Source organism: Colossoma macropomum, unplaced genomic scaffold (assembly GCF_904425465.1).
Source record: "Colossoma macropomum unplaced genomic scaffold, Colossoma_macropomum, whole genome shotgun sequence".
In the NCBI taxonomy this organism is placed as follows: Eukaryota; Metazoa; Chordata; class Actinopteri; order Characiformes; family Serrasalmidae; genus Colossoma; species Colossoma macropomum.
This window is the reverse complement of record NW_023494786.1, coordinates 6,617,484-6,850,659: the sequence shown is the minus strand read 5'-3', so window position 1 is coordinate 6,850,659 and position 233,176 is coordinate 6,617,484. Positions and strand designations below refer to the sequence as shown.

Genomic DNA, 233,176 nt, shown 5'->3' with positions numbered 1-233,176 from the left:
AGAAATTTTGCTACGTTAACTTTCATTTAAAGTTAAGAAAGTTTTTCATTCTCTTGTTAAAGTTATCATTTTGGAGATAGAAGGTTTTGTTCCAACAGCAACTATATGAAGAACTTATAAACGTTTCAACGAAACTGCAAGGTGATTAATTGTGTACTGACTAAGCTCCTCTTGCTTTCTTCAAAATGCTCTGATGACTGTGATTATTAACTAGACCTCAGTGTTCTGGTGAATCACTCCAGTTCACTCATGCATTTCTAACCTGATCATTCCTCTTTAAGAACAATGTTTTCTTCCTTCACTGAAAGGCCCATTTGTTAGTTCATGCTTTGGTTGGTTCTTTTCTACTGTTGTCCATCTACAGTTGTGCAGGACTAACATATGACGCACACATTATGACAACAATACGACTAAATATTTGACGTTTTGAGATCACATGGATTCAAAGATGATCATTTGAAAGAAATTGGTGGTCTGTGATGTTTTTTTAGGCCAGTTAATGAATAAAACCCAGTGTTTAGAAGGGCAATTTTTAGTTAGCTGATAACTAAACAGATAATTAAGTTAGCTTAATTAAGCTAGAGATTACTTTCCACTGGAAATACTTAACCATAAAGGCAATCCTACAGAGGCAATTACCTTAGTGGTTAGCTAAAGAAGTATACTTCACATAAGTAACAACAACTACTATGGTATCTACCTAGGGGACCCTTAATGTAACAGGTGTTCACCGCAATTGCTCCTGGAATGCAGAAATTTATCTTACAATATCTGATATTAATATGTATTAATGATGTAGCAAGTAGTTGAAATCTAGCTACATTAAAGGTGCACTTAACCTTGTCCTAATCTAAATAGCACCTGCAAACCACGACTAGGCATTGTCAGAGGATGCCACCTTTGGCAGTTCATGAAATTTCTGCCCTGCTAAATGTGCCATGGTCAACTGCAAGTGCTATGACTGTGGAATGAAAGGAGCAATAACAACTCAGCCATGAAGCTGTCGACCACACAAACTCACAGAGTGGGGCCATCAAGTGCTAAAGCACATCGCGCATAAAATATTCTCTGTTGCATCAGAGAAGTTTGTTCCAAACTTCCTCTGAAAGCAACATCAGCACAAGAACTCGTAAGCATCATGAAATGGGTTTCCATGGCCGAGCAGGTGCCGACAAGCATAAGATCACTGTGCAATGCCGAGAGTCAGCTGGAGTGGTGTAAAGCATGCCATTACTAGACTCTGGAGCAGTGGAAATGTTCTCTGAAATGACAAATCATACTTCATTATGTGGCAGACTGATGGATGAATCTAGGTTTGGTGCAATGCCAAGAGTGAAGTTTGATGGAGGAGGGATAATGGTCTGGGCTGTTTTTCAGGGTTTGGGCTCAGCCCCTTGGTTCCAGTGAAGTGTAATGTTAATGCTACAGCATATAAAGACATTTTAGACATTATATTTGTGGCAGCAGTTTGTGGAAGACCCTTTTATGCTCCAGCATGACTGTGCCCCGTGCATAAAGTGAGCTCCATAAAGATATTTTGATGAGTTTGGTGTGGACGAACTCCAGTGGCCTGCATAGAGACCTGACTTCAACCCCACTGAACACCTTTTTCATGAATTGCGTGCCAGACTTTCTCATCTAACGTCAGTTCCTGACCTCACAAATGCTCTTTTGACTGAATGGGCACAAATTCCCACATATACACTCCAAAATCATGTGGAAAACCTTCCCAGAAGAGTGGAGGCTGTTATAGCTTCAAAGGGGGCAACTCCGTATTAATGCCCATGGTTTTGGAATAGGATGTCCAACAAGCTCATATAGATGTGATGGTCAGTTGTACTTTTGGCCATATAGTGTATCATGTTGCCTTCAATTCAGCTTATTACCTATTAATACAGTAAGTTGTACTTTAGATAGGAGGTTCGTCATTGATAACAGTTAAACGCTTCATCAGTCTCCCGTTCCTGACAGTGCGGCAATGTGTTAATTATTATTTTCGCTAATACCTTCTTCAGCTTTTTTCTTGTGAACAAAGGTCTTGGATTGTACCCTCAGACTACAGAATACTATTTTAAAGAAATCTTATCCTCCTTGAGGCACCTCAGCACCGCTGACCTGAGATTTGTCCATTCAAAAATAAGATTGCTTAGAAGTTCGTCTTGAAACTGGGCAAAATGAACTTCACTGAGGATAAAGTGACCATCAGCAACCCAGCAGACATCACTGTGATTCTCGGCTACTTTGTGATTGTCATCGGCGTGGGAATTTGGGTTAGTGCTTTACTGTTTTTCAAGTGGTTGTGTGTGAAAGTTATTAAGTCCATCTCAATGAAATGTACTTTGCTGTAGGGTTATTCTACCACTGAAGTGGCAAATGGCATCCCACAACTTTGAAGCCATAAAAATTAGCTCCAAATTAGAATAAATCACAGGAATGTGTATTCTCTGTTCTATTCTTAAATTAACCAACCAAAAAACAACATGTCACAGGAGTGACTTCACAGATGCTGAAGTATTATTTTTATGTCAGGCACCAAATTTTATGCCTGGTACAAACTGTAATAATGCATTCGAATTATTGTGTGTCCATGTTGAAATTGTTTTAAATATGAGAAGAAATCTTACCTTGAGATTTTTTTTGTCAGTGGTGTTACAGAAATTGAAATGTCATTTAAAAATATAGTATCTTTTTTTAATTATTTCTTGTATGGATATCACAAAGGAAGAAAGAGTGAGAATATAATGAAATCTCTTTCTATATTTCTGATACACTTAGCTAAAATACTGTCAACTTCCTGTGTCACAAGAAATGTCAGTAGTGTTACTCATGAAACATTGTGATTTTAAAATTGGAATAAAATAAAAAGAATGCAATATTCGTGGTTTAAAACCAACACGGACTGCACTGTAGAAAAGCTCAGATTTTAGTACTTTTCTCAGTGATGTGTCAGTCAGTGGTGTTACAACTTTACTGATGTTGTTCAATCTAACAGACTACGTTTTACACTTGGATTACATATGAAAAGTCGTATCCCGTTTGCCACATCAGTGAAAGAACGACCCTTCAGTGCCTTCATTTGATATGCTTTGCATTGTATTGCATAGCTCATGCAGAGTCCCTGAAAGGGTGGAAAAAATACAATTAATTTGTGTTCAGTGATGGTAATATAAGGAAACCATAGATTTACTTTCCTTTCTCTGTTTCTCAGTCCATGTTTAGGACTAATCGTGGCACAGTAGGTGGCTACTTCCTTGCTGGACGGACCATGGTGTGGTGGCCAGTAAGTCTTGGTGATTTGTTTTGTTGGATAATTTACCGCAGCGTGATTGAAATAAACATTTAGAAATGTATGAAAAACACCTATTCATAATTTCTGTGATGTGATATACCCCGAACACTAAAGAGAAGACCACACATTGAATTTTAAAAGTGAAATAGATAATTACTATATTTACTTTATAAGAAAAATGTTTTTTTCTTTCTGGATGACAGGAACATAATTGAAAGAAGGATAAAAAAATAGAGAAATAATCTCCGCTGGTGAACATGTTTACACAAACACACATAACCTCACACGCAACGGGAGTAGTGGGTGTGAGGACACCCGCAGGTGTCATACGATGATGGAAAAACCCAGTTCCAGCTCCTGTACCATCAGCCACAGCCATGTCTGGTAGGAAAGATTGGAGATGGACATAAACACGTCCTTATCTCATGGCACAGCGTCCTTCTCAGGGAAACACAGAGCTTACAGAGACACAAAAGACAAAGAACTACTATTCCTATATTAAAAAATATTCTGACTTGATTACGGGAGGTAATCTGCATCCCTACAGTTTCTACTAGCTTATCATTTATGGGATATAACAAATTTTGCTTTGTACATATTTGTTGCAGGGTGATCTACCTGTTCCTGGTCGGAGCTGTTTTTCCTTCAATTCTGCTGCAACAGCAAGTTTACCACTGTCATAAAATCAGCAAATGCATGAACTGTTAAAGATTTTTTCTATTCCATTCTATCAGGTTGGCGCTTCTCTGTTTGCAAGCAACATTGGCAGTGGCCATTTTGTTGGCCTTGCAGGGACAGGGGCTGCCAGTGGAATAGCTGTAGGAAGCTTTGAATGGAATGTAAGTCGGACTGTATCTCTTTATACATATATGTATAAGTGTTTAAGTACCCCTGGTCAAATGAAGAACACACCCTCTACAGAGTTTTCTGCGCATTTTAATTTTGTGTTTTTTTGTTATAATAGTTTGCTAAACTACATTTTAACTTACTTTTCTTAAGTTAAACAATTTTTAAGATGTAAGATTCGGCAAATAAACAGAAATTGTGCCATAAACTTAGCAGAAAAAAATGTTATGTTGAAGTGTGTTCTCAGTAGAGGATGTGTTCACTTATTTTCACAGAAAATCAACAAAATGTAGTTTGACCATGTTTTCTTTTCATATGACTTCATATGCACAACGTACAGATATTTCTGTGGGTGTTTGACAGACCAAAGTATTACAGTCATCTAAGAAATCAAATTTGAGTTCAAATAGTACCAGTCAGTCATATCCATGTTGTTAATATATAATCCATCATACTCTACCACAGCAACATGACATGTTGTGTATGTTGTGGCTATAGGCCCTACTTTAATCATTTTCTCTTTTTTCAGGCTTTATTCATTGTGCTGCTGCTGGGATGGCTGTTTGTACCGGTCTATTTAACTGCTGGAGTAAGTTCCCTTTTCATTGATGAAGATATTACATTTTCCGAGTGATTATCTGAGTAACTGTATGCACATGCATGGACAGAACTGTTCTGGATTTTATGCCTTCCGCTTGTCAATAGGTGATCACAATGCCACAGTACCTGAAAAAGAGATTTGGTGGGACCAGAATCAGTTTGTACCTCTCTGTCATCTCGCTTTTCCTTTACATCTTCACAAAGATTTCTGTAAGTACAAATGTGAATCAGGAGAAGCTGAATTATATCCAGTACTGTGCCAGTGTCTTACATAGCCAAGAAAAATGTTTACAACAGTTTATCTCAGCAGTATGTGTTTTGTTTTTTTGGGGGTTTTTTTCCAGTAAAAACACTATACAAATCATTCTACCAAACTGGTTTAAAGTCAGAGCTCAAAACACATTTCAGGCTTTTACCTTACTTGGACTTTAGACTAAAATCCTTTTGCTTTGAGTGACCTACACCTTAACTATGTTCAATTTTATTAATAATAAATGATTGAACATTCCATTTTGTTCCTTACCAAACAGTCAGAACACTACCAAAACTGTACCAAATGTTTCAGTAGTGACTGTTTCGGTAGACACAATTTTATTCCAAAATACCTGAAAATTACTAGCAAACACAGGTTTGAACAGCTACACACACATAAAATCATAATATGTTTATTAAAACACAAAAAAGTTCAGAAAATATGTGTTTTGTTACTGACAGTTCCTAATGTTACACAGATTTTCAGACTTTGGGACACATTTACTTCAAAACAATGGGATCTTACTGCTCACTATGTGGCCATGTAACTCAATGATTACCATTTTCTGCCTAGGACTTTTACAAAGTACTGTATTGTTTGTCATTAGAAATGTTTTGGCAGTGTTCCAAAAAAGCTTCCACTGGGAGTTTTCATTCTGTCCTTTGCTTTAGGTGGACATGTTTGCTGGAGCAGTGTTCATACAGCAGGCACTCGGGTGGAATATTTACATCGCAGTGATTGCATTGCTCGCCATTACGGCACTCTACACTGTCACAGGTGAAATTCATATCATTTATGTTCTGTGCTGGTAAAATAAGAGAAACGGCACATGAAAAAAGTCTGTCAAGAATTCCAAAGGCAGCTACACAAGTGGGGGTGTTAGCAGTATGTGATGGCTGTTCATCTAAGTAGGGGAAAAGATCTTTGTGATTGCAATTTTTCTGACCAATATTGCAACTGCAATAGAAATGCGATTATTTTCTATAAATGAAGCTCCTAGCTGTGCCAAGACAACCAGCATATCCAGTGTGTTCAGGCTTAAAGATTGAACGCTGTGTGCTGTGTGCCAGACAGCCAGTTCAGGAGCTCTGTGTTATAAGGTTAAATTTCCGTGCTTAAAACTTGTAAAGACAACATTGAATAATATAGAATATAATTAAAATTATAGCTCTTGCAATTTGAAAATTGCACTTTCAGATTGGATTTTTATCTTTAACAGGTGGGGCTAATTAAAGTTTCAGAGAAGCAAAATAGGTGATAAACTGCAGATGCCATGGTCACAAGTCAGGGTGAGTCAGGGGAACAGTCTCAAAAATCATAGTAACACATCGTTGCTGTCAGGACAAAAACGTATATCTCCAAATTTGTTGTTTTTTAGTTTTTGCCATAGTTTGGGATTGCAAGCTGCCCTTTACATTGTGTCAAAAGTTCATGATGAATAGACCAACAGAAGTGGTCCACTGTTCTTTCTTCTTCTGTAAAGTCACCTTTTTGGAAATATGAGGTTTCTGACAGCAACAGTCTGCCAAACAAACTGCATTGGCCAAGAGGAACCATAGTCGTAGTTTGAAGCTCTATGACAGATAGAAAAGGACAACATTACAAAACTAAGCCCTCTGTAATCACCATAGAACTGAGTAAGCATTCTGTGACTCAGTCTCAGTAAACACTGCACATGGTGAGCTTCAAAATTTATACCACTTGGAAACTGCTTGCATCCAAAGCCACTGCACAACAATTCAAACCTGAGCTCCAGAGAAATGGAAAAAACAATATGTTCTGATGAGTCAATCCTGGACATGTTTACCTTTGGAGAAAGCCAAAGTCTGGCTTCAAACCTGAATGTCAACAACTATTGAACATAATAGTGGATTCACAGTAGTATGGGCCACAGAGCCATCTCATGAGTGTCATTAGGTGCAGTGATTGTTCTGCAATGGCATAGAATGTCTAAGGTCTTTTTACAGGGCCGAATACCCTTTGGAGCAATAATATAACCTCATGGCACTCTTTCTTCAAAACGAAATTGTCCTGTACACACTACTAAATCCTGGTTTCATGTATGCCAGGAAAGTTGTCCTCAGCAGATCTAACCACCATTGAATCATTATCGAAAGTGAACAAACCATGAAACAAACAGAGGCTTGAAAATGATTCAATGATTCGCTGCACACAGTCGAGCACATACATGACAACATTCAAAGAAAGATCAAAGCTCTTCTGAGCAGTGTCACTGATGCACAGCACTGCTGTTATGAAGCCACAAAGGCTGTTAGACTGCTAATGATGCCCCCTTGTGGAGAATTTTCAGCATGCTGAATGTCAGGCAGTGAGTGAATGAGTTACAACCCACATCTAAAAAAAAAGGTTTCTACATAGTTGTTGGCTTAGATGTACTACTCCTTCACACTCAGATCTCATTTACAAAAATATGTCTTTAAAGATCCATCCATTGAAAGGTTCTTTAGGGGCCCAAACATGATTCTTCTATGCCATTTCTCCAAAGAGCCCTTTGTGGATTCGTTTAGCCCTTTTTTTTCAAGAGTGTAGATACTACAGTAGATACATTGTCATTGTAACTATTATATTCACTCTATTTAGCCACTGTAGTCATTACATTAGGCCTTATCAAGCAGATTGCCTGTGATAAAAGTTGCCTGTGTAAATCTTGACGATGTGTTAAAAGTCATATTCGACTGTTCTATAGGTGGTCTGGCTGCTCTGATGTACACTGACACTGTCCAGACCTTCATCATCATTGCTGGAGCTTTCGTCCTCATGGGCTTCTGTAAGTTTTGTGTCGTTCTCTGGAAAAATAGTACTGTGCAACTAGATTTTCATTTATAGTAATGTCCAACCATCAAACACTGTGATATCAACACAATATAAAAACCAGAACACATTACAAAACTATCAGGAACCAACAGAAACACTTAATAGCTTTTATGTTTTTTTTCAGCAGGGTCAGTATTTCATTTGTCCACTCTGTACTTTGGTGTACCCTTTTAACTCTTCCATCCTTCCAATCTTAAAACTAATGATGATGCCACAGCTGACTTTATATTCCCTTTCAAAGAGACACTAACATTCACACAAGCAACGACCCAAATTCATGTGCATCTAAAATGGCTACAGGAGATTTCTGAGGAGATTAGATTTGAGATAATCCACTTGCACAGTGGGAAAGTCAAAAACTGCGTTATTAAAAGAGAACAGAGAAAATGTAACTCCTAACAGCCGTGCAAGACCCAGAACACCATCAAAACAGTTACCGTCAGATAAACAGTGCTTTCATCTTTGAGGGAGAGGAGAAAATGAAGCTCCACTTTTACTTCAGATCTAAACCTGTCCATCCTTCCACTGTGAGAACTGGGTCTGAAAGGATGTGTAGCTGTCAATAAGCTGCTTCTGAAAAAAGGAAATAGATAAAAAAAGAAGAAAATTTGCAAATCAAACAAAGACCAGGCTGGTGTTTTCAGAACAATAGACTGACCACCTCAGAGTCCAGACCTCAGCATCACTGAAGGTGTTTGGGATTGCTTGGATCGTGAGCAGTAGAAAGTGCAACCAACTACTTAGACTGAACTTTGGAGGTTTGAAAAAAAATCCCTGCCAATTTCTTAGAAAAATTGAAAGCAAGTCTTCCAAATAGAATGGGCACTGTAATAAAGGCACAGAGTGGACACACTAATACTGAAAAAAATGGTTTGTTGTTGAGGCTTCTATGTAATTTCCTGTTAAAATGATGCTTTCTGTTTTTTCCTGAGGCTGAATACCTGAATAATGGTTGTTTTCACTGGAAATTCAATAAATAAATAAATGGTGGTCTCTGACTTCTGTATGGGACATATTGTGTTACATGAGTGTGGTTATACCTATGAGGCCAAGCTAGTGCATGTCACCAAACAGGCAAGGCGATTTTCAGGAGAATGCTATGCGATCCTGAAAGTACGTCATACCTTTTTTCCTTATTGTTTTCTTGTTGACAGCCTTTAAGGAGGTCGGAGGCTACAGTGCCTTACTTGAGAAATATGGATTAGCTTTACCTTCCCCATCCATGAGAGAGTCCCTAGACCCTCAGCACTACAATATCACCCCATTGTGTTACACCCCACGAGAAGATGCCTTTCATCTGCTGAGAGACCCTGTGACTGGAGACCTGCCGTGGCCTGGCGTGTTATTTGGCATTGCCATTATAGGGTGTTGGTACTGGTGCAGTGACCAGGTGAGCTGTGCCTACTTTGCTCATGGGCACATTTTTAAAAATGAATAATAGCTACATTTCTACTGTTGAATATCTGAACCAACCAGTCCAAGAGGAATATTCGCTCTACTGGTACTACAGTCTGGTTCTGTTTAATCTCAAAGTGCATTATTTATCCCAGAACACACACTCTTAAAAAACGTGGTTCCTCAAGGGTGCTTTAGTAAAGACAGTGGTTTTATATAGAACCATGAACACTCAGAGAACCATCTGCATGCTTAAATGGTTCTTTACATGGTGAACTTGTTCTTCAGATTGATGGAGAATGTGTTGTACGTGGTTCTGTATAACACCAAAAAGGGTTCTTCTGTTGTTACATTGTCAAGCTTTTTGACATTTAACATGACTGCTTGAAAGCCGAACCATACAACTGTCGTAACTGTCTTCAGATCACTTACACTCCTAAAAATAATGGTTCTTCAAGGGTTTTTTAGTAAAGAAAATGGTTCTATATAGAACCATGAACACTCAAAGAACCCTTGCATGATTAAAGCGTTTTTGCATCGTTAAATAGTTCTTCAGATTAATGGAAACTGGGCTGTAGATTTTGAAAAGGGTTCTACATAGCACCAAAAAAAGGTTCTTCTATTGTTACAGGCTTGAGATCGTAACAATCGAAAAGCGCTTTTTGGTGCTACATAGAGCGCTTTTCAATAAGGTTCTACATAGAACCACATAAAACACATTCTCCATCAATCTGAAGAACACTTTCATGATGCAAAGAACCCTTTAATCATGCATGAGGTTCTTTGACTGTTCATGGTTCTATATAGAACCATTTTCTTTACTAAAGAACCTTTGAAGAACCAGCTTTTTTAAGTGTGTAAATGAAGAGAATAGGTCACTCACATGATAGAAATGACTCATCAGATGAGGAGTTAGCAAGGTAGCTAAGTGGCTGTCTAGCTCTATGTACCTGAGTTTAGCTCCTTTTTTTCTGGCTAAAAGCGTAAAAAAACAACTCTGGCATCCATTTTGTGCTACGTAATGATGCAGTGACTGAGGTAAGAGATACAACTAATGCTAGTTTGGCTGTATTTATTAGACAGTAGCTCAGAGGCTAAGCTAGCATCAGGATTGGTTGACACCACAGTGACTCCCTGTGGTTGTATGATGTATTTTTTGAGTATTGCTGTGAGAGAATGAACGAGAATGAAACATAAATATGATAAATAACATTGTGAATTCTGTTAAATGAGGCTGAGGTATATAATATTGCAGTACAGACTACTGCAATAACATGAAATGCTAGTTTTAGGCCAGTTTGCCCCCTTAAGTACTTTTTTTTTGGCCTGGTACTTCTGTAGTTCTGCTTTCTATGGAGAGGTACTTTTACTTGACTACACTCCCTAAATTCACTTGGGTTTGTGCTATAGGTGATTGTGCAGCGCTGTTTAGCTGCCCGCAGTCTAACTCATGTGAAGGCCGGGTGTATCCTGTGTGGGTACCTGAAGCTGCTCCCTATGTTTCTCATGGTGTTGCCAGGCATGATCAGCAGAGTGTTGTACCCTGGTAAGCCATACCACATGACTAAACTCTTTCAGACAAACATATTTATTGATTACTTTTTTCCCTTTTCATTTAAAGAAAGATTTAAATAGACTACTCGGCGTTTCACAGAGCTTCTCACAATATCATCCCTTTATCAGATGAGGTGGGGTGTGTAGTGCCGGATGTCTGTAAACAAGTATGTGGGACTGAAGTTGGCTGCTCTAACATTGCTTACCCCAAACTGGTAGTGTCCGTCATGCCTAACGGTGAGATGCATTTCCGCTGCTCTTTTAATACTGCAAGGACAATTCTGTGACTATGCTGTTTGCTATGGAAGCCTATACCTGCCAGGAGGGGGAATTACCTATGTTTTCTTCTCTGTTGCTGGTTTCTGGTAGCAGTATGCCAAAATTTTGACTTAGTATCTCAAAATAATGACTTATTTTCATGAAATACTAATTTAATCAAGAAATATTGATCTTAAAATAATTATATATTTAAATAAAACTTGCCGTGCCTTGACTTATTTTCTTGAAATATTGATTAGAGATCTTGAAATATTTTTTTAATCAAAAATATTGACTTAGTATTTCAAAATATCATTATTTTAATTATCATTATTCGATATTGACTTATTAAGATGAAATTTTGACATACCGTGTTGAAAAATTACATTTCAAGAAAATAAGTCATTGTTTCAGGACAACAGGTCATTATTTTGAAACAGTAAGTCAATGTTTTGAGAAAATAAGTCTTATTTTTGAGAAAATAAGTCATTCTTTTAAAGTACTAAGTTAAAATTTTGACATACCGCCAGAAATGGAGCAAAAGATAAAAATATAGCCAATTTTAGCCTGTCAGAAATGAGCTTCCATAGTTTGCAGAAGTTTATCATAATGTAAACTTGATGGGTTGATTGTACTTTGAGCATTTTTAAATGATAATACTTTTACTTGTTTTTAAGTGTCGGCAAGTATTTCTGGGGTAGGACATTTGTGTTTTACTCAGTTACATTTTAGCCATTCACTGTTAATTCTTAATTCAGCTTTACACATTTGTATCATGAGCTTAGGCTACTTGACCCAGCTCTGCTAGATGCATCACCCCATGTTATTGTAACATATCTTTTCATTTCCTACCATGACCTTTACGCTCGTTTCTGTTCAGGTCTGAGGGGATTAATGTTAGCTGTCATGTTAGCAGCCCTCATGAGTTCCTTAGCCTCCATCTTCAACAGCAGCAGCACCCTGTTCACCATGGACATATGGACCCGCATCAGGCCTCAGGCCAGAGACAGAGAGCTCATGATAGTTGGCAGGTTTGCACCACATTGTGACACTTTCTTTAATAGGACCTTGCCCACCAAACACAGATGTGTTAGCTTAACTATTTGCTACTTGACATAGAGGTGGTATTTCTACAGTACTCCACACAAATATTGGCACCCTGATAAACATAAGCAGAACAGCCTGTAAGAAACATTATTACTTATCCTTTTCGTTCAAAATCTTAACAAAAATCTAACACTTATTTGAAGTACAACTAAATCTTGTCATTAAATATTTTTATCAAATCTATATTTGCCGCTATTGGCATTCGTCCATACTGAGTCTCTCCAGATTCTTTAGATTCTGAGGCCCACGCTTGTGAACTTTCCTCTTCAGCTCATACCACAGGTTTTCTACCTTGAACCTTGATTCAGTGGCCAGTGAACCATTTTTGTGTTGATTTTGATGTGTGTTTTGGATCATTATCCTACTATTCAACTACGGCGCAGTTTAAGCTTCCTGGCTGAGGCAGTCATAGTTTTGGTTTAATATCAGCTGGTACTTGATGGAGTCCATGATAGCACGTATCTGAACAAGTTGTCCATGGCCTTTGGAAGAAAAGGCCATACTTCACAGTGGGGATGAGCTCTGTTTTGGTCGCATTTGACCATAGAATGCAGTCCCACTGAAACTTCCAGTAACCTTTGGCAAACTGTAGGCGCTTGAGTTTGTCAGTATTTGACTACAGAGGCTTTCTTCTGGTAACCCTCCCAAACAACTTGTGGTTATGTAGGTGGCATCTGATTGTAGTTTCAGAGATGTTCTAACCCCAAGACCTAATTAATTTTTGCATTTCCCAGCTATGATCCTTGGAGATTCTTTGACCACTCTAACCATCCTCCTCACTATGCATGGGGTCAGTATAGACATACATCTTCCTGGCAGATTCTGAATATTTCCACTTGCTTTAAACTTCTTGTTTATTGCCCTTTCTAGGGGTGCCAACAATTGTGGCACATATCCATTTGAGAAAAATATTTATTTCATGATAAAATTTACGTCAATTATTGTACTTCAAATAAGGGTGAGATTTTTGTTAATATTATTTTACAGGGTTGGTTTCCCAGACAGGGACTAAGACTAATCCTGAACTACACAGCATCCTGAAAGGAGATTCTCCACTGGAAACAAAACATAGTTCAGTGCTAGGCTTAATCCCTCATCAGAAACCAACCCATAAGCAAAGAAAAAAAACACTTGCTACCCAGACACATAGTTTAAAACAATTTTGCACAGTACTATATGTAGTTTTTTTTTACGTTTCCTGTTGTTGAGACATCAAAATGTATTGATGTTTGTGGTATTTGCAGAGATTTGTCTCTATCATGTTCCTTTTACTCCCCTAACAGGGTGTGGGTACTCTGCATCGTTGCAATCAGCATTTGCTGGATCCCTGTAGTCCAGGCTGCCCAGAGTGGTCAGTTGTTCGACTATATCCAATCAGTATCCAGTTACCTAGCCCCACCTATTGCAGCAGTCTTCTTTCTGGCTATTTTTGTGAAAAGAGTCAACGAGCCGGTAATTAACCGTTATATTCCTAATACTTGTGTATATGTTCAATGTGTTTAGTATTGTACTTCATTAAAGAGGCCATAAATCATTTATAGCAACATTATGTAACAATTTTACCTTAAAAAACAGCTTAAAAATAATTTTGATGGTACACTGACTCATAATAGAAAGAATGATGTCTGTCATTGCCACTCCAGGCCCAGAACACCTGCACCTTTTTTGCAGAGTTTCCTAGTTTTTCTGGATGCCAAAAGTCATTTAACCTCAGTCCCGTTTCAGGCTAACATGCAAAGAAATAAATTCATTTTATGCCAGTTTGGTTGGTCACGCCTTGAAAGTTTGCAACCTTGCAAACCAAATTGCTTGTAATAAATAATAGTTATAATAAATCCAACGTATATTATGTGCAACATAGCCCATGTCATCGATAACATTTTGCAAGCAGTATTTCAGCAAAACTAAAACTTTGTCATTGTTTTGTTACGTTAATGTAAACTCCTGCAATATGTGATATGACTCTACCTTGTCAGTCGACATGTTTCCTTCACTTCTGATGTTGTCTTTGCTGGTTCTGTATCCTTCAGCTTGTCAACAAATCCATCATGTACAGCTGTCCATGAGGGGGGCTCTAAACGCGATTTGTATTTACGACAGTGGTGTAAAAGTGAATTACACTCTGCAACTGTAGGGGGACCCCAACAGCAAAAAAAAAAAAACGAATTCTCACATAATGCTGCTTTAATATGTTATTTGACATGTTATGCAGCATTGCATCCTTTAGCCTCATCGGTTTGTATCCTTTTTGTGTTTTCCTCTATCGGTTTTCCCTTACTACAGTGCATTATGCAAATATATCATACAACCACTGGGAATCCCTCATGGTGATAAAAAAAAAACACTGATGTACCACTGATATTGAGGCTAACAAATACAGATACAAGCACGATATTTTCTAGTTTAAAAATCACGATTATCGGTAATATCACCCACCACCCCATCCCACTGCAGTGAGTCACTTTGAGGCGAAGTTCCAAAGCACGTCGGCATTCATTTTTGATTCCATTGACTTAAAAGTAAATTAAGGGGAATCCGTGCAGTAAACCTAGCATTACAGTGTGTAGCAGAGAGAACTATTGGTTACTGACTATATACAAATGCCATGTCTCAACCACTGATCTTTTATACTGTTCTGTACATGTGATATTCGGCAGTTACACTGGCAATCCGACTTCCTTCTACATTTGCAAAAGATGTAAATACATACATAAATAAATAAAACAGCCCACCCCTAAAAATCCACCCCTACACAGTTGTAGTTTCTCATAAGATCATCATCAGAAGGGGTTTTCCTAGTTTTTAAATTAGAAAATCTAACAACTGTGAGAAACCTGTGGCACCGCTGGAGTGGGTGAATAGACACATAGCCTTGGTTAATGTTTCATTCTGGCTGAAGTGCCCCTGTAACAGAGCAGCTAGCACTAGCTGATAGCTGGCCGTGGTTGTATAGAAAAGCTTCTAAACTTGGGCTCAACCGATTTCATCCCAAAGTTTATGTTTCAACAAACTTTTATATATATATTCTTGAAAATTATGCATGCTGAAAACGTGCTATTTAACTGTAGACCAGGCTTAATTACATATTAAAAATATACCCAATTTGAGGAAAAGTAGGACAGTTACTTCCAGAGTAGAGAGAGGTGTCCCAAATTGTATAAGTTGGCCTAGTAACACCTGACTGAATGTCATTACTTCCTGTACAAAACAGTGCTGTATATTAATATTTTACATACTGACCTGCTAAAATCTTACAATCTTAAAATATTAAGATTTCATATATGTATATTGCTTATAATATTAGTGTTCAGTATACAATTTGGTCACAGCAGGGTTTCTTTATTCACGTTGGCAATCATTTTCTTCTGCGATAGGGGGCTTTTTGGGGCCTGATGGGTGGCCTGCTCATGGGCCTGTGTCGCATGGGACCAGAGTTCTACTTTGGCACAGGTAGCTGCCTCTTTCCTTCCAAATGCCCCAAACTAATTTGTGGGGTTCACTACCTGTACTTCGCAGTGCTGCTCTTCTTCTGTACTGGTATTCTAGTGCTCCTCGTGAGCTACAGCACGGCACCCATAGACGACATGCACGTAAGTGAACCACAGCAGCTGACAATATATAAGAAGTCATTCACATCTTTGTGGTCATATTCACTTTCCATTTTGCCTAATTCTCTCTTCCAAGCTTCATCGCCTTGTCTTCAGCTTGCGCCATTCTAAAGTAGACAGGGTTGATCTGGACTGGGAGGAAGAGGAAGGAGGAAGAAAAGCTCGCAGGGAAGCGGAGGAGAAAAATAAGGCCATGTGTGTTGAGGATAAAAGTAAGATATTTAAGAAACAATGTTATTTAAAGGCACTCATTACCCACAGTGGACATAAAAATGTTTTTAAAGTATTTTTCACTACAAAATTAACCTGAGACCCACTATACAGGAGTATCTTCTAATATCTGTCCATCAACAGCAAGATACAGAACCACAGACAAAAATCTTTTTCGTTGCAGCTACAAATGAGGAGAAATCTGCAGTTGTCCGTCTAATCAGCTGGTTCTGTGGCTTGAGTGGCTCTCAGGCTCCCGAGCCCACCGAAGAGGAGGTCGCACAAGCGTCTAGACAACTACCAGACATAAGCGAAGACCCAGTTTGGAAGCACCTTGTCAATGCTAATGCCCTCATAATGATGGCAGTGGCTGTCTACTTTTGGGGGTTTTATGCTTGAGAACAATCTTCAAGCAAATAGTTACGAAGTATTTTTACTTAATTTAATTATTTACCACTTTGGACCTGGAATTCAAAAAAATTGTGTGCTATAATAGGTATTCTACATCAATATGAATATCTGGCTTACAAAATTCACAATCCACAAGTCAGCATGAAGTAAATCTGTACAAAAGGCCAATAATAAAGCACATTTAGATTATTTTATATTATAAATACCTAAAAATAGTGAAATTTTTTGTACTGCAATAATATATTGCCAGCTTAGCTATGATTTTATATTACAAATGACCATACAATGTCTCCTTGCACCTGTAATTAATAAAGGGAAATATATGCCAACTGGAATTCAGGCCCTTTGGTGTGGAATCCTTGTATCAAATTTAAAAATAATGCAGTTTGATACAGATACCAGTTTTAAATAACTTTTATTTACTTTAGAGGCAAAAATTCCCTATAGCATCAGCTGACAGTGAAACCTACAACGGTCTCCCAAACCAAAGGATCAGCATCAACATTTGATTTTGTTTGAAAAATTTTACAGATTGATGTGAGCAGAATGAATGGGGTTAAGGCTGGAACCTGGTGTTGTTCTTTCACCCACAGAAAGCAAAGACTGTCCTCTACTAGCAAGCAGACAGGTAGTGGCAGCCTGGCTGGTGCAGTGGTAGGGCAGAAAACAACAACATCTGGACAAGAAACAAAGACTTGTTTCAATAATGCTTTCGGTTTTGAAAACACCCTTAAAAACCAAGAGGAAAAAAGAAAAAGAAAAACCACTCATACCCACACAAAGAAAAAACGAAAAAAAAAAAAAGCAGTAGAACGGTTGATTACAAAGTGACATCAGGTATTTGTAAAGTGACATCATTTTGCTCTTTTTTGCCCCAGGGTCAGCAAACAAAACTTGACATCCAACCTCAGTACATTTAATTACTTTCACAAGACAAAGTCGGTGCCTAGCCTGCAGCTTTTTGCAAGTTTGGGGTTGGCTTCGGAGCTGGTCTTAGGAAAAGATTGCCAAGCCAGAAAAATTTCTAACCAATTCACAAATACATGTAAAGATCTAGTCCCATGCAGCAGACATTAACCTCATTTAATCAGCATCGGTATTCACACAACAGCACTGGTCTGCGTATTATGGGAGTAAGAATTAAGTATGGTGCACTGCTAAGAACTGATACTGACATGATAGCAAGGTTAACAAGCTGAGACAGGGGAGGCGAGCTCAACCATAAATATTACAGTGGCATGAGGTTTAGGCAAAGTTGAGAGTAGGGAAGGAACCCAAAATGCCCGTACTCTAGCCTTTACCTCCCATCGTCTCTTTTGGCGCGGGCCTGAACCATGTCGCACGGCTGTACCCAGTTGTTGTCGTGCAGTCCAACTCTACAGCCAGGCGTGTCCTTGTCTGTGCGCCGACAGCACATCCAGTATGAGCGTCCGTAAGGCAGGTCATGGTGGTAAGGTTTGGGGTGCCAGCGGCAGAGCGAAACGTCCCCCCGCTCGTACTGCCGCTTGCACTGCTTGCAGGGGTCATCGCGGTACAGTGGGTCCTGGTTCCAGCGGGAATCTGTAGCACGCACACCATAGGTCTCGATCAGGGCCTTGAAGTCATGGCAGGTGCACTTAAGGGCTGCTAGAGAGCGGGTGGGTAAGTAGCTGAAGATGTTGACCATGATGTGGTCTGGAAGCATGAGCATGTACTGCCGTGGTTCCAGAAGCCGCTGGATCTGAAAACGTATCTCCAAAAAGTCGTGGGAGACATGACGGTAGAGGCGGCAGAGTGATTTATCAGCACAATCATCCACGCTGGCAATTGGACTGTCTGGTCTCTCTACTGCACCTCCTACCGGTCCATTGTTATTTGCACAATCCAAAGAACACATTCCACTGGAGACCCCAGTACTACTTTCATCTTCAGCAGTTGGGGTCTGTAGAAAGAACAGCTGGCCAGGCGGGGGGTCCTCTGAAACATCAGCTGGTTTAACCCCACTAGGCATAGCAAAGCATACAGTCTCTTCTTGGACATTCTCTGTGCTGTCCTTACCATAGAAGACACACTGATCCACAGCACCGGTGACTACAACTTCAACGTGGAAGCCGGTCACCCGTTCTCGAGCCACAGCCTTCTTTTCTCCTGAACAGTGATCCTGGTTCGGGTCAGGAGCTGTGGAGGGAGGCCGCTCGGTGATGTCTTCCCCTAAGGGATCAGACTTTGGTGAGCCAGCCAGGATGGCACTCGGGTCTCGAGATGAAGGACTAACCAGTTGGTAGAGGTCACACGTGATCTTTTCTTTGGCCCTTGCTCCTGCCTGCCCTGCTCCAGCCCCACAACTCATAAACATGCACCTGGAGCGTCCTACGGGCTCAGACTGGGAACGAGGATCCAAACTAGACACCCGAAAAGCGATCCTTACTTCCCCTCGACCATGGCTTTGGCCACCACCCCCACTCTCGCTAGCACAATCTCGTTCTTTGCCCGAGCCATGAATCTGAGGCCGGAGTATTGTACTGTCAAGATTCTGCTGCTGAGACTCAAAGTGGGCCACAGCCTGAGCAACACGTCGGGATTCCTGTTGCTGCTGATGTTCTAAATCACTTTTAGAGGCTGGTGCAGATGGAGGTGATTCTGAAAGGAATACAACAGGTGTGGGATCTGAAACCGAATTCTGGAGTACTGTATGCTGCTGGTGGCTAGAAGTTGTCTGTCCATGAGCCACAATGCCTTGCAGGGCCATAGCTGTGCGCTGCTCAACGAGGGCAACCATCTCAGCTACGGAGAGCAGATCGGTCTCGCTCACTCCAATACCATCATCTGGAGGGTTGGGCTCCGAAGGCAGTTCAGGGGTAACATTCTGAGCTCTTGTAGGAGGGTCGTAGGAAGAGCATCGTCGACGACGTTTAGCCTTGGTACAATCAGTGCCCCAGTTTCCTTTCACCTTCATGGCACTAGGCCTCGGAATGCCTGCTCCACTACACTGGTGAGCCACAAAGAAGGCGATTTTCTCTTTGGTGTTGCCTGGTTTGATGACATACCACGTATCAAGCAACACCCTGCCATCCTCCATTTGTGATGTAGGAGAGGGTGGTGCAGGGGGTGGAGGAGCCAGGAGAGTGGAAGGTGGGGCAGGAGGAGTGTTCTCAGTGCCTACATCCTCGTTATGCTCTTCACCAACCCCACCGGTCTCTATGGAGGTGCAGCCAGTGGGCATCTACTTTACAAAGGGTAGACGTCGTCCCACTGCCAATCGTTCCATTGCTGTATGGCTTATTCTGCGAGTAGGTGCCGAAGGGACGTGGGCACCACAGTCGTATGTGGGAAAAGGTGTCACGGTTCATTGTGAGCCCATTGAGAGCATATCTGCCACTATGCAGGGCAGTTACTTTGTACTTCACCGCTCTTTCTCATTGTTCAGGTCTGCAGCATCCACTGAAGTTTTCAATCTGAGAAGAGAGAGAAAGAAAGAAATAAATAAACAGCATCACTCTATGTATTTTCAGTCTTACACTGTGTTGCCATTTACTCAATGACTATACATAACCTAAATCAGACATGGCATGTTACTGACAAGCACATTTTTCCCTATGCTTGGAATGCATTCAAACTGGCAAACATTGTGTCATGTTAAGTATCACTACAATATTCTCAGTATAGGCAATAGAACAAAGGGAATGTTTTAACAGTATTTTTATTTCCAACATACATCTGCGCTGGCTACAGCACACTGCTGGTCAAAAACAGAGCCACAAAAACTGCTTGTCTTTAAAAATAATTAATAATAAAAAAACATTCATATATATATATATATATATATATATATATATATATATATATATATATATATATATATATATATATATATATACACACACACACACACACATCTGCATGACCCCTTAAAGATTATGCTTAACACCTAATATTCAACTTCAAGTCAGCTTTTGCTGTCCATCCCACTTGTCTGTTTTGTTTCTACGCTAAATATAACCTCACTTGAAGCTGACTTTTATTAGTGGTATATTTTTGTACATGGTTTAGAGCCACTAGATATAGTAATGACAAGTGTCAGCAGTGTTACTGCCTATCTAGCTCAATAGCTGCATTGCTGCCATGACTTACACCAAGATATGCTGGAAGAGCAACACATGCCTACTGATAACAGAAGGAGGCAGGTTTCTGAGCTCATCAAACCACAATGCAGGCAGTTAATAAACTAACCACAAACCACAATTTTATTGACGCACTCCAGAGAAGTGTTCCTCTTTAAGAGATAAACTCACAAATCTATATAGAGGCTTTACAGTTTGTTAAAAAAAATAATAAAAATAACCAATTTCAAATACTCAAGTCTAAAGCTCTATTATTATTGAACTAACGCAGGACAATAGTGTCAATTAGAAATGCTTTACTTAGACAATACAAAATTAGTACACAATCATCTTTCTGAGCAGAGATATTTTAAAGATAGCCAACAAAGGCAAGTAAAGCTAGCTACTGTAGTCAGGGTTTTTAATCTCTACTACTGTGTCTGAAGTGCCTTGGCAAAGGCACAAAGCCTGTGCTAGTACAGGCTGATACATTTTTCACTGGTAAGTAGCTCAGTGTTCATTACTGCTGGCTAGCAAGTGGAAGACTGCAGGCTTGATTTCCTTAAATGCTCAGCTGAAGAAGGGACAACAGAGCTGATGTATACTGGAAGTAACGATTTTTCAGAAGCCACTGGAGAAAATGCACGATTAGCACCTTTTCTCGCCTGATGGACAAAAACACTGACAACTGACAAAACGTTCCCCGTAAAACACAAATGACCCTACATTAACATCTATTAGTCCGCTGTATATGAAACGTACGGGTTAACAGTGTGGGTTAATTCAGCCAAATACTGACTAATAAACTCAGTGTGAACTACCGCCAGTCAGGTGTTTGTTGGTTAGAGTGAAGCGTATTTGAGATTAACACCAGTCAATACACTGTATTACAACATACAACATGGCTCACGGAGGTATTGTTGCGAACACAGCCTGGGTAACTACTTACTTCCAGTTGGCTCGGCTAACGTGGTAGCTAACGTTAGCAGCGTAGTAAACCTGCAGTTACTTCCTCGACACTTTTCCCAGCTAAACAGTCTTTTTGGAATGTCAGCATGAAAGAAATGTTAAGTGATATTGAACTATAACAAACAAAAAACACTTTGAACTCAAACTGTGGCTACTAGCTAGTTAGTTTTGTCTCTGGCTAAGTTAGTGAAGTTGAACTAACGTTAGCGGTTAGCTAACCTAGCTAGCTAGCAAGGTAGGAGACGTTCTGCATTACGCCTGTTCATAAAACTAAACTTGTCTTATTAACGTGAAATGGATGAGATATAATTAAGTACAGTATGGATAAATGTTGGGTCGGACAAAGCACAACTGGTGTCAGTGTATTTGTCCAAACGTAACAGTGCTAGCAGGATAAACCTCTGGGCCCGAATAAGTTTAAGCTAGCTAGGTTAGTTAGCTTGCTAAGCAAATCGACGGAACCCTTTCTCGCATTAATCACTTTAATTCTATCAATTTGGGGCTAAGAATTTCATGCTGACACATCATTTCGCCAATCTGGTCACACTGGTGGCGCTGTCAGTCTTTTTAGCTCTCACGATGTCAACGACAATTTAGCCAGTCTAAACGCGCAGGTTAACTCAGCCTAGCTAACCTAGCACAATGGCTGTCTCAAGCTAACGTTAGATAAATATGCAATGCGATGAAACGTTACTTCCTCTTACCTTTGCAACAACAAGTGAGGCTATTTGGCTTTGTTCCGGCAGTTCTCCCACAACAGCAAGGAGAGAAAATCCAATCACGTCTAATAAAAACGTCTCTAAAAACACTCGGACAGGATAGAAACAAGGCCGGGGAGTCGCTACTTGGCTACAACAACATTAGCCCTTGCGACCTAGTAGCTACGAAGCCAATGACAATGTCCTGGCGCACTTTGCCATCGCCGTGCACACTGTTTTCGACAGCTAACATATGCCTCCACCTCAGTAATAACTTCCGACTCTGAGCTAGCTGGACCTGTTACAGAGCGATGGCTTCAACACGCATAAAAAAGATGGTGTTTTCGTAAAACAAATGTAGTTTCTTGGTCTTCGAAAAGCAATTGAAGAAGGCCATCTTGTTGACAGGCAGCTGCAAAACGCCAGCAGCCAATAGGAAAAGCGAGTTGATGGCGTGTCCATATATGGTCGCTGAAAACTCCCCTCTCTGCCCCCACTTTCGCAGGAGGAGAAAAAAGATGTGCTGCCTCTTGTTCTTCCAGTACTGTATTTCTGCCACACAGTGGGATTGAATAGGGGTTGGCAGAGTTCATGTGTTGGCTTGATTAAAGCCTCCAAGACAAAGCTCACGAAGGAGGTGCGGGATGCTGTTTAACATCCTATCACTATTAAATCCAGAAAATCAAGCTGCAGGAGAGAAGAGCCTTTCATAGCAACAGAAATGACAGACAGTAGACCTGCTTAGAAACCTGTCTTTCGCTTCTCAAAGCTAGCTGGGCACCTTGAGCCGCTGCAGAGCTTGTTGGAGCCATAGTGCTATTCTTTCAGAAGAACCTGACACTTGGCTGGTTAACGTTCACTTAACAGTTACCACTGTGGGCTCAAAGCTTTCTGAATAAATATTCTTGAAATGTAGAGATAGCAACTTAGATTGTACAATTCAAAAGGAAAGACATTGATAATTTAAAGGGGAATTCCACCAATTTTACAAAATTCCTGAATAATTCAGTCCATGAGATGTAAACAGAGTCATTTAGAGTGGTTTGATGTTAAATGGTTCATTGTAGAAAAACTTACAGACTCGCAAAAAGTAAGCGGCTTATACTCAAAACCTAAAAATTAAAGCAAAAATCAGAACTCCAGGATTGGCAGGAAAGGCACAGTTCCTTTTATCAAGATTAAGGCTCTCCAACAGACAAGCGTTAATCTGAGTTGGCCCGGGCAGCAACTGGCCAACTCACAAACCTCACACCTTTTATACTTTCTTTGGGGCAAGGGGGGCTTGCACCTGGCACCCCCTTGTCCCTCCCAATTATGTCATCTCTTTTCTGATTTGTCACCATTATCATTGAGAAGATTCCCACTAATATTTCCAACCCAAAAGAAACATATTTTTTTTTAAAAATAGCTGTAAGCCAAGCAGGCCAGAGTCACTATCAGTCCTTGACCTTACAACAAAGTCTCTGTATGTATGTGTGTTCCCTCCCTTAGGGACATCTTAATACTTATAATAAACAAGCAGGTGTCATTAAAAATGATAAAGGATAAGCAGGTGTCATCCCAAGCGTGTGCCTCCCCTGGGAAAATCTTACTTGGCACACATCACTCGTCATCTGCAACATTCTCATGGTCACTCTCACCGGGAGAACACTACACACAGAGAGAGAGAGAGAGAGAGAGAGAGACAGTACTAATATAATGTGACAGAAAGACATACAGTACAGCATTAATATGATTAATTATGATTGAAATAATCTATTGATTAAAATATTTTTTATATTATAAAAGAGTTAGTAGTTTATTAAATTCTGATTAAGATAATTCATCATTATGAAAAGTCTTTATATATTATTAAAATTCTCCCTCATAGGAACCAGGCGTCACAATGTCTACAACACAAATATAGCCATTTTATTTACTATCCAAAACACATGCCTCCTGAGTTTTTATATGTAATGTTGATGATGGTAAAATAGTCATAAATTTGCCAAAAATATGTTTTCTTTAGGGACTGTTTTGCCTTACGATGCCATGCATATATATGTATGGATTAGAATAAATAGATTAAACTACATTTTAATCAAAAACTTTATCACATAGCCATCATTAATCAGTGTCTCAAACATCAGTCAGTATATATCTAAACATTTCATGAAATAACATCCTGTGAGGGAGCTTTCAGAGGCATTAAACTCTTAAGATATCTGGTTCCTAACAGCACCACTGTGAACAGTTCTGACTAGAATGGAGCATTTCACACCAAACCACTCTGAATGGCTTGTGTACATCTCAAATACTTAATTATGTAGAATTTTGTGAAAATTCAGTGGAGTTTCCCTTTAAATACCAAAGAATCTCTAGTGCTCTCATAATCAGGACTGTCACAATTATAACATGCAACTGCAATCATTTTTTGCTCATATGTTCACTCTCATGAAGAACATGTAGCTTTGCTTAACTCACATATCTACACACAGTTCTGTGTAACTGTATATGTTTGTGTGAGTGTGTTGATTCAACAGTACAACCGGTGTTACTTACTAATAGCTAGCAGGCAAGGTGGCTAATCAGGCACTTTAGGTATGTATTTTAATAGTTGCTAACAAAGAAGAAGAAAAGGTAATTGAATTGTTAATTGAAATTAAATATGACAATTAATCGTCAGCTAAAACTTCCTGATCATGATGACTCAATTCATAATCATAGTCAAGAAGCATTTCTTGCAAAATGTATATGATTCTGTAACGCGAAGTCGATTGGTAGAATGTAGGTAACTCTCTCCAGACTCTCTAATGTGCACAAAACAAGGAACGAATCAGTGTTTTTGACAACCTCAACTGCAACCTTTAGCACAGAGTCACATTTAAGGTGCTTCTCAAATCGTTGCATGTTCTCATTTCCTCTGAGGAGGCAAGACTGGGCTGAACTGATCTGTCAGTAATAAACAGTTATCCTATAATCAACTGACCTTTCACATGAGCATGTTTTATTGAAATTCAAACACATCAACATTAACATATCCTCTACATTAACTAAATGTAGAGGGTATGTTAACTAAAACCACCGGATGGAGGCGAAGAAATTGTACCACAGGCCTACGTCACATGCTACAATAGAAAAGACTTTCATACAGGATGCATTTGTGTTTCCTCGCTGAGTTTCCAGATCCATCCACAGGCTCATATGGAGCTTCCAAGGCTTAATGCAGTCATACTGAGCTGGATTCATTGTTTCTCATGGAGTGAGTATTACTGCCAGCATAGTTTGCCATCTGTAGCCCACTAGCATGACCAGTGCTGGAGAGTTGGCTATAAAAACATGCAGTCTACTGAATAATATGTGATTATAAGTGTGTGCTTTATAAATGCAGGTTTTTGAGGCTCCAAGACCTGCATCAGCTACATTTTAATTGCATTAGCAATTAAAAATATACTAATTTACTCCTTATCAAATAGGTTTTTTTTTTTGCTACTTCCACCCAAATGATTATTTCACTGTCATCACTTTTATTTGAGGTTGGATGTAGGGTGCTCTTCCCACGTCTGGTCATGTCTACCACAATCAATCCAAACATGTTCACGTCAAAGATGAGCGTGGACTCAATCTTAAACGGCACCCTACTCCCTACGTAGTGCACCACACAGGAAATAAAATACTGACTCCTGCACACAAATTGTGCATAATACGTCTAACAAACACCCTTTTGGGATTCAGCCACGGGTGTACAAGCCCATACTTTACAAACACAGCACTGTTTAGTCTGTTTAGTCCAGAAATTCATAGCTTACATAGCGCACTATGTAGGACGGAGGCGGCCGTTTGAGATTTAGCCTCAGTCACGATCAGTATTCGCTTATGATTGGGTGTTCACACTCAAAGCCCGCCCTAATCTGGTATCTCTGGATATGATTTGTCGAGGAACACGTCCGTCCGCTTTAGTGTTTCCGGGTCCGGCAGCGGTTACAAAATAGTGTGGTGAATCAGGAGCGTTAGAAGGACATCAGCTAACATCGCTCTCCACTGATAGACACTGTTTAGGGCAGTTTGAACGGTGGTAAGCTGACCTCTGGCGTGTCCAGTCGTTTCCACTGTTGTTCTCGTTTCAGTGAGAGAGAGAGAGAGAGAGAGAATCGGTTCAGTGATTGTTTGTCTCATCAGTCAGCAGTGTTTTGCTCAGCGGCGCTGCAGTAAGGTTATAACTCCCTACTGACAGCGTGTACGCGTGTGAACTGACCCTCCTGGGTGAACACAGAAACTAGATATAAAATTCAGATTTTATATTGTGTCAGAATTTTATATTTCAGGACGTCAAACATGTAGCCTTAGCAGAGGTTCAGCAGCTATAGGCTCGCGTTCATTTGCTTCAGTATGCACTGTTAACAGTGTGTACCACCCTGTGTTACTGTTTTAATAGGCTCGGTTAAACGATTAATCTCCCATACGTTCTGAGATGGACTGGAACCAGTTTAATCTTATTAGTTAGGATATTTTTGAGGGTCGTGTTTATTTAAGTTACTCATACTCTCATGTAAGTGTTAATTAACTTTACAGATCAGTACATAGCCCTGCTGGTGACATCCCGCATAAATAAAAATAACGCGTGGCCACGTGTGGGAATGAGATCCTAATGCATAGCCACGACTTAGTAAGGCGTGGGAACAAGATGCTAATGAGTGGCCACAACTCAGTAAGGTGTGGGACTGAGATAATGAAGCCTTGACCACAGCTTAATAAGGCCTTGTTTCTACTTATACGGGATGTCACCAGTAGGGCTCTGTAGATCAGAGCAGTTAAATTGTCTTTATTTTATGCTCTGTTGGCTTATTTCATTATTAATGAAGATCGTTATGGTTTATTAGGTATCTCTTTCAGAATATGTTCTGCTCTGTTTCTGCAATTTACGTAGTATGTTTTACAATATTTTCGGGCTTTTATGAGGTTTGATAAATTGGAGCAGACAAAAAACCTGACAATATCCGCAATATTATCAGAAGAGTGTTTTGTAATGTAATTTATCATGATAATGATAAAACATTGTCATATCACCCACCCTTAATCAGTACTTTTTGAGACTTGTTTTGAATTTGTTTAAAAGAGGATTCTGACTGTGTCCATTTCATTAAGTGTTTGATGGCACCTGAACCTGTAGTCCAAATTAGTTCCTCATCACAGCTTAAAACTGTTCTTACCTCCTTGGCTCTTGTATCTGTAGACATCTCAGGCTCTTTAATCCTTCATGGGTTGCTTCCTGGCTGTCTTTGCCAACTATCTAACACTGTAATACTTTTATTTGGTTTGGTGTTTGGAGAATAAAAGTCTAAGTCTCTGTTGACAGTGTTATTCTTATTGACTGACTTAACAATCTGCTGCTACTATTTTTTTTATTTACAGTGATGCTGTCAGAGGTGCTACAAGTACTGAGGGGTGCTGGCAAGGTGGGCGCTGCCTTCGCCACCACCCAAGGCGAGCAGATGCGACTGATGGCCTGTAATTCAACACTGGGCGCAGGGGTCAAGGCCGCCCAAGAGGTGGTGGAGAGCTTGGTGGGCACTGCAATGGCAAGAGATGAGGTAGGCAGTTTGGTGGATGCTCAAAAACTTAATCAGTAAATTGCGCCAACACACAGCTATGGAATAGTCCAACATAAGTCACTGCAGGTTATGGTCAAAATACATATTAGAAGCTGTCAAAATATGGTTGGTGTACTGTTTTCAGTTTAATACAGGTCAAACAGGATTTACTAATCATTACTTTCTGTTTTTAATGGCATTTTACAAACTGTTCCAACTTTTTTGGATTTGGGTTTATTGTGTTGTTCTGCCAGACCCCAAAATCTGATGAGTTCCCTGACATTGAGGGATGGGAGCAGATGGAGCTCGATGAGGCTGCAAAATGGGCTGTGGGCTCAGAGATGCCACCTGACATAAACAGTGAGGGTGCCACAGATATGGCAGGAACACCCAAAGGAACAACGGGTGGCACCGGCTGGCCTGGACAATCCGCTCGTTTCTTGCACATTTCGACGCCCCTTCATCATACGAGGTTCATTCATGACTCCGTAGTGGCCAGACTGACTCCAGAAGATATGAAAAAGGCCAGGGAGGCTAAACAGAGCATTGCCAGGCCTGTTCGACAGAAGGTAGGGAATGTTACATACTTCCATATTTAGAATTTTCTAAAGTGATGATTGATTGATTTGTCTAATGCTTTACAAAATCACAGCCTGTCCCTTTACTGTGGATTGTGTATTTTGAATGCATATGTATGGATATTTCTTGTGCTTGTCGGAGCTGCGTGGCTTCACTGTACATTAGAAACATGTTTTAAGGCAAGATGCTACAGGCAGAAATGATTACATTAGTCCCTTCAGTTGTTTTTCAGATTTTTGGATAAATTACATTTATAATTTATGTCTTTTCTTAAACTAACAGAAATATGTTTCAGTGTGACTTGTCAATTTGTGTCCACTTGCATTTAACTGTATTTTCCAAAAGTTAGCCACTTTAATGAAGGCATGTTTCCACCCACACTTGGCACAACCTTCACTGAAAAGCTTCTTTCTTGTTGAATCTAACTGGAATTGAAATATCGGAGATCTCACTGGGTAACATAGTTTGAAGCCCATTCTTAAAATCATTTTTCTGAAAATCAGCTTTTCTCTACATCCAGGACCAGAAATCTTGGTTTGTAGAATAGCTGCATTCATGTACATACACATATTTACATATTTATTTGTAACCCTATTGTGAGGGATGTCACAGAAGGGTTTTTTACTGCTAATAGCAGGATTTATGGTAATTATATACTACAAAAGGACCTGAAAAATGTGCGTAGTGTTTCTTGATTAAACAGTAAAACAGTGAGCAATCTATTCTGTAAAAGCCTTTCTCCTGATTGTTTTAACAATGAAATAAACATTTAATTCTAAATTTATATATGCAAACATATGTGTATTTGATACCTCAGTTGCATATCTAAATGTATTTTTTTTAGAAAAAACAAGTACATACTTGTATGAATATCAGTAATTAGCTGGCAAAAATTAATCATGACAAATTACACTTTCCACCTGTAGTGTCTCGACCTAAATTCCTTTTGTGACTTTCTCACTAAAAATCTAGTAACCCAGGTGAAGGTGGGAAATATGAGTTCTTGACCTTGAGCAAGATGAATCATCTTAAAAAGCTCCAGATTTCTCATCTTCTATGTTTGTCTATAGAGGATGTTAGAAGATAAGGAAATAAATTCTGTAATAAATCTAATAATGAAGAGAGACTGTGTTCTGTGCACTTCTGAGTCTGCTATGAGAAGGAATTTGATAGCTACAGAGGTTTCTGTTATGTTTCCAGCTAAGTGAACGAGCTAGAGAACGGAAGGTGCCAGCCACACAGATGAGTCGACTTGTCAATTTTGGGGGTGAGTGATGTTCATTAACAATCTCAGATCATCAGGTTACATAAAGATATAGTCTTGATTACAGCTGATACGTTCTGCAGTGATTTCTGAGTGTGAACCATGTTAACTAGTTAATCTGTTATGTTTGATTTACTGAAGCAAAGCTATGTTCCAGCAAAACTGACCCTGAACACGTGTTAAAAAATTGTGTTTAGATTCTTAAATGCATACCTCAGGTCAACCCGTGACCTTTTGTTCCTCTTGACAAAATCTCAAAATAAAAGAAATTGTAGTTTTATTTTATTAGTTTATGGCCAGTGAAATGTCAGGAGTTAAATGAACAGTCTTCTCTCGGTCTCGACATCATTTGGACTTGGTCTTGTCTCTGTCTCAGGGTCGGGTGGACATTTTTTTCCCTACACATTTAAATAAAAGCTGTTCGCTGCCTGTTGAGGATCTGATTGGTCCTTTTAATGATGCAGCTAAAATTTAGAATTCGAGGTTAGATCTGGAAGAGTTAGAAGAAAGAAGTGATTTTCTTTTATGTACATTTGTTTGGCTCAAGCCAACTAATGAAAATGGATCTGGCTCATATTTTGCTTGTTGCAGTACAATATGATTGTATAATTGTGACAGGCTATGTTTTCATTTAATAATAAAAAAGTATGTTGTTTGTTTATTCAGTTGACTTTTGGGGGTGATACTGATTAAGTTTTGAAGATGAAGGGATGGAGAATAACCTCACCATCATTTACTTCCAAAACAGTTGGACTAAGAATAATATATTGATATATATAATATAGTATTATATACTAATATAATTTAATATAATTATATACTAATAATAATGTACAATAATGATAGTAGTTAATAATACATTAATTACTAATAAATGTTAAATTTAAAAAAATATATTATTATTCGTATTATATATTATTAGGAAATCTAATATTTTTCATGAATATATGTATAAGGAGTGGTAATTAATGTCCAAAGACCTACAAATGAATGTCAGTTTCATAATTTCAGTTGATACCGTTGCCTGCCAATACTGACATGCCATCTCTATCTGAAACTGATACTATCACATTGAATGACGGCGCACAAAGCTAACGATTTAATTATGAGTCTCTATTTTGTAAGCTTTGCTATTACTGTAATATCACTGATGTGACAGCTGTTGTCTTCTTCATGGACTCCCTTGCAGGTTTAGCTGTTGGTCTTGGTCTGGGAGCTATTGCTGAAGTAGCGAAGCAGACTTTTGGAGGCAAACGTTCAGGTAGAACTACAACAAAAAGTAACCATGACCCTCAGCTATCCACCATCTTGTGTAATTTAAAGAATGAAATTTCTGCAGTCTCTTACAGCAGTAGTTGGCCAAAAAAAATCACCTTGCTCCAAATGTCCAAAAGTTTGCTTTCTTAGTTTTGCATTGGAGCTAATGTAGCTGACAAGTAATAGAAGTTTACAACCAAACAATACACTGCTTGATATTCTACTGTGGGTAAAAATGGGCAAGTATGGGAAAGAAGACATGGCATGTTTTTTTAGCCATGCCACAAACTTGCGTCCCTTTTCATAGATAACAGTACGATGTGCAGTGTCACAAACCACATAGGCAAGTCTATTTATTATAAGATTACTTGGCAACTCGCAGCAGCTTGAGGCAAAAGTCTGGTATTTCAGACATGCAGTTTGTATGATGCTAATTGGTGGCTGTAAGCTTTCATTACATTTTAGCTACATCAGTGCGAAAGTAAGAGGCAGGAAAAAAGCAAACTTTGGAGACCAAGCATGCCTTGTTCAGCTGCATTTGGGGTAAAGGGGGGGGGGGGGGGTGATTGTGTGAATTGTGTAAAGCCAGCCTCTAGGCATGTTGTCTTGTATTTAGAGTTTTTAAAATTTTGAACATTTCTCTCTCAGATGCAGGAGCTGTGCTAGATTCTCCGCTCTTATCAGAGGCCAACGCTGAGAGGATTGTTGACACATTATGTAAGGTGCGAGGAGCAGCGCTCAAGCTTGGACAGATGCTTAGCATTCAAGGTACAGTTTGAGGATCTTCTTCTACAGCCTTTCATAAACACTTTTAAGGAAGACTTCTTTTAGGCAGCCCTGTGTAAGATTTTGTTGTTAAAATGAAAAGGTGTAGCATTACTGAGTCACACTGAAAAACTAAAATAAAATATGATGTCTGTGTGCTTCTGCAAGTCGGACTGTAAAGCCTGAAATAATTTAAAAGAGGTTTGAGGTGGGATTTTGCAGGTTCAGATTCATCTGCTCGGAGAAGCGCAACCTTTGTTACAAAGTGTTCTTTGTGTGCTTTGTGTGCAATTACAGATTTTCACCAGAGATGTCGCCAAAACCCCAAAACTTACATAATGCAGCTTCAAACATTTATTCAGATCTTGGAAGCAGAACTTTCCTCAATATGACTGTTTTTTTATAATTTGACCTTTTTTCACAGATCTATCTAATAGTTCTTATTGCTAATCAATGAGCTTTTTAATACACACTTTTGCAGGATATGCAGAATAGCTCATTTTGTTGCTGATAATTGCTCTTCTTCCTCATGTCATTTTTAGACAACAGCTTCATCAACCCGCAGCTACAGAAGATATTTGAGAGGGTTCGACAAAGCGCTGACTTTATGCCAGCTTGGCAAATGAACGTAAGTTCCTCTCTTTCCCTTTAATGCCCATTTTGCTTCTTTGCTGTTCACAGATGTTGTAGGAGCATTTAAGATGTAGTGAAGGTTAAAGTGTGGCACAAAGTTTGAGTTTTAGGGTGCAACTGAATTAAGGTCCCTGTCAGCCATTGTAAAGTTGACTGCATGAGTTCAGAACAACTGAAACAGTCAGTAAATGATGGTTTAGGACTTACTGTATTGCTCTGTGTTCCGTACAGGTAAGTGCTGATTTATTGTGACAGAAATTACTTTGAGGTTCACTTGCTTTTCTTATACCAGCTGATGTGTTTGTGATTATTTTCTTATATACAGAAAGTCCTGGAGGAAGAATTGGGCTCTGGCTGGCGGGAAAAGCTCTTATCATTTCAGGACAAGCCTTTTGCGGCTGCCTCTATTGGGCAAGTGCACCATGCAGTCTTACCAGATGGAAGGGAAGTGGCTATGAAGATACAGGTAAAGTAGGGCTGCACAATGGATTGTTTTGTTACTGTTTGATGTGAAATGCTGTGCTTTAGAGTAACTTACTGAGTCTGAATTGTTCACAGTGGTGGTGATAGGAACCAGATGTCTGAAGCATTTAGTGCCTCTGAAAGCTCCCTCACAGAAATCCATTACATAAAAAAGTTATGAATGAATATATTACGGCGTTGATAGGCAAAATGTCCTAAGAATTTTTTTTTATTATTTACTGCTATTTTACCATCATTGACATTACACACTCAGAAGATACATGGGATTACATAGGATTAAAGTCATTATTAATGACTTTGTTTTCATCTTAATGATTGAATTATGTAAGTTTTGAAAGAAAAATAACATGTTTTTGTTTGTTTTTAGCATAACACAGTTTGTTTCTGGGGTTTATTTTCTTTGCTGAAGCTGGTTTGAAGCCTTGTTTTTTTGCAGTAATGTCCTCCTCATGTTAGTTATCAACATGTATCTGAATTTATTTGTATATGAACCTGAGTCAATTTAAAGTTTTTAATATTAAAGTAATATCTATAAAAACAAAAAAGCCGCAAACATTATTAGGAGGTACAATAGCTAACCAGCTTGCATACCTTCCTGTGTGTTACAGTATCCTGGAGTGGCTGAGAGCATCAAAAGTGACATTAACAACCTAATGTCGGTGCTGAAGCTGAGCATTGTGCTTCCTGACGGTGAGGGACATCAAAAGTTTTTGGTTTTTAAGAAGGGCGCTCCAGCATGATCAGCTTTGCAGAAACATTCGTGATTATGCCTTGTGCAGGAATTTCAGCTGTGCAATGAGAAGGATGTTTGTGAAATAAGTTGCTGTTTTGTGCCAGGATTATTTGCTGATAGCAGCCTCGAAGTTCTTCAGAGGGAACTCGCCTGGGAGTGTGACTACAAAAGGGAAGCAGCGTGCGCCAAGCGCTTCAGGTACATCCAGTGATGATCTGAGAGTTTTTAAAGTGATAGTCTGGCCAAAATCACGTTTCACTATTTTGCCTAACCTCAGATATAGTTGATCACCAAAGACATGCTTGTGTCTGCAAGATTAACTGCAACACCATAGAGAGGAGGATCAGTCGCCATCACCATCATCAGTCACATGAAAAATCTTGCCTTTTATTGCAGGAAACCTAGATATCAGCATAGCTTGAGTATGTAAACCTGGATGTACAGAGAAAATTACGAACTGCTGTTGTAAAATGAGTTAACTGCAGCTGTATTAGATTTTTTGATGCTCAGACTTAGTCAGGATTCCTGTTTAAGTGCTGTGACAGAAACACTAATAAAAACAATGCTGACACTGTTCACTCGCAAATGCGTCCACTCCAGCACTGATTGTTTATCCCATAAAAGAGCTTAGTAATGCTGATCACTACTGGCTTTTGACTTTGATTTATTAACTGCTCATATGTTAGAGGCAGTTTGTTTCGAAACCCGTGTATGAGAGAATGTTCAGTGCTTGAGCTCCTTCTTAACACCTCATTAACTGTCACTTTAATGTAATATTGAAAGGTGTGTTTGATGAAAGGTAGAAGGTGATGTGTTATATCACTCTGTATTTCTGAAGGCTGTGAAATAATCATTTATAAAATTAGCAGAAAGAGCACCCTTAGATCTCTGGTGTGTAATTTTGAGAATGGATTTGATGACTCACACTAGTTAATGGATCGTTTTAAGAGCCTTTGAGTCACTGACCAAGTCATTTGTAGGTTGGAGGCACTTGACTGATCTGATGCATGACTCCTGCAGGGCTCTGCTGGAGGGAGACCCCATGTTCAAAGTGCCTAAGGTCATTGATGAGCTTACCACCACTCGAGTGATCACCATGGAGCTAGTTAATGGAGTCCCGCTGGACAGCTGTGTGGATTTGGATCAGGAGACCAGGAATAAAGTGAGTGAGCAAACATATTTCAAGGATTTGCCACTAAGAGGTACTGATATGAATGCTGCCTTTTCTCTTGTAATGATTGGACAAAATGTAGATTTGTAGACCTTTGTGTCATTTATGTCCATCTACAGTGGGTGTAATTTTCCTATTCACAACCTTACATGACCGATTCTATTAATTACACTTGAAGAAAGTGTACCAGTGCTAGTTTGATGTATGAGTTTTGTTACAGGTTGAAGAGATGCTGAGGTTGACTTTCATCTATAGTTTTTGCGTGTGCTAATCTGGAAAGATAGGTTTACAATGTGCGATAATGGTTATGATAATGCTGTCGCAGACAAAAATTGCAAATAAATAATTATTCGATTGTGAGTTACTATCAGTGGCATTTGAACGTTCATTGTGACCTGCTCCACGGTGGCTGCAGTGGTGCAACCAAAGACAGCCTATGATAACGTTCTGGCTGTGTGACATAACAGAATTAGCATTTAGCGATCTTCTCCAAGCACACTGTGCTGTCCAATGGCGTTGTGTTTGCAGGTGTTTGGAAAAAATAAGCTGGCTTCATGTGATTTCATGCTAGCCTTCGCCCTCCTAGCTTGGTAACATGGTGTGATGAGAGACATAGCAGCTGGCTGACTAAACAAAGAAAAAAATGGCTAAAAACCCCAAACCCCAGCTTTAAAGTCTGCAAATAAGAAAGCAGAAACAGGCTAATTAGTTTCTGTCTTAAAATGAAGTTTGTTCACAGTAATGTATCAATCGTCCAATGTCCAAAACGTCGATCCTCTGAATGACTTGGTGGAACCAGCTGTAGTTTGAGCTTTATTTTTTTTTCTTTTACAGATAAGCTTCAGTATCTTGCAGTTGTGTCTGAGAGAACTCTTTGAGTTTCGCTTCATGCAAACAGACCCCAACTGGTCCAACTTCTTCTACAATGCTGAGGAGAACAAGGTGAGGTCATCTCCAAACTGAAACATCACATTTTATTTGTTTGTTTGTCAAATTTATTGATGTGCACTTTTAAATTTCTATGGAGTTTATTCAAAACCGCATGGGCTTTGCTTTTGAGTATGAACAACCACTTTTTGGTTCTAAAACACAAAAAGAAGTGACTCACTGGTATGTCCCATATTAACGTACTGTTTCAGTGTTGGTTTGCTTTAAGAAATTTCAATCTCACACTTATTTTTTCTGTTTAACAGATATACCTGTTAGACTTTGGAGCTTGCCGAGAATATCCGGAGGCGTTCACAGATGACTATATTGAGGTACAGCAGATTGGCAGCTGCTGAGATTGTCACACATTGGCGGTAGAATATATTTTAAAGCTTTTATGTTAAATATTTTATTGATTTTATAAATTATTAATTTTCTTTTGACTCTAAGAAGTGTTTGCAAAAGACATTCTGTCTTGAGGTTTATGTGCTTTGAATCCTCAGTACATCTGCCACATGAAACTGTCACAGTGAGATTCATGGAATTTAATAAAATATAGTTAAAGTGAAATTTATCACGAGGTAAATGTTACTCAGCTAAGTTAATTCCCATTCATTTGTCTTACGCTGAACTCAGACAAGACTGAAATTCTTTCATTTAGCCTATCTGTTTGCTATATGTTGGTAAATCCACTAGGTGGTGCATGCGGCCTCGGTTGGGGATCGAGCCACAGTTTTGCAGAAGTCCAAAGACTTGAAGTTCCTCACAGGCTTTGAGACCAAGGTATGGCACTCCATTTAATTATTTTCTTCTTGTTACCCATCTAACCCCTCTATAGATTCCTGCCACTTGTTGTTGTTGTTGTTGTTGTTGTTGTTGTTGTTGTTGTTGTTGTTGTTGTTGTTGTTGTTGTTGGTCAATGGGTCAGTTTTTCCCCTTCGATTCTTCTTAGAATTTTTGAAAATCCTTACTACCTATCATATTCTCTGTCTTTTGGAGTTGTTGCCAATCCTTTCAGGTTTAACCCCCGTATTCTTCCTCATCTGCATGTGTATAAAGGGTTTTCCTTCTAAATTTGGCAACTTTGAAGCAACTTTCTGAAAAGTCTGTTATAGAAAATGAAAGTTAATTTCCAGAACACCACAACAAACAGTTCTGACAGCACATAGTACCGAACACATGACATTTGTGTCCTACTATGACATTTATTCAAAGAAAAAAAAAATTAAAAAACATATATTTTTAAAATTCTATTGTTTTAGAATTTGCAAAAAGGTGGTGGAAGGAAAAGCCAGTTGAAGACCCAGTGTCTCTGACACTTTTCTCACCTTCACCCAAGTCACATAAGCTTTATTAGCATGACCATATTAAGACATAATGTTGCCAAACAGCATTTAAATCTGTTTCTCATACTTAAGTCTCACATATTTTATTGATTCTAGAAGTGAAAAGAAGTAAACACAACCTGTGCAGCAAGTTATTTTAAAAAGAAAAGTTTGTACAAATGTTAATGCAAAGTAATTTTATATTTGAATAAGAGATAAACAAAAATGGTAACAAGTTAATGCAATAAATGAATTTCCACCACTAATTTGTTTAGCACTGTTAGTGCATTTTGCTAGGTTGACCACTTAAACAACCGTATTAGCGCCTAGCTGTTTGCATGTATGCTTGTACTGTATGTTAGTACAACCCCATTTCCAAAAAAGTTGGGATGCTGTGAAAAATGTAAATAAAAACAAAATGCAATGTTGTGCAAATCATTTAAATCCTATATTTCATTGAAAATGCTTCAAAGACAAGATATCAAATGTTGAAACTGAGAAATTTGATTGTTTTTTGAAAAATAGATGCCCATTTTGAATTTGATGCCAGCAACGCTTTCCAAAAAAGTTGGGACGGGGGCAACAAAAGGCTGGTAAATTTGTGTAATGCACTTGGTGGTTAATTGGCAGCAGGTCAGTAAGATGATTGGATATAAAAAGAGCATCCCAGAGAGTTTGAGTCTTTCAGAAGTAAAGATAAGGAGGGGTTCACCACTCTGTGAAAGATTGCTCGATCAAATCGTGCAACAATTCAAGAATAACGATTCTCAACATTAAATATCAAAGAACTTTTGCTTTTCATCATCTACGGTACATTATATCATTAAAAGATTCAGAGAATCTTGAAAAATCTCTGTATGTAAGGGGCAAGGCCAAAAACCAGTATTTGCTGGCCATGATCTTTGGGCCCTCAGGCGACATTGCATTAAAAACAGACATGATTCTTTATTGGAAATCACTGCATGAGCTCAGAAAAACTTCAGAAAATACTGTCTATAAAAACAGTTTGGTGCTGCATCTACAAATGCTAATTAGAACTCTTAAACACAATGAATAAACCATATATAAACAGGATCCAGAAATGCTGCCACCTTCTCTGGGCCCGAGCTCATTTAAAATGGACTGAGGGGAAGTAGAAAAGTGTCCTATGGTCCAACGAATCACCATTTGAAATTCTTTTTGGAAATCATGGACACTGTCCTCCGGGCTAAAGACCACTCAGCTTGTTATCAGTGCACAGTTCAAAAGCCAGTATTCATGATGGTATAGGGGTGCATTAGTGAACATGGTATGGGTGACATGCACATCTGTGAAGGCACCATGAATGCAGAACGACATATACATGTTTTGGCAACATATGCTGCCATCCAGATGACGTCTTTTTCAGGGAAGGCCTTATTTATTTCTGCAAGAAAATGCCAAACCATGTTCTGCATGTGTTACAACAGCATTGCTCCATATTAAAAGACTCCAGGTGCTAAACTGGCCTGCCTGCAGTCCAGACCTGTCACCACTGATAACATTTGGCGCATTATAAAATGAAAAATAAGACAGAAGAGACCCCGAACTGTTGAGCAGCTGAAATCCTATATCAAACAAGAATGGGATAACATTTCACTTTCAAAACTACAGCAGTTGGTTTCCTCAGTTCCCAAACACTTACAGGGCGTTGTTAAAAGAAGAGGTGATGAAACACAGTGGTAAATCTGCCCCGTCCCAACTTTTTTGGAACGTGATGTTGGCATCAAATTCAAAATGGCCACATACTTTTCAAAAAACAATAAAATTTCTCTATTTCCACAATTGATTTATTGTCTTGGTGCTATTTTCAATGAAACATAGGGTTTTTAATGATTTGCACATTATTGAATTTTGTTTTTGTTTACTTTTGTTCAGCGACCCAACCTTTTTGGAAATGGGGTTGTATATCTGACTCAGAAATTGTAGTGCTCTCATTCAAATACAGCTTTTAAATGGCAAGTTGCATTGATGGCTTTCTTGATTAAAAAACGTTTTCTCTAACTACTGCAATGCTGTGAATTTGTTTATCACTAATGTGTTTGAGTCTGAGGTATCATTTCAAGATAAAAACATAGCAGACTACACTAGAGAGTGCTTGCAGGAGAGCTGTGCATAAATCAGTGAGCAGCAAACTAACAAAAGTGGAAAGCAACAGTTCCCTCTTGTTTTGTACACTCAAATAGTTGCATGCATAAGTTTGAACATGCCAAGTCAAACGGGCTGACAGTCATTCTTTGTCAGTGACAAATACTGCATTTCTGCATTTTTTTAGTGCACAATGTCTATTTCATTGCTGAAAGTAACATATTGGAATAAATAAAAACATAAAATATAAAATGTGCTGTAACTTTTGCGCAGGCCACATTTTATGCCCCCCCCCCAATATGTTAAATTCAGCAAGTAAACAAAATTTGAGTATTAAAATTTTAATAAGTGTGTTCTCTGTAAAGAATGTATGCAAAAGTGTGGGGATCCCTGGCCAAATTACATATTTCGTTGATTTTAGAAGTGAACAGAAATAAACACATGTGCAACAAATTATTTAACAAATAACATTTTCTGTAAATATTAATGCACAGGAACTTTATATTTGATAAACGTAGTTACTATTTTTCTATTATTTTTTTAACGCAGTAAATGATTAACACCACACATTTTTTAACACATTTCCCTAGTTTGATTTATATTCGTGCCCAGCTGCTTGCACCGTGTGTTACTATGACTGGCTCCGTGATTGTAGCCCTGTCGTTGAAATACAGCTGTTAAATTGCAAGTCCCATTAATGGCTCTTTTGATAAAACCAAATTTTTTTCTGTAAATGGTGTGTCATGTTTTTTATGAGTCTGAATCATTTACAGGCAAAACACGGCAGACGTGTTTCAGAAGTGACAATTCTCAATGTAACACACTGATTTTTAGACTTTGGGACACATTTACTTCAAAACAATGGGCTCTTAAAAGTACAGGGATGCAGTCTGACTTCCTGCTCTAAAATGCAGGAGTGTGGCTACAACAAGGCTCTGCATATGGACTAAAACTTGTGTTTTGGTAGTGACATGAAAACATGTGGCAGCATTTTTAAACATTTTTTCTAAATCTTCCAACTTCACTTAAAAAAAAAAAAAAAAAAAGGGATTTTTAAAAACAAAAATGAAAGTATTATTTTCATAAGTCGAAATTTAGGGGTTAGGACACCTTCCAAGAGAACGGACCCTATAAATGATTATTTTGTATGTTATTAGATTACTACTCTTTCAATTAATACATTAGGTTTAAATAGATCATAACATAATCCTTATAAATATCTAAGCTCTGAATACTAAATTGTTTTTTAAGGTTTTTTTTTTACTATGGAATTTCTCTCTCTCTCTCTCTCTCTCTCTCTCTCTCTCTCTCTCTCTCTCTCTCTCGCTTGTTCTCTCTCTAGGCCTTCGAGGACGCCCATGTTGAAGCCGTGATGATCCTGGGGGAAGCCTTTGCCTCTCCAGACGTCTTTGACTTTGGCACCCAGAACACCACGCGCCGTATCCACAGCCTGATTCCGGTCATGCTCCGGCACCGGCTCACGCCCCCTCCAGAGGAGACCTACTCCCTGCATCGCAAAATGGCCGGCTCCTTCCTCATCTGCTCCAAGCTGCGGGCACACATTCCCTGCAGAGCCATGTTCCTCGACGTCTATAACGCCTACACCCGCAGACACCAAGAACAGGCAGGTCGGGTATAGCCTGAGCGAACTCAAAACACCACACGCCATGGGTTTGTATGTAAGATGGACTTGGATGGACTGTCGCCAAAATACTCTGTTGCAGTAATGAAGTTTAGTAACTGTCTTTTCCCACCGAATGTCATGACCAAGGAGTTTAAATAAAGAGAACATATTTATGTGTATCATTTGTGTGCCTGTTTTGGTTCGATATATGAAACTGATCCAGATCATATTGGAACACAGTTTCCTTGGAAAGAAAGGGAACTTGCCTATGGATGACCAGGGGGCTAAAAACATCTGTGATCTAAACTTCTAGACTTTCACTAGGAAAGTCTTTATGCTTTATGTGATTTTATATTAAATGTTTAAAGCATATGGTAAAAAGAAGCAAATATTCAAGTACAAAATACTTATCACTTTTCTTTAACCTTGAAACATAGTTAAACTCTGAAGTTATAGTTGAAGACTCCTGCGCATAAAAGGAGTTTATGTGGTAATAATGTCTACGTCAGTGCAGTTATGAACATATAAGGAGACTCTCGTTGTGTAATTAGCTGTAAAAGAATGGGGGTGAACTTTGTACCAGCAGGTAATTGTTGAAACTTGGCACACGTTAATCAGACATGTGATGGTATCGGCTACATTATTCAGTCACTTGATATACTTGATGTAATGTAGAACCCTTAATATCACACCACTTAATATCACACCTTATTAAATATCAGCAGATATCATTGTCATGCTGTATTCAATATCATTATGCTCTAATCTTCAATAAGAGGGTACTTATTATTAAAATCTGCTGTGAGAAGTTATTACATGCTCATAAATGATGGACTGACTGTGAGGGCCACGTCACTGGAGTAAAGGTGTCTCGTTGTATTTGTCGGTAAGCTCTAGAAAAAAGCCAAATGGCGGTTTGTGTGAACTGAGAGGAAAAAAGTAATGTTATTAAAAAAGTCTGGAAGTCTTTAAAAATAGTTTCAGCTTCAGAAAGAAAACACATTTCGCTTGTGCGCCGCCAGATGTCAGTGTTTCAGCTCGCAGAGCGCCGGTAGGTCGTCTCTGTGGACGAGCTCATTTGCATGGCAGGGCCTCTGCGCCAATCGGATCCCGCGGGAGGCGGGGCCTGTGCCGGTGGGTGGAGCCGCGGGAGCAGTACGGACCTGTGCGCCAGCGAGTGCTCGCCGAATAACAAAAGCGTAGAGATAATCCCAAAAAAATATCAGCCCCAGAGCCGCCCATTCCGCCTCGTTCTTCTATTTTAGGTCGTTATCCAAGGTGTTTAGCCCACGTGTGTCTCCGCGAGCCCGAGTGTGTCGCCCTCCGGTCGATTCTATGCTCTCGCAATTCTGATACTAGATGTGCTGAAATCCATCCTCCTCTTTTCTGTGGATTACACAAAAGGCGGTGAGAGCCCTCAGCCTTCAGTTCGGTAAGTCTTTCGGGTTTACATTTAACGCGTAATTTCCAGTTTAGGCTGAAACAGCGCTAGACGACACGGGGGGCTCGGTGGGCCGGAGCTTTACGAGCTCCCACCGTGGGAGAGTGGGGTCGCTTGCTGAACTGAAACATCTTGATACTGAGGCCAGGACGTCTTTGAGTTGAGACTCAGCATCAGGAGCTTCGTTTCTGGCTCTCCTTGGACCACATTGTTTAGGATTGACCAGGTTTTGAGCTAATGTGGTGTTAGATCCTCACCGATGAGAGCTTTTAGCTGCAATTGAGTTTTGATCCTATATGGCTTTATTAAGCCTTGCAGGCTTTGGTGCTGGGCTCTTCTCATCCTCTTAAAGTTAACCCTGCTGAAAAAAAATCTTATAAACCATTCATAGTTTTGTCTGGTTCCAGTAGTCAGTAATGGTATTCTGTGTTCTCCTGATGGGCTGATATCACAGTGTAAAGGATCCTGAGATTGAACAGCTGTTCTGATGCCAGGTGCATTTCATGGTTTCCAGTTAACATCTAAAGGTGTTCTGCAGGAATCTAGTAGTGTCTAGTGATAACCAGTTCCCATTAAAGCAAAGCCATGAGGTCAGTGCTTCTAACGGTCCTTTATGAGTGGGGATCTACAGAGGCTGTGAGGAGCCCACGTTCCTGAAAGATCTCCAGCATCACTGCAGCAAGTGCATTTCAGCTGTCCAGCTTCATCATGTTAACTGTTTCTGATCCGCACTGCTTCGCCTGTCACTGTCTGTAATAGATGAGCCGAGATCTTCTCACTCGAAACGTTAGAAACGGTAGAAACATTAGAAACAATGCCAGGACGTCCGGAATAGAGTTACAGGGGAACCGCAGGCTGGAATAGCTGCTGTCTGCGTTGAGTGAAGTGTGCGTTCACTAGCAGCTGAATGGGTGGTTCTCCTGCTCTTCTGCTCCGGGTTTAGGAGCTGAAACTGCGTTATCATGTGCGAGTGAGGCGAGACGTGTGAAAAAGTGACCGAAGCCTTAAACTGAGCCACGTTTTTGCGTGTGCTGAGGAGTCCACGCTGACGTGACCCCTCAGTGGTGGAGGAATGATGCTAGTTCACTGGAAAGACCGACCCCTGAGGTCAGCTTCTTATTCATCAGCTTCTAGTTCGAAGTTTCCCGTTCTGTCTTAAATGGTGCGGCATTCTGGGGCCTGTAGTCTAAGGCTGCGTCCCAAACAACATACTACTGTGATAATGAATGGTATTATTTTGGATGGACTGTTTAGTATATCGCAGTTTTGGACGCAGCTCAAATCTTTTGCCTCCCTCTACGGAATAATGACATCACAAATATGTGAAAAGTTAGACTAAGGCCTAAAACCAAGCAGTTTTGAATCAGGTTTGTGTGTTCTGAGTGGCGAGGCTAATGTAAACAGACCCCACAGTGTTGTGGAAAAAGCTGCTCAAGTGAAAAGCTTTGCAGGTTTATTGTTTACAGTAGTGTTTACTGTTTACAGACAGTATTTACTGTCTCCAAATGTAGAACCCACATTGGTTTCACATTAAAGGGGAATTCCAAAGATTTTTCAAAATTTCTGTATAATTCAGTAATTGAGATGTAAAAAAAAAGGCTGTTTTAGGCCAAAACTTTACCTCACAACTATCATAAAACAATATTTTCCCAAGTTTTTTTCTTAAATTTGTTCTCGAGAAAGGTCCTAAGAGAAAGTCTATGTCAGATTTATGACGTGTTCTTAAACAGAATTGTCCGCACAGATTCTGTGCTCTTGAGTGTGTGCGGTTCTGTTCTTACCTAAGAACAAATGCCAAATAAGAAAACAATGGTGAATGCCAGAATCAGAGTGAAAACTGCGTAAGAGGGTCTTAAAAGAAATTTCTTCTTAAGAATGTTGTTGAATGAGGCCCAGTATCTCAGACATCAAGCATCGTATCCATAACCGTTTTAGGTAATATCTTTCTGTGAGAAGCTTTCAGAGTCGTTCAACTCTTCAGACGTCTGGTTCCTATCACTACCACTGTGAACAATTCTCACTCAGTTGACTTCTCTAGAATGGAGTGCTTCACATCAAACTACTCTGAATGACTTTGTTTACAGCTCCACCATTTAATTAGGCACACATTTTGAGTTCCCCTTTAATCAAAGACATTATGCCAACAGAATTATTGTCCTACTGTAATGTGGTAATAACAGTGTCTTTCCATCCTGCTTATGAAAGTAGTCAGTAAGTCCTTTCACAGCTGAATGCCTGCTTTTGTAGAAACGTCCCATTATGAAAAGTGCTCTTTAGCTGTGTCAGAAGTCAGAAAGTGAAGCTGAAATGGAGCAGTGTGTAAGTGTTGAGCTCACGTTTATGGGTGTGCTGATGAGATTAAATTGACATGTCGGGGAAGAAGCAGCTCACATTAAATTGCTTCATAGTCTCATGCTATGTGGCATAGGCCTGTACACTGAAGCACTAAGTGCTTTGAATCTATCAAATAAGTTCCACGCAGATAAAATACATCACATCAACACATTATTTTCTTTCAGCTGACTTACTTTTGGTCATAACTCTGTTGCTGTAATGTGTTTTATCCATGTAGAACCAATACGGGCTGCACAGTTGAATGCAGTTTTGCACTTTTCTTTTTCATTGTAGGCACTTTTTATGTGGCTGTGCACGAAAAAGACTGCCCTGGGCAGACAGCCCCTGTTTCGATGGCTGTTTTAAGTCAGCTCTCCTTTGTTAGCCGGCTGAAAACATGAGGGGATATAGCAGCTGGAGCCACAATAGCGCGGGGTCAGAGGGCAGCCAGTCAGTTGTGGGCTGGGCTCTGAAACTGAAGGAAGACGTCACTCTCTTTGTAGTAATCTGGGTGTGACCTTCAAGAACCAGCAGCAGGATAGAGCGTTGCACCATACTGCAGCCAAGCAAAAGACTTTTTCAGCTTTTTGGACCAAACACTAATGAATACGATCTGCTTGTTCAGTAGAATCACAGGGAAGAGACTATATAGAGGTGTGCATTGCATACATGCATGCTGTACTACTTTATCTAAGCTGTAATACTGACATATTATGCTTCTCAGCATGCTATAATTTCAACAGCACTCTTTTGGCTAAGGGTGTCCAGCTCCTTTACATGGTCCACTGCAAAATCACCATCTTTACTTCCAATAAATGCTTTCTAATGGTACATGAGAATTTAACAGCAGTGATCCTATTTTTATGGCAGCCTTTTATAAAGCTGTTGGTAAACTAGCTTCATGAAAGAGAATTAAGAGATTAAGACAGGCACTGACAAGTAAATCATGGAGAAGAGAATGTGTGGATGAATATGTGAAAATTCAATGAAGCAGTGTTGAAGCAGCTAATAGGCCAACAGCCTGAATGATTCATGAAGACATGTTCTTATGAGGGCATCACATGGTTTGTGCCTCATCAGTGGCCAAAGTGACTAAAAATCTAAGACAGAATAGAGCAAAGAGCCAAGTTTTGATTAAACTCAAAGATGTATCATAACATTTTAGTGACTCAGTTTGAAAAAAGCTTGGTTTAATATTTGTCTGTCAACATTTTAGGTATTGTTCAGGTTAAATCTCACAGTTTGTAGGACCATTTATGATCAAATTTAGATGTAATAACATCAGAGATCAGTGAAGAGGATGAAGAGAGTATGATGTTCTAAATTACTTCACTTCTTCTTCATTTGCACAGAAGATCCACAAGTCACTACAGGTGATGACCTTAGAGTGTTCACTGTTAAGAGTCCTGAGGGGGAGGAAGGATAACTTTGTTTTGTCTGGCATGTTTGGGTCGGCATTGTGCATCATTCACATGCCAGGTCAGGGCATGCATGACAGAATTGTATGAACTGTTTGATTACATTGTGTACGACCATGACGTACTTATAATGTCATGGAATAAATGGAAGATTTATTTGTCTGGAGTCAACTTAGCCAATTTCATGGTTTAATACTTTTGACAGAGAACGCTTATGAACATCAGTTACTGGTCTAGCTAGTCATGCTTTAGTGATTAGATGAAGTCTCAGAAGACTGTGTGCTGTGAGTATACATGTGTACTGTATTATTACATTTTTAGTACTGCTGTTATACTTATGATACAAAGAAGGTACTGTAATATTTCTAGTGTTCTATGTGTTTCATTAAAGTCACATGGGAAATGGGGAAATACCAATTTTCTGACCTGTAAACTGCATCTGAGCAGCCAAATTTAAGTTCGAAACTTAATGATGCAAGAATTTACCAGACGTATAACACAGCCTTTCAACTTTTCTGCTAATACAAACTGTCAACTTAACTTAGGAATTAACTGTAAAAAAATGTGTATTATCTATGTGCTTGTTAGTACAGCTAGGGATGCAGTGATGTGGGAACTGTGGGCTGATACTGATATCCACTGCTTTTTATGCACATATCGGCCAGTGTTGATGCAGATGCTGATACATAAACTTAAAAAAAAAAATAGAAATTGGGACTGTATCTATCTGAATGAACATTACAGAGAAGTATAAATAATATGTATTCTCTAGAGCTCCTTACCTTCTCTTTCCATGCGGTAGGTAGTATGCCTCTGAATGAAGTTCTATTTACTAGTTAACCATCTGGTATGTATAACCTTCTGATGAGCATATATATATACATATGGTCGTAGGCAAAGGGGCAAAGGTTTGGGCAGCCCGGTCAAATTATGTGTGTTGATCTTCTAAGTGAAAACACATTCTCTACATCGAACACGCTTCTGCACATTTTCAGCATAATTCTGCATAAATACTATTTATTTGCTGAATTTACTATGAAGAAAATGTAAATGAAATGTGAAATGTGGTAAGTGCAAAAGTTCACCTTACCAAATGTTTCAGTAGTGACTGTTTCAGGTGGTGATAATTGTAGCTCCTTTTGAGCAGAGCTCAATGATGCTAGTCAGTACATGAGTAGCAAACACAGCTTTGAACAGCTAAACACACATAGAAGCATAATATTTTCATTAAAACACAAAAACATTTCCAAAAATATGTGTTTCGGTAATGACAATTATTAATGTTACACACTGATTTTCAGACATTGGGATACATTTACTTTAAAAGAATGGGATCTAACTGCTCACCATGTGGCCATGAGGCACAGGGATGCAGTCTCACTTTCTGTTCTAAAATGCAGGGGGCGGGGCTAAAATAAAGCTCCGCTTACGGACTAAAACTCTGTGTTTGCAGTGGTGACATGAAAAAGTGGAACAACATTTTTTGAATAAAGGCATGATAAACCTAGAAATCACAAAGACCTTTAAAATACATCATTGTAAAAATGCAAAGTGTTATTATATTTATCATAAATTGAAATTTAGGGGTTAGGGTTTGGAACAGCCACCTCCCAATATAAAGTACCCAACAAATGATGATTTTGTATATGTTTAGCTCATTAATATCTCATTTAATGCATTGGGTTTAAATAGATCACAACAGAATCCTTGTAAATATCTAATGTCTGAATACTTAATTTATATATATATATATATATATATATATATATATATATATATATATATTATATATTATTTTGGGGGCTGCAGTTTGAACTAATTTGGTAAAATGCTCCATAAAAGTAATACTGTTTTACCTGAAAACTACAAGAGTGACACCAAGTTGAGAAATTACATACCTGTCCTAAGTGAAACTCATGCGTAACTGTTCTGGAAAGGTTTTTTCTGAAGCTGTTGCATGTCTGTGGGGTGGATCTGCAGTCTGATAATTCTGACAGAATAACAGACTGTGAGAGAGGAGCTTTTACTTCTGTAGCTGCTGTAGCTTCATCTCAGGTGTTTTGTGAGTGTTAGTTAGTAAGAGGAGTTTTGTGATGGCATATGTTTGCGTCTGGCTGCCTCAGTCGTATGGCTCTGTGTGCAGTGCAGGTCCAGTGTGGAGGATGCAGAGATTAAACAGTGAGAGATGAGATTCCCTCGAGGACCCGCAGCCTCTGATCGCACTCCGAGCAGGAGCTTTGTGTTCCATCCATCTGCCGGGCCTCGAACAGCAGGCCACTCAACCACCCACTTTCAACCGATGCATCGCCACAATAGGCAAACTCTACATACACGGCAGTGCTGTTGGGTGAAAACGATGGCTTTTGAGGAAAAATCTATCCAGCAGAATGCTCAGTGATGAATGAACTAGCGACGTGTGAATTGTGGGCTGGTGTCCATATCCAAGGTTTTCCGATGTAGATATCTGCTGATGCCAGTACATTAGCATTTATAAAAGGTAGAAATTGGGACTACATCTACCTGGCTTAGCCTTACGGAAAAATGTTTGTTCCAAAATGCACTGTAGGCCTTCCCTCTCCCTTTTTTCATGATGTAAATTGTGGGGAGTGTTCTTCGCACAAATATCAGTGCTGTTAGGATTAATACCACCTTTATTAGAGAAACATAAATGTTTTCTGTTATATGCCAGCTGTTATTCTTTTCTAAAACTTGTTATATCCAACGTTCTTACCAGTGAATACACACCAAGAAGCTTTGGAAAGAAGCTCTTCATGTATTTGTTGAGGGTTACAAATGCAGTAAAATGAATAGAATGCAGAGATTTTTCCAACATCACCTAATTATTCTGTTCTTCTGGATTACAGTAAAAAAATGTGTGTAAAAATGTATGGAAATTATGCTGTAATTATGTCTTCGTAATGAACCATGCAGTTGGTCAGTGTTTTCTAAGGACTGATGATATCCACTGTATGCTCACAGTGCTCACATAGCATGTTGCATATCGTGATGAAAAATTATCACAATAATGATACAGTATTGTTATGTTGTCCACTCCTATGTCATCAAATATCAGTTTGAAGTATTGATCAAATCTAAACATCTGTCTGATATCAGTATGGTTCAGATATCGTAGCGCCTCTCTAAAATGAACAGCGTTGAATTCACTCTTACAGCGTTTATTTGGGTCTAGGGGGAGTTATATAAAGTAACGTCCTTCTGATTTCAGAGGGCTAAAATGAAGATAACAGATAATGATGACTGATAGGAATTTTTATGTTTATTTTAATTGTAATATTCAATAGTTTTAGTCAGACGTTGCTTTATCGATTAAAATAATTCTCAGTTCTCAATTGTTGCATTTCTTAAACTCAGATAAACAACAGAAATTCAGTCTTACATAATACAAATTTTGTGGTTTATTACTTCCCATTCCCATTTTTCATGAATTCCGTTGGTAAAAAATTTTGGTCAGTAAGCAAAGCCTCTGCTGACTGTCCATTTTTGCAAGAATGCCTGGTCTGATAGAAACCTGTAACGCACCTGTTTTCACAGCTGTTTTGTTCTCTTCTGGTTTCTAATTATGTGGCTGAAGGAGCGGAGTGGTCATACCTATAGATAGTATTCGATTGACGTCACACTTGTCTCTGCCACCATATTGTTGACCAGAGGTCAACACGGCGATAGAGCCACTGTTAGTTAATAAAGTATCCTGATGGATAAAATATAGGCATGGGGGACTGCGTGGCTCATACGTGTAGCAACAACAGTAACAGAAAAGAAATCGATGTAAACTTATACAGAATATATATCGTGGCTGTCTGACGTCAGGAGGGGAAAGAGGCTGAAGAGCTGTGCCAGGGGAGGAGAAGTCGTTGGATAGCAAGAATGAACAGAAAAAACTCTCAGAATCCCCCCATAACGTTACTACAGTCTGCTCTCATCAGTCTGTCAGAGGAAGACAGTTATGTGAAGGATGAATTCTGTAGTTTTGCCCTTGTGTTGAGAATAGTTCACTACTGACAGCTGACATTGATGATTGGCTTGTACAGTCTAACTGCTTCCATCTAGATCTGAACTTAAGTTGCATCAAGCTAACACTGATTAACCTCATCAAACATAGATAAGTAGATATTAATCACTTTTTCGATCACAGTGACAGAACACCGCTGGCCCTTCTACAGACGAATGATTAAAGCGATTTGTTTAAGAAGTATGTGTTTGTTACAGGGTAATTACACATGTCTGGATATGTTATAATCTAGGCTCAAAGATGACTTGTCGATTTGTTTCAGATCAACACCTTCGATCAAACTGACTTTTTCTTGATATCTGGTTTGGAAGCTATTGCTGTTATCGGCTGCTCTCTCATATAATGCTGACGGAATGTCAGTATAGTCGCGGGAACCTTCTTCTGAAGCATTGTTTCACATTTCAGTCTTATCTGATAAAAGCGCTGCCAGATTTGTGCGATCCAGATGCACCAGAGCTCGCTGTGTGTCCCTGCAATGTCATTCCTTTATTGCCATCCGTCTCCCATTCTATCTGTCAGACGTCCAGCTGTTGCCCAGATGTGGCTGCTGTGGCTAGTATTACCGCTTTGAGTAGGAGGAGAAGGGAGGATTCAGAGGAAAGGAGACGCAGAAGATGTCTAGAATGTTCTGTAAGGGTTAATCGTGGGCGTGGACGTTCTGGGAAAGAAGGGAAAGTGGAGATGACTTTGCTGCTGGTGAGAGAGTGCAGATAGCCCTGCAGATAGTCTGACATGACGTTCATCCTCACTTTGGATGGCTTTTCTGTATATGTGGTCATTGCCAGACTGTGTCTGTGTGCCCAGAGACAAACACTTTCATTGTCCATTTCTCTGATGAGCCAGCGGGGCCATCCAAGGTAATGAGGCTGTCACTCCTGCTTGGAGAGACATATTAGTGACATGATGAGCAGGACATTTTTATTCTGTAGATAGAAACAGAGATAAATAAGGCTGAAGGATTTGACAACGTGAAGACTATTTGAGTGTTACTCGCATACCACTCACAAGTCCATGCTGGAGCTAGGTGCTAGCTGAAATTGGCATCATCACAATGGCAGCTAATGCTAACATTGTTAGCATGTGTGCTTGCACCGCCCATTTCCATCCACCCATCACTCAAGTCAGTCTTTGCATTGGCGGTTCATCCTTTCTAGCTTAGGGCATGAACGCTGAGCATGCCTGTTAGTAGTTAAAGGTGTGTGGCTGGTTCTGATTGGTCCGCAGAGAGGTCAGGGGCCAGTTGTTATTTTGCTATATTTCCCCTCTCAAAACTCACAGTGACGTTAGTAAAGTCAACCTGAACTCATTAAGGGCCTTATTACCCTGTGAGTTCATGTCCCTAGTCATATTCAGCACGATTTATCATATCGTACCCCTTTAAAGAACAAATTTCTTGATTTTCAGTAATCTTCCGTCAAAATGAAAAGAAGACTTTTGTCCACCTCTAAAACATCTTCAGATTTTTTAATACAGCAGTTTGCCCCAGAGGGCGGGGAAAGCTAATATTAACCAGTGATACCTCACCCTCCCACCACCCCACCCCCCATCATCAAGCAAAAATCAGTTAGCTCAGCTCATCCTCCCTGATAACTTGTTTCACTCTAAAATTTGTCACATTTAAATTTAAGTGATTAAGTGACCCTTATTCACAATGGGGTGGCCAGTAGCCTAGTGGTAGGAGAAGTGAGCCATCAACCGGAAGGTTGCAGATTTAAATCCTACAAATGACTAGGTATACCAGGTTGTGCCCTTGGGCAAGGCACTTAACCCCCCACTGCCCCAGGCAGCGCTGCTTTGCTGGTGATGCTGTGCTGGTGATGCTGTGCTGCTCCCGGATCGGGCCTAGTTAGGCAGCAAAATGACAAATTTCCCTTGTAGGACCAATAAAGTACATAACATAAAATGACAGTTCTTTTTTTATTTGAAAATATGCAATTTCAGTTGAAAAAGGTAAATCATTTAACCCTGATAGGTTTGGTTAGCCCTGATCGAAGCTTTATCAGTCGCTTGGGGTGACATATTAGTGGTCAGTCAGTAGACTGGTGGGTTGGTAGGTGCAGTCGTATGCAAAAGTTTGGAAGTTTGGGCGCCCCTTGTCAAATTACAAGTTCTGAATTTTGTTGATTTTCTAAGTGGAAATAGGTTCCCACGTCTTCGACAGTGAACGCATAGTGAACACATTTTAATCCACAATGACTGTTCATTTGCTGAATTTAACATGTTGGAAAAAATAAAACATAAAATGTGGCCTGTGCAAAAGTTATGACACATTTTATCTCCGATCTGTTAAACTCAACAAATAAATAGGAATTGTGCGTGAAAATTTGCAGAAAAATGTCATAGTTTAAGTCTGCTCCCTATAGAGGAGGTGTTAGCTTATTTTCATCTAGTCGTTTGTTGTTTTGCATATGACTGTATGTGATTAAAGACTTAAGAGTTTCTGCTGTTGAGTTTGAGCTTGAGTTTGAGAACTGTGGCAACTGAGAAGCGACTGTCATATCTGAAATTTCACAGTTGACAGCTGACAGGTGTGACAATCAACTATTGTAGTCTGTGTAATTTTTGACCATAGATAATCGTCAACTGATACTATTAATTATCTGACTTTTAGCTCCTTCAGGTATTTAAAAATGCAAAATTCATAAAAATATATGAAATATATAACATTTACAAAAGACTCACCAATAATATAATAATAATAACCTTGGGTGTACAAATGTTTACTTAAGTACAACTGAGTAATTGAGCAGTTTATGTTCATTTGCAATTTATACGTACAATATAAATAGAGGTAGTCATTGATGATATTTTTAAAAAGTGCAAATGAATATGCACCATTCTGGAAGTGATTGTGTCTGAATAACAGTATGTGTAACTAAAGAAGTACTAAAGTATGTGCAGACTATTATTAAGCAATAACCTGTCTGTGTTGGGCAGCTTAGAGCCGTTCAGTCTGAAGGAAGGTCAATACCTCCTCGGCTATAAGTCGACTCCCTATAGACTCTAATGGCTGTGGATAGAAGTGACCTCGTGGAGTGCCCTTCACGTTGTGCTGCTATGGAAACTGTACAGTGTTTTCAGCCTCGGAGGTAAAATGTTATCAGTCAGTGTCATTTTGTCCCACTATCTGGGAGAATGATATGTGTGTAGTAGCAGTATATATCTATGTTAATTCGCTGGTAATACCAGTTTAATTTTGAGTGTTCTGCTGTGCTTTTTGAAGACGTCTGTCCTGATAAACAAGGTCAAAATGGTGAAAATCAGTCAAGTTATTTTGCATTTTTTGGATGTCCGTCGTTCTTATGATAATGGATTGGCAGCTGTTAAGAGTATATTTGATTATTAAATCAACAGAATTAAAGGAATTAAAGAAATACTCTAGTGTTTTTGGACCTAACACTTCGAATGACCACAGTATATGAAAGGTGCTACATAAATAAACTTGCCTTGCCTTGTCTAATCTCTATCTGCCACAGCTGTATTATATGATCGATCACTACAGACAGTAATTTTGATGCCTTTCCCTGGACTTATAAAAGAACACTGAGCTTGTTGACTCACAGCATGTTTATAATAGAAGCCAGTGGGCAGATGCTGAAGCTAAATATAGGGACACGCTTTGAAACAGGGATGCAAATTCTTTTGACCAATAACCTTCCATCGTTAGTCGATGATTAAGTGTTAACTGGCAAGCTTAAAATCAAAGATGCGACCCATCACAATATCAATTATAAAATGGATAGTTCCGATTCTGAAATCTGATTGGCTGAGCCACTTTCATAGCCATAATACTGTGATATGAGTGCACACATAAACTGAATTCTGTATTAGTGCATGATATTAAGATATTAAAACGTGTCCCTTATATGGACCGTAGAGCATAGCACTGAAAGATAGGGCCAGGCATCAGCATGTACATGGCCTGCAACTGTATTTAACACCCTATGTAAGAACCTGGTTTTGTTTAAATGGAGGGCCTGACAATTATAATATGTTCTTGATTATAATTTAAAAATACAGTGATTTTTTTAATGATTACTAACCCAAGTTAAAACGGACATAAATGCCATGACCAGGGCTAACTTTGGCTCGATGTACTTGAGTATCTCTCGCACTTTGTCTTGAAGAACAGAGACAAAATGGTCCTCTAGTGGATGTTTGCTTTCAGTATGGTACATTGTTGCTATCATCCTAGGGGTGTAACGATTAACCGATTAACCATTAACCGACAAATACGTAAATATCAACAAATACATGAATGTTCTGCCAATGCTCTCAGTTAGTAAGTTCATTTAATTTCCAATAAACAGTTGATATTTGAATAGGCAGGAGTTTCATTCAACTTGAGGACCATTTTTGAATTATATGGATGAGAGAGCAAGAAGTGATGCACAACACCTTCTACTGGAGTGGATGGAGTTGAGTCCTCGACTCAACTTCATTTTAACCGATAGTGCAAAAGCTGTTGACAAAGCCATGTGACAGAGGTTGAACTGTCGTAAATGTAGTTCACAGCACCGTTGAAACTAAGATGTTTAGGCCCATGACGCAGTGCTAAGGTAGGCTACAGCGGACTCTTTTTTTTTTATTGTTTCTTAAACTCTGGCCTACAAATGCGTTTGTTAGCTTACAGTTCTGCTTAGGGGTGGGGAATATGGAAAAAATAATGTATAACGATACTTAAATGTATAACATACACAATATGCGTCATCGTTTTTTGTCACACACAAAATCTCCTAGTAGTCTCACTTTTAAAAACTATGAATATAATGATTATTATTCAACATTTCACATACCGTGCTGTACTAAGTCCAGTTAAACATGACTATTTTCACACTGTTTTCAGTGAAGTTGGTTAAACACTGTTGAAATCCATGTCATGCTCAGCAGTGTATATTATGTAACACAATAAAAAAAAATCTGCGATGGGCTGGCGACCTGTCCAGGGTGTATCCTGCCTTCCGCCCAATGACAGCTGGGATAGGCTCCAGCACCCCACCGCGACCCAGAAGGATAAGCGGTTTAGATGATGTATGTATGTATGTAATAAAAAAAATGATCATGACAATAAAATATTATTATATTGCCCACCCGTATTTTCAAGTGGTCTCGGTTTTATCGGAAAACCAGTTTTCCATCAGGAGACGTGAGATGAACCCTGCAACAAAATACACGGTGCAGCACAAATTGGGTGAGTTGTGACATCAACGTTATTTTCATCACAGGGCGTAAAAGCGAATGCTCAAACAACGCAAACCAGATGGCACTAGCTAATAGTGTTCTGTTTATCTCTCACATAGACCACGAGTGCACACTGGGTGAATGAGTTCCTCCTCGCAGAACACTAACACCCCACTTGCACTTAAGAGCATTAGCCTATGTAGTTAGACCCCAAAAGCTGTGAGCTACTACTTTTTTGTTGACTGTTGTTTAAACTATGCGTATGTTTTCATGAACTTGGGCTAATGTCGTCAATGTATATATATATATAAGTATATAATGTCGTCAATGTATATAAGTGGACTACATTACGTTACTGTCATATCTGTTACGTTAGGCTGCGTGTTTTCATTTAATAAAGCCTAAAACCTTGTGTATATAAAGCGCAGTGCTGTTTTTGAAGTTGTTTATGGGTAGTAGCAGTGATTTTAGGTTTGTCGGTGAACAATTGATTACTGACTAATAGTGGTCAGCTGTTGGTCAAAAGAATTTGACAAAGTTGGCATCGTCCTTTTGAAAAGTGGTGCTGAACACCACTATTTTATATATAACTGTGCACTTCATTTTTTTAGGAGGCCTATCCAGGAGATACAGTTACCTATTGAGCCATCATTCATACAATTCAAAAACGTTCTTTAACCTGAATGATACGTCCACCTGTTATTGGAAATTAAATTTAGTTGAATCATTGTTTATTTGTTGGTTAATGGTTAACTGGTCAATCACTTACATCCCTACTTTGAAATTCTTGTTTTTGGTAATCCTTTGTTCATTACAGATGCAGCAGAGTAGAGATTCACTTACGCTGGAGGACTCTGTTAAGTAAAAAACTGACCAAAGTTTTCTATCGTAAGAGAAACGCTTTCAAGTTTGTAACTTTGGCGAGATGTGTGAGCGAAAGGAATCCGTAGTCACGACTGCGTTCAGTACTGCAGCAAAAAAGGCTTAAGTGAGAACGAACGTCTGCTGCAAAGCAAAGGACCGAAAAAGGAGAAGAAAAGACAGGAGAGTGTAGTAAGACTGCACTGATAATGTGTTGGCAATCTGAGAGAGAAGAAAGAGAGAAAAAAATAGATTGCAGAGCCCTCGGGAGAGCCCTGCGCTCTTCTCTTTCCTCCTCTGCATTCTGCCTCTCTCCCTCCCTCTCTCTGTTTACCCCTCTGCCCTCAATCAATACTCCTCGTGAGCAGCTCGTCTGTGCTATTAGTGGCCGTCTCCCTCCTCCTGCCGCTCCCCCTCTCGCTTTCTCATCAGCTCGCAAGAGCCTAGAAAATGGAAGTATTACGTTCCTGGAAGAGTAACTCTGCTGATAGACGTGCTGGAAATTGAGCAGGTACTGAAAGGCTTAATGCTGCATGATGACCAGCCTAAACACGTCAGAAGTGCTGGTTGTGGAACTAGCAGGTCATCTAGCAGGTCGCCCTAGGGCGTCTGTTATCATTAACATGAAATATCATGGGTAGGGCTCAGAATATTAATACAGCAACACATCGTGGATGAGCTTGTGGCAATATGTGTGTTGCAGTTATTACACAGACATGGTTCAGTTTGCAGTTGTTGTAAGCTGTTATTAGCACTTAACTGTTAGCGTCTGTGTGTTTTTAGAGCTGTTTGTGCTGTTAAACGGACTGTGCTGTATGTAAAGCTCCCCCAACATTATTATGGTATTAATAACTGAATTAAAGCAGCACTATGTAAGATTTTATGTAATACTATGTAAGAAGTACAATCACTGAGTCAGGAGATAAGAAACACACTAAATGTGGTGTGTGTGCGCTGCTCCGAGCCGCCCTGTAAAGCCTGAAAGAATAATTCAAGAGTCAGAGCTGTTGGGTCAGATTTTGCTGGAGTTTTTCAGACCATGTCATACGTCTTTACTTATTAACATTTCACACACACAGGCCCAAAAAGAAGGTCCAGCTTGATGTTCAGGTTTCAAATGCAAAATTAGCATTATACTGATAAAGATATGATGACAATAGTAGATAAATCCCTTTTATTCTCAGAACACACGTCCTTCAGTTTTCTCTTTGAATTCTCTTTCAACGCACTCACAATCATCAGATTTATTTGCTTGGGGAAGGAATCTGACTTTGTTCTCCTGCATATTGCGTGCAATTACATATTTCCACCAGAGAGGTCTCCAAATCCCCAAAACATACATAGTGCAGCTTTAAAGGCGACTCATTTTTTAAAATTCTGCATAATTCAGTGGTTGGATTTTTTTTTATAATGGTGGTGGTAGGAACCAGGGGTCACACAAATCTAGCCATTTAATTTATGATCCAGAATAAGTACATACACACGTTTTCTGAGTTTTAATGTGTAATGTTGATGAGGGTAAAATAGTGGAAAAGCTGTAAAATCAAATCTATAGTGACTATTTTGCCTTACATCTGCTCGCATGTACCCCTCCACCATGCTCGCATGTATCCTGTCACCACCATCGTGAGCAATTCTGACTCTGTAAGTTTAATTAATTAATTAATTATTTTTTTGTTCCTTACATTGAAAGGTATAAGTAAGCATTTATTCAAGAAGTGTCATTATTTGTGTTTATTTATTTTTTCTTTCATTATTACTGTAGAGTTTAGAACACATTGTGGTGTATACCAAAAATGTCTGTTGTACATGTGATGTGTTTGCCAGCAGTAATGATGGGTATGGTCATTAAAACGTCTTCACAAACCTTTGCTGATAAAATGGTAAAAGTGAAGTTTATTGAATGAAATCTAACCAGACATTGCCTTTCTGAGAAGATTCTAAAAGATCTTATTGGAAACAGACAAAAAGGAAAGCTTCTCAAACCTTTCTCATTGCTGAGCCAGTGAGAAAGTACATTTAATTTTTTTTTTTCTTAAGCGATCGTGACAGACCTAGATGTTTATATCAGATGCTAACAGACTTTTAGCTGGCAGGTTATTGGCCCAGACAGTCAAGACAAAGACCCTGAGGTCAAAGCAGTATATAAACATTAAAGGCTATTATGAGGGCAGTTTGTGAGGCCTTGGGTGTGAAGATGACATTCTTATTGCTTGAACTGCACAAACTCAGCAGGTACTGAAAGGTTTAATGCAAGATGATAACCGGCCTAAAGACAAGTTGTGCCTGTTCAGAAGCAGGTCTGAGTGGCCAGTGGAAAGAGCTGGTTGCCTCCTGCAATTTCTTGCCATTAGCTTTTCCTGCAGACCTACTGATGCACTACAGTATAACCACTTTATATTAGATACTAATGGACTTTTAGCTGGCAGTCTCGTGGCCCCGATGATCAGGCCAAAGAGCCTGAGATCAAAGCAGGATCCAAACATAAACCTTTAGAAGATTAGTGTTATTAGTGTTGTTTCACTATTTGTTCAATTTTTTTACATTATTTATAATTGCACTGCTGCATATTGCGTTTACTTTGCAATCTTTTAAATCCTTGATGGAACAAGGTTGAAGTTTGGACTTCAAAGTTTTAGGTGAATCTCTTGATTCATTCAAAAAAAAAATCTACAGAGACTCTGAGGGATCATCTTATGTTGTTCAGGATGCTCATTTGCTCATGTCAGTATTGCAAAAGCCAGTGTGACGTCGTGTGAATCTGCACATTCAACTTGTTTTGATATTAACAAATCATAAAAACATGGCAAAGATGTAAAAATGTAAAGGTTCTTTTTTTCTTTCTGCAAATCAATACCGTTAACTTTTGCTGCTCCATTAAATCCTATTTTTCTCATCAGATGAGCTTTCTTGGTAAACACATTGTTCACAGCTGTGATAACTGAATGGAATTATATTAACAAGTGCAGCAGGAATGTTGTGTTAGGAGTCTAATGTTGTCTAATATTGGGTAGCTGAAGAGATTTTGAACCCCAATCTCTCACATGCAAAGCCAGTGACTTAACCACGCTGCTACAGAGCCAGTTAAGAAGTGAACACATGTGCACAGTTCGAAAACCTCTCTACCCCAACTTACTAGCCTGTAAAAACACTTTAAACATGATGATTATTCTCACTCCCATAGTGTGTGTGGAATGTGTGAAGCAGCGATAGCTACTGTCACAACAAACCTGCATCACCATACGGAGCATTTCAAAGGCTACGTTCATGCTCAGTTCTGATTTTTTGCTCACATCTGATCTTTCTAACTTGATGGTTCATATTTGTGTAGATAAGTCACTCAGATTGGTCATTGATGTAAACAAATCTGTGTCCTGAAACAACCCACATGTACACGACCTGATCAATAATGTCATGGGAATGAACCAGGTGCATCATGAACAGCAAACAAACTAACCAGCAGAACAAGCCTTCAAAGATAATTTGCTCTGAACAGCTCTCAGCTGTTCTTTATTAAAGTGAGACAAAGGCAAAAAAGAGTGAAATACTTTTGTTGTGTTTACTGGCAGTACTCTCAGCTTAGGCGCTGCTGCCACATTAACACTGAATGATGGAAAAAAAACACGGTTTCCAATCCGACCGTTCTCATTAAGGTTGCAAGGCCATGAATCGGATATGTGTCCAATCTGGGACCACATATGAAAGTGGCTCAGATCTGATAAGAAAAATAAATACTGTGCTTATGGCTGTGATATAAAAGACTGTTAGTATTTATTTATTTATTTTTTAGTTAATTACACCGTCTTTTCTTGCTGTATGCCCATTCGCATCTCATATTATAGCCATATCCAACGGCTTTGTGAACATCATCTCTATTGAGCAGCCCTACTGTACAGACGTCTCATTGTTGCATCAGTTGAATATAAAAATTCACACTTTCGTTAAATTGTCTCAGTTTGTTTCAATGAGAAATTATCATACAAAATGTAAGAAGAAGCATTTCAAGGCGCATATGCCATGCATTACACAGGAGGGTTAATGGCTGTTATGGGTGCTGTTTGTGAGGCCTTACATGTGGAGACATTCTTTCCCCATACTTGAGTTTGTACACGGCTGCATTATGTTTAGATGGATAAATGAGTACAAGCTGTGGAAGGGTTCCTCTGGTTTACCCGTTCTGTAATTCCGGGGAATTTGTGTGTGTTTGTTTTCGATCTGTGTTTGTTTGGGCATTGCTGCATTTGTGGAAAATGTTAGACCTTGAACACGCTGTACAGTGCTGTGGTTTGGTGGGAATGCTCAGGACTTCAGTCTTGTGTGTAAGGGTGTTTATACACCCAGCTTGTCTGATCTGCCGTTTGCTTTTTGTGTTCTGACTGGCTGGAATCATGGGAAAAGCAGACAACACGTAATTAATGTTTGTTTTGTGTAGTAGAGAAAGTTTTCAGTGTGTGTTCCTGGTTCCTTGTCTTGCAAATATTGTTTATCATGTTTGTGCTGTTTGTTAAAGTCCCTCAGTACCTTCAGATCTTTGTGCACTTGAATCTAAACTCTGCCTCCTGGTCTGTTTTTTGTTATGTATGATGTTGTATTAACTGTATCCTAGCTAATGTATTATCAGTGATACATTCAGAGATGTTGCTGATTGTCTTTGGGATGCATACATGTCCATGTTTGGAAAAGTGTAATCTATCAGCATGTGTAGTTGGAGCTTTCTGTGTGCTGTAGTGTTTCCTATCACTATGTGAAAGATGCTTGATGTTACCTTTATTGTTGGATGCACCGTAATATTCCTGTTTATGTGTTTCGTATGTTCTATAATGTTTTATTATTTTATTATTAAGAAATGACTTAATTAAAGCTAAAAAGTAGATTAAATGCTTTTTTGCTGAAGCGTTAATTTTTTAGAGGAATGAACTGGCCACTTTTTCTCACTATTTCAATATGAAATTTCAAAGATTTTTATTTGAATCGTCTGTACTGATAAGTTCTCACTAATTCATTTGATGGGTGTTCTTGAATATATAAACATCTGGTAGGAAATCCTCACCATCTTTTTTTTTTGCGTCCAAACTTTCCAGAATGTTTGCATTTCAAAATTCCTTCAGGCCCATGGAAAAACCTACAAAAGATGAAGAGCAAGAGGAGCTCTGCTCCAGCCCTCATTTGCATTTCTGAATGAGTCAGTGAGTGAGCTGTTCCAGCCTGCAAATGCTCTTTGATTAAGAACTTGAGGCTATGTTAATGATCAGGTGTTTCTCCCATCATATATCCTTATGGCAGGTAGAGGTAGGAGATATGACGATCTCTTACCCTGTATCATTATCATGATAAATGACCTCATCATAAGCTTTTCTGAGCATGTTGTGATGATGTCAAAATGGCAGATTGCAACTATTCTGTCCAAGAGAGCATAATTGGCTTTGATATAGTGCAGTGCAGAATGTGAAATGTTAAATAAAAAACATTAATATCATCAATGTAATTTTGATATCATTTTTTAAATGTTACTATTGTTGCAGCATGTCTGTCCCAACTTACCAGCCCGCAGAAAATCATATATGACAGCCTCCACTCCTCTGGGAAGGTTTTCCACAAAAATTTGGAGTGTGTCTGGGGTAATATGTGCCTGTGTAGTCAAAAGCTTTTGTGAGATCAGGCACTGATATTGGACAAGAAGGCCTTGGTCACAATTGACTTTCCAGTTCATCCCAAAGGTGTTCAGTGGGGTTGAGATCACTCTTTATAGACCTCAGCCAGTGGGGAAACAGGAAAGGGCCTTCCCCAGACTGTTGACTCAAAGTTGGAAGCATATAATTGTCTTTGTATATTGTAGCATTAATGTTACCTTAACTGGAACTAAGTGGCTCTGATAAACAGCCCCAGACCATTATCCCTCCTCCACCAAACTTTACTGTTGGCTCTGTGCATTTCCCAGATTGGTCCATCAGACTGCCAGATAGTGAAGCATCATTCATCACTCCAGAGAACATGTTTCCACTGCTCCAGAGTTTCAGCGTGCCTTACACCAGCCATGACGGGCATTGCGCATAGTGATCTTAGACTTGGGTTCAGCTGCTCGGCCATAGACACCCATTTAATGGAGCTCCCGACGCACAGTTCTTTTGCATTTGTTGCCTACAGACACAGTCTGGAAATCTGTAGTGAGTGATCTAACAGAGGACAGGTGAGTTTTATGTGCTATATGCTTTGACCAGTACTTGGCAGCTCTGTTCGGTGAGTTTGCATGGTCTGCCACTTTATGACTGAGCTGTTCACGCTTCAATTTCACAATAATAGCACTCACAGTTGGCCAGGGCAGATGTAGCAGGGCAGGGCGCTTCATCAAAGTGCCATAGTGGCATAGCGTGACAGTGCCATGTTTAAAGACAGTGCCCGTGTTTGTCTATGGAGATTATATGGCAGTTATAAACCTGTTACCAATGGGTGTGGCTGAAACACCTGAACTCAGTAATTAGAAGTGTCCACATACTTTTGGCCATATAGTGCACATGGTCTTGGCATCTACAAGGAGGACTCTAAGCAGTAAAGAGAAGGACATTTCGTGTTCAATTATTTAGCATCTTCTAATGGTGAAATAAAAAGGTCCAGTGGAGGATCATTGCCACTGAGTGTAAAATCAATAAATGGTGCAGGGTACTGAACTGCAGATGTATTATATCATATAGGCAAAGTCAGAGGCATGAATTATGAGTTAAATGATCTACATTTAAAAGCATAACTTTTATAAATCATATAACTACTGTTGTAAGTTCCTGCAAACATCATCCAGTATCTGTAGGGAGGTCATTGTAGTTCACACAGTCTTAGCCAGTGCTACGGTTCTGGTAATGTTTTGTGGTATAAGAGCATCATATAGATGATAATGTAGGCCCAAACATTCTTTCCTAAAAGTTTAGCGTGTATTGTCAGTGACTGTAGAAGACTCTGGAAGCAAAGGCCCCATACATCTTTAATCTTCTGTCTAACTCCTCAGAGAGGCTAAGACTGGCGTAGCTGCATGAAAATAAAATTTATTTAATGATTCATTTGGTGGCCTCAGCGATTGCTCCATCCAGACTAAGAACACCAAAAGAAAGACGGAATCCATTATGTAATATGTTAGTATTAGTAAATTCAGAGAGCTCTGAGGTAGGGCTGCATAATATGGTAAAAATACAGTGTCACAGTTACATTGCTTCAGATTACAATTATGTGAGACCCTTTTCTTTGTTTGTTTGTTTGTTTTTCTAGGCGGGGTGGTAGCTAGTAGTGTTGTCGTGCAAGCATGGTGTCATTAAGCAGGCCGGAGTAGTATTATCAGTCAAAATTATTTCTAAAGAAACAGTGTATACAAAATGAGTACACTTTCTCTGTATGTTTATTTTCAAGAATCTCAATCATAATTGATTGAGTTCATTTATAGTCTATTAATTTCTATCTGAAAAAGTCCTGTGGTACTGAATGGTTTACATTTCATACAGGGCCAAAGAATAACCTGCATAGATTTGTATTGAAATGTATAAAAATTTTGTTAATAGTTCCTTAAACCACCACTAAATACTGTTTGGACCAGTCAAAACTACCAAAAACAAACAAACATCTGCTTTTGATGGTTAATTGCTTATGTATGCAAACATCCAGAAGGAGGAGCATCTTTAATTTTTCCCTATTCAAGAGCACAACGCCATTAAACATTCAATAAAACCAAAGAAACCTTACTGGACCTACAAATTCTGTGATTAGCCTGCTGCATCTGGATGCTATAAGTCTACAGCCAGACGCTGCTCCTCCAGCACAAGCCAGCTCGCCTTTTTCAGACACCACTAAATTGCACTGCTATATTGACTTTGGCCAAAGCATGAACGCCTACCACATAAACACATTAGGAGCCTATCATTAGCTAATGTCTTTATCTCATCTAAGCTGGGCAGCATGAGTTTAATGATGAGAGAAATGCTGCCTTGGATCATGCGAATGCCTTGATTCATCCAAATCTTAAGAGCTTCTGTTATTGGGCAGATCACAGTAAAACATTCAGTGATTGGTTACGGGGTCATTTGCATATTGAGGTCTTCTGCAATACTGCAAAACAGTGAATTGTGAAGGTGAAATTGCGATAAAGATTAGCAAACATTATATTGTGCAGTACTAATCTGATGCAAAGTCGATGTTTTTACTCAAAGACAGCTTTCTTCACATAAGCAACCCTCAACACTATATTTAAGATAATATTGTGTAAAAAGTTTAATGTATTGGCCTAACTGTTTGCAGCAGGTGGTGTGTATGCAACTGTTTTGGGATATATTTTGTGAGTTTTACTCATGTTTTACTTAGTGCTTGTCTTTCTCTTTGCAAGAAAGTGCCGGGAAACTTTTCAGTGAAGAGGCAGGCCTTTGAGTTCAGGAATATGATTGGTGGGTTTCAGGACATGCCCATAGACTTGGCATTGATTACCGCCTGTTAAAGTGGAATTCCACTTTTTTTCAAAGTTTCCGGCTAATTCAGTGGTTGAGATGTTATTTACAGTGGTGGTGATAGAACCAGGAATCACGCAGATCTAGCCAATTTATTTACTATCCAGAATAACTATTGAACCGACACGTCTTCATGTCACATATACATGGATTGATTTTTTATATGTAATGTTACAAATGGTATAAATGTATACTGCTATACATCCCCTTCTAATGGGAATTCTGCCAGTTTTTCTGCATAATTAAATGGTTGAGGTGTAAACAGTCATTTAGTGAGGTTTGATGTGAAGCACTCCATTCTAAAAAAAAAACTTACCGAGTCAGAATTGTTCACAGTGGTGGTGATAGGAACCAGACGTCTGAAGAGTTTAATTCCTCTAAAAGCCCCTTCACAGGAGGTTATAACCTGAAATGGTAACGTATTCACTGCCCGATGCCTGAGACATTGGTTTACGATAGTTTTGAGATAAGATTTGGCCTAAAGCTTATTTTTTAAATCCATTCATTTGTAAACAAAGAAAAATTGTACTCAAAGAAAACTTTTTTCCAGATTTATTCATTTATTTATTATTTTACCTTTGACAGCATTACATGTGCAAACTCAGAAGACATGTACATTCACTGGTCACTGGTGTGTTCATTTTTTTATTTTATTTTCTGTTAATCAAGTGACCTCTTGTTCCTGTCACCACCACTGTTAATAAATCTTTTTGGTAAATTTCTCTACACTTCACCATCAAACCACTCTAAATACTTCAGCATACTGAAAAATCAGTGGGAGTCCCCTGTAAAGGCGGAGCTTGCATTGCCATTGGTGTCATATTTAGCGTTACGAACTGGTCCATTCAGAACTCACTGACTGCCTCTTGAGGGAAGTTCCTCTGCTCTGAGCTTCTAGGCTTAGGCACAGTATCAAGTTGGAGTGCACTCTCTAAGCACAGCTTGCTTCCTAAGACCTCCTCACCGCCTCCTACAGCTACAGCTGGCTGTATTTAGTTGGGGAGCAGGACAAGGGGGGAGGGGCAGCGGGTCAGTGGAAGCACAGCTGGTCTGACCTCCCTGAAACCAGCTGCCGTAACAAAGGACCCCTGTCAGGCTCCCGAAAAGGTGGCCAGCCAAAGTGCCTTTTTTTTTATTTCTCCTCCATTTCCCCTCCACCACCACCTCCCCCTCTCTCGGACTCCATTGTAACCCTATAGATCTGTCCCAGCTGTTTAGGGCTTTTTACTCTCCTTTCTTATGAAGTGACCTCCCTTCCACTGAATTAACCTCCCTCCATATGCATTCAGGACACTAACAATCGCACACACGCTTGGACACACACATAGACAAACATTCACATAACCGTGTGCCACCTCTTTATACAAAAGCACAGTTATACCCAGTAAAGCAGTGTGTCAGCTGTACCTCTTAAAGTGGTAGTCTGGGGAAAATCTAATATACTGCATTGCTGCAGCAATGAATCGATTAGATCGAAAGGTAGATGTTGAAAAATAATTGCCTGTGAAGGTTATCGATTAGTTAGCTTTCGCTTTCTGTCAGTTTAATAAAAGAAAATGGTGACTGAGACTGCCGTGCAGAGTCATTCACAATCCCAGAAGTCAAAACACAGAAGCACATTGCTTTACTGTCATTGTTATCGTCACGATTTTTTCCTTTTAATAGTGTAAAACCCAGCCCATCTGGCTCCTGGGTTCAAGTTGTGTTAGGGGGTCCCCTGGTGGAAAGCCTGACCTATATATTGTACATTAATGTTATATTTTGACAGAATGGTTTTGTGAAATTCTTTTTAACAAGTATTGCAAGTCATTCAACTTCACCTGTATTAAAGTAAGTGATTTTTACACTTAGAAGCTGACAAGAAGCACAGCAAGCAAACCTAACAACGCAATTGGCCTTTCATTGAGGTCTCGTTCATGGGGCCCTCATGGCATTTTGCGTTCATGTTTTTGATGTAACAGGAGAAATAGGAAATGGCCAGGCTCCCCTTAAACCTAGTTTTGGCCTCCTATCCACAAAAAAACAGTATTTTATGTCACTGGAAAGCTTTTGGAAAAAAAACTCCTCAATTTTAATTATTTATTTATTTAATTAATTATTAATTGCGTAGTCCTATTTAAGTCCTACTTAAGACAAAATAAATACTGCACTTTTTCTGTTCCCAATTATGGAAAATAACACAGCTAATCACAGTCTGCATTACTAATCCCTAAAATGAGACAAAAACTATGGCAAATCTCCTCAGAGCAAACCTGCAGTGAGAATGAGGGTGGCAGTAAATTAGTCTGAATTAGTGTAATAAGTAATTCACACACGCTATCCTGATCATATCTGAAGAGGTGCTGCTTTTTTTGTGTCATTCCTGAAGTGAAAGAAGTTTTGGATTGATCTACTACACTCAAAGCTCAATGCCAAAACTATTAGCAGGCAGCTCTGAGGTAAGCTAAGCTTTATCTAGTTTGCTGTATTTGCTAACAGTCATTATAGTATGATGTTCAACAATAATGTTACAACACTATTTAGATCAGGTAGCTAGTTAACTTTTTTTACCTCAGCTGCCACCAGCTAGCTTGACAAACTAGTCAGAGTAAACAGGACTGTACAGTGTTCATTTACAATTAAAAACATTCTGTACAAAGTTAATTATTAATATATTTGTATGTCATCTTTTGTATTTTTTCATTAGTTTTGCGGAAAGACGATGAGTGTCCGTATCTAACTATTTACAGTGTTAGCATTTAGCATTAGCTCACATGAGGGGGTACTGTCCTTCTAACCAAAGTCTTTATAGGAAAGTCTGTTCACACATGGCGGCCATCTTTGAAATGCTGCCGGGCAGTTATTTCCAGCCATACAAGTCCAGACTACTCTCTCTCTGAATAGGGAGAGACCAAAATACTCAAAACTGACAGTCAAATTATCGTTTAAAACCATATTTAAAATTGCTGGTAAAAACTGACAGAATACTTATTAATAGTTTGTAGCGTTTGGCTCAGTAACACAAAAAAATAAAGTTTTTTTGGGTTGTTCTGAGAGACTTACTTTCTCACTTTAATGCCACTTTAATGCTCAGTGGCTATTTTTCTCCTGGTTTGATTAATGTAAACATGTTTTCCAGAATTTTTTTTTTTTTGCTACTTCTGAAACACATCCCTGAACATCTTAGTCCTTTACAAAGGCAGTTTGAATAATGAAATGTTTTCAGATAAACTCCTGTACATTTTTACATTTTCCTTTGTGCTATTGAACTTTTTAGCCCGTTAGCATTAATGTTGTGGATGCTAACAGGTCTGAGCTGGCTCGTCAGAATTTTCACAAATGGTTGCAGCCCTACTCCGGTGTCAAGACATGTTTTGGTGTCTTAAATAGTTCTGCACTGTAAATGTGAGGCTAATGCTAACAATGGAAGCTTCTGCCTACTAATTAGCATTGTGCAAGCTGCATGCCTGAATCATTACACACCTGCCTCAAACTGCGTCACGTTATTAAGTCATCTTGAATAGGATTCTGACACTGGATGATGACACTGTTGTAACTATGACATACAGTCTATAAAACTGGGCAAAATTACAGACAAAATTCAGGCAAAATTCAAGATGCTGCTATTACTGTTCTTAGCTATACGACATAGTTTTGTCCACTGCAGGGTGCAACACATTAGTGACTGCAGCCGAACTGCAGCATGTCCACAGATTTCGAGGGTTAGCCTTGTGTCAAGCCGATGCTCTGATGCCACACAATTCCTCTCTCGCCTATTGTTCCACCAGTCAGGAGCAGCACGTGCCTTTCATTCACAGTGACTGGGACGGGTGGGGTTGAGGGGGGTAGACAGGCCTTTGTACTCCTGCCATTGTGCCCAACACACGCTCCTGCTTGACAGACACACGTGCTGACAAAAGGGAGCAGACCATACCTCTGTCGATTATTCGCCGGGGAGGGGGACTGGCTGAAAGGATGAGACGCGGCGGCCATCTGTGATTAATGCTTTAATCCCTTCACGCCCACCCGCGCCCCCCTCCTCAAATCCCTGCCTTTGTCTGGCCACACTTTCTGGATCGTTGCCATTGTTTTGCTATGCCTCCTCAAAGTTTTTGAAAGTGCTCCCGGAGGAGTCCGGCCGCTGTCTTCGCTCGCCGCACTCCGGCGGCCTTTTACCACACGCCATTCACGCTTTTGTTTTGCCAGGGAAGTTTGATGTCCTCAGGAAGCCTTCATGTCCCGAGCTGAGGAGTCTGAATGTGGCTTTTGTTGAAGTGGAGAGCCCGCTCCTCTCTTTTGTCTTTGTTTTGTAGCAACGCCACCAAAACACTTGTGGCAAGAGTGCACTTGTACTATCCGGAAGGCCCAAACACATGCTCATCTTTCGCCCACTTAAAGTGATGGTTCAGCCTGGGGTTAGGGCAGTATTTACATGTTTAATACTATCAAACTGTCTCCAAATATTGCCACGGTACACAGTATTACCAGGGTGGGGGGTGACGTAAGTGGCATAAAAGCATTTATGTCGCTTTTGTGTCGTTTTGTCCTACATTATTTCAAATGACTAAATAATCAGAAGGTTTAGTTCAGTTACACTGTCACCAAGAAAGTGACACAGTTTTCAAGGCATCATTCAATAAATGTTAAACTGTCTGTCTAACAATTAGTATATATTAATCAGTGCTGCTAACTGGGAGAGAGGAGCTGGTTAGCATTAGCTCAGCTAGCATGATAACAGCTCTGCTGATCGAGCAAAAGTTTCAGCCTCTTGCTATCATCAGTGCTCATGATAATGATTCAAATCTGAGTGAGTGAAGTTGAGCAACTGGTGCTGAAGGGACAGAAAATCAAAATGTAATCTCTTCTGTGGTGTTTGGATCTGTAGCCTGATTGTCTAACTTGCGTGAAGTTAGTCAGCAGATTAAAACCCAAACAGTGCCACACACCACACTGGAGTTGTAGTGACAGAAAGCTGAAATCAAACCTGTTCTGTGATGTGTGGGATGGTAACATGTTTGCTAAGCTAACCATAGCAGGCAAGTCGAGTGACTGGTGTTTGCATGAAAGCCAAAATTGAACATGTTCTGTGGTGTGTAGCTCTTAGCTATCTAGCTAAATCACCACATGCTTGCCTCAAACCATGTTGAGTTGTGAAGGGAGAATTCCACTGGTTTTTCAAATGGTTTGCGCAAGACAAGATTGAGGTGTAAACAAACTCACTCAGAGTGGTTTGCTGAGAAATGGTGTGTTGTATATATGGAGTAACTCTTGTGTCTGAGTCATCTCGCCCCAGGCTTAGCTCAAGAATATTTCCATAAAAATGGTGTAATATTTCATCATTTTCTTATATAGCTCTATTTTTCTATATCTCAGAACTCTTTCAGCAGTCTATAAGTGTAGAAGGAGAACTCAGCTTTTCTCATTCATGACCAGTACTTCTTACAATGAAATGCTTACATTAATCTCATCTTTTCTCCTAAGGGGAAGGTTAGGAGCCACTTCCTTTCCTATCCAAAACTAAACCTGCATGTGCTTTTTTAAATGTGTTTTTGAAGATGGTAAAATGGTGGTAAATCGAAAAAAAATACATTTTCTTTGGGTTTCTTGCCGTGGAATACCCTGCATCTAACTCTCCACCATAAATGCACTAAAAAGTGCACTAAAAAATATGTTAGATCAGCTACAACTGCATCTCAAAACTATTGTAAAAAAATTTCTCAGGCGGTTTATTCATAGTCGTTTCATGTAATAAGTTTCTGTGCCGTAGCGTCTTGAAATGGACGTCTGGTTCCTAACACCACCACTGTGCACTACTCTAACCTGGCAGGTTCTCACATCAAACCATTATGAATGACTTCGTTTACATCTTAACAACTAAATTATTCAGAAGTTTTGAAAAATCAGTGGTATCCATTATTAAGCAATTGCGAATATACAAAAATACACACAAAATTCAGAGAAAGATGGGTGTTATGACCGTTTTAGCCTTGAAGTGTACTTGTGTTCATTTTTCATAGATAACAGTAGGTCATGCAGCGTCAGAAACCACATAAGCAAGTCTGTTTGAGATTACTTAACAGCTTGACGTGGTTTGTGGCAGGTGTGTGATGCAGTTTGCATGATGCTAATTGCTGTAGCATAAGCTTCCATTACATGTGGACTAGATTAGCCTCATTGTTCCAGTACTAAACTAATGGAGCAACTCCAGACCTCTTGGGGGGGGGAAAGTGTGTAGATTTTATTTCTCAACACTGTGAACTCCACGGACAGCTGGCCTTCAAACATCTGCTGTGCTCCAGTTGTGCTTTTTAATTCAGATCAATACTTCATGTCTAGGCCATGAAGGGCATGCAGCACACTGTACGGATATAAGTCGCCATCAAATCCCAATCAATCCACCCAGCCTGCAAATAACAGCATGTCTGTCCTGTATTGTTCGGCAGATATTTCGGGAGTAGGTTTGATTTGAGTGGTTTATTTAGAGGCGGTGTTTACAGACGTATTCCTGTTAGGCTATTCTGGCTGTGTGAACTGCTAATGGCCTGCTGGGACAGAGCTGCCATCAGCGTAGATGGTTCCGGTAAATACTCACTAGTGACTTGCTGGCCCTTTAGATACAACTTAAATGTTCTGTTGATTTTGCTGCCAGATGTCTTAGCTGCATGTTGGTTGCTTAATGGTGCACATGAGCGCTCATAAAGGGGCAATATAATGGAAAAACACATTTTCTTCACTTTTTATTGAAACTGAGTTGATGTAGTAAATGTTACTAAACACAGTGTTCACTCTTCAGTCCATAGGATCCATATTTGGAAACTGAGTTGCAAAACACAGTTAGGAATTAATTGTTTTATGATATCACTCATTTATATATACATCCACCTATTCAGCCTTATAAACAGTGTTTCAGCCTGGGCTGCATTTTGATTGAGGCACAGAACAGGGAAGCCTATCAGAACAGAGCTCATGTGCATATATCAGACTTTAAAGCAAAGTAACAAAACCAGGCTTTTTGTTATAGGGATAAAGAGAGATTGGAAAATGGTGCTGTAGAAATGGATTATGACTGTTTTTTAAACTTACACCTACCAAAATGGACAGAAAACAACAGAATACAGGCCTATAATGCAAAGTATCTCTATTACTACTTTGGTCTTGTGGCTTACAGAGCTTTCTCATCAAATAGGTACTTTGTTTAATGAGCACGTCCTCATAGACAGAGCATTTGTACAGTCTGATGTAATCGTGGCTGAACACTGCTGTTATCTTTCCTACTCAAAGGTCTGCTTCACTCTTTGTGTTTTCAAACAAAAACTGTTCTCAGCACACAGCACCCAGACTTTGAATAATGCAGTATTTGCGTGCACTAACTCAAGTGTAAAAGGTGGAGGATGCATGTCGTTACCGCATTATGGTAGTTGTTTCCCATACCAGTCCTGGCAGTCCCAATGCTGTGCATGTGTTTGTTTTCCCAAATTTAACATGCTTATTGTATGTGTCTTAACAGTGTTTCTTAATCTGGCTCCTGAGGATCCCCTGGCCTTCAGAATTCCAACTATTCCCAGCCCCAACACACCTGATCCAGCTCATGAAGGATGCATAAATGGCAAATAGTTGAAGCCGTACAAGGTCTCCAGAAGCTGAATTAGAAAACACTGGTCTAACACATTTGGTACCCCACCAAGTCTTTTTTAACGTTACACGTATTTCATTAGCTTATCTTTAGCGATGCGCCGATTTGGAAATTGTGGGCTGATGCAGATATCCGATATTTTTCATGTGTATATCTGCTGATGCCATTATGGATATCTAAACAATTGCACAGGTAGAAACTGCAGCTAAGTACATCTGGAAATGTTACAGAGGAATGTGATGCTTATTTGTAGAGGGTTACAAGTGCAGAAAAAATAAAAAATGCAGATATTTTAGTGTTGTTGACTAACAATTCAGTGAAATGCAGTTGCTTTGCTCATATAAGTGAGCATGTTACACTTTGTCACTCCGAAACACTAGTGCGTTGCCAAGGACACATTAAGGACGTAGCTGAGAAGGCAGATGTTGTGCAGCTGTATCACTAACTAGGCTACATTTTGGCACATCGTCCACTGAGGAGAAGAGACCTCATGTAGAACACGACGAGTCCTCATCGGCACAGAACGTGATGCTTGTTAGCTCTGTTAGCTCATTAGCTCATCTGAAGTGGCTTCTGTTACTCAGCCAATGTGAAACCCTCCTGATGCTGTTGGCTGTTTTTGAATAATAAAACATGCTCCACTGCATGATGCTATGTTTTTGTGCAACACTAGTGCTGTCAGTTAAGAAAGGGAGCCTACAGCTCTGCATTATTTCTGGCCAATAGTTCAGCTGTTAGTATTTATTTCATTAATTCGTTAATTAATGTATTTTTTATTTAGATATTATTAACTATCTTAGGTGTTATTATTAAGTATCTTACTTCAGCTACTGAACCCTTGATGGGGTGGGTCAGTGGGTTTGAGTGAGGAAAATCCCCAGTGATCTCAAACACATTCAGTGATGTTAAAGTCTGGACTCTGGAGTGGTCAGTCCATTGTTCTGAGAATACCAGCAGCTTCTTTGAGTTGAAGGTTTTCTTCTTTTTGTCTATTTCCGTAGCATCGAGTCATCTTCTCACAGTGGAAGGATGGACAAAAACACCTGTGGATCTTTTCAGATTTGAAGCAAGAGGGGAGCTCAATTTTCTCTTCTTTCTCTAAGATGAATGCTTTAAGTTTTGGTGGTCTACCAGGTTTTGCACGGTTAAGTCCCATTTTCTTTGTACCTCTTTAGAAACTATTTTTTTTTTGTTTTTAAATTTTTTCCTGTGAAATTATTTCAGTTATTGTCGGTGATAATCAGCCGTACGATCCAGACGTGGCATATATAAATGAGGTAAAACAACGCTGTACTACTCCTTTACCTCTTCATATCTGGGAAAAGCAGAGTCAGATGTGAGTCATTGGTGTGGATATCTTCTGGGCTTAGTTGTAGCGATGGGTTCACCAGGGTTTGGCGTGTTTCTCTCATTTAATGACGTCTACCACGTCGCCCCGTGGCCCGCAGCAGCTGTCCCCCTCCATTAGCATGACAAAGCTGTCCGCCCTAGCTCCCTTTGCCGTACGCCACGAGCTGTCAAGGAGGAGCCATGTGGCAAGTCCCGGCCCTGCTGCGGGCCATCTGTGGGCCTGTCCTGCTTTTTTCCCTCTTTCCCTACTTCTGAGTCACACGTTCTAATGCAGGGCTGGGGCATAGCTAGGAGCGCTGCAGAACAGACTGAGTCAGACAAATTAGACCAGAGCAGTATTGCACATAGTGCAAAAAACAGTAATTGTCTCTGCACTCTATGTTTTGAAGATGTCGGCTGTGCACGTTTAGACAGTTTCTACTGCTTTTTCACTGTGTCACTCTGAATAACAGGTTTACATTGAACTGTGTGAATTTTGTTTAAAAAAGGCCTTTTTTGATATACAGCATATTTTGAATATACCTATTATATTTGTAATGGTTGTAGTATGAATTAAAGGTTGGCATGATGATACTTCATTGTTATTGTGATAAAGTTTGTTATTGTGATAATATGCATCTCTGAGCTTGTTGGCCCTTCTTTATCAAAGTTGCATACTGTGGCTACTGGGCTTCTATGAGGTGGGTAGAGTAGCCTAAATCAATACTCAAGGAAAAGTATTTATACTTGGATAAAATAATAACACAAATAAAAGTAAAAGTACCTTTCCAAAAAACAACTTGAGTAAAAGTACAAAGTATCAGGTCAAAAAGTTACTTAAGTACTGAGTAACTTATAGAACTGCAGTGAAACTTCTTAGTACATCCGGCATCTATCAGCAAAGGAAGTGAAGATTGTTAGGCCCTATTTTTCTTTTATTGGACTCTTTCAGTCTAAAATAAAGTGCTAAAACTCCAAAGTCAGAGGTGTGACCAGTCTCTAATAAAACGTGATGAAATTAAACACAAAAAAGGAATTTACAAAATATAAATGGCTAAAATGCAATTGAGTGAAAACCAGATTCCTTTACTCACTCATATGCTTAAGCAGAAGTAAAAGTATCATGATTTGAAAATACTCAAAGTACAAATCCATCAGTATTTCACTTGAGTGCATGTACTCGAGAAATTTTAGCTATCCTCCAGGCTTAATGGCTACATTTCTACTGGGGAAACACTTTTAATACTTTTTAGTTTTCATGTTGTGAGTCTTCATTTATCATGTGTTTTGTAGTTGGATTTTAAAAGAGGTAAGCCACTCAAGACCGTCCATTTTTTTTTGTGCCTAACAACACCCATAAATAAGGGTGTAACAGTAATATTACAGTACTGATAAACTTTAGAACTGTATCACCACTTTGTCTCTTTTGAGGGTCTCTCATTTTCCATCTTTCATGGTACATGGTACATTTGAGGCTTAGTGTCATAGTGTATATTTTTCACATATTTTAATTTTATTTTTGTGATACTTTGATGTTGAGAATTGAATTCTGAGGGATTAAAAGAGGCAGTTCAGATTATTGCTTAAAGGTCAGTTGCACTGCTTTCTGAAAATACGTATTTTTTGCAAAGACTGTGTAATATTTTGTTGTAAAATAAAACATACATTTTTCTGAGATGAACTTGTATTTTATTTAATTACTCCGCAGAATCAAGACATTTTAATACATAAAGTATGGAAAAACAAACCTTAACTAAATTGTATCAAACCTGAAGTTATCTGTAGTGTTACACCCCTAACCCTTAAATCTCGTGATTTATTGCTGGTCAGTGTTGGGAGGCCATGCCACCTGTTTCACAGCACTTAATCATGGTGTTTGGCCTAGTAGCTGTAGGTGTGGGCTTTTCTGCTAACCTGCATCCATGGGTGTGATGCAGCAGTGTGGATGGCTAGAAATAACTGGTCAATTTATATTTGCGGTCATGTTCCAGCAGGCAGAAACAACAAATTCTATGGAAGCGAGCACAACCGGGAAACATGAACGATTATTCTGTTCTCGTTCTGTAAATATCAGCTTGGCTGTCTTTCCAAGTGACGTCACAGTGTTGTGCTTGGAATCCCAAAATAGCGCCGGCATGAGTAATCACATCAATAACGCCTCTCATGGCCTCAAAAAATGTTACAGCAAAAAAGGCATGTAACATTTTCGGTGAAATCCCAATTAAACGACTTCAGTAACGAAGAGTCACAAAATGCCCAGCAGATTGAAAGGGCTGCAGCCTGAGGCAAACGAGAAGAGAGCAGCATCAGAGCCGTCTTTCAGCGCGTACTGTTCTGTCAGAATCTCCTCCGCCCGGCATAGCTGCTCACCCCTGAAACCTCTGATAGCAGTGGTTGCCATGGGAGCCGGTTGCCAAGCAGCAGAGGGGCGGGAGGTGTGTACGCCTCTGTGTGTGTGTGAGATCTTTTGGGGGTGTGTTGTTGATGCAGATTGGAAGAGGCCACGACATGCGACAAGAAGTCACTGCCTCAGCGGGCCTCTGTGCGCTCTCCTGACAATGGCCTAAAATCTTCCAACAATATCTTTTTCCATATCATATAATACCTGTAACATCTGATTTCAGAAAGCCAAAGCATCCTGTAGCCGTGGTTTATCCGATTTCAACTTATAGTAATGCTATTTTCCAGTTGGTGTACGTTCACTTTCCTGCACTTTACAGAGTTTAATACTACTTACTGTTGGGTGTCTGTCTGTGAGCTAAAAAACTTTCATTCAGTTAGAGCTCAGGACGATGAGAGGGATGCGCGTGCCAACTACTCAGGGCTATTTGGGTACTGACAGTGTTGTTACAAGTGAAAGGTTAGACTTCTCCCTCCTTGTCTAACAAGTAAAAAATGTCCATCACCACTGCGGTTAGTTGGTGTAACAGTAATAATGTACAATAATGCCAATAATGTAGAGGGGCTCACTGATTGGTGCCACTGATAGAAAGAGGGGCAAATGAGAGTCAGGAAAAACCTTAGAAAAGCTAAGCATGATGGTGGATTAGTGACAGCTAAGTGCCGCATACGCCACAGAACATGTTTGATTTCAGCTTTCTCTGAACTCTCTAACCAGTCACTTGACTTTACAATTGACATCCTCTGAATGGGTGTCATTTTAGCATCAGTTAGCTGGAACCAAGCCTGTCCTGTGGTGTGTGGCACATTTGGCCTGCTAACTAAGCTATTGTTAGCTTAGCCAAAATGCTTCACTACCAAACACCACAGAACAGGTTTGATTTTGGCTCTCTGTCACTCGACTGTTGCTCTCTCAGACATTAGTTTGTATCATGTTTACTTGTTTCAGCAGAGCAGCAGTTAGTCAGAAGGCCACCTCAAAGCCCACCTGTTTATTGCTAGAAAGCATGAGGGTCCACAGGAAAACCACATCATGTTTGGGAAATTTTCAACACAGGTAACATAACTTATCAACAGTATATTAGCAAATTAAGTGGAATGTTTCCACAAGACATTTGTTAGCGTTGTGTAATAGTGTTGCGCGTGGACAGCAAATGTCAGGGGAGCGTATTTGTTTCTAGAAGCAGGGGGCCAAAAATGGCCTTTCTGCACCATTTTTTCAGGGCTTGTATTAATGTTGTTCACTGTTTGAAAACATTCTAGATTTCATTTTAATTGTTAGTCAATAACATTCTCTCTGATTTTTATGTCAAAATGTCCACACGAACCACTGGCACACCCTGAGTATTGGCCCGAGGACCACAGGGTGCTTTGAGGCCCAGTTGTGGTCCGTGGCCCAGTGGTTGAGAAACCCTGAACTAGCGCTAGCACCACAACCAGTCCTCCTCTACTGTCCTAGTTAGCACTGATCGTTTAGCAGTTGTTGTTGTTGTTGTTGTTAAACAGGCAGCTTAGCATTTACTGGGTTATGAACTGTCTGTCATTTATATGAATTGAAAGTTGTGCTTGGAATTTATTTGGCAGCTTATTAGATAGATATGAAACAGAAACTTGACACCAGTGCAGGTTTGAGATACCATCATAATTCAGTCAGAGGATTCTGTATAGTTGTGCTGCCCAGCACAATCCAAATTATCGTATATTTTTTAACCCATAGTGGCTAAAAGATTTCCTTTGGCTTTGTTAATGACCAGGACAGTTTTTTTTTACTAAAAACGAAGATGTTTCGAATGAACTAACGCTGAATTTATTAGGCTGCTTGCACCAGTATTGCCGTCTAAAAAGTAAGCCCTAAGTAAGGAGAGGAACAGGGAAAGAAACTAAGGTTCAGACGCAGCAGAAGCACTCACAGCTCCAGCCTGGCTGCCTTCAGAGCGCCAGCGTCAGATGGGCTAGTCAGGCTGCCACCCGGAGGCTCTGAAAATTGGGCAGGCAGAGCTGTGTGTGTCAGCATAGGCCTGCAGCTCCCCTCTATGGTCACAGGGCTGAATGCAGGCCTGTGAGGGGGAGCTGTTGGGAATGGAAGTGTTCTCTCCTCACTGACAGCATGGCTGTGCAAGAAAGAGCATGATAAATGGATGCTCTGTTTAGATATTCAAAGCAGATGGCACCGTTATTACATTACGACATGACATAATTAAACAGAACGTCCTATATATGAAACGTATCTTGTTGATATTAAATAATTTATATGTAATTTAACTCATTGTACTTTGCATATAATTTGCAACGTCTTTATTTCATTAATCCAAATGGCAGAAATGCATGCATGTTTAGTAGTGTGTGGTTATTGTTATGGGTGTGGATGTGGAAAAAAAGGTATGCAGTTGTACTGAAGTGTGAAGTTAAGTGAAGTTGTGCAAGGCAGGAATTTGGAGCATGTTGGATCGCCTTCATGAAATAACAACTCAAAACCACAGAAATTGCTGTCATTGCCACCAACACTGCTTTCAGTATGAAATATAATACCTAATTAAGCAACAACATGAGAGTGAGAAAGGTTATTAAAGCTCTGAAATTTTTATTTTGTTTTATTTTTATTGCGTTTTTCACTTTGATTTTCAGTTTGTTTCATTTCAGTGCTTTTAAGAGTGCTTTAATAGTTTTATCTTTGATGTTATTTTCTGAAAAGAAAATAGTTTAATTTTGATTTAGTGTCAGTTTTGCTTTTGCCTAAAGCACGAATCGGCTTGTACCAAATTGGACTCATTTCTTTGTGGCAAGTTAAACTACGCTAAACTAGCACGGCTGTAAACTACTTTTCCATAAGTTTACAAACTTCACTTTAAGACATTTCCAAATCAGGTTTAAGGTTTAACATAGAAAGGATCCACTTCTAGGACTTCTAGACCATATTCATGAAGTGAAAATATGAAAGGTAATTTAATTTAATCCAGTTTAACTAACTGAATTTTTCTCTTTGATGTTATTTAGGTTTAGTTGGTTTGGCGTTTGGCATTCTAGTTTTTTATCATTGTTGCAGTTGTGTTTTTCATTTTTTCACTGCTAGTTTACAGGTGAGTAAGTTGGAGTGGTACTTAACAACATTTTGAAAAATATGTTCAGCAGCCAATCAGACTGAGGTCAAAACAAACTGTGATATTATGTATGGTTATAGCATGATGTGATTGTAAAATAAGCTACCGACAAAGGCCTCTGTTCAGCTTTAAGAATCCATTTCTTGCGTCTTAAACCTTGATTTTGCTACTGTGTGCTACTGATTCAGTCTGGAGAATGTGGGCTACATTCCTCTTTTCCGACCTCAGATATTCACATATTAAAAGGTGGAATGTGAGTGGAATTCTAAACGAAACTAAACTAAACATGGTGCACCTTTTTCTCACCATGAGAGAGAGAAATATTGATTGCCTCCATTTCAGGACTCTATGTTTATTTTTATTTATTTCTTTATTTATTTTTTGTTTGCTGCAGAATGCTCCAAATGTAGGTTACCTCTCTGATTATCTCTCACTCACACCGATGCAAACGGACCTCTCGCTGTGTCTTTAACGCCTTTAAAGTTTTAATGAGTGTATGCAAATTTGCTGTATTAACTAGCCATGGCTTTATCAGCAAAATGTGAAACCGCGGCAGTCTGTTGTGTGTTGCTGAGATGAGATTATTCGGCTTAATTAGCAAATGCTACTTTTTGGCATTTTGACAAAGTCCATTAAGCATTAATGTTCAGCTGTTAACCCTTTCTTAAGGGGACACTCCTGCCAAAATGAACAATGCAACCGTTGTTACACTGCCTACTCGCCTCCTACAGTGGTGCCACTGTAGACCTTAAAGTGAGATTGTCTGATTTATAGATGAGGATAAACCCACTTCTGATGATGTATCTTGAAGGTGTGGGGAAAAACTACAGGCACTTTGTGACAGATATGTGAAGATGGGCTGTTTGAAATCTTTTAGTTTTTACTTGACAGCTGGTAAATGCAAAAGGAAGCCAGATAGCTCACAGTAGTGCTAGAAAGCCCAAGATTACTTATATATTAAAAAAAAAACATAAAGTGTGGCCTGTGCAAATATGTAAACTTATATTGCAAATAAACAGAAATGTGCAGAAAATGCCATATGTAAAGTAACACTATGTAAATTTGGGGGATTTGGAGAACTCTCTGGTAGACGTATGTAATTGTATGCAACAAGTGGAAGAATATTTTGTAATGCCCGTTGTGCTTCTGACTTCCTAGCAAATGAATCTAGTGATTGTGAGTGCATTGAAAGAATTCAAAGAGAACTCAGTCAAAACTTGATGAAGGACGTGTCTACCGAGGATGGAAGTGAATTGTCTACTGTACTCATCATATCTTCATCAGTATAATGTTGATTTTGCATTTGAGACCTAAACATTGAGCTGGATCTTCCTTTTTAGCCTGTGTTATTTCCCTTGGAGATGGGAAGATGGGGCTGTGGGGGGATTCCCAGTTGTTGTATCGTGTATTTGTGTAATGCATGTTGGGTATTGTAGTGAGTGAATATTAATGGAAGAAAACTTAAAAGGGTACTAAATCGTGAATTCTGCCAAACTGAGGCTGAGGGATGCAGTGCTGTGTACAGAATACTGCATTAAATAACAAATACCATATTAAACTCCATTTTAGGCTGGAATACCCCTTTAAGAATTGCATTTGTAAATAAACTGTTGTAATCCCTATAAATATCGGATTGAAGAGAAATTTCCTGCGTTGGCTCTGCGATATCAGGAGGTTTTATTAGAGGAGAATGCTTTTACTCTACGGCATCATGTATGCATGAGGTAGTCTTAGCAGTGAAAGCTCACTCATGAAGCAAGTTTTTACTCTCAATTTATGGGATACTAAAGGAAATTACATCACAGCCACAGCGGGCAGAGGTTTTTCTCGCAATATCCACCCACTGTTTGGTTTGGCCCAGTCTGTTTTTATGGGACAATCTGAAACTGTCTCTGTGTTTCAGCACTTTAGTTGGATGTGTATGAACCTTATTTCCTTGTTTAACTGTGACATTGGGAATATTTCCTCACTGCAGTGGACACAGCAAAAAAAAAAAAAATTGGCAATCACTTTTTATTGAAGTGACAGACCTGTCAGCGTGTGTATGTGTGAGTGTGTTGCCAGGAACCCAGCTGGTCAATATCTTCAGGCAACATAACCACGTGGCACAGAGGGCACAGTTAGTCTGGTTAAACGTCCATGTGAATACGCTGAAGCATCTCTGCTGGTGGGCTCGCATTTGGGTCAGGAGAAATTGGGACGGGTTCAATTAACGCAGCACGATCAATCCGCTGCCGGGTGGAGCCTACACCAGTCAGTCTGGCCACTTTTCAACTGGCAAGACATCCTCCCAAAAAAACCTGCTCTAGAAAAGCTGCTTCAGAATAGTCCAAATCTAAAAGTTCTTAAAGAATAAATAACTTGATTAAAATAGATTACACAATTTAAAAAATCAATTAATTTTTAAAAAGAAGCAATTAAAATTTACATTCTCAGTTAAAGGCAATGTGCAGATTCTCCATGAGGGGGTGCTGTTAGTATTCAAGTCGCTTTTGTGTGCATGACTGAAAGAGAGGAAACCCACACCAGCAGCTTCTTATGAATATGTTTATAGTTACAAGTTTATTCTTTACGTAGTCAAATGAAATATTCTCTGTTACAGCATGTGTATGTGAAGTAAAAGTGGTTATGAAGTAAAATGTTTTGTGTAGCCTGAACAGCTCAGCAGACAGTGAACAGGCTAACAGGCTCCTCCATATATTGAACCGAGCGTGGGATGTGAATGTACGCCACCACAAGCTTGGCGTAGCTTGGCTAAACATTGAAAATTCCATAGAAGTGCCAGTAGAAATTAAAATTGTCTTAGCAGTGGTACTCAGGGTACATGTAAAGTAACGATTTATGTATTACATACTGCTATATAATCTTCCTAGAGCAGGTTTGGACCATCCCACTCGCAGCATGGTTGCAGTATGAGAAGGGACTGTATAACTGAAGGAGGGGGAGAACTCTGAGAGCTTGGCCTGCAGTAACTGGCAGCTTCTGCTTTGAGCTATAAGGCTGGTCTCCACTTTGGTGGGCAGAGGTAAGACTGAGAGAGGCCTGAGGAGCAAGAATGAGGTGCTGTGGTGGTGATGAGGTGCAAAAACTGTCATGGGAAACAGAAGTTAGAGATGGAAGTTTACAAGACGTTAGATTGGAAGGAGGTTCAGACATGGTTCTCCTCTCAAAGCCATTTCCTCTTGTTAAATTACATGTTTTGTTGATTTTGTGAGAGATAATAAGTTGCACATCCTCTAGAGAGAATGCACTTGTGCACATTTTAGTGCACAATTACTGTTTATTTGCTGAATTTAACACTGAGAACATAAAACGTGGCCTATACAAAAGACAAAATTTTGCAAATAAATAGATTGAAGCACTAAAACTTGCAGAAAAAAATGCCATATTTAAATTAGTTTCTTGTAGATGATGTGTTAACAAGTGTTCACTCAGAAAATCAACAAAACATGTTATTTGATCTGGAGTATTCAAACTTTTGCATATAAATGTGTATTTTTAAAGACTTATTTTTATCTTTCTCGTCTTGGAATCTTTGCTCTGTGCGGTGTGTTACTGTTCATTTAAACCAATTTTTTTTATTAACACACACTGATTACTCAGTGAATCAACAAAATACTACTATAATCAATAGTGACAGCTCTAGTTCTCATATAGTTCTTTTTTTTTGATGAACAGTTTGACCACTAAGGGTGGAAGCAGCTTCCTTCCAACTACATGATGAGAATAAGAGTTTTTTTGTTATATGATGTCAACCATGACCATGATGTAGTTTTCTTGCCCATTTATTGCATTCTTTTTGTCATATAACTAAACCGTTAATAGGCTTATTGATGCCGTGCCCATGCTGTAGCCACAGTAACCGATCAGGCTAATCTGTCTGCACAAGAGCAATAGACGAATCGGCGTTTGTTTGGCTGTCTGTTCTGTCATAATCGTTCCCAGGCAACATTTTGAGTCGTTCATCCATTGGCCCTGTTCCTAATCACTGACCTCATCCAGCATGATAAACGCCTCAGGCAAGCTTTATGAGTGTTTTGCTACAGCTGTGCAAAGGAGGATAAGGGAAAAGACAAAGCCTGTGTTTTGATTTTGGTCTAAATTGCTTAGTGGATAAAGGCTGATGCCAAGGTGAGTGCTGGGCACCGCCAGATTGGACAGAAAGAGACATATCCACACAGAGCAGTCAACCAGCACCACAGATGGGCGACGGAAAAGTGTGTCATTACTGTCCCCAGCCTAATCACCTCCACACTCCTCCCTCGCTCTGTCTGTTCTGTCTCTCTCACTCACTCACTCGCTCTCCCCCTGCTCTTCCACACTCTCTCTGGCTCACTGCTCGTAGAGACGAATGAATTGATCTGTTCCTCCGAGGCGGCTCGGCCAGGCGTTCGTGGGCGAGGGTGCGTGTGGTGATGAGGCGGAGCGCGGGAGTCTTTACCGCCTCCTCAAACTTAATCCCTCAAGAAGAGGTGTGGTTGCCTCCATCTTTTGGACCTAGCAGTCTATCTACAGTTGCCTCTGTCTTTCGGACTTTGTAGCCGATCTGCAGTCGCCAGTGTTGCCTTTGGCTCTCCGTCTGTTGCGCCTGCCGTGTTTTCGGGACAGTCCAGTTCTGCCTTTTCACCCATCTGGGTAATTGTACCATCTCTCCAGAATGAGTTTCAACAGTGACATGGAAGAGGCAGGGGAGGGAAGGTGAGTGATCTGCTCCAAACACAAATTGTAACTTCTATGGCTTTTTGCAAGCTTCTTCCAGAGCACTGCTTCCCAGTCCTGGTCCTTGTTTTGGTTCTGGAAATGGTTCCTGGCTTGGATGCACAGTTAAGACATTATGTGGAGGTTCTTTAAACTTTTAAAAAGGTTCTTCGCACTTGCAAGGTTCTTCTATGGCGTCACTCCATAGATCCTCTAATTAGCCCCTTAAAAAGTTTACCCCAGACCTGCAAATTTTCATGTTCTCTTTGCTTTAATACTCCCACTCCATCTTGGGATGGGCTTGTTAACTAGATCTTTAGTTGAACTGGGTGTATTCGGAGCAGGAAAACACAAACATTTGCAAAGAATGGGAATTCTAGGACCTGGATTTGGCACCACTGTGGTAAAATAAAGCAGCACTTACTATCCTACCACAGGGTAAAAACTGATTAGCTGCCAAGCTTATTCGATGCTTCTGTCTGTCCTGTTAATAGCCTTAGCTATAACAGCTGCATCGGCCTCCAAGCCCATATGGTCCTGATTAATGGCTAAATTGATATACCAAATCGCCGGATTAGCTCATTCTTATCGGCCAAGCTGCTGACTGTTTACTGAGCCTCTCAGCACCATTTCCTTTTCAATCAGCCAAATAAAACACACACATACACACGCACTGAAACTGGGCATCACGTCCAATATTTGTCAGTTAATCGTTTAAATGATGAACACCGTTTTGGCCTTTAGAGTGGGGTGTGGAGGGAAGTATATAGGTCCTAGAGGATTCTTTTGTCCTGTACTGTTGATGACCCGATTGGTGACCTCAATACATTGCAGGGCTTTATGGCTATGTTAAGTCTGTATTCTATATCTATATCTCAGCTGTGTGCATTCAGTTATCAGAGAATAATTTCAGTGAGACCCAATAGCACGGCGAGAAAGTACTGTTCATAGAAGAGCCCCTAACTTGCTGTATGTCCCAGGGTCGTAATATGTAAAATATTGAGAGTCAGTTTTTTACTACATTTGATGTGTTCTCCATCCACATAAGACAAGACCAAATGCTTAATTCTAACTTTCTGGGGGAATTGTCAGCCACGCTGAATGGACTAATGGTCAGCTTGTTGTGTGTTGGACAGTGTTGACGAGTGCACCCCCACTACTTTGAACTCTTCACAATGCTTTGCACTGGTTTAGAACTTTCACACTCAGTTTAGTCCCACCCTAATAAGTTGAATTCAACGTTCCCACCATACTTAGCCCAGGATTTCTCATGGTGGCCCCCAGATGTTCTCGTTAATAGATCACATCTGGACCCAAGAGACTAGGTGCCCACAAGCTAGCCTGCCAGCAAAGTTTGACAGCAGTGTGCTGTCCTCTTAATGAGCAAGCGACATAGGAGTCCTTCATATAGATGGAGCTGCTGTGCAGTTGTGTGTGGAATTCACAAACATTTTGCGGCGCATCGGCTTGTGACAGTTTACAGCAGCCTCGAGGCTTGTTCTTGTTTTATTGGGCGTGTTATGTCATGGGCAGTGGTTGACATTTCTGAGTCCAGCAGATGTTGCAAGGGAGTGTTTTGCAAATTGCACTGCTCATTTAGTGCTGAAATTGGAAGACTCGATTTGGAATTCATGTCTGAAATTTTTAGAGGCCAGTTGTACTCTGGTGCGCTTTTGATGAATAGCTTAGTGTCAAGCTTGATGTTTTCCATTTCAACAGAATACGGCCTGTGTTTGCGCTATCTAAGAAGTGAAAAGAAATACACAAGCATTTGACAGTGATTAGTTCCAGCACCAGCTCCAAATGTTAAAGAGATCAACTGACACTTGCTGCTTTATTTATTACCATGTTTACGACTAATGATTAATTCAGTTCAGTTTAGCTTAATTTTCTTACTGCTCGGAGTGCAACGTTGATGTATTTCTGCTCTCCCGTGTTTCGTGGGAACTCGTTTTAGGCTTTGGAGACAGGTTCCATCAGGATAGGTTCCAGTTGATTTGAGGTGAACTTCGTAGCGCTAATCTCAGGACACGGGTTACATCAGCAAACATCCACACTTCAGGGGTCAGAGCAGTCATGTTATGTGATTAGGCCCACGACCTTGATTAACTCTTTTGGGACCTTCCTGGCTTTATCCATGCTGTTCCACACAAAGTCACCCAAAATTGCAAGTAAGCTTACAAATACTCCTCCACATCCCTGGAGCAAAACATTCTCCATGCCACCAACGTCTCCTGCACAGAGAAACTATACCTTCTATATTTCCACTGTAGTTATAACTATATAACTATAATTCCAGAAGGAGAGTTTTGAATGTGTGCTGCAGAATATTGAGCTAGGAGAGTACTTGGTGAGTCAGGGCTCGTGGTAGGACCCCTCCTACATTTACCAGCCTCTGACTCAGCTGTCTCTCCATATCAGAGCTTCTAGCTAGCTCCTTTCCCGACACACATACTCACAGTCACTCCTGCAAAATGTCTGACGTTCTGACAGCACTGCAGACTCAGATTCAGTCAACCGATTCACTCGTCATGTCTACTGCAAACCCTATTTGACCTGCATATTCACATGTGCTAGTCAGGGAAGACATTCTGCTCCTCTGTGTACGACTGGTAGTTAATGGTATTAGAGAGGACCTGTCACAGCGCAGCAAATATTTTGAGTGACCCCGTTTCACTTGTGGCGAACAGCAGAGTAAACAGAACAGCTTGTGTTTATCTTAATATGCATGTGTGTGGTCAGTGAATGGAACAGAGGGAGTGGTCGGCCTAAGACGATCACCATCTTAAACTAACAGTTCATTAAAAGATCTGTTTGACACAGTTTCTTCTTACCTTGTTAGGGATGCATGATGATGTAGGTATCCTGTTGGTATCAGCAGGCAAAAAAATGACATCAGTGTTTTTTATCTGATATTGATTTTTAGATCCTTTCTACCACTCAGGCTGCGTTCACATTACAAGCCTCATTGCTCGAATCTGATTTTTTGCTCAAATCCGATCACACGATGGCTCACGCTTGTTTAGATAAGTGATTCAAATCTGTCATTAATGTGAACGAACCTGCGTCCTGAAACGACCTGCATGCGCACATCGTACTCAGTAATGTCACATGAATGAATCATGTGCGTCACGTGCATCATCAGCAAACAAACTAATGAGCAGAACGAGCTTCGCTGCAAAGATAATTAACTCTGATGAGCTCTCAGCTGTTCATTATTAGAGCGAGACGAAGGCGAAAAGAGGTGAGATGTGTTGCTTTTCAACTGTTTACAGGCTTTTTTTTTACTGTTCGGCGCTGCTGCCATGGTAACGCTGAATGATGGTGCACGTGCACATGAATTCCGATCTGAGGGTTCACATTGAGGTTGCACAGCCACAGATCGGATACATATCTGATCTAGGACCACATATGAAAGTGGCTCAGATCGGCTTTGAAAAGATCAGATTTGCGTGTTCACACAGCTCTGAGTCACATTAGGGCAAAAAATTGGATTTGTGCCACTTCAACCTGGTAATGTGAACATAGCCTCAGGGAGTTAAAACATTTAAAAATATAAAGAAAACACACATTTGCAGTACAATGCATTTCTTTGTAATGCTAATCCAGGTGGATGTAGTTACATTGTAGTTACATTTTCTAAGTGTATGTGTATCTGCCTTGGCATTGACAGCAATGTACATTGAAAATTTTCAGCCCAGTATTCGGTGCGTCCTCTCTCAATTTAGCCAAATATACTCAGTTAGCCTTGAGCTAACTGCATGCAGCTGTCAAACCACTCTGTTATCTACAAAAATAGACAACTGTATGAAAAAGGTAAAAGAACACATAAAGGAGATTACTTGTTTCATTTAGATGTGCAGTTATAAACTTCTGTTGCTTGTTAGCGACATTAGCCTCGTAGCTAAAGTATAGAAGAAAACTTAAAACGTAAAACATATCTTGGCTCCTCAACTATTGTAGCATTAAAGAGCAAACTGTGCAAGTTTTGTTTTTTCATCAAACTCTTCCTTTAAGCCAGTTGGTTGTACAGAGAAGTCCCTGGGTCAACTCTGTTTACATGGAAGCCCCTGAAACTGGGTCACACTCGTGCGCTGCACTTTCTCTGCGCCTCTCCACATTCCTCTTTAGGGTCCTCTCATTTCATTAGGCTCAGAAATGACAGCTTTGGATGCACCTAACCCGCTTCAATCAATGGCAGTTTAAAACATCAGGAGGCCGCAAATCAAATTCTCTCCGTTTACTGCCAGTCTCCCGGCGGCGGCGGCTCCGTAGCGACCCACAACTGTGCTTTTAAAACCTGCGGAAATAAATAGAGTGGGGCACTTTCTCACTCTTCTCTCCTCATTGGCAATTTAAGGCTCGGTGGAAAGAGGTTAAAGCACAGTTGAACAATAACTCTCCTCATGCCAAGCTGCTGAAAAGCCTCCATTACACCGTCCACCCACAGTGCCAGCGTTAATGAGCACAGCCATGCCGCTGCAGTTCGTCTCCATAAGCACTGAAAGCATTGATTGCATGGGGATGGGCTGAGAAAGTATCGTTGTCTGTGGTGCTGCCTTGTTATTTTGTCACAGTGGGCTCAGCTGTAATCTTGGACTTTTATCAGCGCAGTTAGTATAAATAGAACGGACAGAAATGGTTGTGTTGAAGAGTTATTCTGCTTGTTTATATCAACCTCTCTGACTTAATCTCCTTCTTTAGAATCTCTTGCTGTGCTGAGCTCTATTCTCTTTCTGTATCTCTCTATCTCCCTCCCTCTCCTCTTTTTTTTTTGCATGGTTTGCCTGAGGTCTCACGCTCACTTAAGCCTGCTCAGTAATTCTTCATCCCTTCAAGTGCTCGTACTCTTTCTTTCCTTCGTTCTCTCTCTCCCTCTCTCTCCTGCTCACTCTCTCACGCGTACAAACACAACATTCCTTCCACATCTATTGCTGCGGATGTGTAGGAATGATCCAGTTTTTTCCATCCAGACCAATCCGAGTGCCTTTAACTTGAGCACTATCCAATGCCGATGCAATCCTATCTCAGTGTTTTCATACAGCTGTGTAATTTATGTAAGATATGCTGATATCTGATATTTAGTACTACATAAAAATAAATGTATTTTAAATATAATGTGATATTCTGAGCTGATATGCTTTGTTTTTGGCAGGTTAAATGGCCATTTTATAGTGTGTTTTTAGTGCGTATATCCCTGATGATTTGGCTACGTTAATTTAAAAAAGCTGCAGTAAAATCACTTCATTTTTGATATACAGTCCGAACTTCTTTCTTTTTGTCTACTTATGTGATATAACCATTATATAGTGAGAGACACAAAAATAGGTGTACTTAAGCATCTAAAATGGTTTTATGTGAAAAAATATGTATGCCGCAGTATATACACAAACCATCTGAGATTGTATGTCAATTCTTGGCCGTACTGCCCGCTGCTGCTGTTTCACTGAGGTTAACCTAGAGTGTGTACCTCCTTCTGCTGCAAGTAGCCATCTGTTTAATGTATGCTTGATGCACTTCCAAGTCGTGTGGTGACGTTGGTGAGAGCATGTTTAAAAGTTTTGAAACAGGACCCCAGTTTCTGTCCATTTATGGCACATCTAAGACGGTCGTGTAACTAAAGGTCAAAAAACAAAGGATCGAAAGTTGATCGGGCTTATTTCAGCCAATGCTCAATGCATTAAACCATGCCTGAATCAGCCCTGATCGAACCAGGACATCATCACCTACTATACATGGCTCTCCATACTTTTCTCAGTGCGCTTTGTGCTCTGCTTAATATCACAACACACATCTGTTTTGTCCTCCTGCACCATTTGTGCCGTCCTTGTGTCGTAAGTAAGCCAGGAGCTTAGAGCAGAGCGCAGGAAAAACATGCAGACTTAATCTAGCACTGAGTACATTGGCACATCTATTGGTTCAGGAAGTGTGTGGATTGCTTGGGCGTGTGTATGTATGAAAGTATGCACTGGGTGGAGGAAGAATGGACAGATGGAATAGTGAGCCTAGATCAAACAACAGGTGGAGAGCACAGTGCTGGTTCTTGAGTGTTCTGTTCTTTCCTTTCTCAACTGTATCCCACTTATAGCACCTTTCCAGTGAATGAGTTGTAAGTACAGTGTGTCCTGAATGATGTCATGATGACTAATGGCCTGGGCGTATAGTTCTTATTGTACTTTTCCTTGTAAATGTGTCCGCTGATGTGACCAGTCGTGAAGAGGTTCCACTCAAGAGTTCCTGAGAACAAAAATTACAAAATCAAATTTACCCAGTTCACCTCAAAGGTATTTCATCAGCCAAGACATGTTTGGTGTCTGAAGTTTGCTTCTTTGCAGTGGAGCTACGAGGTTAATGGAGCTACGTGTAATAGAACCTATAGCCCCACTGAACATTGAGCAAACTTCAAACCACGTTGAGTTGTTTGTAATCTCAAATAGACTTGCTAATGCTATTAACGATACTGATATTATCTGCATGTGTTTTTAGCTATGTGGCATGCTTATGTTATTTTTAGATAACACTTAGTCATATAGTCAACTATGTTGTACATCAGCCTTCACTGGAAAAAAATAAAAGTCCGGTCAAGTCGAAATGTAGAGTCAAATATCTGCACAGCTTTTTTGAGTTATCTTAACTTAGTTTTCCTAACTCACATTTTTTAGTCCTGCATCTCAGTTGGGTTAACAATACAGTTGAGCTCACTCTGAAAACAATGGACGTGGTTGACTCCAAGTAAACTGAAACAAGTCTGTGGCTCTAGAGTTGTCTGTGTCGATTATCAAGACATCATGAGCTTGAATCCAGATAATGCCAGCCCTCCATGGTGAGGATTCTGAAAGTAGAAAGCCCCCAACCCCCAGGCCTGGGGACACCATGTCATGGGAAAGTGTTTGGTTGGGAATCACCAATGACTAAATTCAGTTCAAGATTTAGATTTATTTATGTAGCACTTTTTACAGTGGATGTTGTCACAAAGCAGCTTTATAGAAAATCTGTAAACCTAAGCAAGCTGAGGGTGACAGTGTCAAGGGAAACTTCCCTAAAAGCAACAGGAAGTTCCTTGAGAGAAATCAACTCCCTCATTTTAATACCGGTTTTAACAAGCCCTTGTCCAATTGGCCTCGCCATTCCCCTCGGGGAATCCGTAGCACCCTCTTAAGGCCGGTTCCATTACTTTTTTAGCTGCAGTGAAGGGTGTTAGATGAGCTCTTGGAGGGGCGAGGGATCGAGCAGACACCAGTATCGACTTCAGCAGCAGAACTACATTGCGATCTGACTCATTTCCCTTTTCAAACCCGAAAATAATGAGGGACAAAGATATGAGCTACAGCAGTAAACTACTTTAAAGCTTTATAAGCTTTAGTTCTGCTTTACATTTCAACACTGTAACATTTGATTTGCTTTAAGTTACAAACAACTTCATCTGTCATACATGACTGCTGATATACCTTCATCACTTTCCTCTGGTAGCTGGCTCATTAACACGCTAAAGGCTCCACGACTAACCAGAACAAAAAGGAAGACATGACAGCATGGTTCTCCGCAATTACTCGCATGTTATATATCCTATGCTCAAACTTCTCAGAAAACTTTGTGCATGGGGAATGGACACAGGGGCCCACTGGTGATTGAAAGGTCTGGAGTGCAGGCAAGCAGAGGCACCTGATCAAGGAGGTTTTGTGAAAATACTAAAAATTGCTGTAAGAACTGTTGACCAAAGAGGGTAGAGCTGTGCAGATGGTCAGCTTACATAAGACAACAAATTTTGCAGTGCAGTAAAAACTAGAGAAACTTTGTCAATTTGATCTTGTTATTTTTGTTCTCATGGAATGAAGCTCTCTAGCACACACGTTTATATTTGGGTTGTAGACTAAATTTTTTTGCCAACCTGTACCTTTATCCATGCAGGAGCTGTGCCTCTTCTCTCGAGATGTGTTTTGAGAGCTATGCCTGTGTTTGTATGATGTCAAAACGAGCCATGGCCATTTTTCTCACTCCTCTATGGATTGCAGAGACATAGAACAGAGTATTTTACAAGAAGAATATTGTCTTGCCTTTGTCACAGGCAGCAAACGCTGTCAATGTAGGGAGATTTTTTTCCTCCCGTTTTGTACAAAGAACAGTGTGCAGTGTCAAGTGCTTTTTCAAAAACCAACAGCGCTTTCCTGAGATCCATTCCAACACAAACCACCCACAGCGCATTTGTCTTGGCGTGACGCCGCTCTTTCTCGGCCCCAAGTGTGCAGTAAACCGAAGGTGTCACTCAAGAAAGATCTTCCAGAGTTTTCGTATTTTTTATTTTTGAATTTGTGTTTTTGTTTAGTGCTGTTTGTGGTCTTCATCGTTATTTTAAAATACGTAAAAGAGTAAAATAAGAATGATTTTTTATGGTTTGCAGTGTTGTATCTCATACTTTGTGGGCTAAGTCAACACATGAAACGCACTAGCACATTTCACATGCTTTTAATTAGCTGAAGTTGCAATATAAACAACATAATTTGCTCTTTAATTGGGCCAAACCAGCATTTTCAAGTCTGAAGTCATAAGTGCACTTACCTGGCTCATGTTATTTGTCTCATAAAATCGTGCAAAATCATCATACTAACTTTTTAAGACCTGATGCTGTGGACCTCACAAGACTATATCTCTCTCCAAAAGCTCAAAAAGACAACGTCCAGAGCAAGTAAGTGTTTGTAAAACGGACAGATTCGGACCGTTACATGGAAATACATACACTCAGACATGTGGATGGCCAATCAGAATGCAGCAGACAAAATCATGATGCCTGTGGCCAATCTAGTGCACAACAGATATCAGATGGTCCACACATCTGTGGGCAGAGCATCTGAGGCTGAGACTTAGGACACTAAGGGACACTTGTACAAAAAAGATTTCAATGAGACCAATGCAGACAGAGTTGCAGCCAGAGTTGAACATTTGACGGACCGTTCTCTGCTAGTGCGTCAGCCAATAGGAGATGGTGTGGGGCTTCAGTCCATCATGTTGATTTTAAGACACGGATGACAGTCAGGTCACATCCAGAGCTATAAAATCCAGTTCTAAAGGTTCAGTACAACAGTGACCAGTTTAAGTAAAGCTAACATATCTTCTTTGTTTCATTCAAACAAACTTTCATATTTGCATATTTGAGTTTCCCATTCACATCGATCTCCACCCACAAAAGAAACATCATGCAAATCAAAGCTTTTTATTTTGGATATCAAAAAGTTCTCATGAATGCAGCCCAAGGCCAGAAACGTACTCAACACAAGTACCCAAACACAAATGACAGTGCTTGGCCATGCATTACATTATAAATTGCCTCACGACACATTTTAGAAAGCAACTACAAGTGATAACGTGTCTGCGTAGCTCCAAGCGTCTGCATTCACGTCCTTGTGTGAAGTATGTTTCTGGCCCAATGGAGCTCTAACACGGTAAACCCATGAAACCAACAAAGTGATCAGAAAGACCAAATTATTGAGGGAGCTCAGTGCTAATGCTGAGTAGAACAGAGGCCAGTCCACTCATTACTGCAAACACAACATATACAAAGCACTCAGTAAATAATTGAATAGGGACAAATTTTGGCGGTTTGGGCTCTGAATTAGAGCAGCTGTAGTCATTGATTCATCTCAGATCTAATCTGCTGGAGAACAGGACCATAACAGCAGAACCTGGCCACTGTACACGTTTACAGGGTAGAAAACTTCATCTGAAACACATATCATGTTAGATCTCCCATCCCTGCCTGGTGCGACGTTGGATACCGGAACGTGTGAGAATGTTCGGGGAAGCGAGAGAGAGAGTATAAATAGACAGAAGTGGGAGTGGGAGACTGAGAAAATGGACTGTACTGAAAAGATGTGAAAACGCTGGAATTTTGTTCGTACAAACAGTACGGCCTTGTACATGCAGCATATCGTCACTGTCGTAGATATGATGAAGCCTCATATCTCTGAAGTAGCATCTTTGTAGGAGAAGGAAAATCGTTGTCTAATGTACATTAATGTGATGAGATCTCAATGATTTTATATGACAGCGACCATGTGTTGCTTGTTATAGTGCTGTCATTATGTTTGTCATTGTGAAACTATTATTGTGACGTCACTGTCCAAATACATTGGCTTTCGTGAATGTTTAGTATTAACATTGCCAATCCTCTTTTCTTCATCTGCCGTTTAGCAGTTTTCCGTCAGAGTCCAGCTGCTTCTCATTTGCTGCCGAACTCATTTCCTCCCTTCAAGGTCTCGGATGGCTTGCAACTGTTGCACGTCGCCTCTCCACCGTATGTTTTTCGAGGGAGCCCTGTTGTTTGAGTTTGAAATGACTCAGAAAACCCAACAGAACCTTTTTTTTGATTTTTTGGTGAAGCTGGTTCCTGCAGCCCGATGGCTGAAGGCTAGTGGAGCCGGCCGACCGGACTGTTTGGACTGTCTGGCACGGCTTTGCAGAGCGAGTCAGACGTCAGAGCGCTGACCTCAATCGGATGAGATGTGAAAACGAATGAGTGTGTTCAATACCACCCTTCTCCTCTTCTCTCCAGCTCGCTCTTTCATTCCCTCACACTGCCTCTTCTCAGCTCTCCCCCGTTCTCTCTCACTCTCTCTCGTTTTTTCTTTTGACACATCCCTCCTTCCCTTTCTTTGTTTCTCTCCCTGCTGTCTCTGCACACTGTAGCATTCTGCCTTGCGCTATACTCATTATGTACCATGTTCTCATATCTAACCGGTGACAGGACAGATTATGTTTGTAAATGTAAAGCATCTTGTTGAGGAAGCAAAACAAAGAATCATAAAATTGACCCTGGTTCTAAAATTGGATCGGCCGAGTCACGTTTAGCGCCACTGTAAAATTCTTGATATACACATCTATGATGGCATGCATCAGTTGTATTTCATATTTTATGCTGCGTTATTAAAAAACATTATACTGTTCATGGAATAATTTTTGAATAAAACCATAATGTTCCTTGGCAACTGCAACCTGCTGTTACAAACTCATTATTATACGTAAAGACTCTGCTATTATTATAAGTAATGAATTACTTTATTTATTGAACATCAATGTATTTTGTCGCCGTTATGTAAACTCCGCTCTGCATCCTAATAGCACATCTCAACGTCTCCTCATTGCTTTACTGGAAACATTGAAACATTGTTTGGTCCACGCCTAGTCATAGCAGCATGCTTAGGTCAGCTGTGGATGATGACTGGCCAGAAGAACTCAGCGCCTTCTTAAACACGTGCTCCTCATTTACTGCCATAGCGGGCCATGTGTTCAGACAGCTGCCCGCACCTGCCCCACTTTCACACACACACGAGCAGGAGCATGGGTCCTGGCTTTGGGGTCTCTGACGGCTGTGTGATCTCAGGGGATCCGTCACACTTGGCACAGTCATCATCCCAGAATGGACGAAAGCCTCCACAGGGCTATTTAAAACACACACACATGTGTAAACAAAGTGGGATGTGGATTTGGCTGTGGGTGTGTGTGGGTGAGTGTGTGAGAGAGAGTGTGTGCACTAGCAGGGCACATATGTTTTTATTTGTGCTGCTCCATGTCTGGCACCTGTTACCTGTTAAGCCTGGGGAAATGTATATGTGTGTGTGTGTGTGTGGGTCTGTGGGTCTGTGTATGGGGGTGTGTGTGTGTTGTGCCTATAAAAGCAACAGGATGGCAGAGGTGTGTAGTTTCTGCTCGGTGCCTTACAGGTGTTTCTTGGAGACTTACAATGATGGATGGTTATCAGAGGAGAGCTTTATGTTGATTCTACAGCAAAAGTTGGGAAAATTAAACTCCTGGTGGAATGTTGCCGCTGACGGTGGCAGATTTTTTTGCTGCAGCTCCAATGAAAACAATGGAATATCTGCTTTACCAACCGCCAACATGTAAACACAGCAGACACCTTACTGAAAGCAATCTGCTTCATTTTCTGTTTAAGAGCAGTATTTATCAATTAGTTATAATGTAATGCACCCATTTGAATTTAGTATTCAGACTTTTAAATAAAAAAATTCCACCTCTGGAAGGCTCTGTTTGGACGTGCGCAGTCTGGAATGGCTCATTCCAACTTCTGCTCCACTCCTCCTTCATTACACACACCTGCAGCTAGTTTATGGACATTACTCCTCCAATAGATGCACCCCTTTGTTTGACCTTGAGCCCTGCGAAGTCTCTGTTGTGTGTACTGAGTTCTGATTAGTGTTTCCTTGTCTTGGTAGTTTTCCCTGTTTGACCCTTGCTGTGCTTACTGGTTATGTGCTTTGTGTGTACCTGCCTGCCTGTGATGACTATAAGTCTTGGATTGCCCTTAATAAAGCTACTCAGCACATGCAGCCTGTCTATAAACCCTTGTCACTACTAACTCATTAAAAAATATATTTTAAAGCACTATGGGCCAGATGTGCAGGCGCAGTGTAAAATGATTCACTAAAACTGCAGCTCATCACGCAAACTGTGTAGCCCCGCCCACTACCTGTGAGAGGAGCAGGATTTAAAAGGCTCAGGGAAATAATGGCGCCATCAACGCTATGATGCTGGTATAGGTGCCATCTCTACAAAAAATGCATATCAGTGGCTCTGTCTGAATGACTTCCTTAAAGGTTTTGATCTGAAAATGTTTGAAGACAAAAATAAATCAGCACGAAAATCTATTTCAGGATATATTTGTTACAGGATTGAATGGAGTTTATTCTTTTTTCCCCTGTCATATCCAATCCAGCATTTTCTGCAGACATCGGCCCAGTACTGGAATAGGTGCCATCTCTATTACAGTATTGGGATCAAAAATTGCATATAAATGACTGCATCTATTGGTTCTCACTGCATGCAGGTCATCATGCAAACTACCAATGAAGTATTGTTGAGTCATCAAGAAATTAAATGACGGCCCTAGTATGGCGCCGCGGTCGGTACAAAACCTCATATCTCCATTTGTGTTGTTTTTCATTTTTTGATGTGATGTAATATCACCAGCTGCCCTTTATAATGTGTCAAAGTTTCATAATGAATGGACCAACAGAAGTGGTCCAAACTTACTTGGAATAAAGTAATTTCTCCATTAACTTCCAATAAAAGTGAAAAACATTCTTTGTTCTGAGGTTTTACTCTGACACCAACAATAGATTTTAGCCAAGCAAGGACAAGAGTAGAGAGATTCAGAGACATAAAAAAGTAGCCTGGCCTGTTGTGAGGTGAAAAGTAATCAGCTAACTGCATCAGCTGACTTCAGCAATATTTTATTGTTCGTTCTCATTCAAGTTTACATTGAAGCTCCTTGTTTGCGAGGTCGCGGCTGAATGGCGTTTGTTTCCAAACTCCAATCAGTGGAATTCTTCCTCACGATGGCTTGTGTGGCTTTTTTGGAGAAACTGGCCTCCTTTGTTAACTGTAATTAGCATTCTTCAGAAGAGGCTGTTTTTGGTTGGTAACGTTTTATTATGCAGCAGTTGAAAATTACCAATGCAAATGAGGGCAAAGAATGAATGGCCTAATTATGGGGCATAAATAGAAGGTTTGATATGTAGCTCCTCGTGTTGGAAGGCACTGAGAACGAGGTGCTTTCTGCCTTTGAAAAATGAACCTTGTGATCCCTTTAGTCCTCGTCCATAAACGAAGGAGGGGTACTTAGATCCTTACGATGTGCATTATTCTGCAAAGGAGCAAAGATGATGTTACAGTGAGATGCACTGGAAGAAAGATGCAAGCGTTTTCTTCAGGAAGTGAACCAGCATGATAGAGATACACCTCACTGTATCAGCAAAAGTGGAGACACACCTGATTGAAAATATGCTTTTTTATTACCTTAAAGATTTCGATCTGAGTGCTTATGCTTGAGTGATTGAAGACAAATATAACTAGTGATATTGGTTCCTAAAAAGTGGTTTTCAGCAGCCATCATGTTCTCAGAGTATGTTAAACTGGGTTACAGTCTTCGGTCCTGTTGGAAAAGCATCTCAGGTGGCTCCTCATGAAGCTGCTGGAGAGAATGACAGTATTTCTTGGTTGTTGCATAATTCTTGTGTTCTGTTTTGTACTTTATACTATATTTATATACTATATATGTTTTCACAGTTATCCAAAATGTAAAACAGAGATCTAGACTAATTTCGTCCTGTCGCCCCAGGGACATTATTAATAGGATGATGTTTTCGGGACGCTTCAGGGATGATTAACTTGTGTGCATACTTAACACTTAATATCTGTAAAATAGAGTCATAAAGTCATGAACATGCCAGCTGTTCAGATCCATGTTAAATATAGCAATTCTTAATTGGAAACACTGTTTCCAATTCGCTTTATACGTTCCATTTTTCCATCTCATTTCTAATCCTTTAGCCAATCAATGGGAATTCCTACGTAATGTTAGCACGAAGCTAACAATTGTGTCTGTTCACATTTTTATTCAAGTTACTTTGTTGCAGTCCCTCTGCAATCTGGACACAAAATATGATCTTGTTTTAAAACATTACTGTTAAGATGCTTTAAAAATTCCATTAAAAAAATTAAGATAGAAATGTAACATAAACAAAGCGGTTTAATATTTTGAATGGTCAAGTTTTCCGTTTTTAGGACAGTTCTGAAAAAAGTTATTCTGGAGCCCTGAGTCAAAATGATAAGGAAACCCCTTCTGTGAGTAGGTGTGTCCGGTATTTTGACCAGTACTGTAGTTCCAGACATGTGAGACACTACAGATGTAACTTGCTGTGTTAACTAGCCTAGCATGAGAGTCCAAGAGGAAGATTTATGATGGAGCTTTTGGCTGTAACAGCATGTCATCACTCAGCATTTTTCTCATGACTCTTTTCTCATAATTCAGAGTTACGACGTGCAGCCAATTTCACTCTCATAGCCTTCCTGTTTGATAAAACCATTAAGATGAAGGTGAAGTGGGCCTGTGTTTTTGCTCCTGCTAACTTTTCTCTTCTTCTCTTTCTGTCTACAGCAACAGGGAGCCCGAGAGTGTGGAGATGAACAAGCTGCGTCAGAGTCTGCGCAGGAAGAAGCCCACCTATGTGCCTGAGGCCAGCAGGCCGCATCAGTGGCAGGCTGACGAGGAGGCTGTGCGCAAGGGCAAATGCAACTTCGCCGTCCGGGTAGGAGGCTGAACCTGCACCCCACCTTGTTCACATCACAGGGTTGAAATGGCATGAATCTAATTTCTTGACTAAATGTGACAGGTCTGATTTTTTCAGAGCTGTGTGAACACAACAGTCTGATCTTTTCAGATCTGATTTCAGCCACTTTGGTTCTGCTCACACTGCAGGTAAAAGTGGCCCAAATCTGATTTTTGTCTTCAAATCTGACACAAATTTGTTTTTGTGTACTTGGGCCACTTTCATATGTGCTGCTGAAATCCGATACTTAGCCGATACGCAGCAGTGTGAGCTCTGTCTAAGTAGTCTGATCAGAATTTTTGCAATGCCTGTTACTATGGTTACAGTTCACATCTTTCGTTTTCAGAGGCGAGATACAAGCATGCAGTGTAAACAGATGAGCACATTGCATTCTAACAAGAAGAATCAAACTAACAGATATTTAAAATCATATTTTCTTCAATGATTTCATTTTTTTTAAATGACAGAAACAAAAGAATCAAAGGAGCTTTAGACAGATCAAGACGCTCGTGGTGGCACTTGAGTTTGATCTGTTCAGGCAGACGTCAGATATCAGCCACACTGAAAAGATATTGTAAATGACCAAACAGCAAAATCACATGGGCAATAAATCAGATTTGAGCCATTTTTACCTGCATTCTGAATGTAGCCTTTTTTTACATGTTTGTATTTTAAGCCTTATAAGTAAATTCAATTTGCTGAGACCTCGCCTGCACACAGTTTATCATCATTAGCCAGAATCATTAGCTGCTGCTGACAGGCTGGCCCTACTGGATGATCACAGCGGTGATCACATGAACTCCAGTCTGTTCACAGCTTTGTAGTCAAATATGTGTCTGATCTAGGACTGCATATAAAAGTGGCTGAAATCTGATTTGAACATATTGTTGTGTTCACACAGCTCCGAAAAATTCAGATCTGTGTCACATTTAGAGAAATAAATTTGGATTAGTGCCACAATCTGTGATGCAAATGTACGCTTTCATATGTGGTGATGTGAGCATAATACAAATGGTCAGACTGTTGTGATTTTTTTCACACTTTACTGCTCATACATGTATGCATGTGGTCATTGTCCAGTCTCAGTAGTGGCTAATGCGGTAGGTTTGGGAATACACTGTACAATATTACCATAATAATGTAGCAGTGCTGTGATTTTGTAGCGAAATTTATAATATGCTAAGTGTTGCAATATGACGTACATTTACCGGCCACTATATGGCAAAAATATCATATCATGATACTTTTCACAATACACAACATGTGCATCACGATATTTTGTTTTTCTAAGATTCGGTAAGTTGGAACAAACAAAACAGAACTAGTGGTGCTACATTTAAAAATACTATTACAAATAATATAATACAAAATACTATAATAATAATTAAACTACAATGATAATATTCGAAATAAGTTTGATTATTTTGTAATGAAACACGTGGTTAGTCACTGTTCTTTCAGGTTCTGACCATATCCATGATATGCATAATGCAGAAAAGCATATTGTGACAATGTATCATAACAATGCTAAAATATTGTCATATTGCTCGCCTCAAACGTCCAGACTCCATGCATCGACACTATTTTCAGAACCCTAAATGTTGTGATATTAAACTGAATTGATTTTTCTGCTGTGCAGGTTCCTCTCAGGGCAGCTTTTGGTTGTTTACACACACAAATGTGAACCAACAAAGCAGAAAATCAGATCTGAGAAACAAATTGGAGATGAGCACTAAAGCCTGTAATGTGAGCACAGACTCAGATACCTGTGTTGGCTTGAATGGGGCATGAAATTGCCCTCGTTTCCCAGACAGGGTTCATCAGAGGACAGAAAGTGACTGTGCTGTGGTCACTTCCCGGTAAAAAGTCTTTTACAGCTCTTTGGACAGAAGTGGTGTTTGCGTTAATGGACAGACTACAGTTGTGGAGGAGTAAGGGCGCAAGAGCACATGTTTAATGGACGTGTCTACGAGGCCAAATGGGGTAGCAACCTGAAATAGGCCAGATGCAGACTGGCTGGTAAAAGCTTTGAAAGTCAATAACATGGTTGGACAAGAGCCAGGATCTCCACACGTCCAGCTTTCGGCAGACGCGTACACAACACCGCAGGGCAAAGTAGTCATATTTACACCCTTTAACACTTAGAAGTCACAGTTATCGTCAACAATAACAAAAGCATGGTGTAGTTTGATTTTAGTCCTTTTCCCTCATACCCCATTGGATAATGCATTCCTTTACAGTCCCTGTGTGTTCTAGATACTGAACCAGAAACAGCCCATTCTGAATTCAGTCTTTCTGTGATTTTACAAGAACCAACTCATTTACATATATCCATCTATTTTAGCCTACAGCAGTTTAACCCCACCTTTTGACACTGAAGTTATAAGCAGTGTTTCACTAGTATGAGTGCTTTTTGAATAAGGCACAGTATAGAGCAGCCAGTCAGCACAGAGCTCAGTCTTAAAAGCATAGAAACAGAAACAGCCTGTATAATTGTAAGGAGGTTAAAGAGAGGTTTGAAAACGGTTAGAAGTATTATAAGTGGAACTTAAAATACAAGGAAAATTTAGGTTGTCGGCCCATAAAACACGAATCATACGAGTTGGAATGAAACCTACGCCACCAAGATTTCATGATACATTGAATCACTTTCTAAAGAATCATAATCGCATCAGATCATTTTGTGATCTGAGATTTTCAGGCCTATTTTTAAGGGTGAGTAGCAGAAGCACAAATTGTTTTGGACATATACTGAGTCATTAAGAGTATTTGAAACAAAGGGAGGGAAAAAAATCTGCATTTCTAAAAGCGAAGCTGAGCTTCTGAATCATGAAGTGATGTGAAAGTCTCATTGCAGAAGAGTTCACGTAATTAAATTCAACCTCGTTTTCGCGGACAGCCCGAGGCTCCCATAGTCTCAGGGAGAGGGAGCTGTAATCCTCTAACAGTCCCTCTCCTCACCGCTCACATAATCAAATAACACACGCCAGACCCGCTGGAAATGAATCGCAGCGTGGTAAAGGCGTTGTCTTTCTCTATTAGCTTGTACGGGACGCGCTATATTGATTCATAGACTGTGGAACATGATTACGATGTCATTTGTACTTTTTATGGTTATGTTCAGTCACTGCAGTTACGACGCTGAGCCTTTACAGAGCACTTGGATATGCAGTGCCTTCCACAATTACTGGCACTCTTAGTACATATGAGCCAAAAAGGCTTTCTTGTTTATCAGCTTCATCTTATACGGAAAATATGAGAGAAACTGAAGGATTCACTGAGGTAATACTGTTCAAAGAAGAGTATATTTTTATAGACTTTTTTGATCACCTCATGAAGGGTGCCAGAAATTCTGGAGGGTGTCTGGTGTTTCTCTTAGGCGTAAAATTTAGCAGGTGATGAAAAACAGAACACACTAGTGGTTGGTGCTGAATGTAGAACAGTAACTATCAATTAGTTTATATTATTATATTAGCATGCCCTGCGATGGACTGGCAACCTATCCAGGGTGTATCCTGCCTTCTACCCAGTGACCGCTGGGATGGGCTTCAGCTCCCCCCCCGCGACCCAGAAGGATAAGCAGTTTAGAAAATGTGTGTGTGTGTGTGTGTGTGTGTGTGTGTGTGTATTATATTTGCGGTCTACCAATATGCTGATGATTAATTAAGCAATTGGATATTTATTAAAGGGCAAATAATAAAAATGAAGTCAGGCAGGAGCAGTGCATAGCCTTTCAATGATTCCCATATACTTTATTGGAAATAGATATATTTATATTTAAAAAAATATAAGCCATATAAGCCTTTAAACATATTTCATTAAAACGTACAGTACTGTGCAAAAGTTTTAGGCACCTGAGAAAATTAGGATATTAAAGTGTTTATTTGCTCAGATAAACATTAAAGTTAGAATAAATCCGAATAATAATAATAACAATACAAAGAAGTAGGGCGTCCAGGAGAAACCTGGAATCAAACACCGTTCTTCTAACAAGTTCACAACATCTGAATTAATTCTTGTAACTTTTTATCATATTTCTGTTCATTTGTATTTATTTTATGTAGAGACATGATTGTTATATAGAATTCTTAATAACAAAAAACACTTTTCAGCAAATTCTATGGCTGCTTAGGTACCTAAGAATGGCAGTTTTATACAATCTTAAAAAATGGATGAACCAACCACAGGTGGTTCTTTGGGCAATGCGATATAGAAACACCAACCAAACCTACCAAAATGGCTCTTTAGGAAACACCTTTCCTGAGGAACCATTTTGCAAATGAGACGTGTGACCATGAAGAACCACCTAAGGGTTTAAAGAACCTTCACATGATGTAAAGGCTTTTTCTCAATTGAAGGGTTTTTACTAGAATCTTTATGTCATGTGGAAGTTCTTCAAACTTTCAAAAGATTCTTCACACTCACATATCTCATTTACAAAAGCAGTTCTCTAAAGAACCAACCATTAAAAAAGTCATTTAGGGAACTGAAAGTGGTTCTTCTGTGGTATTAGGCAAATAACTCTTTCTGGTAGCTTTATTTTTAAGAGTGTACAAACAAACAGTGTGGTAACAGTACATAAATAAGTGTGCTCTAAGCTTGGACGATAATCTACATTTGGACAAATGAGTACTGCATGCAGAATTATTGCAATCCAAATTTAGTTATGAACCACGTGATGAGTCTCACCCTATAGCTTGCATTTTGCCTGATGCTAATATGATAGCCGTATAATCACCAACTGGAGTAGCTTCTAATATTACTTAACAATTTATAACGGTAACTATATTTTGCACAGATGTCATGTAAAGCTGTTGACATTCAGTAGTTCTCTGCATTTGTTTGGTTGGAAAACAAAGTGATTGGCACCCTTCTTCTAGACAAGCTTGCCCATTTTACTCTGTACTGGAGAGTAGCTCTCACATACCAGAGTTTGTTTCATTTGCATGTACCCCAGCATTCATGCCAAACCGGTAGGTTTCATAAACCTACACAACATTTGACTGACAACAGAGTTACAGCTATATAGACATTTTGGTAACACTTTACTGTAGGGCACTATTCATAAGGCTACATGACCCCTACATAAGCTTGTCATGACAACTGACATAATCCAACATAAATGTTTATAAATGCTTATTCCAATAGGCTTCATCTGTCATAAAGGCCACTTTAGCTAACTTTGATCAAAACTGGCATATATAACCTTTCAAGCAAATTATGCCTATATATATGTCATGGCATGCTGTCATAATAAGCTTATATAGGTGTCATAAAGCCTTATGACCAGTACCCTACAGTAAAGTGCTGCTGACATTTTTTAAAGTTTGTCCCAACAATTGTTATTTTCATAACACTTGCTGAGGTGAAATGACATCAAAATGGAGACAAGCAGTGTTCATGACAACTGATGCTTTTTGGAATAAGCCTTTATAACAGTTTATGTTGGTTTATGCCAGTTGTCGTGAAAGGCTTATGTTGATGTCATGTTGCTTTCTGAATGCTGCCATTCAGTAAAATCTTACTGAAAATCTACAATTTAATATTTGCAAGTGGTGTTCAAAGTAGTTATGTGTGTAATTCATTAGTTGAGTATATTCTGTTTGTCTAGCATATATTTAAGTGCAGTCTTTTTTTATTGTATACACTTTTGAACTAATCATAGAGCAGAATAATTCTACAGAAGGATTGATTAAATAAAGGCAAAGAAACAAAAATAAAGTGAAATGATTCACATAACATCAGCACTTATTTAAATTGTCACAATATTTGATAATGTCACCTAGACTAGAGAGCAGTAGGAGATTTTAAAAATATGCCTTATCATCAAGCAAACTGTCCCTTCTGATGTATTGAGAAGGTACGTTTTAGTCAAAGGTTCTTCTTGAGTAATCGAGTGCCTCAGTGATCTGAGTATGTCTCTCTCTCTTTCTTGTTTTGCAGTATCTGGGCTTGGTGGAGGTGGAGGAGTCCAGAGGGATGCATGTGTGTGAGGAGGCAGTGAAGAAACTGAAAGTGGTGAGCATCTCCGTCTTGTCCCTTTCTGTTCCATTAGACCAATATCTCTCCGTTTCTGAAGCTTAGTCATGGCCACACTTTATGACTCAAAACCCAGAATGTTCAACCTGATCTATTATAAATAAACTGAATAAGCTGAATAAGGTGCTATGAATACAGTAGGCCCTCAAGGTCATCCATCCTTTTTTAGCTGGTCTTTACATTGCTGGAACCAGAGCTGCGTTTTTAATGGGAAAATGTAGCAAAGGAGAAGGCTTGAAAAGATGAGGGTGAAGCAGTACTGCAGTAAAAAGCAGCGCCCAGCTGAAAGTCTGGTCAATCAACCGGCCTTTGGTCAAACGTTCAAGTCAAAGGTCTTATGGCCAAGCGGTCTTCCATTCGCTCCCAGGGGCGATCAGGCATGCTTTTGGTCCCTGAGCTACAAGGGGGCCTGTCAGATAAGAGAGATCACAGCGGGGTGGCAGCTCCGCGGTCAGAATCAGAGCACATTGTGTGCTTTCGTCGGCTCTCATCAGCTCAGTGAATACGTCGGCCTGGCTTCTCTATTAACCCTTTAAGCTTTGAGTCCTAAGTCTAAATGTGTAACCGTGCAGATTGGATTTGGGATTTCACAGGGAAGTGAGCACATCATAAAGCTTTATCAGAAAGCTGTGCTTCCCTAGTTTAACATGGGTTTTGAAGTGTGCTGATATCTCAAACATTTAAAGGCAACATGTTGTGAGTAGAGCTGGGTAGGTTTTCGATACTGCTACCAGTACCAATACCTCTGATTCCCTAAGGCATGGGTTATTCAGCACCTTTTTGTAAATTACAGACTGAAAATGTGTGCCACTTAAACTAGAAATGAGTGTGAGCTCCTGGAACTGGGACTGGTATGGATTGCATACTGATCTAGAAGCGCTGATAGAATGGCCAGGCAGGTCCAAACTACCCTAAGGCTGGTGTTATATACTGAAACTTTCATGCAACTAGTTTTTTGCAACAAAGTTGCACGCAACACATTCAGTTACTCCACTAGATTAGCAAAAATATGAGCTGCTAATTTGGAATCGAATCGAATTTTTGATACACCGTATCATGTGAGGTGTAATTTACATATTTGCAGCTTTTCGTAATCTTCTTTTATTTTTTCTAGCTGTCATACATCACATCTGTGTAGCTATGTATGGTTCTTTATTATATACCTGATTTTTTATGTGTTGCATGTATGTTAAGCCTTTAAAAATGAGTGTTTAAATAGCTGTTATGGTCCTAGAAGTTCATTGTGAACCGCGTCTCTGTCTTCCTTCCATAAGAATTATCATAATTTGGATCTGAAATGAATCTGACCTCTTTGTAAAACTAATACGTGGTTGTATTGAAATAAAGCCCTGGTCACGAACCAGGTTTAACAAGGTTAAATAACAAAGCAGTTTGTGTTTAGGTGAATATTGTAGCTACTGTATTTCATCCCATCATCCTGTATCATTTCTGCCAAAACCTCTCAGAAGCTTGGGCTGATGGAGCCTCAGAGACATGTTCTTGTTTTCAGACAGGGATAATTATGTAATATATGCCATATTAAATACATTATTTGTGTGCGGATCTCTGCTTTTAAAGGAGGTTTCAGTCTGAGGCTGTTGCTTTTTTATTTATTGTCCTGAGATGGGCAGGACGGCCCTGAGTGCCGGACTGAGTGTGTGGTCCCTTCCATCCCCCAATCCTCTTGTCTTCTGTCTCCTAGCAGAGCTCTCCAGCTGTTTCCAGTCGTTCCCTCCCCCTCTCAGCTTGCCCTGTTCCTTCCTTTCTCTCCCCGAGCCCCTCGACTTCGCTCCCGTTCTCTGTAGGCTTCACTATCTTCCGCATTGTAATTGCCTTTCTGCGCGCTGCTGTCTTAGCAGATTTGGAGCATGGCTTCTGGGCCTCATTTTAAAAGTTGATGGAATTCCTTCAGGTCCTTCTACTCTATCTGTGTCCTCCAGGATTGCTCCTCCTTATTTACATTCCATTTCTCTGTCTTGCTCTCTCTCTCTTTCGCACATACTCACTCACTCTCCTGCTTCCAGGCAGAGCTATTGCTGCCCCACACTGGCCTTAGTGGGATTTTTTCCTTCTTCCTTTTTTTCAGTGTTCTCAGCACTTTAGCATGGCTCAGCACCTGTGTTCTGCCTCACCAGTAAGCTAAAGAGAGAATGGAGCAGTCTGTGCTCATGGGACTCAGCAGGCCAAAAACTGTTGGACAAAACAGCTTGCACTGGAAAAAACCCAAAAACTCAAATATCTTTGTTTTTTCTAGCATTTCAAATTATTCTTTCTACAGTCAATGCAGTTTAAATGTGGCTATTTTGAATTCATCATAGTGATGTCACAGCCATAAACATATTTATATTTGGCCACCCATTAAATATGCAGCATTGTAGCCCGCCTGTTCACACTGAAGTGATCAGGAGTGTTGTTGCGAAGACGAAGTAGGAGGAAACTGATTAAACATTGTGCTGTTCCTGACTGTTGGGAAGCAAATGCAGTATTAGATACAGACAAAAGGAGTGGAGAAGGTTTTTTTGACATTTCTGAAGTCTGAATTTAACAGGTGTTTCAGTACTTTTCAACCTGAACTGCTTTCTGAATGAGGCACAATACAGGGCAGCCATTCAGAACTGAGGTCATTTACATGTATCAGTCCTAAAGGCACAGGAACAAAAACAGCCTGTTTAAGTCTAAGTAGAGGTGGGAACTGCACAGATTTTAAGGTTGGAAAACAGTCATGTAAAAATGAATTAAGGCTGTTTGTGGTGCCTAAATGTGCACAAACATAAGTGCGTTTCTGAAAAAAAACCCGAAAATATATGAAAAATGTAGAATGTGTGCCCAAGTCTAGTGCTGTAAATCCGTTTTTTATTGCAGAGTGGAAAGAAGACGGTCAAGGCTGTGCTGTGGGTCTCTGCTGATGGCCTGAGAGTGGTGGACGATAAAACCAAGGTAAGCTTGGCATTACGCCTGCACCTATTGAAAGTCACTAACGTATGCAAAGCTGGGAAATCCACAGGAGAAATGTGGAGAGATTTGGAGAAGCTGTCACTTGAATGCTGCTTACTGACAGTCCCAAGCCAGCAGTTAGCCTTAAGTTACAGGAAAGCCTCTGAATGAGAGAGAGAGAGAAAAAGAGAGAGAGAGTTGAGAAGAGAGAAACTGCAGAAAAAGCCCAGCGGGAGGATCTGGCTGGTCCCCAAAAGCCCAGTCATATGACTGATTCCACTTCATGTCCAGCCACTAAGGCCACTAGTGAGGCTACACATTGATGAGATGGCTTTTGAGGTCAAGGGCTTTAAAGACTGTGTTTGTCAGTGATGGCCAGTGAGGGTTCTTTATGAGTTTTGGGGGCAGGGTGTGGGTGTGTGTGGGTCGGGAAGGTTAAGAAGGATATGACACACACATACAGTCTTTTCACTTGTAGTTTTTCAAATAAAAAGCTTTTATTGTCTTTTTTATTCATTGGCACCAGCATCCCTACAGAGTCTGAACTGCCATGCTTTCCAGCTATAATGGAGACATTTTGTCCCCACAAAAGGGCTGTGACTGTTGATTATCTTAGTAATTGAGTGATCTACTGATTATTTTGACTAATTATACAAACCAGCAGACCAAACTATCCATGATCTTTTAATGATTCAAAAAATACATGAGATAAAAGGTAAAAATGGTTCTTCAGATTGATGGAGAATGTGTTGTATATGGTTCTATATGGTACCTTTTTGAATACAACACATTCTCTATCAATCTGAACCATTTCACCATGCAAAGAATTATTTGAACAATGGTTCTATATTGAACTCATGGTTCTAAACCAAACCATTGCCTTTACTAAAGGACCCTTAAAGAACCATCTTTTTAAAGTGTGTAGTGTATAAAGCATTGCAGTACTGTGTAAAAGTCAGAGACCACCCTTTCATTTAATTTCCCAAAACAACAAACAATTAAGTACATTTTTTCAGTGTCAGCAAAAAAGCAGGAAACATATATTTTAACTTATTTGTATACAATCAAATCAATCAGTACTTAATTCAGCCACTCTTTACTTCCATGCACTCTACTGACACTTTAACTGCCATTCTTCCAGTCTGAAAACCAGCGAGTTACAGCTGTGTCCTCCCAATCAAAGCTGTTACCACAGCTCTCACTGACATTACGTTCCTCTTCAAACTAACATTCACACTAACATTCAGATAAGCAACTACCCAAACACACCTTAGCCTTACAGATGTCTTTTTCATCTAAACTGCCTAAAGTAGGTTTCTGAGGAAAAGCTGTTACTGAGCAAAGGAAACAGACAAAAAAAAGAAAATTAGCACTAGAACACCAAAATAGGACGTCCAAGTTGTGGAGTAAGGTTTTAAGGACTTGTTAGTCTAAATGTGTAATTGGGATTGCTTGGATTGTGAGAAGTAGAAAATGCAACCAACTCCTAAGACTGTTTGTAAATGCTGTCTGTCAGGCTGTTTTTTATTGAGAGCTAGTAGGAGAATTTTAAATATGGATTAATATCATTAAAACTGCCAACTAATCACTGCTAATATCTTGAGAATATACATTTTAATTTATTATTTTATTCAAAAAAGTACCAAGTTTAATCGAGTAATTGTGACTTCCCTGCACAAAGGAGGGTAAAACAGACTACACACAAACACACACACACACACACACACAGTAGGTTTTAGTCTGCAAAGGTAAAGTCAGCCGCATTACAAGTACAGTCATCCTCTGTTTCTTTCCAGCTTGTGAAAAGAAGGCACAAAGCAATCTCTTTTTTGTTTCCTGTAAGCCCTCCCCCCACACAACCAGACCTCCAACCCCTCCCTCCTTTTCTCACTGCCCTTCTGGTAATCCCTCAGCTTCCCTATGAGTCAGCACAGGGACCTAATCTTCCTCGCCACTGTCCATATGGCTCCAGAACAATGAAGGCAGGCAACTGCGTTTGGGGTCCCAGCCTGACATTTAAAAAGCCCAGCCCCGGTCCCTCTCTTCTCAGAAATGTGACGTGAGTCAGCAGCCCCCCGACCGTTTCCTCTCTTCCGCCTTTTTTTCCTCCACCGGAACGCAGTCGCCTGTGACCAGCCTTTCAGAGCTCAGCTTGCTGACCATTAAGAGGCTCACAGTGAATGGGCCCCTCACCTTCCTTATTCTCTTCCTCTTCTCTATTCTTATGGAAAAAGGCTGCATCACTGTGTGTGAGGCCCTTCACCTATCACTTATGCCCTCCAGCTCATGTATTATGCAGCTATTGTGGCTCCGAACATGCAAACGTGATCCATTATTGCTTCAAGAGGATCTGGTTACAAAGTGGCTCAACACACTGAGGTTAAGTGTTTTGGAGGAGTCAGATTGCAACACGTACCAGGAAGAAATAACCTTGTCTTTGTCTAGTCTTTCATTTTTGCTATTTGAACGTACACATTTAAAAAAAAATAGTATAGAAATGTCCCATGTTTTGTATTGTTATGAATAAAAAACAAAGCAATAGCTGTTTAACATTAGTTTATTGCATGCAGATGGCATAAGAGTTGATCCACACCTAATTGTTTGGTTGCTGTATTGATTTATCTTTGTGTTTTAGCGATGTAAAATTGAACACACCACCATTTGACCAATGACAGAACAATGACAACTGTACACCGTACATCTTTTGTTTGAAATAGATCCTTGTAGCTCCACTTAGAGGTTGTGATTTTACTTAATATGAGAGGCATTTGTAGCTATTTCACAATAAATAGATAAAGTGACTCACGTGACTCACATTGATGAAGCAAAGAGATGTCTGTATAAATTTGTTTCATCCAGTAAGACAGTTGCTGCTGCTACAACTCAAAATATAGCTTTCTGCTGTTTTAATTATGGACCTAGATTAAATACTGAATACTGTACTGTTTCTAGCAAGAAACCGGTAGCATAAGTTGCGCCGCAAGTGTCAGATATAGACACAAAGCATATTTTGTGCTTTATATGCAAGCTAATGATGCAGCGCCGCATGCTGCCTGTGGTCAGTACAGTGTGGCATGTCAAGTGGCACGGTTACTGTGTGTGTAAAATGGGCTTAAAGGTACCTTCGGCTTGTAAACTTGGGAAGGATACATCACTAAAACCCTATTTGAGTTGGATTAGTTTTACCATAGGAGATCCAGTAATATAATTTGTAAGGAATTTGACTGGCCAATTCATACAGAATAAAGTATCTGTGTAATTTCCTCAAATTACCTCAGATAGCACGGATCAAAACGTCTTAGCCTGGACGTTTGCATCGGCACAAACTCCCCGTTAATGCCAGATAGAATAGCATTAGGCTAGTAAAGTGGGCCATTCTACTTAACAAAAGGCGCCGAACAGGACAGAAATTGCTCTGCCCTTCACCGGGTACCTTCAGATATTTCATTTTTATTCTGCTTCTGATTAGCCCATCAGCAAAAATGTGGTCTAAAAAGTTATGTCAGCAAGGTCTCACAAGTAAAGTCATCTTCTGAATTTTTCCAGCTTGTGAAAAAAGTGGGACATTATATCTATTAGCAGATTTTGTTATTACATTGCCATCAGTTCATTTTGAACAGGACTACTATTACTGAAGGAGCCCCATGTTTGATGAATTAAGGAAGGTAATTCACTCTGGAGCAAATTTGTTAAAAGTACAGACATGGTAGATTTATAGTGGATTAAAATCATGGAACTCATCAGTAATTACAGTATCTACTCAGGTAAAAGTAATCCTGCTCGAATAGGGCTTAAGCAAAGGTCACAGGATATATATTCTGTTCATGGAATAAATGCAACATTTGCCAATAACAAGGGCTGTTTCTTGCTATAAGCAGTATAAGCAATTACTAAGGACCCCCCGTGACACCATGGGACCAAAAGAATGTACTTTTTACTTGTAGAAAAAACACAGTGAATCCAGAGGTTTTTTTTTCCTAATCAAAAAAGTATTTGTATACTTTGGGAGGTCTTTAGGTCCAGTCTCGTAAATGACCCCCTAAATGTTCAGAAATGACCCTGTCAGTGACCACTGGAATGCGAACAATGGCAGTTGTGATTTGGAGATGTAAAAATGTTCCTGACGAAGTTGACAAATGCACAATAAAATGAATTCAGGTATTTGTACATTTCAATAATCACGCTCGTTCCTAGTATCATGTCTACAGGAGGAATATGTATATATTATGTCTCTTTGTTTTGCTATTAACATTGGAGTTCCATCCTTGTTTTGTTTCAACTGTAGGACCTTATTGTTGATCAGACCATCGAGAAGGTGTCCTTCTGCGCACCTGACCGTAACTATGACAAGGCTTTCTCCTATATCTGCCGGGATGGCACCACCCGCCGCTGGATCTGCCACTGCTTCATGGCTGTCAAGGACTCGGTAAGAGCAACTTGCCGTTCAGGCTTTAGCCTCCATTCCCAGCAAAGTGGGATTAAGATAAGGATTATACTGCGGTTATCTCGACTGGAACAGGTGCCTGGGGCAGGCTATCTGCACTTGAGATGTGGGGACAAACACATTATGACCTTGGAGTGCAGTTCGATTGTCAGTAGGATCTCAGTCTTGGGCCTAGCAACATAGCTTAGCTTTGTTAACATTTAGCTGTCACCAGAACATGGTCCCATGACCTAAGCACTGGGTGAGCATATTCCAGTTCTTGAATATGTGCACCCTGCAGAGATTATGGGCAGCCCAAATCTGAAATATTGTATCTGACCCTAGAATTCAGATGCTACATTGATTAACTGTTTTGAGCGTTAGACTAGGATTGGAACTCTGCAGGACAGGGCATTTCTAGGAGCAGGGCTGGGCATCACTGACATGCAGTTTCCAGTCAAGATGCAATAAAATTATGGCTGAAAATGGCCAAAAATAGCACTTTCATTTTCTGGATGAAAGTAGAAAAAGCCAAAAAAAACATTTTCACAGTAAAAGTTTCCATTTTATGAAGTAAGTAGGTTGAAATAGTGGTGAAAATAGTTGGTTCTTTTGCTGTTGAATAAATCAAAAGCTAAATAAGTAAATATTGTTTACGTCGAATACAAAAAAGGCAAAAAAAAATGTGTTCCGTTTTTGGTTTTCTTCTCAGTGTGTCCTTAATTTCAGTTTCAGCTAAGATTGTGCTTTTGGTGCATCAATTTTCCAGTTTCCAATAGGCTAAAATAAGAAACCATGTAATTGTCATTGCTGTGGTCACCTGTCGCTGTGTTGCTAATGTGGTTTTATCCATGGCAGGGTGAGCGTCTGAGTCATGCAGTGGGATGTGCGTTCGCTGCCTGCTTAGAGCGGAAGCAGCGGCGGGAGAAGGAATGTGGGGTCACGGCCTCCTTTGATGCCAGCCGCACATCGTTCGTCCGCGAAGGCTCCTTCCGCGTCTCATCGGCCGTGCAGCAGGGAGACAGGGAGGATCTCATGAAGCAGCTTCAGGAAAAAAAGAAAGGTCGGCACATCTGGGGCCAGCACAGATCGCAACTCAATCTCTGCATGCTATCCCTGACTCTGTAGCGTCTCTATATAAAAAAACTATATTCAAGCTGTAATATATCCCTCCAGAAATAAGAAATAAACTGCACTATTTTAAAAAATCTGTAAATATAATCTATATTTTTATTTACTGTGTCAAAATAGGGAATAAAAAATCTGACTCTTGAAAAAAATTTGCCTAAAATATTTCCACTTGTTAACACTATTTTGAAGTTTGACGTCTGATGTGACTTCCACTCTGCAGAACAATGTGGCATCCCTGCAGTGCCACCAGGCAATGCTTCACCACCAGAGGGCGCAGCCACGCAGGTGGAGCGGGCAGAGGCAGGTGGGCCTCATGTCATCCCACGTCGCCACGCCCCCCTTGAGCAGCTGGTGCGGCAGGGGTCCTTCCGCGGCTTCCCCACCCTCAGCCAGAAGAACTCACCGTTCAAAAGGCAGCTCTCGCTGCGTCTCAACGACCTGCCCTCCACCCTGCAGCGCAAAACTGACTTCCAGACCAAGAACCCAGGTCAGCCACTAAATTCCCCCCACAGAATACACTAAAGGCCAAAGGACTGAAAATATGATATTTCTCACCTTTTTGTGAAGTTAACAAGAAACAGCTGTTTAGAAGTCTGGGTATGAGCTTGTTTACACCTGGTCATTTCATGCTTTTAACCACATGCATGTGCACTTCAGCCCTATTCAAGCTGGATTTGTTTTACCAGAAGAGGTCTGGTAATCGAATTTCTAGGGGATTTGACTGGCCGATTCGTATGAGATAAAGTATTTGTGTCTAATTTCCCCAAATTACCCCTGACAGCCCGGATCAATACAACATAGGAAGTTCTCGTTAAGATTAGAATTAAATGGATCCAAACAAACAAACAGCAAAAACAAACTTACAGTTAATACCAGGTAGAACATCTTTAGGCTAGTAAAGTGGGTTCATTTAACTTAACAAATGGCACCCAACAGGACAGAAATCACACTGCCCTGTAAGAGGTACCTTCAGATATTTCATTTTCCTTCTCTTCCTAATAAGCCATAAATAAGCCATTAAAAGCTCCATTTTTGCAGTCAGCTTTGTCTCCCAGTCGCCAAAAAACAGAGGTGCCGATGTCCATTTTCAGGATTCGTTATTACATTACTGTGAGGTCAGTTTAAACAGGACTACTATTACTGAAGGAACTCAGAGTGTTACAGAATTATAGAAGGTAATTTGCTCTAAAATTATTACTTAGCAGACTTGTAACAATTACGGACATTGTAGATTCATACTGGATTAAAATCAAGGATCTCACTCACATTACAGCACCATTACAGCACATGTCATGTAATATGCAAGTCAGCTCATAACACAACAACCAATTGAAGCAGTTTTCCTGTTCTATACTAAAACAATTGTCGCTGCTTTAGAAAAATCGCAGTTTTTTGTTTCCTTGAACACCAAGGAATACATGAACTTCAGCAGTCAATGTTTAAAAGATGTTTAGACTAATTATTATGGCTGTAATGTTGGACAACATGCATTATAATGCAGTGTGTTGGGAAGGGTTTTGTTTGTCAACTGTGACTTGGATGAAATGCATCTTACTGCTCACCTGGTTTTATATGTGTCTTGAATACATTTTCATAGGGTTAATCCCAATTGATAGATTTTACCTAAGTAGTGATTTTTTCTTCTAAACTGTAGTATTATTCAAAATCATTATTCAAAATTAAAAAAAAATATTCAAAATCTTTTAACCCTCTGTGGAGTAACGATTCACAAAAATTCATTATTTGATTTGATGCAATACAGTGGTGTCTCAACACGAAGGAGTGGCTGAAAGTGTGCCTTTTATGGCATATGTTAATTTTTCCATTGTTCAGCTAAGAATATTGAATCCAAGTGCAATATTCTAAAAGCTGTGTTTTACAGTGTCACAATGTGATGTTCCAGCCACAGACTAATACAACATTACGATACAATAAGATACACTGCGATACAATTTGAGACAAAGGCAGCTTAAACACCTTTTGAAAGGTGTGAGTGCTAATATCACATCAAGGACATGAAATGCATGGGGTCAGTTTGTTAGTTTTATTTTGCATCTACAGGTTTGTCTATTTATAACCTAGAAACCACTATTTAGCATAATGTTCAGAGTCAACTAAATGCAAAATTCCAAATGGGATCAATCCTCTCCAGCAAACTACACAGCAAAACAAGCATCGCATATAGTATCCTTTTACAAAGTGCTACAATTCCTGGCCATTTTTATTTTTATAGAAGCCCTGCAGCTGTGTCAGGATGACACTGTTGGAAGCCTTACTAAGACATGAATCACTATGTTTCCCTGCTGTTCTGTGCATTACACAGAGAAAACCTCCCCCTGATCCTGTCCAGGAGAATTCTTCACAGCACAGATATGCAGCCCTCTCTGTTTACTGCCTTAATCCATCAGGCCAGACTGGGCACTGATTTGGGAATTATAGATGATCTGCTGTTTTTAGCACAGATCTAGGATTTCCTTAGTTAGTCGTTCGAATGGCATTAAGTTTAGTACTGATTAAAATGAGACTTTATTTGTGTAACCACCATATTTATTATTGTGTCAGGTTAAAAACTGCTTACATGCTTATCTGCACTTCATAGTAGTGTATGGTTTGTTAATGCAGGACAGTCCACATCGACAATAAAAGCAATCAATTTAATCAGCCAGCCATGCATTCCAGTTAGATGCCACAGCCTCCACTGCATACAAATTGTTTCATTAAGCTTTAGCTCTAAGTGCTCTATATAGTCTTGCTGCATGATTTTTGATATGTATAACTGACTGTCTATTTGATTCTTCCCCCCAGTCCCCGAGATGGACCTGTCTGTGGCAGGGGAGGCGGATAGCATCAACGCACTGTGCAGCCAAATTAACAGCTCATTCACCAAACCCTCGGAGGACCTCTGTGCCAAAGTCGCCAGCAACGGCTTACCAGCATGCACTGTCCCTCCTGCAATTCCCCCTCCACCTGCCCCTCTGCAAGGTGAGGCTGGAGACACACACACTGTGAAACTATGTGTGATGATGTCGTTATGTTATTCCACGCATCTTGCTTGTACTCCCTCTTTAAAGTATCAGTGATGTGCCTTAGGCCGGGGGTTTCCGACCACTGGGTTGTGGGATCATTTATTAATGGGCCATAATTCTGCGGCAGTTATTTATTTTATTTTCATTTATTTTATTTTTTTTATTTTCAGAACTATTGGCCAACTTTCCTTGCACACAGAGGAATTAGACCTCTGCATTTAACCCATCCGTGGAGTGAAACACCCACATACATGCACACTAGTGAACACACACACTAGGGGGCAGTAAGCACACCTATCCACGGCACCCAGGGAGCAGTTGGGGGTTAGGTGCCTTGCTCAAGGGCACTTCAGCCATGTCCTGTCAGCTTAGTGGATCAAACCGGTGACCTTCCAGTCACAAGGCTGGTTCCCTAACCTCCAGCCCATGACAGTTAATAGCCTAATTGCTGAAATCCACTGTTTTGTTATTATTATCAGTATTTTTTATTGCCATTGAACTATTCATGAACTAATTTGACATAATTTTAAACATATTGGTCTATATTATGTCTCATCCATGTGTGTAGGTAGCTGCTGGCTGCTTTCAGTTGATGGTAAGCGTAAATGAAGAAGTGAAAAATTAAGAAACTTAGATTAACAAACTTTTCACCGGGGCTGTAAACCCAGATAAAGACCAATTGAAGACAAGAACAAAAATTATACCAAGAAGAAAAAACATCCTTCATTTGAAAATATGATGCAAAACCATGGTGTGTGGTATGCAGGGTTAAGAAACTATTCAGTTACTTCACTTGGAAATGAAATATTCCTTGGCAACTGCAAAACATTGCGGTATGATCACCTCTTTTGCCTACAAAGTCCTCATATTTGTCCCTTTTCCTCTCTTATGCTTCCTCCATCCAGTCCTTCCGGGGAATCATTAGCTTCAGCTGGACCACCCACCATGTGAGGCCTGAGTGTGGTCACTTAGATGGTTTCTGGGAATTTAAACTGTATCCCCAGGTCATTCCCAAGCTGCCAGTCCCATGCAGTACCCAGGAGCCCATATGGCTCTTTTGGCTACAGCTTGCTTTTCTCCTACCTTGATAAAAGTGATTGTCTGCTTTGCTGGGTGACTCTGTTTGCTCTGGATGATTCCACTGCTGATAACATTTGCTAGCAGAAGAAAAGGCTGGACTGTTTTGGACACTCTACACAGATTGGACAAGGAACTTGATGCAGAGTAGCTCAGCTTTCCAGAGCTCTGATCCAGAAATCACTTCCACCACGCTCCTATTGTGCCCACAGATCCTACTATTACATCCCCACTATGCTATTGTTGGCCCTTTGTCCTGGACCAGCTGACATATTCCCTTGCTTATTCTCTGTGCCTGCCTTAAACTCTGTATTAAGCCCTGCTCTCTGCAAAAAGATTATCATTGATTTTCTTTGGAACATCCTCACAGTAGTCAGTGGTACCTCATAGACCAGCAAGGGCCTCAGAACTTGAATGGCATGCTGGTAGACTCTGGCGTGGTACTTGTCTGGATGTCCTGATTTACCCACTGCCATCAGCCATGACCCCAGCTCCCTGCTGATCATCTGGAATGTTACCTTGTTCAGGTATGATCAAAAGTTTAACAACTTTCTCAGTGATTGAGTTTAATCAGCTCTCCTCACAACCTTGGATCTAAACTTTGCTGGATTGAAGCACATACAACCCCAGGTGATGAGCACTTTGAGACCTTCAACTTGTGTGTCACCTTCTGCCTATTTACATCCATGGATCTGGACTTTGCTGCATTCAGACATTGATGAAGTGTTCATTATTCATGAATTCTCTGACAAGGGACATTAGACTTAGTCAGAGAGCCTTTTGCTGACTTGACCAGCATGTTTATTGCTAAGATCACTGAAATTTTACATCCAGTGATGATCCCCTTCTCCAGCTGATGCCATGCTGATGTTGTTTCAGTGGTAACTCTCAGCCTGAAACTACTGACCACTGGTACAGAATTAAGTTCCTGGTCTTGCCTGGATGGTGCCAGTCCAATGCTGTTTCTACCAGCTTGAGGGATATAGAACCATAGGCATTAGCGAGACCTTCTCTGCCTTCGCAAACCACTCCGATAAACTGGATGACAGGTCCTGTGCGCTGAATGCACTTTGATACACTCAGGATTCCCCTATTCTGCCCTGTAATGTTGAAGTAGGAATCCTTTAGGGGGTTTTCCACTAACTATGAGGTGCTTATGCTGAAAAAGGAGTGAGATGCTTCTGAACTGCTTCGAGGTCTCCTCCAGAATTCACTTACCCTTTGCCAAATTCTCCCGCTAGCCTATCTTCCATTCTCTTCAGATAAACATGAGGTTCCCTCACAGACTATGCAATAATCTGGGACAGCTTGTGTAGACCTTGTAGGATATTTCTCTTGGCCCAGGATCTAAGCTTGCTTTAGCAGCCCTCAGAATCGAATTGATCACCTTCAGGGTGAACTCCTTGTTGTTAAATTCAAAGGTGGGTGCTGACGACATTACCAAGACCCTATGGCTCCACAGGTTCTGCTCCCTTGCTTAGTTGCAATAGATATCTTGAAGATCTCTCTTGATCTCTGTTTGGAACAAGCATGCGGCCATTGCTTTTCTGCTCAAGGGTTTATGATGGGCTCCTGCTAGCACTCTCTCTTTCCTCCTCCTGTGCCTTTCTGTCCTGCATAGAGTGATGAATCGTTAACTGTTACAAAGCTCTGCTAATATCAACTTGTCCTCATTCATTTCCTTGTACAGCCTAAAGGGTCTCAGCTCCTGTCTTAGTTGAATGATTATTGCCTCCACAGGCAATAGATTCACGAGTGGCTGTGGCCAAATGCCCCTCCTCTGTGCTAAACCTTTCAGCTGTACTTAACAGCCATACTGATGATGATACCTGGCATTGATCAGATTGACCCGAAGACTGGACACTTTAAATGTTGCATTTTTTAATCAAAGTTCAGTTGTAAAATTGTTGATTCATTCTTTATGTTAATTTTGCACCTCTTCTGTTGTCCCCTGCAGCTACCACCTCCTGGGTCCAGACGGAGCCTGCTGTCCACTCCCCACCTCCAGTTACACAAAGTGGTCACAAGCGGACGCCGTCAGAGGCTGAGCGCTGGCTGGAGGAGGTGGCCAAGGCCGTGAAGGCTCAGCAGCAGTCTCCCCCCACCCTACCACCACCACCCACCCAGCAGCCTCCACCAGTGCCCACCATCCCCATGGTTCCTCCTGGCTCCTTGCCCACCTCCATGCAGCCCTTCCCCATGGCTTTTGACACCACTCCTGCACCTGTGGGCATATATGGCCAGCCGCCACTGCAGCCAGCCTACGTGCCCATGCAGGCCTACATGCCTGCCATGGCTAACAGCATGACCTACCCCAATGCCAGCGTGCCAGTGGTGGGCATCACGCCCTCGCAGATGGTGGCTAACGTCTTCTGCAGTGCCACTGGCTCGACTGGAGGGGGGCCCATGGGACCCAAGGCTGGCACGCTCGGTGGGGGAACCTCAACTTTCCCCAACCTGCCTGGGGGCTTTCCTGGCACCACGTTCGCCAACCCTCCAGCTGTCAATGGGCTCCCTCACAACACACTCCCCTCCGCCACCACCACGTCTACATCCACTACCAATGTTACACCAAACGGCACCAGTACTACTGGGAGTGGCAGCATCAACAGCTGGCCAGTGGAGAGCCTGCAGCAGGCCAGTCTCCCAGCTGATGCCCAGGAAGCAGAGCGATTTGAGGCGAAGTGGGCAGCACTTGAGTCCAAATCGCAGCCCAAGGCATCCAACCCTTTTTCCAATGACTTACAAAAGACTTTCGAGATAGAGCTATAATCACATCTGTATGGGCCAGGCTTCACAGACTCCTGACACGAGACTGAAACTACTCCACATCCTGTTGCTTTTGCTTTTCTCCTGCTTTTTTCTCATAGGGAATCTCTACTGTAGACACCTGCTCTTTCAGGTCATTACTTTTACGTAGGGGATTGTCCGGTTTGTGTTTTGTGTCGTTCGGACCACTAACTTCAGACTCTTAGATCCGGGAACACAGGAATGTCTCAGAACACAAACAATTACAGTCACATCATTTCAGGCACTTAGAGGACAGGGATGGCTTCTGATTTTTAGTCTTCATTAGCAACGGCGCTGGTTTACCAAGTGAATCACGTGACCTTCAGTCAAAGCCTTCGAGAGCCTTCGCAAATGATTACTGATTGATAATTGGACTGCCAAAATATCTATTTATTATGTTTCATGTAACTGTAACAGGTTTTTTTTAAATCTGATTTGTACTTGATTTTAAGTGAAATGATTCTAAGTCGGTTTCCATGTATTTTTTTAATGAAATGATTGGCACAAGACCACTTATAATTTGGCTACAGGGAGAAGATATGATTCACCAGATGAGAGGCTGCATGATCAGAGCTGATGGAGCTGCGAGTAAATGCTGTGTGAGAGTGTAAATAGCATGTTTATTTTTCTCCCCTTATTTGTCGCCCTCTTTGTGGCTGTTAATTATTATTCAACCCCTGTGAGTCACCGCAGAAGCATCATATCGCCAGCCTGCCAACAACCCATGGACACCAAAGTGATCAGCAGTCGGCACAGTACAACTCTCATTATGCTGATGAGGTCATTAGTACAAGTTGCGACTACATGCAGAACATGGTATAGACTGGAGGTGAAATTGACGTCAGGGCTCAGGAGAATCTAGGCGATATACACACTGCCTGTCAAAAGTTTGGGGACCACAGCCTTTTAGGATCTTGTTAATAAGCATGAGCATGTGTGTGTTTTTTTGGTTTATAATGGCATATCTTATAGAATAGATAGAAAACTGTTTAGATCTTTGCAAAACTGAAGAAAAAATTACTGACAAAGTTACTTTCTTAGTAATAATGACATACCCAATGCCTGTCACTAAGACATCTTTGGGGCAAAAGCGTTTCAGTATGTGCTTTTGGAAAAGAAAACTGTCAAAACCATTCATACTCTTCATGCTAAGGATGACACTTGCTAAATGATAATAAAAAAAAACGAAAATCAATCATTACTAAAATTTCAAAAGCAGACATGTCCTCACACTTTTGACAGGCATTGTAAGTGCGCTTGATTAGCAATTGCAAAACGAACAACATAAAGCAGCTACGTGAGGTCTTCTTCCAGAGTCATTGATGATGTTGATGAGATTGCAAGTCAGAACACTACAGGCTATGAGAGCCAGTTGAGGGAACAAAATTGAATCCCCCCAAAACAGTCAGCCAGTAGGCTTAACATTGAAGTTCACTGAGGTTCATTAGGGATTTTATTTTGGCTGCGAACGGATTTGGAGAGTTTCTTTGAAGTTGAAGGTGGTAGACGAAGAACGTAATAGTAAAGTGGATTACGTTGAGAAGAAAGAGAATAATTTAAGAAGCTGGAAGGAAGATGCGTGTGGGCGGTATGAGATGTTAAGCGATGCTGAGGAGTACATTTGTGAAGTTTTGTGAATGTCAGGAAGTTAGAGCAATGAGCTGTTTACAGAAACCACTGAAAGTAAGGATTAGGATTTGGACCAGACGTCCTGCAAGGAGGGTCATTTGATACGATCCACGCATGCTGAAAATCTCTCTTTAATTATGTTTTAATAAGAAGAGCGAGCGTTCCTGGGTTTCGTTTATTTTGCGCTCATTACTCAACCTGTAAAATAGAACAACAGATAGTTGTCATCTATCAAAGGCAAATGTGTACGTGCTCTGAGAACCGAGTATGTTCTTTTTTTGTGATAAAACTCACTTTTCCACAGTGACACCACCTTAGCCATTTATCCGTCCCCATCGACAAGTCAGTGTCCCAAGCATGACAGCGGCGGAGGCGTCTCTTTTGGGGAAACATTCCAATTTTGTCACACTTTTTTGCAACGTGGTGCGTTTTTATACCAACACGGTTCTCACTCTGCAATAAAGCTGCATAGTCTCTGCTACTTCTGTTCAGCTGGTCCGGTTCTCAGTGTAGGAGCTTGAGGCGTTGGGTAAGGACATGCTGAGCGTTTGGACACGATCTGACCGCAGGGTCTGGAGTTTCTCAGCGAAAAGGATAAAAGCTAGATGGTCAAAGCCAGACTGCACACTGTGTGTTAAAGGACACTCCAATGAATTATAATATATATACAGAACAGTTCCAGTGTATTTACTACCTGGTTCACTTAGACCACACAGCTGGCGCGTTACAGATTTACAAAGCCGCCGTCCATTTTGTTGACCACCAACTGCTAAATACAGGGTTAACCGAGCCTGTGTAGGCGGCACTGTGGGTTTACTTAGGAATTCCTCTTTCCAAAGAGAACGCATTTGTTATCCGGCCTAGCTGTGGGCTCTGTGGTGGGAGGGGATCGATTTTTCTCCTAAATGAGCTTATCCACGATCTATGCTCCAAATCTTCTGCATAAAGATGCAATGGATGAATTTATACAGCTGATTGCCCTGGGCTTTCACTCCATGTTTCCCCAAGTTAAAAAAAAAGAGAAACAATTGTAGGTCAAAAATGAGAAAACTAAATTACCTCATAAACTTGATTGTAAACTGTAGGCTAGTGATAACAAACCAGTGGAGTTTATTTTTAATCTTTATTTACAGAATTTTGTATTTAAACCTACATATTTGTATTGTAATTACATTGTACAAAGATAAATAAATAATATAATATTACAAAGTTGTTTTTGTTTGCTTCTACACCACCGGACAGAGTCAGATATTGTATGTGTACATCAAGTTGAATAAATTTAATATGGGTCTAGAGATGGCCGATCTCGCAGCATCACAATACATCAACACATCGTCATTATACATATCACAATATTAAGGTTTTTTAAAATTTGATCATTTGAAACACCCATAAATATGTGTATATTTATTTCTTCACATCCAAAATACAGGGTGATTTAAAAAGGTTCACCCGATTTCAAAGCACCGTATTTTTTAAGCCGTGAGGTGCCTAGGAACCAATCACATACCAATTGAAAGAGGGGGTCATAGAGTTTCTGACTGTCACCAGAAAATGGCTCCCTTCAGTCTGTGAGGAGATGGCGACCCCTGAGCAGAAAGCGTTTGGCGTTCTCCAGTTCAATAAGAGTGAATCCGTCATAACTGTGCAAAGTGATTTTTGTCAGCAGTGAACCTCCACCAGCTCAGAGCGTTCGGCGTTGGTTCCACAACACTGGATGATCTCTGAAATCGCATTGAAAGAGCCGTGAGTACAGTAACACCCGACGTGCTCAATCCAGTATGGGATGAATTTGACTATGGCGTTGATGTTGTCTGTACAGCTGGAGGAGGTTCATATTGAGCACTTGTAAAACTGCGTAATAAACTTTATGCTCCTTAAACCATTTACAATTTGCTGCATTGTTCTGTAATGATTTACAAGTGAAATAAATCATTTTGAAATTGGATGAATCTTTTTGAATCACCCTGTATGTGTTCAAGATATGCCAATATATGTATTGGCTTAGCATCAAAATGCCAAACAAAAAAACATAAATTCACATATATTTCCAGAATGTATGTGCCACATTGTGCATGGAGTCTATGTACATGGCATTGAAATAGTACTTCATGTTATCAGAGACATTACGGGAGTTTTTACTTCCTTCCATAAGAATCCAATTATTAATCAGGGTTCAGTGGTGTCTTTATTGAAGCTATCAAGTAAAGATCAGGTTAGAAATGTAGCCCATATTATTATTATTTAAATTATTTTATTAGTAGTGTTTAACATTCATGTTCCTCATGTGGGGGAGAGCAGGGTTTAAGCCAGACTTCAGACAGGACCTTGTGTCAATTTATAGCCTTTAAATATATGCCAATATATTGACATACATGTCAGTATACTGAAATATATGCACATATGCATAGATTAAATGTAATAATTTAGTAATATGCACACATATGTATATTCAAACTTATTTCAGGATCATACTGACACATACTTTGAAAAATATATGTAAATATATTTCTTTTTCATATGGACAGACAAGAAAGAAACCTGTAGTGCCACATTTAAAAAGCACCATCAATAACTTTAAGTACAGTGATTGTATTCAAGGTTTCACATACATAAACAGGACTGATTATGCTCTCATTGTAATGAAACAGTTGGTCAGTGTTCTTAAAGCACTAATGACAACCATGATACACTGAGAAAAGCATATTGTGGCATAATGTGATGTAATTTACAACATTAATGATAAACATAGTAATATTGCTCAGCCCTACATGGGCTATTATGGTATAAAGGCAGTTTTTTAAACACTAGTTTGCCACACACAGCGCCCTCCACAAATTTTGGCACACGTAGTAATCATTAGCAAAACAGGCTTTTAAAAAACATTCTTTGTTGTCAATCCTTTTGATTTTCATGTAAAATATTCACAGGGGGGATGAGGTACTTTTCTTTGTGTCTACGCCAAACTCACCTCTGGTGTTTGTTGCCAAAAACCTCTGTTTTGGTCTCATCTGACCACAAAACACAGTCCTACTGAATGTTCCGGTAACATCTGGCAAACTGTAGGTGCTTGAGTTTGTTGGTCCTTGACAGCAGAGGCTTTCTCGCCTATGTTTTCATCTCATATATTCCCCAGTGGAACAAAAAGTCAGGGCTGACCATTTAAGTGATCCTAATTGCTCAGGTGAACTTAAACTCTAAAGAATTTCTAGGGGTGCCAACAATTGTGGTACCTTAAAAAAAGGTTCAATTTTTGCTAATATTTTGAATGAAAGATCAAAAGGATAAGTAATAAAGACTTTTTTTAGAGTCCATCTTGCTCATGATTACTAGGGGTGCCAATATTTGTGGAGGTCCCTGTAGCTACTCACTCTGAGGCCTTAAAAAGTTCTTCTGTTTAAACAAGATTTATTTTGGAAGACTTTCAGTGGTGAGGACTGAGCTCCGTTCTTAGGCCTTGATTCTTTGTGACAGTCTTGGTAGTGACAAATCGATACAGCTGTAGTTGAGCTTATAAACAGTGATGGAAAGTTCAATGCTGCCGATTCACTGTGGGTCAAAGCTTTGGTTTGGAATTGTTAAAAGGGCCAAAATGAGCTGCTTTCCCTTCCTCAGGGAGGCGTGAGAAAATGGGGGGGAACCCCATGACCACTGGAGTCATTGTGTGGAAACTCACTTAAAATATGTCCCATGCACAGTCTGACACTGTGCAGGAGGGACGGGACAGAACAGGACTGGAGGGGTCGCTATGGACACCCCTGGCAAAATGGTCATTTATAAACATCCCAAAAGAGCGTGGGTCAGCAGAAGAGCCCCAGGCTAGGGGGATATAAATTAAAGTGACAAAGGCTTACTGTACAAGATGGGATTCATGGCCATGAGTAATATTCTACCCTGACGCAGCCGCAGCAATTTTATTTATGTGGAACTTATTTATGGGAAACCGAGCGTAGCAGTTTTTTTGTTGTTGTTGTGTGAAATACGTAAGCCATTCAAACTCAAATTTTCAAGCTGGCTGTGTAAACAGAAAATAAAGAAAGTGAGGAAAGTCGCGTGTGTCAGTTTTCTCCTAGAGATCCACAGCACTGCAGCTGGGTTTTTTCTCAAAGGAATAGTTTTTCCTCAATGTCTGCTGCTTTAGTTTTGCACTGAAGCTACGAGGCTAATGCAGCTAATGTGTAATGGAAGCTTAGAGCCACCAATTAGAGTTGTGCACAATTCACTCGCTTCAAACTGAGCATTTAACAGCGGAGATTTTGTAGCGAGAAGAATTACCACTTTGTAATGTCTTCTGGGGTTACCAAACACTAGAGGGCGCTCCGGAGCAAGTCCAAAATTAATGGGTCAAAATCATAGTTTATAAATGCTTAAACATGCTTAAGCTTTTATACTTGAGTTATAGGCATTTAAATCGGCGCCTCATGTATGCTCATGACGTCAGTGAGTGCGAACAGCCAATAAGCTGCTCTGCTCGCCAACCAATCAGCGCTCAGTAGCAGTAATGTTAGAATCCTGCTGCCCAAAACCCATTTGCTGTAGAAAAAAGGGAACATACAGGTAAGTTTTTTTTTTGTTTTTTTTAGTGAAATACATCCTTCTACTTTCTAAAATTAAAGGAAAGTTCTGGCCAAGTGATTAGAAACTATTTTAACTTTTTGTTTTGTTGAGCTCCATTAACCCCCATTCATTGAGGACTCGCTCGCGGGTGCCGTTTGCTGTTTTGCAGTCCTGTCTTTTGATATTACGGGGGAAATAGGAAGTGGCCAGGCTCCTCATAAAACGGCTCTGTTCACCACACTGCAAACCGTCATGCACCGGCAAAACTGTCCATTGAAATACATGGGATGCCGCGAGGCGAAGTTGCAAGTGGATATGTTCATTTACACTCTGGCGCCTGAGGTGCTGCTGCACCTTTTAAAGTGGAACAGGAAAATTCAAACAACAAGCTGACGAATGACAAGCTGACTTCAGCCTCATATACTGTAGTGCATATTTATATATTTATATATGTTTTCAGACAGAGGCTCAAAGGACTGTCGAAGGAGCTGGACAGCCAATGATATTCTCTTTAAGGGGCACAGAGCCACTGTGGGTTAGTGCAGTGTTTCCCAAACATGCTCCTGGAGAAACTTAACAATAAGATGATCTTGGAAAACCGGACCACTCAGCTGGTTAACACCCCCTGACTGTTTGTAATGGGTGTGTTAAAGCAGTGAAAGCACTGACACTAACATTGATGTCTATGCAGCCACAAGCTCACTTCCTCACAAAGCAACAGTTCATTTACAACTGTTGACTATTTGTAATGGGTGTGTTAAAGCAAGCAAAGTACTAAACTGTGCAGGGCAGATTTAATTCAGGACCAGTGTTTCTCTGACAGTCCTGACTCACATCTCTGGTCTCTCTCCTCTCTTAGCTCACAAACGCTCACCACACTAGCGGTAGTATCAGATAAGTGTAAGGTACAAACTCCGGATCAGTGGTTTTCAACCTGAGGGCCGCAGCCCCCCAGTGGGCTGTGGTGGTACTGATTGGTGGTCTTGATAGACAAGTTTACATTTTTAGTGCAAGTCACTGTAAAGCGTTTCTCTTTTTGATCACATATTTATCCATCCTACATAAACTGCTACAAAGAGATCATTTCCTGATTTCTTTGGTGTTTATTATGTTGTGATTACACAGTCTAGTAAAATTCTATAGGCTAAATTGATGATTGTGTTATATTTGCTTGCATCTGAAACAATAATTAATTGAAAATTGGTAATTGAAATAATAGTTTAAAAGTCAAAGTTGGGTCAGACTTCACAGGAGTTTCTCGGAACATGTCATACATCTTTACGCATTACCGTCACACACACTGCCTCAAAAAGAAGTTCCGGTTTGATGTTTATGTCTCAAATGCAAAGTCAGCATTATGCTGATGAAGATATGAGGACAACAGTAGATAATTCACTTACAATGCCCATCAAAACCAATATCACATTAGTAATGAGGTCCTTAGGTTGGACAAAGAATCTATAAATAATTTCAATAAAATAATGTAAGTATTTGATTTGTATGTGTATCTTATTTCCATAACTTGCTGAACTTGCACAAACTCATCCATGTTTTCTGTATTTTAACCTTTTTTAATGCGTTGTATATGAGAGGACCCAGAATCTCATTCAATCAGAAAACTTCTGCTGAACAGATCACAGGCTGCCCTGATGTCCCACTGGTACAGAACTCTGTACAGTCAGTAAAGCAGAACTGGAGATCTGTGTCATGTTAGGCCTGAATACACCTTCATTACATCATTAATAAACTGAGCATGTTAACTGTTAATGTTAACTGTTAACATGTCAGCATTAATCACTGTGAAACGACATACACGGCAGTGGCCTCCTCTCAACAGGAGTGACTAAAATGTATGTTAGTCAAAGTTCGTTAACTTACTTATTCTGAGAATTTAGGGCAATTAAAATTTCAACTGCAATATTAAGTGATGCAGTTTATTATTTTTATTTTATGTATGTTAAAAAAAAGCACAATAATGAGGAAACAGCTGAAGTGTTTATGCAGTTATTATCTAGAACCTGCTGGGCATATGTTTGGAATTTAGTTCAACTTAACATGGAACTTACAATCATGTGGCCAAAACAATTACATAGTACTTCAGAGTTTGCACTTTATACTTACCTACTTATTATCTAGAACATGCTGGACATTTAATTGTAATTTAGTCAAACTGTCTTGGAATGTACTATGATGTTACCCAAAATACTCATCTCGAACTTCAGAGCTTTTACTTCACACTTATCCAGTTATTATCTAGAACCTGCTGGGCATTTAACTGTAATTTAATTGAACTGCCCTGGAATTTGCCATTATGTCACCCACAATACTCACCTACTACTTCAGAGTTTGTACGTCACACTTACCTAGTTATTATCTAGACCCTGCTGGGCATTTATTTAGAATTTAGTTAAATTGCCTTGGAACTTAACATCATGTTGATTACCTAGTATTTCAGAGTTTGTACTTCACACTTACACAGTTAGTATCTAGAATCTGCAGGTAATTTCAGTGTAATTGAATTAAACTGCCTTGAAATGTACTATCATGTGACCAAAATAATTACCTAGTACCTTAGAGTTTGTATTTTACACTTACCCAGCTATTACCTAGAAACTGCTGGCCATTTATTGGGAATTTAGTTAAACTGTCTTTTTTACCATCATGTTACCCACAATACTCACCTCGTACCTAGAATACCTTGAAACTATAAAAGAAAGTGTTCCCACAATCATAACTACATAAACAGAGCTTCATTATGACCCTTATTATTGGCAACACAAGAACTGCACAAACTGTGTTGAATACAATATGGCAACGTTGTATCTATTGATACTGGTGTACATAATACAACTGACAATTTCCTGCTATGAAAATTCATCATCATTAAACATTGCAGTCAGATGCCATCTGGGAGCTTTTCTGTTTAAACCATTGTGAAAGTAATGTTTGGTACTTTTTTAGCTTTAAGTGAACACGTTTTTAAATATGTCTGACCTGCAGTGCTGCTCTTTGGTGTCCTTACACAAACTGAATGGCTAATGTAACAGCAGCACGGCCATGATGTTGTCAGCTGAAGTGACGGTTAGGTATGAATGTGTCTGCAGAGCAGCTCCCGGCTGACTGATCTCAATGTAAATGCATGCAGTGTCTCCAGACGGCAGCCTCACTGTATGAGGAGTGTTTGATGGCAGTGCAGGCCTGGGCTGTCTGAAACTGTGACACGCAACGCTGCGTTCTAAATGCCCAGACACACTGTGACAGATAATTAAACAGACAGGCGGCCATTTGTTTTTCTGTTTGGCCTGGACAAGAAGGACAGATATGAAAACCTAGATTCAATCCAGGGCCTAAAGCTAATGGTTCATTTGTACAAATGACCTACTTTTCCTCTCAACCTCAAAAGGGCTCAGGGGTTACGACATACATATGCACCACTCAATCAGCTACTAACCCACTGACCACTGCACAGAAGTCGATTGAACATTCTCTCTGACCAGTTTATTAGAAACAGCTACTGCACTGATCAAACATTTAGATATAGTTATAATAAAATGAGCATGTGTCATATTTCAAAAGTGATGATCAAAATCTTAAGGCAAATGTCAAACTGCAAATAGGCAGTTACGGAATTACAGAATATTATTTATCATCTGATCACAGCTAAAATCCCTTTTATAGTCTAGTTTCCAACATTTAAATCTACATTGTTTATATTATAATTGTATATAAAATAATGAAAAGAATTTCATGAGTGATTTTCAACTTTTGAATGTTGCTGATTTTGTAAGAAACTGTCACTATGCACAATTTGTGATAGCCGTTCTTTAGGTCAATGTTTCCTAAATGGCAATTTCATTCATTTTTGCTAGATTGTTCAGTCGTTGAGATGTAAGCAAAGTCATTCAGAGTGGTCTGATGTGAAATGGATTATTAAAGAGAAATTTACCACCTCAGATTTCTTTACATATGTGCTAATAGGAACTGGGGATGCCATTTTATTTACTATCCAAAACCACCAGTGGACCTATACGTGTGTCCTGAGTGTTGATATGCAATGCTGATGATGTAAAATAGCAGTAAATTTGAAAAAAAGAAGTTTTCTTTGGGCACCATTGTGCTTCACAAGCCTTGCATGCGTAAGATCAAAAATAGATCTTAGACCAAAAGCTCATCTCAGAACTATCATACAACAATGTCTCAGGCATCAGACAGTGTATGTGTAACCACTGCATGGAAAAACTGTCTGTGAGGGAGCTTTCAGAGACATTAAACTGGTGTCACTACTACTGTGAATAATTCTGACTTGGTAAGTTTCTCTAGAACAGAGCATTTCACATCAAACTAGTCTGAATGACTTCATTTACACCATAACCATGTAATAATGCAGAAATAATGTTCTATATAACTATACACTGCTGCAGCACACCTGATGTGGCTCAACCACTGATTATCAAGCCTTTCCTGAGCTGGATCAGAAGTTTTGGGACAGAGAATAGGTAAAACAAGACAGGGCAATTCTCAGGAACAGAATTAAGGCAGTCTTAGCTGGATATTTTTGAATAGTGGACCACTCTCAAACCAGCAGTGACACTGACGTGTATAACACATATATAACACCCCAGCAACACAGGGCTTCTGAGTGGAGCAACCGTCTAAGCATTAGCCCTATCACTGGGAGATTGCGAGGTCGATGCCACAACCACCTGTAACGTTTTATGTTCTCCTCTAAGTGTGTTGAGCTGTCCAATCACATTGGCTGTTTGAATAGATGCGGTGGTGCATCACGTCTTGGAGGAAGCATGTGCTAGCCTTCACGCTTGTTAGCGCTGTGTGACAGAGGGAGATCTAGCCAGCAGGTGGGACTTGGACATGTTAGGGGGAAAACTGGGGAAAAAAAAACACTGTGCCTGATACATCCATACCAACGCTACCAAATCTAATAATATCTGTTTAAAAGTAGTCCTGTGAATCAGAAATGTTGTAGAACAGTGGTCACCATCTCCTGGAGATCTACCTTCCTGCAGGTCTCATCTCCAACCCAGATCTAACATGCCTCATTCAGATGATCAAGGACTTCTGAAGGAAAAATTAGATGGATCAGGTGGGGTCGATTAGGGTGGGAACAAGTCTGCAGGAGGGTAGATCTCCAGGAGCAGGGTTGGTGACCACTGGGGAAGAGGGTGGCTGGATTACACCAGGCTCTGCCACTGTCCTAGTCTCGCTTTCATTATCAGTGTAATCATTATTCACTAAGTGTTTCTAGTGGCTGTGTGCATACAGCATTTGTTTCCCCTGTTTCTTGTGTCACTGATGTTTAAGTTATGCTTGTGAACTATGTTGGCTTCCTATTTTTCCTACTAACTTGTCCCTAGACTTGTTTTCTGGATGGTCTTGATGCATGTTTCATCATGCATCAACCTGTGCACTCGGCTTCAACCTGCTTTTTCTCTCTTGTTAACCAGGCCTAAAAAACCTAGTCACAAATGCATCCTGCCTGCTCACATGCTTCACCTGCTGTTCCCCTTCTGTGTCAGGTAAACTCAGAAAGTGACCAGTGAGTGGAAGTACAAGGCAAGGAACTTATGCATTGGAGCCCTATACGTCTTCTGAGTTCCCTTATTTTCCAAGCCATACTGAAATCATTTGCTCCTAATGTTCACCAATTTCTTACTATATTGATTTTTTTCACAGTGAGGTTTGATCACATTGCATATTGATCACATTTGATCACATAGTTTGTTCTGATGGACTGTCATTACTTACAGCAGTTACTTTGGTGACATATATAATTACACAAGCATGGTTGCGCACAAATAAACTTTAGTGTAAGCTTTGTTGTTGTACAAGGCTCAGATACGTAAGCAGAGAAGCTAAAGCAGCTTTACGTTATGTAACATTGCAAGAACAGTCATTAACACAGGGGTCAAAGTGCCACTCTGAGTATGACTGTTTGCGCAAGAGGTATTTTTTAATCTCAGAAGGCATGGGATGTCACATATCGTCAGTGTGGTCCACATCCTACACCAGTCAGATGTTAGAACTGTTTGTGATTGTAGAGTGAGGCCATCTAGTGGTGACCTGGAGCCACCACTGCACCAACTGTCCCCTAGAATAGAGAAAGTAAATTGGGACGGTCACGCACAGCGAGTTTCAAAACTTTCCATTAAAATGCAGTCTTGTAGAAAAGCTAGCAAGAATGTTTTCCTTGCCTGTAGTTCAAAACTCACCAAATATCTCATTGCTGTAACTTCCTTTCCAACCTCCTCTGCATAGCTTCTGACCTTACTGACAAAAATCATGGAAACCATTAAAAGATTCTGCTGTTACATATAAACTCACTGGTTCACTGGTCGTTTGGGATAGTAAATAAAGTTATTACATTTGACTGTAGACATTGTGACCTCTGAGTCCTATCACCACTGTAAAGAAATCAGTAACTTTCTCTACAGTTATCACGAATGTGAATAATTCTGACTTGGTAAGTTTCTCCTGAGAGGCACATTTCACACCAAACCACTCTGAATGATTTTATTTACCCTTCCAAATCTGAGTCATGTACAACATTCTGAAAAATCAGTGGAAAGTCTCTTTACTGAGCACCATAACTACAGTAAAAATCACCTTCAGAGAAGAATATGTCGCTTAGTTAGTGTTGCTGCCCTCTGCTGGTCATTTAGGGAACATATTCAATTCAGTAGATTCTAAATGGAGCAGATCAAAACATGTTTTTGTGGAGGATCACTCCAATATACATATTTAAATCATAAGCCCCCTATTACAAAACCCAGCACAGACCAGCATGGCTGGTCACCAGCGAAACCAGCATATGTTTTGTTTTGGGTGCTGGGATGCTGGTCTGCAGCAACCTGACCACGCTGGCTGACCAGGTAAACTAGCACCAGACCAGTATATAATGCATGCTGGTATGTCCGGCTTTCTTCAGCAGGGTCCTCTTTGCTTTTTTGGCTCTGTGAGTCTTTAAATGAAATAGTGGCTGGACAAATTTAGTATTGCCTCTGCGAAGACTCAGCTGTAACTGCCTGTGTGGGCCATGTGCATCAAGGACACATTTACTCCTCTAGTTGACAGAAGACAGTAAGCCAGACATGTTGCTGTGAGTGGAGGAAATGCGTGCAGGTCTTCTGTAATTTTAATCAAATTTTGAGCTAATAATAGAACGCCAGTGCCATCGCCCACCTCCTTCAAACAAGTAATTCACAACCGCCTTTGATTTAATCATCATAATAGTATCGCAGCAACATCTGCAATTAAACTGCTGCAGAGCACCTAAAATTAACCTTAATCTAATTGCACAGAGGAAACAATAAATAAAAGGGTGAGGACAGTCATTTCTAACTCTGGCTGCTTTAGAAGAAACCCTCTACATGTAGCTTCACCTTATAGCCCATCTGATGATGCACCATTTGTGCCCTTCCTCCGAGGTCAGTTTCTGACCACAGAGTCGCTCTTGGCTTCATATCTTTTAGAGGTAGAGCACTCGCTACCTAGCAATGACACTCAGCAATACCACTGTCTTACCAGTGCTACAAATCCAGGCCTAAAGTATGTGGACCCTCCTAATAATAGAGTTCAGGTGTTTTGACCACACCAATCGCTAACAGGTGGATAAAATCAAGCACCTAGCCATGCAGTCTCCATAGATAAACACTGGCAGTAGAACGTGTCATATAGAGCTCAGTGATTTTAAACACAGCACTGTCATAAGAGGCCACCTTTGCCACAATTCAGTTTGTGAAATTTCTGTCCTGCTAAATCTGTCCTGGTCAACTGTAAGTTCTACTACTGTGCAATGGAAGTGTCTAGGAACTTTGTGGCAGCAGTTTGTGGAAGGCCCTTTCATGTTCCAGCATGACTGTGCCCCTTCCCACAGACACAATCCAGTATGTTGTGAAAAACGTTCCCAGAAGAGTTGGAGGCTGTTATAGCCACAAACTCCATGTTAATCCCCATGGTTTTGGAATGGGATGGTCAACAAGCTCATATGGGCGTGATGTATAGTTGTCCACATACTTTTGGCCGTATAGTGTATATCAAAATACAACAACTGTTATTTCTTTTCATCACAAATGTGTTGAGAGAGGAACAAATTGTAGTTTATCCAGGACGGTGCTCCATGTAAACATATAATTGCAGTAGTCAACTGTGCAGACAGACATTAAATAGAGACAAACTACACAAACACTATACAGTGAAGTCTTCTGTACATTATACAATACCTATACAACCATTAAACACAGGACAGTAGAAAAAACAGACCAATTGTTGGTCCACAGCAGCAATAATAGTGGTGTGTGTATTTTTATCAGTGCACAATTAACAATATCACTATTAACACAACTGCAAAGATTAATAAAACTGCACACAATGCACAGACTAGTGACTGTGCATATAAAGTGAGTGAGGTTGAAGTTTTACAGTGAAGCATGAGTATGGACGGTGAAGTGCAACAGATGAAAGTGAGTAGTGAGGTAGCAGCATAGTAGGAATGTTTTAGGCAGATCTGTTCAGTAGTCTGACCGCCTGCAGGGAGAAACTGTTCATGAGTCTGGAGGACTTGGCTCGGATGCTCCATAGCCTTCTTCCAGATGAGAGTGCTGTAAACAGCCTGTGTGATGGATGAGAGGGATTCTTCCTCCATCATAAGAGTGTCACTATTGTGTTGAGAATGGTCCACCACCCAAATAAAATCTGGTCAACAGAGGTCCCGTGGTCAGAGACTGACTATTGATGAATGGGGTCCAAAGTTGTTGACAAACTGTGCATGGTGACAGATGGGCTAGTGTGTACAGACTGCAAATACAGTTATACTGCATCTATAAGGTGGGTGGAGCTTATATATTGTCCAGTGAGTAGGTTTCCAATGAAGCTAATGGTCAGTGGTAGAAACTACACCCTTAAAAACGGTTCTTTAGGGCTAAAACATCAATTAGGAAGTTTAGTAGGGGTGGGCATGATAACATCTACATTTTCACAAAACACAATATGCATCACAATATTAAGTTGTTCTAAGATTTAACAAGCCTTTAATAAGAGACAAAATAGGGCCTGTAGTGCCACATATAAAAATACTAACTAGTTATTTCACTACTTGCTGGAGGTTTTGTCTGGGACTTGAGTAGCTGATGTATACATACTGCTACCTCTGATCGGTACTGTGGCAGATTTGATGCACCTGCAGCAAATTTAGACCCACCCAACTCAAATCGAACAGAAGAAAGCGGCAGAAAAGTCCCTCAACAGAAAAAACCAACAGCATTGTTTCTCTACCAGTTCACTGTTGAAACATCACAAAAACTACAGATAAAATCATGAAAAAGAGTAGTCAGGGGCTTTCAGTGTTCAGGGCTGAGAATCGTACAGAATATTTTGATACCCATAACAATATCTTGACTTCAACATGCATGTCCTACAGTGCACACGCCCTGACTGGTGCTTTTTAAAAATATTTTTGACATATTTTTGAAATGCAAAAAATTCTGAGTTAAAAGCCCTGTCATTAATATGTATGAGATGTAATTTAGGCAGCCAATCAGCAGTCTAGCATGTGTTTTGGCTCACTGACACTGATAAGAGTGGCCACTTAGGTACTGAAATTTAATGCTGAAGGACATGGAGTTTTTCAGTACTCTGTATTATGTAGCCGTAATTTGGTTGGGACCAAAAAAAGTGTTGAATTTCAATACATGCTTAAAAAAGATGGTTCTTCAAGGGTTCTTCAGTAAAGAAAAAGGTTCTTTATAGAACTATAAACACTCAAAGAATCGTTCGCATGATTAACTTTGCATCATCAAAGGGCTTTTCAGATTGATGGAGAACTTCCCGCTGTAGATGGTGCTATATAGAACCTTTTTGAAAAAAGTGCTTCTATTGTTACCATGTCTAGCTTGTAACAACAGTTACAAGTAATGGCGTTATATACAGAACTCTTTTCAAAAAGGTTCTGTATAGAACCACCTACAGCACATTCTCCATCAATGTGTAAACAACCATTTATTTACCAGAAACCCAGCTTTGATCTTTCCACACTTCTTCACTCTAAATAAGATTCATTTCAGACGATGGCTTTGTTTCCAGTGAACAATCAGAAAGCAGCTGCAAAAAAGAGACAATGTGCTTTAAAACATCTTTAATATTCAGAAAAGCCTGGAAAATAAAACAGAATTATCTTTTTATTTGCAATTAAAATCATTGCTTTGGTTCAGTCACTTCACAGAAGGCCAGAGTGATCTGTTCCAGTCCACAGGTTAGTTAAAAAAAAAAAAAAGGTAATAGTCCACAGTTTAGAAAATTCCCTAATGATTCCCTCCCTTAAACTGCTTAAAGTGCTATATTAAGCCATACGAGGAAAATGTTTAACTCCGTAAACGTACAGAGTGCGCAGACGTATAAGCTGAGATGCACCAGCACGGGGAAAATCACTCCTCTAAATAATTCAGGCACTTCTCCATCCACTGCGCTTCAGAAAAGATTAGAATACATCTCATATAAGGATTCACATAAAGATTCCTATTGCTTTGGTGCAGCACTGGTCTCTAACCACTGCACCACAACAAACAATGTACAAAGCAGAGTATGATATAGATACAAAGTATACATATATATATATATATATATATATATATATATATATATATTTTTTTTTACTTTTCTTATGGTTAATTAGGACATTTTGATGAGTGTCTGATTGGCTCGATTGAGCCCTTAACACTCGAAGAATTGGTTTCCTGGACAGGGAAATTTAAAATTATTAAATTAAATTATTATTTCAGACTTTACACCATATTTTAGCATGTTATTTTTTTCTCCTGAAACCTGAAATGCTACATCTTTCAATTTTAACAAAAAAACAACAACAAAAAAACAAAAAAAAACAGTGCTGCCTTTACCATTGTAAAATATTGCTATGGCTTACAAAAAGGTTTGTTTACCTGTTTTTGGGAGTTTGAAAAAGGGAAATGCATAAGGTAGCAGTGATTTCTAGGCAAGTTCTGGTGCTGAAGTCCAGACATGTGCTCTATCACTCGCACCTCGCCCCTCAGAGGGCTTAGAACACTTTACATGAGCTAATAAAAGTAATGGAACAGCCCTTAAGATGGCACCAGGGATTCCCTGAAGGGGAAATGGCGAGGCGAAGTTGATGAGGGCATCTTGAAACTAGTTTTGGAACGGGTGGCTGTACTACATTTTCCACTTTATTTCAGAATCTCCTTTCAGATTGCTGTGCAGTCCAGAACTAGGCTTAATCTCTGTCCAGGAAGTCAACTCTAAACGTTCTTTAACTGCACTACACATCTCACGTCTGCTTACTGCTGATATGGCTCTCAATAATGGTAGCTGAAAAAGGTAAATAAAGTGCAAAACATAGGTTAAAATTGAGAGTTGAGATCATACAATATCGCAGGTGCACTGAGTTAATGAAGACTTATACTGCCTTAGTCACCTTGAGTATATACAGCCTGCAGTTAAGAGTTTTATATGTGGTGTTTCTATGTGTTGACGGCAAATAGCTCTAGTCTACTGCCTGAACTAAAAGCCTTCTCTGCACTTTCCTACTCACATCTACAATATTCACATTCATACATGCATGAGTTCCTCATGCACACGTCCACTGAGCTTTTAATTCCAGTTGCAGTGGCACTCACTAGGGCAGCTGCCTTCCAATTATGAGATGCAGCAGAGAGATGTCTTAGAGAGTATAGTCCATTACTGCATTCTACATGATCAGCATCACTAACTTTTCTCTCTATTCCCTTAAATAATCATTCCTGTTACTTGCTGTACTTCCACAAATATGCTATTATGAAGAAAACTGTTTATTCAAGGCCTTTTTAAATGAATGACTGTCTTACTAAAAGGAAATTAGCTGGCTCCAGGTCATTGGCTGAGAGTGAAACATGATTACTGGGATGAATCCAGTTGAAAAATGGAGTAGACTGATCCAGACAGTAGCTGGAGCAGATGTGATCTCACAGATGTGTTGGAGTACTTGTGTTAGAATAAGGCAGCTCTATTAAAGGAGAATTCCACTGTTTTTCCACATATTTTTATTAAACAAAGTTATTCAGAGAAGTTTGATGTGAAATGTGACCATTATTGAGAAACCTACAGAGCAAGAATCATTCACAGCAGGAACCAGATGACCAAAGTGTTTAAAAGGCTACATCAGAGAAATCTGTTAAACAAAATGGTTATGAATATGTTGTGTGATGCCAGAGAGAGACAGACAGACAGACACACACACACACAACCTCAGCAGCCAGGCAAAAATGGTGCTAAATGCTGAACTGTGTTAATGTTGCCTTCTTACTGGGCAGTTTTTGATAAAATTTTTCATTCCACCTTAAATGGAGCAGTAGTCACTATTTAAGGTGGAACAAGAATTTTGAATTAAGTAGCCAACTCCAACTTCATCTAACTTCTCAATGTCTCATATGTGCGTCCCTTAATCTCCGACTATCAAGCTTTGGAGTTTGGAAAATCTCACAGTTACACAGCTGTCAGTACCAGCTGGTCCGTGACTTGTGACTGTGGTCTTGCCTGAGGCAGCTGACCAAGACAACCGGCTTCACGGGTAATATGAGAGGAAGCACAGCAATCAGTCTTGTGCCCATGTTATGCAAAGGCTAACCCCAAAATACCAGCCATTCCTTTAGTCCGCTGCCTTAAAAACAAAGAGGACTACTTCAGATGCAACAGACTATAGCCAGCAGGAGGAGATCGGAGGGTCGCTGTGTTTTCGCTGTGTTTTCATTTTCATTTGACATGTGACTGAAACATCCCTGACTCAGCCACTCAACTCAAGAGGTTAATGTTTGTGTTTGAATGTCACATTATTTGCACTTATTTGGCAGACCGATATATGGGTTGCTACAAAACTCATAATGAGGGAAGCTTTTGGCCTAAAACATATTTTTAAATACATTCAAGGCAGACAGGTATATACAGAGTGCTGTGAGGTGAAGATTTACCACTATTTTACCATCATCAACACTGTATATAAAAACTCAGAAAACGTGTAGGTTCATTTTGAATAGTAAATAAAATGGCTGTAATTGCACCGTAGACATGGTTCCTGGCTCCTATCACCACCACTGTAAAGAATATTCAACAAGTTTCTCTACAATGAACAATTTCACATCAAACCACTCTGAATGACTTTGTCTACATTTTAACTACTAAATTATACAGACATTCTGAATTATGAATGAACTGTGAATTCTGAAGGGAAAAAAATGGTAGAATTCCTCTTTTACCTGCAGGTCTATTTGTTGCATAATTCGTTGCTGTGTTGTATGTGGCCCTGGTGACAGCACTGCTGCACCACACAAGATCATGTGTAGAAAATAAATCACTATATGCCATTCGAATGGCACACATACAACTGTATCATGTACTGATCAAGCAAACTGAACTGAAAGCGCAAAGCCTCTCACTTAAATCTATGCTAAAAAGTGTACATTAAGCAAAGATTCTGCAAAAAAGTTGGTTAAACAAAAAATACTAATTCAAATTTGCTACTCAGTCTTATTCATAGATAGATTTCAAAAGCATATCGTCACAAAAATGATGTATGGATTCAGTGCAGGATTTTTTTCTGGTTGCACCACTGAGCGTCCTTAACAATCCTAATGTTTTTTGTCTTAAAAGGCTAATAATATCTGATTTTTGTGGAGCGCATCTGTATGTGATACCTTCCTATGAATTGTCTCATCCAGTAAACAAAACTTTGTTTGTTTGTGAACTTTGCTCCATTGGACATTTGGGGAAATTCTCCTCATTGCCAGTAAACTGTAACCCTTAGTGTTAACAGTGTGAAACGAGTGAATTGTTCTTAGTGCCAGCACTAAATGATGATCATAAATATACAATTAAACTAATTTCCCCTTTTGTTGTCCAATGTCTACGCAAAGCCATCTTCTGATTATTCTCCTGATTATTCTCACCCTCTCCGGCTCCTCAGCCTAAAAGCTGGATACAACCTGAAGCGGTTGTCCACTCACAGCATGGTATTCTCTTTCATTTTGCTACTGACCTTTGCTGTTTTAGCCTAGCGCCTGCAAGTAAGCCGTGATCACGGCACACTAAATGCCCATAAAATTATGAGAATATGATCTGCCTCTGGGTCACAGCACTTGATTGTTGTGAGAGCAACGCTGAATCCCATATTTTTTCACTGAGAGTCCAGGTGAGTGACGCAGGCGTCACAGACCCGCACCGGGTGGTCCCAGCCACGGGAGGGCACGGGCCGATTCTCAGTTGAGCAGCTCCCACACACGCCCTGGCCGCACGCACGGCAGTGGTGCTTGGGAATGCTGGAGGTGAAGGCCTTGGAACACTGATGGCACTCAGTGATCTCATGGTCCGGCACCCAGTAGTCAGGCCGCGCCACACCCTTGACAAAGCCTGCAGAGACGGGGAGAAATCATGAATACAAGAGCCAACAAAGGGCATGATGACTGTGTTAACTTTATCCTGTAACTTAAATTTGTTTCTAAAGACTAATAAAGGTTGTTATGCAGTCTTCTCTAGCGCAGCATTGTACCCCTCAGTCTCTGTGGTCTGAAAGAATTTGCGATATTATATTGTTTTCATATAGTTTCCTGTTACTATATAGCCATTTTCACACCTGAAAGTCCAAGGTTCATGTTTTTGTTACACTGTATACATTTAATCCAGTTAGTTTTGGTTTCACATTGCAATTTAGCGAGCTCACTAAAGAACACTGCATGACAGTTTAATCAGCTCTTCTCCTTCTGGTCTTGATTGCTAAGCCTGAACGTGAAAAACACGCTCATTATCATATGAACGACGAAATACAGAAATAAATGAATTAATGAAAAAATAAATAAATAAATGAATGTGAATGAATGAATGAATAAAGCAAACAATTGTTAAAAACATAGATATGGAAAAAATATATATAAAATGGCATTAATAAAACAAAATAAATAATACAGAAATAAATGAATTGAGAAATGTATAACTGCAGAAAAAGGAAACGTGTGTAATTACAATCACAATAAGCAATATATACTTTATTTCGTTTTTTTTTATTGAATGATTAATTTACTGAGCCATTTATTTTTTAATGTTATTTATTTTTCAATTTGGCTAATCTGGTCCTCCATACCCATTTGCTATGTACGATGGTTTAGTTTAATCCGGACCAAGACCACCTGTTTTGGTCGGACCAGATTTTAGTCCTTTGGTATGGATTGTGGTCCAAGGCACCTTTCACACCTGCTATTTTGGTTCATATCAAGCTGAAAAGTCAGAAGGTCCGAACCAAACAAGGTAGGTGTGAAAACACCCATATTGTGTTACCATTCATCAATGTTCTTTCACTGCAATGCACAGCATGCACTATGCAAATTTATCATTTAACCACTAAGAATCCGTGTGGTGTTAACCAGTCCTGACTGACAGCATAGCCATTGATCCATGGGATAATAAATACAACTAAGGTAGCATTAGAGTAACACTTACCTTGGTCATCGAACAAAACTGTATAGAACAGCAACTAATTTCTGTCATTTGAGCAATCTATTCTCACCATTTTAATGAATAAGACAGTTACAGATGTATAGCTGTGATATGGAATTCAGATTCTTAGCAGTAATGTAAGCTCTTTGCCATCCTTCTCTGCTGACCAGCTAAAAAACAGCCCACCTAAAATGAAAACAAACAAACAAAAACCCTAAAGCAGTTCTAACTTTTTCTGAGGTTTTTCCCACCTTCAACAACAGAAGGAGATTTTCATTGCTATAAGATGCAAATAAGCATGTTTGCAACCACTGTAGCGATGGTTTTGGCTGGTATGTCCCTTTAATACACTTCACATGATTACATTTTAAAGCTGAGCTATGTAAGTTTTGGGGATTTGGAGACCCTTTTGGTGGAAATGTGTAGTTGCACACAATGTGCAGAAGAACATTTTGTAACATTAATTGCACTCTGAGCCACTTTTCTTGACTCAGTAATGCTACTTCTGTCTTAGTTCAGTTTTAACAAAAAATCTTACATTTTACAGTGCTGCTTTAAACGAATAAACGAGTGCAGTTTAGCTGTTATGTTTGTGTTTATTCATTTTATATGCGTTTGTTCATTTCTTATTTTCATTTTTTGCTATTTTAAATTCAATTTTAGGGATCAGCTGGTGCTATTTATATTCTCACTGCTCTTATCCTGTTTTTTAAGCTTAATTCATAAATGCTTGTTAAATAGCGTGATCTTTTTTTCTGTTTCAATTCTTTTGCAAAACTGGGGTGGATTGTTCATCAGAATTCTTTGGCAAAAGCTTGTTTTGTGTGTTCTTGTGTCCCTGTACTCTACTTTTTTACATTGCGCAGTTATTTTTAAACTTTGTAATGTCTAAATTCTCCAGGGGCAGGGCTGTAATATAAAGAAATAAGCTTTCTACAGGACGCTACTCCGCAATCTATCTGAATTTATAATGTCTAAATGAGCACTCTACATTATAAAAAGTTTGGTGTTTTGGTCCTTGACTACTCCAGTCCTCGCAGGCCAAAACACTGCAGACTTCAGCAGACTGCCACATTAACACACCTGATTCAGCTCATTAGCTAATGAGCAAGGGCTTCATGAACTGAATTCAGAGTGTTAGATGAGGGTAAACGCTAATCTCCACAGCACTTTGGCCTGTAAGGTCCCCAGTTTCAACCTTTATTTTGCTTAATTTAATTTCATTTAATTTCATTTTATTTTTGCTATTACCACATAACTTGCTTGGCTACAGTTAAACCAGCAAACTGTAAACATCACACTGTGTTTTTAATTGCAGGATGAGCATTAGAAAGTTACATAATTGGAAAAACAATAGGTTAGTGTGTCAAATGAACAGCAATATCCACTGATCGGAAGGGTGGGGGATTCACAGGCTGCCATGTGATATGAGTGAGGCTAATGTTTGTGTTCTATAGTTGGCACACTCACAGAGAGGGTAGTCCACTGCATTGGAGACCATGTTCAGCGTAGACTGGGCTACTTCTGTCACCCTTCGGGCCACCAGTGTCCGAGGCTCAGTCTGGGATACTTCAGGAAGCCAGAGCAACAATAAGATTGGCTTAGCTAAACAAACACTTACATGTTCATGTGTCTTTCTGAACATTAGGATAATGATGAACCTCTTCAGGTTTTATTACCCTCTACAGTTGTACACTGCTTGCTACAGATGTAGCTGTGATTACCATGCAACTTTGACTCAAGTACTCTCCTTAAGAGGAGTTTTTTTTTCAAAATTAATAAACTTAGGATGTAAACAAAGTCATTCAGAGTGGTTTCATGTGAAATGCCTAATTCTAGAAAAATGTACAAAATCAGTATTTTTCACAGGAACAAGACGCCTGAAGTGTTTAAAGGGGAATTCCATCAGTTTTTCACAATTTCTGTGGAATTAAAAGGTTAATATGTAAACAGTCATTCAGAGTGGTTTGATGTGAAATGGTCCATTCTAGAGACATTTAATAAGTCCAGAGTGTTCCCAGTGTTGATGACAGGAACCAGACATGCGAAGAGTTTAATGACTTTAAAAGCTCCCTCCCAGAAATGTATTACATGAAATAGTTACAGATACATTGGCTGATGTCTGAGACTTTGTTTCATGGTAGTTCTGAGAAAAGACCCCAAAGAAACTCTTTTTCTCCTCATTTACCACGGTTTTACAATCATCAACATTACATATAAAACTTAGAAGACATATGAAGGTCCACTGGTCATTTTGGACAGCAATTAAAATGGCTATTTTTGCATTATCATTGTATTAGACATTGCAACAACAGTGGTTCCTATCATCACCACTGTAAAGAAATCAGAGCTAGCAAGTTTCCATACCATGTATTTCACATAAAACCACTTTGAACAACTTTGTCTCAATGACTGAACTATGCAGAAATGTTAAAAATCAGTGAGATGTTAAGCCTCTTAGCGCTACCTCACAGACATTATTATATGAAGTAAGTACGAATACACTGCCTGATATCTGAGACACTGTTTTGTAATAATTTTAAGGTTGTGGTCTAAATTTTTTTAATCCATTTATGGCGGAAAGATACATGCAAGGTGTTATAAGTCAAAATAGTCCCCAAAGAATTTTCTTTTTCAGATTTATCATAACCATTATTAAGATTACACATAAAAACTGTACATGTGTAGATTGACTGGTCATTTTATATATTAAATAAAAATGCCACACTACATTTGCATTGCAGACATTGTGACCTCTGGTCCCTATTACCACCACTGTGAAGAAATCAGAGTCGGTATGTTTTCCTAAAATGAAAATTGATCCATTTCACATCAAACCACTCCGAAGGACTTTGTTTACATCTCAAGTGCAATTTATGCACAAACTTATGCAGAAAAAAAAAATCTGTGAAATTCAGTAATTTCAGTATTATTCAGTAACTACAGAGACTTCAATGCAAACTGGCTAAGCTATTCTTAGGTTATTTAGGTGTGTAATAAAAAACTTTGCGGCCCGCTGGTGGACCCTGGCCATTTAAGGGGTTAAACATGTTATCTTGAAGTTCATATTGCCGCAGTCCGTGCACTCACGTTATCAAGTTATCAGTGTTTGCATGCCATCTGAACATCAAGCAATTTCCCAGAAGTGAGTCATCTTTACTAGCTGTGTATTTCTACACTGAGGCTTCTATTCTCACCTTGGACAGTTTGTGAAGCTCCTCCTTGGCGGTGGCAGACATCACACACCCTTACTGGGCTGCTGCCCCAGCCTCTCTCAGGCACAGGCATGCTGCGGGTGGAACAGGCCTGACAAAAGCCCTCTCCACAAGAACGACAGTGGTGCTTCCTCTCTGCCTCCTCGAACTTTCGATTACAGCCATGGCATACCTTCAAAAGGGAATGTTACAGATGAGTATTTACTTCATCAAACTTTATTCTCCTTAAACTGTTTCACATATTATTTTACTACCCATTTAAAATAAGTCAGTCAATTTTAGTCATGGTACCTACTGAGTACTGTAACTACTGGGTCTCATGCTGTGCCAGCTTAACCACTTATCAATTATTGCTTTTAAGTCTGCAAAATCAAGCTCAGGTCGTCAAAGGTCACAGGCTTGCCGAGATTAATGTTTCCCCTCTTCTAAATTCAACTTAAAAGACCTTTGTAAATAACTAATGATCATTTGTAGTAAATGCAAGATTTTATTTGTAAATTATTGCTTGCCACAATAGCAGCATATACAAAATAGTGGATTCAGCACTGCTCCACTAAATATTCCCTTGAAGCTGGGCCTGATATTACGTGGGTTTCCTAAAACTAAACAGCTTCCAGTGCTGAGTAGTTAATAAATTAATGTCACAAGCTAGTGGTGTAGCTCAGCATTACTAAAATCTTTTGAGGGATGATCAATTACAGCAACAGTGGCACATTTGTGAGTGATTATGAGAGTCAGTGTTGTTTTAGTATTTTATTATTTTATTTATTATTATTTCTGTTACTGCATGCCCAAACTGGAGTTGAAAGTAAAAATGTGTATGCGCAAAGGCAGGGACAAACTTCTTATTAATACCACTGATTTCGAAAGAAACACTGGCGGTTAACTTACTATGATCTCAGCATTAGGTCTCCAGTATGGGGGAGCCACCTGGTCCGTGATCCAGGCAGTGACTGCTTTGGTGGGGCCAGCGCTGTACTCAGCCATAGACTGGATGACATAGTTAACTCCGTCCAGCACCCGCTGAGCAGCATTCTGATTATCTGTCTGGAAGGCCTCTGACTACAAAGAGTTCAGTCAACATAAGTGTCTTCCGAATATGTGGAGAGCAAGGAGAAAGATCAACAATAACAAACTTACCCCCTGCCAGACGTGCTTGACCTCGGGGCGCACCACGCTACTCTCAGGGTCCTGGTTCCCCATCCAGTATTGCCTGCTTCGGTAGATGATGCCACAGTTTGGACATTCCAGAACATAGCTGAACAGAAATACAGGGAGTTTGAGGGAAAGAAGCAGAAAATCGGTAAAGGCATACATGCTGCTAAATGACTCACTTACCCCGACCAGGCATATTTAGCTAGACCAAACCATGGGTTATCAGTAGAGGCAGATGTTTTGGGTACGACTATCACCTCCCTTCCACCCTCATAGCATCTCTGGAGAAAGGAAGGCATACATCTATCAAAGTCTATGCCAATATTTTTTTGGAATATATCTAATGTTTAATGTAATGTAAAAGTACCTTGCAGATGAGGACCTTGTTATTGTACTGATGGGCATACTGGCACAGTCCATCAGCCATATGTGGCACTCTGTCTTTCTGATGGTTCATTCCATTCTTACACCGAACACTGAAACCATAAGAAAGACATTACAACTAAGCCGTCCCACCTTAATCGGCAAAACAACATATTTTTATATGCTGAACAAAGTTTGACCTGGCACCTACATCACAAACAATTGTACAAACATTCCAACTATGGTATGAACTGTATGTGTTTTTTCATTTAATATATTTTTTTCCATTAACAAGATAAACAAATGTTTTAATTTCATCAGTCCACTGGTACTTCACACCATCTGCAGCAAAAATGGAAACATGATCAGTCATATGACTATTGTATTCATGCACTTCAAGTAACTGTGCAAACTTCTAAGTCAATTATGGCAATTTTATTAAATATTTGTCATTTCCATAAAGTCTTTGTTTTTTATTCGATATACACGTAAAATATGTGGATGGAAACCTAGGTAACATGACCCTCATTTTCTTTTGTCTTATTTATGTGCTGAATGTTTGAGGGCCTAATAGTGATCCCTGCCACTGACCTCTAAAACTCTGCAAGTTATCTTGTTAAAAAGGGACCAAGTGCTGAAAAAAGTAGTGCATGATGTAAGCTTGTGAAATCACCACCATGCAGTTGAACCACTCAACGCAGCACATTTATACAGCATATTCCACAAATCCTACAAACCTTCATTTTCCATCTTCCAGTTCACATCCACTGATGCAGCATAATAACAAGGTGCACTTACTTGCAGCTGAGGCAGACAGAAGGGCAGGTGAAATACTCGTCAGGAAAGAAAGAGTACATGCTGACTTTGTCATCCGAGATCTCCCCACAGAACCTATCGCTCAAGGCCTGACAAAAAGTACAATAGAAGATGATCATTCACTGAGTTTATATTAGTGCGTCATTCTCCACTACTGTACGGGTTTAACAGGTCATTCAAGTGCTTACACACGCACACAAAAAATGAAAGAGGTGCTACCTGCAGTGCACTGAAGACGATGGCTGGCTGGCGGGGGGCTCGGGAGGCTGTGTTTTTCACCTGCTGCCGGATGGTCTCCAGAAACTGGGAGTAGTCTGTGGGGGGAGTGATAGTTTGTGTGCCCACATACTGCACAGAGCTGAAGGCCTCTGTGCTCTGGCCTAGGTCATGGAAACGCTTCTGTAGCAGGACATCTGCAGGCACTGTGCCGTCTGTAGGGGAGGAGAAGTGCTTACTAGTATCGACATTAACCCTAAAATGTCATACTTATCAAACACAGCCTTTCCTCAAATTGGGGGAAAATGTACTGCCCAGCGTGGATGAGACACAGATATTAAGACACAAGTTAACAGGCAGGCTAATGTTTGCTTCCTAGTAAAAGTGGGCGAAATGACAAAAATATAATGTGCTACTTTATTATTTTTGACATATGATGTTATGTTGAACATTGAAACAAAGAACCAGAAATGCCACATTTCAAAAATGTGTTATTAAAAACTTTAACAAGAAATGGTTTTTATTTAATGTTTCACATACTGTGTTGCACTAAATCCAATTAAACGGGACTAATCAGGTATAATGGTCATTTAAAATATTGCAGTATTTAAAAATGATGAGATTTCAAAACTATGACATGTCAAATTTCTATTCCATGTCTGAATGGCCAATTAAAAACATTCCAACCATTTATATTTTAGAGGGGCTCATTGATTGGTGGTGCTGATACAAAGATGGAGACGAAGAGCCAGGAAAACCTTTGAAAAACTAAGCATGATGGTGGCTCAGTGATGGCTACGATGTACATACGCCACAGAATATGTCTAATTTCACCTTTTCTCACCTTTTACACTCGAATTTGCGCTCATTTTAGCATCAATTAGCTAGAACCAAGTGCTGTGGTGTGTGGCACATTTTGCCTGCTACGCAATCATTAGCTTAGTCAAAATGCTACAGTTCCAAACAGGACAGAACAGGTTCGATTTCAGCTTTCTGTTAGTCTAACGATCCACCACCAGTGACTCCACTTTTGCTCTCTCAAACATTAGTTTTTTTATCATCTACACTTCTTTCAGCAGCGCTGTCTGGGTCTGTAGCCTTAATGCTAAACTACCGTTATTAGGCTACAAATTTAAACGCCACAGAATAGGTTTCGTTTTGCCTTTCTAGCCGTTTTGCCTTTCTAGCCTAACTTCACTCCCTCAAACCTGAATCATCTAAAATTGTGTTGGTTAACCAGAATCAAACATGTTCTGTGGTGAGCAGAGCTGTTAGCATGCTAACTAAGCAGCACTCGTTAACATCTATCATCTAGTTAACAGCACTTGCTAACATTTAGCAATTGTTAGATATATGGCCTGTCCTTTATGGAACGATGGCTTGACAATCACGCACTGCGTTTACATATTTGGTTACCATACAAGTGAACTAAAACTTTGATTATTTTTGATTTGGAAATAACCCTGGAAGAAAAAGCACAAAGTCACCCACTGCAGTAATGCCGTGTACTGTAGTAATATCTGGAGACTGTTTTAAGGTATGAAAAAAGTGAAGACAGTGTAAACCTAACAATGCCCTCCCTGTAAGTTTACAATTGTCAGAGCTGACGATTAGTCAGCACTCTTTAAGTACTGACGATGTTTGAGTTCTTGTGTTAGGCTTTACACTATTACGCAATTCTTTTTTATCAGCACAAGTCCATTCCAACAATCATGCTTACTTACATATCTGACTTTTTAAAGCAAATATCTACAGACTGAGCACATTTATTGAGTGTCTTCTCTATCAATACGTTTAAGCAATAGTTTACCTTCCTAATGCTGACACTGACACTAATGCACACTGTTTACTAGGGGTGTAAAATGCATTGACATATCATGATGCAATGAATAATTTCCTTAAGGATCATAATTCATTTCCATTCCTGCTGTTTCCTAATCCATTGTACACCTTCCCCAGATAATCTGCAGCTGAACGAAATACACCAACAGTAATGAGCAGATGATTTCTTGATGTTGATATGGAGGTGAATGCCACAGGTGGTTTACATAACCTGAGAGATGTGGCAAACATCAAAGGATGGAAAAAAGTTTCTTTCCACTACGGATTTCACGTTTGCTTTGGCTGCTTTTACTTTTTGGTGCAAAATCTGGCCAATTTCTCACCGTGACCCAGCAGCTGAGTGCGTGAAGTCTCCTGGAACACCACCACTGCAGGCCCCAGGTTAGAGAGCGGTACGTCCAGCCCACAACGGCTGGAAAGGGCACGCAGTTGGGGGGTAAAGTGCTTCAGGTAGGCGGCCGAGGCGCTTCCCAGGAACTGGAAGAGGTCATTGTGCAGCCGTTCAGCCCGAGTGCGGTACACGGCGATGTCCGACACAGCCAGCACCTTCAGCAGCAGGCGCATTCGCTGGTTCATCTGTGTGGAGGCACCGAGCAAGCCCTCTGTATCTAGTACCACCAAACCCAGGCACTGGTCATAAGCAGCCCACACCCCGATGGTGCAGGAGGTGGGAGAAGGAGACGTGGCAAAGACTTCCTCACCTTTGAAAAGTACATGGTTGAGTGTGTGTGATTTGCCATCACCTGTGTTGCCAAAGATGGACAGTACTTTGACTCCTTGCCCAGCACTACAGCCCAACTTCTGCAAGAACTGGGCTTCATCCTTCACCTGCAAGACAGAGTAAATGAGCTAAAGTGAAAAATTAGCTAATATGCTAAGTGAGTATACTTCCAAGAACATGTGACAGTGAAAATAGTGCATACAGAAAACGAACAGGATACAACCAATAAATAAACACAATGCAGAGCCACAATGTATATCTATGGAAGCCCATTGCCGCTAGGTTATATTTTCTCCTTTTGTTTCTAGCATCAGTATGTCAAAATATTAACTTTCTCAAAATACTGATTTAGTATGTCAAAATAATTACTTTTTTTTTTCAAAATAATGAGTTGTTTTCTCAAAATATTGAATTTATATACACTCAGTGAGCACTTTATTAGCTCCTGCTGGCTTTTGTTGTGTTCAGCATGAATGGATGTAGGAGAATGAATGCAAGCTGTGTAAGACAGAGAGAGCCTTCTACTGACCGAACCTTTCCTATGTCTGGTAAGTACCAAATATGTTATGGTTATAGTCATACTTTATTGACTCCTAAAGTTGGATTGTCATCTGACATTCAACTGTACATTATATACTGTACAGTACTGTACAAAAATCGTAGGCACTCATGAAATTAGGAACACATACCTTGTCTCTGCACTCACTGTCCCTTTTATCAGCTCCACTTACCATATGGGAGCACTCTGTAGTTCTACAATTATAGTAATCGCAGTGCTCCTGTATGGTGAGTGGAACTGATAAAATGGACAACACAAGGACATGTACCTAATAAAGTGCTCAGTGAGTGTATAATGATATAATGACTAGGTTTTTAACTTGGTATCTTAGTATCTAGAAACCTAATAACTTAGTTTCTAGAAATAATGCCTTATTTTCTAGAGATTTTGAATACCACATCAAAAAAGCAATTATTTTTGTATCATTAGTCGTCATAAGTCACTATTTTGACACAGTAGCTAAGTCAATTTTGAGAAAATAAGCCATTGTTTTGACATGATAAGACAATTTTGAGAAAAAAAATGTTAATATTTTGAAAAAGTAAGGCAATGTTTTGAAAAAATAACTCATTATTTCGGGATACCAAGTCAAAGGTTTTGCACGTTGCACACAATGCTGGCTGAAAGATAGGATGAGAAAAATCATAACTGTTTTTTCTCCTCTTTCTGGCCGAAACGGGCTTCCATAGATATCACACTGCATATCGGCTGCGTGTAAAAATACATTAGCATTTATACGTGCAACATATCAGTCTTTCTAAAGCTCACAAGAGAAAACCTGAGTCTAGCTGTCAAGCAGTACAAAGGAGGGCTGTCACATTTGTCATGTTCCCTGAGGGACTTTCCATTGGCAAAATAACCAACCACATTAAATAACTTCACAACATACGTGACAGTGCATTAGCTAAGGAAAAACATCAGTAATGAACTACGTAAAAGCGTACTAAGCAAATATCTTCGAGTCTCAATCGTGTCTGAACGCTATAGCCAAGTAACAGCAGTTAACGTTAGCTCCGCTGGCTAACACAAACAAACTACACGCCTTCGTAGGCAGGCTAGGCTAGCTGTGTTACCTCTAAACAGTTCTTCAAGAACTAAAGTCTTGTTAGGCATGTTCTGTTCTGTACTTTGTTGGTGTGGTTAGTTGTCAGTCTCGTGTCTAACAACCATTTAAATGTTAAGACAGTTATCTAACCAGACTAACAAAGGCCGAAGAAACTGAAGAAGGCTAGAGTGTCAGTCACGTTAGCCTAACGTTAGCTGCCTGGCGAATAACTTCGTTCATATTATAAACATTTCAAGCTGAGCTAACTTAGCTAACGTTAGCTACAAGAACCGAGCCGTGCATTTACTCTGCGTTAAACTGTCGAACTAAGGAAAACTGTTTTAGCACGACAGAGTGTGGGGGCATTTCCACTAAACCGGTTATTGCCATATATTTCTGTGAAATTAAAATGAACTGTTTTGACATACAGTTTAGCAAGCTAGGGTAACGTTGACTGCACTTCTTGTGAGGTGACGTAACCGACGTTACCTGCAGGGTTTCGTTTTCATCAACTAAGAGAAAACTCCGTCGTTCACTCTCCGTCTCTTCTTTCTTTGGCAGCGGAGAAAGAGACACGTTGTCAATCTCTTTTAGCAACATTTCAGACATAATGACTGGATTTCGAGCATGAAAAGCGAACTAATTAGGTAGCTAACAATGCTGCACTCTGTAGCCACTAGCTTGGAGCTCTGTGAGCTCCTGCTGGCTCTGCCTCACTGTTTTGTTGTGTTCAGCGTGAATGGATGAAGGCGGAGAATGTGCGTCTGAGAGAGAGAGAGAGAGAGAGAGAGAGAGAGAGAGACAGGAAAAGAGAGAGAGAGCCTTCTACTGACCAATCCTTTCCTACCTCTATATATGTTATGGTTATGACCATACTTTAAAGCTAGAAATTAAACCAAGGTGAGGAGAAATAAGTTTAGGTGTACTGAAATTATAGACAGCTCTTTTCTAACCTAGTTTGACACGTGTTACAACCTTCATAACACCTTTATAAACACATCTACTTTAATTTGATTCATGAACAGCTTTTTGCAACTCTTATTTATTTATTTATTTATTTAAACATTTCACTTGTGAAACACAGTGTGTTTTTGCATGTAAAAAAAACTATATAAGATTAGAATAAATACAAAAACAGTAAAAGGGAAAAATAAGTTTGGTTCTTGATTTTTGCTGCACTTGAACCACTATATAGCTTTACTATGTTCTGTCAGCAGCACACCTCATTTAATTTAAAGGTGCAGTGTGTAAGATTTAGTGGCATCTAGCGGGGAGGTTGCAAATGACAACCAATTAAATATCCCTCCCTAACTCCTCCCTTTCCGAGTGTGTAGTACACCCACGGTAGCAGTATTTTTTTTCGCTACTCTGAAAATGAGATTTCATCTTTCCTCGCTTTTTCTTGTGCTAAATAATAAATATGATTCTTCATTTGTGAAAATGTGGTTTCTCAAACTTCTCACAACACAAAAATTGTCAACCAGCGCTGACAGCAACCACTGATTGTTCTTCTTTCTGCATCTTCCACCTGGTGCTATACCTCCACTAAATTCAAGCTGCTGCTACACCGTAAAAATGCAGAAGACTCTCTCTGGAGCCAGTGTTTGGTTTATCCATTCTGGGCTACTGTAGAAACATGGCTGCACAACATGGTGGCCTTTGTTGGAAGTGAAGCCGCTCCCTATGTAGATATGAAGGGCTCATTCCAAGCTAACATTTCTTAGTTACGTGTGATTATACACTAATGAAACATGGTTTTGTACACTGTATCCCATTTCTGCTAATAGATCCCCCTAAATCTCACACTGCACCTTTAATGAAGGACTGATCAGCTGAAACAGGTATAGGACAGCAACTATACCAACTGGACTTCCTCATAGAGAGGTTTGAAACGGTTAAGCTAACACTCACACACATCAAATCACAATGTGCTATTTATTTGTCTAAAGTTATAAAGTTAGTGTTTTTTAATAATAAATAAATGATTACTGTCCATGTAAGTAGATTTACATATTTTCTCAGATGCCTAACTGTTCACTTACTATACTGCACTTACCACACTTAGAAGTTCTACAACTGTAGTCCTTCTATTTCTCTGCATAATTTATTAGCCGTCTTTTACTCTGTTCACTAATGGTTGGGACCCCTGCAAGACCACCACTGCGCAGGTAATAGTTGGGTGGTGGATGATTCTAAGCACTGCTTTGACATTGATGTACTACTTGAAATTTTTACACAGCTTAGTGTGACTGCTGGACTGAGGACTTTATGTCTACAAAGCGGACCAACAAGGTAGGAGTGTTTGATAGAGTGGACAGTGAGTGGACAGTGTTTAAAAACTCCAGCAGCACTGCTGTATCTGCTCCACTCGCACCAGCACAACACACACTTACACACCACCACCATATCAGTGTCACTGTAATTGTAGAACTACAAAGTGCATTTATATGATAAGTGGAAGTGATACAATGCACAGTGAGTGTACAAGGTAGGTATACCTAATGAAGTGGCGAGTGAGTGTATAGTACTAAGTAGTTTAATCACTTTTAACATGAAGTGTTTTTAAACATTAACCCTCAATGAATTATGTTAAATAATTAATTATAAATTTTAAAAATAATTTTATTATGATGAATAAAGAAAATAGATGGTATCTAAAGTTAGTGGTGAGTGATCAACAAGTTCTGTATGCTGGGCTGTTTATATGCATGTACTTTTGTATGTACGTTGCCATCATTTGTTAAGTATGTGTTGGCCTAACAACACAGTGTATTTTCTTATATCTACATAATATTACACACAACATCACACAAAATCGAAAACACATTAAAATATAAGAATAAAAATATCTTCTTCTTCTTTTTATATAACTAACTTATTACACAGGGACCAGCTAGTTACTATTAGTATCCTTCTGAAAGCTATGCATCCAGATGCAGATGATCCACTGTAGCCTGTTTGATATTATTATTATTATCATTATTATTATTACATTTTTTCATTGTTTCTCTTTCTAGTCCATTAAACTGAGTTAGTCAGAGTGGTTTGATGTGAAATGCTCTACAGAAAAGATACAGGATTATTCACAGTGGTGGTGTTAGGAACCAGATGTCTGAAGAGTTTAATGCCCCCTCACAGGAAGTCATTACATGGAATGTTTATAAATACGCTGCCAGACATGCATTTTTGGGCTATTTTTAAAAATCTATTTATGGCACATGCAGGACATTGTAACGCAAAATAGTCCCCAAACAGAACTTGTTTTTTCAGAATTAACACTATTTTACCCTCACCAGCGTTATATATAAATTTCAGAAGTCATGTGTATGTCCACTGCTCATTTTCGATAGTAAATCAAATAGCATATACTTGTGTTGTAGACATCATAACCCCTGGTTCTCATCACACCACTGTAAAGTCATCAGAGTCATTGATTTCTCTCAACCAGTGAATTATGCAGAAATTTAGAGAAAATCAGGGGACTTCCCCTTTAAGGCCTCTGAACTGAGTTTTGTGTGCATCAGGGAGGAAAATGTGTGAGTTAGCAGAAAGTTGTATACTTGTGTCTAAAACATCACCATCAGCAAGAACTTGTATATTTATTGAATAGAAAATGGCTTCTTGTCCCATTTTCAGCTGGCCTTTTTAAAAATGCAGTAGACTCACCGGCTCCATCTGCTGGACAAAAAGGCCTCTGGGCTGATCCATTTGAACTACTGCGTGTAGATGTCATGTTTGAATTCAAGAAAAGCGGTGACAAAATATGTCTTAACATGTTTCTGACAGCTTTCACTGGCAGAAGTGTGCTGTGATCAGGATAGTTTTGAAAAGTCTGGATTCACACTAGAACTCCTGTCCCAGCTGCAGGAGCTGTTTTTGTGCCAACTGTGGCCTCTTACATCAGCAGCAGAGACACAGTAATGTCTGATAAACACTCATTATTATTCCAGATAACCAAAACATTATAATGGCATTTATTGGTTCTTTAATTATAACTCAGCACTCTCTCGTTCTGAGTAGCTGAACAGTGTACTGTCATCTCATGCTACTCCAGATGTTTGCTCCAGGTGGTGCCATAGAATCCAACAAGTTATAGCAGACTCAGGGCTGCACTGCATAGACCTGAGAGACAAAAGCACAAACACTCTTGCTCTCTCCCACTCTCTCTATCTCTCTCGCTTTCTCAGAAAAATAGAAAGACAGCAATCAGATAGAACAAAAACAGATGATTCCTAATAAGGTATTAATTCTAAAGGCATCTGTTTTGTTTCATACTGTTATCATTTGTGCTGTTCTTTAAGTACATTGTTAAGTATTCATATTTTTATTAAGTATATACAGAAAATGTACAAAAATTGTGACCATCAGATAAACTGTGCTTTCTTCTTTGAGAGAGAGGAGAAAATCAAGCTGCATCAGATCTGAAAAAATCCACAGGTGTTTCTGTCCATCCTTCCACTGTGAGAAGACAACTTAGCGCTAGGAGTCTGAAAGGGTGTGTAGCTGACAAAGAAGCCTTTACTGAGAAATGGAAACAGACAAATGAAACAAAGAAACTGAAACAAAGAAACAAAGAAAATAGCCTGTCTACCCCAGAGTCCAGACCTCAACATCACTGAATGTGTTTGGGATTACTTGGATTGTGAGAAGCAGAAAACACACCCAAGTTCTAAGACTGAACTTTTGAAGTGTGAGAAAAATAATCCTGCAAGTGTCCTAGAAAAACCGAGCCCAAGTCTTCTGAAAAAGAATGGAAGCTGTAATAAAGGCAAAGTGTGGACAAACTAAATACTGATAAATTTGATATTTCATTCAGTTGTTGTGTTTTTGGTGTCGTTTTTTTGTTAAATAAATGTTACATACCTGCTTTTTGTGTGCACATGTTCTGCTTTGCATACACACACACACACACACACACACACACACACACATATACATACACTCTCAGAAAAAAAAGGTATGTAACTGTCACTGGGGTGGAACCCTTCGAGGGTACATCTCAGTACCACACACTCCTTCTTGTCTCCATTCTTTTAGTTTTATTGTTCTGTTTTAAACCATTAGGTTATGAAAAGGTATAAATATGTATCTTTCTCCTGGGACAAACTTACGTAAAGGACACAGCTGGACCTTAAAACCGATGGTGTACCTTTCAGGGTACATTTGCTTTGTTTGTACCGTGATGAATGAAACATGTACCTGCACAGCGCCTTTATTTCTGACAGTGTAGACACATACAGAGCCCAGCAGTCCAACCTTGACTTTACAGTCCATGTTTTGGCTCCGAGGCGGGACTGCTGGACACTTAAACCGAGAGACATTCTGGTCGTTGTAGTATAGACCCGTCGCCCGCTTTAACACAGCCCGCAATAAAAAACTACATTTCCCCTGCCGTGCGAGTCGCGAATCGCGCTCCTATTGGCTGGCTCGTCCAGCCGCAGCCCCAGAGAATGAATGAAATTGAAATTGCTGGTATATTAGGACGCTTCATGTACAATACCGGGGATCTGCAGCCTTACATTGTATCATTCTATATCAAAATGGCCACAGCGGTCCAAAACCCTCTGAAATCGTAAGTTAAACATTTTCATCTTTTCTCATTGATTTTTCTGGGGAGTGAGAAAAAGAACTCGCTGTTGGGAATATTCAGAATTACGGAGAATCGCTTTAAACCCAGAGAAAAGTCAGTGTTACCGGCAGGATTTTCAGGCTGTGCTGATGCGCTGTAATGTAGTGCGAAGGAACCGGAGCGCAGGCTGATGTTTCAGCATCTCGCCGAACACGTTCTGGTTCCGAGAGGCAGAGGTGGTCGTTATTATTTCCCAGCCGTTTTTTTTGCGTACGGCCGATATGGAGGAATGTTGAAGCGGCTTTTAATGTGACCCGGCGTCCTCCCGTTCAATACATCGATCGCGGTGAACTTGCTTGAGGACTCGGCGAGTTTTAGTCGCGTTTGTCTCGAACGGAGGAGAGTGTTTCCCCCCCGGTTCAGCGGGTAATTTCACCTGTGTGCATTGTGTGAGGAGCCACAGCGTTCATTGGTATGCTGGCTGTGGTAACACCGGCTACTGTGGGAATCCAGGTCCCCTCGTCTTCCTCTTCCTCCTCTTCTTCTTCTTTTTTACTGAGCTTAAATTTGAAAAATGGCCCCCACGACCAACTCTTCTTGTGTATGAACCAGAGAGTGCTAACAGTGCAGAGTGACAGCTGTTTTCGTGGGCGATATTTGGGCTAGCCTAGCTTAAATTTCATCCGCTCTCTTCTGGCATGCGAGCAACTAGCAGCCCAAACACTGAGGGAGATGCAGCAGCGGACGTTCAGTCAAGTTTTCATTAGATTCCTTTGTGTGGAGTGACAGCAGAAACGGCTCGGCAGGCGGGCAGGTTCCCGGTGCTTTGAGCAGCTCTGAGGCAGAGACCTGCTCGAAGGGCTCATGCTGCACATTTCTGTATTTCCACATTTCCACAATTCACTAAATATGTTCTGTGTTCCTTGTATTCCGTGTGGTGAGGATGCGAGGCAGCAGCGGCAGCAGCGTGTGTTGGAGCTGCTTCTGTAAGTGAAATGGAGCAGACTGGAGACATTTGGTATAAATCCTGACAGAAAATTGAGGAGGATAAGCACCTTTTTCTACGTGCCTCGCATTGGGAAGCACAAGGTGCAGGTCTGGCTCAGTTTGACTTGAGGCAGCCGTGTTAAGACAATTCCCTGACTGTAATCCTAGTTATTCTGGTTAGTAAGTAATGGAGAGTTAGTCTACAGTGGTTTTGTAGTCAAACACATGTCTATTTTTTCTTCCATGCAAATATTCTTGCCTGAATAGCACAGTAAGAGCAGTCCTGGATGAAGGATGACAACAAAAGATGGAAAGTTGCCCTCAGCCAACTGATCTCCAGTGGTTTGCTCTTGTTTTCGGAGGCTACAGTTGTGTAAAATATGAGGGGAGCAGGTGAAACCCAGCGGACTGATTTCACTGGTCAGTTTTTGGAATGAAGCATGCTGTCCAGTCATAAACTCTCCTTTAGGCCTGTTCCAATATAGAGGCTACGTCTCAGCTCATTTATGCATTCACATAAAAAAAACACAAAAATCCAAAGATAGGACAAAGGAAAGGGCTGTTACGGGTGCACAGTAGCTGATTTATTCTGACATGTCGACCTTCAGTGACCGTACTCCAAGGACCTAGTTAAAATGCAGTATAGTTTTGGAACAGTAAGTTAGGCAGGAAGGTTTTTTTTAGGATGTTCATTGTATGCAGCACAGACTTAGCAGAGTCTTTCTAAAAGATTGGGGTGACTGGATAACTGACGATGCGTTAACAGACATCCGTCCCCGAAACTGACAGCACTTCACTGGGAATCTTAACCTTTTCCACTGGATTAGTCTTCCTTTAATCTCTGTCCCTCCTTTCATTCGTTCTCCTTTTTCCGACTTGAGAAGTCCAGCCTTGCAATGCTATTTTTTCCTGCTTGTCTGCTGGGCTTCACAGTTCAATTTTGAGCATTTCACTGGTTTGACTGGAATCATTTAATGGTCTTTCTCTCAATGGGTTCTTCTCAGCATTCATGTCTCACTTTCTATTGGTCAGTTTTCCCATTTCTTCCAATCTCAGGCCACCTATTGTGGTGGATGATGTCCCTGTCTCTCCCAGTCCCTTCATCCAAGGCAGGATGCTGTCTGCGGACGGTTCTGATAGTTATTCCGCTTTGCCTCACCGATTTGAGGGAAATGAATTCTATACCGTTCCGTGCTGCTCAGCCACTCCTTACGAAGGCCCAGCATCAAGTGCACTAAAGCCTAACAGTGAATCCCTCATTCTGAGTCTTTCCTTCTGCCATTCTCCTCTGCCCCCCTCCCCATCAACCCCTATTTTATTTGTTTGCTTAACATGAACTAGAATCCTGCAGGGACTCTTTCTGAAGCTGGTGGGCTGTTCTCTCCATCATTCCTTTTTTATTTTTCAGAGATATTCTTTGTCTTCACCACAAGGAGAGAGAGAGAGAGAGAGAGAAATGGAGGGAGAGAGAGATAGGTATTTTTAGCTCTATGACCTATTTCTCCAAAGCTACCTAACTGACTGTCAGTCATTGCGCTGGAGCTCAGGGACCTCATGTTGAATAGTCACCGTCAGTAGGCCACATGCACTAAAGTGCGTTGAGTTCCACCTCAACGGAAGCGAGCGATTGCGTAGAGTGGGAGCGTAGGGTGCAGACCTTGGTGAAACTCCGTTCAGCTGTAGGCAGGTGGGACTACTTGTGGGAAGAGCATCAGACGAGCCGGGGAATGGCTCAGTGTTCGGGAAAGGCGAAGGAAGAAAGAGGGAGGGTGTCAGTTCCTGGTGATTCAGTATAATCAGCATGAAGATCACAGCCAAACTGTTTAGAATGAGCCCTGGAGATGCAAAGTGTTTAAACATGAATATTAATAATGATCTAGGCTAGCGCTTTCTTTAGCTTCTTTTGTTTGAAACCAAATTCCACCTCTTTTAGTGCTTGGACCCCTAGCCTTTCTTAAGCTTTTGGTGCCCTCACAGGAGGGGCTTTTCTCAGACGCATACCTCATTGAACTGAACAGGGCAGTTTGATTGAAAGGGTTCTTCCATGCAACAACACAACTGTAGACTGGTCTCCGCAGAGAATGCCTACAGGGCAGGCCTTTAAACAAACAGATCTAACAAATGTTCCTTCCAGTGCTTCAGCTGCAGCATAAAAGCAGTAAGAAATCATGTTTGTAATCCTTTTTCAACGTGCATCTGTGCTCTCCGAGTACTTTTGATTTCTGATAGTGTATTGTGTGTGTAATTACTTGCAGTCTACAGTGTAGTGGTCCATTTTTGAGTGTGTGGGTGTGTCGCATGTTCACTGCCTGTATTTTTCTACATCTGTGCTTATTTTTCAACCAGCTGAACATCAAGAATCTGCTTAAAATGTCCGCGTTGGTGTGCCCTGTACATTTGAATCTTTTTGGGCTGCTATAGCCTGCTTGGTGTGTGTTGCTGAGAGTTGATGCGCGGTGTGCATGTGCGTGTGTGTGTCAGTGCGAATCAGCCTGTGCATTTTAGAGTCGTAGAGCAATGCAGAACTCAAGTCCGGCCGCTCAAACGCCATTCCATCAGAGGAGCTTTATAGCTCTTCTACTTTGGCTGTTATTACGTGGATGGATCCTCTACCCTGACCCTCAAACATTATTAAAGTGCTGGAAAAAAATCCTCTCCACACTGACCAAACAGTCTCCACTGGCCTTTTTCACTGGGGATCCATATGCGTAGTTCTTGTAGGAGGCCAGAAATGGCCTGATATTGGTCTGAATGGAGTGATGTGAAGACATCACCAAAGAAAACAAACCAAATCTGAATGCTTGTTGAGAGGCAGACTGATGATGCTTTGAAGGAACCATTGAACAGGTGCCTATGAGTCAGAAAGCAGAGAGAAAGCTAAGAGAATGCCATATAGACTAAACAGCGGACGGCAAACTTGGAGTGTGATTGCCGTACTCCATAAAAAAGGTTCCAGATCCCTTCTTTATGGACCCTACACTCTGTACACTTTTGTGTTATCATCTGTTGACACATCTGATCGATTATTGACTGGTAGGTTAAATCAAGTGTATTTAATAAGGGATGAGAACCATTGGTCTAGTCTATTACTCCAAAAAGTAAAACAGGTTTGATTAGGGAAAACACAAACAATGTGCAAAGTAAGGAGTCTCTGTGATTAAGAATGGGAACCATTGGCTGATTGGTGTATTAGGTAATAGACTGGACTGTGAACCTATGTTTGCATTTCCCCTACTACAACACATCTGATTGATCACTGGATAATGATTTTGAGTTTTCTGCATTGTGTTGTAACAGTTCAAACCAACATATAGAATAAACATGCTTTGCCTCAGAAGGAATAGGAACCCACTTCCATGTGCACATTCGGCAGTGTGCTTGAGATGACGGCTAGTCTTGCTTGTACTGCTGCAGGTCACTGATTGAGAGTGAGGCTGGACATCAGGAACATGTCCCTGCACTGGCCGCAATTTATGGATGCAAGCGGGCTGTGCCAGCAAAAGCCCAACAGTATATCAGCATAATGGGCAAATGTTTCAGAGGATTTTTAGTAATAGATAAGAATTCTGCATATTGGTATATCGACATCACATACACTGATGAGAAAGCAGCGTCTAAGCACAAATGCTGTCGCAAGGAAACTGGATGCTACGTGCTGTGTATGTGTGTTTATTGTGTAGTGGAAAGTGTATATCTGTGCAGTTCTGCACAGTACTGGCTTTCTTAGCCAGTTGCAACAGATTTACTGAACTGAAATGTACAAACATACAAATAGAGGGAGCTACTAAAATTAGTATAGTGCAGTATAGTTTTGAAATCCTGTTGAACTGACATTCTAACTCTCAGGATATGTAGACCAACCTTATTTGTTGACATTATACTATATATCATTCAGTCCTAGTAAATAATATGAGGTTCTGACACATTTTAACATTGAGACATAAGACTATAAAACTTCCTTACAGCAAACATGGTCATTTTTGTCCTAATATTAAGAAAATAAAGCTGAGTTACACACACTTGCATGCATATAGTAAATTATTGGAAATATTCATAAATAGCGCATAGTTGAGGCCGCACTAGTAACATAATAAAGTTGGAGAATATGACTTGAATAGTGTAACACTCTGAATCTTCTGCACCTCAGTAAGCTGGTTATCTTCAGAACACAGGGATAGTGCTCTGGCACATCTGTAGCGAGAAAGAGAGAGAGAGCAAGAGAGAAAGAGAGAGATGAAGAAAGAACAAGATAAATCATTTGACTGGTAGAGTAGTGAGAGAGGGAGGGAGAGGTGGAGGTGGTGGGTGAAAGAAAGGGAGGAGTGCTTGAAAATTGCATAGTGTAATTCCAGTAGCGATGGGGGATGGGTGTGTGTGTAGATCACCCCTCTAAACAGTCCCAGAAAGGCCCCGGACCAGACCAGCGACTGATGCTACGGCTGGATTACTCACACCTCTGTGCATATTCATTCATTCCTGACTCTCTGCATCTGCAGTGTTGAGTACCTGACATGCCCTGATAGGCAGATAAACAGATAACTTCTGGACACAGATAGTCCATTTCTGGGAATTTGCCTTTGGCTTTAGCTACATCGCACCACAAGACACATTTAAAGAAAAACAATAGAAAAGCATTTTTAAGCATTTGTAACAGAAAATGTTTGACATGCTCTGCTGTAGGTTGTAAGATTTTCAACTAGAATTTATTAAAGGTAATAAACAAAGTTAGAGCTGATCTGATACCGAATATTGTTATGTGATTGATATTAGAAAATGCTGGATCAGTCACAAATCTAGCCTGAAACAGTACAGAATTGCTTGCCACACTGCAAAACACAAAGCGAGGTAAAGTAAATCACATTATAACATCACAAACCACATGATAACCTCACATGGTGAGAGTAAAGGTGGTAGTGTAGTGTTTAAGTACTTTGAGAATGGTGTATACATTTCTGAATATCATATGAAATGTTCTGAAGTGCTGTTGTGCCACCTTTAGTAATAAACCGAAGTTCTTACAGGGCTACAAGTGTGACCACAATAACATTACTGGTTGTAATTGTTTTGTTAATATATAATAATATCACTCTTATTTGGATCTGATGAAAGTTCTACATCTTTTGCTTGTTTTACTCAATTGCATATATTTACTTAAATAACATATATCAGCAGATGTTTTGTACTTAACTGTTATTTCAAATGATATTTGATGATGTATTTATTAAACTCCAGAAGAGCAGAATGTTAAAGTGATGTTGGGCTGCTGGGCCAAAATATGTGCATTTTATTCATTTACTGCATTTGTAACCTTTTACAAAAATAGTATTTTCTCTGTCATGCTAATTCTGGTGTATGTAGTCACAATTTTTACATTTTATAGATGTTTATATGTCTGCATCAACATTGGGATCAGCAGATAAGTTGTGTATAAAAGTTTAGGTGACTATACCTTTTAAAAAAAAGCCACATCCTCTACAGAGAACACACTTCTGTACACATTTACTGTTTATTTGCTGAATTGAACAAATTGGTTAAAATATCAGAAAAAGGAACATAAAATGTGGTCTGTGCAAAAGTTATGGCACATTTTATATATATATATATACTGAATATATATATATATATATATATATTCAGTATCTTAAACTCCTATACATACAAATTGTGCACTAAAGTTTATTACCTGTGAAGGAGTTATTTTCATTTAGAAAATTAACAAAGCATGTCATTTGGCCAGGGATATTCAACTGTTCAACTGTACATACATTAAAAATTTCAGATATCATCACTGGATGCCCAGAGCTTCCATATTGGTGCATCTCTAATTTCACTGTTCAGCACTAGAGCAGTTCACTACAGTGAAGTTTTGCCTCCTCTACTGACAAACCATCTCCTCTAGAGGGAGCCCTCTAATTCTGTTAAGGGGGAAACTCTGTTAATTGAGACTAATTGGAGCGTTGCTGGTGAGGCGTTGGGCGATGCGGTCAGTAAGTTGCAAGCTGTGATTTTGGGGGTCATATCATTGTCTGTTTTGGACTGTGCGTTCCGTCGTCCTCTTTACTGGCCCAGATTAAAATAGGTTAGAGGAGAGGGCTTCTTTGTGTATGTGTGTGTGTCAGTGAGTTGCTACCTTTGAGGGTCGTACCTCTGCCTCTGCCTCTGCCTGGCACCGGGACTCTGATGCTCCTAGCTATTTGCTACCCACTTCTCTCTGCTTTTGATTTTACCCAATCATCCCCCTTCATTTGCCTTGTGTCAAGACTGTGTGTTTTTTTTTTTCTTTTTCTTTTCTTTCTTTTTTTTTTTACGAACTGGGCAAAAGGCACCCCCATCCTCGAGGCTCCCTTTGTTTATTCCTTTGTCTTGTCAGGCGTGTTGTTCACATGCTCAAACGTGAGCACAGATGATGATCATGTTGCTGTTGCACATTCTTATACGTGATTTTTGCCATTGAGAACAAACCCCCAAGGATGCAGATGCGACCTAAAATAGCTCTGTGAGTTGACAAGAGCAGTGAATTAGAATTCGGAGCCTTTTTCTTTGCACCAAGCTGACTTTACATGCTGCCAGCATGGCGACAACTACCGCTTGCCACTCTGCTGTGACTTTGAATTATGAGTTATAATGAACTCAATGTAATCAAAGCAAAAGAGTAATTGCTGAAGATGCTTGCTGATTTGATCTGCGTCACCCGTTGCTGGCAAAAACTGACGTCTGCTTTTAAAGGTACTATGTGCCATTATAAACACCAGCCCCTTCATGGCACCTTACTATAGAAACCATTCATGCTAGTCTAAAGCCAGGGTGACACTAATTGATCCCACCCCCCTCGATTTTAGCGCTGATTCTAATGAAACGTATGAGTGTGAATAAAACAAATGCAGCATCTAAATAAAGGAAAATTGCAAACAGACATTTAAATGTGGAGTGAAGCTTTTTAATGCAGGTGCACAGCCGAGTTCCTGTACAACGAAAACTCTAAAACTATCACATACTGATCAAGTGTCACATCCATGACCATCACCTAAATGTGGTTTATCTGTTTCTTCTTTACTGTGTCACAGCAAATGGCACCACAAACATCAGCAGCACAAGCTGCTGTAAGTTTGGTTTGTCTGCGTCTCCACTGTCAGAAGCAGCTTAACTGTACAGGTACAAACAAGACAATGTATGGAGTCAATACTTAAAAACTATAATTGCACTGGAATACGATACAGTTACGTTGCCTAGCTAATGGTACTGAAGATGTACCTTTGAGGGCTCCACCAGTGACAGTTCAGTAACTTTTTTCCTGAGAGTGCATAAGAGTATGAGTAGTGATATTTGACAAAAATCAGTCACTAAGCGTGAGATTCAATTCTCAGTCTTTTTATAATCTGTTGTGTTATGTAGTAACCCAGAGGCTTACCTGAAAGCTACACTGTGTGAGTTTGGAGGATTTGGAGACCTCTCTGGTGGAAATGTGTAATTGCACACAGTGTGCGGAAAAATGTTTTGGAACGTGGGTTGTGCTTCTATGGGAGGCAAATCCAGCCAAAAAAGAAATGAAAATTAAAACCATAAAATGAAAATGCAAACCTCTTTTTGCCATTTCTTTTTCCGAACATGACAGACTCGAAGTCGTTTAGCTTGAGGAATGATGCCGTTCTGACTCGGAGGTCTAAGGATGTCCCAAAATGTACCCCGTAGCCCCGCCTAGTGCTAATTAACATATATTTGCATGTTGGTCAGTTTGAAAACGAAATCGAAAAGTGGAAAATGTAAAGTAAATGACCAGCAGGTGGCGCCGACGTTCGTTTGTATTTGCCTTTTCATTCTGACACTTAAAGCGCGTCGACGCCGAAAACTGAATCACAAACTGTCACTTTGCTGTTGATTTATCAGTTTTGCATTTTCATTTTCATTTTGTCAGATATGCAGCTGATAGATGTGAAAAAAAAATAAGAACGTGAACACTGCATTTTGATTTTAGTTTTGACACGTATTCTGCATTTCATGGAGAAAAGCCAAAGCCAAAGTGAAGCTTGGATTTTCTTTTCTCTCTTAGCTTTTTCATTTTAGATTTGGCCATGAAAAACCCAGAATAACGACTAAAATGAAATGACAAATAGCTGTTTTGCATTTATTTTTATTTTTGTCACAAATGGCTCGTGCTCATATGAAAAATGAAATTGCAAATGTAGGCATTTCATTTCATTTTCAATTTTGGCAGGATATTTGCGCAGATGTTTGGAAAAAGAAATGGCAAAAAGAGGTCTGCATTTTCATTTTATGGTTTTAATTTTCATTTCTTTTTTGGCTGGATTTGCCTTCCATAGTGCTTCAGACCTCTTTCTTGAGTGGATGACTCTGATAATTGCAAGCACGTTGAAAGAGCGTTCAAAGAGGACTCGGTCAAAACTGAAGATATAAATGAATTATTTGCTATTGTCATCATATCTTCATCAGTATGATGTTGATTTTGCATTTGAGAGCTAAACATTGAGCCAGACCTTCTTTCTGAGCCTGTGCATGTGACGTTAATACGTAAAAACTCCACGCACACCATATTATACTCAGTGACTCAGTAATGCTACTTCTTTCAGTTTTAATAAACAAATCTTACATAGTGCAGCTTTAAGGTTCTACATGACCTTTAAAGTCATCATTCAGTAAAAGGTCAAATTTCCGCGATTTACGCTCAAATGTAGTCCATCAGTTAAGACATGTTTGGTGTCCAAAGTTTGCTTTTTTAGGAGCTCTGATGTAGCTGGAAAGTAATGGAGGCTTCTGAACTGCTGGCCTTAATCATCATTTTCTTTACTTGCCTCATTAGTAAACATAAGGCACAAAACACATGTTTGGCTAATCAACTGCGTTTGGAGAAAATTGTGTACATTTGCAAAACTATTGCTTTAATTCTAGCCTCTTTGCTTAAACCAGAGAGGAAAACAGCATTCATCAGGTAACGTGGAGTGTGCAGCCTGATGAGCCTGCCGCTGCTCCTAGCCACTCTGGCCTATTTTCGCTGTGTTTTCTCATACAGTCAGTTCTCAGGCATCCTCCAGCAAAAACACTTTACCGAGCTTTCAAGGGCACACAGGCACAGCATAACATAATGAGATTGTGTGGAGAAGCAACCAAATCGAGAGCGGCCATTTTCTACAGCTGTCAACTTATTATTGAAAGGCTGAGTTATTCAGAGCGCTCCAGGAACAGGGCGGAGGGAGGAGGACGGGTGGAGGGAGGGGTTTGTGTTCTGATTGGGAATGGCGTGAATGAGGAGGAGCTTTACATGGGAACCTCAGGACCAGCAGCTTTGTATATGTGCCTTTTTTTCCTTTTTCTTCAGCTTTGAGATTTAGTGTGGCCGCTTTTAAGTCTGTGCATTTTTCCACATCACACACTCGATATTTTAAAGGCTTGAGCATGCGTTTGTATGAGTGTGTTAGTGGTTCAAAGACATTTTTTGAAAGACTGATTCTGATAACAAGCACTTTGTTGACTGGTACTGGGTACTGGTGCCAATACATCTTGTGATTTGCAAATAGGTTGGAACAAAAGGCTCCTGCAAAACAGTGGTGCTGCGTTAAATAAAAAAGATGAATTGGTTGCGATGTAGAAATTTGTGGAGATGAGAACCAAGAACATGCAAAACAACAGACTCAAGATTAGAAAATGTAACACTGTTTCTGAGTCCCGAAATGTGTTTTTATGTTTACATCAAAATGATGTAATGAAAATTGGCTACAGCAACAGAGTACTGATAGATCCACATGTACACTCTAATAACTGAACATGTTCTGTAAATAAACTAAAGAATATTTAGAAAGTCTGAGATTAATAAGACCCCAACAGTTAATGTGCTGTGCATCTGTCAGCACAATGCGCTCACAGCATGCGGAGCAGGCAACTGCTTGCAAAAGTTAATGGAAGAGCGTTAACACTGTCGTGCAGATTGACAATCAGAATGGAATTGACAAAATCATGATAGTTGTGGTCAGCGTAGATATAGTTTAGACATCAGATGCTCTATATCCCTTCTAGGCTCCTAGGCCAAGTCAGGCCCATAACACAGTCCTCTTCAGCCTGTGAAATGATTTTAATTTTCTATTCTTAACAGCCCGTTTCACCATGATATGCACTACAGTGCCCAGCATGCACTGCAACATAGTGTGCTTTCTGACCCCCTGCCCCCAAACAACAATCTGTGGGCCAGTGGTTACAAAAAAAGAAAAGATGCCTGATGTCTAAAAAACTACCTAAAACAATTCATTTTTATTTAGAATCATTTTTCAATAAGTACTATGTTGCAGTTTTGGCATATTTTGAATAAACAGTTGGCAAAATATTAAGTAAAAATGAAATAATAAAAACACAGCTGAGATTTTTTAAAATGGCTCTTTTAGTGGTTGAATTTGACACCCCCTGCTCTATGTGTATCTATGTGTGGGTGACTGCGGTTTTCCAGCTTGTAGCATAGAAGCTGCATGCTTTATTTTAAAAGCACTTCACAGATTTACATGATTAAGGCGGATATTATGTGGTGATTGGAAAAAAACTGTGAGCTCTGGCAAATACTGTGAGTTTTGGTTGAATTTGTGTCAATTATCACAATTGCAAGATCGCTAATTCCTGGAGGTTCTGCTATTTACAGCCTCTTTTTAACTGATCTAAATCGTATGTGTTGATATATGTAGTTGTTCTGTGTTTTAGGTGTCAAACAGTCAGTGTTGAGGGTGATTACCCAAAATAGTTATCCATTACAAATGACTAAGTAACTTCTCTCAAACTGTAATGGTATTCACTTACTTCAAAAGAACATGTCCGTTTCAGGTGATGTAACCGTCACTGCCCATGTACACGATATGGACAAAAATATTGGGACACACCTCATCATCATTGAATTTAGGTGTTTCGTTCAGTCCCATTGCCACAGGTGTATAAAATCAAGCACCTAGCCATGCAGTCTGCCTTTACAAACATTTGTGAAAGAATGGGTTGTTCTAAAGAACCCTCTGAATTTGAGCATGATACTGTAATAGGACGCCACAGAAACCTCCACTGGCATTACATCAGCACAAAGCTGTGCATCTGGAGCTTCATCGCATGGGTTTCATGGCTGAGCAGCTGCATGCCAGCCTTACATAACCAAACACAATGCCAAGTGTCGGATGGAGTGGTGTAAAGCATGCCGCCACTGGACTCTGGAGGAGTGCCGAGTCATGCTTCTCTCTCTGGCAGTCTGATGGATGAGTCTGGGCTTGAATGTTACCAGCCTGACTGGACTGTGGCAAGTGTAAAGTTTGGTGGAGGAGGGATGATGCTATAGGATTGTTTTTATGGGTTGGCCTAGGCCCCTTAGTTCCAGTGAAGGGAAATCATAATGCTTCAGCAGACCAAGATATTTTGGACAATTCCATGCTTCCAACTTCGAATAGTTTGGGAAGGCCCTTGTCTGTTCCAGCATGACTAAGCAAGGTCCATAAAGGCATGGCTGGGTGAGTTTGGTGTGGAAGAACTTGACTGGCCTGAACAGAGTCCCTGACCTCAACCCCATCAAACACCTTTGGGGATGAACTAGAATGGAGATTGTGAGCCAGACCCTCTCATCCAACATCAGTGTCTGACCTCACAAATGCTCTTCTGGATGAATGGGCAAAAATTCCCACAGACACACTCCAAAGTCTAGTAGAAAGCTTCCCAGAAGAGTGGGACCTGTTGTAGCTGCAAAGGGGGGACCAGCTCCATATTAATGCCTATGGATTTAGAATGGGATGTCAGTAAAGCGCTTGGAGCTGTCCCAAAACTTTTGTCCATATAGTGTACTTCCATATGTCGTTTACGCTGGTGTGGATGTCAATACATCCACTAGTGGGCAGTCCAGAGTAAAAAGTTTCTGACAACAACAAACATGGTGATGGTGGAGGAGGTCATGATAATGTACCAACTATGAAAGAGGCACCATTGTAGACTGTGGTGGTCTGTGAGACCATTAAATACTTTGTGACATGTAGACATATTACCAATGAGAGAAACTGACATTGTGTCTCGCGTGAACTATTGGCCACGCTGCCCCCCACGGCTTCCGGTGGTAATGTGCACAAATACAGATGAAATGAATGCAGAGTACAGATGGAAGTCTCCATCGGTATCCGTATCCGTGTTTAACGCTGAGCATAAATGAGCCTTTACACTGTCTCGAGTGGCTTGCTGCTTTTACAAAATGGAGAAACCTTGGCACCTTAACACATGTAATACGTGTAATTTATGTTTGCAGTCAGATGTGTATATCAGGTATTTTATAATGACTTCAAATTTGCCTCAGCCTCATTTTAAAACCCAAACTATCCGTTCTATCATTACTGATTCAGACCCTATAAAGAGATGAGAAAACACATGCACGTGTCAAAACAGCATCAGAAACTTGTCTTTTCCACGTACCAAGAAGTTATGTAGAGAGGAGACGACTCTTCATTCTGCCTTTAGTTGGTTTAGATGTCTTTGGTCTGCATTGTGTTCATACTGCGCCAGAGTTCGCTCTGAAGTGAATCGAGACCAGCCTGCTCAGGGGATCTTGGTCTGCTGATTTGGTTCGGATCGCAGTGCTCTAGCGAACAGTGCTAGCAGAGCAATCGCATCAGGGTTTGTTTTAATTTAACAAAACCAGCCAAGTCTGAACCAGCCTTGGAGACAAATGAGAAAGGCATGTAACACAGTTGTAATCACGTCTGTATCTGTAATGTGATTACAAGAATTCTAAACTCTAACTTATTACGTTACTTTGTTACAGGAAAAATAATCGCATTACTGTAACGTTACTTTGTTTTCCACAACACTCATAATATAGATGATACAGATGATACAGATGGTGCCTTTGTTTATGTCTCTGCTCCAAATGAGTCATTTGCAGTTGAGCAGATCAAATGTTGTGGCAACTAATGCTTCTAACTGCAGTCTAGCTGGACCAAAATGATACGAAATATGAATCTTTTCTGCACTAACTGTACTGTCAGATAGGCCTTGTTCACTATACTGAACATAGATGCGGGTGCCATTTGAGCCTGCATGTGAATGTGCAACATATTGCATATTTTTGAATTAGAAAAAAGCATTGTTTTCAATTCTCTCTCCATCTGAGTAATGCTACATTGCTTTAAGTAAAACTGGGCCCAAAACAGCAGTTAGAGGCTATTGTTAGTTTCTTATTGTGTTCCTGAGCACGCTGCGTCTTAGAGCGGTGACATTAAAACCGTATTGCAAGATTCAGTACTGCTGGTCCACAGCTAAAAACCAGCACACGCATGCACAGATCCATAGACAAGCACTCTAACTGCTCTTTCACCCTCTCCACTCCGAGCACGCTCATAAATAAAAAGAGGGAGAAACACTTCCACATGCTAAATACGCCAGCATGCACTCTTTTCCCGGTGGGTTCTGCTCATGCCCTCCTCGCCATGAACAGCAAGCTAAACTCCGGCTGGTTTTGCTCCAGGCTTCTGCTTTCTCGTATTGATTTTCCCTCCATTACCAGCAGCCTCACTCTCTTCTCCGCTATGCCAAATCGCCTGCAAAGCACCAAATATCTCTCTGTTGTAAACAAACCCTTATATCTCCTCAATGTTAAGTTTATGAAAGAGATACATTCTTTATTGTGTGTAAAAATGACCGAGTAATTTTGGACCATTTCTCTTGGTCCATTCTTCTCCAAATCCGTACACAGTGTAAAGAACAGCTGGTGTTGGCCTAAAAAATCTATAAATCAAGTTACACGGTTTTGATACAACAGCACTGATATGTAGTCGAATGTTTTCTTATAGAGACTGTTTGAGCAGCATGTCTAATGAAGTTCAGTGCGTTTTGGTGTAATATAATTAACGATGCTTATAATAGGGCCGATATGTTCCACTATTACTTCAGGAGTCGAGGCAGAGACTTTAACGGGAAGGTTTTTCTCTTTTTCTCATCAGAATTTCTCTCTCTCATTCTCTTTCCAGGCAATCGAGTGGAACCGTCATAAAGAACAGGTACGCTCATTAAAGTGCATGCACATGTCTTCCTGCTAGTCGCTGCTATACATTTTGAGGAGCTGCTTCACTTTAGAATGCCAAGCGCCTCCAGTCCAGATTACAGGAGTTCATATTAGTTCATATTTGATGTAGATATTATTTTTTTCTCATCTCCTCCTCCTCTAGCCCCTCTCATTAAAGCTTCTTCTACAGTAATTGCATTGATTCTGCTCTGTTTTGTATTCTGTAAGAACAGTTAGTCCCACAAGCGAAAGGTAAACCTAGCATCCTGCTAAATTGTCCAGTAGGCTTTGAGCAGAAAGGAGTGAAGAATCTCCGTTGGAGTTCATAAAATGTTCTCAAGTAACAGTGGAAAGGTCACAGACCACCATTCATCTATTTAATTTCCATTCAAAATGGCGTTTAATTACAAGTTATTCCTTTTGCACTACTAGATGTATAATAATCCACTTGCATAAGGAAGATGATAGTCAAGACCCACCAAAACTCACCATCAGACAAACAGCTATTTTAGCTCTAGTTTCAGCGAAAGTCTAATGAAAATAAAATAAAATAAAATAAAATAAAAAACAAAACAAAATGGGACCCCTAACAACCAGTGCTTTCACGTTTGAGAGAGGAGAAAATCAAGCTCCACTCTTGCCTCAGAGCTAAAAAAATCCACAGGTATTTCTGTCTATCCTGCCACTGTGAGAAGACAACTCAACACTATGAGTCTGATAGGATGTGTTGCTGTCAAAGATGCCTGAGAAAAGGAAACAGACACAAAAGAACATCAACGGCAAAACCAAACAAAGAAGCTGCTGGTGTTCTCAGAACAATGGACTGACCACCCCAGAGTCCAGACCTCTACATCACTCTGTGTTTGGGATTATGTGGATCAGGGGAAGTAGAAAATGCAACCAACTTTTAAGACTGAACTTTGGAAGTGTGGAAAATTATTCCTGCAGATTTCTTCAAAAATTGAAGTCTCCAGAAAAGAATGGAAGCTGTAACAAACACAATAGGTGGACATTTAGTTGGTGAGGCTTTTGTGTAATTTTATTCTAAATGTTTTCTTGCTTTTTTTCCCCCTGAAGCTGAAAAATGACTTATTCCTGGTCGTTTTGACTGGAAATTAAGTGAATTGGTGGTACAGTATTGTACACCCAGGTGATGTTAAAGGATAAAATGTGAGGAATTGTAAGGAATTATAAGCTTGGTGTGCAGTTCTTGTTATTTTATTAGTTGTGATGCTGTCATTAAACTTCAGTGGCAAACTTTAGTTGAAAAGGTGTTGTGTAAGCCAGACTTGATGCTCGAGGCAGATAGGCCAAAACAATGGAATGGTAAAGTAATGAGTTTCTGGGCTTCCTACAGATCAAAGCGTGCCAACAGCATCCGAGTGGTTGGAGGATAAGCCTTTTTGATAGCTCACTTTGCTTTGTCTTTTTGCGAGCGCATCTCTATAACCTTTCGACAGAACTTCTGAATTTTAGATGCCAAACAGATCGAGCAAGTGGTAAAGTTGAAGTAAAGAGATAAAGTTTTAAACTCGTAACACAGTGTACACTTGCTTCGACTGACTGGTTAGAGCTGCACTGGATATTTAAGTTAAGCAGTGTCAGCACTGAGCCCGAAGGCTGTCCTCCAATGCCCCGCTGGCAAAAATGGGTCAGTCCACCAATCAGTGTGTCCAATGCATTCACTGTTACATCATCATCATCACCTCGAGCCAGTGTCAGCTTCCGTCCCAAGGGTTGGTTTAGCAATGTATTCATTGGTGCGTGATGCAATTTGGCTTCATTCTTTGCCCTGGTTCCAGCCTTAGTAGTGCTTCTTATTGTTTTAAAGCGAGCTGTGATATATCACCAAGGCTCTGTGTGTTCGCGCTCTGGTACCCAGCTCATCTTCTTGTTGTTTGTGGGTATGAGGATGACTAGATCCAGAAGATTCTAGCTCTCTACTCATTTTTTTAAATGCAGTTATCTGTTTCATAGTGTATATTCTTAACAGAGAACTGTAGCTGTAGTTAAAATAATGTACAAGCCAGGAAAATAAGAAATCTAGGTCATGACATGACCTGGTCTGACATGACATGGTCTACACACACACACACACACACACACATATATATATATATATATATATATATATATATATATATATATATATATATATATATATAATTTTATTGTAATTACACAATTTCCTAATGACCTATATAGATTAAACTTACACTGCACTTTTGGCTTTTTTCCATCGAACAATGATGTAAACATATCAAAAAGTGCACAACAATAACTTTAGTTAGCTGCAAGTGAAAAAAATAAATTGTAATTTTAACATTCTTTTGTTTTTTCTAGCAGTGACTGTGACTCGTAATGGTTAATCTGGTTTGCAGATTCTTCATTTTAATTTAAAATTAAATTGTAGAATTAAGTCATTTAATATGTGAAAAAGTAATGGACCCTACAGCTACAGTACTCTGCAAATGTCCAGTCAAAATGGCACAGGTTATTCATTTTGCTGTGTGAGCAGAATCATATATTTCACAGAAAATGACACCGAAGCCTCAACAGCTGAATAACAACACAACATTTTTCTGTTTCATTCAGTGTGTCCACTTTTTGCCTTTATTACCATTCCATTCTAATGAGGAGACTTTCAAAGAAATCTGCAGGGAAATTTTTCCGTACCTCCAAAGTTCAGGCTTAGCAGTTGGTTGCGTTTTCAGTTTCTCACAATCCGAGAATCTCAAACACGTTATGTTGAAGTCTGGACTACACATCCTTTCAGACCTACAGTGTTGAGTTATCTCCTCACAATGATTTGAAGCAAGATTGCAGCTTGATTTTCACCTCCCTCTCAAAGATGAAAGCTTTAAGTACTGTTTTTCTGATGGGGACAGCTTTGGTGGTCTACTAGGTCTTTGCACGGTCGTTAACTTTTAAAAGTTTTTTGAACTCCAGTTTTGGAAACTTGTTTTTTTCCACTTCAGCCTTCCTTATGTAAGTGGGTTATGCTATGTCTTATCCTCCTGAGAAATGAATAAATTGTACTTAATGGCTGTTTTGACTAGAAATTAAATAAATGATCTCTCGCCGCCCTCCATCTGTAGTCCGATGGTTCTCTGCTTGCAAACCCTGCAGTAAAAATTCCAGTGTTTACAGTATGTACCTCAGCATCTTTGCTCACACTCATTTCCCCCTTGCACTCTCCAGTAGAGAAAATTAAAATGTTGACTGGGCATTTTCTTTTGCACGTGAGCTCGGTCAGCCTACCGCCATGTCCAGACAATAAAGAATGCTGATGTTACGTTTTTACATTCTTGCCATCAGACCATGAAATGTGAGATTTACTAAGGCTAAATAGTGAATTTTATGAATAAGCAAGGAAGATGTCCCTGGTGAAAGTCAGTGGTGGACAACAAATTAAGAAGGCATGAATAGAAAAGTAGTCTGGCCGCAGGTTTATTGTTTGTAACTTGCTTACTGGAGTAGTAGCACAATGAGTGGTTGCCCATGAATAGATAGAGTGATGGAGTGAAATAAGCAAACAAAATGAAATGTACTGCTGCAGTTACTGTGTTTTTACCAAGCTTGGCGGTTTTAGCTTGAAAACTGCAGGAGCGAGAGAGATTTGAAATATGGATTGAGGTCTGTGGGGTGAAAAAAATGCAAGGGATGAAAAAGAACGGTTGTAAGTAATTCAGCTTGGAATTACACTGTTTGCACATGGCTGAACATAGAACTGGTACCAAATAACTCTGGAATGCTTATGTACAGCCTACTGACAAGCCAACGTCCCTAAACCTTAAGATCCACTCAGTTATTAATTCAGTTTCCACTTGTGTAATGACCGGATTAATCTCAGCTTTACCATTAAACTAATGCATGCTTCCTTAAAGTTTGTCAAAAGTCAGATTTATAAAGCTTAAATGCAGCCAATCACCCAGGACCTATTTGGGATTTGAGTCCTTTAGTTTTTCCCTGGAGCTTTGAGGTTAATCTAGCTAACAAGCACAAAAGCTTACACCACACCAAACAGCACTGTAGAAACTACATACATTTGTTCATTTGTATAGATAACAGCAAGGGCATAGGAGTTAGCCTGGGGTTGCCCTTTACAGCATACTTCCCCAGGAAGAACATTTTCCAGTAATTCCTAAATTCCTGCAGCGTGATCTTTGCATTCATCATAAGTCACCATGTGTACGATCATGAAATGTTATGTTGCCATTGACTAGTCTTTAGGCTATGCTTTGCAAAAGTAGTTAAGGGGCAATCCCACCAATTTTTCTATATTTCTGTGCAATTCCATCCAAACAGTGTGTTTTTAACTCCAGTGCAAAACTAATGAAACAAACTTTGGACACTTTACATGTTTTAGCTGTTCGAGTACATTTGGGGTAAAGGGAAAACTGTTTTTAATAAGATCTTTTGGTGAACTGTGGCTTTAAAAGGCTCATAGGCTACATTTTCTTATTTTTTCTCCTGAGGTCCACTTGTGATATCTGTGTGGCTTTATGCGTGAAAACCAGTCATAAATTAATTTTACATGATCATTTTCCACCCTTTTTTTAATCCTTAAAATGAAAAAGACTGTTGGAAATGATCTGTGGTCTGACTGGGTGCATTGTATTGTGCTGCTTTCAAAATGAGTCCAAACTAAAACACTCCCTATAACCTCAGTGTTAATAACACATGTCTAATATATTCATTACATTCAAGTGTTTACTTGTTCAAAAATATAATTTGTAAGGGAAACTAAACATAAATCTATACATTTTTGGTTTTATTAGATAGTGTTCTTTATGTTTTAAATAAATGCAGCAATAGAAATCACTCTATTAAACTAGCAGAGCAGATTAAACAGCATAAATAGCTAAATTTTGTCTGACCTTAAAGGGTTAATATTTACTGAACTATTGAATTAGCTCTGATTAGAAGCTGGTGCTGTGAGAGTGGGGTAGCTTGCAGTTGCTTTAGTATCTCTGCCCTCTCCTGAATATTTATTGTAATGTTCATGTTTTGTTTCATGTCTGTTGATAAGAAATTTATTACAGCCTTTTGACACATGAGACACACACGTTTGCTGTGGCTCTCGATGAAAAATTTCCATCTCGCTGTTGAACTTTATGGTTGAGCTTTGGACACCCCTGACATACTACATCTTTTATTTAAAAAAGCTAGGACGGTTGTTTTCATGAGAAGGACCCTTTATGGTCCACTAATTAATAGTTACATTTCATTTCTCCTTGTGTTGTAACTGCTGATTTAACCTAGTTTCTTTTCAGCATTAGAAATGCACTTAAAACTTAAAACTGTCTCTGAATCTGATGCAAAACCTCTCGTTTCTCTCTCCAGTCTGGGTGAGGAGTTCTATCGGGAGGCGATTGAACACTGCAGGAGCTATAACGCCCGTCTGTGTGCAGAGCGCTCCATGCGCCTGCCTTTTCTGGACTCGCAGACAGGCGTGGCACAGAGTAACTGCTACATATGGATGGAGAAGACCCACCGAGGCCCAGGTGGGAACCTCACTGTGTGTATGTTGATGTGTGAAAGAGAGAGGAGGAGAGGAGGTGGATTTCTTTGCATATGGACTGGGCAAGGAAGCTTCAAAGGCCAGTGAAATGTTTCGTTAATTTAAACTTTAAAGTCATGGTTGTCCAGTAGGAGAAGAGGTAAGGGGCACTGAGCAGTCTTTGCTTTATTCGACTACTGGAGAATATTCAAGAACATTTTACAGTTATGTGTATTTGCCAACAACCAGTACTGGGGCTGAATTAGGAATTTTCCTTTTCTTTTTCTTCTTTTTTTTCTCCAAAAAGTCCAGCACAGCAGTTTTGAACTTTTTAAGACAATGTTGGATAATATAGTATATATTTAAAATTGCATCTCTTGCAGTTAGAAAATTGCACACTTTCACATTTTGATGTAAAAACAATTAATTGTTCAGCCCCAACCTGAACAATTATTTTTTAGTCCCGCTCCCACAGGAAATCTGTACTGTATGTCCCTCTGACCGCCCGCTGCCTGAACATTTTGTCCCGCTTGCAATCCCCTATAACTGGTTTCCATCTGAGTTAGTGCTGATTTAAAATGACTGCCAGACTTGTCTTTAGTTGGCTTTATTGTCATGTGTTTGCTTTTTTTAAGGGTACTTTCTACAGCTGTCGCCGTCTAACCGTCTGAGCTCTCTGCCATTTCTGTAGCTTCACAGTGATATAGAAGGAGTTTATACATTTTCGGTATTTTGCTGCTAGATATTATTTATTTATGCTAATGAATAAATGATTATTATTTTATTTGGGCTGTTTTTTCTACACTTATGCGTTGTCCTGCACTGGCCTGGTTAACCACCTGCTCCCCCACACACCACACTTAGCCCCGGCCCATGAGATATTGTGGTGGGAATGCAGACCTTTACAGTACAACACAATATGTTAATGGATGTCAGTGTTTATGTAACCAATGTTTTTACAAAACCTTGCATTTGTTTGCAATCAGTAGGACATTCTTTACAAACTCCTAATTTAGCACACCTGGGCCTTATATTCACAAAGCTTGCTGGGCTGATCCAGAATCATATTCCTCTCTTATTTACTATGTCTTTACTGACTGGAATAGATTCTAGATCAGAACTCCTCCTTTGAGAACCTTCATGAATACAGGCCCTGATTCATTTCTACAAGCCTCCAGGAGCTTCTGAATACAAGAATCAAGTGGATCTGATTAAAGCTCTGCAGGATAATCACCAGGTGCAAAACAAATAACGAAGTAGTTAGTTGACCATAGTTAAGTAAAATGCTTTCAAGTTACTTTTAAGTTATTTTTGCTTCCAGACTTTTGAGCTGTAGTGTAAAGACCACTGTAGCAGATGCCCCGCGATGCAGATCATACAAAATGCAGCTGTTCCACATAGAATAAGTCAAAGTGAGAGCAGTGACAAACATTAAGGTCAAATTCATGTTATGCTCCGCTTGTATACAGTTAATGGAATAAAAATGTAAGATTATTTTGTGAATTCATCACATTTGGTGTCAGCTAATGGGTCCACTTTAGAATAAGACCCTTATAAAGGGTTCATGGCTTAAAATTATTGGTCGTTAATTAAGACATAAACAACTTAATGTCATTAATAGACAGTTGTAGCCATAAAAAGATGAAGCTGTCAGTTTTAATACTGACTGATGGAGAAAACAATATCAGATAAGTCATCAGAAAGATCTGAGGTTTAACAGTAGAGATGAATGTTGGCTCACTATCACAGCACACGTCCACTTGCACTTTTTCTCTCTGTAGTTTGCTGGGCCACATCTGGATGCTCTCCACTGGTGGCCATTTGTATGTCGTCATGAAAATGAAGAAACCATTCTGAACATATCTGGGGCAGTAAACAATCTGATGCGTAGTTTTCTGTTGCACAGAGGCTCACAGTGAGATTAAAACACAGACTTCTGCTTTTTATGCTGTTATAATTTTCAGAATGCATCAGTCTTCTACACAAGCAAGGAAGATAGCTCGCCCAGTCTCACTCGCAAGCTTGTTACTTTAGCAAGTAATCTACAAGCTCTGTGTGAGATAAATTTTGCCTTCCCGCTTGAACCATGTAAACCCCATCCAGTCGAACATCTTCCCCCTCCTCTGTCAACAGTTCTGTATAAATCAGATATTTCATTAGTATGTAACACTGTCATGGATTCAAAGAGGTAGAGAGCCATAGTTTCTACCCTCTACTCTCAGAGAAAGTTATATTTGGCATTCGTGATGTAGACTAGTGCACCGTTGCCCGGCTGTGCAAGTGACTGCGGCCATGGCACTGCGTTTGAAGTTGAAATCTGCAGAACTTTTTCACTGCACACTGCAAACCATGATGCACAATGCGGCAGCGTGGACATATACAGTTAGACAGTTAGTTTTTATTTATGTGTTGTACCTGCTTATTCATGATTTTTAAGGTGTTTATGACATAACTAATAAGCATTAATAAAATAATTGTAAGCCATTCATAAACTCTTCATGAGGGCGGTCTTATTCTAAAGTAGCATATGGCTAACGTAGCTCTTCACAGATGTGTTCTTCTCTAGCTGAAAGTTATAAGGTGAAAAGACTAGGCTAGTAACGTTAGCTGAGGTAACATACCATTTAGATTTGTCTGTTTATCTAAAACACTTTAGACTGAGCTTTTCTATTTGTAAACTTCAAGCCACATATTATCTACAACCAATTTTCTAGGGACTCTTTCTAGGTTTAATTTATTTGCCATAACAATAAGATTCTTAGTGGTGCATTGAGAGCAGTGAGCAGTACTGAGTGTAGCCAAGTGGTGGCTTGATGCTGAATGTTGGCAGCAGTGTGCTCACCTTCATTGAGAATGATGGTTTTGAACTTTAGGATGTTGTGTGACATGGTGCAGTGGCCTTCATTGAAGAATTTCTTTGCTGAATGTTTATAACAGCAGCTCTGATTTTGCAGGTGTGGCTCCAGGTCAGCTGTACACCTATCCAGCTCGCTGCTGGCGTAAGAAAAAGCGGTTAAACATCCTGGACGATCCACGTCTGGGGCCCATCGAGTTCAAGATAGGTAAGACACAGTCACTGATGATATTGCTAAGAAGGAGCATGAACGTTACCTCAAGTGGTGTAATGCTGTCCATGGGTTTTTTATGGAAAGTACCATTTTTGTGGAACGTGTAATTGGTTTCCTGGGAAGAGTAATAGATGTCTGATAAGTGGGCACTGTGAATGTAGTCATTAGGGATGTGCCAGTCAAGTTTATTTGACTTCCCATCCAAGTTATTTAATATTAAGTAGCTGCCAATACAAAATCCTGATCTGATATTTTTGTATTTTAGTAGGCACAGCACATTACAGTACATTTTGAGTAGTGTTGTAGTGCTTGAGTCCGTAATATAACACTCAGTCTTCAGTGCAGTTCCTCTATCTGAGATGACTGGAAACGGAACTTTTTTGCTGTCACTAATGTGAGCTACACTAACGTTGCTAACAAACACTAGAAGTCAATAGACACCCAAATCTTTTCTGGATATACATGTCCAAAATGTCTCTCAACCCACTCAAACGTATCATGGATAACGTCCTTACTTAAAGAACGCTGACCAACTGCATTGTCCTGTCCTGTTTAACTGTTTTAGTGCATTACAGTATGTTAAATGCTGAAGAAAAATCATTGTACACAGAGTTTGACAGCTGTTTTTATATGTGGCACTACTAGTGCGTTGTGCCTGTATGTAAAAATACTGTGAAAAGTTTTAATTATCTGTATTGGTTTTTCTAGTTGAAACACTACTGTTGTAAATATTGCACGTGACTTTTGGGCTGTTTTTATTTTCCACTTCAAAATCCTTCCACACTACAGCTGTTTAAAATTCTTCTGAACTTTAAAAAATACACTGCTGTAAAGTCCATTTACATCACTTCTATAACCTAAAAACAGAGCCATAAGAAATAACCTGAGTATGAATTCGCTTAATATGGCTGATAGCGATCCATTAAAATATGCCTGGATCTTTTAGATCAGGTCAGACTCCTAATCAAAGAATCAGAAAAAGCTGTTTGTCTACATGTGTTTGTGTACAATCAGACTACGAGGCTGCCCTGAAGAAAGAAGGAGGTGTTCCTGAGGGTCCTGTGCTGGAGGCTCTACTCAGCGGAGAGCCGCTAGACAAGAAGGTGGAGACCAAGGAGGAGGAGGCCATGAGCGAGTGTCAGGTATGAACTCGGTTTGTTTTTTCCCTGCCAAGTCAACTTCCTCAAGTGCGTACTCAAGTGGGTGTTTAAGTTCTGTAAAACTGTGCCCCAAACTTTCTACACTTCTATTCCCATATGCCCTACTCCAACTCTTATGTGCTTGTCTATGTCTCTCTCTCATACTCCCTCTCTGTCTCCTCCCCTCCAGTCTCTCTTTAGTGTCTGTGTCTCTGTTTGGCACTGACACAATTCCCTGCAGCAATGACACGCCCCCACTGGCAGAGTTCCTCGTTAACTACAAAGCATGCGTACGAGCGTGCGACTGTTTTACCGTTTTGCGTGAGCGAGTTTGACAAAGTGAGACATGGCAATTGTATTGACGGTGTGGAATGAGGCAGAGAACGAACGCACGTTTGACATCTATGTATTTATGTGTGAAAGTGGACCAGCAGCTTTGTGTGAATGTGTGTCCCTGCGAAGCAGCCCTGGATGAGCTGTCATCACTCTCAGCGCGGCCTTCCCCCCATTCCTCGCACACACACATGCACACACACTCCAGAAGTGACATCTATCCCAGGGGTCGACAATTAGCCAATTTGCACCTCAATTAAGAGGCACTCTGCAGACCTCGGAGCTGATCTGGGAGAAGACCTGTGATCTGCTGCTTGTATCCCTGCAGGCCCCTGCAGGAAGGAAATTCTCTGGAGCTCCATTTCCCCTTTAGGCTTTTGATTTTCCTGCAGGACTGTATGTCCTCCATACTGTAGTTAAGATTTAGGCATAATCTGTATTCATGGGCTTGTGTACTGTGCTGCTTCTGTATAGAGCTGCACAATGTACACTATATGGCCAAAAGAGTGTGGACACCTGACCATCAAACTTACATGAGCTTATTGGACATCCCGTTCTAAAACCCTGGGCATTAATATAGAGTTAGCCCCTTTTGCAGCTATAACAGCTTCCACTCTTCTGGCAAGCCACAAGATTTTGGAGTGTGTTTGTGGGATTTTGTGCCCTTTCAGCCAAAAGAGAATTTGTGAGGTCAGGCACTGATGTTGGACAAGAAAGTCAGTGTTCAGTGGGGTTGAGATCAGGGCTCTGTGCAGGTCACTGGAGTTCCTCCACACCAAATCAAACCATGTCTTCATGGACCTCGCTTTGTGCACAGGGGCACAGTAATGCTGGAGTATGAAAGGGCCTTCCTCACACTGTTGATGCAAAGTTGGAAGCATATAATTGCCTCAAATGTCTTTGTATGCTGTGGCATAAACATTACCCTTCACTCGAACCCAAATCCTGAAAAAACCCAGACCATTATCCCTCCTCCACCAAACTTTACTGTTGGCATGGTAAGTAGTGTTCTCCTGGTGTCTATCAAACCCAGATACATCCATCAGACTGCCATATAGTGAAGTGTGATTCAACACTCTAGATAACACATTTCCAATGTTTCACGTCTTTCTAGCCAACACTTGCCATTGCGCGTAGAGATCTTAGGCTTGTGTGCAGCCGCTTGGCCACAGAAATTCATTTCATGAAGCTTCCCACACACAGTTCATGTGCTGCTGTTGCCCCTGTGCTGTGAGTTTATGTGGTCTCTTCATGGCAGAGCTGTTGTTGCTCTTAGATGATTACATTTACAAAGGTGGCATCCTATGATAGTGACACATTTAAAGTCACTGAATTCTTCAGTACAACCAATTTAACTGCCAGCGTTTTTCTATGGAGATTGCATGGCTATTTGCTTGATTTCAAACACCTTTTGGCAATGAGTGTGCCTGACACATCTGAACTCCTATTAGGAGGGGTGTCCACATGCTTTTGGCCATGTAGTGTATTAAGGCCCAGGAAATACTATTAAAGGGTCAAAGAAATCAGTCAGCATTAGCTCCTATAAATAATAATAATTAACAAAATCCAACAAAATAGCTTTGACTATTGGGAAGCTCCACCTCCATCACTACAATATTTATTTTGTTTCAGGCTTCATCAGTTTCTGCTGCTTGTTTTGTGCTTTTGTAGGCACAGTGCACATATTTAGGTAGTTTGAGGGTGATAGCCTACTTTTATGCTCAGTTGAAGTGCAGTACCTTCATTAAAAATAGCTCATTTTAAAGCTTAGTAGTTAAGTATTGAATCAGGGCCAGTATCGGCACACTTCCCTGCACGTTTTAAGGTTTTCACTGCTCCCAACATACCTGATCCAACTAATCAGCTCATTAACACCCCCTTACTATGTTGTAGTGAGTATGTTAAACCAGGGAAAGCACTAAAATGCAGGGCAGTGTGCCTCTAGAACCAGGGTTGAGAAACACTGCTGTAACCAACTACAGTGTTTTCTAGTTGTAATTTTGCACAATTGGTCATGAGCGTCCTGTCCAGTCACAAATGTTTTAGCGTTCACATGATCCAACAAATGTGAATCATTTTGGTCAGAAATATTGCAGGCCAGTCTTTAACTGCGTTAAGGATTCATTAGTGTGTTTTAATACATTGCAAGACATATTGCAGTCTCAGTATGACATTTTGGCCATATTGCACAGCCCCACTTTCATATTCTTTTCCCATCACTTTGGGAAATAATGTTATGCTTAAAAAGCTGTGTAATGAAAATGTGATGGATTGAATATCTGTCTTAAATTTTAAATGAGCAGCACAATAAGTTTTTCAAGCATGTACTTCTAAGTAGGCAGTGTAATGCAGTGGAAGCTTCTATATACTAAAGCGATGGATTTTGAGTGATTGACGATGATATCCTAGCCATAGTGACCCTTCACTGTGTCAGTGTCTGATGACAATGGCTCCGCTAATGGCCACAACGCTGCAATTTACTCCTTTATGGTGACAAACTGGTCTCTTTTATGTGCTGGTGTCAGCTGCTCCCTTATGAGCCTCATAGAGTGTTGATAGGCTGGAAGCTTCTTTGTTTGTCTCTGCAAGCTTCCTTCTTATATGTCTGTTCAGCGGCTAAACCTGACTTGTTAGTTTGGCTGTTAAAGGAGAAACAGCTGGTGTGTATTTATAAGAGTGATTAAATGTTTTTTTTTTCCTCTCTCATGCTTGTTTTCAGAGTATGTAGTTATACAGAAAGCAGGAAACTGACAAATATCAGTGTGCTCTGCTAATGGTTTGTATGCACAGACATGACTTTATATTCAAGTCTAAAGGGAGCTATCCAAATGTAGCGTTATCTTTTACTATGGCTCACTGTAGTGTATTATGTTTGTGTCTGCAGAAGCTGCTGGTGGGAGACTTCCCCCACGAACTGGAAGTAGAGGAGATGGAGGAGGACGTTCCCAAGCGCAAGAACCGCACCAAAGGACGGGTACGGTACAAAACACGAGGCGAAAACAACCCTCAGCGCCAGGCTCTTCCTGCCAAATATGAATTACGAACACACACTCTGGCTGAGGAGCGTTCTCTCGGCCTGTAATTCACAGTCTAGTGAGATGCTACAACACAAGGTTTATTTATCTACGTGTCAGCTGTGTGTTTAGCTCACAGGGTTGACCAAAGAGCCGTCTATGGTGTATCCCCAAGGCTGAGAAGATTTGGTGAGGTGTATCAGGGCCCATAGATATGCTGGAGCCAGGGGTGTCCAGCTTCAGTCCTGGAGGGCTGGAGTGCAGCACAGTTTAGTGAGCTCCCTGTGCAAACCAGCCTAAAACAAGTCAGCAGTTACTCAGCTGAGGCTGGTTAAACCAACAGGGCTTATGCCTGGTCATAAGCTAAATCGATCTGAGCATAGCTTTTCTGCCAATTTTTAAAAAGTTATGCATAATTAAATCTTTGAGATGTAAACAGAGTCATTCCGAGTGATGTGTCTAGAGAAACCTGCTGATTCAGAACTGTCCACAGTGGTGGTGATAGGAACCAGATGTCCAAAGTGTTTGATGCCTCTACTTTTGAAAAATCTAACATATAATGGTTACTAATACACATGATGCTCAAGACATTATCCATCCATCATCTAAACCGCTTATCCTTCTGGGTCACGGTGGGGTGCTGGAGCCTATCCCAGCTGTCATTGAGCAGAAGGCAGGATACACCCTGGACAGGTCGCCAGGGCAGACAGACAGACATACACATTCACACACACCTAGGGGCAATTTAGCACATCCAATTGGCCTGACTGCATGTTTTTGGACTGTGAGAGGAAACCGGAGTACCCGGAGAAAACCCACACAAACACAGGGAGAACAGGCAAACTCCACACAGAAATGACCCTGGTCACCCGGCCGGGAATCAAACCCAGGCCCTTCTTGCTGTGAGGCGACAGCGCTACCCACTGCGCCACCGTGCCACCCCTTGAGACGTTATTTTCTGATAATTTTGACGTAAGGTTCTGGTCTAAAATGTATTTTTAAAAATCTGCTCTTGGTGGAGAGGTACATGCAGGGCACTGTAATACAAAACAGTATAAAAAAAAACAAAACATTTTTTTCAGATTTAAAACAGTTTTACCATTATCAGCTTTAGATATAACCCAGAAGACACATGTAGGTTCACTAATCATTTTAGATCACCACCGCTGTAAAGAAATCTGAGTCAGCATGTTTCTTCACAGTTAGGGAGGCACTGATAATGATTTTTTATGTCCCATTCTGATTTTTTTACGGCCAAATTGGCTGATAGCCAATTTTAATCTAATGCTCACACTGTGTGGGGTAAATGAGTACATGAAATAATACTTTTTTATCAATCAAACTTGCAATATAAACAACATTATTATGCTCTTTAATGGGCCAAACTGGCATTTAAAAAAACAGTAAATCAGTTGTCTGTTGAAATAACATGAATCAAATACAGTGTGACATGGAAAATAAGAGGCAACTGGCTATTTAGCACAATGATTCATGCATAATTATGCTATTGCGTATTGGTATAGATGTAGCAGCTGCATTCAAATACAGGCAAAATCCTAAGACTATAATATACACCTGCTCTAAGCTGATAGGTCCTTCCATGCTCCTGTATTTTAACTTGTTCTTCTGCAGTAGTTCTTCTAGTGCTCTAGAAGTTGTAGCAATCATTGAAAAACATGTACAGGCCTATATTTTTGATAACATTGTTTTGGAATGACTTTTCCCAGTGATCCCACCCCAATGATATATTGTCACTGTAAGCGAAAATAGATTGGTTGCTTGAGTTTTCTGGCTTTCAGCAGAAAAACATCTCTAAACTGGTGCGGTGTTGTAGACGTATCGCTTTGTTGCTGTCAGATGTGTGCAAATATTACCATACATCTGAAAACTCCAGTTGCAGTCTAATATATAGTTGTTATTTCATGACTATGTTTTCCTGCTATTTTGCCCAATCACAGCACTGCCATCAGTTAATGTTATGTCTATGTGACAATATATTTCTTCCTTTATTATAAAACTAAACAACAGAAGATGCATTACCCTCAAGGGTTACAGTAGAGTATAACAGAATGGTCGCATGCATCTTTTAAAAATTATAAAGCAATTTTTTAGATTTTTAACATTGTTAGCTTTAAAATACATTAGTGCAGTAGTGATTCATTGATTTTTGCATGCATTTTAAAAGTGCAGTGTAGACCATTTTAAATGAAACAATGTATTAATGCATTAACTTGTTCTATAATCTTCATTGTTGATGAGTAATTGACTCCAAACCCTACACCAAAGTGTGCTGGCCACCCTCTATTCATGCCTGGATTTGGACACTCCTGAATTAGGGTCAGGACGCTCTTGTTAGGTTGGAAGATCTAAATTCTCAGGGCAAGTCACTAAATGTAACACAGTCTGTTCGAGAGCCATTAATCAAGTTCGCTTGACAAAACCAACTTACTGTTCTTTGTTTTATTATTCTAAGCTTTTGTGTGCTGTTTTCCCGGGTCAGTGTTTTTGAGCTAGATCCATAAAATTTGAGAAAATTTAATATATTAATAAAAAAAAAAAAAAAGACATCTCTCACACTGCTTCCATAGACAATACATACAGATATACAGACATACTAGCACGTATATGCACAGATATATTAGCAACCACTTCAGATACCATAGTAATAGACCAGCCAGACCTTAACACCTTACTGCCTGAGATAACATAACAATGGCCAAGCAGCACCTTATTAATCACCTGAGATAGCATAAAAATGACCTAGAAACATGTTAGCAACCACCTGGGATAACATAGCTACGCCCTAGCAACACATTAGCAACCAACTGGGATTTCATAGCAATGGCTTTGTCAAGCCAACTTAATATTTGTTCATGACCTTTCCCCTTCTAGGCCTATCAGTGGTCTTCTCTTAACCTGATCATTGTCAGAGCAGTTTTCCTTCTTCTCTGCTTACGTCTTATTGTTATACAGTGCAGTTCCAGCACACGAGGGAGGTCAGATCTTAATATCACAATGTATGTACTTAAGCACACACTTAAAACTGTAATTATGAACACACTTATGTAAAGTCCACACTATAGGTCAGAAACACTCTGTGATCCAGATAGGCACGCTGAGAGAACAAAGAGAGACTTGCATTGTGTAACTGGGACTGAAAGCGAAACTTTCCGCCTCAGCACTTTCTGTGAGAATCTCACACCGTTGGTGCTGTTAACTTGCTCTCAGGTGTTACAGACCCCCGGAGGGGTGAAGACAGAGAGAGATGCTGTGATAAATGTATCATAAGCTCAATTCCCGATGTGTGTGTGCATTCTGGTTTATCTTTATGGTAACTAAATCTTCCTAGAAATACATTAAAATGCATCTGTTGCGATTCAATTGCATCAATTTTGACATGTTAAAATTTATTATATTCAGTTATACTAATATTCAATAAAGCATGAGCTCATTTTTTGGCCATAAATAAAATTCTCTGGCTATTTTAAAATGTACAAAAAGCTTGGTGTATTATTTTTATTGTCTATTTCCCAGTACACACTTGCATATTGAGTGTATTTTTAAACGTAAATCTGATTTGTACTGAAAAAATCATATCAGACTGTGGTGAAATTGGGGTGATGCATTGAATCGTTTTCTGAGGAATCACTGTTCAATCATACTGGTGTGTGGTCAAGAGACGTACCCTAAGAACATATGATTGTTGCTGGTCACAAGGAATAAACTGCACTTTCTGGAGCAGAGCTAAAGTGGTAGACACACTGTACTGTGTAAAAGTCAGAGACCACCACGTATTCTTTTAATTTCCAGTCTAAATGGTCATTAAGCACAATTTTTAGTATCAGAAAAAATGCATATTTCATAGAATATTACACAGAAGACCATACAACTAAATATTATATAATTTTTTCAGTATTTAGGGGTGAAATGGAATTGGGCCTTGCTTTCTGTTTTTCACAGAAATCTGTAAGGATATTTTTCCACATTTTTCAAGTTCAGTCTTAGGAATTGGTTTCATTTTCTGCTTCTTGCAATCTAAGTAATTCAGCGATGTTCAGGTATGGACTCTGGGGTGGTCAGTCCATTGTTTTGAGAAGACAAGCAGCTTCTTTGTTTGATTTGTACAGTTTCATCTTTTTGTCTGTTTCCTTTTCTCAGTAACAGCTTCTTGACAGCAACACATCCTTTCAGGCTCATAGTGTTGCGTTGTCTTGACACAGAGGAAAGATGGACAGAAACACCTGTGATTTTTTTTTTTAAATCTGAAGAAGAGTGGAGCTTGAGTCCAATTTTCTCTACATCTTTTAATAATTTTTTGAACTACAGTTTTGGAAACTCCTCTTTTTTCAGTTATTTTTATTTGACTTCTCCTTTTTCATGAAGTGGATATTTCAGATCTTATATCTCCCCATAAATATCTGCTGAAAAAAGCATAACTTGTATTTAATGGCCGTTTTAGAAGGAAATAAATATAGGTTTCTGGTCTTTGACATTTCCACAGTACTGTAAGACTCTACACAATAGCTGTAGTAATAGAAAGTCCATTGTAGGTGGAAGTGTGTGTAGCCTGTGTGTGTCTGTGGTTCTGTGTGAGTGAGATTTGCACAGAGAGAGCAGACAAGAGAGTCTCAGCGTCTTCCAAATGTTTGTACTGAGTAGCAGTTGTATGTTGTTCTGTGTGTGATGATGAACGTGCTGCTCCACCCCGCCCAGGCCTGTGGCGTCGGTGGAATGAGGAAGAGACAGGAGCCGGCCTCCTTAGAGGACAGAGACAAGCCATACGTGTGTGACAGTGAGTGTCATTTCTCTAAGATAATGCATCTTCCACAATCCAGCACTGTGACTCAGAGCTGAACGTGATATTATGTGATTGTTTTTAACCTTCATGTTTGGCAGAAATACACAGTCTTGAATGAAAGAAGACGAGACGTGGCTACAAACATGAAATCGTTCCATTCACATTTCTGTGCTTCATTAATGCAGTGGCTTGGCAAAAAATTGTTTTCCCTTACCCTGTAGGTAGTCCATCAGCCAAGGCATGTCAGACCCATCGTGTAGCTCAAAACAGTAGTAGCAGCAATTGTGAAGCCTCAGTTTTGTCTGTACTTCAGTTCATTTTCATAGATCACAGTTAGAAACAGTACCAGTCTGATTGCAGGTATCAATGTTGGATTAATATCAGCAGAAAATGCAATATCCTGAAATAGCACACGCTCACATTGTGTGATGTCATGTTATGTGTTTCTACCTGTGGGACAATAGAGTTCCTGAGTAGTTTGTCAAGAAAAAGGTTTAAATATCCGTAACCAAAAAAAAAAGATTACCTTACATTGAAAGTTAAGAAAGTGTTTTCTTTTTCTTTCTAAAGTTATTTTGTTCCAACAATGATGAGTGTCAGGAACCACATTAGCCTCAAAACTAAAAAAGCAAACATCAGACACCAAACATGTCCCAAACAATACATGTGGGGTCAATTGTGTACGTTTATCATTAAAATATCACTTTAATATTCATGGCTGATATGTAATAATATATAATTATATAATAATATAATGTTGGTGGTTTTAAATAAATAATCACTATGATATAATAAGGGTCACAAGAGTTGTTCCATCCATTGTTCTGCATTGTATTGATAATACCTGCCTCTCCTTTTTTCCGCGTTTTAGTCTGCGGCAAGCGTTACAAGAACCGCCCAGGCCTGAGTTACCACTACACCCATACGCACCTGGCGGATGAAGAGGGCGAGGAAGACTCCGAGCGCCACACCCTTCCATTCCAGCGCAAGAACAACCACAAACGTAGGTTGGACATTTAAATTTCATCACCTTAAAGGAATAGTTTGAGAAAAAATGTGATTTGTACAGTTTTCTACTTATCCTTGATGTTGTGTTTGTTTCTTTAGTTTTGCAGTTAATCTGTGAGGCTAATGCATGTAATGGAAGCACATATCCCACCATTTAGCTTTTTTTAAATTATCAATATTCTTTTTTAATTTGTTGGCCACTAACACCCACCCCTTTACGGGGACATTAACTGTCCTTTTCGTTTCATTATTAATGTCAACAGTTCCCCATTTCTTCCCCATTTCTCAGGTGACACCCACAACCGCCCTACCACCCCAAACACTCACAGCCCTATCCTCTCCACCCACAACACTCCCCTGCCCACCAGTCTCACCCCACTAAGTAAAAGAACAGAGAGAGAGATAGCTGACAGACTAGAATGAGGAAAAAAAAACAATACAGGCAATGGACCATCGACCATTTAGCATTTCATGTCTAAATCATCTAACGCTTGCATGACAATGCAGTATTGACATACTGTGATACGTCAGTTTTAGTCTTTCAGAATTTAGCGGCATAGCAACATTGCCAAGCTGCTTGGTACAGCAGTTTGGGACAGCATATGAAGTGACAATAGAAACAGAAAGCAGTGATTAGTAAATTCTGTTTGACCTGTAGTGAAATGAAAACAGTACAAAAAAACAATATTTGACGTTTTACTTTAGAAATTTTTTTTTTTTTGCAAATTTATGCTCATTCCAAATGAGCCACATCAACATTGAGTTACATCAACTTTCCTTTTAACAGCACTTAATAATCATGTGGAGACTAAAGACACCCATCCTGTTTTAAAAATGGATTATTGATGCATTTTTTGCCATTCTTGAGTTATACAAGTCTTCAGCTGCGCATGGACCCATATGGACCCTGCATCATTGTATTTCACACTTCAAAATGTGCCAGATGTTTTCAGTGGAAGAGAGGCAGGCCAGTCTGGCACCTGCACTCTCTGATTATGCTGTTGTGACGTGCAGAATGTTTCTTGTTGTTCTCTTGTTGAAATAAGCGTGGATGTCCCTGAAGAAGATGGTGTCTAAAAGGCAGCATGTGTTGAGCAAGTTACCCACTAATACTCCCCTCAATACCAGACCAATAGACTTTATGCTGGTAAAGCTAAGTCTTTACTCAGAGGCTTTACGCTTGTAACAATCTGGATGGTCCTTTACTTCTTTGTCCCAGAGAACACAACATCCATTATTTCCATCTAAAAAGTTGACTCGTCAGTCCACAATACATGTTCGCACTAGGCATTAGCTTGAGCCCAGAGAAGTCAGCAGTGTTTGTGGACTTTGTTGACTTACAGCAAGTGCACTACATAGTTCAGTTTCAACTTGCATTTGGAGATGCAGTGATGAACAGTGTTTCTTAACAACCGTCTTAACCCGTCCTTGCTCATAAAGGACTCAGCCTTTTTCCTGGATGCTCCTTCTATACCCAAGCATGACTACATCACCTATATAACCCTCTGGGGTCCACCTCTCACTGTGTGTAATTGGTGGACTCGTGTGTTTGTCTACATTTTGTATGAAACTGACCAATGGACACTCAGGATATCACTAAGGTTTGACCCATCAGGTCGGAAACCCTTCATTCTTCATTCAGTCGACATCAGAGACACGTGAAATGGCATGCAAAGAGTTTACAGCTGCTGAAGTTGCTGGAGTGGTTTTGGAAAGTAGTGACAAACATAACGAAGCATTTGATATGAAAATATGAGTATCAAGTTATATGGAAGGGACATATAAAAAAGTTGCAAAAATTGAGAAAATGCCCTCAGACCCCAGAGGGTTAAGATGTCACGATGTTCCTAGTCTTAAATTGCACCTGTCACAACTTTTTTGAGCATATATTTACATAAAAAACAATGAAGTTGATAAAGTAAAACATTAAATATCTCATCTTTGTACTGCGTTTGTTTAAATACAGGTCAGAGTGGATTTAAAATCAGTGCTGTTTTTATTTGCATTTCACATACTGTCCCAACTTTTTTGGATTTGGGTTTTTTAATGATCGGTAATGCAATTATTTAGTGGGTACTTGTTTTTAAAGAACAGTTTAAGACACATAAAAAATTACATAAACCGGAAATGTGCTTTCTGTCTGGAGAATGTCCACAGCACTGTGTAAAGCTCCCTTTGTTGTCATTGTAAGACAAGAAAATGGAACCGAATAGTCCCGTCAAAACAAGATAAGTCAGGATTGTAAAGACATTCTTTCTGCATACAGTGGCAGAATGGTCTCATTAACTTTATTAATGCTAACTTAAAGGAGAATTCCACAGATTTCAGTCATTAAGATGCAAACAGAGTAATTCAAAGTGGAGTTTTGTAATAAGGGTTTGGCCTAAAACTTTTTTTAATCTATTCCTGGCAGAAAGGAACACGTAGGTCAAAACTGAAAGATAGAAAACTTTATGTATTCAGATTTACCACAACATTACATATTAAAACACATGTAGGTTTAATGAAATATACATTGTCGCCTGGTTCCTATCACCACCACTGGAAAGAAATCCGACAGGCTTTCAAGTCTCACTTAGGACCAGGATTACCAGGGTGAGAGTTAGGTTAAGTATAGGGCTAGGATTAGGTCCAGGTTTAGGTTAGAGAAAATTAAGGTGAATTATATATTTAGTTGAGTGCGTGTCAAATGCAAGATATTATTGTGTTATAGGGATTAATGTTTATATTATTTCTATTATTAGATAACTATTTTACCATCTTCAACATTACATATAAAATCTCAGAAGATACATGTAGGTTCACTGCTTATTTTGAATAGTAAATAAAATGGCTATATTTGCATCGTAGACATTATGACCCCTGGTTCCTATCAGCTTCAGTCAGTAAGTTTCTCTTTAATGAGGTACATCATTTCAAACCACTCTGGAAGACTGAATTATGTACAAAAGATGACTGTGGATTCCCCTTTAACAACACAGTATGAAGAATGTGAGTGATTGTTTAGGCACACAGTTTGCATGATACTAACTGTTAAGATATAAGCTTTCTTTGCTTGTTAGCTAAATTAGCCTCATAGCTCCAGCGCAAAACTACGGAAGCAAACTTCAGCTGACTGACTACATTTAAAGTAAGGACAAAACAACATAAATTGGATTTTTCAGTTAACTATTCCTTTAATATTCCACCACTCACTTCTCAGGACTTGTTATTTTTTGACTGGCACTACCTCAGCCCACTCATACAAGCGTCGTGTCCTTTTGTGTGATGAAGCCTCTGCTGTATTTGACCTCGTTGCAGTGTCCTTGCGAAAGCGTGCCCATTTACCTCCTAGAGTTAATTGGCCGAGCACCAGGGTGAAGGGGCCTGTCTGCTTCTCCACCTCGTACAGCAACCGGCGGCTGTCCTCACAACGCTAACACCACGCGCTCTTTTAGTATGTTATTCTGGCTGTGTGTGTGTCTGTTTGTAGATGCCTGAGTGGTGTGTGATCATGCACCTGCGTGTGTATGTGTGAGAATGCATATTCCACTGCCCTCCCAATCTGTCAGGTTATGCACACACTCCTCTTCCATAGTACACCACAAGCAATATCATTAATAAGAGGGGCTTTTTAATGAAACCTCGACCATCCATTATTCATGCAATATTCCGAGTCCAAAAAAAGAAACGTCTAGACGCAGGCGCACGGCTGCCAGACCCGAGCCATACGATGAAGTATTGGAGCCAGACCAAATCCAGATTCGCATTCTCTTTCTCTCTCTTGTGCTCTCTCGATTTCTTTTTCCATTGGTGCCCGTGCCCCTCCCTCTCTACTTCTCTCCTTTTTCAATCAGTTTGATAAATGACAGATTATTCTGCCAAGAGATGAGATTCTGGCTTTTTCCATTTTCTCGTTCCCTCCCTCTCCTCTCTCTACCTCCTTTTTCCTCCTCTCCTCTCTTTTCCCCTTCTGTCTCATTCTCTCTTACTCACTCTCCTTTTTCAGTCTCATCCCTTTGTCTTTTCTGCCACCCCTCTTAGATATCTCTCTCTATTTCTTTCCTCTCTCTCTCTTTCTATGCTTATCCGCCTCTCTCTCCTCCTTGCCTCTCCCGCTCCCTCATCTCTCTTTGCTTTTGATTTAAGATTCATCTATCGGTTATCTGTATTTTTTTCCTTCCCCCTCTACTTTTTATTTATTTCCATAGCTGAGGCAGAACTGGTTTGGGCTGAGATGAGAAGCTGCATTAAAATTCATGTCTGCTCACATTCTTTTTCATATGAGGCATAGAGGCTTTGGGTGGGTGGAGGGGGTGGTGGTGGTTTTGGGGGGGGGTGTAGGAAGTGCAGTGATGGTGTTGGGGTGTGTGTGTGTGGAGTGGGGGGGGGTTGGCTAGGCATTGATGTGAATGTGTCAGGGAATGGTGGGGGGAGTGAGGTGAGGTTGGTGTTTGCTTTTGGAGGTCGCCCCCTCTAGATATGCACCTGAAAATTGGATTTTGTGACTCCGGTAGTTCGAGTTAAGAAGCCCAACCCCCCTTCCTTCTTGCACCCTGGCACACACACACACAGACACACACACACACACAGAGGTAGAGGTGTAGATTGAGGCTGTGGGGTACGGAGACAGTCAGAAAGGAAGCAGGCAGCGAGAGAGAGCGAAATAAAGGTTTCTAGCTGCTTTCTATTGAAATATAGCAAGTTATAAATGTGTGGTTAAATATAAGGATGTAACAATGCAGCCACTGTTTGATTCAACTCACGATACTGGGTCCACGATATGGCATCCTCACAATATTGTGAACATAATTTAAAGAAAAAAAAATGAAGACAAATGATAAATAATAACATCATTGCATAGCTTGCTAATTACACTTGAACTAGGAGGGAGGAGGAGTTATGGACTGAGTTGTTTATTAGTGCTGATCGTTTGCAAATGTTGTTTTTTAAACAATGCAGTTGCATTAGATAGTGTAATTAACAGAGTGTTCAGTGTCCACAGTGCACATTGTCACAGTTTTGCATTGCAGTATCATGATGCATTGCTACACCCCCAGTTAAATACATAGTCAAAATAATACTGTTTATGCAAATTTTGGCAAATTCTTTTGACCAATAACCAACTATCATTACACAGTGATTAATTGTTAACAGCCAAGCCTACAGTCTAGGACGTGACCCATCAAAATATCACTTATAAAACTGATAGTTCCAGTTCTGAGTCACTTTCAAAGCCATTGTACAGTACTTTGCAATAGTAAGAGACCACCCTTTGTTTAAATTTCAGTCAGAACAGCCATTATTCATTTTTCAGGAGAAATATGATAATCCACTTGCATAAGGAAATGCAAAAACTGCTATTTCCAAAACTGGAGCTTGAAAATGATTATCATACATAGAGGATGTCAAGAAGCTCTCACTAAGAAAAGGAAACAGACAGAAATTTGCAAATCAAATAAAGAAGCTGCTGGTGTTCTCAGATTAATGGATTGACCACACCAAAGTCCAGATCTCAACATAACTGATTGTGTTTGGGATCACTTGGACTGTGAGAAGCAGAACTTGCAACCAACATCTAAAAAAGAAACTTGTTTTTGTTCTGTGTTTAATCTAGAACTGGAGTGCCATTAGTTTGGTGCTAACATACTACTAGAATCCCACAAAGGCGCTAGCAGAAATTTATATTATTGTAGAGGGTTCCCTTTGTTTGTGACCGAGGTTTGACACTTATGGCCTGATTTGGAGGCCTAGTTCTAATAGTCACATTCACCAATGTTTTTGCACATTTCTCCTGGTCCATCAAGAAATGTCAACACTGAGGATGTGCATCCTGATTACTTTTGATATTTGAATGATTTTAATGTGAACTTGTTGTCTTACAGGTAAGGTATTTTCTCCTCAGTGGACAATCATGTTAGTTTGTCAGAGAAATATATTTCCACTGTTTCTGGATCTAGCTAACATCAGCTAGACTAGTTAGCCTAGTTAGCAGCAAAGCTGCGTTAAATCTTAATTACATCCTTAACAAAGTGCTCACTTTTAGGTACTCATGTTTCAGACTGGTACAGAGTGATATACATAATCACTCACAAATATAAGCAAACCCATAAGATTTTACAGTACTGTTACAAAACATAAAATCAGCGGTTTACTCAACTGTTGTATATTTTCTCCACCTTTCTGTGCTGAAAAGCAACGAGTGCCCAAATAGTGATTTCAGTGTTTGAAAACCAGCACCTCGAATGGTTAACCAAGTACTCGAGTACCCATGAACATCCCTATTTCACACAATGTAAAGGACAGCTGCTGTGCTCAAATGATGTGGCACAATAAAAATCCAAAGAAATGGAGATATATGGTTATACGATGTAGGACTGAACTGAATGTTTTCATTGACTGATGAATAGAAACCAAATTTAAATGCTTTGGCAACACTATCACTTAACATGTTCATGCCAATAAAACTGGCTTGAGTAGAACTGTTAAAAGAGAGAGAGCAATTCAGAGAGAGGTTCTGCGAAAAAAGAGGTTCAGAGAATGAGAGATTCAGAAAAAGAGATTCAGAAAGCGAGAGAGAGAAAAACAGGGAGAGAGAGAGCGAGAGAGAGAGAGAGAGAGAGAGGGAGGCGACGGGTGGGGAGTGATGACGGCTGTGGCCAAGGTCACATTTCTTAGGTTCCATTCTTTGTTTATTCCTGTCATGTCATTACTGTTCGAGCACTTCTCTCCCTTTCTCCCCATCCATTTCTTTCACTCTCTTCTTCATTCTTTCTCTCTTTCTCTCTCTGCAGAACACACCCTTGCCGAAAACCACAACATTACACTCTCTTTTTTTTCTGCCCTGTGATTGCAGCGATTAAACCCGCTGGTAAACAAACGGCTCTGAAAGAAAGCTCCGACCGGCTCCCCTCTTCAAATAAACTCCCTCATGCTAAGTACAGAATGGAAAAAAACAGTGGTGTGATTGCAGGTCTGATTTGTAGCTCGGATGGTAATGACATAGCAGCACACCTGACTGGAGCTGTATTGAGAGGATGACGGAAAGGAGTGGAGTAAAGCGGCACACAAGCTCCTGTTTAAAATTATCATAAATATATAATACACAAAGACAGTGTAAGATATATAAACGACAGCATAACGTCTGAAAATCAATCTGTGTCCTGCTGTAGCTGATCACACTCCAACTGGCAGCGTGTTTTTTAATGTAAATGAAGTGTGATGTGTTTGTGCTGCCAAAAGAGAGTGTTGCGCCAGTTTTTTGGACGTGATCTTTTGAGTGTTTGGCCATATGTGATCTCAGAGTTGGTTGAGGCACAATCTACCTGCTCTTTTAACACCAAAAAGAAAACATGACTTTATATCCAAAGATGTGTACTTGAGTGTAGAACCCATTAAACTGCCCGTATGTGGGTCCACACTTTAATTTCTCACCCTCACAACCTGCATAATTTATAGTACTCACTGAATAATAAGTCCTAAGATTAATAACTGAATATCAAGCCTGTAGTTTAAAGCTGTGCTTCAGCCAAAAATCAGACGTTTGCAAAGACATGCTTTTGCACTGAAGGTGGTTTAGCAGCATGCAAACAGCAAGCCTAAATGAATGCACACTTGCCTCAAACTGCATTGAGCTGTTAAATAATCTAAAATAGAGTTAGTTATGAGGTTTCTGATACTGCATGCCATAGAGGCAAAATAATGTATGTTGCATAGCTAAAAATAGTAGTAGCAACTTGATGCTTGAATCCATCCTTTTGTCCATTTGTCTTTACTTTTAGCATCAGATGTAACTTTGCAGATGTGTCTTTGTTAGGATGTAAACAGTCATTCCAAGTGGTTTGATGCTAAGAGAAAAGAGTCATTTCATGAAATGGTTGTGAATATGCTGGTGCCTGAGATGTTGTTTTACAATACTTTTAAGGTAAGATTTTGGCCTGTTTTACAGCTGTTTTGAAGTAAGTGTTGATTTTGGGTGTTGAAAGTCAAAATAGTCCCCAAAGAAGCTTTATTTTTCAGAATTACCTCTATTTTATCATTATCAACATGACATATGAAAACTCAGATATGTAGATTCACTGGTGGTTTAGGATAGTAAATAATATGGCTACATTTGCATTGTAGACATCACAACCCCTGTTTCCTGTCACCACCACTGTAAATAAATTAGTCGTAAATTTCTACACGGTGTACCGTTTCACATTACACCACTCTGAATTACGTTGTTCACATTTCCGCAGCCAAATAATGCAGAAATTTTGAAAATGGTTACATTTATGTAATTAATTTTTGGCTAAACTATCAGGCAAAAATGAATGAAGGCTTTACTTGCCATAATAATCACATTGTAGCGTCAGGCCTGCTCTCACTCCACCTTCTTTCCAGTGTAAGTCGCTAGGCCTCAGCTTCTACCTGCTACCAGTTCGCACTCCCGTATGCAACAAAGCGGGAAGAGCTGCGACCGTTGCCTAGCGATGGTGTTGCCATGGCGACGGGCCAGCCAGCCAGGCTCCTGCTATAAAGAATACGGCGTTATATGTACATCGGGTTTGGTGGAGGGAGGGGAGGCCGAGGAGTTTAGAGTTGCTTGAGCTTTGAGGAGTCTGTGCGTGCGCGTGTGCGCGCGTGTGTGGCGGAGGCATGAAAGGCAGAGAGAGAACAAGCGAGCGAGGAAGAGAGAGAGAGAGTTAGTGAATTCTCTTTATGATTTACCATATATATGAGCCCAGACAGGGAGGGGGCTGAGCTGAATGATATTGCAGTCTGGCTCATTTGCTATTCCGTATTAAGAGCAAGACTGAGGGCTGGGGGTTGCAGGACTGGGATTGGATTCTGAAAGTAATTTGAGCTATATCGGGATAACCTCGCCACCCCCACCCCACATACACTCTCTCCCCTCTGTCTTTGTCTCTCCTGCTTTCTACACACACACACACACACACACACACACACACACACACACACACACAAACACACATACACACACAGCACAGTGACAGTAAGGAAAACCGAGCATTCCAAAGACCTATTGTGTCAAGACCGAGCTGGATTTGTGCACAATTCTCATAAGTCCTGTCCTGGACGGGCCTTGCAGTGAATTAAAAACACATGAATGGATTCTTGATGTGGTTAAAGAGAAGTGTTTTGCGTATGCTGGATTATATGAGTGTCCTTATGCACCCAAACACACTCAGAAAATCCCCTTCACCAGCTGCATCACCTTCATCACAGCAAAATGTGATTTGTTAGAGGCTCATTTGCATATTGCAGCCTTGTGTGATATTGGAATTGCGCAAGCCAATACTGACCTAATGATTAGTGCAGTCATACAGTGGAAAACAGAAAAAAAGGAAAAAAAAACATAGCCGTTCTAAATTATAACAATGTGTACATACGTATGCCATACGTATGCTAGTCATGGTTTTCAGGAAATCATGTATCATCAGCACGTAAAGTAAATAGAGGCATATTGCTTCTTAGTCCATCCAAACACTGAAGTCTTTGAAGAAAAACTCCAAAGTAGCCTTAGAGACATCATAAACAGGATTATGTTATCAGCTGAGCTAGCTGTGGGTTCCCTAGCTCTCCCGTTCCACCTTAAAAAGGTCAAAATAACACACTTTTCATCTTTTTTCCTAAAAATTGGTATGTGAGAATGTCAGTGGAAGTGTTCTTATTTCTTTATATGTGTCTGTGTGCAATTACCCATTGACCCTATGCTTATTATTCAGTTATTCATTAAATACTATGAATTGTTCAGTAACTCCTATGAATTGTTCAGTAATTACTATTACATGATATCAGAATCATATCTATATAAGCAGATATTTGCACTGGACAGGTGTTTGGATTTGGCTGATATTTCAAACCAATATTTGATGATTTATGAAGCATTCTTTAGAGGAGCAGGATGTTTAGGCGGTGTAGATAGTGTTTGTGTGTGTGTGTGTGTGTGTGTGTGCTTTATATCATGTACATGAAAAATATCAAATAACAGCATCGGCCCACAATTCCCACATCAGTGCATCCCTAACTAAAGAACTATTCAGTAATGACCATGAAACTAGTATGTAGTTAAGGTGTTGCCCTGGCCTCCAAATTCCCCAGATCTCAAGCCGATCAAGCATCTGTGGGATGTGCTGAAACAACAAGTATGATCCGTGGCGGCTCACAGCTTGCAGGGACTTAAAGCATCTGCTGCTAATGTCTTGATGCCAGATACCACAGGGCACCTTCAGAGGTCTTGTTGAGTCCATACCTCAGCGGACAGATACACAGACACACAGACCAACAGCATATTAGGCATGTTAGGTCATAATGTTTTGGCTCATCAGTATATACATATATAAAATGGCAGTATGGAGCAATAACCAGAATATGTAGTTTCGTCCCTAATGTGCAGCCCTACTAAGAGAGGCCTCCCTCAGCATGTATGCGTCTTTGAATGTGGGATGCAGTGTTTGTGCTCTGTTGGGCCTGGTTGCGTGTGTGTGTGCGTGTGTAGGTTAGACTGATTGCACCATAGATCAGGTTTTATTATGCACCAAAAGCTCTCCATTCCCTCCCTGTGCAGTGTCATTGTGCTTAAGGCTCTGTGTGATATGCAACCCGACCTGCTGACTGGACAAGGGGAGATGGAGTGTTTTGTTGCAGTGCCTCTTGTGCACGCATGTGTGTGTATTTTTATGGAACTAGAGGGCATGAAGGGTGCATCTAGAATGAGAGAATCTGGGCTGGATTGTCATGGAAACACTTTGATGTATGTGTTTTTTTTTGTACATTTAAAATGTGGTTGCAAAACAGAAGTCACATCTCTCTCATGAAAACCAAATAACTCTATTTTCTTCATTTTTTATGTTGTGTGCACTATTTTTAAAAACTCCAGCTGCCCTTTGATTCATTGTGTAACATGTTGTGATGAATGGACCAATAGCAATAAAATTACATAATAAAATCTCATTATATTAATATATTAATAGTGTGGCAGTAAGTACAGTACTGCACAAAAGTCAGAGGCCACCACTCATTTCCATTCAAAATGGTCATTAAGTTCAAGTTTTTCAGGAGATATTTTTAAGGAGATTAGATATAAGATGGGAAAGTCAACCGCCACTTTGTTTAGGTGAAAGTCAATATATTAAAAAACACAAAAAATCTGTTTGCACAATATTGTATATACATATATATGTGTGTGTGTGTGTGTGTGTGTGTGTGTGTGTGTGTGTGTGTGTGCTGGTGTTAGTGTGCAGGCATGCAGAATATTAGAAATCAGGACAGGCGCTCTCTCATTTGTCATGTTAAAAAAGCCAGGAATGCAGCAAGCCAGAAAAAGTTATTATGCAAACCGCACTGGCAATAAATCTGTGCTTAGGGTGCTGAGGATGTGTGTGTGTGTGTGTGTGTGTGTGTGTCTTTTTCTATGCATTTTTTATCCACCTAATCTGCATGGCTGCATCTGCTAATGTGTTGCAGTGTGTGCCCTGTTTCAATGCCAATATGCTCTATACACATTTCTGTGGGAGGTTTTCTTCAGACTGCAGCAGCGCTTCATGTGAGCGCATGGCTGTATATGTGAGTGGCACTTGCTTTAGCGGACGAGTCTCTGACAGACCTGGAGTTTTCCTCCTCATCCTCTGACTCATACGCTGCTCAGCTCCTCCTCCTAGTGCCTCTGTCTGCCATCTTTGTTCCTTACCCTTACACTACCAGTCACAAGTTAAAGAAACCAGTCGGAAATGAGATTTATTCCAGTATTTACAGAGATCAAGTATCTGTCTATCTGTAAGTAAGTATATGAATGAATGAATGAAGGGAGCATTAAAACTACATAAGATCATATGTATATATATATATATAATATATATATATATATATATATATATATATATATGCATGCAGTGTCTGTGGTGCTTAGCTATTAGCCTTACCTTTTCACAGCTCATCAGTCTATGTGGAAGTGTGGAGACTGTGCTTTCATAATGTTGATGACAGTTGTATTCCTTCCACACAAAGAATACCACTGTGTCTTTAAGTTCTCTGATAAGATATTTTGCTCTCCAGTCATCCCTAAATTTCCTCATCTCTGTGCCTCTGTTTGTTATGCTATTAGGCTATTTTTGTCATCAGCTCATAATAAAAATATTTGTTCTATCATTGGGTGAGGGGATGAGGGAGGTTAAGCATCGTTGCTGGCCTCCCTGGCCAACTTTGGCCTGTAGGTCTCACTTTGGGTCCTGATTTAGAGCAACTTTATAGGGGAGAGCAGGACAGAACGGAACATCTTGGTTTTGCAAAATAACTGTAAAATATTTGAGTAAGATGGATCATTTTTAACTACAAATCTCAGCTTCAAACAAAAATGTAAAAGGTTTAAAAGAAAGTTGGAGTGGAGATGTTACTTCTTCCACAGGTGGGGTTAACTGTAACAGACTAAGCTGAAAGTTGTAATAGTTGCAAAAAAAAAGTCTAATAAATTGATGAAAACAGTTCTTTAATTCCAACTTAAGTAAATAAAAATATATGTATCAAAATACATGTGATTAGTGAAAAGAGGCTGTCAGGTGTCAAACATTGGCAAACTGTGTTTCTAACACAAAGTAGAACAGCAGATATCAGCACAGCAAAACTGATGACAATCCAGTTTATTCCTGTGCCCCATGATGCTTTGTGCAGCTTTTTGACAGAATATCTGGCGAAGTGTAAACAGACTATACATGTTAAATATCCTAACATAGATAGAAATGCGGGAATCAATACGAAAGTAAATCATTTTTATTGTTGGGATGCTGGAATGCCTTTGTGCCGATGTTCAGTCAATAAGCCTGACTGTGTGTGCTGATTAGTGGAAATACTATCATAATTCAGTTAAATTCAGGAAAAGAACATTTTTGAGTGCATCATTTGATATAGCAATATCAGTACATATGAATGTTTAATGCAGAATTCTGTTATTATTATTATTATTATTATTATTATTATTATTATTTAAACGAATATCAATTTAAAGCTCCTCCTATGGTATGTTAGCACTAAGCTAGCAGGGATAGCTCAGCACTAGTTAAATAAAGCTCAGCTCTAGTTAAATAAAGACATGTTAAGCTCATAACAGGCATGATAACATTTTCTTTACTTTGTATCTCTCTCTCTCTCTCCTTCACTCTCCCTCTCTCTCTCTCCATAATATATATATATATATACTCAGCACATGTACAGAAGCGTCAGGCTGTAGTGTATTTTCTTGCGGCTCATTTTCCGCACTCTTACACTCTTCAGGTGCTTTTATGACAGTTTGGGCTGCAGTGTACGATTGTGGGTCTCATGGCACACTTCAGATGGAGAACAGTGCGATTTGGTGAATTGTTTTGTTGGTCTTACTTGCGGGGTTGATGGCCACAGTGAGACTGCGGGAGTGTTTATATTGAGCGCATGGAGCGGAGGGGGCTGAGTATCTGACAACAGGTGGTTGTGGGTAATTCCTGTGGAAGCGCTAATTCAATAAGGCTGCGGCTACTGTAGCGCTGACCAGGGACGACCTGATCCGACCAGCATCAGATTATGTTCCGATTTGAAAAAAGAGACACAGAGGAGAGAGAGAGAGAGAGAGAGAGAGAGAGAGAGAGAGAGAGAGAGAGAGCTGTAGAGAGACAGAGAGAGGGAGAACAGAGAGGAGGAGGGGTGTTTGAGGATGTCTCTCTCTGTCTCTGTCTTTTAATTCCCGTGGGGATGCACTCACACTTGAAAGCTGTGAAGTGTGCTGTTCTGCCTGTATTCTCTCTGTAATTGGACGAGCGCTGCGCTGAGAACGAGAGCGCAATAGAGCGAGAGGAAGCCACTACCCAAACACATGGAATCTGTCTATTCTCCTTTTTCTCTTCCCCCTCTCTTCTTTTTCTCCTTATCTTTCTCTTTTAACTTTTGCTCTTTCTCACTTTCCCTCTCTTTCTCTGTCACCTCTTGCTTTTTCTTCTTCCTCACTTTCTTGGTCTCTTCTTTTCTCCTCTTCCTCTCTCTCTTTTGCTTTTCTCTCTCTCACGCTTCAATGTATGTTTCTCTCTTTCTCTTTGTTCCTCTTGATCTCTGTCCCTCTCTCTTGCTCTCCTTCTTGCTCTCTCCTCTTGCTCCCTCTTTTTTCTTTCTCACTTTCTTCTTTGTCACTTTATATCCTTTTCTTTCTCTTTTATCTCTTCTTCCTCTCTCTCACTTTCTTTCCCTCCCCTTTTCTCCTCTTCCTCTCACTCTTTTGCTTTTCTCTCTCTTCATCTACCTTGATCTCTCTTTCCACTCTTTTTCTGTTTGTTTCTCTATACCCCTCTGTATTAAAGAACAGAGCTCTCAGTGCCGGTGGCTTGCAGACTTTACACACAGCCACAGGCACGTAACTGTTGCTGTCTGCTTTTTTCTGTGTTTTTCAGTCAGGCAGGCCAGAGGGCAGCCCGGCTGCGGCTCTGAACATGCTTTATGCAGCAGGATCTGCTGAATCATTGTCCGAGGCTGTATGTTTTCCCGTGTCTGTGTGTTTAGCCTGCGTATTGCATGCAGAGACAGACGGGGGCTGAAGGAAAAGCAGCGTTTCGCGTTTAAGCTGTGAACGTGTGTGTTTGTGTGTGCACATGTGTGCTCGCACATTCGCTGCTTCTCCGTGGGGATTCTTGAGCGCTGTCTGCAGTCGAGAGATGAAATAAAAGACAGAAGGACAAAAGAACAGATTTTCACTCGCATGCCTTTTTTCCCTCCTCCATGAAAAGGCAGTTAGGATTAGGCGTAAAGAAGCATGTTTCTCGGTGGCCTTTGAAGCATCCCGGCGCCTTCGCTCAATAATCCAGAGAATTCCTCTCGTGTGCCTTATCACATTCCCTCATTTCTTCTCCTTCCAATAATGTTTACTCAAGACTCTTGTCACTCCATGTAGCACACGCTCCTTTGTTTAACTTTCATTGTGCCGGTTTGTCCCTTTTTATGTTGTTGCTATGGCATTTTAATGTGGATCACACGCTATACAGTACTGGAGGTGTCGCTCCAATTATTTCAGTATATACCAGCGGATGAGAGAGGGAGCGAGAGAGATAGAGAGAGAGAGAGAGAGAGAGAGAGAGAGAGCAAGGAGGGCGAGAGATGCCATTTTTAGAGTAACGTTACCAGATACTGTATATAGGTGTACGGTAGTTCAAGCTCTGAACATATGAGCGCTCCTCCGTCACTCGTGCACTAATTATAGAGATTAGAAGCTGTGCTCTCGGTGTGAAGACCGTGGAGAGTTTCGCTGCTTTATTTACAGTGTACCGCAGTCCCTGCTCACTCCACTGCTGCCTGCACACTTACCTTATCCTCCACACCTCTGCCTTCCTCTATATGAATCATCTTACTTTAAATGCAGACTTTAAAGCTGCCATCTGTTTGTTAACCTAGACTTTGATATATTTGGAGCAAAATTAATTTTTACATCATGATGTTTTCTACCTACTGAACAATAACAATATAATGGGTAAAATAATAAATATAATACACAGACATGGTAAACTCATTCACCGCCACTCACAGAGCTGTACACTACTGTGCAAAAGTCAGAGACCACCCTTTATTTAACGAATTTGCATTCAGAAAGCCATTACGCAAAAGCCTCACCAACTAAAACCAATGTTAATTGTTTCAGTAATGTGTCCACTTCTTTTTGCTTTCAGTTTTTCGGAAAGAAATCGGCAGGGCTTTTTTCCCACACCTCCAAAGTTCAGTCTTAGAAGTTGTTTGCATTTTCAGCTTCTCATGATCCAACTAATCCCAACACATTCAGTGATGTAGAGGTCTGGACTCTGGGGTGGTCAGTCCATTGTTCTGAGAACACCAGCAGCTTCTTTGTTTGGTTTGCAGATGATGTTCTTTTGTATCCGTTTCCTTTTCTCAGGCTTCTTTGTCAGCTACACATCCTTTCAGACTGTTAGTGTTAAGTTGTCCTCTCATAGTGGAAGGATGGACAGAAACACCTGTGGATTTGTTCAGATTGGAATCTGAGATGATCAAAGATGAAAGCACTGTTTATCTGACCTTGGTGGTCTACCAGGTTAGGAGTCCCATATTCTGTGTATCTTTTTTTTTATTATTTTCATTAGACTTTCACTTACACTAGAGCTAACCAGTGCAACAGTAGATGATAACTCATGTTCTATGTACACCTTTTTCTCCTCAGTTGATGTGCTGACATGTTAAATAAATTTAAAGAAAGCATTAAGAAAATAGAAATCTCTTTTTTATTTTTGGTTTTAGCTAGAGTAGTTGTGTTAATGCTCCTCACACGTCCATGGTGACAGGCTCGCATTAAGGTACATTAGTAGTAGCAAAGTATAACATAAATACTTTCTTAACCTTAAATACAAGCAACACTGATGCACCTCACAGTCCCCTTTAAAGTTAACATGACTGAATTGTTGGTCTGTATATTTTCTTCACTACATTCTATGATGCAGTGTAATAAATACTCTAATGCTTTCAGTATTTGAATACTGACTCCTGGAGTGGTTAACTGAGTGCTCTAGTACCTCTAGATCCACTTTGCGATCTGCTATAGGAGAAACATATTCTAATCATGGAGTAGTGTCTTACTTCATTATAGTGATTATTCCAGTAGAAGCATTTCCTCACATGCTGTCTAGTCAGAAGACCTGTGTAGTCAAAAGACCTCTTTCAGGACCATGGACAGAGGCACATTGTGTTACTCAGGGTGCAGTGGAAGACCCTCCTCTGCTCCTTATATAGAGCATTTGATCAGTTTTCGCAGATTGATAACATAGTTTGCCTCGTGTGCTTGGCTCTTGGTGTCGTGACCAGCTTACATGGTCTTCACTGACAGTGTTTTATGTACTAGCCATTGTCTTTTGCAGTCCAGTTCTATTCAGATCAGTTATATTTGCAGTTTTTGGAACAAACATGGTCACTAAGCAGCTTTACAGAAATCTAGGTCCGGACCCCTAATGAGCAAGCCGAGGGTGACTGCGGCAGAAAAAACTCCCCAAAAGTAGGCTTGAGCCATTAGACTGCATCTATTATGGTGGTGATCAAGTTGGATGATTTAAATGCCCAAAAGCACGTCGTCCATAGCTTTAATATGCACTAAAGTAAATCACATTTGTCTCACAATTTTTGTTTCGTGTTATTGTGTAGTCCATGTCCTATTTCACATAGCTGTACTATATTTTCTGGCTGTTTTAATATTTAAACAAGAAGTGGTTCATAGGAAACCTAAAGAAAGAATTACGGGACTAAAGCAAGGACTACCAAACTACACTGAGAACTGTGTTAGTTTAAAAGTTTCTTAACAGTAACAAAAACCTGTTTCAGTTTTGCTGGTTTAAGCAGTAACCACATTGCCTGCCATGCTGAAACAGGTTACTGGAGAAGAGTGCTGCAGCTTTCTTCTCTTTTGTGATATTGAGCATCATTGGCTTGGCATGGTTAGGGGGCACAAATGGACAATGGTATGCTGCACTGATTTCTTATTGATAGGAGTAGCTTTTTATATCTGGTGGACGTTTTGCATGCAAGAGCACATGCAGAGGTTAACCAGACCAGATGGATTTTTTCACATTTACAAATGTCCACTATTAATAACAACTTATTTTCACCTTCAGCAATATAAGCAATCATGTGACGTGGTCTAATCACAGTCGGGGGGTCTCAAAACAAACGATGCAGGGATTAGTAGTTCTGTTTAGCAGCTGGTGCACACCACACAAATTCAAACGACTGTTTTGGCCAAAAAGACATTGTTTTGCTTTCTTTTTAAACTATAATTGTGGCTTAATGTGACAACAGTGTTATTATTAATGTAAATTTTTAAGATAGAGATTTCCTTTTTTAAGTCAACACCTCTATCCTCCACACCTCTTTATGCTACTGGAGCGTGTTTGCTAATTGTAAATAAAATGCATATGGATTATTTTACTGACCTTGTTTAAATATCTATAGTCTGGATACTTTTATAAGTATGAATACATTTTTTTTAAATGAGGGACCACAGTTTGAACTCAGTTGGTAAAATGGTCCATATCTGATAAACATGTTTCTGTACTTCCAGCCAAAATTCTTCATTTTGGCCACAAGACTCATTGGCTTGGTGGCTCAAGTGGTGAGCGGAGATTTATATATCCGCCTACGCTGAGCACATAGTATGAAACACTATGGCGTTTCAGCACCGCGGTCAGCGCCATACCTACTACATGCTTTTGTGCTTTAGTCTGTTTTGTGATGATGCACACCGTTGCTTTTGAACTGCAGCGTTTCCAGTGTGAGTTCAGTGCAGCCTGTATGGATCACAGCTTTTTAATACTGCACAGACTAGTCCTCTCTTCCTCTCATCCTGATCAGAGGCTTTCTCTCGCTCTCTCTGGGGATTAGAGAGCAGAACAGCCCCATGGAATCCACAAAAAAAAGAACTGCCACAACAGCCCCCCCCCACCAAACACACACACATACACAAACCCTTCCCCCCACTGATAGAATCTCTGGAGAGGGGAGTGGATTAATGACCTCACTGGAGAGGACCCGAGCTCGCTCCAAATCATCCAGCAGCACAGCACACAGTGGCTGCCATTACACTGCAGAGCTGCTATATGAACATTCGCTCTTCTCTGGAGCTCAAACATCCATCCACGCATTATCTATTAGTTCACCTAAACAGTGTTATGGTACTCATGTTCACCTTCCTTAATCCAGTCCTGCGTCACTCTTTAATTCCCCCCCTCAGAGAGATAGACGCGATCAGCCATGAACATGTGTCTGCTGAAGCCGGCGTGTAAGTGGCTGAGGTGTAGAAGCATGCAGACGGCCTCGTCTCCCTTGTTAATGATATAACCCGGTGGCCTCCTGCGGCGTACCTGTCTCTCTCCGCCCAGCGCTCCCTCTGTTCCTGTGACAATATTTAACAGAGCCTGGGGCCTCCCGCTGGAGAGGAGCCCCTCCTTTCCCCGCCCCTCCCCCACCTGCATGCTGTTACAGTGGCTGAGCTGGAAAGGCCCAGGCTTGCCGAAATGAAAACTAACATATGGAGAGAAAACCCAGCACTCAAACCAGCTGGGACGATACTAACCACAGACTGACACGTCTGCCTTTCCTTTTTTTCCCTTTTCATTCATTTGCCTTTGCTTGTCTTTTCTTTCTTATCCTTTTCCTCTCCCTTTTTTCCTCCCTTTCCCTTTTTCCATCCACTTTTCTATTTTTTGAATAATGTTCAAAGTTTGTTTTTTTAAGTATGATCTCCTGTGGATTCAGTTTCTCCTCGCTTTCTCTCTTGTATTGCAGCCAAAAAAGCAGCAGACGGCTCAGTCATTCCCAACGGTTACTGTGACTTCTGCCTGGGAGGCTCCAAGAAGACCGGCTGCCCAGAGGACCTCATCTCCTGCGCAGACTGCGGCCGATCAGGTGCAGCCAAAGCAGCACATGCTCGCTTCAGTTGTACGCTACGTTTTCAAAAGTTTGGAATCACTGTGTTCAATTTTTGATAATGGGCGGAGCTGAAGATTCCATAATAACTGAGAAAGCTGCATAGCATCAAGAATAAACTTACAATAAAAATAATATCCAGAGTGCCTCCTGTTGGAAACGTGGTGACCAGTTAAATACCTATTCATAGTAAGTCTGACAAGAAATTACTATAAATAGACAATTACAGTTGATTAGTTAATAACATATGCTATTATTTTTATACATCTTTAAATCAGGGGTCTCAAAAATGACCTATGGGCCACTAGGCAGGTGGTTGTATATAATTTAATAAATTTAATAAATATGTACACTCATTTTAGTGCATCTTAGTGTATGTTTATTTGCAATTCTTCTGTCACCACTGTGACGCAACCGGACTGATCAGACGCGTGCAGTTAAATAGACTTTACTGGGGTCCAAGAGAGCCATAGTTGAAAAACAAGCCAGGGCCAAAACCAGAAAAAACATAACAGAGATAATCCGAGCACAGTTCAAAAATTCTGGAAACAACAAAACAAGAAATAAAGCTCAGTAGCTCTATTGAAAGATGCAATACCTCACAAAGAGCTAAGCTAAAAGCCTGGGTTTATATACTAACTAAACAGGTAACAAAAATCAGATACAGGAGATACACATCAATACTCAGGCAAGGATGAACGGTGATTGGTTGCCGTTGGTGGTGAGACTGTGATCTCCTCAGGGAGTCCTGGGAGATTGAGTCCACAGAGGAGTGAGGCATGCCAGGCATGTGATCTCCCAGAGGATTATGGGAAATCAAGTTCTTAGTGAGACACAACTACTACTATTACTACTACTAATAATTATTATTCTTATTATTATTATTAGTAGTAGAAGTATCAGTATAAATACATAGTGTTCAATTAATAACAAATAATAATCAATATAAAACAACATAATAAATAGTGACAACCACAACAAAATCGCTGTAAGCCTTTTAGGATCCTGGCTGGCCAATGTTGATGTGATGCGAAAAGAGGCTGAAGAGCTGAGAGTACAGTTCACTATTAATAACAGACATTTACTGATGACTGACTTATGCAAATTTTTATGTCTAACTTAGATCTTTTATGTTTTAGCTAGACAATGAATGCAGTTAATGGCAGAACGTTAGCAGGGCTCATGTAACTTAAGCTAATATCAAGTCAACAATGATTAACCCCATCAAGCAATAACCCCATCAAACATAGAGGTAGATACTCACTTTTGTGATCACAATGATGTTTGATGGTGTAGTTGATGATAAAGACTATCGCTGACCCGTCCACACACAAAATAATTATTGTAATGATTTGTGTGCCTTTAGCTCCTTATAGGCTGACGCAGTATTTACATTATTAATTATAGATGTTTGGATTTGTTATCACAGGCTATGATGCATAATCAGGAGTCAAAGATAATGTATCCATTTTGTACAGAAAGACTTTGTAATGAAATCTTGATTTAGAAGTCAAAGCAGGCACTGACTGCGGTTTCACATTATGCTGATAGAATGTCTACAGTATGACCGCGTGACACTTTTTCCAGGTTTTGCAAATACTATTTATAGGCCTATAATACGTAGCATATGTAAACGCCAGGTAAAACACATTCTGCTCTTGCCCAATGAACGATTATTAACCTACTGGCGTTCGTAATACTTAAGCTCACCATGGAAAGGTTTGTTATTAATTTTTGTCATAGTTGCCAAGACTGAAATTTGAGGGTGTGTCCAGAATGGTTGGAGAACACCAAACACACAACAATAAGTCCAAGCTGAACAAATGATATAAATTATTTGTAAAAGAATTCCTTCACAGCTATCAGAGTACGATAACAGCAGCTAATGTCTACAAATTAATAAATACAGACATGAAGGATGTGAAAATAACTACTACATTAGCCTTGTTAGCTGGAGATGTTGAAACAGCTTTATATTATTTAATATCTATATTAACAATAATCTAGTTGGCAAAAAGCTGAACCCACACACATACTGGCAGGTGGGGCGTGCCATGGAGTCATTGTCCATAGCACCACTGTAGACGTACTCTTTCAAATGCCGATAGTTTTTGAGGGGAAACATTAAAACTGTTCTACTGAAAGCGACCAAGAACAGCACCCACGTTAAAGCGTGAACTGCCTTCAGTGTTACATTTGACTGCAGTGGAATCAAAGTACTTCCAGTTTGTATGACAAAGTTTCTTTCTTTGTCCTCTGCTCACTGTTACTCTGCTCCTCAGCTTATCTGAGAAGCCATCGAAACCGAGGTTGTTTTTGCCTTGAGCTCGAACCAGTAGTTTGAGACCCCTGCTTTAAATTATGAATAAACTATTGGTTTACATTTTGGTGTCTAGCTTATTAATGTCTCAATCTACACTGTATAATTTATTATCTAAGGGATTCCAAACTTTTGAATGTTGATGTATATTATATATGTAATGCATATTGGTCTGTATGAATAGTAGAGGTGGGAATCTCTAGGCACCTCACGATTCGATTACGATTCAGAGGGCTGCGATGCGATTATAAAACGATTATTGATGCATCTTGATGCATCTTTTTTTTCTATACAGGATTTCTATTTTCTCACTGTGTGAGGACTTGGTAGTTTTAAAGCAAAGTATTTGTAATGATTCATAATGAATTCACTTCCAATACCTTTTATTAATAAAACAAATGGAAGTGTTGTGGCAAGTGAACTAGAAGGCTCTCATTCACTGCTCTTGTTTGGAGCACATGAGACACTGCCACTCATCTGCAATAAAATGCGCTGTTACGGTAACATAAGATCCTGTGGCAAAGGATGTTCACGCAGCACGTTACAGCCATCCTACCCGTTTTCTTTTACAATTTTTTCATTTTATAACTTCGGTTTTGGTCTCGTTGTAGAGAGTAGGGGGGGGGGTCGCTGTGTCAGTAAAATATCTTTGAGATGAGACGCTGTATCTTGGCTCCAAAGTGTGCAACATAGCGCGAAAGCCCTGGTTCTCAACGTCTGAGAACTGGACTTATTCGCATTTATAAGCAGTGCAGTTAGTTTCCTGGAACGTTAAACTTGCAGTGAGAGACTGTCAAACACTAAAAAGTTTGAAGTCATCTTCTCTTTAGAATTTTCCCGGAACGGAAAAATTCAAACAAGAAGCTGGAGAATAAGAAGCTACTTCAGCCTCGTAAAACAGCCGAACATTGACAGACATTTTACAAGAAACTATTATATTATATTATTATATAACTAACTATAAAAGTGTCCTAGTGGAGATGGGAGGAAAGTGGCTATAGCTAAAGCTTAAAGCAGAGCGAAGTAAATCTGCATTTTCGTTTATATTTTTTAGCCTATACTATGACATTTACACATACTGAGACATATTGCACATTAAATCTTGTGGCTGCCAAGGTGGTTTGATTTTTGTTGAAAGGACAAAATGGCTCTTCTTATCATTTGGGTTGTGACTCCTGACCTAACCTAGCTTTTAATGCAGAGGGTGCCGGTCGGATTTCTCGCTCATCCACATGTGTTTTTGTTATGTGCCGCCACAGAGCATCCGGGCGCTGCACTTCCGCACTTCCAAGTTCTGCCTTTTTGCGTTCCGTCAACATTACATTATAAATGAAATATTTAGAAAATTGATTTTTGACATTTGTGAATCGATTCAGAATCGTCCACGTCCGCATCGCGATGCATCTAAGAATCGAATTTTCCCCTCAACCCTAATGAATAGTAATTCTGGATTGGCCTTGAAATGAGGATTGTGATTCTTCTAGGTCATCCATCCTGCCTGCAGTTCACAGTCAACATGACAGCAGCAGTGAGAACCTACCGCTGGCAATGCATTGAATGCAAGTCCTGCAGCCTGTGTGGCACCTCCGAGAATGACGTTAGTGCTGTTCACCACACTGAACTCTGTAACAGCCCACATGAGAAGTCATTAGTTCTGGTCCTGGAGGGCTGGAGTCCAGCTTGAATGGTTTGGTGGTTTCTGTTCTCAAGCACACTCACTAAACCTGGTAATCAACTTATGGGTTTAATGAAGTATGTGACAGCAGAGAAATCACCAAACCCTCCAAGTCCACCAAACCCACTAGGAGCAGAATTGATGAGTGTTGGGTGTTCTTTATTTACTTGTTAGTGTCTTAGGCAAGTTTGGGAGACATATGTATTTGTGTGTGTGTGTGTGTGTGTGTGTGTGTGTGTGTGTACAAACAGGATCAACTTTTATTCTGCGATGATTGCGACCGAGGGTACCATATGTACTGTCTAAGCCCACCTATGGCAGAACCTCCAGAAGGTATGCATTTCTATTTATATGAAAGGGAACAGAGAGAAGTTACTACATGTATGTGTGTTTTATATGTTTTGTTGATGCAAAAAAGAGAATTATACAGCTGTACTACTAACAACTTTCAATTTATGCAATTTTCAATTTACTTTGAACTGTCCATATCAATGGATGGAAATTCATTTTGATTGATACAAATTGCTCTTAAATGAGCTGTTATTTTGTTAATCTGTTTATGCACTTAGATATAAACTTCTAGATGAATTTGACGGTCAAATAAAGAGCAATGATGGTCATCTTGATAGAGAGATTTTTTGCAGGTTTGAGTTTCCTCAGTTGCATTCGAGTTGGGAGGGACTTTATTGAAAGATGCTGACGTCAAGTGTTTCACTTCAGTTTCACACAAGTGGAACCGGGCTTTGGAAAGCAGCTTGCCGTCAGAGCTGATCCTTCTCTCTCTCAATCCACAGGATGTTTAAGCTCTTTGTGCATAGTTTGTTGGCTAGTTTAACTTAGCCAGCAAATGCTAATCTTACTTGAATGATTTATTGTCTATCATAGCCACAGCACTATACTCTGGCACATGCCACAGTGTTTGGGTGATTGGCCAGTGTGGCCATAGTTACCTCACTCCCGACTGAATGCAACTTTACCTCCATAAATCAGTATCATAGATTCAAAGTCTGACTTTTGACAGAAAATAAAATCTTGAAAAAGTGACAATCTGTTGCCATAGGGGTTGTTTATGTTGTTGTGGCTGCATCACTGCCAATCACTGTGCAGACTGAAGCGCCCACACAGGCAGGCAGGGAAGCAGTGTTCATCTAACTTTGAATTATGGTTTAGGTCAAATTTAATTTGGTTAACGATCATCAAGTCACACACCTTTACTTTCATTGAGATGTCTTTAATATTTGCAGTCAGGGAAGCAATGATATGTAAATGCTACAAAACAAAAGTAGTTTCATTTGTGAATTGCTTCAGCCAGTTGATCGAAAAGAACCATTTAGAAAAAGAAAACGATTGGGCAAATGTGGCTCCCACTTAATATATTCAAGTAGTTAACAAAAAATTCGGAGCGATGTTGATGTCTGACTTCACTATTATGTGCTATGGAGTGTCAACGATGGTGGCCTCTCTTTTGCAGGGAGCTGGAGTTGTCACCTGTGTCTGCGGCAGCTGAAGGAGAAAGCGTCTGCCTATATCACACTAACTTAATCTCTATGCCCTCTCCTGTTACACCCACCCAGCCTCTGCCTCCATGAGCCCACCAACACTAACATGGCAGATCCAAAGAAACCCCCTCACCCAACCCCAACTCAACTCAGACACATTAACACGCATACTGTTCCACCTTGCAACCGAACAGTTCGCTGCGAGAACAGGTTGCCCCTCATCTTGCACGTCTACTCAGTGACTCTGAAGCATGGTAGACTCTCATCCCTGTACTGGCCCACCTCTTTCGCTCTCATGGTCAGGTCGGTCTGCAGGCCTTGAATGGATTTTCCACATCTCCTCGATCTCCAGCCTCTCCAGAGGTCTTATGGACTAGGGAGCATCTTCATTTGATGCGCTAGTTTATCCAGCGGCGCTCACCCAAGCTGCGGCAAATGACTCGCCACTGAAGAGGCAGTTAACGTTCGGCTCGAGAGGGCACTTGAATGGGAAGAGACTCTGAGTGTCCCATTGGAAGATGCATCGCCTGTTGATGAGGAAAATGCCATAAGATCTCTCGGTTCCCATAGCGTCTCTTGGTCGCCAACGAGATTTTTTCAGCTGTCACGCCACCCACTCTCTGCAGCTCACTGTGAGGAGCGAGACACCAGCAAGCGACTTGACCATATTTAGCCACCAGAACTGGTCTTTTTCCGACTATAATTAGAGGAGAGCTCATTAAAGCTCTGAGAGATAAATGAGTCCATCTATAATTCAGCTCCTTTTTAAGGTACAACTTTGTGCTGCAGAGTTCGACAGCAGAAGTTTGATTAGAGCAAAATTCATGACCTGCAGCCCTAAGAGACCCTCCAGTGTGGATCGGGATTGCTTCGCTGGGAACTACGAGTCCATTGTTATGGTTCTAACTTCTCTTTAACATACATAGAAGCCTTGGTGTCGCAAGGCGTTTCTATGGACGGATACCCCTTTAAGCTGAGGTCTGAGGTGCATGCCGTTCAAGCTTGGGTGGTACTTTCTCTGCATCGAAAAAAAAAGAAAGGAAAAACTTTCTACCAACCTCCCTCTGTACATTCTAAGCCTCCTCCCAATTTTCTTCTTAAAAAGCCAACATAAGATTCTCTGTCCAGGTGTTTGCCAGGGTGTACATAAATGAATAATGTCTGGCCTTGTTTTAAAAACAGGGCCATCATGTTTGATTGTTTCTTTTTTTATATGATTCCTTTGGATGCATGTTGTGATATTGTTTTAAAATAAACCTTTTAAGAATGAGAGGAACAAAAAAAAAAAAAAGACAGAAATTGACGAAAGCACACTTAATTCGCAATAATGTGTTCGTGACCCTCTCGGGGGAAGTTGCGTCTGTCTGTGTACGTACGTGCGACACTTCCTGTGAACTGTGAAAATGTTGGGCAGCGAACTGGAAAAGGGGGCGGGGCTTGGGTGATTTGGCTTCTTCCCGAACGCCACCACGTCTTCTTTTTTCCCCCCCTTTTCTTTCCCTTTTTCTCGTCAAAGACTTAAAGCCAGTTCCGAGACGTCGTTTGTGATGAGACGAAATAGCGCGCCTCTTCTTTTGTAGAACAAGCTCTTTCCTATCTGCAAGACTGCTTTGTGTTATGGGACTTTGTAATTTGCAGTGTGCTTCAAACAAAAAAAAGAAGAAAAAAAAGAAAAAAAAAGTTCAGCTAAAAGACCAGAAGAGTATTCCTGGGGTGCCAGCATGCATATATGACCTTGTGCTGAGGCGACTATTTTGAACCCAAAGTCCGTCTGTGGCCTACCTGAAAGGACTGTCCCACTTTTTTTTTCTTTTTTCCAGCCCATGAGCTTTAAGTTGGGAGACACTTGCTGTACATAGATTGTTGCTCTGTCATTTCAGAATGGAACACACATGCCATGTGACTCCTGGAAGGAGGTCTAACGTCTTACACATTAAAATGTGAAAACCAAACTATTTCTGCATACATTCCTGGAATATAAAGCCGCTGGGTCATTTCTATTTTTGTATAATCTCCAAAACTGTGGATTTAACTTGTTAATGCCGCATAAAACAAGTGATTGTATAGGAGCATCAAATTGTGTCATAATCAGCAGAAATAGGCTTCGATTTCACATTTTCATTAACTTTTTCTCCATCAGTAAATTTATTACTTTTACAATCCCCTTTTTAGTACTTTTACAATCTTTTTAGTACTTTTGTGACTATTTTGCACAGTCTTGAGTGTGATTATGGGAACGAAGGCACTACGAGAACTATTTTCGATAACAGAAGCAATGAAAGAAGAGCCAAAATTTTTGCATGGTGTGACTTCTCAGGCTACAGAGTTACAAACAAAATGTAGTGATTCCTTCTCATTAAAATCACATTTAAGTGGTCAGTAAGTGGAGCAAAAAAGGACCTGAATGATGTTCTCATACAAGTTTAGGGATGTCCCAATCGGATTTGAAGGATCAATATCAGAGCTGGTCCAGGCATATTTTACTGGACCATGCATTGGCTATATTAAGCCCGGTCTAATTCAGATTCACGGTCATTGTAGAGGTGCCAAAAACAGCCATTTTCAACTTTTGACAGCGAGGTGTGTTTTCACAATGGTTTGAGTGTCTGCGGTTAAGCTGGCAGCCTTTTGTGAACTCTTTCAGAACCCCACAGGGACACTGGTGACCCGCTGAGCATGTTTTATTGAAATGATTGCCAAAAGTCAATCATCTGGGATTTCAGCATTAAGCCAGGGGTCGGCAACATGTGGCTCCTGTTGCGGCTCCACAGCAGAATAAAATTTTTAAGTAAAAATAAAATAACACCTTTTTTGCAGTGAAATAAAGCTCTGATGATTGTTCTAATACAGTTTTTGCAATAAATGGTCTGGATTTAATGTATAACTGCTAATTCACCAACTTTTAACCCTGAAGGTTGGTGCGCAGACTGCTGGTCACCATAGCAATGCAGATAAGAATCTCGCCTAGCTAGTAGCTAGCAAAAGAGGAAAGAGAACAATTTAAGAAGAACATCGATATTTTGGAGATGAATGAACCTTTTTGCAGCTAGCGAATGAGAGCTGACTTCAGCCTCAAGAAAAAAATGAACGTTGAGAGATATTTTACAAAAAACTATTCTACTTTTTTTTTTTCAGAAAAGGTTCCAGACGCTTTTCTCGCATCCAGAGATGCGAGAAAAGCGGCTATTGCTGAGCTTAAAGCAGAGCAAACAAAGCCTGCGTTTTCATTTATAATCTAGCACATATTAAGACATATTTTCAGCCAAGATGGTAAAATGTTTCTTCAACAAAATCTACACAAAATGTCGTGGCTCCCAAGATGGTTTGATTTTTAAGGTCTAAGCAAAAGTAGGCTAGTTAGGCTCATGCAAATAATATACATTTTCAGTCTTTTTCAGTTTATTCGGCACTTACTTACACTAAGCTAATGAAGTCTTGTTTTCGGTTCATCTGCTTCAATGCTTTGGTCCTGGTAGCCGAAGGAAGTGACAAAGCAGTATATCCTCATTTTCAAACTTCCTAACCCTGCAGAATAAGCTGCAGCAGACTCCAGAAGTAAAAACAAAGCTTCTAGTGCCGTATGTAGACCCCTATTAAAAGCGGAGATGACCCATTCAATGCCACAGCCATGAGCGAGCATCTGTTAGCTAACAGAATGGGGAGTAAGTGTTCTGCTCCAAGCGTGTTGAGCTGTTGTTAGCAGATTCTGGGAAGGGTGCTAACCTTCACCCTTCCAGCTTGGTAGCATCATGTTACAGGAAGAGACATAGCTCACAGTTGAAATTGAACATGACTAAGTTGGGAAAAAAAAAATCGCAAAATGTCAGTATATATTTCAAGTGTATTTTTACTGCTTGCCAAAATCAGTGTTAGGAGTAAGGGCCTGTTAAAAACAAGCAAACAAGCAGCAAAAGGTAACCAAAGCCACAAAACCCCAAAATCAACTCAGTTTCACACTATGCACATGCTTAAAATTAAGTGATTTTATTGTAGCATGAAGAAATTGGCAGTTTAGAATGTCTTACCTAAAATTACCACGTTTTACTAGCTTTACTGTGTTTAAGTGTGCAGCTAAATTATTTACAAACACACAAATATTGGATCAGACTAATATTCGCCTATACTCAATATTAAAGGACTCATACTGAAACGAGGGCAAGAAATCTGGAGTGGGACATCCCTAAAAGTATTCCATAAAAAGGGAAGACTTCTTCTTAATTGCCTATGTTGGTGAAATTGCTGTCAAGCCACTGTTGCTGTATGGCTGATGCCTTTCCCTGTGCTTAGTGTGAATGGCGTTTGTTAGTTTGGTGGCCTTTATTGCGGGGGGTTGAGTATGTGATCTGATTGTATTCTTATCTCGAACGATGTTACGTGTGTTTACGGGGCGAGTAAGTGTACAGTAGAAGTGTGTACGTTGGCCGTAACTTGCCCTTGACCATGGTTGTGTCCAAAGAGGCGAATTTAAAATGTCCCAGACGAAAAAATAGGAACACTCCAAAGTGTCAGTCATGTGTCATGGGCTAGAAAATGATTTTTTTTGTTTGTTTGTTTTTTCCCTACATTAAAAGGAGCGCAGAATTTATTTTTTAATAGTGAACTGCAGTATTTCCATTAAAAGCAGCTTGTTCAAGAGAGTTTTTACAGCCTCCCTAGCATATTCTCTCTCTCTCTCTCTCTCTCTCTCTCTCTCTCTCTCTGCCTGTTCACTCTTTGGGCGTAGAGACCAGGTGTGGCTGGTCAAAGCCAGAGACAGGCTCTGTTCTTCCTGTTCATTGTTGTGCTGTGATCTTTGCTCACATCTCTCCCCCCCCCACTTTCTTTTCTTTTGCCACGCGGAGATGTTCCCGCGCCGGAGAGTGTGAGCGGATTCCTTTCATGTAAATGTCCATTAACAAAAAAATAAATAAATAAAAACAAAACTATGGAGAAAAGGAATGTGCCCGAGCCCAGGCTGACTCGCATCTGCTTCTTTATTTGTTTGAAATGTGCTGGAAATGAAAGAAGTGACATTACATAGCCGGTGTCGACTGGCTGGCACTGACTTCTCCCTTTCAAAGAATGTTGTCCCTTTTTCATTTCCCACCATGTTGAAGAAAATAGGAATAAAAAATGTGTTATCATCGTTCTTGACTTCAGTCTGCAGTGATATTCCAAACCCAGCTTATGAATATCGCAAAACCTCAGATATGTTTCAAAAACAGGTTTTTTTTTGAGACGATTCACATTTGATTTGACAGCAGTGACATACACTGTGTATTGATTTATGCATCAGTATTAGTTCTGAATGGAGTAGAACTAATGCACATTCACAGTCCACTTAAATACCTACCTTTTCTAATTCACTCTAGGCCTTCTGGAAGTCCTACATACATCATTGATAGCGTAGGAGCGGCAGCTCTGTTTAAGATGGATGAGAAAATTCAATTAAGAAGTTAACTTCAGCCTCTTATGTGAGTCACTGTCAGTGCTAACAAAGTACTAGACTCCTGTAGGGACTCTAGCAGAAGTTAGCATTATCAGTGAGGTAATGTTTTGACCAAATTTTGACATTTATATTCCAAATTGAAGGCCTAGCTCTAATAGTCACGGTTCGCCACTTCAGCTAAGTAAGGCATAGGAATGAAATAGATCAGGCTTGATAGTAAAGTCGTGGCTATGACTTAGTAAGGTAGGGGGTGACTTAAATATCTTGTTCCCATGCCTTACTAAGTTGTGGCTACAACATAACTAAGTTGTGGCCATGCATTAGGATCCTGTTCCCACACCCAGGGGCCTCACCAGGGATTTTGGGCCCCACCACCCCATGACCACAGGCCACGTCAATGTGGTGAAAGCAGCAGTGTAAAAACGTAGCACTAGCTTGACTCCTTAGTTGATAGCCAGCTGGCTATTTTAAACAATAGCCTGAGGCTTCAAAATTAGCTAACATTAGCATGTTAATCCCTCAGTGAAAGCTGTAAAATGGACACTCACTAACCTAAATCGCAAATATGAAGGTATCTGTGTATCTTTACAAAAAATAAACACAACACCACACAAGAGTCATAGCTAACAATGAATTGTGGAAAAATAATTACAGTGTTTAAATTCTTATCATTTAAAATGATCGTAATAATTTCCACGGACCATCTCCAGTGATGTCAATTGACAAGTCATTCAACATAATGCTGCTCACCTCTTTCAGCTTGAAATAGGGCTAGTTCTTTGGTAGGGTTATGGGGATTGATGGGGGAGACAGGGCTCCTGAGCTTGAAGCTGCATCTGTTGGGCCTGGCAGGGGCAGGAACAACTGATTTAGTATGAATGGCTTGCTATACGTTTGCCTACATTTATTAAATGTGTGGTGGAGAAGGAGCAAAATGTAAACACTCATAATTTTCTGTGAAAATATTAAGTTACTAATGTTAGGGGAGCAAAAGTAGCCTATTTCACTATGGACTAATCTAACAAGTTCCTTTCCACCACTTAAGGACTGCACCCAGCTTTTTTTGTGAAAAACAGATGACATGCTGTTGCACTTTTTTTTTCTTTTCATTTTTGGAAGTCAGATTTTTCTTTAGGAAGCTGAGACACGAAGCTTCACTCCTCACTCACAATTCACTGCTTTCAAGTACCGTTGGCACCTGGTTTGTGGGCAGGACTGAATCATTTCGTGTAAGGTGGGGGTGGGGGGGGGACAATACTGAGGCTCTCTGGATGTTTACTTTTTGCCAATAACAAGAAAAGAAAAATACATTTTATAGATGTATTATGAATTAAAATTCTATTAATGATAGCTTAATAATTTAACATTGAAAAAAAATTACCCAATGGTCTAATCATTTTTCTCCGTTCTCATCACAGCAGTTATAATGATGTGGTGGTGGTGTGGTAGTGTGTGTGGTGCTGGTATGAGTGTATCAGGACTAGTGGTGTTGCTGGGGTTTCAGCATATGTCAGGGCCACTGCTAGGTTGAGCATGGTCCACCACCCAAAAATATCCAGCCAAGGACAGCTCTGTGGTCAGAAATTGTGCTTGGCAAAAGAAAGACTAGATGTCTCTAATGAAGTGGCTGGGGAGTGCACATAAAAACAGGTCTCAGTGTATTCTCAATGCTCTCCTTCTAAGGGCACATAAAAATAAATTAGAAGAATAAGTTTGTAATTCAAGAGATGTGCTATACTATGGAAGAATGGTTTCAATCAGGTTTCAATTAATCCATGCAACGTTTATTCGAATGGAGCGCCTGTTTTGGTGTATGACTATGCTTGAGAAAGCAGTGCATTCATGATTTGGGGGAGAAATGCATTGTAGACTGTAGCAGGTTATTATTGTTAATGAAAACTACACCCTGAAAAAATGTGGTTCTTTAAAGGTTCTTTAGTAAAGGCAATAGTTATACACACAGATGAGCCAAAACAATGTGACCTCCTGCCTAATATGCTGTTGCTCCTCGGTGCGCTGCCAAAACAGCTCTGAGGTGTGGACTCTGCAAGACCTCTGAAGGTGCCCTCTGGTATCTGGCACCAGGACATTAGCAGCAGATCTTTAAAATCCTGTAAGTTGTGAGGTGGAGCTGCCATGAATCGGTCTAGTTGCTCCAACACATCCCATATACTCAATCAGACTGAGATCTGGGGAATTTCTGGGGAAACCATTGCTGAACAGTGTGTGCAGTGTGGCGGGGCTTATTATCCTGCTGAAAGAGGCCTCTACCATTGGGGGATGCCATTGCCATGAAGGGGTGTACCTGGTCAAAGATGTTTATGAATTTGGCAGGTGTCAAATTGACATCTACATAAATGTATGGACCCAGGTTTCCCAGCAGAACATTGCCCAGTGCATCACACTCCCTGTCTTCTTCCCACAGTGCATCCTGGTGCCATCACTTCCCCAGGTAAACAGTGCACATGTACCCGGCTGTCGATGTGATGCAAAAGAAAATGGGGCTCATCGGACCACCTGATCTTCTTCCATTGCTCCAAGGTCCATTTCCAAAGCTCATATGCCCATTGTAGGTGCTTTTGGTGGTGGACAGGGGTTAGCATGGGCACTCTGATTGGTCTGCGGCTACACAGCCCCATCCACAGGAGAGTGCGATACACTGTATGTTGTAACACATTCCTCCCGTAACCATCATTAAAAACGTCTCTAATCTGTCTGTTTGGACCAGATGGAATAGCTTTCATTGCCCTGGTGCATCACTGAGTCTTGAGCACCCAACACCTTGTCAATGGTTTGTGGTTTGTACTCACCACTGCTGACCGGGACCCTCCACAAGCCTTGCTCCAAAACAGCTTTGGTGATGCACTGGCCATAATGAATCGGTACTTGTCAAAGTCACTCAGGTCTTCACGCCTGCCTATTTCTCCTGCGTTCAACATGATGACTACAAGAAACAACTGTCTAATATATCCCATTTGTGAGTGATCATTGTCAACTCATAGAACCATTGGAATGCTTTGCAATTTACAAAAAATGATTTAAAATGGGACTCATAGACTCTGAAACACACACACTGCTTACTAAACAGCCCCAATAACTACACTCATGCCATGTGGTACTGTACACCCATTAAACAGTTTTGGCAACAAAATAGTGATCACTTAACCACACTATTGAATCAGCCCTTCTCACTTCCCCAACACTGTCTATTAGGAGACATATCAACAGTTAGATTAACAAAGGAAAACAGCAGAATTCTTCTCATCGTGCTGACCATCCCAAAATCCTGCTGAACTGGAACTCAAAGAGGACTACAAACATCACTCACTGGAAAAACCTACTCATAGATCATGGAGCAATGGAACATCTTTCAGCCTCGATCAAAAACAAATTCACTGAATTCAGCTCGACCTGGTCAACATTCATTAACTTCCTACAACAGTGACCTCCCCAACCCAGTTAATTCAACTTGTCCCCTTCAAGACACACACACACACACACACACACACACACACACATCAAAGAATGTGATGGTAAATAATTATATTCTATACATTTGTACTGCATGATGTATTAATGTTAAATGTCAAATATATATGCACATATTTAAATCATATTGTTTGTTTTTCATTTTTTCCTGTGTCTTCTTTTATTTTTTTTTTCATTTTCTTTTTGTTGCTGTTGTTGTTGTTGCTGTTATTGTTTATTGTTCTTTCTCTGTGTCCTCCTTCTTGGCAGAAGACCTCATAAAATATGTATTATTAATAACAAAGTACTATAGGTCCTCAAAGGAGGGGGGTGGTGGCAGGTTAAAGAAATGTTCTTTGCATGTTAAATGGTTCTTCTACATAAAACTGCAACTATAAAGAACAATTTTGGCTTAGAGTGTATTACAGAAACGGTGACAGAATGTACTTGTTAACTGGATAAAAAACATGAAAACCAAGTCAAAGCAATAATGTTGTCTGTAACAACAACAACAACAACAACAAACCTCATATTTCCAAAATGATAACTTTACAGGAAAATGAAAAAAAAAACAACTTTACTTTTAATGTAAGATAATGGAACCAGACTTTTTCCAAGTCATTTTGGGCCACTTCTTTTGGTCTATTCTTCATGAAATTTACATATATTGTAAAGAACAACAGACATTTTCAAATTATGTCAAAAACAGCAGTGAAATACCAGTCACAGTATCACAAACAGCCTTTAATTCAAGTAAATTAAGAAGATGGTCATGTAAAAATGAAAAATTGCTGTTTTTGGTGCAGTCAATTGCACAAATATTTTAAGTGGACCTCAAGGAAAAAAATATAAGAATAATGTAGAATACGGGTCCTTTTAGCAGCCAGGAGATGGCAGTGCTTTTGGTGAAGTCTTTGAACAACCTAGCTGAGCACAGTCAGAAGGAAAGGACAGAATATTCACTAAAAGGTGGCACTTTTAGATGAAACAAACACTCAACTGACTCACAGTAACATGCCAAAAACAAGTATTAAGTATTTTATTCTTTCTTGTCTACAAAAGAAAATCACTGGGGTGTGTGGGACCCTCCCAACTATGATGTGGTATACAGCCCCCAGAATTGGCCCCGCTGGTCTGTAAACATTTAACAGGTGTCAGTGATGTGGATCTGTAAACTGTAGAGACTGCTTAAATATAGAAAATATGAGAATAACTGTAGCATTACTAGTCAATGTATTTAATGTTGTCAGTTTTTACATCAAATGTTTATTTCAAAAAGGGAGGACTATTCAATTTTCCACAACACTGGCCCATTTCCACTTTTTCTGGCTTGTGGCTTGAATGCTGCCATTTACTGCCAGTTAGTCGAGCACATGGGTGCTTAGTTGCTTTTGATTGGTTTAATTCACCTACAGCCCGTTCAGAAGTTCACTACTTAAAGGGCCCTTATCAAGGAAAACAAAACTTTCCTCACTTTTTGATAGAAAAGAGTTTGATGTAGCTGGTAAATGCTGCTACATTGTTTTACATTGTACCTTTCACTTGCCAGTCCATACAGTCTGTATATGGCGACTAAAACGCACAAATCAGCCTGTTTTGTAAGATCACAGAAGTCAACACATTTGTGTACTTCCACCAATTCTGCATACAGCAGTTTAGTCCATTCACACTGACTTTTTAAGGAGTGTTTCAGCTTGTGCTGCTTTTACAAACAGACAGCCAATCAGAAGAGAGCTCCTTTACATATATCATTCTTAAAGACAGAGTAACAAAAACAGCCTGTTTAATTCTAAGGAAAGGTTGGAAAATGAAAAATGGTCATTTAAAAATGAATTATGACCGTTTTTGGCACAAAGGCCCACACAGGCTTTGAAAAAAGGACCTCTAAATAAATAAAATCCAATAAAAATGTAGAATACAGACCCTTTTTAAGTAACAGTGTTGGTAATATAGACTACAATTAAAAGTGAAGCTCTTGTGATTTAAAAATTGCACATTACGATTTTAATATGAAAACATTAAAATTCATCTTTCCGCCTACCGTACTGAAATGTAAATGCCTCCATTGCTGGACACACCACCACACTTTATCCAAAAGCTTCTGCCCTGCACCCCCAACACACCAAACCTCTCACTTCCCAAACACACGGACACCCACCCAGCCCTCTTCGCCCCCCCAAACAAAAAGAATCATTACACTGAGCTCAGTGTCTAGTTTCTCACACCATATATGTCTCTGGCTCTGTGGAATTATCATGTAGCGATTCATTTGTGTCTGTTTCCAAGTAATTGTGTGAGTGTGTATATATATGTGTGTGTGTGTGTGTGTGTGTGTGCGCACGCGTGTGTGTCTGTGTGTGTATGGAAGGGTGATTGGAGACTCCAAGCCAATTACCACATCCACCAGACAGGCTCAGACTGCCGGAGCCTCGCAGCCAATAGGAGCGGCGCTGCGTAGAGCTAGGCCCGAGGTGGTTGCCATGGTAACTCAGGGGGCTGCTTGCATGGCGGATGATGCCGGGGTGATGGATTACAGTAATGGGATGGGGTGTGTAAAGGGAGGGTGGGGGTAGTCATGCATAAATATACTGTATGAATAAATCTGAAAGGCATTGACTTTAAGGGCTATAGGAGGAGCACAGGCCGCTGCGCTTTCATTTAGCTTTGCACACCCTGTTCCCGTCCCGCCGTCGTAGGGCTCTAGGTGTGGGTCCAAAAAATCTCAGCAGTGGTATTTTGGCACACCTTTTGTCTTGTAGTGTTCTATGTTAGGCTGTGCCCGACCTGCGCAATGTGCCACCATTTCTTCTATTGTCTGTTGTGTTGGAGGCCACAGCTGTAAATACATTATGTCTATAGATGCTAAAATTATCCTCATATCTTTGTTCTTTTTAGAGGCTTCCACACTTGACCAATATGTATTATGGAAACATGCTGAATTTCTGCACATTATTTGTGTGTTTGTGTTAGATATCAGTACCTTCTGAATATTCCTACCTACACTGACTTTACTGAGCAAGCCTCTTAACTCCCTCAGTAAAGGAACATTCAGTAAGGTATAGATGTCTAACACTAACCTGCAAGAAATGCGCAGACGTTCAACCATAATACTAATACAAATGCCAACGTCAATACTACTGTCACTACTGTTATAAAGCCTTTCAGCCCTATATACAGTTGTACACAAAAGTTTGAACACCCCTGGTCAAATGACAGCTTTTTTCTTTTTCTTTTTTTATCCTAAGTGAAAATAGGTTATATCTTCTACAAAGAAGTTGAACATATTGGAAAATATAAGACAAAAACAAACGTCTGCGCAGTCCCATTGTTAAAATTAACAAATAAACAGTAATTGCACATTAAGATGTGCAAATGTGTGATCTCTGTAGAGGATGTGTTCCCTAATTCTCACTTAGAAAGTCATGTAATTTGACCACAGGCACTATAGTCTTTTCACAAGTGTAAATTTAGGGGTTTGGGTTTGGGACAGACACTTCTCAATAGGAGGGACATTATTAATCACTGTTGTTGGAAGAAAACCTCATATCTCCATTTTTGACGTTTTTTCAGTTTTTGACATAATTTGCAAAAATACACGTTACCCATTACATTGTTTGTAAACTTCATGACGAATGGAAAAAAGTCTGGTTCCATTGATTTACATTAAAAGTAAAGTAGGTTTTTTCCTTCTCCTGTGAAGTTACCATTTTGGAGATTTTGACAAGTTTTCTTCCAACAACAGCGTAATGATGATTTTGTGATGAATAGATTATATAATGATGAATAGATTATAACATGACCCTTGTTCATATCCGAAGTCTGAATATGTATTTGTTTTTAAATAGTTTTACTGTGTGAACCACATTATGAACTAATTCGTAGAATGCTACATATCAGCCTGTTTAATTCTAAGACATAAAGAGAAAAAGGTCATTTAAAAATGCTTTGGTACATAAATCCACACAAGCTTTTGTAAGTGGACATTGTGGAAAACATTAGAATGCAATAAAAATGTAGGATACAGGCCTTTATTGAACAACAGTGTTGATAATACAAGCTGTACTTAAAATTGCAGCTTTTGCAAGTTGATAATCGCTCTCTTTCAAACAGCAATTTTGACATAAAATGATTAATCTTTTAGCCCTACCAGACTGAAACATAAACACACCAACACACTATATACAAAAAAATATCCTCAGAGTTCTGCATATGACTGTACAGTGCTGTTCAAAAATTTTGGGCACCTCAGAACAAATTATTTTAAATGTTTTTATTTTAAACAAATTATTTATCTGGGCAGTACGCATTTATTTGCTCAGGACAAAATGCTAATATTATAATAAATACTCATAATTTTAATACTACAGCTTGTGATTTTATGTATGTCAGTGTGTTTGTTTAACCCTTTCCAAACCTCTCCTCACAGCAGTTCAGTATCATTTGTGCTTATCACACAATATTGATTAGCCAAACCAATATCTAGTTTGGCTAATCAATACTTCATTAAGTTAAATCAGTTGTGCCACTGATGAAATTGAACAAATCCATGCGAAATGCTGGAGGCGTCCAGGAGAAATCTGACCAGCCTTGTAACTAGCTCACTAGGTATAAACTACTAATTTGGAAACAGCACATTTTTGTTGCTTTCTACTGTGTTAATGTCTGATTGCACTTATTGTAAAATTATAAAGTGTTTTATTGGCAGAAACACACTCACTGCCCAGACAAATGAATAGAAAAACTTTATCCAGGTGTCTTAGACTTTCTTACTGCCCATCCTCTCACACCTCCCACCCCAAACTCTCATCTTTTTTATTTTATTTAAATAATTTAATAAGAGGTTTAATAATATTTTAATATTTAAGCCCTTACAAATATATGTGACTGTTAATGTTAAATCAAATAAGCATGGTAGGGCATCGTTTCAATGCCCTGTATTTCAAACAAAGGGGTCACAAAATTGTAAATAAGGGGTAATTTGGCTTTTCTAAGTAGAAGGCTTGCAAAAAATAGAAAACAAAATAACTAATAAATCAAACAAGACTAGGACGAGTACTATGTGTTTTGTCTTTGGAGGGGCTCATTTATTTTGTTTATACTTTTGTATTTATAGCTAACATTAGTTCCAGTTATATAAACTGGGGGTTCATTTTTTCTAGTTACTAAGGCCTCAAACCTCCCAAAACAAAAGCACTGATCCAAGATCAGTCTCATGTCTAAGCATTTGCAGTGATTCAGTCTGGAGATCTGAACCTAGATCAGTACACTTGCTCTAGAATGCTGCTTAAGTCTAACACTACAAACCTGAAATCTCTCCGCTATTCTGCCATCTAGTGTTCACTAAATGGCATGAGCCTCAGCATAAGCAGTAGCCAAGACACTCATTATTCTTAGCCTTGAACTAGCCTATGTATTTTTCCTAGGTTACTTCTATTTCACAGAAATGACAATACTATTACTTACGCATGAATTTACTTAACCCACCTCTGTTTAAGGCTGCATAACCCCTTCTCGTCATCTCTACAGAGGCCTAGAGTATGTGTTATCCACCCCTCCCAGTCTCAGGTATCACCCTGCAGCCTTCCTCAAATCTTGACCTTCCTTACACCACATGTGCATTTCCACACCTTGCAGTTAAGACATTGAGATCCTGTTTGGGATGTGAACCAATAACCTCCTGACCATGGTGGAACAGCCTCTACCAGTGAACCACAGGATCTCACCACAACCCTATACTTTTTTTGTGAAGACATTCAAAATCCATATCATATACTGACTATTCTGCCATCTAGTGTTCACCATGGCAGTAGCCGAGATACTCATTATTCTTAGCCTCAAACTAGCCTGTGTATTTTTCAGGGCTACTTTTATTTCACAGAAATAACAATACTGTTACGTGAGTATGAGTCTGCTCTACCCACTGCTGGACACCCACACATATAACATGGATGTGTAAGTGCCACAAAAAGTTCGACTGAGTTGGACTTACAAATCAGTTTGACTACTTAATTGAAAAGAGTCATTTTAAAAGTACACAAGTAATTCTGCTTTGTGCTTTGAACTCTCACAGTGGACGCATAGCAACAAGCGATGATTACTGTAATACTCAAACTTAAATGCTGTCTAAAATCACCAACCTGCTTTGCTTCCAGCTAAACTGCAGGAAGTGAAGTACATGAGTGACCAAATCTTTTTGAATCATTTTAAAAGGTAATGAGTGCTGAATCACTGCAATTATGTGCGCTGATTAGCTGTTAACACTCCAGGAATTATTAGCACTTCTTGCAAAACTGTTCTTTTGCACTAGTTCTTCTCTATAAACCAGATTCACATTTACAGCTGAATCTTCTGCTGGAATCTTCTGGAATGTAGTCCAGTTAAACAGAAGAATAAAGAAGCATAACCAGGATTAGAGTTGGTGGACTGGGTGTTCAAAGACACCCGCAGCACTAAGCCTACTTTCCCTTTTTTCAAAAGGGAACAGAAATATAGCTTTCATAAATTCAAAAAATTCCAGAAATGGCTATTTATAATTTTTTTTGGAATAGGATTTAATATATTCACTATGTGTACGGTTTCAGTATTATAATCAGTGTATTTATTTAGAAGTATTCTTACTTTCTCTAAATAAAGGAGTTTAATTTGTTTTAAAGATTCAAAGTGTGTCATTCACTCACCAGCACATAAGCTAAGCACGAAAATAACTTGGTTCAGTTCACTATATTTGTGATGTCTGAAATACCAACACATTGACATGCAGTCATATGTAAATCACATGGTTTGCTGATTTTTACATCCTCTTTGGGAAACAAGCTTAAATATGGCATTCTGCTGCTCTTATTTGTTCTGTTTATTTGCTGAAATATAAACTGTACCACATTTTTATGTTCTGCTTTTTTTCCAACGAAGTTAAATTCACAAACACACAGTAATTGCATAATAAAATGTTTGTTCTCTGTAGTGAATCTGTTAACTTATTTTCACTTAGAAAATCAACAATTAACCAGAGGCGCTCAAACTTTTTTGTGTGACTGTTTGTCCACCTACTCCTACAGGAGATTAGCTTCGCCCATTCATGTTGAGGTGGTAAGGACTGATGCCACCTGGCTTTTGAATGAGGAAGAACACAGGGCAGCCAATCAGAACAGAGACTATTTCTGATTAATTTAAGGGATGAAGAGAGAAACAAAAGTGTTTATGTAAAAACTAAATATATCATGCAAATGTCATGAATTTAAAACGTACGAAAAATGTAGGATGAGGCCTCTTAATGAAAAGAACTAGCTCACATTTATATTAGACCCTGAATATAATTTAGCATGATATAAAAGTTAACTGTTGTTAACTGACGGATATATACCATGTATACACTAAATTATTTGGCATTGTTAACCAGATGCTCATTTTTATATATAGCTTATTGGTTTTCTCATGTTTGCCTTCAGTTGAAATGGAGAAATGAGGCCTCAAAGGCATCTGCTACCACAGAGTCCATTTTTCATCTAGTGTTTTATATAGCATTCGTGAGCTTATTTGTTCAGTGTGTGTTTTTCATGCATTTTGTTTAGAAATTTCAGCAAAAACTGTCATACCAGTGTAGAACATGAGGAACAGGGCCAGGACACTTCAGGTAGGCATTAAAAGTTTGATCTGAGACTGAATTTAGCGTGACTCGAACCCACTGTTTTAATCATCCATCTTTGTGTACACTTTAGCCTCAGTACCATCAACCGTGATTAAAAACTGTTTAAGATAATAAGTGAAGGAAGAATAAAATTGGGAGGAAAAACTAAAGCAGGAGTAAATGCAGGCCAAACTTGCTGAAGGGAGGAGACAGGAAACCCAAAACCCACACGTAAAAATTGAGCCCTTTCTGAGTCCAACAAATATTTGAGAGACATGTTCCAAACCTGCCTGAACCCCACCTAACACCATGTGCATGGTCACAGTCATCAGATTCAGACAAATATTTGAATCAATATTTTTGCTCAAGGCCAGAATGAAGTTTTATAGATCAATGACTCAGTATTAATGGTATGCCAGCCAAAACTGCAAACTACTGGGCACGTTTCTTTAACCAGCTGACATTCTGGTCTCATGAGCCACTGATCCTCTGCATAACTCCTCCTTGTCATCTCTAAAGAGGTCTGGTGGGGGGCGGGGGGGGTGGGGGGGCACTGGGTTATCCCCCTCCACAGGTACTGCCCTGCAGCCTTCCTCACATCTTGCCCTTGAACCTTCCTTACACCACACGTGCATTTCCACACCTTGCAGTCATGACATGCAGCTCCTGTTCGGGATGTGAACCAACGACCTCCTAATCATGGAAGAAAGGCCTCTACCAGTAAACCACAGGACCT

At 40.0% G+C, this 233,176-nt stretch overlaps 6 protein-coding genes across 7 annotated transcripts; 4 read left to right on the top strand and 2 right to left on the bottom strand.

Annotated features, from left to right (window-relative positions):
- The first annotated feature begins 2,033 nt into the window (after nt 1-2,033).
- Nucleotides 2,034-16,432, top strand: slc5a2 (solute carrier family 5 member 2). The gene is made up of 15 exons (XM_036558961.1): nt 2,034-2,270; nt 3,209-3,280; nt 4,024-4,128; nt 4,665-4,724; nt 4,841-4,945; nt 5,660-5,765; nt 7,696-7,776; nt 8,978-9,213; nt 10,629-10,764; nt 10,902-11,009; nt 11,911-12,061; nt 13,421-13,589; nt 15,512-15,727; nt 15,822-15,957; nt 16,140-16,432. The coding sequence occupies exons 1-15, from the start codon at nt 2,175-2,177 to the stop codon at nt 16,352-16,354; spliced, it is 1,992 nt and encodes a 663-aa protein (XP_036414854.1). The 5' UTR covers nt 2,034-2,174; the 3' UTR covers nt 16,355-16,432.
- A 332-nt stretch (nt 16,433-16,764) lies between these two features.
- On the bottom strand, nt 16,765-19,792 carry fbxo46 (F-box protein 46). The gene is given in 2 exon segments (XM_036558937.1): nt 16,765-19,562; nt 19,564-19,792. Coding segments are annotated over 2 exon segments (2,031 nt in total). The 5' UTR covers nt 19,696-19,792; the 3' UTR covers nt 16,765-17,663.
- Nucleotides 19,793-26,052: 6,260 nt separating this feature from the next.
- Nucleotides 26,053-40,728, top strand: coq8b (coenzyme Q8B). Its single transcript, XM_036558927.1, has 15 exons — nt 26,053-26,166; nt 27,504-27,682; nt 27,937-28,251; nt 29,462-29,528; nt 30,715-30,786; nt 31,431-31,550; nt 32,090-32,175; nt 32,506-32,646; nt 33,272-33,353; nt 33,501-33,594; nt 34,417-34,558; nt 35,402-35,509; nt 35,761-35,826; nt 36,191-36,277; nt 40,268-40,728. The coding sequence occupies exons 2-15, from the start codon at nt 27,506-27,508 to the stop codon at nt 40,562-40,564; spliced, it is 1,854 nt and encodes a 617-aa protein (XP_036414820.1). The 5' UTR covers nt 26,053-26,166; nt 27,504-27,505; the 3' UTR covers nt 40,565-40,728.
- Nucleotides 40,729-41,689: 961 nt separating this feature from the next.
- numbl (NUMB like endocytic adaptor protein) lies at nt 41,690-122,621 on the top strand. 2 transcript variants are annotated; one of them, XM_036558916.1, is made up of 9 exons: nt 41,690-41,981; nt 98,376-98,526; nt 104,491-104,565; nt 107,449-107,523; nt 111,806-111,946; nt 112,802-113,006; nt 113,295-113,561; nt 115,880-116,056; nt 119,135-122,621. In XM_036558916.1, exons 2-9 carry the CDS (start codon nt 98,401-98,403, stop codon nt 119,947-119,949), a joined length of 1,881 nt encoding a protein of 626 aa, XP_036414809.1. In that variant the 5' UTR covers nt 41,690-41,981; nt 98,376-98,400; the 3' UTR covers nt 119,950-122,621. The 2 variants fall into 2 exon arrangements, with proteins under 2 accessions (XP_036414809.1, XP_036414800.1); XM_036558907.1 differs by lacking the exon at nt 41,690-41,981 and adding an exon at nt 83,072-83,428.
- Nucleotides 122,622-136,278: 13,657 nt separating this feature from the next.
- Nucleotides 136,279-152,327, bottom strand: si:ch211-11n16.2 (zinc finger FYVE domain-containing protein 1). Its single transcript, XM_036558894.1, has 11 exons — nt 152,079-152,327; nt 149,588-150,092; nt 147,426-147,637; nt 147,189-147,295; nt 146,395-146,503; nt 146,211-146,308; nt 146,013-146,130; nt 145,764-145,934; nt 144,855-145,044; nt 143,128-143,226; nt 136,279-140,577 (listed from the first exon to the last, which is right to left on the bottom strand). The coding sequence occupies exons 1-11, from the start codon at nt 152,196-152,198 to the stop codon at nt 140,345-140,347; spliced, it is 1,962 nt and encodes a 653-aa protein (XP_036414787.1). The 5' UTR covers nt 152,199-152,327; the 3' UTR covers nt 136,279-140,344.
- Nucleotides 152,328-156,729: 4,402 nt separating this feature from the next.
- Nucleotides 156,730-216,063, top strand: dpf1 (D4, zinc and double PHD fingers family 1). Its single transcript, XM_036556744.1, has 13 exons — nt 156,730-156,746; nt 156,925-157,161; nt 172,122-172,151; nt 177,503-177,663; nt 180,614-180,721; nt 181,742-181,869; nt 185,084-185,173; nt 189,927-190,005; nt 190,883-191,014; nt 210,286-210,405; nt 214,231-214,343; nt 214,673-214,754; nt 215,893-216,063. Exons 1-13 carry the CDS (start codon nt 156,730-156,732, stop codon nt 215,961-215,963), a joined length of 1,368 nt encoding a protein of 455 aa, XP_036412637.1. The 3' UTR covers nt 215,964-216,063.
- The last annotated feature ends 17,113 nt before the right edge of the window (nt 216,064-233,176 follow it).

Excerpts from the sequence above, each read along its gene's own strand:
- numbl (XM_036558907.1), top strand. The coding sequence starts at position 83,388 with ATGAGTTTCAACAGTGACATGGAAGAGGCAGGGGAGGGAAG. Across the intron at positions 83,429-98,375 it reads GAAGAGGCAGGGGAGGGAAG|CAACAGGGAGCCCGAGAGTG; the intron begins GTGAGTGATCTG and ends TTCTGTCTACAG. Across the intron at positions 107,524-111,805 it reads TGGTGGACGATAAAACCAAG|GACCTTATTGTTGATCAGAC; the intron begins GTAAGCTTGGCA and ends TTTCAACTGTAG.
- coq8b (XM_036558927.1), top strand. The coding sequence starts at position 27,506 with ATGCTGTCAGAGGTGCTACAAGTACTGAGGGGTGCTGGCAAGGTGGGC. Across the intron at positions 28,252-29,461 it reads CCAGGCCTGTTCGACAGAAG|CTAAGTGAACGAGCTAGAGA; the intron begins GTAGGGAATGTT and ends TTATGTTTCCAG. Across the intron at positions 36,278-40,267 it reads TCACAGGCTTTGAGACCAAG|GCCTTCGAGGACGCCCATGT; the intron begins GTATGGCACTCC and ends TTCTCTCTCTAG.
- si:ch211-11n16.2 (XM_036558894.1), bottom strand. The coding sequence starts at position 152,198 with ATGTCTGAAATGTTGCTAAAAGAGATTGACAACGTGTCTCTTTCTCCG. Across the intron at positions 145,935-146,012 it reads TCAAGCACGTCTGGCAGGGG|TCAGAGGCCTTCCAGACAGA; the intron begins GTAAGTTTGTTA and ends AACTCTTTGTAG. Across the intron at positions 143,227-144,854 it reads AGCTTCACAAACTGTCCAAG|TATCCCAGACTGAGCCTCGG; the intron begins GTGAGAATAGAA and ends GGCTTCCTGAAG.
- slc5a2 (XM_036558961.1), top strand. The coding sequence starts at position 2,175 with ATGAACTTCACTGAGGATAAAGTGACCATCAGCAACCCAGCAGACATC. Across the intron at positions 4,946-5,659 it reads ACATCTTCACAAAGATTTCT|GTGGACATGTTTGCTGGAGC; the intron begins GTAAGTACAAAT and ends CCTTTGCTTTAG. Across the intron at positions 5,766-7,695 it reads GGCACTCTACACTGTCACAG|GTGGTCTGGCTGCTCTGATG; the intron begins GTGAAATTCATA and ends ACTGTTCTATAG.
- dpf1 (XM_036556744.1), top strand. Across the intron at positions 177,664-180,613 it reads GAAGACCCACCGAGGCCCAG|GTGTGGCTCCAGGTCAGCTG; the intron begins GTGGGAACCTCA and ends CTGATTTTGCAG. Across the intron at positions 210,406-214,230 it reads CGCAGACTGCGGCCGATCAG|GTCATCCATCCTGCCTGCAG; the intron begins GTGCAGCCAAAG and ends TGATTCTTCTAG.